Source organism: Sceloporus occidentalis, unplaced genomic scaffold (assembly GCF_023333645.1).
Source record: "Sceloporus occidentalis isolate IW3139 unplaced genomic scaffold, rSceOcc1.0.p SCAF_24, whole genome shotgun sequence".
Lineage (NCBI taxonomy): Eukaryota > Metazoa > Chordata > Lepidosauria > Squamata > Phrynosomatidae > Sceloporus > Sceloporus occidentalis.
Window position 1 is genome coordinate 9,906,848 of NW_028317004.1, and position 288,358 is coordinate 10,195,205.

The 288,358-nt window shown below is 39.2% G+C and overlaps 6 protein-coding genes and 1 pseudogene across 6 annotated transcripts in view; 2 read left to right on the top strand and 5 right to left on the bottom strand.

Moving 5' to 3' along the window:
* The window catches only part of LOC149300594 (annexin A1-like), a 7,012-nt gene extending 5,237 nt beyond the window's left edge, over positions 1–1,775 (bottom strand). The window contains exons 1-3 of the mRNA XM_089485055.1: positions 1,707–1,775; positions 1,079–1,169; positions 215–309 (exon numbers count right to left, since the gene is read on the bottom strand). Of these exons, the coding sequence (XP_089341181.1) occupies positions 215–309; positions 1,079–1,169; positions 1,707–1,775 (255 nt within the window). The remainder of the gene's footprint in view (positions 1–214; positions 310–1,078; positions 1,170–1,706) is intronic.
* Positions 1,776–55,753: 53,978 nt separating this feature from the next.
* Positions 55,754–59,162, bottom strand: LOC149300595 (cytochrome P450 1A1-like; annotated as a pseudogene).
* A 38,541-nt stretch (positions 59,163–97,703) lies between these two features.
* On the top strand, positions 97,704–121,961 carry LOC149300596 (aldehyde dehydrogenase 1A1-like). The gene is made up of 13 exons (XM_089485058.1): positions 97,704–97,796; positions 104,498–104,602; positions 105,054–105,194; positions 105,855–105,984; positions 108,214–108,275; positions 109,080–109,208; positions 109,921–110,034; positions 111,939–112,041; positions 112,671–112,855; positions 115,634–115,798; positions 118,446–118,603; positions 119,939–120,013; positions 121,889–121,961. Exons 1-13 carry the CDS (start codon positions 97,704–97,706, stop codon positions 121,959–121,961), a joined length of 1,533 nt encoding a protein of 510 aa, XP_089341184.1.
* Positions 121,962–124,713: 2,752 nt separating this feature from the next.
* Positions 124,714–143,367, bottom strand: LOC149300597 (transmembrane channel-like protein 2-A). Its single transcript, XM_089485101.1, has 20 exons — positions 143,322–143,367; positions 142,185–142,235; positions 139,619–139,985; positions 139,145–139,300; positions 138,751–138,841; positions 137,917–137,998; positions 137,420–137,526; positions 136,753–136,851; positions 136,052–136,194; positions 135,606–135,753; positions 134,495–134,683; positions 131,914–132,093; positions 131,128–131,274; positions 130,645–130,773; positions 130,082–130,149; positions 128,843–129,082; positions 128,054–128,179; positions 127,306–127,384; positions 126,670–126,793; positions 124,714–124,895 (listed from the first exon to the last, which is right to left on the bottom strand). Exons 1-20 carry the CDS (start codon positions 143,365–143,367, stop codon positions 124,714–124,716), a joined length of 2,754 nt encoding a protein of 917 aa, XP_089341227.1.
* A 3,679-nt stretch (positions 143,368–147,046) lies between these two features.
* LOC149300598 (transmembrane channel-like protein 1) lies at positions 147,047–222,705 on the bottom strand. The gene is made up of 23 exons (XM_089485102.1): positions 222,660–222,705; positions 218,144–218,509; positions 217,315–217,373; positions 175,282–175,351; positions 173,803–173,838; positions 173,345–173,600; positions 170,010–170,144; positions 168,969–169,059; positions 168,284–168,365; positions 168,018–168,124; positions 167,431–167,529; positions 166,201–166,343; positions 162,587–162,731; positions 160,317–160,511; positions 158,625–158,804; positions 158,367–158,519; positions 157,111–157,239; positions 149,738–149,805; positions 149,388–149,627; positions 148,403–148,528; positions 147,852–147,930; positions 147,684–147,768; positions 147,047–147,216 (listed from the first exon to the last, which is right to left on the bottom strand). Exons 1-23 carry the CDS (start codon positions 222,703–222,705, stop codon positions 147,047–147,049), a joined length of 3,060 nt encoding a protein of 1,019 aa, XP_089341228.1.
* Positions 222,706–234,510: 11,805 nt separating this feature from the next.
* Positions 234,511–238,690, top strand: LOC149300599 (AN1-type zinc finger protein 5-like). Its single transcript, XM_089485133.1, has 5 exons — positions 234,511–234,661; positions 235,557–235,668; positions 236,515–236,618; positions 237,308–237,433; positions 238,542–238,690. Exons 1-5 carry the CDS (start codon positions 234,514–234,516, stop codon positions 238,688–238,690), a joined length of 639 nt encoding a protein of 212 aa, XP_089341259.1. The 5' UTR covers positions 234,511–234,513.
* Positions 238,691–252,370: 13,680 nt separating this feature from the next.
* On the bottom strand, positions 252,371–276,687 carry LOC149300600 (guanine deaminase-like). Its single transcript, XM_089485104.1, has 15 exons — positions 276,580–276,687; positions 269,749–269,837; positions 269,079–269,250; positions 268,558–268,645; positions 265,138–265,243; positions 264,683–264,710; positions 263,454–263,561; positions 263,222–263,329; positions 262,661–262,758; positions 261,420–261,487; positions 258,320–258,411; positions 258,172–258,235; positions 255,742–255,860; positions 255,317–255,344; positions 252,371–252,441 (listed from the first exon to the last, which is right to left on the bottom strand). The coding sequence occupies exons 1-15, from the start codon at positions 276,685–276,687 to the stop codon at positions 252,371–252,373; spliced, it is 1,347 nt and encodes a 448-aa protein (XP_089341230.1).
* Positions 276,688–288,358: the final 11,671 nt, after the last annotated feature.

The following is a 288,358-nucleotide window of genomic DNA, read 5'->3' on the forward strand; positions in this document are numbered from 1 at the left end:
AGTTATGCACAAGCCGCTCCTTCTGTCAAAGATGAGGGTATCTGCTGCCCATATTTCCCAAATTAAGCACTCAGACTATGATCACTCCTTTGCCTTTCCTTAGATTGATCCTTTTCTCATACATGTTTAAACTCCCTCACTGTATTAACCTTTTCCACTTATCTACTGCCCTCTCAGACTTGATCCTCGTTATTTCATGATATCATGCAATTACCTTTCCAGTTGCTTGCTGATAAGCAGCTTTAATCTGCTGACGTTCTGAATTAGTTCTTTTGGTCAAAATATCTATGATTGTTCCCTCGTCAACACCTACACAGCAAAAAAAGGGATTATGTTTCGTGCCTAAAGACTGCGACAAACAACTTTACATTCGGTCTTTGCCCCAAGTATACAGACCAGGGAAACATGAAACAAACCAATAACAGAAAAGCCTTAACCTGAGTGTGTATATTAAAGTAATAAATATATTATTGGACACAGCCTAATCATACAATCCTAGGGCTGCTGACTTGGAAAGCTTTGTCCCATTATTAATCACTGCAAAAATATAAGTTGTTATTAAAACTGTAGCCTAAGTCAGCATCACTTTCCACCCCTAAATAAGAGACCACAGAATAAATAGAATTTTAAACATTTAGGTCAGGCATTATTATTATTATTTATTGTTTTATATAGCGCCATCAAATTCTGTAGCGCTGTACAATGGGTGGACAGGACATAACAAGTAGTATGTAACATAACAATTTGACTTACAGAGACAACAGGTGAGGTATGGATATAATTGCCATGGTGCTTTTACCTTAATGTATCTACCAACCATACCACTGATGACCCATTTAACTAACACCACAGGCTGGCATAGGCGCACCAATTATATCCCCGTCATTCTAGTGGCACCCCATATTCACCAGACGACATTCCTAGGAGTGTCCTGCATTTAACCCGGAGTTTTGTGCACCACAAGTCCAACTACCAATATGGGTGGTTAACCTTTGCACCATGCCAGCGACACACTGCACTGACATGAACAGCACTAACTAATGGGAGAGTGGGACCTGGAACCTCTTATTAAACTTACCTTTTGCTTTGATGGCCTTTTCTAGTTCTGCAGCATCTGCGGCACCGTTAAATTTAGGATTGGCCTTCAGTGATGCTCCTGCCTCATCAGCCTGGTAAAATAGTTTCATAGTTTTGTGAAAACCTGACAAACTTTCAATGTGTAGTTCAAAAGCTTAATTTCCACGGTACAACCCAGTGCAAGAACTTGGTACTGGCACACCAACAGCTTTCCTTCTATTTTCCAGCCTCATAGAATTTAAGATTAATGGGTTCTGGCACCAACTTTACTAGCCTTTCCTTATCGCTTACAGTATTTTATATCTCCCAGTTCACCAGAAATCTTTACAATCTTAACAGTCCAGAGAAAGATGCTATTGTTTTTCCATGGCAATGGAACTGCCACCGTACTTCAATTTCACCAGCCCTCAGAATAATACTCAACATGTTCAATGGGGAAGATCTATATAGCATAGTCCTGGTGTAGGACATTGGGATGTTAAGTATGGAACAAGTGTCTAACGGTTTACTGGAATTTCTGTAAAAACACCAAAACCTCAAAGTATTAGACCAGCTTAGTTCTTCAACAAAGACACAACAAACTCAGCATTTTACAACGCTTATAAATGTCTTCGTGTATATTGTCTTACTGTACATGGTGGGTGTCCTCCTGCTTCTGTGAAGTTAGCATTTGCAAGGAAGGCTTGCATAAAAGACATGATGGATCAGGATTCTGGAGAGAGAAAGAAAAGACCAAATGTTATTACAGGCCTTTTGGTACCACTTTTGTATGTATTTGAATTACATTTGTGATCTACCTTTCTATTGAAGAAAGTGGAAAGAGTTGTACAAACACAAAATCTGGACTAGCTCCTGTGTATCTATAGTATATAGAATATCTCTAGAAATTCTAAAACAAGTACACCTCTTAGATTACCAGTTATGTGTTGTTGCAGCAAGACTAGATTATATGCATGCTTAATTGGTAATACCTGCATGCAAATTGATTCACTGCTATTAAAAATACCAAAAAAAGCCTTAACCCATGATGACGTCTTAGGAAATACAGACCGTACTACAAAGAGAGGCTAAGGTTACGCCAGGTAATGTTGGTATCTAGTTGGCAAAGCTGTTGGGAAGCTGTTGACATTTTAAGGGTCCCATTTGGGACCCCTTCAACATAATGAATGGTGTAGAGCGAAGATCTAAAAAAACTGTTTTGTGTAGTTTGACAGGGAAGCTCATTTTCACTCCCCATCAGAAGGGACCTCTGTGATAGTATCTTATTCCATGGATGTTGGCCTACTGATATAAGCTTCTTTGGAATGTATTCCCTAAGAACAATATGGTTATACCCATTTTAGCCTCCTCCAGGAATGGTAATCTATATTCTAGTTGAATTTGAAAATCTTATAACGGCAGGTTCTTGTGTTTGATGACGATGGACGTAAAGGATATAGCCATGTCGGTCAAAAAGAAAGCTGAAGGCTTTTTATTGGCCAACACAGAATAAGAGTCACATAAGCTTTTGGGATCTCAGTGGTCTCTGAGAAATAATAATTACAACTATCAATTTGAACAGAAGCAAGAAAAAGTAAACAACCATATTCTTTAATGTCAGGGTAGACAGCAAGATGCTGTGTGACATTTCATTAAAATCCCACAGGCACAAGTGTCTTCCACAGACAGAGCTGTTCTTGTACACACCCATAATCCAAGCTCCTTCTGTTAGAGCATTATTTATATTGAGCATATGAATGCCAACTACTTACAATGAATATTGCATTACACCCACCTCAATTGCACAAGCAATAGCAATGCACATTGACATGCTTCTAATACAATTCTTCTAACAGCTGGGTAAATAATGGAGCATTGCCACAAAAGGCAAGATTACTTTACAGTGGCCCTTCATCCTTTAGAATGGGCAAGCAGGTCAAAAAAAAAAAAAAAAGCTGTGCTCTAGGATATTACACAACAGGGGTATTCATTAAATCGAGACTTGTGTTTCAGCTTCTTGACTTCACTATAAATTATAAATGCCAACCTCAGTGAGCTTCTGCTGAAAGAAGAGGTTGTCTTGCCATTTATAAAGTATAGTTAAATCTGCAAGATTGTTTCAAAGTAGCCCTTCTTGCTGGAGTAACTTGCTAATGTTGGCCCTTCATGATGAATAGCAAGGTAAGCGGTAAAACCACAACTCTCCTGTCATCTCTTTCTCTTTAGTTAAACCTCACTAACTCTGTCATCTGGTTCTCTCCCTGACCATCATTGGGCCAAAGGAACACACCACTGCTGACTGCTGCAGTATTGTAGTAGTGGTATAGCCCTTTGTGAAGCTGCGTATTCTACCAAGAACCAGCCAAAACATGGTTAAGGGGGATAACAAGATACATCCATTATTAGGGAAGGCACACAGACTTAGGTGATATATAAAGGGCAACAAAAAAAAAAAACAGACATAAGGATTCAAATCAGGCATGAAAACATTACAACCATTGGACAAGAATTACCTCAAGATAACAACTGCATGGCGAAACATGTGAGACTTCTCGCCATTGGCTTTGTTATTATATTTAAAAAAAAAATTTCAATAAACTTCATATTGTTATATCAATCGGATTTCTGTGGTTTCATCAGTATTGAGATGCATTCATTGCTCACACTTCTCTTTATTATTGTGTTTTGTGGCTGGGAACGTCACTGTTTTGCACCCTGCATCCACTGCTCAAGCCACCATTAGGGAATTTTGTTCAGGTGCTGTCTTTTTCTATTAGTGTGTTTACATTAACCCCCTTATTGCTGACGACCAATAAGAGTGGTGCTTAATCTCTCATGGGGGAGGGGGCAACCAGTGTAGTGCCTAGCCTACTCTCCCTGTGTGAATCAATACGTACTTAGGAGATGGTCAGACAGCAACTTAATTGCACGAGCAGGGTTCCACCCAACACCCTCAAATTTAGTAAAGTCTTGGCTTAAAAAAACCCTATTGGGTTGAAACATCACCACTCATGTGGAAATAAGACATTGCTGAGCACCTTGTGAGCCTTTATTCTATGGGAATTAGCACAAGCACCCTGTAATTGCCCAATACTGATCACATGAACACCCTTGGCCAGTTGTGCAGACTCTCTTCCATTCCCAATACTCCATCTTATCACACCTCATAAATGTTGCAGCCCTGCATGCCTAAGGGCAGCCCTATAGTCATTCCCATTGGCATGCTAGCCTGACATGCAAGGCTAATGAATGCCAAGTAACGTCTACTTTTAATGAAAAAAGAACCATGCCCCTTTAATTATCCACAAAGACTATTTCTGTTCCCAAACCAATTTTTCTTTTGTCTCCAACAATATCGTAACAGAACATTAACTTAAATAAAACCGGTACTAAAAAGCCTGTGTTCCGGTCAGAGGTACCACAATCCTGACTTAAGTACCCCCAAGTAAAATGGTACAGAAAAGCCTTGGGACCACCAGTATTTAACTATCCAATGCAAGTTGATGTTCTGTAAAGGAAAGGAAAAAAACTGGCAGTCAACACACAAAATCTGTTTTATGTTTGCAGACGTGAAACAAAAAAAAAATAGTTTCCTGTGACTCATTTGAGCTGAAGCTTTAGTATACGCATAGAAGAGGGTTGGAATTACCAGCAATCCTCACACCACACCCTTTAGTTCTCTTTACTGGCAAATCTTCCAGTTCTAAAATTCTGTAAAAAACCTCTGTACAGAATGCATGATTCAAAATACAGTATATATATATATATATCTAAAATCATAGAAATAAAAGCTTTAACACCAAAGCACACAATCACACATTCTCTTTGCAATATTATTTATAAACAAAAAATTACATTGCTTAGTGCAAAAACTTTTTTTTCTGCAACAATCAAGGGTTAACAGCACAACGGTAAACATACCCAGAAAGAAAGAACAATAATACCTACTTTTACGTGGTTAAGAGGAGATGTTGATATCAGCTTTTCTAGAAACCGGAGAGGGCTGCAGGCTCAGCTCCTGACTTTTATGAAGTAGATCACAAACCACACCTAGCAACAAGCACATACCTCTAAACTTACATTGATTGGTTGGAAGCAGTCTTGAAACAACAAACCCAACTACTGAATTTCTGGCACATTCGTCTGAAAAACTTTGTCAGAATCATATGTTACTTAAAAGGGGAATTATTGTTTATTTTTTTTACATTTTATGTACAATTTATTTTAAATGTTGCTACATAGTTTCCGGTTTAAAAACAGTAACAACTTTTATGAAGTACAATGTTTCATAGTATTTTGCTATATATTCCTTTTGTAGCGAACAAGAAAACACAATGATAACATTGCTATTTACTATTACTAAACTTCTTCTTGCTTTACCTAGGAGTGCAGGCCCTCAGGAGTCCCTAACATGATCTTTTTAAAGGGGAAGTCATTTTTGGTTTATTTACAAAGGTAAAAGTACAATGTTTCATGGTATTTTGCTAAATATACCTTTTATGGCGAACAAGAAAACATAATGATAACATACAAAGGAAGTCACAGACATACCAGTGAAAAAGAAGTTGTTAAAGTACTAATCTCCTTCTTGCTTCACCTAGTAAGAGGACCCTGAAGGCCTCCTCATGACCAGCTAGGTAGCCTTGGTTGCAGATCCACCCGTGCTAATGAAGAAGCAGGATCCTCAGCATAAGCTCTTAATCTTGTGTAAAGAAAACACAACAGCAGCAGAGTTTCAGCTATGCCACAGAACTGAAAACAGAAAATACAGTTACAAATAAATAAAAAAAAAAGCACAATTGTATACTAGACTTGTTTATTCAGAGTTGTACAAACTTGATTTTTAATGGATTGTCATGCATTCATATGATTCTCTGATAAGGAGGTGAAAACAAATTGCAAAAATGCAGACATTTCAGTAGTTAAAAAAGACCTCATTGTGAGGTCGAAACGTTGTTTTTTTCTTCCTTTAATAAATCTGCCTGACGCTGGAACCCTTGAGTGCCTGGAGCCTTTATTTATCTTTTTGATTTCAGTAGTTTGTCATGTAGTTGCCACCATTGCAAACTGTTCTGGCGCTTCTTGATGAGGTAAAATGGGAAGGGACTCTGTAGGAGTATCAATGGCTCATAGGTATAAGTATCTCTCCCCCCCCCCCCAGGGTTGGTCTCTTTAATGGTTATGGCTGTGATTGATGGGTCCAACAGCCTGTTTTTCTTCCTTACTTTTTTCACTCTGAACAATAAGTATTTACTAAGGGAAGGGACAAGTAGTGTGCTGACGCCATTTTAACTTGTTAGTAGCGGTTATAAACTGATGAGAGTTGGAGTTTGAGGCAGTCAGTGACAGCTTAGCAAGGGCTGAGATTGATCCTCATTACTCATATACAATACTGCAAGTAAATGAATAGTTTATTTTAGTGAAGAAAATTTACTGGTGAGGGGTGGATTGGAGAAACTGTAGTGACTACTGTAGTATATATCAGTTATATAAGCAAACGTTTTGACCAAAGCTTAGGGTTTTTTTAGTTCCACTTTTTTTTCTTCCTGAATTCCCTATCATGTTCACACCATATGAACCCTTGTATGACATGTACAGTTTGACTATTACGTTGGCATACTTGATGAAGTTCATGCACTCTTGTGGTTTGCACTCCAAATTTACACTAGAATACATGTTGAAACCCCGGATCCAGTGGAATATGTTACTTTGGCTTTTTTCCCCTTTTGCCTTCCCATCTCTCCTTCCTATCCTCCACGGCCTTAATGTCTTCTTTTGTTGTGTCAAATACATTAACATATTTGTTAGCCCTGAATTTTTCCTTCATACTCTTTTTTTATATGAACGTGTGTTGGCGTTATTGCGCATACATAAGTGTTTTTAGCCTCTGTTATCTCACCTCTAACAGCGCCCCCTTTACGCTTGAGTTTACCCTTCTTACAACTAGCTTTTTTTTTTTTAACATGGCTTTTCATGAATTTTAGCATTGAGTCATCATAAAATCACTGTCTGACGATTCTGATGTGCTAGAATCGTTAGAGGCCGAGTCAGAGGTGGGTAATTGTGTAGTGCCATTAGTAGACTGTCTTTTGCTGATCCAGACTGTCTCTGGCCTTAGCAGCAGACCTTCTCTTCTGCCTTCTTCTTGCTGTCCTTCGTGGAGCCATCTCATCCAGTCAGTCCTTGTATCTAAGTAGGGCTCTCACTGCACACTTCACTTCCTACGATGCGAGAATTCCAGCATGACGTCGTCTGTGCCATTTTGAGTAGGCTCGGGCCTTCAATCCACATATCGGATCCAACACGTGGAATGATTTGTGCAGTCTGGCATAATTTAGCTTTTTGTCCTTTCCAGGTCGATTCTGGATCCAGGTTGTTCTTGAAGAAAAAAAACCTCGGCTTCCATATCTTCTTACTGGAGGATCAACAGAAGTGTCTGGAAAACAAAGCAAAACATCAAGTAAGACTACTTATATACCCCACTAATTTACCTAATCCATTTTGTCCCGGCTCCACATTTTCCCATGGTTGCAGCTCTGCTAGCATCCTGCCTGTGCCAACTCTGCCCCTTTAGCATCCTGCCTGTGCCACCTCAGCCCCTAAACACTCACTCACTGACTCACTCATTCATTTACCCATTCACTCTCCCGCACCCCCTTACTTTTCTTGCAGATTTTGCAACCGAGCATCACTGGGGCCGCACAGATGTCTGTGCGCCCCGACTAATTGCAGCTTCCCCAAAAGGTTATTAAATTTTATGCGTTAATCAGTTTTAAAAAACGCATTACGCAAGTATTCACTTATATATGCATTCTTCTTTGGTGAGGTGGCCTGGGACATTTTGGAAGATTCAATTGGCATTAATTATCTGGACCTTTTTATGTATAAAATGTCTGTTTTTGCTAATATACACCTGCATTGTGTGCATGTCTCAAAGAACTGTAGTTGCTGATATGGACACCTTTCACGGATTTCTGGATTCAGTACATTAAGTTCAAAGTAGACACTTTGCCCTATTATCTTTGCTATCAAGTGGAGTATGCTTAATAGAATTAAAGACAATGAGCATTATGACGAATTCTGTCTAATCAGAAAGAAATACTGATGAGCCAGCTGTAGGCATTCATTTTCATGTAAATCCAGTCCAGCATGTGATGACATAAAACTATATAATAACTTCTCTGCTACTCTGTCTATAATCTGTTCTTTTTCTGTTACATTATAGTCTACATTTGTTATCACTTTACCTCAGGATAACCTTTGATAGTGTATGTTACTTTCTATGGGGTTTAATAAACTATGAGGTTGGAAATATTTGCTTTGGGTGTTATTGAGCTAGTAAGTGTCTAATGTTTAAGTGATCAATCAAAAATGCCTGATACTCACAGTTGAAATATATAGTTTTTTCAAGAACTGTTTTGCAGCGGCTTTTGTTAAGTTTGAACATTTGCAACCTGTGTATGAATAATCACAATCTCATTTCTTGGCAGGGAAGACTGGATGATTGAAAAACGGACCTCACCCACAGATCGTAAGCCAGAATTGCTTTCAAACCAGGGACAACTTAAATGAAACCAATGTATAATATTTTATTCAATTATATCATTTTTAATGAATTACTTTAAGCACAGATATCTGTTCAAAGATGTTTGCTATTTTATATTTAACTTTTGAGAGTCACCTGCATAAAGTGCCATTCAAGAACAGCCATGCAAACAAAAATATTCTTTCTATGCAACCCCCTCCACAAACTTTCATCTTCATGGTCAGTTTACAGGCTAGTCCAAACCACTTCTAACGGCACTAATACATACACCTGCTTTGGTGTGGTTTATTAAACATATATATATATATATATATATATATATATATATATATTGTGATGCTGTAAACTCCAGGGAGAAGATTAGTTTGGCATTTGGGTACAGGTGGAGCAATTGGAGAGCAGGATGGGCCAATGCTCTGTTCCCCGTTCAGTGGGAAAAAAACATGCTGGCTTTTCCAAGAGGCTAGACGTCTGCAGGATCAAGTCCTGTCTTCCTATTGGGCTTGGATCAGGCACAGGTGCTGGGCATTAAAAACCCCTGGAGTCTAATGATCAGACACTGTTGCGGGAAGAGAAAGTTCCCCTGTGCTCCCAGGGCAAGGAGAGGCCCTGAAGCAGACCATCCCTGAGCCAAGTGAGGCATTACCTGCCCGGACCTTCATGTGCTGTCTAGGGGAGGTTTTCCAGAGCCTGGCTTAGCTGGGTCTGGCTGTGAGGTCAAGTTGGTGGGTGATTAGGCTGGTCAGTCTGGCCCAGCATAATATAGTTAGAGAGGGCTCCAACTGGGAGCTGGGTTGTTTCATTTTATGATTTTCTTTTTTTTGGGGGGGGGGGGGTTGTTTGAAGCAGTTAAAAATAAAGCACTGTTTTGCTATAAGTTGGTGTTCCTGAGCCTGATTGCCCTAGAGGACTGTGCTTAAATCCCCTGACTGTGACATTTAATGGCCCTCATGCAACAGGGTTTGTCCATAATATATGGCAATGTTCTAATTATATTTATTTTATTCTCATGATTATGGCATGTTCTTCTGGATTTTTCCTGTGGTTCTGAGCCTGTCCATATTCTTATTCATTAGTTTGCCTTCTATAATGCTGTGATTTAAAAATCTTATTGTATGTATCAATATGCACGTGCAAAAGATGTTATGCAGCCAGGTCTTTTATAATTTTTATGCAGCAATGAGTTGTTTCTTCACATGTGCCCTTGACTTTCTACTTATATTGTTAGGTAATACAAAAAAAGCTTTCCGCAATATGTGTTTTTAGGCATTAGGGCAGACACAGAATTTACAACTTTCACATCCATGCACTGCAGCGTCAGATCATGAAATGTTCTATATTTAACAAAGAGGAGAGAGTGCAAATGTCATAACGCTCTACACCACTTAATCCAATCAATAGTAGAGTAAAATTGCCTTGGCCTATATAAATGTGTGAATTTATCACAATGACAGCCAATGTTTATCTATTAATACAATTGAAACAGTGACCTTGGCACTCATACAGTTCAGACAGTCGCAGAAAACAGTTCTATCTATTTGACTTTATTTGATCTTTATTACATTGTTTCTGATTGAACTTTGAATTGTTTTTATGAGAAGCTTAGCGTTCTAAAGTAACTGTTCTTTTATCAGTGTTGTTAATGTATTTGGTTTGCGTGTTTAGTATTGCCAAGCAGCCTGAAGAGAGATTTCCTGGGACGGCAGAAGATAAATTCATAAAAAAAAAACTACATTTGGATAAAACAGTGCTCTAAGTAATGATTATTTATCCCACATAGACTAGCTTTGTGAGTTAGTCAAAATGGCTGAAAATATGAAATATTGGCAAATCTAAACTAATATATATATATGTATATAACACATAATTATAGTTTTTATTGTGACCATGTGAGATGAAACTAACACAAGTCCAAGTCCCCCCCCCCCAAATACCAAGCTAAGGGGGTTGAAAACCCTTTATTGGATATGTACTTCTCAGTGCCTATAGACACTGGGACCATTTGTGAAAAAAGGTCTTGGCTTTGCTTTCTTTATGCAAGGCTGCTTCCAGCCAGTCCATAGGGAAGATGAAGGTCGGATAACTCCGCAACTGTCCTCGGGGACTCCTTGTTTTTATGTGTGTAAAAAAATAGACTTCATTCGCCACGACTCTGTATACATTTAGGATCCAGTCTATTGCAAATTAAAAATTGGCTGCCAGGTTATAGTCAAGCAAGTTTGGGACATTTAGTCTCTCATTGTGAGTTACCAATGCAATTCTGAGCTTTTTGATATGCAAGAGGAATTGTGGCAAATGTCTTAAGAGTCCTAGATATTTGAAGGCAGGAGAAGGGGACTAACTGAAAGGAAATTGATCACCCCATCTGCTTTTAGTTTATGGGAATATGGGAGTGTTTTTGTTTTGGTATTATTTATTAAAAGGATCTATGCCCTATGGAATAATTGAAGTATTTCCATTAGTGGGGGGGAATTGACCTCTTAGGGTTTGATAAAAATAATAGGAGATCATACCAAAGGCTACTGCCTGGGATGCACTCCAGTAGCTCAGAGTGTTCAATCAGGCACAGAACCTTGCAAAGCTGTCTGGAGGCTGTGCTGGCTTGGCACAACTGCCATCATGTAAATGGGCCAGTTAGGGTGACAAGAGGTTTCTTTTGTAATTGTCTTGTTGTGCAGTAGCACACCAGATGGGCTGAAATGGTGATCTTCCCCCTGGTTCTGCAGTGGGAGGACAGCTCCCCCTTAGTTGGCCTAAGCCAGAATATGTCATTGGGTCACTGGGTCCATGGCCAAATATTACTAAATGTTGATGGATAGAATAGATCAATGCATTTATACATAGATATACATAGTTTTTCTGTTTAACATTCCATTCGCATTTTACCAATGTAAAGTTGATCCTTGGTTAGAGAAATAAAAGGCACACGCCTTACTGCATTATTTTCTTTCTCTGAAACATCTAGCATATCAATAGACAAGTCAACAGATAAATCAGGCAGCTTCTCTAGTCTCTGGGCACCTTCATGTGGTAAACATACCCCTGGTCATAATATTAAGTTACCAAAAGAGTAATGTAATACTCTTTTGGTAACCAAAGGCGATTAGAATGTAATTTTCGTGACACTGGTCATTAGCCTTTTATACCTGTGTCCTCTCCTCAGTGATTTAACCACGCAGTTCAACTAAAATCCCTTCCATCATTGAACAATTGGTTATACAGTGTCAGTTCAGATATTCTTGCTAGAGAAACCTAACAAGGTTGCCTACTGAAGTGAGGGAATTGCACCCTTGACTATAACTAAAGTGTTGCTTCTAGTCAATAAACTCCAAAAGGCCCTTTAGTAAAAGATCACAAAACACTATGTAGGAATGTAACATTTATGAGCAGTAAGTGTGTGTATAAACACACTGTCTTTCTCATTGGCATGTTTCTGGTTTCCAGGAGACAGGGATCACTCGTCAAAAAATATAGATCTTTACTTATGACACTGGGAGGCACCGTCTCAAGGTCCATCCGTACAAGAGTTTCCTTTTATCGCAATACTGTACGTCCCTTGAATATATTTTTGCTTTGCTTTCGAATACACAAATACATACAGTAAAATCATTTGGAAATAGGAAATCAATATCAATATTTATTAGCCAAAACAAATTAGGCTAGTGTGTGCTTTTTTTGCACTCCCTGTGAAAATAGCTACTCTACATATATGTTTGATTTCCATGCCCCCAGGTCAGGAAGTTCCTGCCACTGATTGAATCACCTTAATATAACTAGAGCAAAACTACAAAAATTGCCCTAGACTCCCATGTGGAAAAATGTATATCGACTGCCAGCATCTAAAGGGTTGAGAGTTTTTCCTGGTGCAGACTGGTAAATCAGGAACCTTCCACTGGATGTTATTCAGATTCCAACACTAAATAAACAGCAAAATAAATGTATTTTGATTATTTTAACTTGTAGGAAAGGAGATCTACCAATAGAATGAAGCTCACTGAGGTCACAAGTGGGTCCTGACTGTGGTGCCGACTAGGGATAGATAGGTCTGGCGGCATTTTGAAAGTTTGGTGTGGGGTTAAATGAGTGCATTTAAGGAGCGGAACCCGCTAGGTTAGGCACCAATTTTTTGTTGTCACCTTACCTCTTGTTGTTTGTTCTATGCCCCCTCCCCATGAGGATTGTGTGTCCTTTTGCTTACCAGGTATCTAGGGGGTTAATGCTGCTGGAAAAGCTATTTTTGGATTAGGTTTGTGTGGCAATGACTAGCGTTAAATAAAACAGCTGTGGCCTTTAACCCCTTCGCGACGTTTGCCGGTTCAGGACCGTCATGACAAGAAGGTCACTAAATGACCTTTGACGGTCCTGAACCGTCAAAAAATTAAATAAGCTTAGAAAGTGATCAACGATCACTTTCTTCGCTTAAACGGCGTTACTGTAATGCCTCGATGTCGAGGCATTCAGTAACGCCGAGATCGGCATCGGGGGCCATGTCTGGCCCCTCCCCGGGGCGTAAACAGCCGCCATACATTGTATGGCGGCGGACGCCCGTTTTAAAAGCGTTTAGGAGGTGATCAACGATCAGGAGGCATCCAGCGACACCAAACACTTACCTTTGGATGGGCTGTGACCGCTCCGGAGAGCGGTCACAGCCGCAGCTGCCGGTGATCTTCGCCATCAGCAAGATGGCGGCGGCCCGGGAAAAAAAACAATAAAGAAGAAAGAGTTCGCTAGACGGTCTCCAGACCCTCTAGAGAACTCTGGCTCCACTTGCAGGTTGAATACAGGTACTGCACTCAACCATGCAAGTCAATGGAGCCCAGCTTTCTAATCACTATGTGATTAGTAAAATATAAAAAAAAAAAAAAAAAATGGAAAAAAATAAAAAAAAATGTGCTAACATTTACAAATAATTATGCAGTGATGTCACTTGATGAACCATCCAGTACCAGCAAAATGTGTAAAAAAAATATAAAAAAAGTATTAAAAAAATAAAATAAAAAAATAAAGTTTATTATTTTGAGCAAGTGCTAAAATTTCTCAAAAATCTCAACAAAGAGTTAAAATAAAAGCACTTCAAATACCCAAGGGGTGTCTAATATATAAAAAAATGGCTGATGGGGTAAATTGGAGTGGCCGAGCTCAAAGATAGGGCATAGGTACAGACTGACCAAAATGGAGAAAAAAGCGCACTTCCCAAATGTGGCATTTTAAATCTCAAACAACCCGACAAACCCATGCATGTCGGGTATCACTGCACTCAGGAGATGTTCCTGAACACACATTGGGGTGTTGTTTGACAGTGGCATATACCAGAACCTGTATATCTATAACTAAAGTACAATTTGTGTGAAAAAAATATAAAAAAAATTACTATTACAAAGTTTGACAAAGTGTAGTTCTATAATTGGTGCATGTAAAGGGTTAAAATAACAGCATTTGGAATACCCTGGGGTGTCTAGTTTTCAAAAATATATGGTTTGAATGGGTTAAATTGAGTTAACCCGCTTCAAAGATATTCCAAAGAGGAGATGGAGGCAGCCTGACCAGATTTGTTAAAAAAGATTTGGAAATCATAAAACGCTGCTTGTACTTATTGCCCTATAACTTACAAAAAACAGCAAAAAAAACATAAAAACATTGGGTATTTCTAAACTCAGGACAAGTAGTAGAATCTATTTAGCTAGTTTTTTTACTTGCTTTTTTAGGCGAGTAAAAGATTTTTCAAATAAAAGTCATAAAATGTGTTTTTTTTCAATTTTTCACCATGTTTTTTTTATTTTTTTTATAGTAAATAAGATAATACGATCAAAATAATGGTATCTGAAGAAAGCCCATCTTGTCCGGAAAAAAACAATATATAACTTATGTGGGTACACTAAATGGGTGAGGAGAAAATTACAGCTGAACACAAGCACCACAAAAGTGTCAAAACAGCCTCGGTCCCACAGGGTACAAAACGAAAAATGAGCCCGGTCCTTAAGGGGTTAAGAAACCCAACTCTGGTTGTTGTGTCTTTATTGGGCCCTAGGGCAGGAATCAAGCCTACATCAATCTATGGTTAAGTTCACAGTGTGACTCGGTAAATTTGGTTGATTCATTTCCTGCAGTTGCAATCTTAAAAAGTGCTGGCTTCTTCTCTACATTTTTTTTTCAAATCTACTTTTGAGCATAGTCTACTGGCTTGCTTATTTCACTTGAAAAAATGTGTTATGAACACTGAAACAAAAATTATTTCATGGAAAATAATAGAAGTTCAAACTTGTCTGAGCTGCATTCCTACACAGCCACACCCAGATTAAACTCTGTAATGTAACAAGGTCTACAATGGCACCATCTGCTGGTAAAAATTGTTACTTTTCTATCTTTCTATCTAGCCACAAATCTCCAGCCCATAATGTTGTATCATGTCTTATCCTTTAAATATTAACACCATTCAGAGTTGCCTTGTTTGCATAAAAAAAGAGACACTTCTGACTACGCTGACTTTTCATTTTCTTTTTCTGAAATCAATACTAATACTGTGGAACACACTTTTGTATTAAAATAAAGCTTTAAAAAAAAAAAAAAGTTGAAACATAAGGTGTGGCTAGCAGTGGTGTGTCTAGCCAGCAGTGATCCGTGTTACTGGTGTTTGTGATAGAGTTCAATCTGTGTGGCTAAGTGTGATTCATCTGGTCATGTGTGGTGGTGTGGCTGAGAGTAGTGCCAGTATGGTTGAATGTGATCTGTGAGGGTGAAAGGTGTGTGGCTAAAAGTAGTGTTTATGAAAGTGATCTCTGTGGCTGAGAGTGGTGTTCAACCGTGAACAATGTGTTCTAGAGGGTGACTTGTGCAGCTGACACTGGCGTAGCTACAGGGGCCGCAGCCTGTGCCTCTAGGTGGAAAGAAGAAACAATAAAGTTTTCTAGTATTAGCTTTTGAATAGCTTGGTCCATTTACTTCACAAAGGAAAAAGCTTCTCTGGAGCCAATTATTTTTTTATTTATTTTTCATAGAATAATTGATACTGGTTTATTTGCACATATGACTAGATTCCTTTGTATTTTATTACGTTTCACAGGTTTACTTCAGTTAGTTAACATAAAGTAGCAGTAGTTTCTCCTGAGATTGTTAAATATTAATCTATGTACTATTGTCAAGATCAGCAAATACCATTGTTTTCAGCGGGTCCTGTTGAACAAGACGAATCTTGGCTCAGCAAGATTGGAATGTGCAAGTTGACCTTTCTAAAAAAAAAAAAATTAGAAAGGCGTGAAGAACACTACAGGCATTGAAAGGGGTATTGTAATGACAATTGTATAATTAATCTGCCTTTTCACTAACTATGTATACATTGGGATGATCCATTTCTGCCAAAATGTCAGTCCTCCCATTATCCCAGATACCTGTCAGGAACCGGGTCCATACAGGCGATTGTAAAGACCCAGAGCGCCCAAAGATTGTGTGCAGGAGTTACGGTGCAGTAGCGGAGTTGGACAGGACCTGGTGCAGGGCGACAGCACTCTCCCGGTAGGCATCTAGGGTTGTGCAGCCACATACCAGCACCCTGACATAGCAGCGGATGATGATAGAACAAAGCAGAACTTGGAGATATCCTGCAGGCACCCTGGAGCAGGCATGAGACGTAGCACTGGAATCATATGCAGAATGCTGCAGGCTGAGAGTATGGAAGCTAAGCAGAGTAGATAGCAGTAACATAGTGCGAAGGGACAGGGAGACCAAGCAAGAACCATAACCAGACAAGATATACAGGACAGGACCCCCCTCTACCGGAACTAAACATGAACTCCAAACACATATCAGAGAGACATACCTGTAGACTGCTGAGACACACATGGGTGGGGCACACCTTCTAAAGGAAACAGAGCTGAAGCAAAGAGCAAGACTGGAATCAAGGAATCAGAGGTTCAGGACAGAACATACAGAAATGCAGAAATGGACCACAGCAAGACAGGTAAACAAAAGACATGCAGCTCTGCAGCCTAGGTAGAGCGTGACAATACCATTCAATTATTACAATTATACCAGTATGCCCTCCTACTGCTTGCCTTTATCTTAACCAAAATCATTTAATATAACATTTTAATTTACAATACTTTTTATTTGATTAAATAATTGTTTATTAGCCTGTGCTCACGCTCAGAATGTTGACAAGACAGGAGACTTCATATTTGCATCATCTTATTTACTAAAAGTGTCCATATGAAGCCCCTCAGGACTTTCTACTTCCTCTTCTTTGCTGCTAGCTTCCAGGTGAACAACCTTTCTAGTGTGCTACACTGCTAGAATTGTTTTAATTCCTTATTGTGGGTTTTTATTTTTTTCGTCCCTTGTCCTATTGTATGTTCTCTTTGGCATATTAGCTTGCTGTTTTTATTATTGTGCATTTTCTTTCCGTATTTGTCCTTATCTGTTTCCTTTCTATTGGGCCAGCTATCGCATGCCCCTTCTGCGCAGTATAGATCCATACCCTGCCGCTGCTGGTGGTTAGCGGTGCTTAGTTACGCAGCGTTCGTTTTGTTTCCCCAGTGTTGACGTGGCCATCCCAAGTGGTCCTCCACCCTCCGGGAGTGCGGCACGAGCAGCTGGTTATTAGTTACCACAGCTGGGAGTCTGTGCGGCTCGCGGGCCTCACGCTTACGCAGTATGCCGCTGCCTTGCCCCTCACCGCGGACAGGTGTCTCCTTCGCAGTTTGCACAGCGTTTTTCCCCTGCAGGTAAGACGGCCCAGCCTCCGTTTAGGACTGAATAACTTAGCGGCGCTGAGCGGTTTTCCCTCCATTTTCGCCATTCAAGGGTGACCCCCTCTACTTTGTCATAGAGGGTGACCCCCTCTGACTGCTAGGATGACCCCCTCTGTACTATCTTGGGGTGACGCTTCTTTTATTTTGATGGTTCTTTGTTATGCCCTGATTGGCATGTGATGTGAATAAAGTTTAATTAAAAAAACAGCCTATTTAAAAACTATACAACCTTGGTAGTTTTACCCTCTTGTGGCCTAGATCACTTCCAGTTTAGAGTCCACACTCTACCTGGGGGTGAGCTTTGTTAACCGCCCCCCCATAAGAGTGACCCTCTGAGTATTTTTTACTGGCCTCTGACTTAGGATACCTTTGAGTGACCCCTGTCTATGTCTAAAACCAATTTTGTCTATTACGTATTGCAGATACCAGCTGACATGTCTGATGCTGACTTGCCTATGCCCGCTGCCCTTCAGGCAAGGCTGAGATCTGCTCTGGTTTAGTCTCTCCCTGCCGCCCTGGCCTCCCTAGACCGCTCCACTCTTGCCCAAGCACTACTGCCCCCCCAGTGGGTTACCACATTGCAAAGGTTCGGACTCTGAAGAGTCACAACACACGCCTCCTGAGGAGCATCCACGCAAACGCCAGTGGACACAGTGGACGACGCATCAGCTAAAGGCAAGGCACCGTTGAAGAAGCCTAAGGTCTCTACTCTGGATCTAATGTGCCATGTGGTGACGTGGTGAGCCAAGCTGAGGAGTACATAGTCTCGGATGAATACCTCACTGAAGGATCAAGGCCGACTTCCCTTGTAGAGCAGTCCGTTTTTGTCCGCGAGACGGTCTTGGGAGACTCCCAGCCTACCTCCGCTCCCGAATCCTCCACGAAGATCCTGGATTCCACAGACCTTCCGATGTTTGATCCGTGTACTCTGTAACATACCAGGTCCTCATAGTAGACTCTGGCTTCCCACATTGCACAGCTTCTTCGCTTCTGGCTGCGTCGTCCTCTGGAGAAGGAGGTGCGCAAGAAACTTTGTGCAGAATACTCTCGTCCCACTCTTCCAGACAAGGTGGCGATTTGAAGGATGCCTACATGACAGTGCCGATTCACCTGGACAACAGGAGATTCCGGCAGTTTTGGTGGAAGCACGACCTGTGGCAATTCACCTGCCTTCCTTTTGGTCTGAGTTCTGGTGCTTCACCAAGCTCCTGAACTCTGTCATGGAGTTGCTACGGGGGCACGGGGTATGGTCCATAGTTCATCTAGACGACATTCTTTTGATGCCTAAAGAACAGGGACAGCCTTCTTACAGTCCATCCTTCCAATCGTTGGCCCTCATAATCAACGAGAAGAAATCGGAACTAACCCCGATTCAATCAGTTCAGTTCCTCGGATTCATGGTAGGTTCGGTGGAGGCGATCTTATGACTGCCTCAGGCGAAGCTCTCCTCCATCAAGAGGGACATTTGACGCCTCCTACTGCGCTCATGCGTGTCTCTGAGGGATCTGGCATGTATGATAGGCCAACTTTCATTGGATAATTATAGGCAGACTCCACTGCTATAAAATCTGCTGTGGGCTCTAGCCCTGTATTTTTGGGAGATCTATCAACACCCCTGACAATAAGTATTCTTTAGGGTTAAACATTAACAATGAAAAGTTGTCTTTTAGGACCAGGTAATCGCTATATGTAAAAGACCATTATCGTTGTTGTTGGACAGGAAGGTCTGGCTCACAATCAGTGTTCCAATTCATCCCAAAGATGTTAAATGTGGTTCAAGTCCAGACTACTCCAGTTCCAAACTCATCAAGCTTTGTCTTTATGAACCTTGCTTTGTGCACAAGGGCAGATTAATGCAGAAACAGCAGAGGGCCTTCCCTAAAAGTTGGAAGCATACAATAATAATCATCTACGTGTCTCTGTATGCTGTAGTTGGAGCACTGGAATTAAGGGTCTAGCCAAACCCTGAAAAAAGCTCCAGACCATTATCCCTCCTCCACCAAACCTTACAGTAGGTACAATGCATTCCAACAGGTTTCTCCTGGCATCCTGCAAGCCCAGATTCATCCATCAGGCTACCAGATATTGCAGCGATTTTTAATACTCCAGAAAACACGTTTCCACTGCTTCAGAGTCCAGGGGCTGTGTACTTTACACCACTCCATACGATTAGTATTGTGCGTAGTGATGTTCGGCTTGTGTGCAGATGCACAGTGCTTGTGCTGTTGTTGCTTCCAGAGGCAGTTTGGAACTCTGTAGTGAGCTACAGAGGACAGGTGATTTTTACAAGCTTCAGCACTCAGCAGACCTGCTCTGTGAGATGTACATGATCAACTGCTTCGTGGCTGAGGTGATGTTACACTGTTCCACTTACGGTGCACTTGTCTATGGAGTTGCCATGCCCATACCTGGGAACTTCTGAGGTACAGCTACCCGGAGCCTATCCTTGCAGGGACTGCCTACTGACGTTCCCGCTGACGTTGGGGGGCATTCTCAATGATGTCACTGCACGTTACTGCTGATATCGCAGGAAACACCCCCATTTAAAGTGAAAATGGGCAGGGACAAGACCCCGCTCCTGCCACCCGGAGGATTTAGAGACCTCCCAGGTATGGCCATGTTAGCAATGAGTGTGGGTTAACTCAATAATTTGGAGCGTAGTCCATATACTTTTGGTCATATAGTGTATATGTGTATTATACAAAACTCTTAGGATGCTACAGTACTTCTATTTTATACATTTTCTGTGTGACTTACAGATGCACCTTATCTGACTTTTTGTTTTATGTTCATAGTTATATGTATCCTGAAGGACTGGGCAGAACAGACATTAGCAAAAACAATATCTAAAATATAAATTATCAATATAAAATAAATGATGCTCAAATAACTGCAATCATTTTGCATTGATGTTTCTGCATGCAGTGTGCTTGCTAGATTGTAAGTGGCTGTCTGTGTGCTTGGGCGGAGGCTGAGTGTAATTGACTGGGAATGTGTATAAAAAGTGTACATATATTAATGATTGCTCCCAGCTTCCTTAGCTGGAACATTCTTTTTCTGACCTCTGCTTCAGTTTTTCCGGGTGCTTGGATTTACTGCTATTGTACTCTGGTATTTGGCTACAGACTCTGGTTATGTTTTCATCTTATAGCTTTGTTATTTAGTTTGGATCCGTTATTATCCGTTGATGTACTTTGTTTTTGCTTCTGCCTAGTGCTTGTGTACCGTGTTTTTTGCCTAATTGTGTGGGAACTTGGCTATCCTGGCTCTCTTCTGTGTGGTTCAGACTCCTGCTGCTTGCCAGTTCACAGTCTCCTGCCATCTGCATGTTCTGTCATAGCGTTGTGCCTGTAAATGGGACCTACAAAGAAGTCTAAGGATGCAGCTTACAGTCTGAGGTCAGGCACTCCAGTATCTTCCTGCTCCATGCAGACACCTGAGCAAGTACCTGTCCTTGCACAGAGACTGCAACCTGACAAGCACCTGCAGTTGTGACAAACAGTCTGTTGTGGAGTAAATGTAGTCAGTAAAATCAAAAAGACCATTGAGGAAATAAAAAAGAGGTACGATCTGCAAGAGATCTGTGAAAAATAAGATTGCAGAGCTGGCACAACATCAGAGAGTAGGCCTGATAGGCTGCTGAGGTACATTGCTCGGATGCTACAGTATGTGGCCATGTGCTGAATATGCCTGACCACCCCCTAAATAAGCATAAAAACCTGGTGTTCTGCCTCTCACATCTATGAGCATAAAAACGTAGTGTACGGTCTCTCTCATCCATCGACTTGCAGGATTTACATCATTTGCGGCCTACAGTCTTAAATAGTCTCCGGTCCGACCCTGTCAGAGGCAAAGGTGGAAGATTCTCCAAACTATATAACATTCAATGTTAGGAGGTAATGCTTAGGCAGCAGCTTAGTTTCATCTTAGTGACAGGACTGCTTGGGGCTGTGGACATTGTGGATATCTGCAAACACATACCAGTCATTCTTGTCTTTCCCTGTTATACTTTCTTTAATCCCTTTGAATATTCTATTCTAATCTGCTAGGTAAGTAATAAATGACTTTAACCCTTTGAGTGCCAGGGGCCAAGGCACATTTTTTACACTTTACCTAGGGAACCCTAGTTAAGCTAGTATCGACCTAGTTAAGAGCAAACGATGTATCACATCTCATGATCTAATGGTAAAATAAGATTTCCACCCATTATCTCCTCATCAATGCCAAACCAAGTAGTTAAAGGAATGCAAATTAATAATGAAATACATTAATTAACATGTATATTACACATTCAGACCACATAGCCGATAATACACTATATAATGCAGACCAGGGACATAAGAGGGCATTCCATCATCATACTAAAGAAACAAAATACAGTATAGGTAGAAAATACACATGTCTACCTTTTTGCTAGTGCACCAGTTTCTGAGGGCTACAAATTCCATCACCATATTTATATTTATGTACATGCCTCCCAACTGACGCGCTTTGCATGGGACAGTCATGATTGTTCCACTCTTTCTACATCTGTCAGACTTTTTGGGACAAAGATAGAGCATTGCAGGACGGTGTAATTTAAAACCACAGTCCTTTGGTCTGGGACACTAGAGAATGCATAGCGCACAAGTGCACACTTGTGTGCATGTGTAGTAGTGCTAACTCCCAAGCTCTGCGCCCAGGGAATACAGGGTCACCGTACCCAAGGCTGGGTACCCCTGTTTGAGGGCTGAGGAATCACCAGTCAGTCCCTCATACGGATAGCACTCAGCTATCCACGGATCATCCAGACCACCATTCGTAGTAAACCAAGAAGAACTCTCTTTATTACAAACACACAGAACTTATATACAATCTCAATGCAATGTGTACCGAACCCAACCCCCAATCCCATCAGCCACATCCCATCACAAATCCCATCAGTATACAGGGGATGTATCAGGTGAGGGGATTACAGAATACAATGGGTTCCCCCACCTGTGTTATCCCCCCTGTAGTGCGGGTGCCGTCTGGGCAGACAGGGCTGTGTGGCTGATTAAGAGCCCCAGCCAGATTATAGGATCGTCTCTTTGAAGGCTGGGGCTGAATCCACATCAGTCTCTGGGCCGGTTACACAATAAACACAATATAATATATTACCGGGTCACGGTATACGGAACCGGACACAAAAGTGCTCCATGACCCGGCTAAACTTCATATGACACATGAGCCAGCTAGCCTGGCCCTGTCACAGATCTCCCCCTTGACCAACGGTCCGGCAGACCAGGCAGATCCACACGGGTCTGCTGCAGGCTGTCCGAGTGGACAAAGTTCAAAGGTGCAGGCCTTAGTTCATGGCCCCCTTTGTCAGAAGCATCCATTGAAGGTGGGCCAGGGCCCTGGTCGCCCAAAAGGATAGTCAATAGTCCTCTGTGAATTGGAGGACGGTCCCAGCTCAGCCGGGGGCACATGGCTATCCCCCTCACCGGGGTAACAGGGGCACGTGGAGACTCTTGCTGCCAGGCCAGGGTGGTTGCATGGAAGGAAAACCCTGCTGATCGGGCCGGGGGCACTCGAGGAACCAGGGAAACACGTAGGGGTAGTAAGAGGGGCCTCTACCGGGACACTGGAGTGACCTAGGGGACACTCTGGGACAGGAACAGGTGCCCTTACAGGGTTATTGGGCGAGCTAAGCAGCTCTGCGGGGTACTCAGGGGAATACTCCGGGGCAGGGACAGGTGCCAATACTGGACCACAGGGAGAGTTAAGCAGACCCTCGATCTTCCTCTCTGGGACAGGTGCCTCTGCCTGGGCACGGGGAGAGTCAGAGGAACACTCTGGGACAGTGACCTGGGCTTCTACCAGGACACTTGGGGAACCAGGGATCACTTCGGAGAACACAGGGATAGGAACCAGGGCCTGCGCCAGGCTACTGAGAGGACCCAGGGAACTCGGCAGCCCCTCTGGCGTCCTCACTAGGTCGGGGAACGGTGCCTCTACCGGGTCACCGGGGACTTCATAGGGAACCTCTGGGGCAGTGACCCGGACTTCTCCCAGGACACTCGGGAAATCAGGGGGACAGTCTGGGGCACTGGCTTCTACGGGCATAGCTAGGGGTTTGGTGAGGGGGACTGTGCCACTTACTCGGGAGGTGGGGACAGTCATCTCTTCTGCCGGGGTAGAGCAGCCAGGGTTGTTGGTGAGGACTTGGGTCGGAGCTTTTGGCTTCCTCCTCCGCTTCTTCTTGCTGGCGAGGACCTCGGTTCTTCTCACCAGGGCAGGGGCCGAGGAGTAGGTGAAGAGGACCTCGGTCCCACTCCTGCAAGTTGTAGTACCATGCTCCCAGTCTCCTTGTAACTCCTGAAGCTCCACTCTCCGCAGCAATTCTTTATAGTCCCTCTCGAGCTGCCATTCCTCTTGGACCAGGCAATCCATAACAGCCTCCAGCTCGGGGGGAATAGCATTAACCAGGACTTCTGCACGGTTGTCCCAGATTGTATCCCTGCGGTACTGGCAGGGGCTTCCGAAGGATGAGTCAAATTGGAAGGCATCATATATCAGTCCTGGGTCGACGGGGCTATACAGCATTAGAGGGTCGCTGTGGTCTTCACCTGCTAACTGCTGGGAGAATCCCTGGTAGCGGCTCTGGAGGTTGAGCTCTGCATATATGAGATCCCTCAATTCGTCTTCCCACTCCGGCAACGGGTTCTCCCCCAGGAGTGGAACTCGTATATCCCACATTGTCCAGTACTGTGCCCAGTATGATTCGAAGTGGGGATGGGAGAAATCATCCCTCCAGTCTGCAGGCGCAGACTCTAACTGCCACTGCTGGTGTTCCAGCTCACACACCTTGGCTGTAACCCGGTCTGTCTCATCCTCTGGTTCTCGGAAGGGTTGGATATCCTGGTATGATATTTTGGTGGTCTGTTCCCCTATTCTAGGAGATACAGACCCACTCTGGCTCAGTTCCTGGTGACACATTTTAATCACCGCCGTCACTTGCTCCGATGTAGCCCCTCCTGGGTACAGGGATAGGTGCCATAGAATGTTCTTTTGTAGAGCACTCAGTCCGAGGCTCTCCTCTGGGGCATCCTGGTGCCGGTCCATCTCTCTGCAGTCCGCAAGCCTTTCCTTTGCTACAAACCTCCAGGAGCTCTCTTGGTGTCTCTCGTCTGCAATCCCAGTTGGTGGTTTGGATTTCACCCAAGTCGTGGGATTCATCCCACCGCTGCCACCAATGTTACAGGGTCACCGTACCCAAGGCTGGGTACCCCTGTTTGAGGGCTGAGGAATCACCAGTCAGTCCCTCATACGGATAGCACTCAGCTATCCACGGATCATCCAGACCACCATTCGTAGTAAACCAAGAAGAACTCTCTTTATTACAAACACACAGAACTTATATACAATCTCAATGCAATGTGTACCGAACCCAACCCCCAATCCCATCAGCCACATCCCATCACAAATCCCATCAGTATACAGGGGATGTATCAGGTGAGGGGATTACAGAATACAATGGGTTCCCCCACCTGTGTTATCCCCCCTGTAGTGCGGGTGCCGTCTGGGCAGACAGGGCTGTGTGGCTGATTAAGAGCCCCAGCCAGATTATAGGATCGTCTCTTTGAAGGCTGGGGCTGAATCCACATCAGTCTCTGGGCCGGTTACACAATAAACACAATATAATATATTACCGGGTCACGGTATACGGAACCGGACACAAAAGTGCTCCTTGACCCGGCTAAACTTCATATGACACATGAGCCAGCTAGCCTGGCCCTGTCACATCAAGATACCAAGAATGCATTCTTAATTGCAAAAGGTTGCCCACCACTACAACTCTCAACTGCAGCTGTAGAATACAGACTAAGCTCACCTGCAAGGAGCTTTTTTTGAAGTCTTGGTGATCATTAATTTTCACCCTCCTATCCATAGGTTCCATTGGACAGCTATGAAAGCCCTGTGTTCCTTTGAATTAAAGAATTGTGCCCCCCCACATCCTGGGGCTGAGGTGTTTTGATATTTGGCAGAGAAGGTGCAGACAGAAACACAGGTACTAGCAGGATATGAAGGCTGCCATGCAGGACATATCATACCCGCTATTATGGACAGAGACCATTAGTGCCATGACTTCCTTGAACAATTTACACCATTTGGCCATTGCGAACAGTCATATGTGAGGGAGGAAGTGAGCTCACTGAGCTAAAAAGACTGTTGCAAGGACTCTATGTCCACCTCACCTGCCCAAACCTCTATACCTCATTGCCCGAGAAAGCAAAAGTCAACCAGAGGAGGCAGCTGGAAAAAACACCCTTATTGAAGAAGGAGCCTGATCGAGTTTGGTCTGCTTTTTGTGATTTATCATTCCTGGTAATTCACATTGGGTTAGGGAAAATTTTAATTTTTAGACCCCGTATATATCAATAAGGATTTATTGGAGCCACACTGAACACTTCAAGTTTTTTTCGGAAGTTTCTATACAAATACAATCTCCAAAGTGTGAGCGATTACTACCTGAACAATTTTTTAGTATCGTTTTCCATCATTGATCTCTGAGAAAGCCTATTTGGCAAAATCCATCAGGTTCTGATGGAAACCTCAAATCGATTAATTGTTACAAAGACATATTCTTATGTATTATTTGTTCTATGAACAGAGAAATAGACAGCAATAGATAAATATAAAATGTAACTTAAATGACTATACTGCCAAACAAAATCCTAATCCTATTAACTATAAATATATGTTGCAGCTTAGTCTACTGGTGTATACTAATGTACTGTATATTGATAACACTTCTAAGGGGAATTGTATAAAATGTTACCTTCCTCCTTGCCTTTCTTTCTGTCAAGAATTTGTTTTTTTATCTGCATACAGTGCAGGAGGTTTTAAAACAATTGATGTGTCCTTATCAAAATAAAATTCAGTCTAAATTGACATTGAGCAAATGGCAAATTCTAAATTCATAAATAATATAAATGAGGATGCTGAAGCTAGGAGAACCAGACATGTGGTCAATGTGATAGATCATGGTTGGGATTTCCAGAGAACACATACAGCACAGGTAAAACCCTGATGGGAATAAGTGATTGTGGGCAAAAAATGGTGGTTAGGAGAGTACTTGGAGATAAAAGCAGGGATATAAGGGGGCCAAATAAAAATGTTCACTAGCAAACATTGTATTATTGTTCACTGAGAAGTAAAAACAGCCTTTATAGTTACTAGAGTTTGAAGTTGTATTCTCAGTAAAATACTGCTACCATCAGGATTCTTTTTGAATTACATTAAAACATCTTCCTAGAAAGTACAGTTTAAGCCTACTGTAAAGAATGAGGCAGGAGACTAGCCCCAAACCATGTGACAACAATCAACAGAATATACAAAAATAGCCTATGTGGTTTAACATTACATATGACAGTTATTAAATACAGTACTGCGCAAAAGTTTTAGGCAAGTTAAAAATGCTATAAGAACTCAGTAACCACAGTTCTCTCTCTTCATGTAATCCAAGACTTGATGATGTTAAGATCCAGGATCTGTGGGGACCATACCATTACTTCCATCATTCTTAATGTCTTGGGCTATATGTATGGGGTCATTCTTCAGAATAAATTTTTGGCCAATCAGATGCCTCCCTGATGCTATTGCATGATTGATAAAATTCTGTCTGTACTTCTCAGCATTGAGGAGATCATTCATTATGACCAAATCCCCAACTCGCCACTGGTACAGGTCTTTTTTTCTTTCTCATACCAATTATTAAGCAATTTTTAGAGATTTTGGGCATTGGGTTAAAACATTAAAATCAAGTGCCTAAACCCACTGTAACATGAAATAACATAGGAAAAGACACCAAAACAAATCAACTACACCATTAGACATAACCATACCTGAGAAATCTCTGGCATTTACCAAGAGTCTGCAGATCAAGGCCTCACCCCTTCAGGTATTCCACTACCCCAGAAGACGGGGGTTCTGGGTTGCTCACCCTGTGAAGTTCCCAGGGATGGAACAATGGACAAGTGATCTTACACAATCATGTACAGGTATAAGTAAGGCTTAAACAAAAGGACAATTGTTGGAGCAAGAAGATTAAGAACTTCGGACACGCCACTACAAAAATACAAAATGATTTGAAGTGGACCTACTAACTAAAATCTGCCTATATGTTTACGTTTCACGCTAAAAAATAAAAGAATGATGCAACAAACTTATAGTGATCCTACAAAATAAATTAATCCATTGCTTGTTTTACATTACAGGTTAGTGTGGTAGAGAAGCAGAAGACAGAACAGCTGAAATTAGAACACATTAAAAGCGAGTTGCTGGCATAAACTATTTTGTGAGTTTTGTAGTATTAATATTTCACGTTCCATTTTCAGTTCTTTTCTAGAAAAATAACCTCAGAATGGCTAAAATGGGTATTTGTAACTTATTGTCTAATTTTAATTAGTATGGAAAAGTAATAAGTATGGAAAAAATTGTCTAGTTTAATATTTAGGCAGGGTAGTTGAGTCTCACCCCATTATTTGCTTGAAAAGATAGCTATTCAACAGATTGCAATTGTCTCCCTGAGATCAAGAGGTTTACCAGGTATGTAAATAACTTTTTGTTAATCTTTATATTGGCTTTGGGTGACTTAATGACTGGGCTAATAGGAGTTTGAGTTTTCCAGCTCTCCTCTGAGTAACATACTTTAGTGTTTATATACAGTATCTCACAAAAGTGAGTACACCCCTCACATTTTAGTAAATATTTTATTATATCTTTTCATGTGACAACACTGAAGAAATGACACTCTGCTACAATGTAAAGTAGTGGGTGCACAGCCTGTATAACAGTATAAACTTGATGTCCCCTCAAAATAACTCCACACACAGCCATTAATGTCTAAACCTTGGCAACAAAAGTGAGTACACCCCTAAGTGGAAATATCTAAAATGGGCCCAAAGTGTCAATATTTTGTGTGGGCACCATGATTTTCAAGCACTGCCTTAACCCTCTTGGGCATGAAGTTCACCAGAGATTCATAGGTTGCCACTGGAGTCCTCTTCCACTTCTCCATGATGACATTACGGAGCTGGTGGATGTTAGAGACCTTGTGCTCCCCACCTTCCGTTTGAGGATGCCCCACAGATGCTCATGGTTTAAGATCTGGAGACATGCTTGGCCAGTCCATCACACTTACCCTCAGCTTCATTAGCAAGGCAGTGGTCGTCTTGGAGGTGTGTTTGGGGTCTTTATCATGTTGGAATACTGCCCTGCGGCCCAGTCTCCAAAGGGAGGGGATCATGCCCTGCTTCAGTATGTCACAGTACATGTTGGCATTCATGGGTCCCTCAATGAACTGTAGCTCCCCAGTGCTGGCAGCACTCATGCAGGCCCAGACCATGACACTCCCACCACTATGCTTGACTGTAGGCAAGACACACTTGTCTTTGTACTCCTCACCTGGTTGCCGCCACACACGCTTGACACCATCTGAGCCAAATAAGTTTATCTTGGTCTCATCGAACCACAGGACATGGTTCCAGTAATCCATGTCCTTAGTCTGCTTGTCTTCAGGAAACTGTTTGCAGGCTTTCTTGTGCATCATCTTTAGGCTTCCTTCTGGGATGACAGCCATGCAGGCCAATTTCATGCATTGTGCGGCGTATGGTCTGAGCACTGACAGGCTGACCCCCACCCCTTCAACCTCTGCAGCAATGCTGGCAGCACTCATACGTCTATTTCCCAAAGACAACCTCTGGATATGACGCTGAGCACGTGCACTCAACCCCTTTGGTCAACCATGGCGAGGCCTGTTCCGAGTGGAACCCGTCCTGTGAAACCGCTGTATGGTCTTGCCCACTGTTCTGCAGCTCCGTTTCAGGGTCTTGACAATCTTCTTATAGCCTAGGCCATCTTCATGTAGAGCAACAATTCCTTATTTCAGATGCTCAGAGAGTTCTTTGCCATGAGGTGCCATATTGAACTTCCAGTGACCAGTATGAGAGAGTGTGAGAGCGATAACATCAAATTTAACACCTGCTCCCCATCCAATGGCTAATTGGGCCCAATTAGGACGTTTCTACTTAGGGATGTATTCACTTTTGTTGCCAAGATTTAGACATTAATGGCTATGTGTTGAGTTATTTTGAGGGACAGCAAATGTACACTGTTATACAGGCTGTACACTCACTACTTTACATTGTATCAGAGTGTCATTTCCTCAGTGTTTTCACATGAAAAGATATAATATTTACAAAAATGTGAGGGGTGTACTCACTTTTGTGAGATACTGTGTGTGTGTGTGTGTAAATATATATATATATATATATATATAACTATATTTTAATCCAGATTTATACTATGGATCTTTATGTTGCTATGGCCAATACATTTCAGAGCATTATGTGACTCCAGTGCAAAGTTGTATGATTCCACTGGTTTTCATGGTGTGATTGCCAGTTTCCAAGCATTGTACGTGAATTACTTTTCCTAAATAAAACACATAGCCCTTCTATGTACTCTCAACATGTGTCAGGAAACTGGGTCCATACGGGCGACTGTAATGACCCAGCGCGCCCAAAGATGGAGTTCAGTATGCAGTAGCGGAGTCTCAGGACAGGGCCTGGTGCGGGACGACTGCACTCACACGGGTGATGAGCATCTAGGGTTGTGCAGCCACACACCAGCGCCCAGATATAGCAGCGGATGTAGTCCAAAAAGAAGTTAAATCCTGCAGGCTCCCTGGAACAGGCATGATACATTACACAAGACTCATGTGCAGGATTCTGCAGGCTGGGAGTGTGGAAGGCTAAGCAGAGGTTATAGAAGAAACATAACAAGCAAGGGATAGGGAGACCAGGCAAGAAACATAATAGAAAAACAAAATACTGTACAGTATTTTGTTTTTTGTATATATTGTACAGCCAACACACTGTATTTGCAGCATGCTCACACTGTTTGGTAGGCCTTATATTATACATTTGTACTATTTGAGCCTGTGACTAGCTTAGCGCACCGACATTTTTTCTTTTCCCTGTTTGCACATAATTGAGGTTGTTGGCTCCTCATCAGTCTGGTTGCAGCTTGCTGTCCAGGGGTTAAATGGGAGGAGGTTTAATTGCACCTCCCCCACACACATTAATAAGGTTTTGGTAGCAGTATAAACTGCTTTGTGTGCCCACTATGTAGGAGGTGAGAGTAGGATCTCACCCTATTGAGAGTGTGCCTTGACGTGGCGGGTGAGCTTAATTATGCTTTGGCCAATTCATATAACCAAAACCTCTCATTTATATTATGTTTATATATTTGTTGCCAACTTTATTAGGGTGAGAAGCGCAGACAGTATTTTGTTTTTTGTATATATTGTACAGCCAACACACTGTATTTGCAGCATGCTCACACTGTTTGGTAGGCCTTTATATTATACATTTGTACTATTTGAGCCTGTGACTAGCTTAGCGCACCGACATTTTTTCTTTTCCCTGTTTGCACATAATTGAGGTTGTTGGCTCCTCATCAGTCTGGTTGCAGCTTGCTGTCCAGGGGTTAAATGGGAGGAGGTTTAATTGCACCTCCCCCAACACATTAATAAGGTTTTGGTAGCAGTATAAACTGCTTTGTGTGCCCACTATGTAGGAGGTGAGAGTAGGATCTCACCCTATTGAGAGTGTGCCTTGACGTGGCGGGTGAGCTTAATTATGCTTTGGCCAATTCATATAACCAAAACCTCTCATTTATATTATGTTTATATATTTGTTGCCAACTTTATTAGGGTGAGAAGCGCAGATAGTATTTTGTTTTTTGTATATATTGTACAGCCAACACACTGTATTTGCAGCATGCTCACACTGTTTGGTAGGCCTTATATTATATATTTGTACTATTTGAGCCTATGACTAGCTTAGCGCACCGACATTTTTTCTTTTCCCTGTTTGCACATAATTGAGGTTGTTGGCTCCTCATCAGTCTGGTTGCAGCTTGCTGTCCAGGGGTTAAATGGGAGGAGGTTTAATTGCACCTCCCCCAACACATTAATAAGGTTTTGGTAGCAGTATAAACTGCTTTGTGTGCCCACTATGTAGGAGGTGAGAGTAGGATCTCACCCTATTGAGAGTGTGCCTTGACGTGGCGGGTGAGCTTAATTATGCTTTGGCCAATTCATATAACCAAAACCTCTCATTTATATTATGTTTATATATTTGTTGCCAACTTTATTAGGGTGAGAAGCGCAGACAGTATTTTGTTTTTTGTATATATTGTACAGCCAACACACTGTATTTGCAGCATGCTCACACTGTTTGGTAGGCCTTATATTATACATTTGTACTATTTGAGCCTGTGACTATCTTAGCGCACCGACATTTTTTCTTTTTCCAAGAAACATAATAGGCAAGATATATGATACAGGGCACTACATGGAACAAGACATGAACAGGACAGGACACCCCTCTACCGGGGATAAGGGACAGACTGATACACAAAAATACAGAAACTAGCCTAGGACTGTTTGATAACTATTGGAGATTCCGTCACATCTTATGGCCATAGTTTGCTTAGCCCACCACTACGCCAAAGTACTCAAATGACGGTGGGTCCTAACGCTAATCCCTGCTGACAGAGGTACGAAACAAACTAAACATGTAACCCAAACACATAGCACTGAGACATACCTTTAGGCTGCAGACTGAGACAAACAGAACACATGGGAGGGGCACACCTTATAAAGGATACAAAGCAAAAGCTAAGAGCTGAAGCAGAAGCAAGGAATGAGAGATCAGAACAGTGCAAAAGGAAATCCAGGAATGGATTCAAGCAAAACAGGGAAACTGAAACAAGAGTGAAACTGAAACAGAGCCCTGGGTAGGATCATGACAACATGACATAATAATAAAGACTTTATATTGATTTTTTCTCTATAAATAGTGGAGTAAATAATCATAAAAAGCTGGAGATTTTATGTATAGAGCAACAAAAGATTTTGCTGCTCCAAAAAGGGGGAGCAAAAACTTAATGACACTACAGTGAAGGAATAAATTATTCATAAAGACATGGGTGGATTAGACTGGTATGGAAGAACTTGACTGGCCCACACGGGGCTCTGACCTAAACCCCATTGAACACATTTGGGATGAACTGAAACAGAGATTGTGACCCAGGCCATCTACTCCAATATCAGTGCTTGACTTCACTAATGCTCTACTAGGTGAATGGGCAAAGATTCCCATCGAAACACTCCAAAATATTGTGGAAAGCCTTCTCAGAAGGGTGGAAGCTGTAATAGCTGCAATGGTGGTGGTGGGGAGCAACTACATATGAATGTCTTTAATGTATGTAGAATGTGATGTCATTACATTTGTCCATATAGTGCATCAAAGTGAACTGATTTTATGTCTTATTTTGCAGTGCTTTTTTCACAAGCGTCATTTGATGGGAAATAACTTTAATGTGTGATATTTTATGGGAATGCTAACATAATTTTGTTATATCCATGTATTATTTTTTTAAATAGCCAATACAATAGGCAATTAAAGTACAAATTTAGATTATATAAAAGGGTATATGTTTGCAAAGAGACTTATTTGTCCTAAAATGTGTTTGTGGGTACATTATAGATAGAAGAAATTAGGTATTTTTTTTATTTTTTTTTTAAACTTCTTTATTACAATGGTACATGGTGACAGACTAGATGCAGACAGGTACAAGCAATGCACAATTCCAAAAACACATACAGTGCAGGTAAAAACACTTCCTCAATCACAGAACATCGGGCCACAACACAGATATGTCCTGTCCTGCAACGAGATCAGAACCCCGGTATGGGGCGAATACCTTTGAGGACCTGAAGACAATACCACTCCGTGGTATTGAACGTTTGAAACAGTGACAACCTGGTGGCGTTATCTAAAGTTGCGATATATGGGGACCAGCGACTGAAAAGATATTTGACTTTGCTTTCCTTATGAAGGACAGCGTCAAGCCAGTCCATATGAAACAAAAATTGCAGTCGCGACAAAACCAGAGGAAGCAACGGAGGTTGAGTAGCAATCCATTGGGACAGTATTGCCCGTTTTGCCACTGCAGAAAGTATAAGCAAGAGAAATTTAGCCCTCGCTACAGGTGGGGGAATGTGGTCAGGGAATATGCCAAAAATAGCCCATTCAACAGATATTAAAAAACGAATGCCCAGAGTGTCGTTGATATATGTTTGTAGGGCATCCCAAAATAGGGCAATAGAGCTCCAAGACCACAAGCCGTGCAGAAGATCGGCCTCAGGCGATTGACATTTTAAACAGCGGGAGTGATCCGCTAAGCCCGTTAAAAAACGAAGTTTAGGGGTGACATACGCTCTATGCAGAATCTTGAGGAACATTTCACTATAGTCCCTAGAAACCAGGAATTTAGAATTAAACATATACGCCCGAAGAATCTGATTCGGAGGTAGATTTGGAAAATCAGCCCTCCAGGAGGGAAGACCTGCGCCGTGGGATTCCCAGTCAGATTCTGAACAGACTATAGATAGTAGATATCTTGAGCAGTATGACAGGGGACAATACCGTTACCTGGTCTAAGGGACTGTTAGAATTAGCCCCAGAGAGATGAGGAAGCAGGGAAATAATATAATGACAAATTTGAAAGTAGTGAATAGGGTGAACGTTAACAGTAGGGAATTTAGATTGGAGCTGCAAAAAGGACAACAATTTACTCCCACGTGGGTCCAGAAAATCGCCAATGGTGCGACCCCCCACCCGGGCCAGGCGTCGAAAGACAACACCCTCCCTCCCATGCTGGAATTGCGGTTCACGGATCAATGGCAGGAACTTAGAGTAGTGAACCTCCAGGCCCAGGCGCCGTCTAACACGCCCCCAAGCCTTTAGAGTGTGATTCAGCAACGGGTTGGACACGACCTCTGGGGGCAGGTCAACTTTAGATAAATGCAGGAGAGAGGCATTGCTCCAGGGACACGTTGGTAAATTTAGACCCGCCTCGCAACCAATCAGCCGCAAAATGATAATTAGATGCCAAATTATAGTCCAACAGATTAGGCAAATTCCCCCCCCCCATTGCGAGCAGGCTGTTGGAGTTTAAACAGGGAAATTCTAGCTTTTTTATTGCACCACAGGAATTTACGCAGCAGTGCATTATGATGTTGGATATCTTTTTTCCTTAAGGTAAGAGGCAACATATGAATCGGATATAAAAGTTTGGGGAAAAAGGCCATTTTGTACAGGTGGCATCGACCCAAGAAGGAGAGGTTAAATTTGGACCACGTTTTGAAAGAATCCTCCATTTGACGCAGCAGAGGAGAAAAGTTTAGTTTATAAAGGTGTGCCAAATTAGTAGGGATAATGAGACCCAGATATTTTAAAGAGGGAAGTTGGGTCCAATTGAAGGGGAACGTCCCTCCCCAACCACGTTTAGCCTGAGGAAAAATAGGAAGCACCTCTGTTTTGAGCTTATTTATGAGAAATCCTGAGGCTTTATGAAAACAATAAAATAGATTAAGAAGGAATGGCATCGCCGCTTTAGGGTTGAAAAGGTATAACAGAAGATCGTCAGCAAAGGCTGCGATTTTGAGCTCAACATCACCTATGCGGATTCCCTCAAGCTCGACGGAGCGCTCAACAATTCGTATGAGGGGCTCGAGTGCTAGATTGAACAGAAGAGGGGACAGAGGACAGCCCTGACGAGTACCCCTGCCTAGAGAGAACCAGCGGGAATTCACATTATTCACTGTAACTTGGGCCATAGGCAAATGATACAGTGCACGAAACATCTGTATAAAGGGTAAACCAAAATGATGGAATTTAAAGAAACTAACAAGATAAGGCCAGGAAATTCTGTCAAAAGCCTTATAAGCGTCACAACTAATTACAATAGAGGCTTTACTATTGGTAAGTTTAGCAGTAAAGATTGCTGAAATAAGGCCTCTAATATTCCGCGTAGAGTGGCGACCCTTAACAAAACCCGTTTGAGAGGGGGAGGTAAGCTTCATTAAAACAGGTTGTAGTCGGGAAGCCATGATTTTGGCATAAATTTTAAGATCTTGGTTCAGCAGGGAGATGGGGCGATAAGAGGATACAAGGCAGGGTCCCTGTTGGGTTTCGGAATAACTATAATGCGGGAAGCCGTAAACTCCTTCGGGGGTATCTTTCCCTGTAGAAATCCATTAAAAACATCAGTAAGATGTGTCGGTAAATAAGTAGAAAGTAATTTATAATATTCGGCACCCAGGCCATCTGGTCCCGGGGATTTACCGTTAGGGAGGGACTTTATGGCAATTTCAGAGGGGGTGAAAGGCGTAACCAAACGATCTCGGTCGTCAGGCGTCAATTTAGGAATACCAGCCTGGCGAAACATTTGAAGCATCATATCAGGATCATTGGATTCTGAGGAATAAAAATCCTCAAAATAGTCAGCAAAGAGCCGTGTGATTTTATCGGGTTCAGTCACGACCGATTGAGAACCAACACGAAGCTGAGTTACACTATGATATTTAGATTTAGAGTGGCGAATAAGGTTGCCCAAGAGCTTACCGGGCCTATTGCCCCAGCGAAAAAAGGCGTTCTGAGTGTAATTATGGGACAGCTGTGCCTTCTCAGTAACCCAGGCATCGTAAAGAGATTTCATTTCCTTATACGTTTTCAGGGTATCAGGACTAGGATGAGTTTTGTGAGCAGCACACGCCGCAGAGAGATCCTCCGTAAGTCGAACAAGTTTAGCTTCGGCCTCTCTCTTGCGTCCCACCACATATGCAATAATATGGCCCCGTAGAACTGGTTTGGAAGCACCCCAGAATAAATCAGGGTCGTCAAGATGAACATGGTTGTCATCAGCATAGTCATTCCATTTGGCAATCAGGAATTGCTTAAACGCTTCTGAAGTATAAAGGTAGCTAGGAAACCTCCAATTACGGGACATCTGATATGGGGAAATTAGAGAGACCTCTATCCAGATGGGAGCATGATCAGAGATCACTATCTGGCCTATGTGGGCAGCCTGCAACCTATGTAGCAATAATTCAGGTAGGAACAGGTAGTCCAGCCTGGAAAACGAATTATGGGGATGGGAGTAGAACGTGTATTGTTTATCAGTTGGATTAAGAAACCTCCAGGCATCCTGCAAACGGAGGTGATCCAGCATGGGTAGGGAGGAGAGTCCGAGAGGGCGGGAGGAAGGGCCAGAGACATCTAAAGAAACATTAGCCACTAAGTTAAAATCACCCCCCAAAATCACGTTAGGGGCCGAAATGTCCAGCAATAGCAAGTAAACTTTGGCCATAAAAGCGGACTGGTCAGAATTTGGAGCGTATAAATTGACAAAAGTAAAGGAGTCATTAAACAGTTTGACCCTAAGAATAATGTATCGCTCTTCCGGGTCAGCAATCTCCGATTCGACAACGAAAGGCAACTTTTTGGAGAGTAGGATAGTGGCACCCCTAGATTTCTTGGTGTACATAGCGGAGTAACAAGCGCGCAACCACGGCGCCTTTAGCATGTTTTTGACAGGATCACACCTTGGAGGTAAATAACATCCGGACGCATACGCTTGAGATGGGTGAGAACTTTTTTACGCTTAACAGGGGTGTTTAAACCTTCTACATTCCACGATACAATACGCAAGGAGGATGGTGCATCGCACCTAGTATCGGATTGCATCATATCTATTATGGCAACGGAGCCAGGTTGTCACCCGATGCCCCGCGGAGGAAGAGACAAAACAGAGAATAAGCCGGAACAGGTCGGTCTAGGGGGGTCCCAGCCAGCCCTCCCAGACACCTTACAGACGAGACATAAAATGGAATCGTACATCACCATTTGAAAAGAGCTATGCTTCTCCCATTTTTCGTTTTTTTGCATAAACCAGAACTCGGCACATGTAATTTTGTGCCTAGAAACACAACAAATTAACCAAAAACAATAACAGTAACCAAGAGCCAACAAAACATTGCATGGCAAAAAATAATGACTCGAAAGATACAAAGCCAGGCACCAACGGCTGACTGAATTCTCAAGCCCTAGGGGAGACAGGCGGAGAGGAGCCAGGCAAAGAAGCAGGGCGAGAGCGAGAAGGAGGGGGGGAGGCCTCAGGCACCGCTGAACTGTCATCCGGAGCTGGAGAAGATCTGGAATCAGCACGAAGAAATTCCTTGGCCGCCACAGGGGTGTCAAAAAAGTAAGCCTGCCCCTCATGGGTAATCCTGAGCTTAGCCGGATAGAGAAGAGCGAACTTCACTCGCTTTACAGATTTCGGAGAACTGACGTCGTTTGACCGTTACTGCAGCAGAAAAATCTTGAAAGAGTAACAGCTTGTGCTTGTGGTAAAAAAGAGCTGTGACCTTTCTATAAGCGTCCAGGAGCTTGACCTTGTCAGTATCGTTAACGACCCGAAAAATCACCGCCCTAGGACGAGACGAAGCAGTAACAGGTAATTGACCAATACGATGTACTCGATGACCAATTCACCCTGAGGAAGCACCAGGCCTAAAGACTTGGGGAGCCAAGTCGTTACATGGTCGTGTAGCGCTGTGCCCTTAACCTCCTCAGGCAGGCCAACCAGACGTATGTTGTTACGTCTACTACGGTTTTCAAGATCGTCAATGCAGTCTTGTAAGGATGTGATTAGATGATCCTGTGAGCGGAGGGATGCAGACATGGAAGCGGTCCCATCCTCTATGTCAGAGACCCTGGATTCCAGAGAAGTGATCCTCTGTCCCTGAGAGACCAACTCAGCAAGAACGGCATTGATGGAATCAGACAGTTTCTCAAGCTTTGAATCCAAGAGTGGAGATATAACGCCAACAAGGTCTTGAGCTGTCAGTGGATCTTTTGAGGAGGCATTGGACACGGAGGGCCCCTCCGTTACAGTAGAGCCTGACCCAGGAGGAGGCACCTGCTTGAAGGTCGCTGTGGATTTATCTCTTGCCTTGCTTTGCCTGGTGGATGATTTAGATGGAGGATCCATATATTTTTCCATGTGTAGACAAGGGGCCGTGAGGAACTCACCCCCCAGAGTAGAAGAGAATATGGCAGCACAAGGAAGAAAGAAAAGAGAGAAAAAGAAGAGTATGGGGGTAGACACAGAAAGTAAAACCTGGTCACAGATCCTTTGATAACATAAAGTAGCAGAACAGTTATGTACACAGCACAATATACCACAGAAGCAGTGATCTCAGCACGGCGACCGCAGATAAAAGAAAATGAACACAACCCCCAAAAAGAATAAAGAAAACCGGTACCCTGCCTCCCCACCTAACTAGAGCCCAACCTATCCCCCAATCTAACTAAATGCCAGGAATGTCAGTAAATCAGATCAGGAGCAGTCAGCTGAAATGTAATCTTGTGCACTTGAAGCTCGTCGCAGTTCCACTTGCCGTGTGATGCACACCCTTCCAAAACCAAACCCCAACCTCCCAACCTAACTATAACCCACCCTTAACCCTTACCTAACTAATGATGCACCCAAAACCCTTCCCTACCCTCCCAACCTAACTATAACCCACCCGAACCCTTTACTAACTAATAGCCAATGAAAATAACAGAAACCGCCAAATGGAAAAGTAAAAGAACAAAATGAATCCAGCCCTGCAGGTGCACTGCCGGGGCCTACCTGACCGAACACTGAGGTCAGCCGCTAGTAGTGGCGCCGTACGGCGTAGCGCGGTGTAGAACCGTGGAGGAGCAGTAGAAGGGACCGCGGACGCGGTAATTTACAGCCGCGGATGTGGTGTAGCCGTCGATGCCAGTCCTCTGGAGACAAGCGGAGGAGGCAACGAGGTAGTAGAAGCCCCAACCAGCGCACGCGGGGAAGGGAGATAGCCCCAGCCCGTCGGCCGGCATGAGGGCCACAGCAGGGTCAGCGCATGCCACAGGAGGGTATCGGCTGCGGTACGTACCACAGCCCCCTGATGCAGGTAAGTTCGCCGGTCCAATCCGACTCCTCCCGGTACAGGGACTCCACCACTATGCGAAGGGGTCACGGAAAGGCGGAAGGGCAGGAGGCAATAAGAAGACACGGCTCCAACCGTGTGGCTAGGGCCAAGTGGCAGAGTGGAGGTAACGCCTCACTCCAGGACTAACATGTGCAGACCGCACACGGCCCCCGGGGAGTAAAGTAGCGAGTGCTGCGGGACAAATAAACCCGCGATCCAACGCCGGAGAACAAGCCCACAGCAGCGATGGTGAGCTGAATGAAAAATTGTGGCTTGAAAGCGTGGATGGATGGTGATAGTAGTAGCACTCAGGGAGCACAGCTAAAAAGTGGCCATCTCAAGAGCCTGCCTCCCGGAAGTCTAGAAATTAGGTTTTTATGAAAATAGACAAATTCTTGGTTAAGATGATTGATAAAGCCATCGAAAAGGTAAGATTTGTTCAGAACACCTAAGATACCTGAACTATAGTTACAATGACTGCTAGAAATGTCAGCTATAGTATGCATGTGTGCACTGTTATGCTTATAACAATATAAGGTTTGCACCTATTTTTTTTAGGTGTAAAAACACATTTATTGCTGTTTTAAGTGTCTTTGATACTACCTTTTGTATTCCCATTTTCACAAAGATTTTAATAACCTATTAGGATATTTAAGGTACCAATAACCAGACTTAGTCTTCAAAAATATTGAATAGGACCTAGTTAGCTAGCTTCCACCTTTAAAATGTCATATTGATAGTGCCTATTTTTATATCCATTGTATTGCATTGTTTATGGGCTACTGTACGGAAAATATGACGTATTTAGTGGAAATTCCACTTTTTCGGCCACAGTAAAAGTTGCTGTTTTACTTTTGTTTTTCTTAAACTAACTGTTGGAGATTCACTCAGTGTAAAAAGTTTCAGCAATGGAACACATGTTATTGAAATAAAAAGTTGTCCAATATCTGCTTTTTCTATCTGCAGATCCTTTGCCCTATGTGGCCGGATGACAGGGCCTAAGAAAAATTCAGTGCTTACATCATTTTATAATGTAATGGAATTGAGTAGCAAAGATTTGCTATTAAGAGAACATCTCAATGGGAAGATTGATGTACCCAATAAGTGGCATCTATCCCTAGCGGTCCAAAGTTGACGGAAGTTAAGAAATAACGTCTAGTCTAAATCGGCCTTAAAGGCGGTTGTTATGCTGCAATGACGCACAAAGATGTCACAATTAGCTTCTTTTTTTTAACTGTTATCTATTACCATTAGTTGTCAATAGAGCATTTAGAATGACACCATGCAATGGAATCTTTCCAGAAAAAAGATGACTATTCACAATTAAATAGAACATCTTAAGGGGTCCTTCAATGTGAAAAAAATGTATGTAAATGCATTTTCTAGATAATAGATTCTTCTTTTAGAAAGTTAAACACATAATTTGTTCTGTAGCAGTACATGCTTTGTGCTCAAAATTAAATTATACTATTATACCAAGAGTAGACATTTATAAGAACAGAAATGTCAAGCACAAACAAACAAACGCATTCTGACTGAAATAGAACTCAAGAACTTTCTCTGATTGAATAAAATATATAACAGTCACAATGTAAACTACTATTTCTGTTTTTATGTGGGAGAAAATGTTCCATATACCAGCTTCTTGGCATGATAACATGCTGATTCTCTTAAATGTAACATTTCATATGTTATTTACCTTAAGTATAGGGAATTCCATAGAACCAGGTCTGTACAAGACAGTCATAGAAGCATTGAGCATTTAGGGCCTGTGTTTATTGATTCTGGAACCTCCTTTTGCCCCATTACTAGACTTGTGCATTCGTCTTCGGGCGAACATGGAAACGAACACGAAGAGTGCGTTTTCGTGTTCGTTCCGAAGACACGCCGAAGAGAAGTCGGCGGCGGTAAAACGTAGGCGAAGACGAAGACACACACCATGAAGATCTTCGTGATTGTCTTCGTCTTCGTCTACCATTCTCCCCCCCTCTTCTAACTTACCTTGTCTTCGCGGCAGTTCCCGGAAGTGGAAATCCGCAGGTTCGCTGTCACGGGTTACAGGGCAGTGCGAATGAGCTTATTGGTCGCCTACAGGGACCTCCTCTGGCATCAACCAATAGGCTCACTCGCACGGTCTTTGTAACCCCTGCCAGCGAACCTATGGATTTCCGCTCCCGTTAACCCCTTCGATGCTGCGTTATCTAACACAGCATCGAAGGGGTTAACGGGAGCGGAAATCCATAGGTTAAAGGGCCGTGCAAGCGACCAATAGGCTCACTTGCACGGCCCCTTAACCCTTTAAAAAATAAAGTTAACCCCTAACTAATTGAACAGGGAGGGAGACCAGTGGGATCTGCCGGGTAAGTTGCAGCATTGAGGTTTTAAAACCCCAATGCTGCAACTTACCCTGCCGATGCCACTGATCTCCCTCCCTGTTCAATTAGTTAAATGTCCGTACGAGCGACTTTATTGTTCGCTCGTACGGACATTTAATTAATTGAACAGGGAGGGAGATCAGTGGCATCGGCAGGGTAAGTTGCAGCATTGGGGTTTTAAAACCTCAATGCTGCAACTTACCCGGCAGATCCCACTGGTCTCCCTCCCTGTTCAATTAGTTAAAGACCAGTGGCATCTGCAGGGCAAGTTGCAGCATTGGGGTTTTAAAACCTCAATGCTGCAACTTACCCTGCCGATGCCACTGGTCTCCCTCCCTGCTCAATTAGTTAAATGTCCGTACGAGCGACTTTATTGTTCGCTTGTACGGACATTTAATTAATTGAACAAGGAGGGAGACCAGTGGGATGTGCCGGGTAAGTTGCAGCATTGGGGTTTTAAAACCCCAATGCTGCAACTTACCCTGCAGATGCCACTGGTCTCCCTCCCTGTTCAATTAGTTACATGCCCATACGAGCGACTTTATTGTTCGCTCGTACGGACATTTAATTAATTAAACAGGGAGGGAGACCAGTGGGATGTGCCCCAACCCCAATGCTGCAACTTACTCTGCAGATGCCACTGGTCTCCCTCCCTGTTCAATTAGTTAAAGACCAGTGGCATCTGCAGGGCAAGTTGCAGCATTGGGGTTTTAAAACCTCAATGCTGCAACTTACCCTGCCGACTTTATTGTTCGCTCGTACGGACATTTAATTAATTGAACATGGAGGGAGACCAGTGGGATGTGCCGGGTAAGTTGCAGCATTGGGGTTTTAAAAGTCTGCACGAGCGACCAACAGAGTGGCTCGTGCAGACTTTTAAAACCCCAATGCTGCAATTTACCCGGCACATCCCACTGGTCTCCCTGTTCTATCAGTTAAATGTCCGTACGAACAACTTTATTGGTCGTTCGTACGGACATTTAACTGATAGAACAGGGAGACCAGTGGGATGTGCCAGGTAAGTTACAGCACCAGGACCTTAAAAGACTTTTAAAATCCCAATGCTGCAACTTACCTGGGAGATCCCACTGGTCTCCCTGTTCTATCAGTTAATAAATGATAGAACAGGGAGACCAGCGGGATCTGCCGGACAATTACGGCACCAGGAGTTTAACAGTCTGAACGAGCGACCCTATTGGTCGCCACCCACTACTATTCTATTATTTCTGTATAATTCCATAACTAGGCCTGTCAAGATTTTCAGGTCGGGGGTTTACAAATCCCTTAACCTAGCACTGCATGTGTTTGAATTTTAACTAATTCTAACAATCCTCAAGGTCACTTTTTGGCTTCAATTAAAAATTGAACTACTTTCAAAGATATGCAGTATTCCTGTCCTATTAGCTGCTCTTAACTACTGATGTTGTGTTGCCGTACTTGTATGTGAATGAAAGTGTGAAGTGAGTGACTGTAAAAGTGTTTGGTTTGTTGAAAGGCAAAGATGGCACAAGCAGGGTGTTTGAGCCTTGGGGACCAAGATGGCGCAGGCAGGGTGTATATGGTACAAAGATGGCATAGGACGGACTGTTTAGAGACAAAGTTGACTCATGCTGGTTTGTTTGGGGACAAAGATGGCAAATCTTATGTGTGTAATCTGGGTGCCGGTCAGGATCTATGTGGGCAGTGTGGATGCCAGGACTGGCTTTGGGATGTACAACCTGTGATTTGGGCCTGTAATTTAGGGGCTTTTATCTGTACCTTTATTGCTGAGTTTTTATGTGAATTCCAATTGATCTATACCTGCAAAGCTGGGTTTGTGTGTTATTCTGTTGATCCATATCTGCTATGCTATGTTTCCATACATTATTTATGTATACCTGCAAATACAGGGTTTTTATGTTTTATTCAGTTGATCAATATCTGCAGTGCTGTTTCCATGTATTTATTTTATCTATACAATCAGTGCTGAGTTTACATGTGATTTCCAGTTGATCAATACCCGCAATGATGGGCTTGTGTGTTCTGTTAATCTATACCTGCAATGCTATGTTTCTATACATTATTATTGTATACCTGCAAATACAGGATTTGTTTCTCTGATTATGTGCCTTCAGTGCTGAGTTCACATGTGAATTTCAATTGATCTATACATGCAAAGCTGGGTTTTTGTGTTAATGTGTTGATCTATCCCTGCTATGTAATGTTTCCGTACATTATTTATGTATATAGTTATGTAGGTTTGTATGTCTTATTCAGTTGTTCTGTACATGCAAGTGCTGTTTTATGCGTTGTTTATTTGATCTATATCTATTTTGTGGTGCAGGAACGGAGGGAGTGATTGTATGCTAGGGAGCGTGGAGCCCAAGGAAATGCTTGCGTAGGGTACAATTTTTTTCAATATAAAATGTATTGGCAACAAGGTCTAATATTTATATATAGGCAGCAGGGTTATATATATATATATATATATATATATATATATATATATATATATTCGTCAGCAGGGACTAATATTAAAGAAACTGCACAGTTCAGCTGTTATTTTTAAGTAATATTTCAATCATAGTCTTTACTTCAAAGAGATAAGTACATGTAATGTAGGTAAAAATGCATGTCTAACGCATATTTATCTGTGTGTGTAATCTCATAGGATTCATAGTGGGTCCCTGAATGGCAGAAATAAAATGTCGTCACCCTATTTCAGAGTGGTATAAAACTTTATGTGACCACATATTTATAGGAAAAAAACTAGTCACTAGGTTTGTTCTACATTTGTGTTTTATAGAGTCACTTCTATAGTAAACATTTGTGGCTGAAAAGTTGCATAGCTAAGTCAAATGAAGCTAAGGCTAAAGTACCATTGATTCTCTGCATACATTGGTACACCCCACCCTGGATATCAACAGAATCTGGATACTAGTCTAATGCTATATCAGACAGCCCAGCAATCTATTCATGCATCTAGCTGGACTTTGACTTTGTTTCCCCATACATTAATTTGTACCCCTGCATTATAGTTATAGGCATTGTCTTAATTATTGTTTAATTTCTGGGTTAAGCCTCTGGTATAGAGGATTGTTTTTTTTAAACCCATGTTACATGGCAAGTTTGAGTCACATTGCGTATTACAGTATTACGGTAGTTTTTGATGCTCCTGTGGTTGCAGAGAAAGAGGAACTTTTATTTCACATCAAGTAGAGATGCGGCCAAGCAGAATACTTCTTAATGATGACTTAAATTTTCCTGGCTGCCAAGACTGCTTTCAAAAACAATGAATAACATGTGTTCCCTCTAAAACTTAGCCTCTTAATAAACTAACCTTTAGCTACAAAATGAATGACCTCACAGCATATCAAGACAACATAGTGGAAGAATTTCTAAACATTTGGGTTCCCTGGGTCCAGTTCTCTGGCAAACATAACCCACATGGTTACAGAGCTGAGGGGCCCTACAAGCAAATAACAGCCAACAAATATTAACAATAAACAGAGATCAAATAATTGAAAAAACAGCAATTTTGGAATTTCCGAAATTTACTTTACAATGCTGACCTTTTTCTGATTTCTCCTGCTATGCTTCCCAATGTATGTACACTGAAAAGCATGTTTGTGGGGGGGAAACACACACAAAATAATGATTCTATTGTTATATGTATTTCTTGCATCATCACTCTTTTGCATTTTATGTTTTAAACGAAAAACAGTAGTTTCATAAAAATAACTGGTATAGTATGCATTCAGACATAATTTTCAATCTGATTAAAACATAACAGGTATCTTCACCTTTTGACTGAAATAATAGTAGATTCTGGGTTTTTTTCTCTGACTATATTAATATAGTTTTGGTTATTGGTGTTAAATAAAGCATTTGATCATCCTGTGTTCTTATTTTACAGTATTCCTTGTCATAACAGACAAAGGACATACAGCAAGACCTTCCTTAAACAACACCACATTTTCTAAAACTCATCAATACAATAGCTGAAGAAACACAGACTCCACTAAAATATATTTGTATTTTAGCCTTAATTACACTGCTGTATACAATAATCTAGTTTTGCACTGAAGAAAATGTGGCCATGTGATATTGTGGGTGACTTTGCCTGTTCTAACATCATACTGAGCTGGCTCTTTATGGCAATGCTAATGATGTCCTGCCTAATTCTTTATATATTCAGAGTGTCAAGCTGGATGATTAACATAGTCATGCTACTATTTAGCACAAGGCAGTATGATACCCATTGTACAGCTCTACAGAATATGATGGCGCTATGTAAGACAATAAATAATAGTAATGATAAGGAGCTAGACTATTTATATCATAGATTTGACTAATAGAAGATAGAGCACAACAAATGAAAAATACACTGTCTGAAAATACAATATTACTACAAACTAGAATAATTTTGAAACAGAGAACAATACAAATAATAATACTTATTTTTAATGTGATATAGTGGAAACCCCGTTTAAATAGCTTTGTATATATTTACCTAACCCAATCCATAAAAAAAACTGCCTGGAATTCTGAAACATTTCCTCCCACCAATGAATTTTGTATACATTTTTCATGTTGTCGGTTTTTCAGTCTTTTTCAGTAAGAAACAAATCCTACGTTTCTGAGAAATGTTTCCTCTACGTTCTAATTAAACGTTATTTAGTCCAATGGAGTAGAATTATTATTTATTGTTATATACTGGTATTGTTATTGTTATTTCCTCTCTAACCTTAGATGATCCCCCTGTGGTGTCTGTAAATTTTTACAAATAAAAAAAAGGTTCCAAAGCAAGTCTTTGTATTGTCCTCAAATATAATTGTATATGATAATCATATCCCCTAAGTAGGCATGTTTTCTCCAAAGTAAACAAAACCAACCTGGAAAGTCTGTCTTCAGAGCTGACATCTTCCATCTCCTTATTTTGGTGTGTTCCCCTATCTATTAACCCTTTTAAGTTCTATGATTTGTAATGCATATTCAATTTGTGGTCAATTTAAAAAGGCAATATAATATTATTTTCCCACGCTTATTAAAACAGGTTGTTTTTTCAGATTGTGATGAAAAAACAAATTTGCCTTCCTGCATTAATCAGTTATAGATGTTTGCTTCTTTCATCCAGACATTATGATGGCCTGTATATTTAGGATGATGTTGCAACAAGTAATTGATAATATTTTGAATCAATTTGCGTGTGAGACGGATCCTCAACACATCTGTCTACATTTATGACATATAGAGATAAAAGACTCTGGTGCATGAATGTATTGTGCAATGGACTTTGTGAGTAAATGTGTATTGAAACATATATCTATATATATATATATATATATATATAAATTCCAATGATAGTTACCGGCACTCCTGGAAACGATCTGGTATTTCCCACAGTGTTCTATATGAGGTGACAAAAGTATGATTTCAAAACAATATTTGTAAATATCAGAACTTTTTATTGGCGCTTTACCTAGGGGTGCAGTACCCCATCCGCTCCCTGAAATCCCCATACTCATAATTTACTACTGAGTGCCAAGATATTATGCCATCTTATAAAGAAGCTGTGCCAGGTACATCATCCTGTGGAGGTTGTGGTGGCTAGGCATAATTCTCAATAGTGCAAATCTTCCAGTTGGAAAGATAACCAGCCCATTGAACAGAAAAGCACCAAGGAACTTGATTTCCAAATATGTCAGGTCCTTTTTGCTTTAACAAATACTAAGAAGCGTACCAGAAATATAATTTTTATTAATGGAGTTTTACCTGAAATGTATCTCAATGGTCGATAAACTATTGCTATTCTAGATGACCATCAATGACGTTTTCAACTAATAACTTCAAAGACCTTACGGACTTTGCAAGATTTCACTATGAATTAAGATTGTTTTAGCATTGTTAACTCTGTGGGAATGTGTGTCATAGGCTGATTATGGGCCTTAAAAAGTAGTCAAACATTAAATTCAGCTGTAGAAATCCATAACACGTAGAGGCATACCTTGACCAATAGATGTTTTGTAACATATATTGTTGTAATATATAAATTAGGAAATTACTTCCGTAATATAGAAAGCAAGGGATATTAGAATCTAAGTTTATCTGTACATGGACATTTTGCAACATGACATGATTATGGACTATACTGAATAAGTCAAACTGCAACATATCTGTTACCTTGCCGGCGGTTCCAGCGTTGCCGCGAGCAGGGGAGCCGAGACGCAGCCTGCGCGTTCAGCCCCCTGCTCGTTCTGTTCGCGGGAAGACGCGTTGTGGTCCGTCCGGCCGTTAGACGCGCGCCCCCGTGTGGTGATCTAAGGTTAGACGGGACGCGCGTCTCAGCAGCATGAGAGCCGTTCGCGCATGCGCGAACGGCTATCTCATGAATATTTATGCCGCGTCTTAAAGGGGTACTTATCTCTTTTCCTCCTCCCCCTAATTTAGGGGGTAGGAGGATCCTGAGCTAGAGGACTATTTAAACCTTCAGTCTGCATGTTCCCCTTGCCTGTGATAGTGCCTTTATTGCCTTCACTAGCGTTCCAGAATCTTATTTGCCTTTTCGTTGCCTGAACTTTGCTTGAACCTGACCATCCGTTGTTTGCTGCCTGCCCTGACCTCTGCTCGTGACCCCGACTATCCGTTGTCTGCTGCCTGCCCCGACCTCTGCTCGTGACCCCGGCTATCCTTTGTTTGCCGCCTGTCCTGACCTCTGCTTGTGACCCCGACTATCCGATTGCCAGCTCCTAGTACCATCTGGTTATTCCTGTACTGCTCCTCATCACCGCTTGGGGGCGCCTTTCCTTGTACTGCAGCGTGGATCCACAGCCTGAACCACCGTTAGTGACAGTATCACAGGCCCTTCATATGGATCCCGCAGACTTGGCAAGGATGTCCAACCGACAAGACAGACAGGATCAAGTTCTAGCTGCTCACGCGTCTCAACTCCAATCCTTGGAACGGAAGTTAGACGATGTTGCAGACTTACTAAGATCTATGGCCACAAACTTGTCTCCGTCCATCTCGCAGGGGGCATCATCTGATTCTGCTCCTCCTGTTCCAGGGCCAAGTACTGCTGTTCCAGCTCCCAAGATGCCATTACCTGACAAATTTTCGGGTGATCCTCAAGAGTGTCGTGGGTTCCTCAATCAGTGCGCCCTACATTTCCGGGCACATCCTCATACTTTCTCCTCTCATTGCAACAGAGTGACTTTTATTATAAACTTACTAAAAGGAGAAGCATTGGCGTGGGTATCACCTTTACTTGAACAGAGCTCACCCATTTTGGAAGACGCGGACGCCTTTATCGCATCATTTCGTGCTGTGTTTGATGCTCCTGGGAGACGTGAAGCCGCTGAATCCAATCTTATGGAACTGCAACAGGGCAGGAGAACTGTGGCCCAGTACGCCGTTGAATTTCGTACTTTGGCGTATGAGACAGACTGGAATGTCAGCTCCCTGAAAGCTGCCTTTCGCAGGGGTTTGAACGAATCCATAAAGGATGCACTCACCTATCGTGAAATTCCCCATGATCTGGAGAATCTGATCACATTATGTCTACGGTTGGAGGCCAGAGGTCAGGAGAGAAAATTAGAACGTGACCGAGAACGTGATCGTAGGCCACGTCAAGTTAGGCCTTGGATCAGACACCCTACTCCTGCACCTGCACCTACTGAATCTGCAGCTGCTGTGGCAGAGCCTATGGAGATCGGTCCTGTGCTTCATTTATCCGTGGAAGAGAAACAACGCCGCAGATCTTTGGGACTGTGTTTATATTGTGGACAAAAAGGACATTTGATTTTTGCCTGCCCTAGGAAATCGGGAAACGCCAGAACTTAGTGGAGGCCGGAGGTGCTTCACTAAGTGCTACTGTTGCTTCACCTCCTCAGTCACCAAGACTTTTAGTTCCCATCAAGCTGCAGTGGACAGGCCACCAAGTGGCCACCCAAGCTTTCATTGATTCGGGTGCGGCTGCAAATTTTATAGACAAGGGTTGGGCCCTGGAACACAGTATACCCTTACTGCCCAGGACTCAGAAAACCTCTATTACGGCATTAGATGGCTCTCCTCTAGGAACCGGGATTGTGTCCCTCCAAACCGAGACCATTGGTGCCATCATTGGGATACTCCACTCTGAAGAAATACGGTTTGATGTGTTATCCAGTCCTCATATTCCCATCATCCTGGGAATGTCGTGGTTACAACAACATAATCCCAGCATCGACTGGAGAGAAGGACAGATTCTGGCATGGAGTAAAGAATGTTTAAAGAACTGTTGCAGCACTCCTACTAAATTAAATCTTATGCTCGAAGTACCTGCTCAGGATCCACGCCATCTTGTACCCCCTCAGTATTGGGAGTATTTAGATGTTTTTTCAAAGAGAAAAGCTGAAACCTTACCTCCTCATCGGGCGTATGACTGTAAGATACAATTGTTGCCTGGCACCAATCCACCTAAGGGACATACATATCCATTATCCCATCCGGAGAATCAAGCCTTGGCCCAGTACATAGAAGAAAGTTTACAGAAAGGGTTCATCAGACCTTCCGCATCACCAGCAGGAGCAGGCTTCTTTTTTATTTCCAAGAAAGATGGATCCTTGCGCCCCTGCATTGACTACAGGGGTTTAAATAAAATTACCATAAAAAACAAGTATCCGCTTCCCCTCATTACAGAACTTTATGATCAGCTGAAAGACGCTACTATCTTCACGAAACTAGATCTGTGAGGGGCCTACAATCTGATTAGAATCCAAGAGGGGGACGAATGGAAGACGGCGTTCAATACGAGATATGGACATTATGAATATCTTGTGATGCCTTTCGGGCTATGCAATGCCCCAGCCGTGTTCCAGAGCTTCGTGAACGATATCTTCCGTGATATGTTGTTATCACATGTTATGGTCTACCTCGATGACATTCTCATTTATTCTAAAGATTTGGAAGAGCATCGGCAACATGTTAACCAGGTGCTACAAAGATTAAGAGAACATTCCCTATTTGCCAAAGTCGAGAAGTGCGAGTTTGAGTGCGACAAGGTGAAGTTTCTAGGATATATTATTTCTGCTGGGCAGCTGGAGATGGATCCAGGCAAGATAACGGCCATCCAAGATTGGGAAGAACCTTCTGACATTAAAGGCATTCAACGATTCGTAGGGTTCGCCAATTATTATCGTCGCTTTATTCGCAATTTTTCCCAGATCATCTCTCCCATAATTGCACTCACTCGGAAGGGGTCGAATCCAAAGTCTTGGACCCCTGAAGCTCGAAATGCTTTTGGAAGATTGAAGTTGGCCTTTACAACTGCCCCTATCCTACAACGTCCCAATCCAGACTTACCGTTTACCCTGGAAGTTGATGCGTCTGAGACCGGGGCTGGGGCCATTCTATCTCAGAGAGACCAAATTTCGAATCGTCTACATCCCTGTTCCTATTTTTCGAAGGCTTTCTCTTCAGCGGAACAAAATTATGACATAGGGAACCGGGAGTTGCTGGCTATTAAATTAGCTTTAGAAGAATGGCAACATCTGCTTGAGGGGACTGAAATTCCCATTACCATTCTTACAGACCATAAGAACTTGGTGTACATAGAAAAGGCCAAGAGACTCAATCCACGTCAGGCTCGATGGGCATTATTCTTCACACGGTTTAATTTTACCATTTCCTTTCGGCCGGGTTCAAAAAATACAAAGGCTGATGCGCTGTCCAGAAGACACGAGGCGCCTAATGTGGAAACGTCGGTCGAACCTATAATCCCTCCTACGAAAATAATTGCCACGATACACAGCACTCTCATGTGGCACATCTCTAAATCACAGACACCCCGTCCCAGAGGACAAATTCCTCCGCCTGGGAGACTTTATGTGCAACCCCGTTTCCGTAAAGCCATTTTGTCCTGGGGTCATGCCTCTCCGGTAGCGGGTCACCGGGGAACTCGGAATGTTAAATTTCTTTTGCAGAAGAATTTCTGGTGGCCTACTATGATACGTGACATATCTGAATTTGTGCAAGCATGTACTATTTGCGGTCATAATAAAACCCCTCATACCAGACCGGCAGGGTTATTATGTCCGTTGCCTGTTCCAGATCGGCCATGCCAACACATAGCCATGGATTTTGTCACGGACCTGCCTCCTTCTCAAGGCCATACGACTATTTTAGTAGTGGTTGATTTATTCAGCAAGCAAACACATTTTATCGCTCTAGCTAAACTTCCATCTGCCAGTACATTAGCGGACACCTTCATGAGAGAGATCATAAGACTACATGGAGTAAATCATCATTTCGGACAGAGGGTCACAATTCATCTCGAAATTCTGGAGAGCGATGTGTAAACTGATGGGAATCGAGTTGCATTTTTCATCATCCCATCATCCTCAATCTAATGGGCAAGCTGAGAGAACTAATCAAGTACTTAAGCAATATCTTAGAATGTATGTCTCGGAGGATCAGTCCGATTGGTCGACACTTTTGCATCTTGCGGAATGGTCCTACAACTGCTCTTATCATGAAGCACTACAGATGTCCCCATTCAAGGCGGTTCACGGTTATGAACCGGCACTCTGGCCTGAAGAAACCAGTTCTACGGGGGTACCTGCAGCTGAAGCTCAATTTCAAGTTTTACGTGACCATTGGGCACTTATTTCGGAACAGTTGAAGCAGACTAAGATTTTGCAGAAGAAGACCGCTGATAAGTCTCGATCCAAAGGGCCGGTGCTCAACCCAGGAGACTGTGTGGCTTTCCACGAAATATCTTCACCTCCAGCAAGCCGCCCGAACTTTAGGACCTAAGTATATTGGTCCATATAAAATTAAAACAAAAATTAATCAAGTTACTTATTCTCTGGTTCTGCCTAAAACACTGCGCATTAATAATGCGTTTCATATTTCTTTATTAAAACCGGTAATTAGAAATCAATTTTCCCCCACGGTTCGTACTCCTGATCCGGTAATAGTTCAAGGTGACGAAGAATATGAAGTACAAACCATCTTAGATTCTAGAAAGAAATAGGGGAGACTGCAATACTTTATTAGATGGAAGGGATACGGTCCTGAGGAGAGTTCCTGGGTCCCGTCCTCTGATGTCCATGCTCCAGCCAAGATTCGTGCCTTTCATAGGAAATTCCCCCAGAAACCGGCTCCTAATCGCCAGGATGGCGCTTGTAGACAGGGGGGTACTGTTACCTTGCCGACGGTTCCAGCGTTGCCGCGAGCAGGGGAGCCGAGACGCAGCCCGCGCGTTCAGCCCCCTGCTCGTTCTGTTCGCGGGAAGACGCGTTGTGGTCCGTCCGGCCGTTAGACGCGCGCCCCCGTGTGGTGATCTAAGGTTAGACGGGACGCGCGTCTCAGCAGCATGAGAGCCGTTCGCGCATGCGCGAACGGCTATCTCATGAATATTTATGCCGCGTCTTAAAGGGGTACTTATCTCTTTTCCTCCTCCCCCTAATTTAGGGGGTAGGAGGATCCTGAGCTAGAGGACTATTTAAACCTTCAGTCTGCATGTACCCCTTGCCTGTGATAGTGCCTTTATTGCCTTCACTAGCGTTCCAGAATCTTATTTGCCTTTTCGTGGCCTGAACTTTGCTTGAACCTGACCATCCGTTGTTTGCTGCCTGCCCTGACCTCTGCTCGTGACCCCGACTATCCGTTGTCTGCTGCCTGCCCCGACCTCTGCTCGTGACCCCGGCTATCCTTTGTTTGCTGCCTGTCCTGACCTCTGCTTGTGACCCCGACTATCCGATTGCCAGCTCCTAGTACCATCTGGTTATTCCTGTACTGCTCGTCATCACCGCTTGGGGGCGCCTTTCCTTGTACTGCAGCGTGGATCCACAGCCTGAACCACTGTTAGTGACAATATCTAAGTAAATTTTAACTTACGGACAGTGGCGTCGCTACAGGGGGGCAAGGGGGGGCAATTGCCCCCCCTAGGTTATTCCTTGCCCCCCCCTGTTGCCCCCCCCGCCGAATTTGTAACCACCCAGGACAGTCCTTGACTGCTAACGACGGCATGGTGCCGTCGCTAGCAGTCCCAGTCAGGTGATAACGACGGCACCATGCCGTCACTAGCACTATCTTACCTTGATGGAGGTCTGTGGACCTCCATCACCACCTACCCCGGCGATCTGCCCCTCACACTGAAGGGCATCACCGGGGCCACCCGATCTGCCCGGTGACGTCTCGCGCAATGACGCGATGACGTCACCGCACAACTTTATTAACAACTGACAATTGTCAGTTAAAGAGGTATGGGGGCATGCTGCTTAGATGCCTGTATCTCAGGCATCTAAGCAGCTACATACCCCCAACATATACCATTGGAAAGGTAATCGCCTCACCTTAATATTAAGTTAAAAAAAATAAAAATGTAAAAAAAATGATTTGGGGGTCTCTAAAGGCAGATAAAAAAAGATCAAAATTGCCTAGAGACCCCCAAATTAAATTATTTAAACATAAAGTAGTTTAACTTTAAAAAAAAAAAAAGTTTAAGTCATATAGCTATAAAAAGTCACATTCCCTTTTTAAAAATGGCCGATACTAATTTTTAATCCTATGATCCCTTTGATCATGGGGTTAAATTTAGCCAACGGTAGAGGGAGGCAATTATTGAAATCCTGATGAACTGCAAATATTATTAAAATCAGCCATTTAATACTCTGCGGTACGTGAGTAACCATATCATCATTGATGTAAAAGTGATTTTTTCTTCTCCCTTTACCATCATTTCTTTGGGATTGTAAGGGGAAAGAATGGTGTGTGCTACTGTGAGTAAATGTATGGAAAGAATGGCGTGTGCTTCTGTGAGTGAATGTTGATATGAAAGGCGTGTGAATGATCAGTAATTAGGGTTGAAGCCTTGACGTGGCATTACTGCTCACGTAGGAAGTTAAATTATGGCACAAAAAGTACACATTTGCAAAAAGACATCCCTTGGCGCATCAGATGAGGGGCTGCATGTGTTTCTAGTACAAACCTGGAGTGCGCAAGACACAAATGAACATGTCGTTATGGTTAGAAAAAACATATTTTCAAGCCAAAGCGACATATTCCATCATTATTTGTGCACTCAACTTTTGTCCTAGAAATACATGTAGCCCCTCATTTGAAGCTCCAAGGGGTGAAGTTTCTTAAAATGGATAAATTGTCTGAATGAGGGAGAGCATGAGTTAATATGTGGATGATTTGTCTGAATGAGGGAGAGCATGAGTTAATGTGATTGTGTGTATCATAGATGTAGGGAAGGGCAAAGATGGCACTAGCAGGATGTTTGAGCCTTGGGGAACAGGATGGCACAGGCAGGGTGTATATGGGACAAAGATGGCAAATCTTATGTGTGTTATCTGGGTGCTGGCCAGGTTCTATGTGGGCAGCGTGGTTGGGGTGTGCAACCTGTGATCTATCCTTGTAATTTAGGGGGTTTTAAATATACCTTTAATGCCGTGTTTTTATGTGAATTCCAATTGATCTGTACCTGCAAAGCTTGGTTTGTGTGTTCTTCTGTAGATCCATATCTGCTATGCTATGTTTCCATACATTATTTATGTATACCTGCAAATACAGGGTTTGTATGTCTTGTTCAGTTGATTAATACCTGCAATGCTGTTTCCATGTATTGATTTGATCTATACCTGCAATGCTACATTTCATATATTATTATTGTATACCTGCAAATACAGGATTTGTATGTCTGATTCTGTTTATTTGATATATACCTTCAGTGCTGAGATCACAAGTGAATTTCAATTGATCTATACATGCAAAGCTGGGTTTGTGTGTTAATGTGTTGATCTATACCTGCTATCGGCAGCAGGGTCTAATATTTATATATATATTTATATATATATATCGGCAGCAGGGACTAATATTAGGCCCTGAAATCATTTAGTGGAAAAGTTAAGGTATTGTGTTGTTTAAAGGATTTCAAGGATTAGTCGTACTAAATTGTGGCTTCAGGCTTCCCATGTTGAATGATCAAGTATTGTATTGTCCAATAACAAAAGTATCATTCCATAGCACATTACTTTTGGCAATATATATATATGTGTGTTTTTTCAGTGGTATGATTTAATGGTGGAAATTATTAATGCCCCCCCAGTTTGACTGTGGTATCTTGCGTGCCGCCCCCCCTATATATTGTTTCTAGAGTCGCCACTGCTTACGGATCATGGTGTACTTGATAGACATTCACAAAAACACAGGTGTTTTTTTGAATGAAATGGCCATTTAAGAATGTGTCTGTGGTGGTGCTGAAATATAAAAAAAATGCATTGATAACTATATATTTGCATTAGTATATATGCATATTGATTGCCTTTTTCCATTGGTGTACTGTAGTCACAACTGATGGACACATTGGATTATAACTGGATTATATGCAATGTCATGCTCCCCTCCAGTTCTATATGCACATCATCTGGAAATCTGTATTAAACCAGGCACGTTTCACAGATACATCCACACCGCAACTGTCATACACTCCTGGCCCTCATTTCATAGACAAACCCTCTGTTTTTTCCTTTCATATTGCAACAGTGATGAACTCCAGATGTTCATCATGTTTCATGTTTTTTGGCCCCTCTCCTGCTTGTCTTAATAGCCTGATTATTTCATGGTGCTAGTGCTTGGTGGAGCAATGTAGTTCAGTAATCTAATGTACGATTATCACAAGCGAAAAGAGATAGGTATACTGAGGTTAAAATGGAGAAGAACTACAACACCATCTCCTTTTGGCATTAGCAGTAGCCTAGTTCAATGTTCTTATTTGTTCTCACTTGCTCTGACTATTACTACTGTGTTACCCCCTTATTATTTTCTTCTTTTTCCTTTTCCTTTATCTCACTGACCCTGTTGACAACCCAACTGCAAAGAAAAACTATTTTTGAGATCTTGTGATCACTGACTTCTACTTTTTTGCAAGAATAATATTTGCTTAACCAAGAACAGGGCCCCAATTTCCTTTTTTTTACCACTATGTCTTGTTTGTTCATGTTATGGTTATCTTTTATGTTACTCTTAACGTTGTTAAATCTGTATTCTCCTTTCCTTGTAATAGCACTACAGGATCTTCTGGCACTTCATAAATAACATGTAATGTAATAAATAAATATATTGTTTACCAGTGTGGAAGGGTAAATGGTGAAAATGAGGAATGCCTGAAAACCTCATGAATAAATGCTTCCATGAAATGCAGTTTTTTTCTGTCTTCAAATCTTGGCATTCTGCTAAATCCAATTTTAGTACCTACAAGACAATATACAATATAAATACATAATAGTGAATCTGTCCTTTCCCTAATCCCATGTTATCTATATCTGCGGGAGTATTCCTCCTTATTTTTTTCTCTTTTCTCTAATTTACTGAATTTTGTTGACTGGTCCAGGCAGCATTATTAAGGTTGGGTGAAGTGAAATAACATCAAGATATTGATTAGATAATCCTAGCTATACGACATGCAGCCAGCAATACAAACTGTAGGTACTTTTATTAAAATAGTACCCCTTTACATTTTTTTTAATTTTATTTCATGATTTTACATGTGATTGATATTTTTTAATGTGACTGATGTTAGTAGTGATTTAGGATTAATACTGTGGTTGAGCTAATGTTGAGGTATAGAATTTAGAATCAGTAACTTATATGTTACTTCAGAGGTCCATTAACTATGGACAGGTTGTGTACAAAAATAGTAATTCAAAGAGCTTCAGGTGTATACTAATCCATAAAAATTAGTGAACAAGGCGAGATTTATATACATACAGGGCTCAATTTTAGTTACAAAGAAGTAGGTCTGGCCCCACTCCATGGGCAACCTGTCAAAATTAAATGTGATCAAACTATCCTTTTATTTTAAATAACTTGTGGTATGTTACAAGTTGATGTACAAAATAGATTATCATTTGCTTAAATATGTATAGGCTTTTCTCTGTACATTATTGAGATACAGCGAATAAAATATATAAATTAGAATATGGTACCAATCTCCTTATGAATTTTCTCTTGAAGTTCAGGAAATTTCAACAAATAAAAAAGGGACCACTAGAGAGCAGACGATGTTGTGTCAAAAAATGTAAACATTTTTAAAAAGTAATGGACATTTGTAAATCAAATTCTATGTAATGCATTACATAGTTGTACATTTGAACTAAAACTAATGTCTATTTTGCCTAAAGCTCTAAATACAAAATGCTTTCCCATTTTACATTTGCATCTACAAGGGAAAGAGTGGAAAACCGAAAAATGGTTCATGCTGTAATTTATGCCAAAAATATTGGAAGAGATCATCGTGATTAAGTCTTTGTCTTTCCACAATTATAACTTCCGCATATGTATGTTATTGTCAGTTACTATAAATGCAAAAAAGCTTACCTGCTCCAAAAATATCAATCACAGTTGACAAAACTTGAGCATCTGTCAAAATAGAATGTTTATCTTTTAGCTTTCGTTTGCTACAGTCAAGAAGGAGTGCATCGGTGATATCTCTAATATGATTCTACAATACACAGAGCAAAATATATATTTTGAGGCACAAAGATATTCCCAAGATGAAATGCTTAGTCATTCACCAGTTGGTGCTGGTAAAATCATAACCCTATGGACAAGCACACAAACTGGTTTATAGCTAATGGGCCCATGGACCCTGATCTATTATTAATTAGAATAAATCACAAATGTCAAGCATGTAAACATACATTTAAGTTGGTTTTCTGAATTAGACTAGATAGGCACAAAGGGAAGCTTTCACTAGGAAGATTTCTTTGTCCCCATAATTATTACAACATTCTATTACTGACCTTATCGAATGAATTGTAGTGTTCTTTTATTTGTTTTTGGAGAAATTATTGAACCGGTCTACAGCTTTTAGCAATGCCTTTAATCCTGGTAGGGGAAAGTAACTTAAAATTTGAATGATGTCTGCTGGAGCAGCTGAGGCGGCTGAATTCTGTGCCTCCTCGCTGATTTGTATGACTCCAAGAAACTCATCATCATCATGGTCATAACGCTTTCCAAAGCAAAGTGCACAGACAACATTTGCAACAGTATGTAATATGGTCTATGGGATTATAGTAGCCTTTCTTAGAAGAATATTCTAGTAATGTCTCTACAAGCAGGTTTGCTTCTTCCGATACATATTGTTCAAACAGGCTGGGAGAGGAGGCAGAACTTGCTGATTTAGAAAATTCCCTCAAACACATCTTTGCTATTTTCTTGTGGAGTTTCCATTGTTCCCCATACTTTTCAGTAAATGACAAACTTGTTCCATCATTTAACAAACTGAGAGTATAGAGTTTTGGACGGTCTGCAAATTGTTCTCCTTGCTTTAGTAGCACCTTCTTAACTGTCTCCAGGCCACTCACCACCACAACTGGCACCATTCCTAAATGTATAAGAAACACATCTCCATACTTTTCCTTCATTTTTGTGAGCGAGATATGAGGCAGCTTTCCAATTTGCAATATGTTTCCTAGTATAGGCAATCCCCACGGCCCTGGAAGAGGTTTGCCTTTTCTTGTTTTCCACCTCATAATTAAGAGGACAATGATGAAAGTCATCAATGATAGTGTCACTTCTGAAGTCATGGGAAAATATACCATCCTTAAAATAGTTAGCTGAAACCAAATAACAAACAGAAGAAACTGTTTTATGTTGTCTCATTATAAACAAAAGTATATATTTTTTGAAAGTTCACATCCCAAAGTATTTTACTAGGGGCATTTTAACACTTTTGATTTAATCATTTTAGTGCCAGTCTGTCCTAAACATTGTAGTAAAATGTCATTTTTTTTATTTTTAACAAACCCATTCCAGCCAAACACGGTATTTCAGTACATTTCCCTAGGTACATGAAATTACTGAAACACCTTGTGATTTGTGTTCAGAAACACTCCCCGAGTACAGGAATACCCCATATGCATAGGTAGGGCATGTCTTTTAGGCACTGCGGGTAAAAAATCGGAAAATGCGCATTACAGTTTTCAAACATGGAATTTTGAAATCAGTTTGCTGGGTGTAGGCCTCATTTAAGACACAGTAGAGGTCCCATATTTCAGTTAACCCCCTAAAACTAAAAAAAAAATTCACATCCACTTTTACCATGTCTATTTTTCTAAGTGGATATTATATTTCAATAAAGAGGCCCACCAAAATCCTCAGCACCAGGCCCATGATGCTCTTAATCCGGCCCTGTTTGCCGTCCCAAGAAATGCTTTTGGACGCCGCAACCTATTAGCTATTATTAGCTTGTCTGCGGTCCTGCGATCTATGGACCTAATGCACGCTGTGCAGAGCATCTTCTCCTTCGTGATTGGAGGTCAGCTCTCGTGTGGCAGCATGGGCGTGAGTTTCTCGACGAGCGCTGTGACATCAGGCGTCACGTCAGCACTCACTCGGAGTGAAGGGGGAGGGGCAGCATTTCACACTTTGCCCCAGGCAGCACAATGTCTTGGGCCAGCCCTGCATAGGATCACAGCATTACATCATATTTAGTCCTGTAGGAGTGATCAAAGGACTCGTGGGGGATCTTTTTTGCTGTTGCTGGTCTGCCTCAGAGCCCCGTACAAAACGGGTATCAACCCCTAAAATGCCGTGACTGCGTGCTTATGTACCAGGTACATCACAGAACCAATGAGCCCACTTGGGCTCCAATGTATCCAATGACCTCCAATGTATTTTACATTTCTTTTTTAATATAATATAATGCCTGTGAATACACTAAATAATAAAGGAAGGAACTTATTGCAAAACAAAGACAAAGTAGAGTGACACATGCTCTGCAGCACTGCAAATATTGCTTGTACTGCAGTGGTTAAACAAGTTAGTCTATTTATATGAAAACATCCAACATGCCTGGGCACAAGACTTCTGTTACAATTTATGAGAAAAACATCAATATGCTGAGCTAAACACTGCTTTTTAAAGAATAGAAGTTCTACACTGTTACTGTGTAATGTCATGAGAAGTAATCCTTTTAGCACCAGGACACCATTATTTCATATATCTGATAGCACATGGCATGTTTTGTTCCCTGCTATGTTTAAAAGCCTCATTCTTGTAAACTAAGCAAGCTTACAAAATGCATGATAAAGCAGTAGTAATGACATTTTATTACATAAATGCAGGCAATGGTTAAACTGATCCTTTTGCAGTTCCTTGAATTTATTTCTAATTAATGCATTGTTTCACTCTAAAAACAAACTTTAAAAGTTGGAGCTCACGTTAACATGCTTGTAGTAGAGGCTGCTGCGCTGTTCAGTTCTTTGTGCGGTCTTGGTAGTATCACTGTATTACTACATAGTGAACTTAATAATATGCTGTATGCAATACATGGGTTTGAAGCACTGTGGTAGATTTATCATTTGATTGGGTAATAATTAACATAAAAAAGCAGGTTTTTTTGTTGGTACTATAAAAGTTATAGTTCCTTAACAGAGTGTAACTTTTTAACCCCTAGATTGTAGGCTTGCGAGCAGGGCTCTCTTTACCTAATGTAACTTGTGTCTTTATCAATTTGAGTTTTGTCATACACAGTGCATGTACTGTAAGAAGTGATGCGTAAATTGTTGGTGTTATATAGTTAACATGATAACAATAATGATAAATAAAGAGATACTCAGTTTTAGCCACCCACAGGGAGTGCAGCATTCAATGAAAAGTTCCTAAGTTACTGGACATTGTGGAATGTCACCACCAAATGGAAGTCAATGGTGATTCAACTTGAAAGGACTTTAGGAAAAGAAAGGGAATAGATGAAGAAAAAGAGAAGGCATGCTTGGAAAGAGGGTTAAAAAATAAATTGTTTTGTAATAATAAATATGACTTTGAAGGATATAAAAATGTTGTCGCCCTATTTTGACCTTATTTCTGAGGGCTTTAAGGCCTGGCAGATGTCATAATATCTTTCATCTAGGATATGGTTCCTCAACCTCCCCCCCATAATTAATTAAAGACATTGAGCGGTGCATCCTTAATCTGTAGGTTGACCTTTACAGTCTCCTGTTAAAATGTGTGACCATGTTACTTGCTAAAGTATACCTGTATCTTTTAAAGAACAATTTTTGGATATTATAGGAGAACCACTAGCATTACATTACATTTATTTATAAAGCGCCGGCAGATTCTGCAGCGCTGTTACATTCAGAAGAACAATTTAGAAACACAAACACATACAATAACAAACTGGTCCAAAGGAGAAGAGGGGCCTGCTCTTGCAAGTTTATAATCTAGTCGGTGGTTAAGGGGGAAGTGAAACAATAGGAGAGGACTGCTTGGATGGGGATGAGTTGATCTGGTCCGGGTGATATGTTGAAGCTGAAGATCATTCAGATGGCTTGATTATGATGATAGCTGAGATTATTGGGAAGAAATGTTGTACGCTTCTCAGAAAAGGTGGGTTTTCAGAGAGCTTTTGAAAGTTGCATACGTGGCAGAAAGTCTGACGGAACCAGGAAGGGAATTCCACAGGAGGGGTGCGGCGTGGGGTGAAATCCTGAATACGGTGGGAAGAGGTAATAACAGTAGAAGACAGTCGCAAGTAGTGAGATGAATGAAGAGGGCGGTTAGGGGTGTATTTGGATAGGAGAATAGAGATAACCCGTTACAGGGGTGCAGAGTTGTTAAGGGCACAAATATTTTTTGTGTGTTTTTTTGCACTAAAAAAATTGGGGGAAAATGTGTGATGCAGTCCCTGTAAGTGGTATCTATAACATATACATACACTACAGAAGTGCAATACAGATTCTCCAACCACCTCACACCAGTAAATTTTCTGCACTAAAACTAATATTAGTTTATTAATTAACTTGCAGTATTTTTATATGAGCAATGAGCATCAATCTCAGTGTCTGCTAAGCTTTCACTGGCACTGTCTCACAGTCCAACCCTCATCAGTCTGTAATTGCTGCTACAGACAAGTTAAAATGGAATCAGCACACTTATATATCGAATGCTTATCCCTTCCCCTTGTAAATGCTGATTGGCCAGAGTGAAAAAAAGTAAGGAAAAACTCCCACAAGTTGTTGGACTCAATCACAGTGATAACCATCAATGAGACTACCTTTTGTTTTTTTGGCTATTTCTTTGTATGAATCATTGATATGTACCTTCCTATACACAGTTCCTTTTTACTTTATTTCATCAAGGAGCAAAATGGCTTGTAATAGAGCCCAAATGGCTTATAATGGCGACTACACGTGACAATGAATAGACAAATCCACACTAATGTGTGCAAATGTCCAAATGGGTCAAAAACGATTCGGACACATTTTTCAGTTTGTTTTTGGGCAACACATTTTATTCCCTCACCAGAGAACATCACTGGAAGCCATATTGTTCTGAGTTCAACTTACTGCACAATGATTGTGCTTTCAGTGACATCCTCTCCACTGATTGGAGGATCATGGACAAGATGTCAACGCAAGCACTGCTAGTTTGGCGTAAGTTCCCACTGGGTGATATCCGTGGAACTGGTGATGAAGCTATAAGATTGAAGATAGCAGATTGAAGATGGAAAAGAAGGGAGAAGATAAAATAGGGTAGGGAAACATTCAGAGAGCTTGATAGAGAGAGTGAACGAGAATGAGTGTGAGAGAGCGAGAGTGAATGTGGGCCCACCTATTTCGGAGGAAAATTCTGAGCTTTTTGCCTCTTTTTTCATCAGATTCATGGAGGAGTCTGGCATAATTTTTGTGGCTTCATACGAATCGGCAAAAATGTGGTAAATTTGCAATTCGTACGAATCCAAATGCACAAGTCTATTTGATGCTATGCTAAAATAAAAAAAATAAAAACTGTGAGTATACACAACCAATTGAAGTGTGTGATACTAATTATCAGGTTAATAATTATAAAATTCATTTTTCTAAATGTTTAACTACTGTTTTAGTTAAGAATAATGTCCTGACTTGCTCCTTTTCTTCTCCATATAAATATTGCTTCACATGTCCATTTAACTTCCAACATTCTTTAATAACTTTTTATCTGATTAAACTTTGCCATTTCATTTTACTGTGTTTATGTATAACTTCTTTGTGTATCAAAAAAAAATATTTAATACCACCTACCAATGGTCGGAGTATGGTTTTCTTTATTACATTTCTTCTCTCTATTGCTTTGTATTGAATTTTTTTTTATACTTATTTTCTACTTTTTCTCTTGGCCTCTTTACATTCCATTTATCCTACAACAAAATATTGCCCATTATCAAATGATTTTTATTTTCCACCTTTTGCATATCCACATTTATTCATTGATCAAACAGCCCAAAATAAATGCTATATTAATTCCCCTGGCTGTTTCCCAACTCATCTTTTAACTTACTGCATGTCTCGCCTCTCCTCAAGCTTATAGAACTCAACAAACCTATAAAAACTTTAGTGACCTTGTTCCACCACAACTGACTAACAGTGTTCTTACATCTACCCTAACCAGTGGCATCGCTACAGGGGGGCAAGGGGGGCAATTGCCCCCCCCTAGGTTATTCCTTGCCCTTTTCGTTGCCTGAACTTTGCTTGAACCTGACCATCCGTTGTTTGCTGCCTGCCCTGACCTCTGCTCGTGACCCCGACTATCCGTTGTCTGCTGCCTGCCCCGACCTCTGCTCGTGACCCCGGCTATCCTTTGTTTGCTGCCTGTCCTGACCTCTGCTTGTGACCCCGACTATCCGATTGCCAGCTCCTAGTACCATCTGGTTATTCCTGTACTGCTCGTCATCACCGCTTGGGGGCGCCTTTCCTTGTACTGCAGCGTGGATCCACAGCCTGAACCACCGTTAGTGACAATATCTAAGTAAATTTTAACTTACGGACAGTGGCGTCGCTACAGGGGGGCAAGGGGGGGCAATTGCCCCCCCTAGGTTATTCCTTGCCCCCCCCTGTTGCCCCCCCCGCCGAATTTGTAACCACCCAGGACAGTCCTTGACTGCTAACGACGGCATGGTGCCGTCGCTAGCAGTCCCAGTCAGGTGCTAACGACAGCACCATGCTGTCGCTAGCACTATCTTACCTTGATGAAGGTCTGTGGACCTCCATCACCACCTACCCCGGCGATCTGCCCCTCATACAGAAGGGCATCACCGGGGCCACCCGATCTGCCCGGTGACGTCTCGCGCAATTACGCGATGACGTCACCGCGCAACTTTATTAACAACTGACAATTGTCAGTTAAAGAGGTATGGGGGCATGCTGCTTAGATGCCTGTATCTCAGGCATCTAAGCAGCTACATACCCCCAACATATACCATTGGAAAGGTAATCGCCTCACCTTTCCAACGGTATATAGATTGTAAAAAAGAATAAGAAATATTAAGTTAAAAAAAATAAAAATGTAAAAAAAAATGATTTGGGGGTCTCTAAAGGCAGGTAAAAAAAGATCAAAATTGCCTAGAGACCCCCAAATTAAATTATTTAAACATAAACTACTTTAACTTTAAAAAAAAAAAAGTATTTAAGTATTCTAGCTAAATGATCACTGTGGTAGCCAATGTTACCACAGCGATCATATAGCTATAAAAAGTCACATTCCCTTTTTAAAAATGGCCGATACTAATTTTTAATCCTATGATCCCTTTGATCATGGGGTTAAATTTAGCCAACGGTAGAGGGAGGCAATTTTTGAAATCCTGATGAACTGCAAATATTATTAAAATCAGCCATTTAGCCTGTGCGGTACGTGAGTAACCATCTCATCCCTGGAGCGCCTTGCATTTTTAGTGCAAAACTTATTTTTGCTGTAAAAGTGATTTTTTTTTCTCCCTTTACCATCATTTCTTTGGGATTGTAAGGGAAAAGAATAGTGTGTGCTACTGTGAGTAAATGTATTGAAAGAATGGCGTGTGCTTCTGTGAGTGAATGGAGATATGAAAGGCGTGTGAATGATCAGTAATTAGGGTTGAAGCCTTGACGTGGCATTACTGCTCACGTAGGAAGTTAAATTATGGCACAAAAAGTACACATTTGCAAAAACGACATCCCTTGGCGCATCAAATGAGGGGCTGTATGTGTTTCTAGTACAAACCTGGAGTGCGCAAGACACAAATGAACATGTCGTTATGGTTAGAAAAAACATATTTTCAAGCTAAAGCGACATATTCCATCATTATTTGTGCACTCAACTTTTGTCCTAGAAATACATGTAGCCCCTCATTTGAAGCTCCAAGGGGTGTAGTTTCTTAAAATGGATGAATTGTCTGAATGAGGGAGAGCATGAGTTAATGTGTTTGTGTGTATCATAGATGTATAATTGTTGAAGGGCAAAGATGGCACTAGCAGGATGTTTGAGCCTTGGGGACCAAGATGGCACAGGCCGGGTGTATATGGGACAAAGATGGCAAATCTTATGTGTGTTATCTGGGTGCTGGCCAGGTTCTATGTGGGCAGCGTGGTTGTGGTGTGCAACCTGTGATCTATGCCTGTAATTTAGGGGGTTTTAAATATACCTTTAATGCCGTGTTTTTATGTGAATTCCAATTGATCTGTACCTGCAAAGCTGGGTTTGTGTGTTCTTCTGTAGATCCATATCTGCTATGCTATGTTTCCATACATTATTTATGTATACCTGCAAATACAGGGTTTGTCTTGTCTTGTTCAGTTGATTAATACCTGCAATGCTGTTTCCATGTATTGATTTGAGCTATACCTGCAATGCTACATTTCATATATTATTATTGTATACCTGCAAATACAGGATTTGTATGTCTGATTCTTTATATTTGATATATACCTTCAGTGCTGAGATCACAAGTGAATTTCAATTGATCTATACATGCAAAGCTGGGTTTGTGTGTTAATGTGTTGATCTATACCTGCTATCGGCAGCAGGGTCTAATATTTATATATATATTTATATATATATATCGGCAGCAGGGACTAATATTAGGCCCTGAAATCATTTAGTGGAAAAGTTAAGGTATTGTGTTGTTTAAAGGATTTCAAGGATTAGTCGTACTAAGCTTCAGGCTTCCCATGTTGAATGATCAAGTATTGTATTGTCCAATAACAAAAGTATCATTCCATAGCACATTACTTTTGGCAATATATATATATATATATGTGTGTGTGTGTGTTTTTTCAGTGGTATGATTTAATGGTGGAAATTATTAATGCCCCCCCAGTTTGACTGTGGTATCTTGTGTGCCCCCCCCTATATATTGTTTCTAGAGTCGCCACTGACCCTAACCCATCTGTTCAAGCTTCTACTTCAATGTTCCTTCAAACATCGTATTTCCCATATTAAACAAATCTGTAGATCTTAAATCCCTATCCAACTTTTACCTCTGTACTCTCCCTTGCGTCTAAACTAGAGGAATGCATACTTTACAATATTCTGTCCCACTTTCTTTCTTTACTCTGCTTGAACCTAATCCAGTTTCCATCCATAGCACTTTATTGATACAGCCCTTACTAAAATTTCAATCTCCTCACCACTAAAACAGTCGTACCTAATTATTGATACACTTCTTACCTTTAGCTTCTTATTAACTGGCTCTCTGTTCAGTCACCTCTACTCTAAAGATACACTAATTTAGCTTTCCTCTCACAACCACTGCTATGATTTTGTGAGAATGCATGTCCTCTTGTAAAACTCATGAGCCCCAAAACAGCCTATTAACCAAGGAGGTGCTATCAACTCAGTTCTCCACCACCTTATATGCAGTGGGGCAGGGATCAAGCAGGGTGTATAAACAACCAGGTGGTTGAAATATCTAAACTTATACCATGGGAGGGAAATAACCCATGTTGAATTGTGGCAAAATGTCATCTCCTTGGGAGTATCCTTGGGGTCACAGAAAACCCATTGTAAATCCAAGCACCCTTGGAATGAAAGGGGCAGCTGTCCTGTGTACAGACTTATATTGGGGTCTATGGCAGATCAAAATTGGCCCTGCTAACAGCCATCATAGTCTGGAAGTCTATGCAACTTGCTTACACGTTCTTCGCTGCATCATCTGTTGCAGAGTGCTTTGATATTATGTCATAGCCTGGCTTCCACTAGCAGACAGCATGCAGACTGCAACTGACCAAGCGTTTAGGGTCAAGTCAGTGATAGAGCTTGGACATCCAGGCTATGGTAGTGTGCTGAGCTGAGCCTTATGAATATGCATAAGGGTCAGACAACAGGAAGTGACATCATGCCTCAGCAAGAGCCAGAACGGCAGACACCCAGAGTAGAGTGCAAAGCAAGCACCTAATGTGTCATGATACAGAACTGGAATAAGTAAATGTTGACTTAACAGAACCTTTGTGGATCATTCTTCATACCAAAAAGGGTGAACAACACATGGTATCAGAAGTGGGGTTCTCCAGGTAAAAGCAACAAACAAATAAAGAAGCATGGATCTGCAACAAAGAGCAGAAATGAGTCTCACACCTCATGGACAGCAAACCTCACAGAATTTACCAGTGAGAACAGATAGTCTGAAGCCACCTCCTGAAATCAGGTTTGTGGGTAATCTGGAAGAAGTGTGGAGATCATTCAAGCAAAGATTTAGCCTGTATATGAAAGCAACAAACACAAGCACTTTGCCAAGTGATCAGAAAGTAGCATTGCTTTTAACTGTTGCTGGTGCAGAAGCTTTGGACATATATAACAGTTTTCAATTATCTGAAACCTGTCAGAGAGGAGACAGAGGAATAAAGTGGATATACAAGATGCAAAGTACAGAGATATGTCATGTGGGAAATGTGGCAAAAATCATGAGCCTCGCAAATGTCCAGCATATGGAAAGAAATGTAGGATCTGCAAAAAATATAATCACTTTGCCTCACAGTGTAAGCAAGCTACACAGCTACATGCTGTTAAAACATATACGTCTGACTCTAGTGATGAAGATCTTTTTGTGGACATGGTCAAACAACTGCCTATGCCAGCTAAAGAATGGATTATAGAGGTGGAAGCACATGGTACACTGATACCATTTAAAGTAGATACTGGAGCAGATCCCAATGTTATTCCAGAGGCTCTATGGAAAAAACTACAACCTAGACCTAAACTTCAGAAACAAACTAAAGTACTGAAGGCATATAATGGACTTGACATTCCAACTGTGGGTCAATGCATACTTACCCTAAAGCATAACTCTACAGTCACAAAACACCCGTTTGTTGTGGTTCCTGGAGAAAAGGTTCCTTTGCTTGGATTACAGTCTATACAACAGTTAGGACTGCTCACCAAGCTCTTTGAGATTACAGAACTGAAACACAAGAGCATCGCTACCTTACTTGTAAAGTATAAGGATGTTTTCAGTGGACTTGGAAAACTTCCCATTAAATATAAAATTGCCTTAAAGACTGGAGCAACGCCGGTGATTCATGCTCCTCGCAAAGTACCAGTAGCCCTACGAGACAAACTTAAAAAAGAGCTACAGCGCTTGATAAAGATGGATGTCCTAGAACAGGTACATGAACCAACGGAATGGGTTCATTCTTTGGTTATTGTGGCAAAAAAGGATGGTTCCCTAAGGTTGTGTCTGGACCCCAAAGAGTTAAATGCCAGTATTAAAAGGGAGCATTACCAAATTCCCACAAGAAATGAAATCCTAGGGGAGATGGCAGGTGCCCAGCTGTTTACAGTTCTCGATGCCTCCAATGGATTTTGGCAGGTCCCTCTGGAGAAAGGAAGCAGGCGCATATGTACTTTCAATACACCTTTTGGAAGGCACTGTTTCAAGCGTCTTCCGTTTGGTCTGTGTTCAGCACCCGAAATATTTCACCGAACCATTCAACAACTGTTTGATGAGGTAGAAGGTGTCAAAGTATACATTGATGACATTCTGATTTGGGGTACTAATGAAGCTGAGCATAATGAACGACTTGAGAAAGTACTACAGATTGCACATGAAAAGGGATTAAAGTTAAACCAAACAAAGTGTAGATTTCTTCAATCAGAGATTCTTTACCTGGGAGAGATCATCTCAAGTTCTGGAGTGAAGCCTGACCCTACCAAGGTCAAGGCTATTGAAAACATGCCAAGATTCCTGGGAATGGTAAAGTACTTGGGTTCAATCCTTAAAAGATTACTTAAAAAGGCTAGTCACTCAGGTGAAGAACCACAAGTAGCTTTGCTTAATTATCGAGCTACACCTTTGGAGGGGGGCAAATCTCCTGCGGAATTGTTTTTTGGGCGTCAGATAAAGACAAAGCTACCACAATTGAATTTGACTCAGTATCATTCTGACACTTGCACACTTCCTACATAGCAAAGAAGGAAGAAATAAGGGAACGTCAGAAAAGGAACTATGACAAAAGTGCAAAGAATGTACAAATGCTGCACATTGGGGACACTGTAAAGATCTGGACAGGTCAACGTTGGATAAATAAGTCTCAGACAGGTCCTTTGAAGTAAAGACAAATAACGGAGTGATTTTGAGACGTAATCGGAAACATTTATTGAAGATACCAAATCATTCTCTGGACCAAACACAGTCACTGGATATGGATTTGTTAAGCAATACCGAGGATTCAGAAAAGGATTGTCCTGAAATACAACATGAGCAGAATGTAATTGATCGTGATCCAATTTTTGGTGATGAGTCATCTTTTGACGATACTGACAATGCAGAGGGCACTCATGCCCCAGAACATTATACAGGTGGAACTCTACCACAGTCTTCACAGGGGAACCAACATACATCAAGTGTCAGAGCGATCAGAAGGCCACAAAGACTCATTGAAGAATGTTAACTGCAAACTGACCCTAAACTCATTTCTACTTAATTTTGTGTTATACTCAGTTTATGTGTTATATGTTGATTGACGTGTCAGAAAATGTAGACATCTTGTTTTGCAACAATAGTTCAATTATTATGTTTTTGTTGTTGTTTTGTTTAGAAAAGGAAGGATGTGCTGAGCTGAGCCTTATGAATATGCATAAGGGTCAGACAACAGGAAGTGACATCATGTCTCAGCAAGAGCCAGAACGGCAGACACCCAGAGTAGAGTGCAAAGCAAGCACCTAATGTGTCATGATACAGAACTGGAATAAATAAATGTTGACTTAACAGAACCTTTGTGGATCATTCTTCATACCAAAAAGGGTGAACAACACAGGTAGCTTTTATAGTTACAGTTATATATAACTGTTTCCTCCACTATTTACTAGACATGTGCACATGGACCAAAAAACCCTCAGACATATTTCCAGTTTCATTTTTGTTTCATTTGCTTTCTGACAACAAATTTTGTTTCCTGCCCTTTGAGTTCAGACAAAACTCAGATTTTTTTCCATTCAGAAAATAAATTCATTATCACTTGTCTCACTCTCTCTCACACTCTCACTTACTCTTCTCACATTCTCTAACACTCTCATTCTCTCTCGCGCACACTCTTTCTCAATCTCTCCCTACCTTCTCCTCAGATTTCTCATGGAATCTGTCTTCATTATTCTGGCCTCTCTGAGTACTTCTGCGAGAGGGCAGAGTCACAAAGACAGCCTCTCTCCCATGGAAGTGTGCGCTCAGAGGCTCCATTTTGTGGAAGTGCTCTGGGAGGCTTGATTAACGCAGCCAAAGAAAGCAGACAGAGCAACAAGACAAGACGAGAAAAAAGGGAGTTGCAGCAAAGGCGACAGGGACATGGAAACGATCGGTGGAGATAGGAGGGAGACATTGAGAGAGAGTTTTAGAGAGCGTGAATGAGTGAGAGTGGGGAAAGAAACAACAAAATATAAACGGAATTTTGGAGCTTTCTGTCTCCTCATTTATTTATCAGTGAGTAATAACACCAGCATTTACCGATTAAGAAGATATTTCTTTAAATACTGATACATATATATTATGTGACGAAGAAATTAATTTGATTCTCTTATTATGATTTTTATTTTCACCACTTCTGCAATTGGAATGGGTTTTTCTATTGTTGCATACAGTATTTCACATGTGCTTGAGTAAGAAGAATAATGCTAAAATTACATTTTAGAAGGTTTCATTAAAAAGTAGTATAGCACCCTCTTGTGTTCTTTGAAATATGTTCCAGTAATTTATTTACAGCATGTATTCACTCTTAACAAGATTTTATCACTTCTAACATGGTTCTAATTTAAAATACAAAACCTTTTTGATTTGTTAATTATCCCAAGGGCATGGTTATTTTCTGCTAATACATCAGGCTGGCTATTGTTCAATGAGTAAAGAAATAGACAAGGCTTTTTCAGTGAGTTCAATAAAGCATTAGCAACTTAAACAGGCTTCAAACAGATTTACTGGTTAATTAAAGCAAACAGAAGATGTTCTTTCAGTTTCTTTCTCTCATAACAGTCAATGCACACAAACACACTATATATGACACACTTACTGTTTGATGTTGGCTACAGAGTAAAACACAGGCCACTTGTGTGATATTCAGTGAAATATGGTGGAAATTAAGCATATTAAACAGTCTGTAAGTGGATATAAAGAAGGTGTATGGCTACTATTTTAATATGGAGGACAAATTAACACAAAAGTTCAAGTTATAAATATTTATATATCATCTTAAGTCCATATTTTTGTAAGCAAAAGAGGTTTTCCTCAATTGAATGCTAAGTGGTCATTTCTCCATGACCTGTGAAAACCACCACAAATATTCTTTTTTAACAATACCAGGGACATCTCTCTGCCTGACAGCTTGAACTCTCCCTTGTCAGCAGAAGCTAGCATTGCTGGCTTGGTGCTGAAGAGATTAAGCAGAGCCGTAGCTAGCTCCTTTTGCACTTGAGGCAGGAATGGAAAATTGTGCCCCCCCCAGCTATTTTTTTTTACAGAGGTTGTTTTATTTACACTGCTCTTACACACACATATACGCGTACACGTTGCCTTTACACACACCTGTCCATGAACACACCTATATGGATACACTGCCCTTATACACAACTGCCCATAAACACACATGCCCATTAATACGCATATACACATACAATGCCCTTACACATGACTGCCTTTACACACACATATACACACACCAGCTTACAAACATACAAATACCTGCATTGCCCTTACACACATACTGTCCATACACATACCAGCTGACAAACACTCACATATATAAACATACACTGCCCTTACACACTGTCTTTACACATACCTGTCCATTAACACACACAAATACCTACACTGCCCATATACACACACACACTGCCCATACACACACACCAGCTTACAAACATGCACATATACACAGCCCTTACACCCTTTTCTCCCCATCTCTTACTTTTCTCATCTTCCATCATCTTCTATCTTCCATCCTGTAGTGGGAGCGCAAGGTCTGTTACTCCAGGCCTCTGCTTTAGTGCTCCCTCATCACTATGCGTCGGCTATTGATGGAGAGCGCCAGGGTGATGTCATATCCCAGCGCTCTGCATCATTTGCCGGCGCATAGTGGTTAGGGAGAACGGAAGCCAAGGTCTGAATTGACAGACCTCGCACTCCCTAATGTTGGGCCGGTTGGAGGGGGATTGTGATATCCCCAACTAGCCCTGCCTGGGTGCGCACTGCCCACGGGGGCGTCTGATGAGCAGGGCTGGTTTGGGAGAGCACAATCGTGCAGCTGCCTCGGCAGTCCCCTGAAGACTGGCCCAGGGGAGGCGGACTTTTTGCTCGCCCCCTCCCCTGTAGAATCGCTACCGTTTTTTAGGAGCTTTGTGGTGAATCACATTGCTGGCAGGAATGAGATTCACCACGGGCCCTGTTGAGCTGGTTAGGTCTCCCCAACCAGTCCTAGCGGCTGCAGCTGCTGATCGAGCGGCTGTGCGCCCACTCGCAGCTGCGCCCGAGGCAAGTGCCTCACTCTCCTCACCTTTCCTACGGCCCTGAGATTAAGCCAAAAGCGATCAAATTTCTCTGTAGAATAAAGTAGTACGTTTCTTTGGTCAAAGTGTATTTGATCTTGTGCACCAACTCCAGTATCGGTAAAGCATTCCTACACCATTTTACACACTGTGGTGTTGGCCTCTCATGCAGTTGTCTCCTTACTCTTTGATAGCAGCCCAAATTTTCAAATTTGGATCTGTCAGTAAAGGACATTTTTCCAGTCGTTAACCTTGAAATTTCTGTATCATTTTGCTCATGTTCAGACATTTTTTTTTTCAATAAAGAAGTGGTTAAGAGGCTGCTGGTCTTCCACAAATGCTGCACTTTGCCAGTCGTCTTTTGGCAGGGGGTGAAAAGACTCAACAACCACTACAATGATTGCAAAAAAGTCTGATCATATGGCCAGGGGATAAATATGGTTTACTGCTAATACCAACATAAAGTATGAAACATATAGTGAATTAGTTTAAAACTATCTCACTGAAGTATACGTCCACAGCCAAAAAAGAGAAGGCTATAGGACAGAAATACAGGTGATTGAATGGCCAATCACCCCTTGTTCTCGTCTCCTCATACCATTTCAAAATAGTTAGGACACTTCTGACCTGCAGTGCACCAGTCCAGGTCGAAAGGGCCCTTTTCTAATCTATTTTGAACTGGCATAGCAAGACAGGAACATATCGGGGTCACGTGATGTAGCGTGATGCAGTGAAACAGAGGCTGCTTGCAAAGTAAGCGTGCAGCTGGAGAGAAAGCTGCAGGAGCGGTGAGAGGTAAGTGGGGGGCGGGAGGGAGGTCAGATGCATGCATGTGTGTTTGTATATATGTATTTATGTGAGCATGGGTGTGTAATTCTGTGTGTACACATGGATATGTTATTGTGTGTGTGAGCATGGATGTGTAATTGTGTGTGTGTGAGCATGGATGTGTAATTGTGTGTGTGTGAGCATGGATGTGTAATTGTGTGTGAGCATGGGTGTGTGGGTTCTTGTGTGTGAGCATGCATGTGTAAGTGGGGTGAGATGGAGTGTGTGTTAGAATGAATGTATATGTGTGTGTGTTAGTGAGTATGAGTAGGTGTGTGTAATTTGTGTAAGTGTGTTTACATATGTGTGACATAGTGTATGTTGTAAGGGGGGCAAAGAAGGGACAGACAAGTTGTTTGGGGCAATGATGGCACAGACCAGCTGTTGAAGTTGGGGGGCTACATTGCAATTTTTGCAGCAGGACCCTGTGGTTTCTAGTTACACGACTGAATGTGTTTGTTAAAAATGATCAGCTGTAAAATACTTTGGGTTGTCAAATTAAAAAAAAATGTACATGGTTTTTCACCAGTTTTGGTTTTTCTAGACACTATTAGGATCCAACTCACAGCATATCACATTTAAAAAAATGTAAAAACCTAGTTTGGATACAGTGATGCGCATTGATGAAAATACGACATATGAGATGTCCAAAATCAGGACAAATACCTATATGTCATTTTCTTGCACTGGCTATGTAGAATTTTTTATACTAAATGATTATATATATAATGAAATGTATGATTGAAAACAAGACAACAAAAGTGAAAAAAGCTCCAGTCCATGTTTTGCAAATTTGAATAATATAGAGACTTCATTTTTCTTCTAGTGAATCAAATGTAAACTTCTGGTGTTTTTAATCCCTCACTTTAGTTTTTACTTAGATGTTTTCAGCTTTTTCTCTGATTTTGTTTCTTCTCCAAGGATGTCTGGAATGGTTAGAATTCAATCAAGTCACACCTAAGCTTGTCACATGGCACCTCTGTTACTCTAATTCAGGCCATCGCTTCATTTCCTCTTCATAGTGGCTACTGAAAAGCTGAGCTCATTAGACTAAATAAAGGAATCATAACACAAACAGCCATCATTTTACTTTTTAGCTACCTGTCAGACCCCTCTCTTTGTGTTACAGTGTTGAGAGAATATAATTACAAAAATACAAATGGTGGGTAATGGTTTGACTTTGTTTTGCCTAAAATTTCTTTACATCAAAATATCAAATATGAGGGAATATGTTTTGCATGTACAGTTGATACTCAACATCACTATTTACGTGACCTATTTAGAGGACTTATCCCTCAGGTCAATTTGTAATGAAATCCCTAAAACATAAAATACATAGAAACCGTTACACAGAATCTAAACATACAAATATTTTCCACCTGCATTGAATAATATTATCTAACCATGTACCCAGGGGCAGCAAATGTTATTAATAGAGGTGAGATAGCTAGTCTTTCTGCAGAAGAAGTCGAGCTGGTGTTAAACAACACAAGGAGTTTGGTTTATCAAACCCATGCACAAGCCAAGCTGCTCACATACCACCCCACTTAATAAGCCTGCCCAAGCTGGAAAACTTAAGCCCACCTGAATTGTTCAGGTAAAGTTATAAAAGTGAATGCTTTATATTTTAGAATATACTTAAGAATGTAAGTATATTCTTAAATGAAAACCATTTTATTTAAAATTTAACATATAATCATTAAATATGATTAAATATTACAGCAAATCACTTAAAGGCAAAGGGGAAAGTGTGATCAATTCTCTTAATTTCTACCTAACTTTCCTGAAGTTTCTTTGCCTTTAATGACACAAAGGCACAGTATTTGGAAAAACAGAAAAGAAAGGGAAGCTATGGGTGGGAAACAAGACCATTCCTGGAAAGTATTCATCTTCTCTTCCTCCTGCATGCAACACCATCCTGTACTCCCTGTGTACAACACTGTCATGTCCCATGCTGCCACCTTTTCTCCCAAACAGCTTGTAAATGCATCTTTGCTCTAGCTTGTCAGTGGCCCCAAACAGCTCATCTGTTCCATATTTGTCCCCAAACAGCTTGCCCCTTACCCTGCCCCCTCCAACACACACTCTGGCACACACATGTAAATACACTTACACAAATGTATGCATACTAACACAAATTCACTCATACTAACATACACACTGATTCTAAAACACACTTCTGCTCACACCACTAATGCTAACACACACTCCATCTCACACCACTTACATATACATGCTCACACGCAAACACATACACATACACATCTATGCTCACACACTTACACATCAATGCTCACACATACCTTTACATACACATCCATGCTCACGTAAACTTAAACATAGACATCCATACCCACATACCTGTCACTTCACATCCGTATGGAACACGGAAGCACTGGGACCCTTCATTTACAGTTTGTTTTTGCTGCTCTGGCATCTGGGGTGGCAGATGTTTTTTATATTTTTATATTTCCCTCACATATTATACACTTTTTCTGTGCATATGTATCAACAATGCCAATGATAGTGATCACAGCCTTTCTCTGCTTCACACTGTTTGAGAGGCAGAGATAGTTCAAGGAGACAGCTGGTGTGAGTGTGTGTGTATATATATATACAATATATATTTTAAGTATATATTTTTTTTTTTTAAACCCTGCAGTCATTAAAATGACATTATATCCCAGCACACAGCATTAAGAATATGCTAGGCCTAGAGCAGTATTAATATATATATATATATATATATATATATATATATATAAATACCGCGCTGTATACACAGCAAGAGTAAACCAAAGCCCACAACTCCTTAATGTGTATGAAGAGTTGTGGAATAATTGGTTTTGACGTTTTTCATTTTTGCACTTGCTGATAAACATTTAGCAACTGCTATGATTTTTAAGCAAACAATATAAATTATGTGCCTCATTCTGTATTTTGAAAATAATTAAAAGGCATTGTTAGGTTACCTTTTCCCATATTATTATAATGGTGTGTCCCTTTCATTTAAAACAATTCAAACACTACTGTAAAAAGTGATTTGATGCATTATTCAGTGATGTTTCCATAGAATAAAATGAAGGAGGATGAGTGAATTTAAATGTTTTTTTAAGATCATAACAGTAGCAAGAGAGAAAGATAATGAGTGAGAGGCAGAAAAAGTGAGACAAGGGGGCTAGATAGGTTTATGTACTTTGGCATATTTTGTTTGGTGTGTTAAAAATAAATTGACATTGATTTTCAAATACAGAGGGAATTAACAGTAGGTGGGCTTGTTGCATCAAAGCTATTGCTTCATTTTGATGAATCCCCCACCACCAGGAAAAGAAAACTGTTTCAGGATAAGTCCCCATTTCTTAGTCAACTTTTCTCTTTCTAGTTCATTATCAAAAGAAGTGAATTGAATTGTCAGGAAGGTGATGGGAGAAGCGAAATGAGTGAACATGTCAAACTGCCAATGCACATTTCATGGTTAACAGGATGAGTGCTACGTGCCACTCGTACTGCTAGCCAGCCTTGTTTCAACTGATCCATTGCAGTACAAGGAACACATTCGATCCAGATCACTTCTGATGACCACCTGATCAACATCCAACATAAGTAAGACATTCCGTTTTCTCTTGTTAAAGCACATATGCAGTTATTCTTTTAGAGGGATTTTTTCAAGGTCAGGAGGAGGCAGCATTGATCTTTGACGTATATCTTGTGATGGTATTGATTTTTTTGGTATTTTAAAAAAATAGATCATTTCTCAGTAGTATATATAAGTGTTCCAGATATTTGGATACCTGGTTTATAGTTTAGAATCCAAGCATTATTATATAGTTACGTATTAAATATGCTTTTTTTAATACTGAAATATCTCATCGAGACTTTTATGGTTTTTTTAACATAGCTAGTCCTTATTATTTACCCTAACATACAAGTTCAGAATATAAAAAACAGACATCTCAAATGTAATTATTCATTGCTATTATATTTTTATATACAGCCACAAAATATTCTATAGCTCTGTGCAATGGGTCAATGAGACAATAACCGATATATGAACAGACCAATAAGGTGTGGAAAATCCTGACCTAAAGGAATATTACCCCCCCATTTTATGTCCTTGTTCACTTTATATTTTATGATCAGAGTGACTGTTATACAATATGCTTGTTTTTTATTAACTGTAAATTAAATGTTAAGTAAATATGCTTTTTTGTTTTGCCTTTATCTCCAGATTTCCAGTACTTTTTATGACCTTGATTTATTTTATATATTATTAAATCAAATATATATCTGGCAAGTAAACATAGCATTATATGGATATTGGATATACAAAACATATTACAGGAAGCATAATGCCGACATTACTAATGATTCTCTAGGTCCAAAAGACTTACAATCTGTAGCAATTATAGTAAGAAAAAATAAATTAAGAATAATAACAGTATTGAAATTGAAACCTAGTCATGGGCAAAATATGTTAGAGCAATTTTTATTTTTATGAGTTCTGGAACACTCTTCAAACGTTTGGCAGTGACTGTTAGATTTAGTCCTTTGAATTATGCTAAATTATTTATTTCTCCAGATTCACTAAAAGGAATATGCTGTTCTGTTCTGTCTATGAAATACAACTAGCATGGATTAATAAATGTATTGTTTTCATTACTGTCCAAATGGTGAAATGAAACATATCATTATATTATCTTGATTATGGTTTATAATATATAATGTGTAGATAATATATACATCATGTATTTAGACGCAAATCTATAGAATCTTATACATTTCTACCAAAGTGATTTTTGTTTAGATGGATTCTTTAACTATGCTATATATATATGTTTTTTTTACAGGCCTTCGATTGGGCCCTTTCCTCTCTTATGCAAGTAGAGAATAATGTTTAAATAGTGGTTTTATCAACATAAAATGTGGTGATTGGACCATTCCATTCGTGATAAGACCACTTTTATAACTGTGCCCTAGAATCACTTATTTTACAAAACCCCATTACCTTTGGCTATGAAGTGGGAGAGAAGGGCATATCTTGAAATTGGGCTATATTCAAGGGCAAATAGGGAAGACAGGAGCAGCCAGTGTAAACAAGCAGCTATTTTTTATTAAATTATGTTGAATTATTAAAAAATTTGCACTTTACCAAGGGCCTAATGTTGCTTTGACTAATAAGATAAGACATCTGTAGGCGTTTTTGTGAAGGTGGCCTTCCATTACCACCAACATATCACTGCCACCTAGTGTTGAATGCATGCAAATCTACATCCATATGTATCTGTATTCATATATTTTACTTAATCAAAATAGGTTCAACAAGATGGGAGAGACAAAGCATTTGCTATGAGCGTTTAGTTATTTTTTCAAATGTCTAAGCTACTCTGCTAATCAGTCTACATATGTTTATTTGATCATCATTGGGTGGTATTGAGGGACATCTTTGCTTCTGCCGAAGTGTAGCTTCTCCAAGTTTGAAATAACTACTAGTGTTTTTGCAAATGCTTAAACAATATGAGAAATAGCTAATGTATTGTTCATTATTGCTATATCAGTACAAAATGTTTGCTTTTATGGGGTCCCAGCTTGATCTTCTGTGATGTTTTCTTGTTGATCATATTATTAAAGCATACAGCTGCAATGGTGTCAGACAAATCTACTTAAGTAAACCCAATTATAAATGAAATATCACTTTAAAATTACAATGAACACTTTTTAATACTGATAAGCATGCATTCCAAAGGCATGAAATACTATTCAAAGTTCAAAAGTTATGTAAAAAAAAAGGTTACATTTGGAATGCAGCAAAGCCTGAAAGAAAAAAGGCCAGCCAGAAATGTGCACCATCTAATAATTTACACGTTCCTTTGAATATTTTTGGTTTAACTTCTTTCAAAAACTCTTTTGTAAAGATACTGAGGAGCTTATTCATTTGACCATGTTGGAGAGCTTGGTATCACATCTTGCTGACCATAGCAAGCATCTGCAGTTTTCCACTCTATGTCTTCTAGGTGAAAGGGAGAAAGGCTTTTAATGTAAGCTTAAACAATGTCTTGAAAATAAATAACTTGTGTATTTGTAAATGTCAACTCTTGTTACAACTTGATTGAATTCTTATGAAATGAAAACCAAGCTGGACTGAAATAAAAAGTAAGCAGCTCAACTATATAGTTATAGTTATTATTACTACATTTTATCTATATAGTGAAAACAATTTATGCATGGTGTCTTACAGTACATACATTTAAAAGGTATGACAAGACGGAAGTTGAGAGACTAAGACAGATATATTAGGTAATATATACATACACACACAAAAGCATCCATGGCGGCTCTGAGTTGCACCTCAGCAAATACACCTCAGCTTTTCTTCAAAATATTCCTGCTGCACATAACATTGCTTTAAAAGTACTAATTATGCTCTGGAAAAAGGGTGAAAAAACATTAACTATTTTAAAAAGCATTAAGACTCAAAAGGATACCCTATATATCTGGGGGGAGTCATCGCTCCTCTATGTTTTGGCTATTTTCAACTCAGTTGTTAAATTTCACCACAAGTTGAGGCTTCACAGAACAGATGTGTTAACTTAAAGCGAATGAACTACATTATAAAAATGCTGAGGGAATTCACATACAATATACACATAGCGTAGCTGTGATGTGGAAGTGATGGTGTCTCAGCTTTTTTATTGCCGCATCCTGGTGGCTTTTTCATAATAAGGACTATAACATTCGCTAGAATAGTGGTAAATGTTTTATTTAAGTGGTCTAGATTAAAGGTAAAATATGCCTTTTACTGTTGTAAGCTTAAACTCAGTCGGTCAATCAGAAAAGGACTATGATTAAATATCATAATTTTAAGTGTTTTCCCTGGTTTCACACTCATGATAATAATTGGTAGGCCCACACCCTCTCTTTAGAACTTATGTAATCAGCTTTTAAGCACTGCTAACCATATATTTGACTCAATTAGAAATACAGACAAGGTACCTTACTTGGTTGGTAATAATTAATAATTACTAACTAGCATAATACAAAATGTAGCAGCGCATTGTATTATAAAAGCACCTGTTTCTTTTGTTCTTATTTAATTTGGAACATTTTGCAGAACCTTGTACAATGCATTTTTGCATCACTTAAGTTAAATAGCATCCCACAGATATATGGTTCAGCATCATTGTACGGAACTATGAAATATGTTGCTTTATAAATTAATATATTTATATTTTTAGAGCAAATTATTGACTCGGAAAGGTCAGATGTAATGTTTGAAATCGATGCGTATACCCCATTTTGTACAAACCCTTTACCGCCTTCAGATTAATCTGTGGCCATTACTAGTGAATGTGATAAACGAAAATATAGAAAATAGTAACCATAACTAAATACATATTAATGTTTACGTATATTAAAGATGATTAGAAAAAATATATAAAAACTGAATGTTGCGGTTTTGCTGAAACATACTTTTATACAACTGTACCTTTGTTTCAAGCTTTTTGAAAGGAAAGCCCGGTAAAAAGATTTGTCATTTACATTCCTGTTTTCATACTTGATTCCTTACTCAGTTTCTGTCTTGCTTTTCCTTGGCTATTACTTGTGGAATCAATAATTCTGTCTTTTCTGCACTACTGTTGTCGGCCTTCCATTATATTTCATATTAATCCATTAGAAATGCTATAGCTACAATTTTCCCAGTTTATCCGCCCCCTTGCTATTCAGATTTCTTGAGTATTTACTCAATCCTGTAATTATATTTTTTGTTACTCCTTCATGCTCCGTTGCCCCATTACACCATATTCATCTTTTACAATAGCATATTTTCAGCATGCAATTAGCATATTTTCAGTGCGCAATCACCTTTGCTGTAATCCATTTTTAATGGGGGGGGTTCTCATATAGATCTAGATCAACTATTAACCATTTAACAGTATGCCAGAAAGATTATTTATTTCCAATGTGCCAAATCTACCATCCAACACATGGCCTCTTGAAGAACCAAAATATTCAATGGCAACTTGAAAGCATACGATTAAGCAAGTTAACAGCATTCAAGTCATTCTAAGAATAATGCAACTAAGTGTTTCAGATATAATGAAATATTACGGACTAGGGTTAAAAATCACAGCAATGTCCTCATTTGTTGAACTGTTTACTTACTCATCTGTGAATATGCACTTTCAAGTCACACCTGAGGTTTCTAGATATAAAGTAGACAGTCCCTCAAGAGAGTAAGGCAAAGTTAACAGTAACAAATATAAAAAGTACATAATCAGCAGCAATAAACTACTTATTTGTTTATTATGTTATAAAATAATTTGCAACCAAGAAGCAACAGTTAAAAATGCAATTACAAATGCATAAACATTACATTTGATAGGGCTCCTTGATTGTGTTGTAAAAAAAATATATTTGTGTTTGTTTTGAAAATCTGAGGTTTAGCGGCATGAAAATACTAGAAGCAAATAATTTTAAAATCTTTTCTCTGTACTTTATACAGTGTGAATATTTATTCACGGTGATTTGTAATGAGTGCCCCGAAAGGATTGGGTCAGTTTTTGGTTAAAACATTTAGCGTAATAAATGTTTTGTATATGCTAAATATATTCTCTAGAAACATCTGATAGATTAAATATTTAAATGGGACAAAATCATACAGCCAACTAAAACACTTGTCAAAGATTAACTATATTATGTCAACAGAGATACTTAATAAGTGAATGATTGACTATTACAGGTGTCTAAAGTTCTTCTGTCCAGTCATCTGTAGTAGTAACTGTTTAATGAATTTGTCATGAACTTAGAATCTTATATGCATATTAGCAGACATTTAAGGGGAGGTGAACATTTTTTTTATTGTGATTGAGTCATTATTTCCCCTTCTACCATATATGTCTACCATATATGTTGCAATGAACCCGATATTTTGTTAACAAGCCTCCAGTGAAATAATGTAAATGTCCTTGAGACGTGTGTATGTGAAAAATTAACCATCCCCTGAGTGATTTTAGACACTTCATCTGTAAAGCTTATGTAGACTCAGAGTGAGCTGCTCTTCAAGATGCCAAGACATTGGCATTAAGGTGACACAAAGTCAGATTTTTGGGAGCCTTAAATGCTTGTTCTTCACTGATAGTTGTGACCTTGCAGGATATAATTAATGATACAAAATTAAGATTGTCTCCTTTCTATGCTTTAGCCCTTAACCTCAAAGCCTCATGAGTAAGTTGCGGATTTCTTTTCCTGTTTATCTAAAATCATATGGACATAAAAGGACAAGTACTGATCAGGGACAAGAGCTGGGACCCTCACTGGTTATCCCCTCGCAAATTAAAGATAGTTTTGATACACACAAATTATAAGGTAGAATGGCATACTGCGTTCCTCTCACACATACAAAACTTAATGTACCATTTCAAAGCCAGAGGATTGTGAAGTATGTTGCCTTACATGAAGCACCTACCAGAATGTTAGAATTTGTACCCTTGTAATATATGAGAAATGTATTGTATGTTTCCAGCTACATTTAGCCAGAAACAGCACTTCTGTGTAAAATGCCCTCATATATTACGGTAGTTAAATAATAATTAAATTATAATGCTCCATTTAATTTGTTTATTTTTTTGTGTGTTTTTAACCTACGTGTAAGGAATTTTGGATTTTATATAAATGTCAAAAAATTTAGGTTTGGTTATCAATATGCAAAGGTTTTTACTGGACGCTAAACAACACAGGGTCAACCAAGTATAAAGTCATGATAAGAAATCACAATACATCAGGATGACTAAGCTATCCTGGCACTTAGGCTAGTGGCTGCCAAATGATATGAGTGCAGCTGCTGGCTAGTTTCAACACATTACCTTTTATGCTCTCACAGCATGTGCACGCCTGTATCCAGTATTTTGCTCTTTCGGCCACTGTACCACTGGGTATTTGCACAGTGTGTAAGACAGGCAGTCTTGGCCTGCAATACATTGTATTTTCATGTATTAATTATTCAGTGCAATGCATAATTTCCTATTTATTAATGCCTATTAAAACCAAAAATAACTGCATTACAAGACTAAATCATATCATGACATGCACATTTCCAACTCAAAATTATTTCAATATCTAGTTTAGGAAAGAAAAACTTTAGACTAACAATTATATTTTTAGATGCTTTATTTCTGACTGATATGAAAGTTGCAAATATTCTAAAATGTCACACACCATACTTGACTACATGTATATCCAACTATGATCTCAAGGCTAGGAAGAAATAGCAGTTACTTTTACTTAATGTTAACTTTCTTCCAATTTTTTTATTAATAGATAAAAAAGTAACAAATTCTACTTTTTATATTTTTATTTAATACATTGCTTACGCTGGAAAAACATTATAATATGTATGTATGTATATATATATTTTATGTGTGCCCAACCATTAGCAGTGGGATTAAGCATGGATATTACAATCCATAATAGCTAATGTAGTGTCTGAAATGTATTGCAATGCAGCTTATATTTAGCATGCCCACTGTGGTTATTTATTCATATACAGTATTTATTTAAAGCAGTGCACCATTAAAATATATTTTCTTGTCCTCATATATTAAACAAGTGCTCGATGCTTCTGACACCACTATAGCCTTCACAAAATTATGTAATGGGCATCCATGAGTATTGTGTACAGTTCTGCAGAGCCTATCTCCAGAAGGATATTGATATTCTGGGGAGAGTTCAGAGGAGGGCTACTAAAATAATGAATAATTTTTGGGATGAAAATTATCAGTAAACACTAAGGGTACTCTGCTGTCAGACATTTTCATGCATCTTGCAAATAAGACATAATCCTTTCTGGCAATCCCTTTCATATTTATGTATTTTTTAACCTCCATTTCACCCAGTCTACTCCTATGTTTTAGGTTTTTACTTCCTCATCTTAGTCAATTACTTTAATTTCTTTTGTCACCACTCCTCATTTCTAGCACCTCTCCTCTGTCCTAAATTTATTTCAGATATCTTCGAGGGATACGTTGCCTTGGTTTGTGTCAAATGCATTTTGTTCCTAATGGGAAAAGTGTATCTCGGGTAATGTTATAATGCTCTTTGATGAAAGCAGTACAAAAAAATTAGAATATTAAAAACTTAAATGTGCAAAAAAAAAAGTGTGAAAATGGGAATTCAACCACCTTGTATGTTCCAAGTAGAAATTGGGGGGGAAAATACTCAGGATAGAGAACCCTGTTTTGCCCAGTCTTCATAATGCATTTCAGGTCTCCCAACTGAGGCATTATCTACTTTATATCCTACGTAAGGAATTCCTCCACTGGCATATTATATTCTGTACAGTGCTGTGAAAAAGTATTTACCCCCTTTCCGATTTATTCTATTTTTGTGTATTTGTTACACTTATATGTTTCAGGACATCAAACTCATTTTAATACTAGATAAAGATACCATGAGTAAACACAAAATGTTGTTTTTAAATGGTGATTGCCGTATAGAAGGGAAGAAGTTATCCAACCCTACCTGGTCCTATGTGAAAAACTAATTGTCCTCTTAGTTACTTAATCAACCAATTAACCAAATGTAATTGATAATTAGTTACAATTTCATTAGACACACCCAAACATCGTTACTGCCAGCCCTGTTTAATCTAAACATCAATTAAATAAAACCTGTCTTGCAAAGTGAAGTAGGCTTAAAGGTCTCAAAAAGCAGCACATGATGCATTGATCTAAAGCAGTAAGGGCAACCGATCTTACACGGGCCGCACCTCGAGCCCTGCTACAACAAGAGCCCTGCTACTTACCTGTAGGAGGGTCTTTTGTACTGCATAGAGGAAGCGGAACCCAGCAGCGTTCACGTGACATCACATGACTCTGCTCCAGTCCTGCTTCCTCTGTGCAGTACCAGAGAACGCAGAGGGAGGCCGCGCCCCCTGCTGAAGTCTGTGAGTGGCATAGAGGAGCTGCAGTGCAGGTAAGGGGGTGGGGAGGGTGTTTGAATGAGTATGCATGATTGACGGAACGAATCTGTGAATGAATGAGTATATGAATGAATGAGTGTGTGGGTAATAGCATGGATGTGTAAGTGCTGGAACCTAGGCATGATGGGACTGTGATTGCTGTTAGCAATCACACTCCTATCATGCCAGGTCAGCCAGTACATGATGAAACCTGGCTAGCTGCCCCCCTTGTGTATTGATGCTGCCAGCAATATGGGGTCTGCACATCATTTACAGCCACCCTGTACCAGCATGTACTGGCTGACTTGGCATGATAGGAGTGTGATTGCTAACAGCAATCACAGTCCCATCATGCCTAGGTTCCAGCATTTACTGGATGGATGTGTAAATGCTGGAACCTAGGCATGATGGGACTGTGATTGCTGTTACTGGCTGACTTGGCATGATAGGAGTGTGATTGCTAACAGCAATCACAGCAAGCACAGTCCCATCATGCCTAGGTACCAGCATTTACTGGTTGTCTGGGTATGATATGAGTGTGATTGCTGTTAGTCATATTGCTAATTTTTTTTGTCCAATTGTGGTGTGTTACCTACTTTTATTAAAAATGTGAGTTTTTATTATTATTTTTAAAGGTGGGGGGTCATTTTCGGTTATGGCTAAGTGAACCATGAATGTTTTGGTCCACAATTTTCATTTTGGTGCATCCCTAGAATAAATAGAACTATTTCATTTTTAATTATCCCGAATTTGTAGTCACAAAACTTTCTAGGCCCAGAAATCAGTGAGAGGAAAAGTAAAGGTTTTGTGTAATTTACTTTATTTTAATCTGCATTTTTTATTAACGGCCTTATTTTCTCACAGTGAAAAATGAGTGCGGCCCTCGCACGTATACAATTCTGATGAAGTGGCCCACTGCAGAAAAAACTTGGACACCCCTGATCTAAAGAAATTCAAGAACAAAATGAGAGGGTTGCGGGCCATCTTTAATGCGGGGGAAAAGGGGCAGCTGCCCTGAGCCTAGTCATTCGGGGGGCATAGCAGCTCCTCCTTGAGCCTGCAGCAGCCATGTTTGCAGGGGTCGTAACTAAATGAATAGGTATGTGTGAATGAGTGCATGAATGAGTATTTGTGAATTAATATGTGTAAATTAGTATTTGTGAAAGAGTATCTGTGAATCAGTGAATGAATGATTATTTGTGAATGAGGGAATTAATGAATATCTGTAAATGAATATGTGGAAATGAGTATCTGTGAATGAGTGAATACATGTGTATGTAAGGATTTTTAAGTATGGGCAGAGATGGTGCAAGGAGGCTGTTTGGGGCTAAGAGGGCACATGCAGGCTGTTTGGGGCAAAATGGGCACAGGCAGGTTGTTTGGGGACAAAGATGGCAATCTTTCCATCTGGGCAGGTGTTGCAGGTGCAATCTGGGTGCATTTCTCAGTTTATCTATATCTGCTATGTTTCATGTGTTATTTATTAAAACCTGCAAATACAGGGTTGGTATGTTGTATTCATTTGATCTATACCTGCAATTCTAAGTTTCCATCTGTTGTTAATTTGATCTATAGCTGAACTACATGATGGAGGAAAAGAGAGGTGTGGTACAGTGACAGAGGGGACAAAGGGACTCTGGGGGCGAGGATGGGGGAGGGGCACCATGGGGTTGGCCCACACAGGGTGTCTGAACACCTAAAGCCCTGATCACAACTCGTACTCCATTTCAGGTCACTCACCGGACCTGCACCATTCATTTGCGATGAGATCTGCATCGTATTGTGCTCCTCTGCCCTGTGTGTGTGTGTGTAGGGGGGGACTTGCCGCTGTTAGCAATCACACTCCTATCATGCCAAGTCAGCTAATACATGCTGGAATCTGGGTATGCCTAGGGATGATAGGAGTGTGAGTTATATAGTTATTGAAAATTTTTATACAATTTTGGTGTGTTAGTTACTTTATATAAAGGTGTGAGGTTTTTTTATGATAGGGTTCATTTTCGGTTTTGGCCAAGTAAATGCTGAATTTTCGGTTTCGGTCCAGAATGTTCATTTCGGTGCATCCCTAAAACACTGAAGTGGTAGGTCTACACCACATCAATGTTTGGCTTAGTATATAGTGATAGGGGCTATGCTGCACTATTGTCAATGTCTGGCTCAATGTATAGTGATAGGGATTACACTGTACCACCATCAATGTCTGTCTCAGTACATAGTGATAGGTGTTATGCTGTACCACCTTCATTGTCTGCCTCAGTATATAGTGATAGGTGTTATGGTGTACCCCCATCAATGTCTGCCTCAGTATATAGTGATAGGTGTAATGCTGTACCCCGTCAATGTCTGCCTCAGTATATAGTGATAGGTGTTATGCTGTGCCCCATCAATGTCTGCCTCAGTATATAGTGGTAGGTGTTATGCTGTACCCAGCCAATGTCTGCCTTAGTATATAGTGATAAGTGTAATGCTGTACCACCGTCAATGTCTGCCTCAGTATATAGTGGAGGGTGCTATGCTGTACCAATCATCAATGTCTGCCTCAGTATATAGTGGTAGGTGTTATGCTGTACCACTGTCAATGTCTGCCGCAGTATAAAGTGGTAGGTGTTATGCTGTACACCCATCAATGTCTGCCTCAGTATATAGTGATAGGTGTTATGCTGTACCCCGTCAATGTCTGCCTCAGTATATATTGATAGGTGTTATGCTGTACCACCATCAATGTCTGCCTCAGTATATAGTGGTAGGTGTTATGCTGTACCACCGTCAAAGTCTGCCTCAGTATATAGTGATAGGTATTATGCTGTACCACCGTCAATGTCTGCCTCAGTATATAATGATAACATTAATGCTGCACCACCTTCAATGTATGTGCCAGTACATAACAATAGAAGCTATACAGTTTTAAAGTGTATGTGTGTGGGGGGGTGCCACACATAGCATCAGCTCCAGGTGTCAAATGCTCTAGGTACGCTCCTGCTGTGGTAGATAATGTGGCAAACAGGAAGACAATGCCAATGTAGAGTTTAACCCCTTGATGACAATTGCCGGTCTGGGCACGTCACGGAAAAACATAATCAATTAGCATATTAGCTTAAAACAATTCTCGCATGGAAAGAGTTAAAATACTGGCATATTAAATGCCCATGGGGTGTCTACTTTTAAAAAATGTATGATTTGATCGGGTATATTGAATTGGCTGGGTTCAACAATGTCCCAGTTAACACGGGGGGAAGGATGGCCACACATCTAATTTCCAATTAGAAAAATGCACATATACCAAATGTGGCCTTTTAGTTCCCCCCAAAAATGACAAACCCATGCATGTGGGGTATCACTGTACTCAGGAGATGTTGCTGAACACATATTGGGGTGTCATGTGACAGGGGCATATACCAGGAGCTGTAAATTCATACATAACATAGGTGTGTGGGGAAAAATACACACAAAAGAATACTACTGCAGACATTGAAAACATTCTGGTGGTAAAATGTGTGCATGCAAAGAGTTAAAATAACAGCATTTAAAATACCCTGGGGTGTCTAGTTTTCAAAAATATATGGCTTTATTGGGCACACTGAAATGGCCTGGCTCAAAGATGTGCCAAATAGGACATGGGCAGTTGATCGCCAAACTTCAACATTGAAAATGCGCATGCCCCAAATGTGGCCCTTTTGCCCCCAAACAGCCAGGCAAAATCATTCATGTGAGGTATCGCTGTACTCAGGAGATGTTGCTAAACACATATTGGGGTGTTTTATGATAGTGACGTATACCAGAACCTGTTTATTTATACCTGAAGTAAAATGTGTGTGAAAAAACAAATGCAAAAAAAATTACTACCATAAAGTTTGCTAAAGGCTGATGGTAGAATTAGTGCTTGGAAAGGGTTAAAATACTAGCATTTGGAATACCCTGGGCTGTCTAGTTTTCAAAAATATATGACTTGATGGGGTAAATTGCATTGGCCGGCTTCAAAGATACCCGAAATGGCACATGGGGGGAGGAATTACCAGATTTGGAAAAAATGGCTTTGAAATAGCAAAACGCTACCTGTACATATTGCCCCATAATGTGTAGAAAAAAGCAAAAAAACATAAAAACATTGGGTATTTCTAAACTCAGGACAAATAGTAGAATCTACTTAGCAGGTTTTTTCATTACCTTTTATAGATGAGTAAACGATTTTTCAACTAAAAGTTAGAAACCATATTTTATACTTTTTTTAATAGTAAATAATATGATACAATCAAAACAATGTCATCTAAAGAAAGCCCTTCTTGTCCTGAAAAAAACTATATCTAATGTGTGTGGGTTCAGTAAACGGGAAAGAAGAAAATTACAGCTAAACACAAGTAGCGCAGAAATGTTAAAACGGCCATTGTCACGAAGGGTACAAAAAGTAAAATCAGCCTTTGTCACGAAGGGGTTAAATACTTAAAGCTGCTTGTAATCTAGATACCCTGATGGCCCTATGGGGATTTTACAAATAAAAGATACGGAAAAGCTTTAAACTATTTAAATCACAGCAGTCCAGGGAGTGATTACCCACCTTGCCAGTCCTGTCCTGACTTTGTTAGGCAAAAGTGAAATGGGTTTATAGGAACAAGGTTAGGTGCATTTGTTTTAAAGATTGTTCAGTGACGAAGACTTTTGGGAGAATAGAATGGAACCAATATTTTGAAAATAAATGTCAAGTGAAATTTCAGAAAAAATATTGAGCATTGTGAAATATATCTCTTATTGTTGAGTACTCAACTATCCATCTTCACAAGCAGACATACTAGAGATAATAAGATGTTTACCTGCTCTTTGGAAAGATTGATGCAATAGATGCCTCTCTCAATTACATAAAACTAAAAGACTATTATCTGTAAGTCATTCTAATGCATCATCTATTTACTATAAGGGTCCAAACACATATTTTTTTGTATTTGGAAAGTGTACCAACTTAAAACATGTATATTAACTAAAGATTAAAATAGCTGTATTAGTATTTCAGTAAGATTGTCAGCCTCCCATCAGAAGAGTCTAATACAGTGACGGAATTTAAACGTGCATGGGATAGGCATTAAGTTATACTGATAAGATAAGATCAAGGGGGATAGCTAGTGAGAAAGGGGAGAGTGAGATAGTGAGAAAGGGTAGAGATAAATAGGGAGATTGGTGAGAGGTAGTAAGAACATTGAGAGATAAAGAGAAACATATTGTGGAGAGATAATAAGGAGGAGAAAGAGGATAAGTCCCATTTGTGCTATCTGGGTGTTGGGGTAAACCATATGTGTGCAATCTGGGTGTTGGTCAAGTCCTGTGGATGCAACCTGGGTGCTGAAAAACTTCTTTGGATGTAACCTGGGTGCTGAGCAAGTTCTTTTGGATGCAATCTAGGTGCTAGGGCAAGTCCTATGTCTGTAATCTGGGTGCTAGGCATTTCCTATGAGCTCACTCTGGGTGCTAGGCAAGACCTATAAAATCAATCTGGGTGCTGGGCAAGTCCCATGTGTGCAATCTGGGTGCTGGAGCAAGTCATATGTGTGCAATCTGAGTGCTGGGGCAAGTCCTATGTGTGCAATCTGGGTGCTGGGCAAGTACGGTAGATGTAATCTGGGTGCTGGAGAAGGTCCTATGTGTGCAATATGGGTGCTGGGGCAAGTCCTGTGGATGCAATCCTTGTTGCCAGGGCTGGCCTTTGGTGTGTTTGACCTGTGATCTATGAGTGCTATGTAAGTCAATGAGTACAAGTTGTTTTCTGTTTGTTTTTTTTATTTCACAAAAATGAATTTGCTGATCTGTGATACACCAATGTTCATATTCTTAATTATGCTTTCTGATGAGCCAACCTTTTTCTAGTTTCTTCTGCATTCATAGAAACATAGAAAGTGATGACAGATAAGAACCATTGGGCCCATCCAGTCTGCCCAAACATCCAGTCATGGTGTAGCTAGTCCCTTTATAATGTATAATTTTGGACACATTACCTACAACTTCTTGGTGTAAAAACTAGGAAAGCTTTCACCAATGGGCAAGTTATATTAATATACTGATTTAATATTAGGAGTTATGCTGTATTACTATCTGTGTCTGTCTTGCTATATAATAATAAGAGCTATGCTGTACCACCCTCAGTGTTTGGATTACTATATTATAAGTTATACTGTTGTTGTGGTAATGGGAGTTGTGCTATATTACTGTCAGACTCAGTATATATTGATAGGAGTTATGCTGGACCACCCTCGGTGTAAGGCACCTACCTGGCAGATGCGGGGAGGTTCCGCTCTGTCCTCCCGGCAGAAACGCCGGCACCATTCCCTGCTACATGAAGCAGCCGCTCACACGCGCGGTCGCTATGGCGACGGTGGACGCGGTTACGTCAGAGGTTACGGCTCCTATTCTCATCCAACCCAACGTTACTGAACCCTTTTATGTGGAGGTAGACGCTTCGGATGTAGCTGTAGGGGCAATCTTGTCCCAGAGACATGGAGAAAAACAGTCACCCAGTAGCCTACACCCAGTAGCCTATTACTCTCGCAAACTCACCCCTTCAGAAATGAACTACAGTGTGGGGGATAGAGAATTGTTGGCCATCAAACAGGCACTGGAGGCTTGGCGTCATCTTCTTGAAGGTACCATACACCCCGTGACGGTTTATACCGACCACCGGAACCTCGAGTATCTCCGTTCTGCACGTAGGTTGTGCCCGAGACAGGCAAGGTGGGCTCTCTTCTTTACAAGATTTAATCTACACATCACCTACCGCCCTGGATCCCGAAATATTAAAGCAGATGCCTTGTCCCGAATACCAGTTACATCAGATCACCCTAAGAGCCAGTCTGATACCATTCTTCCATCTAACTTATTTCTCACTCACCAACCACCCCTTATGGACTACATCCGTACTTCATCCCGTGGCATGCCAATCCCAAGAACACATCCTCCTATCCGTCGTACCAGGGACCTTCTCTACTATCGTAAAATTATATTTGTACCACGTCCGGCCCGTCTAAGGGTACTACAAACCTGTCATGACTCCCTCCTTTCTGGGCATGGGGGTATTAAGAAGACCCTAGATCTCGTCCGACGTCATTTTTGGTGGCCTTCACTGGACCGAGACGTTACCTCGTTTGTCCGCTCATGTACCACCTGTGCACGAACCAAGACCACACGCAGGAAACCAGTAGGCCTCCTCCGCCCGTTACCTATTCCGTCGGTTCCTTGGTCAAAAATTTCTATGGACTTTATTGTAGATCTACCACCCTCAAAGAAACAAGACACAATAATGGTGGTGGTAGACAGATTTACTAAAATGGCACATTTTATTCCCACCATCGGTATTCCCTCAGCAGCAACCACGGCAACCTTGTTCCTGAATACAGTTTTTCGGCTTCATGGATTACCACAGACCATCACTTCGGACCGGGGGGTACAATTCATATCACGCTTCTGGAAGATCTTCTGTCGGAATCTGCACATTCGTCCCACGCTGTCCACGGTCAGACAGAACGTTTAAACCAAATATTGGAACAATATTTGAGATGTTATACCACTCACCTCCAGAATGATTGGCTCCAGTTCCTCCCTTCTGCGGAATTTACCTACAACAATCAAAAACAACGTTCCATACAAATGTCACCATTTTTTGCAAACTACGGCTACCATCCTACCATGATTCCGGGCCTACCCACCGGACCTAGGGTCCCTGGAATTACGGACCGAATCACCGCTCTCACCAGACAATTTCGAACCCTGAAACAAAACCTGATCAAGGCTCGTAAAACATACAAGTTATATGCAGATCGTCACAGATCCAGCCTACCTACCGCTGCGGTGACAAAGTCTGGTTGTCCACAAGTAACCTGCGCTTGCAGGTGCCGTCGAAAAAATTAGGACCTAAATTTATCGGTCCTTATGTCATCACAAGGATCATCAATCCAGTGACAGTGCAGCTGAAACTGCCCGCTTCTTGTCGAATCCATCCCGTGTTCCATGTGTCTCTAGTTAAGCCATGGGTAGCCAACCCTTTTCCTGATCGTGTACCTCCTCCGCCTGCTCCCGTTGTCATCGATGGGGTTGAGGAGTATGTGGTACAAAAGATTGTTGATTCCAGGATCCATCGTGGGCACTTGGAATATCTGATACACTGGAAGGGGTATAGCCCAGAAGAAAGAACCTGGGAACCGGCAGATCAGGTGCATGCCCCTGTCTGTGTTCGCAGATTCCACAGGTTGCATCCTCTCAAGCCGGGTTCTCCACGCCCCCAGAGGTCGCGTCTTGCGGGGGGATCCTGTAAGGCACCTACCTGGCAGATGCGGGGAGGTTCCGCTCTGTCCTCCCGGCAGAAACGCCGGCACCATTCCTTGCTACATGAAGCAGCCTCTCACACGCGCGGCCGCTTCATGAATATTTATGCGGCTGACCGCCACCTGGATTCCGCCGCGTCGCTATGGCGACGGTGGACGCGGTTACGTCAGAGACGCCGGGGAACGCCTCCCCGGGCTATTTAAACCTCTCTCACTCATCCACCGGTGCTCAGTTGTACTGGTGCTTCCGTACTTATTGAGCCCCCTCGTGTTTTACATTATTGTTTGTGTTATTTCTGGTATCTTGACCCTGGTCTGCTCAACGGCTATCGTGAACTTCTGGTATCCTGACCCTGGCTATCCTAACGACTCTGAGTACCTCTGGCATCCTGACCCCGGTCTGCTAAACGGCTATCGTATATTTCTGGCATCCTGACCTCGGCTATCCTTACGGCTCCTGTGTACTTCTGGCATCCTGACCCCGGCTATCCTAACGACTCTGAGAACCTCCGGTATCCTGACCCTGGTCTGCTTAACGGCTCCGTCCAGATCACCTGTGCTTACAGCTACACCGCCAAGTGCCCTGTTATCCTCCTCAGGCCCCTTGTGCGTGTCCTGTACTGAGCAAGCGTGTTCCTTTCCTGCATCCTGGATTCCTTCTGGTAAGACGATCCTCACACTCGGTGTCAAAATGAGAAGTCACTGGGTTTGGAGAAATTTGTTTTACTTTATTTTGTTTTATTTTTTAACTCTCTGCTGTTCTAATATAATGAATGTCCATGGTATTTATGTATCTACTTTTCTTAAAATAACTCTCGCTTTGCCCCTCTCGCTTTGTGGCTTCTTCGACTGATAAATTCGGCGTAATGCTGTTTGGGGGGCAAAGATGTCACTGATGACCTGTTTGGGCCCACAAATGGCACTGACACGCTGTTTAAGGGCAAATATGTCATCAACAAGCATTTCTAGCACTGTGGGAAGTGTGCGACATGTTACATAGTTAAGTTGGGGGCCCAAAGAAGTAGAGTGGTCGCTATAGAAAATGGGTGTAGTTAGAGGGGTTATGTTTGTTAAGCGGAGGAGTTAGCAATATAGCTACACCTACCTGGGGCACCAAAAACATTTTTGCACCCAGGCATCAGTGACCCTAAATTCAGCTTTGAAAAAATGGACAGACAAGATGGGCTGAGTGGCCTTATCTTCCCTCAAATTCTATGTTCTTGTGTTAGTAAAATGTTTACATCACTTAGGATGGTACTTCAACTCAGAAGTGCATTGATTTTAGGGAAAGTTTATACTTTCTTGTCAAGGCATCTTGAATATCTTAAGTTAGAGTTTAAACACTGTAAGGTAATATACGTTTTATAATACAATAAAAAAAATATAAATCAATAAATATCTACATTTATATAATTATGCAATATAAAGGGCCAACCAAGTTCTTTTTGTAGCAGAAACTCACCAAGGTTGTCCCTTCCTAATATAAAATGAAGTCAGTGAGCAGAAATTCTACCACTTTGGTGAACCAATCCCTTTCTAATGATGGGGCAATGTGGGGAGAAATAACTTCAAGAGGTGAACATGATTACTTTTGTCAGTTTCCCATCTATTGTCTTAGATCTCAGTTTCCCTGAAAATAATCCCTTTGTTTTCAATTAAATGAAACAGCTACTGATGAAAAAAAAAATACCAAGGATATAATTAATACATTTGTTTATTCTAAAATCTAGGAGGATGACAGCTTCCCTTTAAAACCACGTAGCAATATATATTCCATAATATAGTTATGGACAAAGGCACAAAAGAGTATTGTACTTATATAGTAATGTTGTAGCATAGATAAAGTGTCAGCTTATTTGCAGTGTACAAATATTATGTCAGAATTATAATTTTTACTATAATTTTGTCAAGATTCTATAAATTATTAGAAATATTTTATACAATTGTGGGAATTCAAACAATCCCCTGGCTATAATTTAGCTATTTAAAAATCCTCATCTCCTTAAAATATAGTATTTGTCTCATTTCAACTATAAAGACCTTTGATTGTAAAGTGCTTCGTAATTAGATTTCGATATAATTCCTGAATTTTACCCCATGCCAGCAGAATGTGCCCAACACTGTGATCTGAGCTGTGGTGCTTTAAACAAACAGAAGGTGTTTCATTCCATTTTATGTGTCCTTTTTGAATAAATTTTTACTTATTGAGCTTTTTTCACACCCAAAGCATTCTTGAGTTCCTATACTGTGATTGCTTGCACTACTTCCACTGCACGTCTATTCCATGTTTCTACTACAATTGTACTTTCTCATGTAAAGTACAATTTTCTCATATTACCCTCAAATTTCCTTCTAAACTTTAATCATGCGCTCTTGTTCTAATACTCATCATTTTATTCAAAATGCTTCCCTCTTGGACTTTATTTAATCCCTTGACATCTTTGAAAGTTTCCCCTTTGCTCTTCTAGTGTGTTTGTATATAAGGTTTGAATGTTGTTCTAGGTATGCTGCTAGTAAGACCATGTTCCAGTAGTCCTTCTTTGAATTCTCACTAAATTATTTATGTCTTTCTGAAGCTGTGGTCTTTAGAAGTGGACGCTGCTTTCTATATAAGGTCTTACCAGTGATGTATAAAGCTGTTTTAGTCCATTTTGTTACCTGCTACTGAGACAAATGTGGGCAAATAATTCACCATTGTTTGCTCCAGATTAACTTAAAACAAGATATCTCCTTACTGCTTGCCATCGATCCAATTTTGTTACCTTTCTGGGGGAAAATGATATTTATTTTTTTCCTTCAAAAGCATAATACAGTAAACATTTAGTAATAATAAAAAGGCAGGGAAAAAAAACTATGTTATTATGTATGCTATGATACTTGTTTTTCTTTTTTCTTTACGATGTGCCACCATATATACCAGGCTAAGATGGAATTCAGTATTACAGGATCAATAAAGGATTGTCATAAATATGTTTCTCCAGTAACATATTACATAACATATATATAAATATATATATATATATATATTACATAACATGAAAGTAGAAGAAATGTCACATAAAAGTGAAGGCATTTTGAAGGAGGGGCTACCATAGCAAAGCTCTGCTTTCTGACTATGAATGTGTTTATCCAATCATATCTTTGTATGCAAATATATTTTATCCAATGTGAACTAAAGGACAAGAGTAAAAGCCGTGTCTTCAGTCAGGATAAAAGCACTGCCTGAGCCTGACCCATACTCTACTTTATTCACTTGTATTTCAGTGTATAGTCTTAAAATGTCAGCTGAAACTAAGAAACCTGCTGAAAACTGTGGCCAGTTTAAAAACCTGCCTGCTCCTCTCAGCAACTTGGAAATAAAATACACCAAGGTAAGGAAAAGCTATTCTCCGTATGTTACTCCTTTTCTAAAAAAAGATACTTAATTGTTACCATATATATTGTTTAATATTTGTGTAACACAAGAACAAATAACTCAAATTTTCTTTCCGCAGGTTTAAACGTACAGATCTCTCTATCTTTCTATCAATTTGTTGATTATATATATATATATATATATATATATATATAAACTTAAATATATTTTCACATACTCCATATATAGCACTACACCTCGAACCTAATATTGAATTGTATTTGTAATTAATATATGAAAAAGCTACATTTTTTTTAAACTCTAAACCCTTTAACCCATTAAGCACCACCAGATGAGCAATTGTGTGCATTACACTCTTATTTTACAGCACTAGTGTTCCAGGATCAAGAGTCCCTTTATCTTTTTTTTTAAATATACAGGTTGTCTGTAAAGCGGCTTAATTATTAAGCTTTTTTACATCAGGATACATCAGTAGACATAGAAGAGATATTAGCAGACTGCTTGACTGTAGAAGTTTTGTTCTTTAGACTTTATGAGATAGTATTGGAATGTAGGCCAGGGAGTAAAAGAAATGAACATGCTCAACATATTTGGCAAACGTTAGTTCAGTTAATATCTGTTAACACACTCTGCAGCTTTTGCACACTAACACTCGAGCTTGCAAATGTTATACAATGCAAATCTTCTAAGTTGGACAGATTTATTTTTTTTTATCTTCCCATGAAAATACATTTCGCAATACTTATGTGTGGTTTTCCAACTGAGTACCGTAACAGCAATTCCCCATACATCTGTTGTGGATCTGTTTTCCATTTTTTTTAATCTGACTTATCAGCTTATGTGGGGCTCTGGTTGGAAAACAGAAGGGCGGAATCCAAAAAGTAAAAATCATCGACATTTACATAAATGACACATTACATACCTCATAATTATTATGTAAACAGAATGATAATATACTGTTGCAGTATTATTCAGGGTATAGTATGCCCTACACAAAAAGATTTAAGATCTAAGCTACGACTACCTTAATAGACAAAATTATTTTGAATCTGATTAAATTGATAGGACACATACTTTCCAAAAAGAAATATTTAATAGGTTGTTGTAATAGTTTTCAAATATATAAACTACGTGGCATCTATCTGAACTAATTACAACTACAGGGTGCAATGCCAAATGAATAACAGCTTGGAGTGACAAACACAGATTGCAACATAATATTTAGGTTGACCTGATTTGCCCTTTTGCCATCTCAGCTTAGTTATAATAAGTCGTCATGCAGGGCAGCAATGATATTATGGCAGCCCTACAGCAAGTATATTGTATAAGTGCAAGAAACCTTATTCATATTAACGTGTAGAAAAATATTAGGGCACTGCTTACCTTGGGGCACTTATATTATCACTTCACTGCTCTACATGTGCATGTATATTATAATTGTATTTGTACACATATACCGACTGCACATATGGGTGGCAGTATAGTAATAGACAATCATAGACATACAATGTCTACAGACGCTCGAAATTATAACCTGTGGTGTTCTAGTCCATTAATTATTATGTCTAAGTTAACTGAGTGATGTGTAGTTGACACTTTAATAGTTCACATAAGATGTGCTGTGTTGAGAGCTATAGTGAGAATATTACATATTATAATAAAAAGAATCTTAACTATTGAGAAAAGGACTAATGAACATCTAAGTTACTCGTTAACAACAATGCAGAATAAGTGGCCATTTGGTTAAAAACTAACAAAGTTAACATCGATTATAATTTGGGGAATCATTCTCCATCTTATTACGCCCCATTAATATCCTCTCCCCTCTTTAATGTAGGTAGCTGTTTTTTTGTATCCACCTGAGGAGGTCCCAGGAATTCTCCATTCATAGGGATAATAAAACACCAAAAAGGAGTCTTTGATCTTGCCCTATGAACTGTGGAATGGGCATACTGGAAGAATAGTTTTCAAGGAGTCTAATTTTTAGTGTTCCTGGAGGTTTCAGAACAGAGGTTTTCCTTTGCAGTATATAGGTGTGGTAGCTGTTAGCATATAGTATCGGATATCATTAGATAGGTTAGAACAGGTGAACACTAAGCAAATATCAAGATCAACAACACAAAAACACCGCCCTTCCCCTGATATTATTGTTATATGCAAAACTGAAATATTTTCAATTAGTTTTGTTTTATTTATTGGATGTAATAATATACAGTATAGAACTTTTTCACTGTGCACAATACATATGCCTTTCAGTCTGTGGAAGGAGGAATATCTGCATTTCAGGCTATCTTGAACATCTTTGTGCATTTACATTATTTCATTTTTTCTAATGATTACTAACTATTCTGCCCTTTGTAGTAATAATTTAGTTATAATGTGTGTTATCTAGATTGTTTTTAATGAACCCATATTAATAGCAATACTCCTTCCAAAGACATAATGTAAGTAATATTATTTAACAATGAAATGTTATAACATTTATATTAAAACTGCTTCTTTACTACCGTAACAAATGTTTTGTTAAAAACAAACCAGATGTTAAACATACAGTTCTCAAGTCTATTAATAAATGAAACCATCCAATCATAATAACCAAAATTTCAGTAAATCTTAATTATTTACAACATAGCAGAATATGATGTCACTATACAAAACAATAAGTAAAAAATAAATGTATGCATTATTTACAGGGACACCCCAGCAACTTTCTTCATGGTAATGCATATGATAGCTATGTAGTCCCTTTTCAAATTTTCAGGTGTTGTTTTTGCAAATGCATGGGGGACCCTGCAGAATCCCCCATATGAATTTGTTGTTTCCTCCGCCTCCTAGCTTCTAGGTCACGCAAATATGTTTTTTTTTCTCCTTTTGAAGAATACATGCTAAAGTACTCACAAATTAAAATAGATTCTTCTTTAATTGAAATATCAGGGATCCCTTTAAGAGGGATTTGTCCAGTATGTGATGTCAACAGATTGAAAACCAAGCTTACAATTTAATACTGGGTGTTATTTAAAGAAATATAAATCAGGCTTATTAAGTTGTCTACTTACATTTGAAAATACAACACACATACAATCAACACATTTTCATTTTTGTCAAGAAATTTGCTTACAGTGTGCAGAATTCATACTAAAGGAAAACTGTTGCTTTTAGCTTGTGGCATAGCTAAGTGAATGTATCAAAACTACTAAAAGCTTGTGTTTTGCGGTTAGTTTAATTGTTTTGGAGGTAGATCTCTAGATTACATATCAATGCCAAATTAGCATTATCAGATCATTTTCCTGTCTTTTTTCCCTCACTGCACAATTAGAAAAGCTGTCTAAACTCATTAACAATTACCTGCATTATAGTTAAAAAGGAGAGGATTTAGCCCTAATATTCTATGAAAAAAGAAACATAGACATCCAGCTTAGCCATGAGGTCCAAATATGTTCTGGTGTATTTTCACACATTTTTTAAAAATATGTGTACACTAGGTTGGAAAGTCACCAGAAATTGCATTTCAATCAGCTTTTTGCAAACTCTTTCCAACCCCAACTAGTACTTGCCAAAGATCTGCTCAGGCAGAAAGCATCTTGTTTGTTTTACTTTAACTTTTAAAACAGTGAATTAAATACTTGCTACACTTAAAGGTACTATTCTTCTTACATAAAAAAACCCCAATCGATATTACTCTAAATGTCCGAACCATATCAAATCAAATAACTGTCAATGCACATATATTTAAAGGATCAGTGAAGCAAACTATATTTACGACTCGCAAACTGAGTTGAGTGGAGAAACCCTGCTTGGCTGCTCATACGGTAGCTGCCTCCCTAAACCAGTCAGGTGTGTCGCCAGGTTTTACGATCACTGCAACTGCATGCAAAGGCATTAGAAACATGTGTTCACATGTTCCCAATGTTCATTTGTCATAAGGCATGTTCAGCAATGATCTCAAAGTTGTCCCTTCCAAGCCATTGGCATGACGCAGGTTAAACAGACTAGGGTGGCATTGCTAGCAACAAGTGGCGGTAAGAAAGCTGTGGACTGGATATTCTTTTTCAGAGAAACACTATTCAGAGTACAGACAAACTGACAAGCCTTCAGCTTTTAAGTATGGCAATGAAATTGTTTTTGAAAAACTCTGAGGCAGCTGATCCTTTAATTACTTTAAAGCTACTGGGCTTTACTTGCCCCAGGGCCAGAAGGTGTCAGTCCCCCACCTTGAATGTTAAACTTAGTAAAAGCTTTGTCTAGGTGGAAAAACACAGTTTGGTAGCATTTTGCTTATGCTTAGTATGTAAATAGTATTTTTTTTACTTGAAGTAAAAAAAAAACCTGTCACTTTACATATACATTATTAAAATAAACCTGAACAAATTGGCTAAAAAAACACCTTCAACCTACTTTTTCTTTTTTACTATGATATATTTGGAAATTAGTATTTTAAGATACTGCTTATTGCATTAGCTATAATAGCAGTTACTGGTTTTCTAATTCTCTTTCTTTAGCCATACTTTATATGGCAAATTGCCCAGAAACTTTATCTATGAGGTTATTTTACGCTTCAGAAAACGGGTTGAGTTAAAGGTTTTTCAATTTCTATCAAATCAGTTGATATATGTTTTGATTTGTCATGTAATTTGAACTACACCCATATAAGTATATTTATATATCCATTCAATTTGATTAATACCCTAATCAGAATCATGTAGATAAGCCAGTAGTGGTATGGCTACTTATCTAGTCCTAGATGAGATTATTTCCAGCCTTTGTGGTACAACAGAAAAGGTAGTTGATAAAAAAAAAAAAATTCATCTTGGAGAGCGGCAATCTCTTCAATCTAGCTTCCACAAAGATATCGACACCCTTCTTAAATAGCTCACAATTTATCATTTGATTCTCTGACCAACCTCTGTAGGCCACCATTACATATTGGCACTAGACTTTATAAATGACTCACGTTGCTATGCTGAGTTTTTTTTTGTACCCACCAATTTTCCTATATTTCTATACAAAAAAGAAATACTGCACATGCAGCGATACTTGGTTAATGAGAAAACATTACCTGTTTTAAACAAAATCCTTTTATGTTGACATGCTTGAAATACTTCAATTAAGATGTGTTCCCTGTAGGCACGTCTTGGAGACAATTGCCTTTACAAGACAATCAGCTCAATAGGACCAACAATGCTGGGTGGATAAATGAAAAGATAATTCTGATACTTGCGGCATGTGGCACATTTCATAGCAGAAAAATTAGTTTCCAGAAAGCATAATACAATGACACTATCTGTTCATGACACAAGGTACACTGTCACAAAGAAGGAGCCGAACAATAGCGTAATTCATATTTTGCTACCAGCTAACAGAGCTGTCTCTGTTTCATACAAAGCTTCAAGACTTGAATCATATGTCTACGGGAGGTCAATCCAGAGGCTCATTGGCAGGGTGCAGAATCAAAGGAGAACAGTGTGTGCCTAATATTTAGAGCAAGAACAACTGTAACATACATTTCTGTGTCATAAGCACCATAACAGAATCTACTGAAAATAATAAAGAAATTGAATTTAACTCTTTGACCTTAAATTTTTCTCGGATCAAGCCAGCATTTCCTGTGGTTTTTCAAAAATAATTTCCTTTGAAACACATGTGCAACTCCCCATGCATGGAAGAGTGGGATATGGAACCACATACAGTTGATCACAGCTTGAGTTCTGCATAATGAGGTCTGGTAAAGCCTGCCTACTCACATCTGAGGGGAATATGTGCCTTTTGGCAACAGCCTTCAAGTATCACAGCCAAGCAGTGTGATTTGTGTAATCACTAAAAATCCTTCAAGTAAATTGGGAGACTCCTTCGCACCCTGTCGAAATTAATTTAAATCCTCTGGAATGCAGTGACATGCAATTATTGGTTATTAGCTTGAGAAACCATTTCTCGGTCTCCCTCAACTAACATTTTAATGTTGAAGCACATCTTCTCTGTAAAAATAAAAAATTCATGTCATCAATCATTGATGACTATTTGCAGCCAGGCACTCTTGCCCATGAAATTTACCCCTGTTCACAAAAGTCTGGGTTTTATTCTCTAAACCTACAGTTTATATGTAAGTTTTATTGACTTCACAATGTATTATGAAAAGACAACAATACTTTTCCTGTGAGAAAGATGCATATTTAATTCAGGGAGATTTCTCTAAAGTCAGGCTCTTCTTAAAGCTCTGTGGTATTTGCCCTTAATAATGCATGGTAATGTTGTTGAGTTGATTTGCTCAAACTCTCACCTATGTGACCTGAAGTTCATTAGTTTTAGGTAAATATCTAAAACTTCAAGTATGATTTTACTATTTAAAGTTGATACAAAACATTTAACCAAGTAGTAAAAAATAGCTATTTATCACCTATGAAATGATACCATAAATGGTAAATATTTTCCAAAATTTATGTTTATATCCCCAAAGTATAGAACATCTGATTTTGCCAGTGCCAGTATAGAATCAGTCTTTATAAGTTCATCTTGTCATACCCATATGCAGCTAGCCCACCAAAGTATAAATGATGTATATATTACTTGAATATAGTTGCAAGTGAAGAATGCTCTTTTCACTGGCTTTGCCAATGTCAGTGGCATTGGGAGTGATAAAAGAACCCAGCTTGATCCAACAATAATGTTGTAGTGTGTCATTTATGGTTTTATTTCTTCCAGATTTTTATAAACAATGAATGGCATAATTCATGTAGTGGAAAGAAATTCCCTGTCTACAATCCTGCTAATGGAGAAAAAATCTGTGACATTGAAGAAGGAGATAAGGTATTGTTATTTAATTATGGTTCACATTCAATAAACGTAGTAAGTTAAGGAGGGCATCATTACCGACATGTTGGCGGCATAGCTGACACACCAATACAGATCATTATGAGCACTTATAACATTATACTATTACTTCTTCTTTTTTTTAATATGTATTTTAAACAGACTTTTGTGATCTTACTTGAAATTAATGCTGTATTCTTGGATATAAAATCCCTGTGTCATCATGATTTTTATTACTGTTTATGCACTTTAGCACTGTTATGCAATAGTCAACCCTATCACTGTTTCTTCAAATGGGGAAGAGGACAGATAACTTTGACATATGCCACAGTTCTACCTGTGTCATGAATTTAACTGATGAGAATGAGCCTAAAGCAGCATGTTAACATAGTGAACATCCCATGCCATCATCATTTCATGTATGAAAACTTAACTTTTTGGTTTCTAGGAAGATGTAGACAAAGCAGTAAAAGCAGCTAAAGCTGCATTCCAGATTGGATCCCCATGGCGCACAATGGATGCATCAGCAAGAGGAAAGCTGCTGAATAAATTGGCTGACCTCATGGAGAGAGATATTTTAATTCTAAGCGTAAGTAATGGCATCATACATTACTTAACTATAACCACTTTTGTAAAACTCTACTTCTCATATGCTGTTGGTAACATTGCAAGAGTAAAGATACATTTTTATTAAATTTAATTCAATTGTGATGGATGTTACATCTAGAAAATCCTAAAATAAGAACGAAACATCAAATAAACATAATCATAATAAAGGTGATAGTTTTGAGTGGTGAGTTAAATTATGATGTTATCTCATATCTCATTGTTGCCTATGAGCAAGTATTTTTTAAATTAACGGTGGACTCTGCCTGGAAAATAAATCTATTCATTATAACGACATTACAGTCGTGAACCACAAACAGGCCATCAAGCAAGAGGCACACAGTGGAGCCTGATTGCTCAAGGGGAATCTGCCCCTGGTTTTTGGTAGTTGAGGCTGCTGCCATCAGTCAGACTAGGCCAGAACATGCAATTGATAAAGATACAGGTATTTGAGGCTAAATGCTATTTCTAAGTAATTTTTATCTATCTAATTTCCCCCCAATACTCAGTTACTACCCACTTGCTATGTAAATGAACGTCATTGTAGAACTATTATCTGTCTACCTCTTAATAAAAAGTCTTTTAACACAAACTGAGATGGATACAGTTCTCCCAAAGTGTTTTTATTATTTTTGTATTTTAGACAATCGAGTCTATTGATGCCGGAAAGCCATTTAGTGCATCGTATTTGGCAGATATACCAGGAGCTATTAAATCGCTACGCTACTGCGCAGGCTGGGCAGATAAAAATACTGGACGTACAGTACCAATGGGTATGTTATGTAGCAGTATATGCTGTGTTATATGCTTATATTATGTTTTAAAATAATAATGAAGGTACTGCTGGTGTAAAAAAAGAAAAAGGGTGTCATTTTACAACAGTTCATGTATGGCTTAGTAGGAAAAATAGAATAACACATTTAGCTTTAATTTCGTATTGCCATAGCCACCATATGCAAGAAAATAATTTTGTTGTAATGTTAATTATGACAACGTATTATGCTGGAAGAGACACAGTTATGTTCACATTTTTCTAGATTGATTGGAAATAAGGACAAGAATCCCAATAAACAACAGACAGTGGGTGGAATAATGAACCTTGAAATACAAAGAATCACATAACAAATGGGATCAAATATCCAAAGTTAGACAAGGACAAAATGCAGAACAGGTCAGCAGGGAATATACAATTAGATATATGATATGGACCTCTTCTAAACACAGAAAATAAAAATACCTCTTTTTTTGTCTAAACAACCAGTTACTCACAAACACGTTTATCCAGAAAGATACAAGTGAGGCTGTTCGATATAGAAACATAGAGTTTGATGGCAGATTAGAACCATTCAGCCAAAGTAGTCTGATATAAAGACTCAGACTTTAATTACCGTATTTGCTCGATTATAAGACGAGGTTTTTTTCAGAGCAAATGCTCTGAAAAATACCCCTCGTCTTCTAATCGGGGTCGTCTTCTAATCAGACCTCAAATAGAGGTCTGATTAGGAGACTAAGATCCAGATCCCCCCACCGCTGCAGGGGACCTGGATCCTCCTGTCTCACCCCCCCCCCATCATACACACACTTACCGGTGCTTCCTGCTGTACTGCCGGGGCAGCGGGTTGACGTCTACGCGATTCGCGTAGACAACGTCCGCTGCAGCCGGAAGGAGGTGTGGCTAGCAGCGGGGGTTGTCTGCGTCCGTCGCGTAGACCTTCCCCGACTGTCAGAGATCAGAGTTCCCCGCACCGGAACCGCACCGGTGCGGGGAACTCTGATCTCTGACAGCCGGGGAAAGTATACGCGACGGACGCATACAAACCCCCCCTGCCAACTCCACCTCCTTCCGGCTGCAGCGGAAGGCGACGTCAACCTGCTGCCCCGGCTGGAAGCACCGGTAAGAGAGGGCTGAGAGGGGATAGAGGGGAGAGAGGGAAGAGATGGGTGAGAGGGGGGGGAGAGAGTGTGTGTGTGTGTTAGTTAAATGGGGGTATAGGGTGTGTGTGTGTGTGTGTTAAATGGGGGCATAGGGCATTTCTGGAGTGGCGTTAAGGGGGCATTTAATAGAGCACTCTGCCTCCTGAAATGCCTTATACCTCCCTATATGCCACTCTGCCCCATAATATGCCTTTTAACCCCCTAAATGCCAGAGTGGCATATAGGGGTATAAGGCATTTCTGGAGGCAGAGTGCTCTATACAATGCCTTTTAACTCCCTTAATGCCACTCTGCCTCCTGGAATGCCTTATACCTCCCTATATGCCACTCTGCCCCATAATATGCATTTTAACCCCCTAAATGCCAGAATGGGATATAGGGGTATAAGGCATTTCTGGAGGCAGAGTGGCACATAGGGGGTCAAAAGGCATACCATGGGGCACAGTGGCATATAGAGGGTTAAAAGGCATATCATGGGCCACAGTGCCATATTGGTGTGGCAAGCCTGGGGGCAGATGTGCGTAACTGGGGGACAGGTTGGAAAATACAAGGAAATAAAAACAAAAAAAATATTTTTCTCAATCATAGCTTTTATTTAAAAAAATAGTTTACATGAATTAACATTTACTGGTAAAACTTTTTTCCTTTAGGGTCGTCTTATATTCAGGCTTTTTCTTTTTTTCCTAAGTTAATATTCAGATTTTGGGGGGTCGTCTTATAATCAGGGTCGTCTTATAATCGAGCAAATACGGTAGTTCTTCATTATATTCAGAATAACTTTATGCCTATCCCATGCATAACTTCCTTCGCTATATTAGCTTTTACCATATTTGCTGGGAGGAAGTCCAACATTCTTCTTTTGCTGTAAAGACTTATCTGCTATTGTCACATTTTCTGATCTACTGTGGGTATGCCCAATTATCTATTTCTCAATGTACTGTCATCAGAAAGACAGAGAATTAGCTAATAGCCTTATGTTCCTCAACGGCCTAGGAAGAAAATGATTTTCCTTTTATATATGTTTTCTAAGCTTTAGAGCCTCCAGTAACTCATTATGTCATTGTATAGATGGAGACTTCTTTTCTTTTACAAGACATGAGCCTGTTGGAGTGTGTGGTCAAATAATCCCTGTAAGTAAAACAGAGATATTATATAGCGTAGTACCTATTTTGAATGTCTAAATTATACCTCCTCTACAAAAAGATGATTTTATAGCAATTCACATTATGCTTAGAATTTTTATTTTTTTTGAAAATAATCCAGAACAATAAAATGACATTTAGAAAAATAAACAGAAAAATAACACCATACTGGTTTCACTGACCCCATGAAAGATAAATCTGTTAGACCCTGGGAACTCAAGGTTGCTTAACTCCAGTACTCAAGGGCTGTATTCAGACCATGAACTCTGCGTAATCTTTGCCAGAAGTCAAATAGTTTAATGAATCTGGATTGCAATGCCTGCTGTGCTTATGCTGGGATATCCAAAAATCATGGCCTGTTTGCGGCCCTTAGGGACCGGATTTGTGCAGCTCTGATGTAACTGACATGGAGACACGAGGCTCACCAGCAACAAATGGGGACATAGCCTTTGCCTGCTATTACTACTACAGTCAACTACTACCTAGAGTTGTAGTAAACTGGTTATGTTATATACACCTGTAATTCTGTACCCTCCTATATTATGAATTATAATAATTGTAAATAACACCAATAGCCAAAATAGGCCAAAATCCAAGATGTAGCTAATGAACATGAGATCGAATAAGGAAACCATTATAGGTTTGCTCATACAGGCACTTATGTACCCGGAACTACCTTTTTATATGTATGTAGTCTTCGGATGTACAATAAGTATTCTGAGTATTTTGCTTGAGGTTTTGTAATAAAAGGCATTTTAAAAATCATAACCTTTGTGATTTTTCTCCACTCAGTGGAATTTTCCACTTGTAATGTTTTCGTGGAAAATTGCTCCTGCTTTGTGCTGTGGTAACACAGTTGTCATCAAGCCAGCCGAGCAAACACCACTGACTGCTCTGTATATGGGATCACTGATAAAGGAGGTGAGTAAAGTTTGTGCAAAGTCATAGTCAATGAGAATGTGCCAATCTTAAACCCTGAACTTACATAGATGGCTGCTCTAGTTCTAAATGATGTGTGCTCTAAATATTGTTATGAATGCCATTTGTTATGAATCTTAGATTTTTATGTATTTGTATAAAAAAAAAACTACTAAATGCAGTAACAAAAACGGTATATATAATTAAAAAGTAAAGGTTTGTCTTTGATAAACTGATATTATTACAAACATGCTGGATTGTTTTTGCACCTAAGGTTACTATGGCAATGCATACCATACTGTTACTGTTCTTTACATAACATAACATAATAAGTATTGCTTAATATTGTTACACTGCATGTGCTTGCTTGCATTTCAATTTGGGTTAAACTACATGTTTCTAACTAAGCCTTTCAGTTATTAACTCTGTATTTGCTAACTAGCACCCCTATCCCTGCTCACACCTCACCTAAGTTAGGACTAACACGTTGCCACCCTCGCTTATCATCTAATACAAACTATAATAAGGCTCCATTGGCAAGCATTTGGTGCCTTTGATACAATTTAATGTCTCTCTCTTTTTATGCCTATGCTACTACAACAATCCCCTTTTTAAATGCTTATTTTAAACACTAGGACACCATTAATATTTGCCTATAGAAGTGCCAAAAAGTAAATCTAACTCATATTGTAATTATTATTTTCTTATTATTTAGGCTGGAATACCACCAGGTGTGGTAAATATTGTGCCTGGCTATGGGCCAACAGCAGGAGCAGCAATTTCTAACCATATGGACATTGACAAAGTTGCTTTCACAGGTTCAACTGAGGTAATTGCAACTTTATAAAGTTTTTATCTAAAAATCATTGAAAAAGAAAAGGGGTCACCTTTAAGAGACTCAGCAGTACACTGCTTTTCCGTATTCATAGTGTTACTTAACGGGTAATATGAAACCTCTCGTAGAAGAAACCTTGATTAACATACCTACAAGGTTTACATCTAGAGGTATTTTTATGATGTATATTAACATCTACGGTATATATTAAAATAATACATTTGATATTTAAATGAAATTATCTTAGATTTTACAAAAAAAAATGTTTAGGAAAATGTACATACTCGCTCAGCACATAGTGAGGCACCTCAAAGTACTCCATGTTCCCACCATATGTTTCATATATGGGCAGGAAAGAGAGCGTCTAGTACAGACCTGGGCAAAGCACGGCCCGCGGGCCACATCCGGCCCGCTGAATAGCTCGGACCGGCCCGCAAAGAGTGTCCTGGTGACTCACCAATGAGTCCGGTGTCCCCCCCCGCCCCGGTCACTTACCTTAAACTCCTGTGTTGGAAGCGTTTGTCTCGGGTGCCGGCGCTTTACGCTGGGCGCCGGCATATGACGTCAGACGCCGGCGATCAGCAGTGAAGCGCCGGCACCCGAGACAAACGCCTCACGCTTCCAACACAGGAGTTTAAGGTAAGTGACCGGGGCGGGGGGGGGGGGAGATCCTGAGAAGGGGGGGTTAGGGAGTTAGAGGGGAGATACTGAGAAGGGGGGGTTAGGGAGTTAGAGGGGAGATACTGAGAAGGGGGGTTAGGGAGGGAGGTCTTACTGTGTGTGTCTTACTGTGTTTGTGTGTGTGTGTCTTACTGTGTGTGTGTGTATCTTACTGTGTCTGTGTGTGTCTCACTGTGTCTGTGTGTGTCTCACTGTGTCTGTGTGTGTCTTACTGTGTCTGTGTGTGTCTTACTGTGTCTGTGTGTGTCTTACTGTGTCTGTGTGTGTCTCACTGTGTCTGTGTGTGTCTCACTGTGTCTGTGTGTGTCTTACTGTGTCTGTGTGTGTCTCACTGTGTCTGTGTGTGTCTTACTGTGTCTGTGTGTCTTACTGTGTCTGTGTGTGTCTTACTGTGTCTGTGTGTGTCTCACTGTGTCTGTGTGTGTCTCACTGTGTCTGTGTGTGTCTTACTGTGTCTGTGTGTGTCTCACTGTGTCTGTGTGTGTCTCACTGTGTCTGTGTGTGTCTTACTGTGTCTGTGTGTGTCTTACTGCGTGTGTCTTACTGTGTTCATAGCTTATTCAGTTATTGTAATAAATATTTTAGCCCATTTTTTAGCTCAAAATATTTTTTCCTTTTTTTTCTCCTCTAAAATCTAGGTGCGTCTTATCAGCAGGTGCGTCTTATAGAGCGAAAAATACGGTATGCACTCCGAAGCCTTGTTCATTTTGTTCACTTCTGTGCTGTGCTAATAGTTATTCAGGCCTTACTTATTCAAGCACCTCTACCAATGACGTAGGCTTGAATAACTTTATTAAACAGCACATAAGTTAACAAAATGGACAAGGCTTCGGAGTTTGTAGTTTGTAGAGGTCTGGCCCTCTAAAACCATTCCAATTTCTCATGTGGCCCCATGGGAAAATTAATTGCCCACCCCTGGTCTAGTATGTACCTCCCTCTGTAACATTGATCTCCACCACTTAACGATGTGCAGACAAGTTTTTATCAGGCTAAAAAACATACTGTGGCTCAGACTCTATGGGTCCTGCATGACCTGTTATGGAGTTTGTGGGGGGTAATGCATGGTAAAAGAATACCTTGGGACTTGAGGCCTGTTCATTGCTAAACTTATGCCACAAAAAACACTATAGATTCACCAAAAATAATGAAATATATGTAGAGCATTGAAATGTGGAAAGAACAAGGTTGACATGACGTTCTGTTCTTTTTTTTTTAAGGTTGGCAAACTGATAAAACAGGCAGCTGGAAAGAGTAACCTTAAAAGAGTTACACTGGAGCTTGGTGGAAAAAGTCCCAACATCATTTTTGCGGATGCAGACTGTAAGTAGACCTTTAATCTCTTTAAATGATATAGCAGTATTTTAACAAAAATAAAGTTGCGTACATCATCTAAAAATGGCAGGAATTACAATCATATGTAAAGAAATAAGCAGATGGGACCAAAGAGGGCTTTACATCTTGTTCAACATGTCAGAACCGGGATGTTTGTTTTTGCCACTGTTCTATAAGTAATGGAATAGTACAAGCAGCACTTCCTCTACAAGAATTGTCTATTGCTGTTTTTCAGCTGGGCATTTTCAAACTCTTACCTGGGTAACAGGACATTACAGAGACTTTGTTGTAGATTTAAACACAGATAAAGTGCTATTTTTACACAAACTAATGTCCCGAACATAAGGTGCTATTCCACTTCGACATTAAAATAATTGAGCTCTAGTATGTTGAGTCATAAGGTGCTTAATCCCTGATAAATAATGAATAAGGCAAACCTTTGCATTATTTCTAAGAAAGGTTTGAACATATGGCCATACCAGAAATGATTGTTCCAAAAGTGTTAGACACAGCACAGTAAGTTGAACATCATGAGATGGTGGCTTTTTTGTCTAAAAATATAGGACACCATTTTACCAGTCCTGGATCCTAAATAATTACATTTCTGTGTCTTTCAGTGGACAATGCAGTTGAGCAGGCACACCATGGTCTGTTCTATCACCAAGGTCAGTGCTGCATAGCTGGATCCAGGATATTTGTGGAAGAACCCATCTATGATGAATTTGTACGTCGAAGTGTGGAAAAAGCCAAGAAACGTGTTTTAGGAGACCCTCTTTGTCCAGGGATACAACAAGGTCCACAGGTGGGTTTTCTTTTTACAGTAGACAAACCAAACTCTTTTAATTAAGCAAAACGGAAAGCTTAGCCTCTATGGACACTGTCTTATTGGTGCAGAAACATGACATTACTGTCTCTTTAAAAGAGGTCTTATAACCACAGCAGACACAGGCAAATCAGCAGCAATATTAAATTTATTAGTTGGATCATACGGCTTTTTTTACTTTTAACTTTGTAACATAACTGGTTTTTTTTCTTCTCTTTTAATAAATAAGCCCCTATGTACTTGTTTGTAGATATGCCTCAAACACACAAGCCTATCTAAGCCAAAGCTAAATTTAAAGCCAAAAAATAGCAAAAGGCTTGTGCCATTGAAAATCATAATGTCAAAATATATATTTTTTTAATTTTAAGTTTTACAGCTTTTGTATGGCAAGCCAATTTTAAAAGCCGTGTAGCATCTACTCCTCCACCTTGAGTTTCAGTGTAATGTTAGCTTTATATGCTGATGTATAACTTAATGAAAGAGTATGATGAATAATCGGACCAACAGGTATTATAATTATACATGGGAGTGAAACCAGGAGTTTAAGAGCTGTGTGAATTTGCCAGGTTCCCAGGCTTGCTATGTTTTCGGATCAAAACGTGCAACGGAATAACCATTCTCTTTTGGCGAGACTCCAAGGTGTTGTGTTCTGTCCTTGGCCTGCCCACATGATCAAACATAGTGTGTGAACTGTTACCAAATTGAATTTTGATGTGTACATCTTTTTTCACAAGGAAGATAAGAACCCCATATCTTACTTTGAAAAGATTATATGGTAGAACTTTGAGCTTGTTGTTTATAAGATCTTAAAAGCAGCCCAGATTGAGGATTGAGAAATTTAAATGTACTTTTTGGCCAAGTCTCCTAATTACACTATCACTTTCCATGAAGAAAGATCTAAAGCTTAAAATCCCCTTGAATCCACTGAATTGTATGTACTGATAAGGTTGTAGGTCTTTAGTTCCCAGCAACATACAGCTAATTTTTAGGCACTGAAATCTTTTTATTACTTTAAAGTAAAGACTAGTTTTTATTATTATTATTATTTATTATTATTTTATGTTGGTGATTTAAGGGGTTTTTATCGCACCAACAGGGATTGGCTGCACTGTTATTTACACTTAAGCAATTATCACACACTATAATTATTCACGTGTTCATTAAATATCTGTTGATATCCATGTCCTTTGGCAGACAGAACAAAACATTAAAGAACCACCAACATATTTCATCATAGGCATGAAATATACCTTCAAATATATTTTTCTCATATGAATTCATATTCCACATTTTTTTGGATAAACATGTGTTCTGTTTGCAAGTGTTTGGTATCCATGAGAGCAGAGTATTTTTTAATTTTTTTTAAAGAAAAGATCAAAAGGTTAAACACTAAAGACAACGTTTAACAGCATCCTTTGCCCATATGTATCAAGGGTGCCAATATTAATGGAGGGCACTGTACATAGTGAAGACATGAAGTTGAAGCTGCCACCCTCTGCAAACTCCCACTTTAGTAAATAAATCATAGGAGTGGCAGAATAGTGTTTTCTGATTCCGTTTCTTACTCATCCTGATAAGACATGACAAATCGGCTTAACACATCCTTGAAAATAACATTTCACTTAGAAACACTGGTAACAGCTTTCCAAAAATATTGTAGTAATATAATTGGAACTCTTTGGAACAAACTTATTATGTCATATCAGCCTCTTCTTCTTGGACACATCTGCATTTCACCTGTTGCGAAGCTGGGGTAACGCATAGTATGTGAATTTTATAAAGTCATCTAATTACTTAATTTAGGGAATTGATTCCCTTTGCATGAGTCTACACATTTCAAATTATGACAGGTACAACATCTAAAATACATTTGTGTACTGGAAAAAAGACTTACACAACAACCCAGCATGTCAACATACCTACCAAGCCTAATTCATAACCTCCACATTGCCATAATGTTCCATGTCATAGTTGTAAGATTAAGGAGAGGGCTGACATTATTTAGCCATGAGTACTAAAAGAGCCCAAAACTAAGTAAATTAAAAGAATTACTTCCAGACCCAGCTGTTGCCCCAAATCTTCAAATCATAGCAGCCTTGGGGACAATCACCTTGCTGTCTAACCCTATTCAGAATTTAGTTAAAACAGGCTATAGCTGTATTTTGTGGTCCACCATAGCTCAAGAACTCAGGGTTACCTATCACAGCCAGACAGGCTCACATGCCATCATGAAAAGCTTTAAGCTCATTAAAACAATCTTGAATTCAAACCCTTTACATTATTTAGCTCAATTTTCTCTTAAGGGGTAGTATTGTGAATAAAAAAATACTACATTAGGAATCTCGAAGAAATTAGAGATGTGCAGACCTTTTTAATGAAGTAAGATGTCTTTTGTAACAGAGGATTAAGAATAAATTCCACATCATACCAAAGGAGTAGTTTAGGTTACAATAAATTTCACAATATATCTTATAGTTCAGTTTAGCTTATAGAAATGCTAGCATTTTGTTCCTGTGAACATTTTACATCTATGTAACATGTTTTAACAAGAATAGCTTATCGAGCTTTTTCATGGCAGATGAATCATTTAAGACCGTTTACCCTTAATAAAGGAGGACACAATTTCAGTGTTTTTATTAATGTAACATATGGAATGATTTGATACTTTTATAGATCACGATCACTCTAAATCTCCAAATATACCATTTGTCATACCAATATATGTCATTATATATCAATACGTAACTCTTCTTTCAGATCGACAAAGAACAATATGACCGAATCCTTGAGCTAATTGAAAGTGGCAAGAAAGAAGGAGCAAAGTTGGAATGTGGTGGCAGTGCTTGGGGTGACAAAGGTTTCTTCATACAGCCCACTGTTTTCTCAGATGTCAAAGATCACATGCGTATTGCCAAAGAAGAAGTATGTTTGCATAAGTTGATATTTATTTGCACTTTATTTAAAGTGAACAAACAGCAATATATATAAAGTTATTTGTCTAACAATCTAAGTATATAGGCCTTATTCTAATGTGAAAAGGGGCAGTATTAACTATCAGTTCTCTTCATTCACAAAAACTTGATTTGTGAGTTGACAGTAGATATGATAATCTTCTTTAACTAAGTTCTTGGCCAACAAAGCTCCTCCTCAGAAGCTGTTTGAGCCCTTTGGCAACCTGAGTGCAAACCCAACTCAAGCAGATATCTATGAAGAGTTTATGATTTCCTGTTGATTTGACTTGAACTGCTGTCAAGCTGGCAGACGATCTCACTTTAAGGAGTAGACAAATTGCTCAGTATGAGCCAACTCAATCAACATGTTATGGGCAACTCAACTTGGTTTCCAACTCAACTCAAACGTTTGTGAATAGAATCTAATTGGTTTTTCACCCCATGTCTCATATTAAGTTACATTTTAATAAGTCAAGTATAAAGGGAGAAGTCGCTCTTGGCGGAGAGGGACAACCTAAGGTCCCTGGTTGGTCCGTCACATACATGTATCATCATCAGTAGTGTATTTATCTTGTGCGGTGCCCTAGGACCCAGGGAAGCTCTCCTAATTACCCTCTTAGACCTGCCGCTCTAGGCCTATGCCTAGTAAGCCTGGATACATCACCGATCATCCCTCTATTACCTGTTTTAATGCTTAATTAACTTCAGGCTTGAAAATACTGGAAGAGGTATAGGAAAGACCATCTTTGAAAATGCATAAAAAATATTTAACCCCTTGATGACAATTGCCGGTCCGGGCACGTCGCGGAAAATCAAGGCCTTAATGACAAATGACGTGCCAGGACCGGCACGTCTTTAAACGGGTGCAGAAAGCCATCTATTTTCGCTTTCTGCACCGAAACGGCATTGCCCTCCACGGGGCGTCAACATGCGCCATACTTTGTATGGCGGCGGACGCCCGTTTTAAAAGCGTTTAGGAGGCGATCAACGATAGTAAAAAACCAGCAAAATGTAAAAATAATTTCCCACTGATGTCACTATCAGGGGAACCTTCAAGTTGAAAAAAGGCAAAAATAAAATATATATATATAAAAAATATATTTTTGTGAGCAAGTCCTAAAATTGGCATATTAGCTTAAAACAATTCTTGCATGGAAAGAGTTAAAATACTGGCATATTAAATGCCCATGGGGTGTCTACTTTTAAAAAATGTATGATCTGATGGGGTAAATTGAATTGGCCGGGTTCAACAATGTCCCAAATAACACGGGGGAAAGGATGGCCACACATCTAATTTCCAATTAGAAAAATGCACACGTACCAAATGTGGCCTTTTAGTTCCCCCCAAAAAATGACAAACCCATGCATGTGGGGTATCACTGCGCTCAGGAGATGTTGCTGAACACATATTGGGGTGTCGTGTGACAGCGGCATATACCAGGAGCTGTAAATTCATACATAACATAGGTGTGTGGGGGAAAAATACACACAAAAAAAATACTACTGCAAACTTTGAAAAAATTCTGGTGGTAAAATGTGTGCATACAAAGAGTTAAAATACCAGCATTTAAAATACCCTGGGGTGTCTAGTTTTTAAAAATATATGGCTTTATTGGGCACACTGAAATGGCCCGGCTCCAAGATGTACCAAATAGGGCATGGGCAGTGGATCCCCAAATGCCAAAGTTCAACATTGAAAAGGCATATGCCCCAAATGTGGCCCTTTTGCCCCCAAACAGCCAGGCAAAATCATTCATGTGAGGTATCGCTGTACTCAGGAGATGTTGCTGAACACATATTGGGGTGTTTTGTGATAGTGACATATACGAGAACCTTTTAATTCATACCTGAAGTAAAATGTGTGTGGAAAAACAAATGCAAAAAAAATTACTACCATAAAGTTTGACAAAGGCTGATGGTAGAATTAGTGCTTTGAAAGGGTTAAAATACTAGCATTTGGAATACCCTGGGCTGTCTAGTTTTCAAAAATATATGACTTGATGGGGTAAATTGCATTGGCTGGCTTCAAAGATACCCATTTCGGGGGAAGAATGGGGGGAAGAATTACCAGATTCGGAAAAAATGGCTTTGAAATAGCAAAACGCTACATGTACTTATTGCCCCATAATGTGTAGAAAAAAGCAAAAAAACATAAAAACATTGGGTATTTCTAAACTCAGGACAAATAGTAGAATCTATTTAGCAGGTTTTTTCATTACCTTTTATAGATGAGTAAAAGATTTTTCAACTAAAAGTTAGAAACAGTCATTTTTTTCTATATTTTTCACAATATTTTATACTTTTTTTAATAGTAAATAATATGATACAATCAAAACAATGTCATCTAAAGAAAGCCCTTCTTGTCCTGAAAAAAACAATATCTAATGTGTGTGGGTTCAGTAAATGGGAAAGAAGAAAATTACAGCGAAACACGAGCAGCGCAGAAATGTTAAAAAGGCCATTGTCACGAAGGGTACAAAAAGTAAAATCAGCCTTTGTCACGAAGGAGTTAAAGTGGTGTGTTTCCATGTAAATCTGAAATATTGAGAACAATTAGGGTTATAGTATTTAAAAAAGTTTAAAAAACTGTCATGTATGAAAATATTTGTTATCAACAGATTTTTGGACCAGTACAACAAATAATGAAATTTAAAACTATTGATGAAGTTATTCGGAGAGCAAATGACACAACATATGGATTGGCTGCTGGTGTTTTCACCAAAGACATGGATAAAGCAATGACTCTGGCTGCTGCTCTGCAAGCAGGAACAGTATGGTAAGAAAAGGACTTATTGATACAGTGAATACGATACCCACATTGTAAAATTGCACATTGCAGTAAATACAGTGTAGTTTCAACATACACATTACATTATATATACATATTATGTTAAGATTGAGTGCCTGTAACATGTCAAATTATATAACGTATATTACATTTATAAGATCAATTCTAATATGATTAGGAAAGTCAATAAAGGTTAGGGAGGGGAGAGTAAACATTGTAGGGATTATTGGGCTTGGAGGGATAGTGATATTTGAAAGAAAATAAGAAACAATAGGTTCTGGCATAGTTTGTAATAGGTCTAAGAGGGTTGGGGAGACTGTGATATAGGAGTGAAAATGCTTAGTAAAAGTGTAAAGGGCAATCTAAGATTTAGTGGAGGGTAAGGGAGGATTGAGGCTACTAAACCCCAACTCCCATTATCCAAGAGCAGAATGGAAATCATAGGAGTTGTAGTTGGCCATGCACCTCTCCGCTGCATTGATTGCGATTGAAAAAGTGTTAAAAAGCAATGTAACGTATGATTAAAAAATCAACTTAATTCCACCAATAGATTGCAGTCCACATAAAAAGAATTTCAAGGTCTCTTCTCTATTACCTACATGGTTATCCAACTAACCATCAAATTATTTTACAAATGATTGGTGCTGTAACCTTTAGACTTGTGGGCAGGAACATTTGTGGTACTCAGCCAAGTATCAAACAGGTGAGCTGAGGACATGTTTAACCCAACACAAATCACTGGCTGCTGGCTGTATTTATAGTACACTTTTAGACTACTGTGCAGTGAGTAGGCATCCACATGATCTCTCCGCCAACTTTTAGTAAAATGCTTTTCAGCACTCTTACTTAGACAAGACCTATAAATGCTTCATACGGTAATTTGAAATATATATATATATATATATATTTATTAGTGGTAAAAGCGCATCGTGATTTTAGACCAAATATATATATATATATATATATATATATATATATATGTATATATTACATTATTATAACATTGTCATGGTAAAGAAACAATGATCTCAGCAGCTCAAAGAAAAAAAATGAACTTTTTATTTTTACCAAAGTCAGTCAATACAGATTTTTTTTAGTTTATTGTGAGTCTACGTTTAAGAGAAAAACTTTGCATGTCTGCAAATACAGAAGATCAAACTGTTGATACTTGTTTTTTAGTTGTTCAGCCAATGTAATGAAATAATAGAAACTAGTTTTTTTAATTATTTTCTCTGAACAACCTTTTTTGTTTTTTGTAATGTGAGGGTAATTTCAGTTCATGGCAATATTCCAGTTCTAATATATTTGCTCTGTTTATTTCAGGATAAACTGCTATAGTGCAATGTCTCCTCAGTGTGCTTTTGGCGGATTTAAGATGTCAGGAAATGGACGGGAAATGTAAGTTAATAAAACACCATGGTAACAAAACCATGGAGCAAAGACCACTTACCATACAGCCTAACTCTACAAGCAAAATATCCATACATGTCTAAAAGGCATTCAACAAAATGCACTGTATAGATAACATAGAAAAGGGATCATGTTGTGGTTGAAATGTTACCTAAAGATCTGACTGCATATTATTCTAGGCAACGCGTGGCTAAATGTGTAAAAAAACTAAAAAAAACCCATGGTTTTATGGTCCTCTGCTTACCAGTCCTCCATTGTGATTTCCAGTGGCCTTCTGGACTTCCTTATTGCCCATGGTAGTATAGGCTTGAAATAAAGCACTTTACATAAAAAAATATACGCACATGAAACAGAGAAGGGGGCCTGGAGGAACTAGTAATGTGGTATATGTCGCAGAAATCATTCACTTTTCCCTAATTCTACATTGTTCTGATCTTAGAGGTCAAGTTCTTTGGAGGTGGCATAGGTGACCAACTGGCTAACCAAATTTTAACTGCAACTCAATGTGGTATAGTCTAAATAAACTAGAATAGGGAAGAACCCTTTGAACCCTAAGAGTATTCATATATAGACTATTAAAGATATTAGTTTCACTTTTTTTGGATGCTGTTTAATAAATGCATATTTACAAAAGAGCTTTTCTACTGATAGGCCAACAGCATATTTTATGTGAATAATCAAGCTATCTTAACAAAAAAAATACAGACTTAACAAAAAAACAAATAGAAATCTTCAGTGCCCCAACTTTTATGAATCTTAATTTATACTATAATCGAGTGATGTTTATCCCTGGAAGTGGTTTAGTCATTGGTCAAGATGATCAAAACTGAATTGTTTTGGTCAATTGGAGCTTCAAGGGGAGCGATTTAGTTAATGGGAGAGATGACTCACACATAATAGCAGGAAAATAGGAGAACACTAGATTTGATTTATGTTTACCTCTGGAGGTTTTCCATGACTGTTTTAGCTTAAGTAAACATGAATTGTTATCCATTGGGCCTTCCTGTTTTGATGCATATCCTATATTATACCATAAAACTATGTTCCAATTAGCATATTTCATGTTACATACCATGAGGGAAATGAAAAAACAAGAAAGGAATACAGGCCAGAGAAAGATTTAAATTGATTACTGAACAGGTTACAGGTGCAGATCATCAGGGCTCAGTGGAAACCAGTGGAAGCTCCCTGAGTGCAGTCAGCAATAGCAACAGGCAGTGTCTACAGTGAAATCAATCAGGAGCAAAGCTTGAGTAGTGGCAGGCTGAGCAGAGAAACTGCCCAAGGTCAGGCACTATGCTAGACATGACCACAATAATGCTACTGTTGGATTTGTTTGTTGAATTATGTGCTATATATACACAATGATTCTCTAAATCCTACAACTGTACACCCAGGGGGGTGGTGAGTATAAAGGGAAAAAAAGACAAGGATCCAACCATAGGCACGGAAGAGTTAATCAGAGTTTCATATAAGATGCAAAGGAAGCAGGCATCCTTAGAATGGAGTCTCTCTTGCTGTTTGGTTGATCTTATGTGAATGATTTATACACTTAAAAGGGCCCATTTGGTGATTCAGATTGGAAAAATTGGTCAACTGCCATCATGTCTTTCTAGTTCTCCATTCAAAATATACAAATGTGGGCACCCCCAATACTAGAAGAAAATGTTACCATCTGCTAATTATTAGTTATCTAAGTGTGAAAACCCTGAAACACATTTAGTGCATCACAGTACAATTAAACCTTTCTGAATAATTATATATTTTATATTTAAAATAATATTTAAATGTGTTTATAATGTCCTCTTTCTATCTGTAATGCTGCAAATGTTCTAACAATTATGACATTTTATTTATCACTAGGGGAGAATATGGCCTGCATGAATACACTGAAGTTAAGACTGTTACCATGAAAATCCCACAGAAAAATTCTTAAAGATGCCATCTCCCACACTGAAAACATGTGGTTTGCAAGAAGAATTGAAATATCTGTTAACTGCCAGTTGTGTATTAATCAAGCAATTAAAAGATACATTTTAACATATCAGTAGTAGAAATATATGGTAAGCTATTCAGAAATTCTGGAATTATTCATATGAATCTGACCATAGTATCCAGTGTACTTATTATCTTGTGACACATGTACATCTAGAGTGCTGAAGTCCAGTTTATTAGAGAGAGATGTGTGTTTATAATATGATGATATTGGATACCTTTCAGTAGCAGCTTGTATTTTACATAAATGTTTAGCGCACATAAGTTTATGCACTTACTGGTGCAAAGTTTAAAAATGCAACAATGGAATTACATAATCAAAGGCGATTCCGACGGTTGCTACAACAAGGCCACTTTTGTAATCTATACTAGAATCACTTTTTATACATAACCCTATATTAGCAGGGGTAGATAAATTATTTGTGGGGCCCCGTGAGCACTACACTTACAAGGAGAACATGCATTATATTTACATATGAAAAACAGAATACACATTGTATTACTATTTACACATTCAAATATCAATCTAAATCTAAATATTACATCTAAAGCACCATTCAATTCAGACCCCTGGTTCTGCCTGGAAATGCTGTCTAGTTGTTGCTGTATAGGAATAGAGCTTCAACACACCAATAGCCACCAGCTTTATTGGCTAAGATAACAGCACATCCCAGGACCAGCAGCGCAATGAGGTTCGTGTACTTAAAAGGTTCATTATACCCAGAACTGAAATAATATATTGTAAGAATCAGAGCTATACAAGGGTACGTGTTGATTGTAGATATTTTCAGGTAATCAATTTTCTTTGCAGAATATATGATCAGTATATATAATCAAAAGTCTTGTTTCATTGGATATTCTATTATGCTAAGTAATGTTAATGAGTACAGTATGATAGTGATTATTCCGCTGTAATCCTAATGTGATCCCCATTAAAAATATCCTCTTCAATATTGCATGGAGTCTTCTGTTTTACTGTTCTGTGTTTGTACCTAAACAGTGTGCTGCATATACGGTATATTTCTGTTCATAACATAGCACTAAACATAAGAAATGTCCTTATAGTCAGTTAACTTTTAAAATAAGTGCACTTTAATTCAACCAATAGGAACTAAGAAGCAGTAAATAAAAATTGTATTCTCTTGTAAACCTTGCCAGTGGTGGACCTAAAAGGAGTCCCTGGCAGCCCCATTGAAGAAGCATGCATATTAAAGTACTGAGTGAGCACTTTACTATGCATTTTTTATAAAAGCAAAAAAATAAAGGTACATTTGAGGTAGAATTTGCCGACATGCAGCTGCCCTCCTCCCTGCTCCGATGATTCATGCCCATAATATTTTCAGGAAAGTGTTCAAATTGAATTCAATGGGAGTGCTTTCCAAGCATGTGCACTGAGGTTCAAACTGAGATGACACAAAAATTGCAAATTAACCTCTGGCCTTTTGTGAAGAATTTTGGATCGGACCAGGAGTTGGGAACACAATGGGGACATGTAACACAATGTTACATGATCCCCTGGTTAAAGTGAGGCTGCTTGCACAGTGTGTAAGGGGGTGAGAGAGGGAGGGTGGGAGTGAGTATGTGTTAACATAAATGTGTGGATGCGACAGGGAATGTGTGTGAGCATGAATGTGTAAGTGTGAGTGCATTAGCATGATTGTGTATGTGTAAGTGTGTGTGTGAGGGAGTTTGCATTAAAATGAATGTTTAAGTGTGTGTCTGAGAGCATAATTATGTAAGTGTGTGGGCATAACATATATATATATATATATAGTGTGTTAAGTCAATGGGTGTGTGTTAGTGTATGTTGATGGCTAATGTGTGCATGTGTGCGAGTGTGATGATAGTGTGTGTGTATATGGTGTTGTGTGTGTTACTGTATGTCATTAGCATGGATGTGTAAATTCACATGTAGTGTTAGAGTGTGTATTGGTGTATGGGGTTAGCATTTGTGTGTGCTACTGTAAGGTTTTAATATTGTGAACATATGTTGTTAGCATGTGTGTGTCTATTATGAAATGGTGTTAGAGTGTTTAAGTGTATGACATGAGCATATGTGTGTTCGTATATGGTGTTAGCATCTGTGTGTGGGTGTCAGTCTATGATGTTATCGTGAGTTGATGTGTCAGCGGATGGTGTTGGAGTGTCAAGGGTGAGCCTAGGTTTAGTGGCACCTTGGAGGGGGAGAGGAGGACCAGGAGAAAGAATGTGTGTATGTACAGTAAGTGTACAATGGTAGAGTGGGTGGGTATTAAAATGAGTTTGCATGTAAGTATGCATGCATGTTAGTTATAGGGAGACCTTGAAGAATGTTTGCTCCCAGATGCCACTAACCCTATAATTGCTCCTGTTCTCATAAAGTGTAAAAAATGTGATGGGTGGAGCAAAGGTTAGGACAGTGGAATGGACATGGGGCAGGCTGATGGGAGGGTGCATTGGGGCCCAGTTGTTAAGACTTGTACTGTGCAAAGATTTCTGTTGGCGGCCTGGACTATGGATAAAGCAGCACCACTTAAACTGCATGTAACTAATAATATGCAATATACACTTTGATGCAATACAGCCATAATATTAAATTGCTCATTAATAATAATAATAATAATAATAACAATCTACAAATGCTATTAATGCAAGAGAAAAACATTGTAAAGTATAAAAATTTAGCGTAGATATTCAACAAAAATGTGGTTTTCCTAAGGTTTTACAGAACTACTGGTGAGCTTCCGGGTAGTAAGTGGTAAAGACTTTTGTCCTGGTGGTTTGGTAATGGTCAGACGTGGACCCAATGGTATAGATAATGAGTGTTTGGTAGACTTAATGTTCGAGGTGTTGTTAGCTGGTTCAGGCTTCGTGTTAGTTGTAATATGTTTTTGATCTGTAAAAGAAACATATACATAGGAAGACTGTACATGGTCAGGGACATTAAAATATTGAATTTTGAAAGCCAAAAATGTGGTACACTTGATAGACTGCACTCAAACTGCTTTCCTATTAGATGTCATATGAGCGGAAGGTAGTGCACTTATCCTAGTGCTTGAACTATCAGTTTATCAAGGTAAACTAATTACTGTACTGCCATAAAAATAAATGGTGCAATAAATATAAAGCTGGCTTTTAAATTTTTTGTTTATATGGATGCAAGTATAAAAAAAATGCATAGTGTGTTTTGAGTGATAGGAAATAGTTTGATGCACCTCCACATATGGGCCATAAGGTGGCACCATTAGGTCAGTAAGTAGCGAATGTATGCAGCTTTTTTCCATTTTACACAAACTGTGATACTACATAGTATCAATTTGATTTTTTACATATTATATAATTTTGTTTTGATAAGCAAATATGGTTGTGATGATACCCACACCCAGATTCCTTGTGTGCAGGTAAGATTGCCTGAAAGCAATTAAAACAATAAATAACTATAACATAAGCATCTATCACCAAGTCTTGGTCTTAAAGGACACAAAAGCACTGTAAAATGAAATGCTAGCCCAGATAGAATATCTGTCTTTACCAAAAGGGGGATTGGAAGGAGTGTTTGCAGGAAAGTTGTGGGTTCTACTCCCTGAATTCACTATGCATTTTAAGGGGCAATCCCTAGAAAATCCATCTGCAAGAAAAGTCATGACCCCCCCTGGACAAATGGGGATTTGACTGTTGGCCTATGCAGAAATGCTTTACGTCCTTCTCCTTCATTGGTCATGTTTACAACTTTGTATTAAGCAGGTATATAAATTGGGGTGGCACTTTTTTACTTCCTTTTCAACCAGGATCAGACAGGGAGAAGATCTGGAACTTTTCCACACTCCTACCCGGAATGGGTGCTAAAAAGACAAAGTGGTATCCGCCACAGTGGTGGCCAATGCACTGGTTTGAAGCTCTTGGTGAATGATGGGTGTACCTTCCTGATGTTCTAACTTGGCCGTCGGCTAGCAGTGATTAATTACTCAATTTCTCCAGTGATTAACATGGATTAATATTCTGTTTAGTCACAGCTGTGGTCACCTTGGTCACATGGTCACCTTAAATCAGCCACAGTGGAAATTGGGAGTTGTCCACTGGTTTAGAGCTCTTGGTGTATTCGTTGAGTATAACCGTCATGATGTACTAAATCTCCCATCAGCTAGCAGATGGTTAATGTCCTCAAGTTGGCCTTGCGGAGGATATGTGGTGAATAAAGCTGTGGCCAAGCCCTTGTCCACATATTTGTGTCTGGTGTCTTATTGGGGAAGGGTATTCTATTGATATATGTAGGGATGCTATAGGCCTAAATAGTCATGTGAAAGGTATTTCTTAGTCAGTAAGGTAACTTTTAAGAAATCTGAGTGATTTAAATATGGTTTTTATATGGACATCTCAGATGGACTGGCTATTGGGCAAACAGAAATACCCAATGTGCGAGTGCTCAATGGTCTCTCCCACATATTTTTATTTAAGTATCCAAAAGACAGCTGCGGGTACACAATCTTATTAACAGCTGGCTTAAAAAAACCAAGAGCACTTTTAATTCTGAGTCTGGCCTAGATTTTAGCTATTCTTGAAGCGGATGTTTGTGTGGAGGGTTGGCTCTTCATAATGGAAAATGAAGTAAGTGAAATTAAACTGCAGCTCTCCTTAATTAATATTTCCCACTTATAACCCATTAACATTACCTTTTTCCTTGTTCTCCTGTTGAATCCCATACCTCACATTGGGAGGGAGCAGTTCTTCCAAATCTTTCATTATTTCATTAGTTGTGCTTGTGTTGTTTCTTTTGCTTTTTTCTTCTTCACGTTTCTTTATTTTCGCAACAATAAAATGATCACATTTATAAGCAAGAAACCCATGCTCTTCGTAAAATAACTGGACATCTTTTTTCGTCATTAATAATATAACAGGACTTATATCATCCTTCTCTGCATAATACAGGTGCCTTAATTAGTTGCTATTAGAGAGAGACAGGCATTTTGGGAAATATGAATTGGACTAAGCGACAACTGAAAACAGAATTGCTTTTCTGGACACCTGTATACTTCACTCTTGGTACTACAGTATGCGCCCAGAGCCTCTGGCCTCATATGACAGGTTATTTGGTATGCTCATGTATGTCCATTTTGATTTATTTGGCCAACTCTGCAGGAAGCTACTAAAGAGGTTTTCTGCTGGCCTGTGATGTAGGCTTCAAGTGAGCCATGGTTGGGACAAGTCTTGCTTAGACAGATCCAGTATTGAACAGGCCGGAACCCTTATACCTATTTCAGAACGTAAACATGTGTATAATACATAGATTTTTTTTTAAATGTACATACCCTCTGCATCTTCTTCTTGAATTCAATGTTGGCATTTTTGTATGCTTTTGATATAGCATTAAGGTAATATATAGCAAGCCTACATAATAAAAATAAAAGACCATCTCAAACAATGGAACTGTAATTATGAGCTACAGCTAATTTAAAGGATATGTTTTAGTAAAATGCGCCTAAGGCATATAAGCCTGCCAGGCATCCTTAAAATAAGCAAATGGACACATGGAAATCACATTCTACTATTATAAAGCTTTCTGCTTACAGAATATTCTGGGATGATGTATATCTACCCTGACTATGTGTGTTCTTCAGATAATGTTCAGATATAATGTTTAAATTGATAAAGTAACAAAATATGAAGTACACAAAGCAACCATAAATTCAACAACTAAATTTAAGGTTAAAGATTAATTACTCAATTTCTCCAGTGATTAACATGGATTAATATTCTGTTTAGTCACAGCTAAAAAGCATCTTGGAATACATTAAGGGTTACATATAAAGAGCAATTCTGTGGTAAAGTTGTAAATGTGGTTAGAATGCTACACTGGTTGATTTGATGATTGCATCACATTTAGCACAGTTCAGCAGCTTTTTATCCACTCAAGTTAACCAAGATCAGTTCCTGTTACCTGAAATCTGACCCTTTCGTTATCTCCACTTCTATAAACAACCGATATTTATTGTAGAAGACACTAGTGCAGGCTCAAAAAACATATTTGTTTAGCATCCCATATTTTAAACAACTTACACCATAAGAAGAACAACTGCTATTATAACTCCTGGATTGGCCACATAACCAAATAAGTTACTAATGAAGGATGGGAAATCCTTTTCCATTGTTTCTTGAATGACATCGTACATTCTTTGTTTTCCACTACAAAAAAGGGAAAAAATATAATTGGGAACACTTATATACTAATTTTTACATTAATAAAAAAATCCTAACCTTACTTTCTAAAGAATAATTGGCATAGAAAGCACAAACTGTGGCAATATTGCCACCAAATGATATCCAAATTGGAGAGTATACAGTAAATACATTATGTTATCTGTGGGTTAAACATAGAGGGTAGGGTGTATGCCTGTGGACAACCAAACAGCAATCCCTGCTGCCCTTTTATCTGGTATGGTGTAGGGAAGAGCACTAAATTGTGTGCTGCTCATGCCACAAATATGTCTCCTAGCACCCAAAAACATTGAACTAGCTTCTCAGTGTATCATATAGGTAGAACAGTGAGGGAGAGGAAGAGGTCCCCTTATCTACCTACCATCAAGACATACTTAGACATCAAGAGTATAAGCCCACAAACCCCCCATACAACAAGCTAAATAGGGATGAATGGGTCATATATACAATGGTGCATGTGGAATGATTCCTATTAGGCATACATGCAAACTCCATTTGTCATTATAGGTTTAATTAAAAGGATAGTCATGAAAAAGGACAAATTGAAGATGAATATGAGCATGAATATTTTCCCTAATCTTAGACAATACATGCAATATTATGTATATATAATACACAGCATTTCCTTACCTGAATGGTCCACAATCAAAAGAAGGAGATAGAGACATTATGGTATATGCAACGGGAAGGAGACTCATGAAGAGAACAAGCAGCAAAAGTCCCATATAAAAGTTATTTGATTTTGATGCTTTGAAAACACGTTCATGGGGGACATTGCTGCTCATTACAGCCCAGCACTGTAAGTACATTGATGACAGAAGACGCAGAACATTCACAACAATCAAACCAGGGGCATAAAAAGCCCCCATCCTGTAAGGAGCAAAGTAAGGTATTGTAAAAGTCAAAGAACACATGGGTAATAAAACACACTGTTTATAAAAATATTTGTATCATGAAAACATTTCTAATGATGTAACCCCACCTTCAGTTTTACCCTTCATGGGGACAATAGAAAAATCACTCACTGTCAATCTACCTGTCAACCATTTATGAATGCATCTGGAACCAATCATCATGAGCAGTGGGAGGTACATTATTCTTGGGCATAGCCATGGACAAGTGCCTTCAGCCTTTAATTTGGAACCCAACTATGGGAAAAGAATGCCTTGTTTTTCCATCTAAATACCTATGCCCTCCACTAATATTGGCAAATATGAGCAAAGAAGGCTGTGAAAAGTGTCTTTATTGTTTAACCTTTTGATCTTTTCTTAAAACAATACACATACTCAATACTCAATAAACAATTGCAAACACAGATAAAAAATTTTAAATATATGTGTTGCACATTAATTAGCACCCCTATGAATTCATATAAGAAAAATATATTTTAAGTATATTTCCATTGATATTTTACATTTTTAGTATACCCTGATGACAAGGAACAGGAAATTGTTTAACCATGACTTCTTGTTTTACATTGGTATACATAGTAGGTAACACACAGGCCAAACTCTCTTAACCATTCATCACAATGGATAAGACCAAGAAATATAGCTGTAATGTGTGGAAAGAAGCCTCTACTCTCATCCAAAAACAAACTCAACCATCTTCAGTTTGCCAGACACTACTTCAAATGCCAGGCACGTCATTGGTCGTTAACTCACTGTTTTCCGTGATGTGCTTGTGCGTGCTAGTATTAGTGAAGGGGCACCGTATACACAGAAATGTAACTGTATTGCTCAAAGTCATTATCTTAAGTTGGGCAGACATTTAAGCAGAGTATGGTTTAAAAGCAATAATAAGAGAAATTGTTCATTTGTGCATAAAATTAAATTAACATCATTGTTTGGGTTTTTTTGTGGTCCTTACCAGATCATGCCTTGATTGAAAATAAGGCCAAGAACATTTCCACTGATATCAAATTCAGCGTAGGATGGCTAAGTAAAAAAAAAGAGTGCATTAATAAAATTGTTCAAAACATGAAGGTACTGCAAGACGTTTGAAATGTTTGTGATTAGAAGTGGATGGAAGCTGAAGATCGCTCCCACTGAAACCTTACAGATGCCTTGTAATTCCTGGAGGACAAAATATCCATGCAAAAGAAGCTGGAGAAAAAAATTCTGTCACTCAAATTAAAACACCACATATGTTTGCCTATGAGTGTGTTGTGACATCAGGATGGTCATATTACATAGACGCCAAACCGTTTTGACACAATGATTCTTTGCCATGGGATGTGAATGAAGCTTATAGTCCAGCTCTGTTGACAATGCTTGAAAATTAAGAGGAACTACATCCAGAGATGAGTGTATGCTGTTGAACATTTGTTATATTTACATTTTTTATTTCTTCAGTGCCAATAAGGAACTCAAAAGCAAATCCTTTTGTTATGTTGTCAAAGGAACTTGAAAAAGACAAGGTTAGCTACTCACAAAACCGTATTCCAGGTCCCAACACCAACAGTAGTTCAGAAATCTGACAATAACAGCACGACCAAAATCACCCATAAGGATGGTTATGTAAGTCACTTGTGTGTCAGATATGGTAAGCTTTACAAATTCCTGTAAAGATATAGAGAAATGACTTTAGGAAATTTGTATCATCATACTATAATATTCCCGTGATGTTATACTGAAAAATCATGCAAGTGTGGACTTTATGACTCTGTCTTCAGTGTCAGCTATGTGTGTAAGATGATTAAAATAAAGTATTTCATGCAAAAATAGAACTGTGGACTCGCAAAGAGAATTCTGTTCCACAACTATGATATCATATCATTATGATGTGACATAATTTTCTTCCCTAAGTCTGGTAAAACTGTGAATGGGAAATAAAGAAGTTGCAGATTCTGGGTTCTATTAAAGTACGTGGTGAAAAAGTCAGCAACATTATTTCATAAAAGATGAATCACTTACAAGACCCACAGTTGTTTCCCAACATGGTCCACGGGGCACTTCAGCTGGGTTCATAGGTGATGGAGTACTTCCATTTACTGAGGATGCATTGTAATAGTTGAACAAGACCCACTTAGTTTGATTCTTTATAATCTCTTCTTCAGCTATCTGAAACAAACTATTAGTGAGTAGACTACCAGGTTTAGTGGTAATCTCTTGGATTAAGACATCACACAGGTGTATTATCTGTACCTCTGTTCGAAAAAGGATTTACTTTTAATAGATACCCGTTTACTCATCTGAATACCCATACATGTATTGAGATGAATAGATGGACAGCCATACAGAGATAAATGGCATAATTTGATTTCATTCAAAAGGTTGAAGGGTTATTAGAAGGTAGTCAAGTTGAGTTTGTAGTAGGAAAATCACAGTTAGAATAAATGTGATTCTTACATACTTGCTAGTAACATCTTGACTCCATAGTCAACAGCAACTCATAAACACTCAAATTTGTGAACAACTTTAATGTTGATGAATTCTTGAGTTGACTGTGTTCAGTATTATCAAGTTACCAAGTTAACCCTATAGCTTGACTTCTTGTGTTACAGTGTTCTAGCTTATAATTTTTCAACAGAGTAACCATCAACAAATAATATTGCACTTGCACATTCCATTCTACTTCAAAGATTGCTTCACTACTTGCTTTTATAAAGTATGAAAACGAATTAGTCCCCCAAGGCATGTTATCATGTCAAATACCTCATGTGGCTAGCATTACTTTTTCAAATTTTGTAAATTAATTACCTTTTCATTTACATCATCAATTAATGCCAGCAAAAATGTATACAAATTTCCAAGAAACAGAGCAAATATTCGGCCAAGCTGCCATTTTAATGCCAGTCTAGGATGATAATTTTCCATCACAGCAATTGTTTCAAATAGAGGCGGGCAAAACATTGACAGCAGCGACATTACAATCTCTATCTGCAAAAAAAAACAAAAAAACATGCTGTATATTACTTATGAAGATGTTAGTTAATTTAAATACAAAAATACACATTTTAACTGACCAATAGAGAATGGGTACTTTGTTATTAGCTTGGTTTTGAAGATGAAAATAAAACATAACTACTGAATGAGTAGATGTTTCATTTTTTTATAATGATACATTTAAACGTTCAGACTACTGTTAAAATATATATAGCGGTATAGATTTAATGCTGTGAGCCCATGCTGTAGACATCGGCCTCAGAGCCGGCCTTAGGTGTTCTGGCGCCCTGTGCGGACTACTCCTCTGGCGCCCCCCCATCCCAAAAAAAGAAAGGAATAAAAACTTGTAACAAAACTTGTAACAAAACCCCAATCACTATATACTACGCCAAACATTGATGTGGTGTAGGCCTACCACTTCATTGTCTGGCTTAGTAGTAGGGATGCACCGAAACGAATTCTGGACTGAAACCGAAAGTGCAGCATTTACCTGGCCAAAACCGAATATGACCCCCCCCACATCATAAAAAAATCTAACACTTTTATTTAAAGTAAGTAACACACCAAAATAGGACAAAACAATTAAATAACAATATTATATATATATATATATATATATATATATATTATGTAACAAGGTGCGGGGTGTTGTCGTGGAAGGGGTATACATTCCCCCTCGATTTTGCAGGGTTTTATACGACATATAGGGCAGGCTGGTGCTCCACCCCGCAGTTTACATGCACCTGGACTGGCACGGGTTCCAGGCCGGGAGTTTAAGCTGACTCCAATGCACTGGTCAGCTGCAGGTAATTAGCTGCACTGACTGCAATATAACCTGACCTGCTGGACAGAGGGAGAGAGAGAGTTTTGTTTGGAAGCAGCAGAGCTTGCTATGCCCAAAAGAGACCATCAAAGAGGTTGGTGGGATTATGTTTTGTGTTAGTTTAGACCCTTAGTAGTGAGGGAGTTATATGTTAGTAAGCGCTCAGACGAGCTAGGCTTTTGTTTGTAGCGAATTTGTGTTCTATGTAATCCTGTAAATATCTGCATACGTGGACTACAAATAAATCGATGGTGATTACCTAACTGAGATGTGGCGTTAATACCCTAGAGGACCGTGCTGTTTGGTACCCTGTGTGGGTGCAGGATCACAATATATATATATATATATGATTAACAGCAATCACATTCCTATCATGCCCAGGTATACCCAGATTCCAGGATGTACTCGCAGACTTGGCATGATAGGAGTATGATTGCCCTATCTACCCCTTCTCACTCTCTTCTGCCCTATCTACCCCTTCTCACTCCCTTCTCCCTATCTACCCCCTTTCCCCTGTCTCACTCCCTTCTCCCTATCTACCCCCTCCTAACTATCTACCCTTTCCCTCTTTGAAGTTCTCTGCCTCCCAGCTCTGCCACTGTATGGAATGATGGGAGTTATGATATACTTTTAGAGCATAATTAGATCATGAAAAACACATTGGAAATGGTACAGCATAACACCCATCACTCTCACACACTTACCAATCCACACGTATACCAATCCACACGAATACCAATCCACACGCATACCAATCCACACGCATACCAATCCACACGTATACACTAATCCACACGTATACACTAATCCACACGTATACCAATCCACACGTATACCAATCCACACATATACACTAATCCACACATATATACCAATCCACATTTACCAATCCACACATATACCAATCCACACATACACCAATCCACACATACACTAATCCACACATACACTAATCCACACATACACCAATCCACTCTCACTGAATGCTTTCCTACCTTTCCTCTTTTCTCCTTACAGCTCCTTTTCCTTCTCTTCGCTCCTCTTCTTCAGTTCTTCTGTCTTCTTCCGGGTCAGAGGGCACGGACAGCGGTGGGCGCGGCTTCAGTGTTGTGCGCCGGGATCCTTGAACCGGCTTAAAATCACTCAAGGGAGCCGGAGGTCTGTTAAAGATACCGCTCCCTTGCGAGCCTGCTCCTCCAGCGGCGGACATTACTGTCCGTCTCTGGAGGGGTGCCGGGTGCCCCCCTGATGAGCGGCACTTGGTGCGGACCGCCCCCCCCCCGCTAGGTACGCTGCTGGCTGTACGCTACGGTGGCGTCGCCCCCTGGAGTGTAGCGCCCTGTGCAGTTGCACAGGTCGCACACCCCAAAGGCCGGCCCTGATCGGCCTCATCTGTATGCACAAAAGAAGCCATCTTAATTACTCATCATGACATTTGCATGGTTATTTCTCAATTCTGCAGAGGTAAAACATTCCCAGTATCTGTAAAATGAATTCATTGATTGAATAAGCAAACAGAAAAAGCTGTTCACTAACTGGATGGTATATATCAAATTATTATTGTAATCATACCTCATTGTTCTGATACCAGCTTATTTTATCCATCTTTTTAAATTGCTGTGATCGTTTAACAACAAAGAATATTAGATAGCCACTTCCTCCGAGACAAATTAGAATCAAAACATTGGCCAGGACAATTAGAAAACGTCTTAGGTGAAAATTTTCTTCCTTTGTATTTTCCTGTTCATCCACAATGGATTCCTGTCCATGAATTAGAATAAACACATATACTGGTATATCAACTATTGTTAAGGTAAATATATATGAGGCTAAATGGTCTACACAATCTCTTCATTGTTATTATTTCTTAATGTTTTAAAAAAAATATCTGTGGACTCTTTAAGCTTTTTTCAAATAATACAAACATACCTTGTTTAAGAAAGTGTTAGAAAAAGTGATCTGGGACATTTGCCTAATTAAAAGAACTGGCCCAATTATTTATTATTAGTCCCATGGTATACATTGGATAAAGTACTGACTGGGTGTAGTTTGATAGTGGCTCATGAATGTTGTACATCCCAATCAGCTAGGGATTTACATGTTCACATGCAGCAGCTACACATAATGCATGCCCCCACTTTAATCATTAAGTTCACTATAAAAATAAAGAAATTAAAGATATCACTCCTACTTAAGGAAAAACCTCTCTGGGTTAGTCAAAATCATTTAATTTTCATAATTGTTATGTGCACCCCCTGCCACACTGGGTGGCATTAATGTTTTATTAGTTTTTACATGTTACAGGTGATCATTGTTGACCTATTTGCATTCACCTACCCAGAATTCCTTGTGGTTGTGGCAGCACAATGGGATTTCTGGGGGGAAAAACAAGCCTTCTGGCTCATCTGGTAGATGTGGATGAGTGTTTAATAATGCTTCCACTACCCCCTTAATTTTAGGTGGAAGGGTTTTCCATCACCTTTACCTGCCATAACTTTTGTTATTGGTATTTTTTACATGTTAAGGAGCATGTCTAATTGGACTCTCTATTCACCCTGACATTAAGTCTCCTGTGATAAACATTGAGTATCAAAGTAATTTGAGAAGGATTTATTATGATTTGATTACATCTGATACACATTGTTTTGTATTTACTTTTGTAAATTCCAAGATTTGTATTTACCTTAAAGATGGTTGTAATTGAAGCAAATTTATTGTCTGCAGTTTCAGAGTTGCCAATCAGATAATCCCAACTTGTGAACATTTTCCAGCTGAATATAAAATTGTCATCATCCCCATCTGCTGTGCTTTCATTTATGTTTTTTGCCATTCTTCGAGTCAACAAGGCAATGGGAGAGTAAAATTGGATTTAAAAAAGCACAAAAAGACACATTTACTGAATGATACATCCCAAACAATGTGTTATTATTCAAAGGGGTACTCTAACTGCTTTTTTGTTAATTCAGTTAGTTTGTAATTAGGATATATAGTAATGTGTGCTAAGTAGTTAGTTATTAGTTAAAGAAAAAGAACAGGGATCTCCATGAGGCTTCCAATTGGCAAGGACCAGCTTCACATACTTAATGTGAACTTGCATTTTTTCAAACTTCTACAAGATATCATACTTACATTCTTATCACAACAATTAGACTGTATCCAAAAACACCTGCACCAACTAGAAAATATGCCAGAGGAAGTCTGTATTGGAGAAAGCCGATTGTTCTCTGATTATTGTAGTACCCATAAAACAAAGGTGAGTATTGTAAGACTCCCTGTAGGAAAAGAAGTTTTAATCATATTTAAAACACGGTGATGTTGGCTTCAGTGCATGGTGACCACATCAGCCATGTTTTCCAGGACATATATAATTGTTACATATTGCTGACCAGCCCAGATAAAATGTTCCCCTGCAGTATGTGGGATGTATAGACTCATGGAAGGGAACCCATTAGTCAGTCATACATCCTCCATACTGCAGGGCAGCATTTTATCTGGGCTGGTCAGCAATATGTAAAAATTATATGTGTCCTGGAAAACATGGCTGATGTGGTCACCCTAATTCAGTGTCTTTAATAACACCCTCACAGGCATTTGAAGGACCCGATATCCTTACACATGTCTGCTAAACCACAAGGAATTACAACCCAAAAATTATGATTCCTAACACCACCTATTGGACAGGTATCAAAACTAAGAAGGATTTAGGTTATTTAGCTTTCATTTTCAGCAGTTAGAAAATGTTTTAATAATTCAATCAAATAAAAAGAATCAGGTATTGTAAGACAAGCTAAATGAAAACAAATCATTAGCAAAAAAACTTTATACTTTACCCCAAACTCACTAAGCACGTCATAATTCATTGCTGTTGCCTGTTCACCTCTTGGTACAGTCTTTCTAGGAATACTTCCATACGGTAATCCCATTAAGACCTGTTTAATAGATAGAACCCATTTATTGCCAAAACTATATTGTGTCAACAGTAGTGTCAGCCACAATCACCCCTATCCATGTCCAAACAGTTAATCATAAAATCTCACTACTCACTGTGAAGTTGACTGGTCAGTTGGGTTAAGGGTTAAAGCAACTGACAGACTGGACTGAGATTGCAAGACATTGTAGGCAAACACTTATCCTACTTTCATATTCACTATATGTGAGTTGTTTGAGAGGGAATGTGAGGTACTGGGACTTTTTTTGCAAGTTTCAGGTTAGTGCATGTGTGGGAAAGTACTTGTAGTTTAGTGAATAGACCTAAGTGGAAAACTGAAAAGGATCAGATTCAGATTTGTCCTCCATGTTCAATCAAATGTCTTGAGACTCCACACTCCGTTAAGCAAAGCTCTTAGAATACAGCTACATATTAAAGCCAGTTTATCTGCAGCAAGAGAATAATTGACCGAAAGGGAAGGTCTAGTAACATGGCCTTTAAAATGTAAAACTATTCTGAAAATGACCACAATTGGGCATATTCATTACAACACAGACAAAAAACTTTACCTCTGGAATGACGATCAGTCCTACCACTAGTCCTAAAAGGACAATGTTGACACCATACATCCATCTAAGGAATATGAAGTATGATGCCACTGATGATCCAAAGTGACCTTCAAAAGTAAAATTTTAAAATTATCTTCTTTAGACATTTTTTTAAAGAAAATAATGGGATGCTGAATATTTAATAAATGGTAAAATGTTGGAGCACTATACCAGTTCTACTAAATGATGCAACAATCAAGGGCACAAGAACATATTTGTAGTTTTAGGGGGGTTGTCAATCATATTTTTGTAATTAAATGTTTTGCAGATATAGGAAAGAGGACACATTTACACTGAGCAAAATTGTGCACTGCAAGTATATTTACAAGAATCTTTGATCTCCCTCAATCAGTGAGCAGAACATTAAGAATGTTGTTTCAAGTGTCAAGATGTAAAAAATTACAATATATAGAAAAAGAAATCAACTGTAAATATAGAACTAACTATTTATAACTTACTTTCAATTTCTTTTATTTTCATTTCCCAAGGAACTAATGCAGTTTTAAAATTGTCGAAGTCCCTTTTAAACTTCATAAATTTCTAGAAAAGTAAAAAAAAGTGTTCTGTTAAGATTATGTAATCTAAAGAGAAGTTTGTGTTGTACAAGCCATAAATTATATCTGTGAAACCAGACACAGCTATAATTTCAGAAATAATTAATATTGTCCCGAAAGGTGCACATTGCCAGATCTTAAGTTTAACAGACTTGGTGATCCAAGATTTGTCATTCATTTGGTAATTTGGGTGCTGTTCTTTAGGCATTGCCTATTGATAGCCACCAAGACAGAAATTATGCACCTGTTTTGTAAAAATCCCCCTATTATATTTATAAATAGCATAATGGTATTCATACAATAGCAACATTTTGTTGAATTATGGGTACTACTTAATTGATATGTTTTAGAGGGTAAGTTGAGGCTTCTCTTCTAATTGAAAATTACTGGAAAATTATATCACTACATAACATTCTTACATTTTAAACAGCAATCTTTCCAAAGCTTTCAAGTATTACTGTGAACTACGAATGCTGTGAAATGCCAATGTTATTCATTTATGTTATTGCTATTTTTTATTATTGTTAAATGGAAACAAAAAAGTTATTTGTTAGAGAACCATAAAATGTACAGATGGGTTGAAATATTTTTTTGTAAATTTAATGTAGGTTAAGGTGTTCCCTTTGTTTCTACAGAACCAAACAAGTCATAAAAGTTTTTTGATTATTAGTGTATGCTATACTATGCTGTCATTGATTTACAAAAAAGAAAATATTGTTTTAATGTTGTTATACATACCTTGGTCATCATGACTTTGTAAGCATACAGTTTTCTCCCTTTTCCTCTTCCAAGGCTTCCTTCAAATTTTTCAACAAAGTCTTGCGCTTCCCTGTTAACAGAATTGATCCCACTACTGCTATATTTTACATCTCAATGCATTTTAAAGTACTGTTAAATAATTTTATGTTGGATATAACACTGAAAGAAACTGTATATGTAATACTATAAATATAATTGTTATTGTTTAGATAAAAATGCAATTTACCAAAAGTCATTATATGATATTCCAGCAATGGTAATTTACAACAACACTAGCGTGCTTGGTGGTGTGACATACACGGTCTAATAAGTTGTAGATCATTTATACGAGCTAAGATTTAGATGCACGGCCTAATTGGTATAGGACAATTACTTGATCATGTGAAGCTTTTTTGCCATGCGCCAAGGCTTGCATCTGATACTAGAAATCAGCTTTTTCTTTTCTTCTATTTGTTCCATTAGCCTTTCTCTTTCACCCTCTGAAAGGCTTTCTTCATCAGAACTTGAGGAAGACGAAGACGATGAAGAACTGCTAAAGGAAAATACACAAACTTCAGAACCAAATCCATGTCACATTTGTTGTAATCACAAATGGCCGTGCACTTTGGTAATGTGTGTAATCTTGTTATGACAAGGAACTGTCACCTCAACTTTTAGCTAAAATAAAATCATTTATCAAAATGTATTTATAATTTTTTTTCTGTTTTCAGTCATTCTCGGTTATCTTGAAATTAGGTTTAAATTTAAGAGATTATTTTAATTTAATAAAGTAAAGAGTTGGGTAAAAGTTTGGAGTACCAACAAGCAAAAACAGGACCATTTCTTGTGAGAAAAATGTCTATGTTACCTGCTGTCTTTCTTTTTCTTCTTTTCTTTCTTGTCAGTCTTTTGATTTTTGGCATTTCCTTTGATTTTGCCAGTCCCCTTTGCCTTAACTATTTCTTCTTTTTTCATTTTTATGTTTCCGTTTATTTTCTTATTATTCTGATTTCTGGACTTATTTTCTCTTGGTTTGTCAATTTCATCCTCAGAATCAGTCTCAGAATTATCATCTTCCTCTATTTCTCTTCTTCTGTTGGACTTTTTTCTTAAAATTTGCTTTCGCTTTGGTAAAGAGATTTCACTTTCCTCACTCCCGCTATTTTCTTTATTATCCAGATGATTCTGTAGATATCGAGCCTGTCGTCTGTTTGTTCTGTATACTACACTTGAATCTGTTAACAAAAACAATAGTTTTAATACAGATTTAATATAGTAAGCATAAGAAAATATGCACTTCTGTAAAAATCTGTGTTTTGCAAATATATATACTTGAAGTAAATGTGAATTTTATTGGTTACCAAATGTTACTGTTGTTATTATCATGTGGTTTTACATATATACCCATAAAAGCCATAAAAGTTAATATATATAAATTATTTTGGTTAGTTTGGTCTGAGTTGTCAATTCATTACAGTCACCTTCACTGCGTGTGATGCCCAGCTTTCCGAGCTTATTGAAGGCATGGGCGTAGGAACCGGGGGGGACGGGGGGGACGGGGGGGACAGAACCCCCACAATAACTTATGCGGGGGGATCGATAATGAAGAAATCCCCCCCAGGGCCGTAGGACCCCTCCCAATAGAAACGCCGCAAATGCGGCCCGCGAGACCTCGAGGTGCGGCCCGCGTAAGAAAAGCAGCCAGGCCAACTGATCTTACGCGGTCCGCACCTCGAGCCCTGCTACTTACCTGTGGGAGGGTCTTCTGTACTGCACAGAGGAAGCGGAACCCAGCAGAGTTCACGTGACATCACATCACATCCTGCTTCCTCTGTGCAGTACCAGAGAACGCAGAGGGAGGCCGCGCCCCCTGCTGAAGTCTGTGAGCGGCATCGAGGAGCTGCAGTGCAGGTAAGGGGGTGGGGAGGGTGTTTGAATCAGTATGCGTGATTGAGGGAATGAATCTGTGAATGAATGAGTATATGAATGAATGAGTGTGTGATAGCATGGATGTGTAAGTGCTGGAACCTAGGCATGATGGGACTGTGATTGCTGTTAGCAATCACACTCCTATCATGCCAAGTCAGCCAGTACATGCTGAAACCTAGCTAGCTGCCCCCCTTGTGTATTGATGCTGCCAGCAATATGGGGTCTGCACATCACTTACAGCCACCCTGTACCAGCATGTACTGGCTGACTTGGCATGATAGGAGTGTGATTTCAAACAGCAATCACAGTCCCATCATGCCTAGGTTCCAGCATTTACTGGTTGGATGTGTAAGTGCTGGAACCTAGGCATGATGGGACTGTGATTGCTGTTAGCAATCACACTTCTATCATGCCAAGTCATATTGCTATTTTTTTTTGTCCAATTGTGGTGTGTTACCTACTTTTATTAAAAATGTGAGTTTTTATTGTTATTTTTAAAGGTGGGGGGTCATTTTCGGTTTTGGCTAAGTGAACCGTGAATGTTTTGGTCCAGAATTTTCATTTTGGTGCATCCCTAGAATAAATAGAACGATTTCATTTTTTATTATCCTGAGTCGTGAATTTGTAGTCACAACACTTTCTAGGCCCAGAGATCAGTGAGAGGAAAAGTAAACGTTTTGTATCATTTACTTTATCTTAATCTGCATATTTTATTAAAGGCCATATTTTCTCACAGTGAAAAATGAGTGCGGCCCGTGCACGTATACAATTCTGATGAAGTGGCCCACTGCAGAAAAAACTTGGACACCCCTGGGGTAGACAATGAGAAGGGGGGGTAGGGAGAGGGTAGTTAGTGAGAAGGGGGGTAGGGAGAGGGTAGCTGGTGAGAAGGGGGGGTAGGGAGAGTGTAGCTAGTGTGAAGGGGCGGTAGGGAGAGGGTAGCTAGTGAGAAGGGAGGGTAGAGAGAGGGTAGCTAGTGAGAAGGGGGTAGGTAGAGGGTAGATAGTGTGAGAAGGGAGGGTAGGGAGGGGTAGATAGTGTGAGAAGGGGGAGAGGGGGTAGATAGTGTAAACGATGGGGAGAAAGTGGGGATCTGATAGGGGAAAATGCTGTCCCCCCTAGATTTTTAGGGGTTCCTACGCCCATGATTGAAGGCAGGGCAAATAGGGTTCTCGATCTGGTCTCTGTACCTAGGAAGGTGCTTGAGTGCCGTTAATTACTACTTTCACTCATATCCATAGTCTCACCAGGTTTTAGGAGTTCTGAGGGTACCCTGGATGACATGTACTCTCAAGACTGTTCGGTGGTATTTATCTTTTTATCTTAATGTTAAGTCTAACTCATTCTATCATACTTGATCAAGGCCATGATCTATATATTGTATATTGTTAGGTAAAGTTATTTAACAAAAGGAACTAGGTGGAATGTTTCAGAAGAAGCACAATAAATAGTAGGTTTTTGTACTTGGCCACATAGGGAGGATAATGGCTATATTTTCTACTTACCATCTGTTTCTGTTTCTGTGCTGTCTATGTATCCATCAACATCAATCCCAACTGCAAGGAAAAACAAAGATAACAAATTCACTTTTCTACTAATATGAATGTTTAATCTGTTAATTTCTTATAAAGAAGTAAACAAAAATATGCACAAATATCTCTTGTTGAGAAGTATAGTCAATTCAACATGTGTAATAAAGATCATTGAGATGACAGTTGTTTTTTAGGATGTGTAAATCTAGATGGCCTAGTACAAAGTTATACTCACACGTATTAATATCCACAAGTATTAATTTGCATGAGTCTTTATTTATGAAAGGGACACTAGCTTTAAGGTCCCTTTAAATCTATATGCTATCCCCACACGTCTGAGGACATCAAAACAGCATAAAGTAAGATGAAATAGGTGGGCATGTATAATGCCTTTCTAACCGGTGGCAGTAGACAATGATTCCCTGCTATAATGTAAAATTACTACATATATAATGTTCACAAAGATTACTCCTCCATATTTGAATTCATGTAGAGACACCTATTGATTTGTTTTCCTTTCATGCAATTTCAAACAATTTCTCCTTTTGATTTATAAAACATATGATAATATACGTAAACAGTGGTATCGAAAATGATATCACGTGATAGCTATTAGGATACAAAACTTCCTTAAATTAATATAGGAGGTATCAAATCCTCCATAAATATGAAAGCAAAAAAAAAGAAAGGATACTATTAGAAATAATCATAAAAGGAAATTTTAAAACAAAAAAATAATTATATATTCACAAAACCAAAATCCTAAAAATTAAAATTTAAAAAAAGTCTAATACTCAATTTTAAGAATGACAAAAATATGGCTAATGGTTATTTCTAAATTAAATAATATAAAATGTTTTTTACTTATTTTGCAAAAGAAGGGGTGTTTTGTTGTTTTATGACTGTGGGATAGGTTCTTACATTTTTCGTTTTCTCAGTTTTCTATGTAATCACATTTCAGATTAAATATAAATTGTTAAATAAAATAAAATCATGAAACATACAATTTCTCAAGTTATAATTGATAATAATGAAGATTATTATAATGATATTAATACAATCGTACTAGTACTAAAGTGTTTAAATAGACAAGCGTTTCTCTACACATACCTTCATCCATTATACTCTCCAGTCGACCTTTCATTTTTTTAACCATGATTAAAAATTGAAATAAAAAGCAGTAAGATTAAAATTTTCAAGACACTTTAACACCTTCCCGGTGAAGCGCCCACCTCCAGATAATTACACTGTGTGTTCTGCAGTGTCATGTAATCCAATCTAATGTTCATAAATAATAAACTATTGGTCACACCCAGTTTTTGCACAAAGTGTGTCTTGGTGGTGACTATAGTACTTATTGTCAGGCCAACAAAGGGGAGCTTGTAAAAAAATACTGTATGTTTCGTATCGTCAGTTGTTTTTAAATATTGTTTATGTATTTTTTCTTCCCATTGCTTATATATAGGCCTGTCTAGTCTGCTCCTTTTTCTTGATTAAGACCGTAATCAGTTTTTTGTCTTGTCTTGTTTTGTCTTACCAAATTGAATTCATAATTGCGCTCAAATTAACTAGATATACCCAGACACGATAACTGCTCTGTTGAATCTAACTATCAATTAAATAGAACATGTCTTGCAAGGTGGAGTAGGCTAAAAAGTCTCAAACAGCAGCACATCTTGCCGCAATCTAAAGAAATTTGAGAATAGATGAGAAGCAAAGTCATTGACTATCGGTCTGGAAAGAGTTACAAACCCATTTCTAAGGCTCTGGGATTCTGGCAAACCACAATGAGAGCCCCTATCTGGAGAACATGCTTGTCTCGCATTTGCCCCAAAAATAACTTGATGACCCCTGAGTCTTGTGGACTGATGAGTCAGTGGTTCGAAGTACTCAAGAAAGTCCGCATCTCAATGGCTCAAAAGAAACAAAATGAAGGTTTTGGAAGGCTTTGGTGTAGCCTGGTTAAAGTTCTGACTTAAATCTGATTTAGATGCTATGGCATGACTATAAAAAGGCAGTTCATGGTCAAAAACTCTTCAATGTGGATGAATTCAAACAATTCTACCAAGAAGGGTAGGCTAAAACTCCTCCACAGCAAAGTAAAATACTTATTGCCAGTTATTGCAAATGTTTCATTGCAGTTGTTGCCGCCAAGGGGTGATATGGGTTTTGATTAACTCTTTACCTTCAATAAATTAAATGATCATGTAAAAGTTGAATTTGGAGTTTATGTTGTTTTTGTCTTATATTAAAATTAGTTGGATGATCTGAAACATTTAAATGTGAAAAATAATCTAAAATTCTCTGAATGTTTCCCTACCTTCTCTTCTGCAAATTCTTCATCTTCTCCCTTTTGTCTTCTCTATTCTGTCTTCAGCATTTGATCTTCTTTCTTCGTCCGTATCTAAATGGACCTAATCCAGTGGCAAGCACCACCATAGATAGATGAACAACACATTCTATACAATGCAGTTATGTGGCTGGCTGATTCAAGAAATCTTCTGATCCAAATGAAATACCCAATGAAACTAGTGCTTTGAAATATATTTGTTTGGTGTCTTCTTTTGCATCAGGGATGTGTGATGAGTTTAACTTTAACAGTATTTATACCTTGAGCCCTCTGTGGAGCTTTGAGATACAAACATTTCATCAAAAATAAAAATGACTTCATGCAAACATTAATTTGTTCACTCGGAATGGGCGATAAAAAAGGGCCACAGTTGTGTAATGTAATTGTTATGCCATGACTGAAAAAATGGTGCTTTTAACATTTGAGACAAACACTACAGCTATCTAACTTTTTTAGAGTAAATATGAATCCAATAGGAACACCCAGAATTGACAAGAACCGAAACAATAACACCCATAACTGTTGATTAAAGCAGTCACCTTTTGCAGACAGGTTACATGCAGTGTAATTTGATCAAACGTGTGTAACGTTAGGTGAGAAATGCTATGAATGTTTAATGCATATGTATGGTAATGTTAAAGAAATGCAATTTGTGGAAATTACTTAAATTCTGCTGTGCTTAACTTAATAATATTTTTTTTTACAAATTATGGATGGGGTTTAGGTATGTATGTTAACAATTAATAATTTGTTATCTGTGGCTATTACATAAAAGTTTGCTTGTATTGATTAACTTGCAGAAAGTCTGTGGAAACACACACTATCTCTCCCACTCTGCTTCTCTCAGATTCTCCTAAACCTAGGCTCATAACTGATAGTCTAATGTACACTCACGCTAACACCATACACTAACCCATACAAACACCATATACTGACATACTCATGCTAACACATTCTTTAAAGTGTTAGTTTTCAGGCACACACGCTAACACCATACACTCACACATCCACTTTAACGTCATATGTTGACGCACTCACGCTCTCTTGTCATCAGTGCAGCTTATAAAGATCTCCCTCCCTTGCCTTCCCTCCCTCTTGCCTCATTTGAAACCCTAATCTCCAGCGCAGCTCTTGTGTCAGGGTTCCTTCCTGTCTGCCAGGATCCTGTCTATTTTATACATTGTCATGCCTACATGCAGCCACTAGTGGTCACCCTTCCCTCTCAGGAGCACCTGTTTCTAATTATTCGGGACAGCTGAGTCACATTACCTGGAGGTTAGCCCTGCCTTTAAACACCTGCTCTGCCCTCCAGTCTGGGCCTTTGCATTTGTGGTGTATACAGCTCTGTTGTTTCTCTGCTTCCTGACCCTGTGCTGTTTCTAGCATTGTTCTGTTGAATTCTACCCATTTTGTCCCCACTTATCTTGACCCGTATGTATGTTATTGAAAGGCTGGTTGCCTTGAAGTATCAAGGCTATTTAGTGTGTTTGCGGTGACTTCCTCTGCCCCGATTAGAGGATTGGGGAGACGACGTTACTGCACGCGCCGCCATATTGCAGATTAAGGTTTGAAGAATGAGCACTGCGTAAATTATTGGTGCTATATAAATAAAAGATAATAATAATAAAAGAGAAGAGAAGGCAGAAGCGAAAGTGGTCGACAGAGAAGGTAGGCAAACAATTAGAGAGCATAAGAGAAAGAGAGTGTGAGAAAGTGATAGTGAGGCATCAAATTTTGTTCCAAAGTAAAAAATGCCAGCCGAAACAAATGGGCAGGGAACGAAATTCATTCCCCAAAAACAAATGGGCCAAAAACGAACCTAAAAATGTGTTTTTGGCCCATTTGCACGTCTAGTTTTTTTTGTAAAAACCAATCCACTACACAGTGATGTTACAAAATGTATACCACAAACCTTTCAGTTTATTCTTATAGTTTGGTGTCAAATTTGCATGAAACAAATAGTGGAGTCATGGAGTAGCAAAAAATATAAATTTAGAAATGTGATGCACAAAAATGTTTAATGATGTTTTTTTTTAAAAACAAGAAAACAGGCTACAGAAACACATACAGGGGAAGGCACTATTCAGCTCTTGGGTTAGTCCAGCCATGTCGCCTAGTAAAAAAACAGCAGAACACATTTGGCAGACTATATACCAGTATTTAATGTTTATAGTCCTGTCCTGTCCAAAGAAGATTTAAAGAATAGGAGTGCATAGAAACCCCCTAAAGAACACAGGAATGATCTAGTCAGGATGCAAGTGTTGCCTAAAGCCCTTGTTGCGCTAGCCCAGGGTGTAATTGCTGCCTTATCCTCATTGCCAGTCTTTCCCATATATCTTCAAATCTGAATGCTTTTCATTGCAGTTAGAATAGCCATTACTGCCAATCATAAAGGTTAATTTCAAACAAATAAATTACTATGAGTACTTTTAATTTTTAGCAAAAGCTTAAACACTTTATATCAACAAATTCTTCTGTTATCCTGCTATCCTCTTTGGACTACTTGAGGTCTTGGAGAATGTCCAGCAGGTCCTGGTGGCTTTGTTACTGCTATTCGAGGTGGAACTTCAAGGTTCTTTGTTCCACTGGTTGCTGAATTTTTATCATTCTTTGAAGTTTTTTTTGTTGAATTAGTCCCTCCTTCCTTCTTATGATCTACAACAAAAATGAACAAAGGCAATATTTTAAGGAGTCTTATGTAATTAGAAAAATATTTTTTTCATCTCTACTTAAAATTAAATCTTTTCTATTGTCAGTGGAAAAAATACTAGAATTTGGAGATGGAGATCAGAGGAGGATGTGTGGGATCATGTCCACAGCAAAAACCGGGATATGTAGATATACTAGATGAAAGGTCAAAGTAAAAACAACTATTCGTCTGCTCCGAATTGGCATTTAAAAAAAAACCAAAAAGCACAAACACAGACAGGCCACATTTCCAATTTCATTATATCACCACAAACTAATAAAAATAAATGTAAATCTTTATGATGTAGCACACATTACCAATTCAAAATTAAATTCTTTTTTGCTTCTTTTAGATACATTAAGTCTATTATTCATGAATATGTAGTCATGATTGTACATTTGACAGATTACTTATTATAATAGCTTTTTTTTACCAGGGGGAATCCCAGTTGATTCCTCTTGCACCTCCATAGTATTTTCAGCAACCTTCTTGCTCCTTTTCTTATTTTCTTCAGCTTGCTAGTAGAGAAGCAAGATCATGATAAAATATTGAGCAATACAAGCCAATACAGAACAAAGAGAAAAGATTAATTTGTACTCACGCTTTGCAGTTTTTTCTTGAGTTCTAGGTTTGATGCCTGGTATGCTTTTGATGTGGCATTCAGGTAGTAAATACTCATACTAAAGAAACACAGAAAAGAATGGAAATTCACCAGGATCTATGATGCCCTAATGTCAAATTTTGCATTTTATTTGTATGTGAAAGTGAAACATAAGGGTATCCGTTATGTGTTTTGCACAGTACACCAAGATCGCTTTAAAGTGCATCCATCAAGAAATGGGAGAGGCGAGGGGTGCAATTAAACGGCCCAGCAGCAATGCCACTGGGTCTCCTTCCCTTTCCATAAAATAATATGATGGGACCCATATTGTTCAGTGGGTATGTCTGGGCTGGGTTATAAGGGCAAAAAAGGCTAAAATTCAATTTGAGTGATAAAAAGAGGCCATTTAAATTTCATACGCCCTTAGGCCAACAGCACCAATATATAATACTGTAAACATTTTTGTTTACACTATACAAAACTACCTATTGTACTAGACCAAATAATTCAAAATCACCACAAATTAAACTATTTGTCTGAATTATACCTACACCATAAGCAGGATAAACGGCAAAATCAGTCCAGGGTTTGAAGCATAGCTAAATACTTTTGCAAACCATGCAGGGAAGTCATGCTGTAGGGTCTCCTGTATGACTTCAAACATTCTCTGTTTTCCACTAAATGGTGGAGAAAAAAGTGTTGGTGAACATTCAGATACTCAAAGATCACATGCTAAATTGTCATTACACAACATTAACAAGTTACTACACCACCACACTATCTGACTCGGTAGGAATATGAATGACACCTTACAGAGTATTAATTATACAGCAATTAACAGTGAATACATTTCAAGTTTTTAGAAGAATATAGACACAAGTAGCAACAATTCTATGTTTTAGGGGCTCAAACAACACAGCTGCAAAAAATAAACCACTAAACCTATGATCAAGAGTTAGTTTAAGAAAAAATTATATGCTATAGTGACATAGCATTATGAGAAACATATGAGGAAGCCCCCATTAGAGCAGTAGGGTCAAATCTGCTTGGTGCTGTTTTTTTGAACAAAATAAATAAATAAAATAGTGTGATTTTGCCCCATGAGAGCATTTTAGTTGTACTCTAGCAACAGTTAAAGAGGGAAGGGTGGCCAATAATTGTGCAGAGGGCTGGGCATGAGGAAGCAGATCTGGCATTTTATAGCCGGTGGCTCCTAATGAAGTAAGCCAGAGGTTGGATATGAGCAGACGCAAGGTATTTTTGCTCATGTAGTGTGCGGATTTCAAGCCAGTCAGCACACACAGCAGCACCCAATCTGCGATTTGCCTGATGGCCAGTCAGGCCTGGTTGAGCATCTCACAAAGATGACAATTCGTTTTTTCTTCTGTGTGTTGTAAAGTGAACTGTAAACACATTTCTGTTCAACATCACACATTTGTATGTTTTTTAGCTTAAAAACATTAGATTTTTTTTTATTAATCATTATGTTAAACATCTTAATAAATGAAACAAACGATGAGGTTTAAAAATTACAACCTGAATGGTCCACAGTCGAATGATGGTGGAATTGATACAATGGTATAGATGACTGGTAACATAGCCAGGAAGAGGATAAACAGTAACATGGCCATGTAGAAGTTGTTAGATCTGGAGGCTTTAAACACTCTTGCGTGAGGAACATTGCAGCACATAACAGCCCAGCACTGCAAGTACATGGAAGTATGAAGCCGAAATACATTGATAGCTGGGAGGCATGGTGCATAGAATGATCCCATCCTAAAAACATAAACACAAAACAGCTTATATGCTTTTAGATCAGGTAACCATTTTGAATAGTAATTCAGTCTAAGAGTACAACAGTTCAATTTTATACGTTAAATACATACCAGATCATTCCTTGGTTGAAAATTAATCCCAACACATTACCGCTGATATCAAATTCACAATATGATGGCTAGAAAAAAGGACAAAGATTAAAATAATAACACTTATGACATCTTACAATGTAAGACTGAAATGAAATTGAAAAAATACGATTTAATTACAAGTATAAATGTCTAAAGAGCTTCACTGGAGACAAATGTCAATAGAGGTAACCCAAATATAGATATTTACTCAAGAATAGGGTTTTTTTTTTATTATTTATTTTTATTACAATTACTCCCAAATTGTAGCAAAGATATAAACATCAGTAAGGTAAACACAGTTTGATCTTATTTGCATTAGTGTATTTTAATACACGCTTTATGTAGATGTCATTGAGTAAACCTACGTTAAAAGCTTTAGACTCTACTAAAATTGTTCCCCCCAGCTATTTTTTTTTACAGAGGTTATTTTATTTACACTGCCCTTACACACACCTGTCCATAAACACACATATACATATACATGCTGCCTTTACACACACCTGGCCATTAACACGCATACACTGCCCTTTACACACACCTGCCCATAAACACACATATACACATACACAGCCCTTACACACTGCCTTTACACACACCTGCCCATTAACACACATATACACATACACTGCCTTCACACCCACTTGCCCATTAACCCACATATACACATACATGTAGCAATGTTATACAAGCAACCTGCAGAGGGTGCTAGAGAGTTCAGTGGGAGTTGTAGTAACTGTAGTTTGGAGCTAACCAGCTCAGCATGGTAGTGATGGGAAGTTCGGATCATTAAAGTGAATCGGATCATTTCGATTCGTTCACTGAAATGATCCGATTCATGATCCGGATCTTCGGATCACTCAGTGTGTCTGCACGGAGTTACTGTTTTCCAGTAACTCCGTGCAGGCACACTAACGATTGGCCCCGCCCCTTTCATTATGAATCCTCCCCCCTGCCTCCAGTGATGTCAATGAAGGCAGAGAGTCGTTCAAAGATTCGGATCTTACAGGGATCCGAATCTTACAGTGATCCGGATCACTGTAAGATCCGGATCATTGTAAGATCCGGATCATTGTAAGATCCGGATCATTGTAAGATCCGGATCATTGTAAGATCCGGATCTTTGAACGACTCTCTGCCTTCATTGGCATTGTAATCATTCAGAGAATGTCACCATACTGTTATAAATAATACATTCATAATCACTGCCCCCAGGATTTACATTCCCCTTTACCTGCAACTGCACCTTAAGCTAACTTTATTAAATTAATTAAATTAACCCTCACCATTAAATTAACCCTAAACACCCCATCAACCATGACTGCCCTAAAATTAACCCTTAACACCCCATCAACCATGACTGCCCCTAAAATTAACCCTTAACACCCCATTAAGCATAACTGCCCCCAAATTAACCCTAAACACCCCATTAAGCATAACTGCCCCCAAATAAACACTAAAGACCCCATTAAGCATAACTGCCCCAAATTAACACTAAAGACCCCTTTAAGCATAACTGCCCCCAAATTAACACTAAAGACCCCATTAAGCATAACTGCCCCCAAATTAACCCTAAACACCCCATTAAGCATAACTGCCCCCAAATTAACCCTAAACACCTCATTAAGCATAAATGCCCCTAAATTAACACTAAAAACCCCATTAAGCATAACTGCCCCCAAATTAACCCTAAACACCTCATTAAGCATAACTGCCCCTAAATTAACACTAAAGACCCATTAAGCATAACTGCCCCCAAATTAACCCTAAACACCTCATTAAGCATAACTGCCCCTAAATTAACACTAAAGACCCCATTAAGCATAACTGCCCCTAAATTATCCTTAAACACCCCATTAAGCATAACTGCCCCTAAATTAACACTAAAGACCCCATTAAGCATAACTGCCCCTAAATTATCCTTAAACACCCCATTAAGCATAACTGCCCCCAAATTAACACTAAAGACCCCATCAACCATACCAATTTATTAGGTAATTTATCTGGAGTACATGCAATTTAGGGGGCAGTTATGGTTAATGGAGTATTTAGGGTTAATTTCAGGGGCCGTTGTGGTTAATGGGGTCTTTAGGGTTAATTTCAGGGGCCGTTATGGTTAATGGGATCTTTACGGTTAATTTCAGGGGCAGTTATGGTTGATGGGGTATAAGGGTTAATTTTATGCTGATGATTGAGGGTTAATTTAATTAATGTAATAAAGTTAACTGTAGGTGCAGTTATAGGTAAAGGGGGGCAAACTCAGGGGAATCTAAATCCTGGGGGCAGTGTGAACATTATTAATGTATTTATTTATAAAAGTATGGTATCAGTGATTTTCTCTGAATGATTCGAATCTCTGTAAGATTCGGATCCTTGTAAGATCCGGATCCCTGTAAGATTCAAATCATTCGACTCTTCGGTTCATTCGACTCTTCGGTTCATTCGACTCTTCGGTTCATTCGACTCTTCGTATCATTCGACTCTTTGAACGAATCTCTGACTCTATGAGTCATCGTTCCTGTGAGAATTAATGAGCTGTAACCTGACCCCAGAGTGCTCTGCAGATGACTCACAGCTCTAGGATCAGGTTACAGCTGCATGATGATTCACAGACTGAACCGCTACAAACGAATCGTTCAGTCTAGTGAACCGACTCATCCGGATCACTAAAAAGAACCGGATCAAATGAACGATTCGTTCATGATCCGGACATCACTACAGCATGGCAGTTGTATGTTATGAAGCTATGCATAATAAAGAAGCCTGTTTTACCCTTAACTGAGAGTGCATCAATCTATGCATAGGAGGTATCAAAACATGGTGGCAGCGGTATGTGGATAATACTGAATCTATAAACTGCAAAAGAAAACCTGGAGCTTTTGAGCAATATACAGCAGAGACACAGAGAGGCCTTCAGAGCACTGGGAAGCCTGTTTGAGTAGCAGACTTATATACAGCAGAGAACACTGTAAGTAAGCTTACTGATTATATCATGGAAGCTGTTCAAAAACCACCAGAAAGCTTGAATCTCAGTGCTGCTAACTTGTCACAAGCTTGGAGAAGCTGGAAAGAGGAGTTTACAATGTATGTGGATCTGACACTGACAGCAAGAGATGAGAGCAAGAAGGTAAAACTATTTTATTATTTGATTGGTGTGGAAGGTAGAGAAATAGCCAAGACACTAAGCATCCCAGGTGAAACAGAGACCCCCTGCACTGAGAGATATACAAGCATTTGATAAATACTGTGACCCAAAAAAGAATGAAACTGTGGAAAGATATGTTTTTTTCAAGGAATCAGGAGCCAGAGGGAAAATGGACTCATATGTCACACATATGAAAAGGTTAGCAACAATCTGTGAGTTTGAGTCCTTTAATCAGGGACAGAATAGTCTGTGGTATAAGGGATTCCCAAGTAAGAGATATACTTTTAAGAGAAGATGAGCTGAGTCTTGAAAAATGTCTCCAAATATGTAGAGCCTCACATCTGACAAGAGAAAGTGTGAAAATGATAGAGAGTCCTTCTCATTCCATTGTACATGCTGTAACATCAAAAGTAAGAAAGGCACATGCTAATGCAAGTAAGAGTATTGGATATCCACTGGTGTGTAAATACTGTGGAAAAAGACATGAGAGAAACAAAGAGAAATGCCCAGCTTATGGACAGACATGCAGGAGTTGTGGCAAAAGCAACCATTTTTCTACACAGTGTAAGCACATGAAAGTACATGCAGTCACAGAGGACGCAGAGTCAGATAGTTATGAGGATGTGATGTGGATTCAGTTACAACCTGAAGCAGACAGTGTAAATGTAATACAACAACCAACTACAAACAGAGCAACCCAGCTCTTTGCCACTATGATGCTGGATAAAAAGCCCATCCAATTTCAGTTAGATTGTGGGGCAAGCTGCAATGTTATTCCATCTCATCTGCTGAATAAGACCGTAGACATACAACCTACAGATCAAGTCCTAATGATGTACAATAAAAGCATTCTTAAACCTGTGGGTAAGTGCAGACTTAAACTGAAAAACCCACGTAATAACAAATGTTATAGGTTGGAATTTACAGTGGTAAAGGAGGGTGACCATGTTCCTCTGCTGGGAATAAAAGCTGTTCAGGCAATGAATTTAATACAAGTGCAGTTTCACAACATTATGGCAATGGATTGTCACACAGGGCCACAGCAAACTGATAGCCAGGCACCTATTGATTTGCATACCTTACAAGCATGATTCTCAGATGTGTTTGAGGGAGATGAATGTCTGGAAGGTAGATATAAATTAGAAGTGAATAATAAAATTGAACCAACAAAACTACCCAAAAGGAGGGTGCCCGTGTCCATGGTAAACCCTCTGAAAGCAGAACTCCAAGACCTTCAGAAAAGAGGTATAATAGCACCAGTACAACAGAGCACAGATTGGATAAGCAGCCTAGTGATAGTCAAGAAACCATCGGGAAAATTAAGAATCTGTATTGACCCAAAACCTCTTAATAAGGCCCTGAAAAGAAACCATTACCCATTGCCTACAATTGATGATATTTTACCGGATCTTTCAAAGGCTAAAATATTTTCTGTCTGTGATGTCAAAAATGGATTTTGGCACGTAGAGTTAGATGAGCAATCTAGCTATTTGACAACTTTTGCTACACCATTTGGGCGATATAGGTGGCTTCGAATGCCTATGGGAATAAGTCCGGCTCCTCAAGTGTTTCAGCAGAAGCTCAACCAAGCTCTGGAGGGACCTCCAGGAATCAAAACAATAGCAGATGATATACTGGTGATAGGAGAAGGTGAAAATATGGAGTCTGCAATACAGGATCATGATCAAAAAATGACTCTATTTTTAGAAAGATGTAGGAAACACAATATCAAACAAAATTTTGAAAAATTGCAACTTAAGTTGACTGAAGTACCATACATTGGACATCTCCTAGCATCTCAGGGATTGAAAGTGGATCCAGAAAAAGTCAAGGCAATTCAAGGAATGCCCTCACCTACAGATGTGCGTGGGGTCCAGCGCTTCCTGGGCATGGTAAATTATCTGTCTAAATGTGTGAACCACTATGACAGCTGACACACAAAGATGCACTATGCAGTAATACTGCAGTAAAAGTGCAGTATTGCAGTTTTTCATGTCCAAAAAACTGCAGTAATTTTTCGTAAGGGAAAGTTTCATCAGTATACTTATGGTCGACCTGTAGTAGTGCATTCTGATCACAAGCCGTTAGAAAGTATAACAAAGAAAGCATTACTAAATGTTCCAAAGAGGTTGCAGCGTATGCTGCTCAGACTGCAGAAATATGACTTCACCATCTGCTACTGTCCAGGAAAAGACTTACTTATTGCAGATGCCCTCAGTAGAGCTTATTTACCAATAACAACGGACGAAGGAATAGCTCAAGACATCGCGACTATCAATATGGTCGAATATTTGCCCTTGACACAAGAACGGCTACAATCAATACAAACACACAGAAAATGACAAGACACTGAAACTTTTGAAAGAAGTAATTCTGGAAGGCTGGCCTAAATGTAAACAATATGTCCCAGTGGATGTTTCTCCTTTTTTCCATATCCGAGATGAGTTGTCAGTACAGCATGGAGTAATCTTTAAGGGGGAAAGAGCAGTTATACCTGAAGGTCTGAGACAAGATATAATGCACAGAATACATGCCTCACATATTGGCATAGAGGGTTGTTTACGGAGAGCATGAGAGTGTGTTTATTGGCCTGGTATGAATGAACAGTTAGGAATCTTTATCGAGAAGTGTAGTATATGCCGATGTTGGGAAGACAAACAAAGTAAGGAAACACTGCACACACATGAAATTCTGAAAAGACCCTGGGAAAAAATCGGTACAGATTTGTTCACTTGGGATAACAAGGACTTTTTAATAACTGTGGACTATTTTTCTAATTTTTGGGAAGTGGACCATTTAAAGGACACCAGATCTAACACAGTTATTAGAAAATTAAAAGCCCATTTTGCACGATATGGCATCCCAGACATTGTGTTTTCAGACAATGCTGCACAATTTTCATCAGCGGAATTTAAAGATTTCAGTACAAAGTAGGAGTTTGACCATCAGACTTCATCCCCAGGATACCCGCAAAGTAATGGAAAAGCAGAGTCTGCGGTCAAAACTGTAAAGGGGCTGATGCGGAAGGTAAAGCTAGCAAGGACAGATATATATCTGTCTTTATTGGATCAACGCAATACACCAAGCCAGGGTTTGTCCAGTACAAAGGCTTATGAGCAGGCGAACAAAGACTCTTCTGCCAATGAGTGAACAGCTACTAAAACCCAAAATTCTGGAGCAGACTCGAGTCAGGTTACACGAAAACCAAAAACGACAGGAACATTATTATAACAAAGGTGCAAGAGGTCTGCCAGTGCTCCAAAGAAATGATTCTGTGCGACTACAGCCTGTGGATAACTACAACAAAAGCTTCTCCTGATTCCTCTCATGTCTAGTAATGGAGAGGGTTAATTATCTGAGACTGCTCATGTCTGATAATTAAGGTGGGTTAATTGTCTGAGACTACTCATGTCTGATAATGATTGTGGTTAATTATCTGAGACTGCTCATGTCTGATAATTAAGGTGGTTAATTGTCTAAGACTGCTTGTGTCTGGTAATGGAGGAGGTTAATTGTCTGAGACTCTTCCTGTCTGGTAATGATGGAGGTTACTTGTCAATATATTTTATCAACAGTTACTTAGGAAATCTCATAGAAATGATGATTGCTAGTTGGTTGAAAGTTAATATTGATAAGACCAAGAATATCTTGGTAAAAAGACATCAGTTAATTAGAACAAGATTATCAAAGGGTCATCTGGCTGGCCTAGAACTTGAAAGACAGCTATTAAGTTCCATCTGCGCTGGTGTGCTATTTGATAACGCTTTGTAACTAAAACCACATCATCTGCTGCTGGTACCACACTACAGCTGTAATCTGCTGCTGGTTCTAGCTGGACTCAAGATCAAAACATGGCTCAGTCAAACTCTTCATTGACTAAAACACCTTTTAGCTTTGGATCTCTTTCCAGATCCAGAAACTAACACCCTTTGTAACCACAGAACAAGTCCAGGATGGCTAGTATGCACCTAAACGATCTCACCATAGCTGGGTTGTTAGGTGCAAAATAGTATTGTTGGCCTTCAAAGTTCAAAACAATCAGTGTACCACCTATTAAGTATTTTAGATACCTATCTCCTCTTCTTTCTTTTTATCTTAAACAGTGAGACATTATATCCAATGAAAATACATTTTCTAATTTAAAAATGATGTAAACTGCAATAAAAGCATACTCCTATAATTATATAAAAATAAAATGTGTATTACTAACCCATCCATATTCCAGATCCCAGCACCAGCAATAATTAAAAAAACGTACAAACACGGCTTGCAAAAAATCTCCAGTAAGAATTGTAATATAAGTGGTCATAATATCAGAAACAGTCAGACGAACAAATTCCTGTAAATATAACAAAATGTGTTAATTTCCAAATCAAGTAGGGAAGTGCACAATTATGGAAATTATTCTTTGCTGCCACCACTACATTTGTTTTCAATTAGTTTTTAAAAAATTCTACAATTTACAATTTCTCATAATTTATTTTAACCCTTTCATTACTGGGGATTCCACACCCTATTGATGGATTTTACATTTGATAATGTGCATGTATTTATGTTGTGGACAAAATTCTCCCTAATATTTTTAGGGAAATATCTTTAAAATGTTTGGGTTGTGCCAGCAAAGTTTTTAATTTTATATTTCTAGGTGTTTGGCCACCTTAGATTATGAAGTTAATTTAGTAATTTAAATCTGGTCAATCATTCTATAAGAAGTATAGTTGAAAGATATTGGTCTAATATTGCTAAGCTTGACCTTGTTAATACAGATAAATATTCTCACTCTAATATGAAGTTTGCTTTCTTGTGATCACTCACAGTTGCTGCATGGCTCAACTAATGTTGTTAAGGTATACATTAGTACAGTCACTTTGCGCTACAACAATGTACAGTCAAACAAAATTCTTACATATAATAACAATATCTGGAGCTCTGCTTTGTTTGGCTTACTTGTGATCTGTCTGTCTTTCTATCATATAAAGGAAATAATAATATAGAACTTAATCTGCCAAGGGGTCATCTTAAATGTGGTACTGTTATTTTTGGCCATGTGACTTTTTGTTGCATAGTAATGCTAGTAGCATTCACCAGTATGGTCTTTAGTGATACAGAATAGAGCGAGCACCCCTCATGCTTCTACTGGGTTATTTTACATTGGATTTAAATTCTGTTTGGTAGTCATTTCGATTTTTCGAAATAAGTTGGTTATGAATATCAATGAAAAACATATTGGGATATTTTCTCAGATTGGATAAATGGAAAGATAGATATAAATATATAAAAATGCAAAAGATGAGTATTTTTTTATTAAAATGCCACCATTAAAATTGTATTACCATAATAGGAAATGGGAAATGTGACATATTTGCTTTAAGAGAAGGCACTACCTTTTAAAAGCAAACTTAAAGAAGACAAACTCATTCATTTCAGTTGAACATCATAAATTTTGCCCCCACATAATTTACTGACCTGGCCCACCATTGTCTCCCAGCATGGTCCCCGAGGAACATCAGCCGGATCAACCTGAAAAGGAGGGCCTGTTGAATTTTCTGAATATGATGCGTTATAAAGACTGGCTTCCCACAGTGTCATGTTATATTGTACAATCTTCTCTTCTTTCCTCTATAATAAGTAAAAACAAAGTATAAAATAAAAAAATCATCAGCTTGATATGTTATATAACATAAAATAGAAACAAAAATAAGATCAATATAAACTTTACTGTACCTTAAGATTAATTTCATCCATGAGGGCAATAAGAAATGTGTACAAGTTACCCAGAAACAGGGCAAATATGCGTCCCAGTTGCCACCTCAGTGCTATTCTTGGGTGATAGTTCTCTAGTCCACTAATTACATCAAACAATGTTGGGCAAAACATCCCTAACAAAGACATAACTGTATTCACCTATCACAAAAGAAATATTTACACATTAAGAATGCCTTTAAATAGAATGATTGCATCAAATGGTTAGCATGTACTCATACAGTTGCAACTATCACTAAGTGCTGCCATAAAATTTCATAACCAGAAAATTAGATGTTTACGGTTGCAAAATATGAATGCAAAATAGCAAAAGTAAAGAAATTTCCATCTTTATTTCCTTTGTTAATGGCAAAACATTTTTTTTTTTAAATCTATATATGTTCCTTCACAAATGTAGTCTACTGGATAGAATTTCCTTTTGGACACCAGTATACACTCACTGGCCACTTTAATAGGTACACCTTGCTAGTACCAGGTTGGACCCCCTTTTGCCATCAGAACTGCCTTCATTCTTCGTGGCATACTTTCTACAAGGTGATGGAAAAGGTCCTTAGAGATTTGTCGGCTGCATGTCCATGATGCGAATCTCCCGTTCTATCACATCCCAAAGGTGCTCTATTGGATTGAGATCTGGTGACTGTGGAGGCCATTGGAGTACAGTGAACTCAATATTATAATGTATTAGCGCTAGGTCGAATAAATTGAGGCAAGTTTGCAGAAGATAAATTAAAAGTTAACCACCCCCAAATATGCCCCTTTCCCATATTTAATGCTGAGCACAGATGACCAGTCCACAAGCATTCTCTTGCACTGAATGGTAACTTTCTTTATGTGAATTTTTCAATTACCATACAAGAGATTGCTTCTTTTATTTTATGTAATGATTATAAATGATTTTTGTGAATTTTTGTATCACCAAAAGGCCATTTATGAACTGGTTCCCATTTTTTTTGGTGAGACAAGAGTTGGCCCTTGTGGGTGATCCCTTTCTCTTAGGCCAGGGAGGAAAGGGGTTGCATATGCTTTTGGGGAGTTACTGACATGTGATTGGCTCATTAGCTATTTGTGTTAACAACCAATTGAACAGGTGTACCTAATTAAGTGGCCAGTACGTGTATATGGAGAACTATATAGGGGAACATGTGAGAAATATAGTAAAAGGAATAACACAAATCCAAGCATTTTTAGTATATCAAAATAAAATAATAACGTTTTTAAACTTTTTATTGGATTTAACCCTGTGTATGCCTGATTATTCATATGTGATGCTGATGCCTTCATTTTTTCCTTCTGAGCTCATTGGTTGTCTTGGATATTTGAAGTGGAGACCCTTTTTTTTGAAGGGTTAAAAGAAAAAGGACACTGTTTTGAAACAAACTACTACACTATATACAATTTATTTTTTGTTTTTTTCACCTATACTCACTATATGATTTGAAATATTGGGAGAAACATCTTATAAGAAAGTGACAAATTTACAAGGTTGTACATTTGTTCCTAAATGTATCGGAAGTGCACTGTATAACATCACACAGATATCTAGTGCTGTTGGTGTAAGGTATAGGCACTGGATAATCAACACTTTGCTTTGTCTTTCCTACTCATATTATGCTGTCTGTGCATTTCAATTGTTAGCATATATTTAGCACTTACTTCATTACGTTCCCACCAACCATATTTTTCCAGACCGTCCAAGGCAAACTGCTGGGACCGCCGTACAACAAAGTAAATTAGATATCCACTTCCTGCCAGAGTGCACATTACAAGAAAGTTTGCAAGAACTCTAAGAAACCGCACTAAGTGAATATTTTCCTCTTTTCTGTTTTCCTGTTCTTCCAAAATGGATTCCTGTTATGACAACAGGAAAATAAAAATAAAAAACAATTCGAAGTATGACTGTTTATACATTTAGCATAATAGTTTATATTTTTGTTGGTCAATATTAGGGCTGCAACAAAGAATCGATAAAATCGATAATAATCGATTATGAAAATCGTTGTCAACGATTTTCATAATCGATTAGTTGAATCGATTTTTATCGATTTATAAAATTATGTTTTTCAGAGCAAACGCTCTGAAAAACTCCCGTCCTTCTATAATCCGATCTCTGTTTGACTGTAGAATCCAGACCCCCCGCAAAGCTGCAGGAGACCTGGATCCTCTCTGCCACCCGGTGAGGGTCTGTGCAAAACACACAGACATCCTCCGCTTCTCCCCTCCACTTCCGCCGGGGCTTCTATTACTGAACCCGGCGTCATGTGACCTTCCGGTGCGGCTTCCATCATGGAAGCCCCAACGGAAGCGGAGGGGAGAAGCGGCTGTCTGCGCGCATCACACAGACCCCTACCGGCTGCCGGAGAGGATCCAGGTCCCGCTGCAGCGCCTGCAGGGGATTTGGATTTAAGTGGGCGATGTGCACTGTGTACTGCCACTTCCACCTGCCCCACCAGGGGTTAATATATCAACAGAAGAAAAACAGGACAAGTAAGCAGCACTGGGTAAGTATTATCTTTATTTTTATGCTCATTTGCCCTGTGTTTCTTCTGTTGATATATTAACCCCTGGTGGGGCAGGTAGAATTGTTGCGGGATCTATTAATTATGTGCATTTGTGGTTTTTTTTTATGTCTATAATATTTGATTTATTGTCCATATATTTATATATATTTATATTGTATTGTGTATTTTTTTTGTCTATATTTAATAAATATAAATATAAAAAACAATTTTAGTGATGTCAGTTTTTCTTATATCGGGGGGGGCATAAGACATATCAGGGGGCACAGTGGCATAAAGGGGCTATAAGGCATATCAGGGGGGACAGTGGCATAAAGGGGCTATAAGGTGTATCAGGGGGGACAGTGACATGAAGGCGCTATAAGGCATATCAGGGGGGACAGTGGCATAAAGGGGCTATAAGGCATATCAGGGGGGACAGTGGCATAAAGGGGCTATAAGGTGTATCAGGGGGGACAGTGGCATGAAGGCGCTATAAGGTGTATCAGGGGGGACAGTGGCATGAAGGCACTATAAGGCATATCAGGGGGCACAGTGGCATCTCAGTGGCATATAGGGGTAAAAGGCATATCGGGGCATGGTGGCATATCAAGGGTAAAGGTATATAGGGGGCTATAAGGCATATCAGGAGGGCACAGTGGCATATCGGGGCACTGTGGCATATATGGGGCTATAAGGCATATCAGGGGGCACAGTGGCATATTAGGGGACAAAGTGGCATATCAGTGGCATATAGGGGGCTATAAGGCATATCAGGAGGGGTATAATGCGTATCCCCTTATACCTCCTATATGCCACTCTGTCCCCTGATATGCCTTATACCCCTCCTGATATGCATTTCTGGGACAGAGAGGCAAGCTGGGGGTGAGATGTGCATAACTGGGCAAAAATAGTTTACATGAATATTTACTAGTAAAGCTTTTTTTGGTATTTTTTGAGTTCTTGTTAAAATATAGCTTTAATTATTATGTCAGTAAAATAAGAAGGCGAATCGTGAAATGCCATTGTAAATTATACGTTTTTATTTAAAATAAACGAAAAATTTGCATATTTTTTTTTACCCGATTAATCGATTAATCGAAAAAATAATCGGCCAACTAATCGATTATGAAAATAATCGTTAGTTGCAGCCCTAGTCAATATCTCTAGTAGTTCTGAAGATATTTAGTTTATGTTCATGTTATGGAAGTTTATATTAGTGTCAGTCTATGGTAGGCCCACCATTATGCAATATATTGCCTGTCTTGAAGTTACCTCCCTTCTCCTTACCCAATTTACAATAGCTCTTTGAACCAGTAATTTAATGCATATGCATCGCTTATTTTATTCTAGAAACATCATTACATAGCTTTATTTAGCATATAGAGCTTTAAATGTTGGATTTGGCATAGTGACAGATTTACTTACCTTAAAGCTTGTGGTTATTGATGCAAATTTATTGTCAGCTGTCTCTGGGTTGCCAATGAGATAATCCCAACTTGTAAACATTTTCCAGCTAAAATTAAAGCTGTTGTCATCACCTCCTCCATCATCATTAGCATTTTTGGCCATTCTGTAAGATAGGTTTCAAAATATAGTATATAAATATTTTATGTGAGTTGTATCAGCTCTAGGTGGCATAAATTGAGACGAGTTTACAGAAGATAAATTAAAGGTTAACTACTCCCAAATATGCCCAGTCCACAAGTATTCTCTTCCACTCAGTGGTAACTTCCCTTAAGTGAATTTTTCAATTACCAATACCATACAAGAGATTGCTTCTTTTATTTTATGTAATGATTATAAATGTGTTTTTGATGCTTGGTCGGGGGGGGGCACTTTCACTACACTGATTCGAGTTGGTGAGTGCAACAACAAAACAAATATTGTTATTAGCGCTGAAAACAGTAGGACTCCAATGCCCTCCAATTTAACTTTATTAAATATAAGTCATATACAGATGAAAAGTACAAGCATTCAAATGTGTGTACAATAAAAGGCTTGTTCTAGCCGGCTGTTTGTTACCAAAAATGGATTTGCTGACTTTGGGTCAGAGAAGGCCTAGGCCTTATGATTGCACAGTACTTTAAAGGAAAGGTAAGGGCATAGGGTGCTATAGTGACAAAAAGGGGGGATGGGTATTTGTAAAAAATAAACATTTATAAAAAGAAACAGTAAAAGATTAAATAAATGTGCTTGCTTGATCGTAATGCTACAATGTACGATGCCAAATTCCTGAGTTGGTAAGTGCACCAGGATTCTATCAGACCCTTCAAAGCCTACACCTTTTTTGTTTATCCTTCACTTAAATATGCCCCTGGCTTATGGCTGGTGATGGCATGAAAAAAACTTATATCATGAGCTGGGCCCAGATACAGCATGCTGATCAGATGTTTCACTATCATTCTTTTGCTGTTTTGTACACGTTATTTTGATTCTGGACACAGTTTTATTGGTCATGTTGACAATACCATAGTAGTGTGACTCCCCCCAAAGACTAGGCTTTTTGGTGAGAGGGATGGTTTGAGCCTTTTGACCACCATCCCTCCTTGAAGACCTCAGTGTGTCTCCTATTAAGGGCAGACCATTGGAAGATCCAGCCCTCCTTTGCCCTTAGTCTGGGAGGGAATGTAGGGGCTGCATATGCCCTTATGGAGTGCAGCCCCAGAAGAAGATTGGGGACCTGGCCTTAACCCACTTGGAGCACCAGCACCTTTTTCATGATTACAGGGGAAGCAAGCTTCAATCATTTTTTGTTATTTCAACAGTGGAGCAAGATCTCAGAAGATTTGCCGTTTTGGCCACCGTTTCCCCTTGAAGTCTTCAGTGGCCCCCTGTAGGTTTCAGCCAAGGAGGGAATAAAGGGAGTGCTGCCTCAGAAGACTCCATGGTCTATTTGCCACTGTGGCTATTGGATCACCCCCACTACTCAACTTTTTTTTTAGTTTTTTAGTGAATAAACCCTAATTGCAATGAAACCATTCACAATCTAGTGCACTATTTGCAAGTTACCTTTAAATTAATATACAGGTATACAAAGTTTTAGTTTTTTCCAATAAATAAACAGAAACAAAACATTAAGAAGGGACAAGTAATATAATATGATAATATAATATAATATCTCAGTGTCGGCAAGCAATGATTAAATTGATCATAAGCAAGTGGACTATATGCAGGGAGATTAATATGTCTATTTATATAAATTTGTACTCATAGGAAGAAATAGAATAATATAGAATAACAATTTAATATTTGAATGCCAAAGTGACCATACTTTTCAGTGTAGTATTAGACCAGCCCAGTGGAATTAATGTTTTTATTTTGAGCCAGGAGGGCATATTTAGTTTTCTCCAAAATCTTGCCAAGCATATTTTAAAGAAGTTCTATGGATGGACCATGATCTCTCGACCCATTAGGAAGCAAAAAAATTCCCAGAGTTTAATTATAAGGGAAGAAAAGATATATATACGTGTGTGTGTATATAGTGTATGAGAAAAACCAATGTAAACCCAAAGTGACAAGATATAAAACGATAAGTGAATAGTTCCAAAAGGAATATATATAGATATATATATATATATATATATATATATATATATATATATATATATATATATATATATATATATATACGTATACTTCCTCATTCTTACAGCTGCCACCCAACAACAACACTCTCCAAATGTCAGGTAGTAATTATAAGGGGTCTGATTTTTCTAAAAAATCAACCATATATGCAGGTGGGTACCCGCTTTTTTACCGCAACATCAATATAAGCTTGAACAGTTTGGTAAATTTGCTTATTCTAGAAGGAACAAGGTAACATATGTGGATTAATTTATAATATAGTTCATAGAGATGCAGTGCACTGCTTTCCTGTTTATACTTGCCGGTAAGACTAGATTGGCGAGTCTCCCCCTTTGCATACACACTTAGCAGCAGATATTAGATAGATGGGATGTTTGTGAGTGGTATGAATGATTGTCATCTGTATATAACTGTAACTCTGGTTTTGCCTTTGTTGTAACATTAATCTGGGCAGATTCTAATTAAAGCTCTCTGGTCAGAATCTTGGGTTGGCTGTTTTATATTAATATCAGGTAGAAAACCTTAGTAGAACTAGACATATATATTATCTGGAAAAGGGGATAAGGTTATATGTTAGTTCTTAGAGGTAACAAGGGTATTACATTTATCATTATTACACAATGCAGAACGGATTATTCTCCACACATATCAATTGGCGGTATTGGTTTGAGAGAGGAGAAGTATATACAACATATTGGGATGGAAAAAAACAATGTATGCTCTGTTTTTTATGGTAAGGTAAATAGACAAATATAATGGCATAAATTGTATTTTAGAGAAAAGCTATGTAAATAGCTATGTAAATTTCTGAATTTGATTCCAAGTCACATTTAAACTGGATATAAAGATATTTTAATCTTTATTAAAATATAAATTCTGGGCAGCATTGAATCTGATAGTGTCACTAAAAACATTCATAGTTCTGCACTATCCAGTCTTATGTTAATATTATGAAAATATTATTAGAAAAATAAAGTAATTACATGTTATTTATAAAATTCAGTACATGCTGATTTCATACTAAAGTGGGAAATAGTCAATATAATTATTGGAGTGTTTATGAAATTTAGTGATTTAATTTTGCCTCACATTAAAGTATTCAGACCATGCCATTTTTTTAATTGGATATTAAATTATGAAAAATACACCAATGAAAATCGAGAAATAAAAACAATTTTAATGCACTTTAACACGTAAAAAGATTACTTTTGTGTTAATAAATAACATTTACATTCAAAATGCTTTTTTTAGATATTTGTCTTTAATTATTTTTTTTTTATTCATATAGCCAAGATTGCTAACACATTAATGCATCATTGCATCATTTAACAGAAATGTGCTCTCATAAATGTGTGCTGAATTTAAGAGGGTGATTGCTTTAAGCCTGGCCTAATTATAATTTTTAAAAGGTTATGTAAAATTTTTAGTTAAAAATATATATTAAAAACACTTACGTTCTGATAACAACCATGAAACTGTATGCAATGGTTCCAATTCCAACGAGTAAATATGACAGGGGTAACCGAAACTGCAACCAACCAATGGTTCTCTGACTGTTGTAATAACCATAGAATAGGACAGAATACTGTGCAAACCCCTGTCAGAAAATAAATGCATCAAATATGTAGAAATAAAAGCATATTACTTATTAGATTCCCCTGAAATTGTTGCATTTAAATTATGGTTTTCATATAATAGCATACTGATTTGTTTTATAATCCAAGATTTATTGCTATATTGCACCAATGACTGCCTGATATATATATATATATATATATATATATGTTTAGATAACACACACCTTGCCATTATATATATATATATATATATATATATATATCAATTTCATGTTGACACATGTGGATCCTTTTTCGTTACCACACCTTAAATGGGATTTATGGCTTTTGGGGCTCTGCCCCCCAGACCCCCTACCACTCCCTGAAGCCCATTTTCCAAACTAGGGGCTTCAGGGCATTCAGGGTATTAGTTCTTAGCAGGAAAAGCCCCTTGTTATCAAAGAGTCTCAGTTAAGTGGAGGCACAACTCTGCTTGCCCAATCTGTCACAGTACTACAGAGGCTCAGAGTCTGTCTACCAGCATCAGTATACAGTAGGTAACTATTAACAAGGCCAATCTGGTGGCAGGGCCAGAACCAAAAGTAGTTATAGTATTGTGGAAAGGAAGGTCACTGATCATCCAGCACAGTCCTTTATAGTCTCCTCCCCCGTCCTCACACATCAATGCTCAACAGTCCACAGTTGAGCACTGTAATATGAGGTCATACCGTGACACACAGCTGGATGGCGCCACATAGGTGGGTAGCTGGTGCTTAGCCCTGGGTAAATATGCAAATGTGTGTATATGTATGTATATACTGTAGATTTACCTCAAGTGATAGATATTGTATGTTTAACATTGCACTACAGTCAAACTCAAAAGAATTAATATTAAATATAATATTCGTGGCATTGGAAAGTATGAGTCAACTGACTAAATATAAGATTAAAGCACACCTCCATGCTTTCCACTATGCTCCTAAATAATGATGTTCTAGGTAACTTCATAGTGTTCTTAGGGGGAAACACATCCAGTGCATCAATACCTTGACAAATACAAAGCAAAACCAATGAGTAAATGAAATCCAAAAATATAAAAATTAACAATAAGTAACAGCCAACACTTACACTGAAATCCCAAAGAGTAGCAAAATTCATTGCAGTTGGCTGCTCAGCCCTAGGAACAGTCTTCCTGGGCATTGAACCATAAGGCTTGCCCATTAAAGCCTAAATACAATATAAAATAATAATTATTATTATTAATTATTATTAAATATACATACAGTATATTTTATAGCTCATCAGTTGGTTTTATTTTATGCAATTAATAGACCCTCTACTTGCATGCAGCAATTATTAACTAACTTTTATAAGTTATTTTAACTAATTTGCCTTAGTCATTTTTTGTATTTATTTGGATATTGTTACATATCTTTATTTTATTTATTTATTTATTTATTTTTCATCAATGAACCTATTATAGAGTATTTAGTTGCAAGTTACACGAGGATCGGCAGTTCATTGCTTAAATTTGCTTATCACGGGAATAGCCTTTCAAGTCATGCAGAAATCTATTGCATAATCCAGAAAAGCACTTTTTATAGAATTTTTACATCACTTTCCACCCTAAAGAGTTATATATTGCAGAATTGAGAAACCTTAAATGAGATACTTTAAATTTCCCCTCCCACAATGATATAGGAAAATATTTTTACCTCAGGTACCATTACCAAGCCAAAAGTCAGTCCAAAGAGTATCATATTAATGCCATACATCCAACGAAGAAATATAAAATAAGATGCTACAGATGAGCCAAAGTGACCTGGGAACAGACCAGAATATTTAATATTCACATAAAATATTTAATGCCAAGATTAAATAGCAAAGAAACAGATGTTTTAATAGAATTGTATTAGAACATATAAAGATATGATATTTCAAAATAATTCAAAATTCAAGCAAGAGTTAATGAAATTCTTACTTTCAATTTCCTTAATTTTCATTTCCCAAGGTATACAGGCAGTTTTAAAATTTTCAAAATCTCTTTGGAATTTCATCCATTTCTAAAAACAATACAAATATTATCTTACAATAAGCTACAATTAATCAAGACCTTTTAAACAATGTATCTGTGGATAAAACGTACTTTATATAATAACATTGGAATAAAAATATAAATTGTCCGAATTACATTTCTGGGAATTAGTAGCTCCATTTTGAAATGTTCTTAAAATTAGAGACTGTTATTGAGGATTTTACAAATAAATTCATAGTTTTTCATTGTCATAATAAAAACCTGTAGCTTATGAATACCAAGTGTGAGTTTGGGTGTATAGGAAGGATTTTTCAAAAAATTAGTCTTTAGGACCTTTTTTTTTCTTTGTCAGTCATCTTATAGTATGTTAACTGAACAACCATATGCTCCTGGTTCTGCTAGAAAATCCATACATAACTGGTACCACAATAAAGAGCAAATACATACATTTCCACAAACAGTTTAAATATCGTTAATATCATATGATTGCACACATATTGCCTATGGTTTTCCTTTTTTTTGCTCATACTATCTCATCTCTCTCTTTAAGTCCTGCTTGCAAACTTTTGTTTCTAGGCCGTAGGGGTAACTTCTACTTTTAAAATGATCGTACAAAAAGGAAGTTACTTACTTTAAGCATCATGACCTTGTATGCATAAAACTTTTTCCCTTTTCCTTTTCCAAGTGCACCTTCAAATTTCTCCACAAACGCTTGTGCTTCTCTGAAACATGCAACATATTTCTTAAAATATTAAAAAACAGAAGTTATATTAGCACAATATGTTAATTACTTATATAATTTCATAATATGTTCCATTCATTTTCATAATAAAATAGCTTTGTTGTTTATAAAGACATTGGTTCTCAATTAAACCTCAGTTCAGTGGTTGGGAATACCTTAAAGGCTGCACCTACACCAAATGGCACCCCAGGTAAACATACTCTTTTGCATCCCACCATTTTTCATTTCAGATTATCTTATTGTGGGTTTTTTTACATAATTATTGTGTGTTTTTACAGTTTGATTTATGAAGACATTTTCACATTTGTCTTGATGTTTTATCTAAACATTATTGCGAGTTTTAGGGCTATAGAACACTAGAAAGAGTGGTAGTAACTTGACCCAGGAATTGCTACCACTTCAGACCTTTATCCCTAGAAAAAGTCTGGCGCACCCTTGATTCAGATATGATGTCACTTGACCTAAAAGGTTTTGCAGAATGTACAGAGAGAGAGCTTATGTCCAAAAGTGTCCCAAACTCAATTGATGATGATGTGGGATTCTATGTACAGACTTAGAGCTCAGGCTGCTCTGCTTATGGTTTGCTGGTTATGCAAGTAAACGTGACACTTGCACTGAAAGCCAACTGAATTCACTCTACCACATGCCTTCCAAGCTTATTTTGTTCAACCATAGGGATCTCTCAGATTGAATATAAGAGGAAAATTTGTACAGATCTAATTGTGTTAAAAACAATAGGCTAATTCAAGGGGAGATTCTGAACACTAGAATGACTTCTCTCATATTTTAGCAAAACTTATTAGTGTCAAAATTACTATCACAATTTAGAGAAGTACTATCACCATCCCAGTAGTTTGGTTATCCAATTTTGTAAGGCCAACAAAGCCTTGGCAAAGCTCTAAATTAAAATATTCATGAACACATACGTACTTCAGAACCTCTAACTTCTTTTTCATATTCCAAGGTTTGTTTCTTATTGTTGCAATCAATTTCTTTTTCTCTTCTACTGCTTCCTTTAGTTTGTCAAGTTCCTCCTCTGTTATGTCTTCCTCCTCAGAGTCGGAGCTAAATAAAAAAAAAAAAACTTCAATAAAAAGGACATAACAAGTAGTGTATCAAATAAGAATCTGGCTTACAGAAACAAAAGTTAAACAAGTTACAACTTGCATTCACAACAAAATATCAAACAATACATTTCTGAATGGGTTCATAGTGACCATCTTAAATTATACCTTTATTTAGTTTTAATAAAACAATTCATGTTCCACCATTTAAAGATATGTGTCTCCCTCCTTCCATCCATAAAAACACAGCTCAAAGGAATTTGGGAATAAATGAAAAGCTTGTTAGACAGATAAGTGGTAGGAACCTATTTACAAAGTTGCCAATGTTAGAACCAAACTATAGTTAGAGTATTATTTTTAACTGTACTTTAATTGCCTTGACTTTGGGTTGAAGTTGAGGGGCTACATTAAAACAGCAGGACAAATATTTAAATACAATGTGTGTAATAGTAAATATTATATTAATGAGGGATATTTAACCCTTTGATGACAATTGCCGGTCCGGGCACGTCACGGAAATTCAAGTCGATAACGACAAATGACGTGCCAGGACCGGCATGTCATTAAACGGGTGCAGAAAGCGATCTATTTTCGCTTTCTGCACCGAAACGGCGTTGCTGTAATGCCTCGACCTCGAGGCATTCAGCAACACCATTATCGGCACAAAGGGGCCATCTCTGGCCCCTCCCCGGGGCGTCAACATCCGCCATACTTTGTATGGCGGCGGACGCCCGTTTTAAAAGCGTTTAGGAGGCGATCAACGATCACCTCCTAAACTTAAATGGTGTCGCTGGAATGCCTCGATCAGGAGGCATCCAGCAACACCAAACACTTACCTGGGGATGGACTGTGACCGCTCCGGAGAGCGGTCACAGCCGCAGCTGCCGGTGATCTTCGCCATCAGCAAGATGGCGGCGGCCCGGGAAAAAAAATAATAAAGATGAAAAGGTTCGCTAGACGGTCTCCTGACCCTCTAGAGAACTCTGGCTCCACTTGCAGGTTGAATATAGGTACTGCATTCAACCATGCAAGTCAATGGAGCTCAGCTTTCTAATCACAGTGTGATTAGAAAAAATAAATGAAAAATAAAATTAATAATAATTAGAAAAAAAATAGTAAAAAAACAGTAAAATGTAAAAATAATTTCCCACTGATGTCACTATCAGGGGAACCTTCATGTTGAAAAAAAATGTTAAAAAAATAAAAAAAAAGGCAAAAAATATATATATAAAAAATATATTTTTGTGAGCAAGTCCTAAAATTAGCATATTAGCTTAAAACAATTCTCGCATGGAAAGAGTTAAAATACTGGCATATTAAATGCCCATGGGGTGTCTACTTTTAAAAAATGTATGATTTGATGGGGTAAATTGAATTGGCCAGGTTCAACAAGGTCCCAATTAACACGGGGGGGGAAAGATGGCCACACATCTAATTTCCAATTAGAAAAATGCACACGTACCAAATGTGGCCTTTTAGTTCCCCCCAAAAATGACAAACCCATGCATGTGGGGTATCACTGTACTCAGGAGATGTTGCTGAACACATATTGGGGTGTCGTGTGACAGCGGCATATACCAGGAGCTGTAAATTCATACATAAAGTAGGTGTGTGTGGGAAAAATACACACACAAAAATACTACTTCAAACTTTGAAAAAATGCTGGTGGTAAAATGTGTGCATGCAGAGTTAAAATACCAGCATTTAAAATACCCTGGGGTGTCTAGTTTTCAAAAATATATGGTTTTGTTGGGCACACTGAAATGGCCCGGCTCAAAGATGTACCAAATAGGGCATGGGCAGTGGATCCCCAAATGCCAAAGTTCAACATTGAAAAATGTGCATGCCCCAAATGTGGCCCTTTTGCCCCCAAACAGCCAGGTATCGCTGTACTCAGGAGATGTTGCTGAACACATATTGGGTGTTTTGTGATAGTGACATATATGAGAACTTTTTAATTCATACCTGAAGTAAAATGTGTGTGACAAAACAAATGCAAAAAAATGACTACCACAAAGTTTGACAAAGACTGGTGGTAGATATGGTGCATGGAAAGAGTTAAAATACTAGCATTTGAAATACCCTGGAGTGTCTAGTTTTCAAAAATATATAGCTTTATTGGGCACACTGAAATGGCCCGGCTCAAAGATGTACCAAATAGGGCAAGGGCAGTGGATCCCCAAATGCCAAAGTTCAACATTGAAAAATGTGCATGCCCCAAATGTGGCCCTTTTGCCCCCAAACAGCCAGGCAAAATCATTCATGTGAGGTATCGCTGTACTCAGGAGATGTTGCTAAACACATATTGGGGTGTTTTATGATAGTGACATATACCAGAACCTGTTTATTCATACCTAAAGTAAAATGTGTGTGAAAAAACAAATGCAAAAAAATTACTACCATAAAGCTTGACAAAGGCTGATGGTAGAATAAGTGCTTGGAAAGGGTTAAAATACCAGCATTTGGAATACCCTGGGCTGTCTAGTTTTCAAAAATTTATGATTTGATGGGGTAAATTGCATTGGCCGGCTTCAAAGATACCCGAAATGGCACATGGAGGGAAGAATTAACAGATTTGGAAAAAATGGCTTTGAAATAGCAAAACGCTACCTGTACTTATTGCTCCATAACGTGCAGAAAAAAGCAAAAAAACATAAAAACATTGGGTATTTCTAAACTCAGGACAAATAGTAGAATCTATTTAGCAGGTTTTTTTATTACCTTTTATAGATGAGTAAAAGATTTTTCAACTAAAAGTTAGAAACAGTCATTTTTTTCTAAATTTTTCACAATATTTTATACTTTTTTAATAGTAAATAATATGATACAATCAAAACAATGTCATCTAAAGAAAGCCCTTCTTGTCCTGAAAAAAACAATATCTAATGTGTGTGGGTTCAGTAAACGGGAAAGAAGAAAATTACAGCTAAACACGAGCAGCGCAGAAATGTTAAAACGGCCATTGTCACGAAGGGTACAAAAAGTAAAATCAGCCTTTGTCACGAAGGGGTTAATTGTCATGATGTGTATTAATCATTACCATAGGATATGGTAGAGTAGGATACAGATCTACATGAGTTACCTAATATTGAGGGAGCATACTTATCACACACACTAGTACTAAATACATGTTGGATAGTCTTTGGAATTGTTGCATTGCTAATAGATAAAGGGTAGAATTTGTTCTATGCTGATTATTACCCTTCATCTTTTTTCTTCTTATCCTTCTTCTTGTTATCGTTTGCTTTTTTCTTGGCTGCTCCAGCCGCATTCCTGCCCTTTCTTCCCCTCCGACCCCCAGGGATATTTTCACCATCTTCATTAACGTCCTCAGTAACATTTTTCTCATCATCAGAATTAATTTCAGCTAACCATGGCTTCATGTCTGGCACTCTCCAGTTTTTGTCCCGTCTTTTAGGAGGACAGTTTTCTTCATCCTCAGAATCTGCATTTCCCTCTTTTAGAGACAAAATGTATTGTATAATTTGTTATCTTGATTTACATTGTCTACAAACTTTTTCACGTCAGTCCTTCCACACCTTTCTTATGAATACTACATCTAGTTTACATTTTGAAATATACATTTTAAAAAAAACATTCCATCCTTTAACCCTTATTTCTTTGCTTAAGTACAATAACAACCCTGAACTGTTGCGTACCTGCATTTTCATCATCATTTTCCACGTCAATATGTACTGTGAAATATAAATAAAATTAGTCATTAAAAGTGTTTTTTTATATATTTATCTAAAAAACATTGATTTGAATTGACTTTAAGTACTCACCAAAAATCCACCTGTTCTGAGAAGCTTACAATCTATTATTAAGTTACCAACAACTTGAATTCTGAAAAGAAACCAAACATCACCCTTGCCACAATAAAATCATCCTCAAACAGTCTCTGATTCATTCTCCCTCAACCCCGTAAAAGATTGAAGGCCATCAGAGTAAGGACCTTTTCTCCTTGTGTCATAGTATGTCTTAACTTGTGTTGATGTTATTGTCAATTTTGTAAATTGTTATTTTTAATTTAATTGTTAATTCTGACTCTCTAATATTGTGATAATGCTATGGAATCTGAAACATAAATGCAAAATCAATCTTAAATAATCCATGCTCATATAGGTCCTAGTGTAGTACTTCACCTGAATTGTACATTTTTAATTAAAAAAAGCCTGATCAAATGTATAGCGTCGTAAAGAATGGGTCAGTTACTTACTACTACTACTACTTACTTACTAATGAATACAGCACATCTCACCATACATACACTCAAATGATATGAAAAAACTACACAAAGACAAACCAATACATTATTTAAAATGCCAAGTGTGGCATGACACTCATCACTTAAAAGTTCATCATTTTAAGTTATTATATACCAGACACAGGCAATACAGCTCATAGATGTCTTTTGACTGTCATGTATAATAAAATGCTGACAATTATTATGGTGTTCAGTACTCATGCTAAAAGCAAATACAGTATAGGTCCTTTTATTGGAGATAGGAGAATCTTCTCAGCCACTGTTTTCTACCACAAAGTAATTTGGTATTAAATGTATAAAAATGAATTTTGGTGTTCCAATTTTTAACAAATGTACTTTTCATACACAATCTTCATTGAGTTTAAATCAGATACTTCAGCCATATGTATGTTCTTTGAAATAATAAAGGATGTAATAACATTTATCTGATTGTAGTTGAAGCTCTCCAGTTTATCATACTATTAGAGTATATCAACACAGGGTACCTACCTTTCATCCCATAAGGCTTTACATTCCGCATTACATATATTACACATTCAAATACTTGCTAACAATGCGCTTTAGTTAAAACAGGATACAATCTGTTATTAACTGTTTAATCACTCCCAAAAGGGAAATAATTTAGTATTACTGAAATCTTTTTTAAGCTTCCAACTTGCAACAGTGACAACTTAATTTTTAGAGCTCGTCTCAGTAAACATTTGAAACACTATTATTATTTACTGATGATTATATAGCTCTGTTGTACCCGTAGTTCTCTACAATAAGTTCATCACATTTAAAAAATAAAAATAATGTAGCAATAGTCAACAAATCTGAAGAAACATTCAAAATGCAGTAAACAAAAAGTTAGAAAAAAATAATTATTTACCGTCATTTTCAGATGCAACTAGCTTTTTATGTTTGGGCATTACGGCTGTGCTCCTGATGGCTGGATTCTGCTATTTAATATGGAAGAGTTACTTTTAGAGAGAAGGGTATTAGGATAAATGTCTTGCACTTCAAAAGGGGTTTATCTGCCAATGAAAGGACGTTGGTATAATGTCACTTGTTGAAATATGAGAATGTACTAATTTCCCATCTCATTAAGATTTCATGAATGTTTAGTTTATCACTTAGAGTTGCAGTGCTAAGGTCAAAAGGGTACAAAGTTTCCTCACTTCATAGACTAACAAAACTGAATGAATATCAGTCATTTCCATAGCATTAACATACTCTCAGCTTTTTTTGTAAAAATTGTGCCCAAGATAATCAATTTTTCTACTATAATGCTGTTTTAATCCAGAACTGCACACACATCTGTCGATAGGCAGGGGTTAACAGGTTGGAGGATACAGATATGACGCTTTCACTCAATGGACGAAATCATGCATATAGTTTACTAACCAAATCAAAATGCATGCATAAAAATCAGATGAAAGAAGAACGGAACGGATTATGCTTACATCCCTTTCTCCACTGGGAGACCCTCTAAACTATATGCTGCTTCAGTGCGAGACGGGCTACAGGGCTAAATGTCAGACACCATATGCCAGGGGCGTCCAAGTTTTTTCTGCAGTGGGCCACTTCATCAGAATTGTATACGTGCGCAGGCCGCACTCATTTTTCACTGTGAGAAAATATGGCCTTTAATAAAATATGCAGATTAAAATAAATTAAATGACACAAAACCTTTACTTTTCCTCTCACTGATTTCTGGGCCTAGAAAGTTTTGTGACTACAAATGCAGGATTCTGTATAAGTAAAAATAAAATAGTTCTATTTATTTTAGCGATGCACTAAAATGAAAATTCTGGACCAAAACCGAAAATTCAGGGTTCACTTAGCTGAAACTGAAAATGACCCCCCACACACTTTTAATAAAAGTAAGTTACACACCAAAATTGTACAAAAAATTATATATTATGATTGTTAAAAGGAATCTCAGGCATACCTAGATTCCAGCATGTACTGGTTGGCTGGGCATTGTACCGGTATTTTTTGTCCAATTTTAGTGTGTAACCATGCTTTTATTAAAAGTAACACACCACAATTGGACAAAAAAAATCAACAATATGACTTGGCATGATAGGAGTGTGATTGCTAACAGCAAACACACTCTTTTTATACCCAGGCAACCAGTAAATGCTGGAACCTAGGCATGATGGGACTGTGATTGCTGTTAGCAGATTGCTGTTAGCAATCACACTCCTATCATCCCAAGTCAGCCAGTACATGCTGGTACAGGGTGGCTGTAAGTGCAGACCCCATACTGCTGGCAGCCTCAATACACAAGGGGGGCAGCTAGCCAGGTTTCAGCATGTACTGGCTGACTTGGCATGATAGGAGTGGGATTGTTAACAGCAATCACAGTCCCATCATGCCTAGGTTCCAGCACTTACACATCCATGCTATCACACACACATTCATTCACAGATTCATTCCCTCAATCAGGCATACTCATTTAAACACCCTCCCCCACCCCCTTACCTGCACTACAGCTCTCTCAATGCCGATCACAGACTTCAGCAGGGGGCGCGGCCTCCCTCGTTCTCCCCACAGAGGAGGCGGGACTGAAGTTGAGAATAGACCCTCCCACAAGTAAGCAGCAGGGCTCTTGTGATCCTGGCTGCCGATCTCACGCGGGCCGCACCTCGAGGTCCCGCGGGCCGCATGTTGGACGCCCCTGCCATATGCTGATCCTCAGAGTCTCTTCTTTAGCTGGAAGGGCCCCACTTTTATAACATTTAATAATACAAAGAGTCTCTAGCCTCATCAGGTTACATGTTCATAAATCTATTCATTTACTAAATAACATTTAGTAATACAAAACGAGCCTATATACTGATCAGCCTACATGCTCATTAATCTGTTAATTTGCTAGAATTTGGATCTTTGTACTGCTCTCCGTATCTTGTCAACAACCCAGGACCCTAGGCTCAAAAACAATGTCAGCTGTGTCCAGCAGCACTACAACCTTCTACATCAGGGGTGTCCAAGTTTTTTCTGCAGTGGGCCGCTTCATCAGAATTGTATACATGCGAGGGCCGCACTCATTTTTCACTGTGAGAAAATATGGCCTTTAATAATTTATGCAGATTAAAATAAAGTAAATTACACAAAACCTTTACTTTTCCTCTCATTGAATTCCGGGCCTAGAAAGTTTTGTGACTACAAATTCAGGATTCTGGATTAGTAAAAATGAAATAGTTCTATTTATTCTAGGGATGCACCAAAATAAAAATTCTGGACCAAAACCGAAAATTCAGGGTTCACTTAGCCGAAAACGACCCCCCACCTCTAAAAATAATAAAAAATCTCACACTTTTAATAAAAGTAAATTACACACCAAAATTGTACAAAAAAATGTAATAATTATTGTATTGTATAATAGTGTATTTTTTGTCCAATTTTGGTGTGTTAACCACACTTTTATTAAAAGTAACACACCTAACAGCAATCACACTGCTATAATACCCAGGCAACCCGTAAATGCTGGAACCTAGGCATGATGGGACTGTGATTGCTGTTAGCAATCACACTCCTATCATCCCAAGCCCAGCCAGTACATGCTGGTACAGGGTGGCTGTAAGTGCAGACCCCATACTGCTGGCAGCATCAATACACAAGGGGGCAGCTAGCCAGGTTTCAGCATGTACTGGCTGACTTGGCATGATAGGAGTGTGATTGCTAACAGCAATCACAGTCCAATCATGCCTAGGTTCCAGCACTTACACATCCATGCTCTCACACACACACACAAATTCATTCGTACACTCATTCATTCACAGATTCATTCCCTCAATCACGCATACTCATTCAAACACCCTCCCCAGCCCCTTACCTGCACTGCATCCCTCGATGCCGCTCACAGACTTCAGCAGGGGGCGTGGCCTCCCGCTGCCTTCTCTTGTACTGCACAGAGGAGCCAGGACTGGAGCAGAGTCATGTGATTGGTTCCGCTTCCTCTGTGGAGTACAATAGACCCTCCCACAGGGCTCTTGTGATCCTGGCTGCCGATCTCACGCACCTGGAGGTCCCGCGGGCCGCATGTTGGACGCCCCTGTTCTACATGGTACCATTCTACATAATATCACTTTTGTTAAATACTTTTATACAGAGAATAACTGAAAATGTGACCGTTTTGTCCACCATTAACCCTTACACCAGCATGTCCTTAACCCAGCATTAACCCTTTTGTGTTACAATTCTCTTCTGGGCACTACAATGCAAACTATAACCATTTTTAGCAACATTGGTTTAGGTTTCTATATTATAATCAAAGTATAGGAACTATGTGGACACATGATCCCACTGGTTAAAATCTATAGTAGGCATATTATGTGAAAATGAGGAGGTGTTTTACATTACAGTCAGTATACTGTCTAGACATGAGAGCTATCCTAACCATACTGTTCATATGAACCTCTAAATGAATGTTACAGTATCCCTGCGAAGACAGATATGAGCCTGATACGCAGTGATCAATTGCACTGAAGCTGCCAAGATCATCTAAGAACATTCAGCCTCTTACAGCCATAGACATAGTTCTGTTCAGCCATCAGATAACTGTCTGTTTCATCATCATCACTGGTAAAATAAATCCTGTATAATGCTTACATGTATAAAACAAGTATACAATATACTACATCCAAAATAGACTTCCAAAATTCAAGAACCCCCTTCCAGCTTACCTACCATTGTAGGCTCAGAAGCAGGTAACGGGTCTGGTCTGGTCTCCTGCTCCCTCACAGTCTGAGGAAAAATAAAATCATATCCCGGTGTGCTGGAATTGAGGGAATGCTTGTATTATGCCCAAGATTTTATGGTAATAAACAATAGTACAGTTATACCAGAACCCTTGTTTACCCAGTTTTCAATCTAGGTCAGACTACCTCAATGATAACACTAGACAACCATACAGTGAACGGCTGTTTAACTTGAGATTTGTTGAAAACCGGTTCTAGAAGATTTAAATCGGAACTCCTAAATCCATAAAAACTCCAGTCCCCTTAATTTAATCTGTCACTTCCTTTGCATTGGTCTCACCTCTCTCTCTCATCAATACAGGCCCTGTTGATCAATAGGAGCCCTTAGCAGCTACTTAAATTACTTTTATTTAACAGCACCTATGGCCGTACACTTTTTAACCAATACTCCCCAGTCCCATGATTGTTACATTCAAAATATTTTACAGTAAAATTTCCTTATATGAAATATGATGGCTGTATCATATTAGCATATGAATTTGGTAAAGCATTATTTGAATCACATACACTCATTATTACCTGATAATACAATAACCCAAAGACAACCACATGAACCATATGTATACTATATTTTAGGCTCATCTGATGTCTTGTCACTTGCACTAAAGGGAACAGTACAATCAAAGACGGTATACTAGGTCACATCATAGCCCGAAATAACATACCTTGCACTTAGGTTTACCATTACATTAGATTTTACAATTCAGCCATTTACTCTATCCATTGAGATCTCATTACTTGGCACAAGGGGGCAGTGTTTACAAATTCATTTCAGTTAACCTCCCCTTCATTATTAATTATTTTCATGTAATTTTTCCACTTGCCACACAAGAATATTTAGAAAATGTACAAATGTGGTCTTCGAGCTCATACTGACATGAGTGGCCTAAACAATAGGAAAACTGTAAAGATCTGACATATAGTTCTCTAATTATTTTCCTATGAAAATGTGAAATGTGGCCTTTTAGGCACTAGCAAAAAACTCAATGTGAATGCCTATAACCATGAACTGTTTAAGGCATGTGTTTGTTTAGCCAGTATTGGTTTACAGATAATGTTTAAATGAATTAAAAGTATTATACCATATTAAAACAAATATTCAGTCATTAGTAAATATGGTTCATGGGTCACTGCGTCTTCCAAATATTTTTCCACAACAAGCTTTGGAAATTGTTTCATCTACAATGTCTTTATTATTATCATCGTTATTTCTACTAAATGTGCCTGATGTGCTTATTTAATTATTTGTTTGAGTATGAAATAACCCCACCAATGTATAATATTGTTAATCTGGCACCAAATTAATGATAGTATGACTTGGAACATTGCTTAGATTTACAGGGAGTATGTTTATGTGGTTTATTCACTAAAGGGAGAGCTGACATGAGAGTTGGTGAATGGCCGTAACTCTCTTATTATTATTTATTATGAAAGTGAACACTGCCAGGTTCCGGAAAAGTCTACATATGGGAGATGATGCACGTATTCTAGTCACCACCAGGCAGATGTTGGACTAATGGACTCTCTGCCACCCATGGAACCCAAATCCTTACACATTCCTGATATAAGGTGGCTGCTAAGATGTTTGTGTGTAAAGTCAAATGTGAATTTGTATGTGCAGGTATATGTACAGGCAAGGTTATATGTGCGTGTCCTCATAGTCTACCTATTACTATTTCTGAGTTGGCCCTTAATTCTAACACGTTTTTAACCTAGACAAGCTATTTAGTATTATTTTAAATATAAAAAATATATAGCGTTCAGTGGCTTTAAAAATGTCTGCCGTGAACCATGTCCATGACTATTCCTGCTTTTTTGACCCCTACATGTTGGAACATGGTATATATATCCGCACCTGGTGTACTTGGAGTGTAAAGCTGTGTTTCTACATTTATTTAATTCTTTTGTGGAATCTTGTTCATTTAGTATAAACATAATTCAGTTATCTGTTCATCATGTCCACCTTTACCCCCACATTTTAGCTTGGGTTTGGTTAAAGTAGAGCATTTAGCTTAATCCAGTACTTTCGCAAGCTGTGTTAAAATAGAGGGATATATGTGTTAGTTCACTAAGTGTGATAGTATGTTATTATATGCTTGCGCATGAGACGGTGTGGGGAAATGTGCTACCATTTAAAAGTTCTTTCTAAAAGGTTTTACATATACCACAAGTCACACGTTTAAAGACTGACATCCTAAAAGCACTTTACATACCCCCAAAATATCCAAACCTGAAAAATTACAAATTACATTCCAACTGCAATGGATTGCATTGGACAACAGAATTGTAAGACACTGATTTACATAAATACCTGAAATGACGATGAACAACAGCTGACATCAACATCCTCATCAACAGGAATTTCTTCTTCATATTTTGAAGCTAACAAGTCATTTGCCAAAGCCCCAAAAAATTACTCATCCAAAACATATGTAATATTTGTCCGCCTCCACACAAGGATGGAACACAGTTTCCTGCTTTCAGTACTGAGTAATATCCACAGCAAGATGAAACATGTTCTAAAACATCACTTGGCTCCCTAGGAAAAAGGCACTGAAATTTGATTCCTTAAATTATATCCCAAGTGAAGACATTAAGTATTCACTGGATATGGATAGGGATATCCTTAAAATAAGGCAAAGCCAAAGAACAAGTAAAGTTTGAGGTCTTATAGCAGTTAGAAGTATGGGCAGATTAGATATACAATAACCACTCCACTTGTACAGAGATGGATAAACTAACAATTTATATAAACCGACCATTTGTCAATTAATATCCTTGATTCCCGATCTTCTTCCTGCGAGGGCATTTATGTAAAAATATGGGGCATTTTCAGACATGCCAGATACCAACAAGGGAGACTGATGCTAAATGGTTCTATAAAATGAACCTAGTTGCCAACATCTATTACAACACAGGGATATCCTGGCAGAACCAGGAACTTTTTTTTTTTTCCTGTATCGTGATTTTTTGAGATTGAGGAGTCGTGACAAATTGCCACCATGGAAACCTGAATAGACTCTTTAACAGATGATGCATATGTTATAAAGCTGGCTAAATCTGTGTTTAAGAGCTCTTTATTTTTCACTCAACCTGTTCAATTTGACATTTCACATGTATTATTAAAGATTACATATATTCTTGACCCTAATTAGTAAAACTACATATACAAAATATCAGTCATTGTTTATTTTACTTTTTCTCTTTTGCATAAAATGCCTTGGCTATGTATTTGGAAATTATAAATCCGGGTAGCATGACAACTGCACATTAAATAAAGATAATCAGACTGGTAGATGGTTTACTGTGCTGGATTTAGTCATGGTTCAGATGTAACAATTTCTCTGAAATAATGAAAATGAGAGGATTTTGTGGTGACTGTTGTAATAAAGCTTTTTATAAGACCAATTTCAAGCAGATCATTCTATCACTTACATGTGAAAGTGGGAAAGCTTTAAAGCATTTAGGCTAGGTTTGCAGTGCACACAATTTTTATCACACCTACCTAAAAGGCTTGGGCTGTGTATGGAGCAGTATTTGTATTGTTTTCTCAAGATTACACTGTTTTTTTGCACTGTGCATGTGTGTTTTTTATTATTTGATTTTTTATTAGATTTGCTAATTGTAGAGCATTTTGAATCACTGAAAAGCCAGATCCCCTAAAAGACCCATGTTTTCTGTTGTGGCAGGAGTTAGGTAGCCCTTATGGGTGGATCAGTTTGCCTGTTGGCCATTCCAGGCCTGATTATAACCAATCATCTACGCACCAAACAAAAAATATTTTGATGATTAACTTCTTGTTTAGCAGTCAGCTGTTCATATCCATTATTGTCTAACATTTTAAATGCCAACTCAATGTACTTGTCACTTTTTAACTAGAAACAAAGGACTGTATTTATATTTATAATAAACATGGATTAAGTAAACTTGACCTGGGGGCCAAATTATTCATTTGGAGTCTTTGTGTTTAATCCTTTTTATTGTAGGTAAGGTATTTGCAAGCCACAAAGGACATGTGTACTTTTTAGTGCAACAGTTATGTAGGACATCTATGTTTTAGAGTTAAGTTCATACAAAATGTTGAGTTGGGGGCCATTTATTGAGTTTAGGTATTCATATTTGTTTCATTTTTCCATCCCTTCTCTACATTTCCTTTCCTTTTCAAAGTCTTATTTTCAAAGACAAATTTCAAATCAATATAATGTATTAAAGTCTCCTAAGATAAAAATAATACCAGGAATATACAAAAACCCAATGGTTGTAATAGTGTTTTCTTCTTTCAGTTTATTTTTTCAACTAGCAGTGAGGTTGGTCTGCCATATGCTATGTATGTTGGATTACTTATACTAGTGACTAACACTCATGGCTAAATACAATATTTGTACAGTATCCAAGTCTTTTTTTCTCAGAATAATTCACAGACAACTGCTTAAACTGACTCCTCCGAACTGTCCCCAGTTTTTCAGCCCTCCTCCAAAGTTATGTATTTTAGTAATGTATTATTTTTATTAACACCCCCATCACACCTGTTATGAGTAAAGCACATATTCTAGGGTGCTATCCAGACGAACAAGCTGGATTTTTTTTATTACAATACAGCTGCTGTGCTTTCTCTTTAACATGACATTCAGGAATTCTTCAGGAATTTCATGAAACCCACATTCAGTTTAGACATCAAATAAAAAGTCGTAGCAGGCTTAATTAATACAGTCGCTGTTGTCGACCTTTTTTAATTATTTCCTTCATATATGAGGAGAGCAATACTTTTGTTCTCACAAATAATACAGATATTTGTAACTCAATTTGTAAATGTAGGCGAAACATTTCAATAGCCTGGATATCCTTACGGTTTTTAATTCGAACATTTGGAGAAATCTGGAAGAAACTCTGGGACGCAGTCTGTAAGCACTTTGTTTGAAATCTGTTTTCAAGAGCAGTTGTACAACAGGAAACAAATGATATTACTGTTTTATCACAATATACTGACTATATATCTCAGTTACATGCTAAAAAAATAGCATTCCCATACAACAAACTGAATTAATGCACCTGTTCAATGATGCCTATATCCTAGCTACACCCTAACAGCTGATCTGTTGCAAATCTAAACAAAACCATAGTGACAATAGGTTAGTTGTAACATGTATTTAAAAAAAAAAAAGCTAAATCGGCCTGAGAACGTTGCCAAAAAAAATAGCAACTGTTAAGAAATAATTACAAAAAATAACAAAGAAAACTGTCACTGTCACTCCAAGCATTTTTATTAGGACAGAAACTTACTTACTTACCATATTGTCTTAGCATTCTGGTGGAGCCAAGTGCTAATGTGGCATTGTAATCAGCATCATGCCAGGATTGGTCCTTTGAAAAATGCTTGGTGGGCAAATGCCCTAGTGTCAGGTGGTGTGGGTCACTTATATTTATATACCATATATTCCGGCGTATAAGACGACTGGGCGTATAAGACGACCCCCAACTTTTCCAGTTCAAATATAGAGTTTGGACTATACTCGCCGTATAAGACTACCCCTCTACCCAGCGTACAACAACCAGCCAATCACGGCAAGCGATGTACCTTACCGGTGATTGGCTGGTTGTTATACAGACATATACATACATATACTGCCCTTACACACACACACACACACACATATATATATATATATATATATATATATATCTACACATACTAACATACGCCTGTCAATACATACACATTTATACACTGCCCTCACCACACACCCCTGCCTTTACACACACACGTATATACATATATATATATATATATATATAGACACACACACACATGTATACACACACATGTATATATATATATACACCAGCTTACAAACACACAAACACACTGACCATCTCACACCAACATACATACACTGCACTCACACCCCTTTCTCCCCATCTCTTACCTTTCTCATCTTCTATCTTCTTTCTTCCATCCAGTCGTGGGAGCGCGAGGTCTGTCATGTCAGACCTCTGTTTACTGCTCCCTCATCACTACGCGGCGGCAATTGATGCCGAGCGCCCGGACATGACGTCATCACCGCGCTTGGCATCAATAGCCGGCGCGTACTGATTAGGGAGCAGGGAAGCCGAGGTCTGAAGTGCCAGACCTCGAGCTCCCTAATGTCGGGCTAGTTAGAGGGAGGTCGTGATCACGATCTTGCACCTACCCCGGCGTGGCCCTTAAGACCAGCCCAGGGGAGGCGGCTTCTCCACTCGCCCCTCCCCTAGAGATTTGTGGTTCATGGGACTCTCCGGCTGGGTAAGTATTCGGTACTCGGTTAGTACCCGGCGTATAAAACGACCCCCAACTTTTAAGAAGATTTTCTGGGGTTAAAAAGTCGTCTTATACGCCGGAATATACAGTAATCATAAATTGTATTTATTATATCATTTAGTATATTTTTTATTATTAAAATTAAGAAAAAGTACAAATATACTTTCCAGCTGTTGTAAATGTAATTATCACTTATCAGCAGGACAACAGGACCTATTGAAACACCAGAAGCTTATTCATATAAACAGCTGCTCTCTACACCATGAGGCAATTGTACAAAAAGTCCTTTTTTTCTTTTTACAAATTAGTCATACTTAGCAACTTCCAGACTATTTTTAGAGTTGACAGTACTGTATAACAAGCAATATCTATAGCATATTTTTCTATCAATAGTGAATTTCATTTGGCAACATGCATCATGACAGTTTCTTAGGGAGTTTGTAATATAAATGCTACATTTGAATACTGTAGAAATTGGCTATATATAATATGAGGACATGTATAATAAGTTTGGGACTAAGTAGCAGGAAAACGTTCAATATAACTTCAGGTTATTGTATATATTTGTTTAATATTAGGATCTAAAACAATGAAAAATATGTGTATTGTACATTAGATTTTATTTTCCAGCCCTTGAGGCATTCTAAGAATTCAAGGATAAATATCCAGGTCTTTATCAATTACTACTGGTTGATCTGTCTAAAAGACATAATAGGTTTCCTAAACTGATGAGATACCAAAGCACCAAACAGTTGTGAACGAGCCATGCATCTTAATTATTTAATAAGTGATCAGCTGATGCTCATGTATGATAAAATGAGACTAGTTTTATTCTTATCATTCCTATAAAATGCAGGGCACCATAAGGTGCATCATGTGCCCTCACGGTAGTAGAGAGACAGTAGAGCAGACGCTCACATGGTACTCACCTGTCACACATCACTCCCTTACACCTCCTACACATCACTCCACCTATCCCATAAAATGATTATTATGTCTCCGTAGGTGGGGCGGTCCAAGTCAGACTGGCACTGTTTGAAGAATTTTGGCTGGAGTGGAAGGCAAATACCCCCTGCTCTCCCCAGGCCAGCCCGGGCCCTGGTTATAGGGGCTCTGAAGAAATACTTCACCCAGGTGCCACTAACCCTAAGATTGGCCTTGCTCTCAAAAGATGTGCTTCTGGGAGGATCATAAGGCAGAATGGTGGGTGGGACAGGCGCAGAGCAAAGACACGTGACAATGAGATGAACATGGGGTGGGCTAAAGGGAGGGGCATGCGTTCCAGGCTTTAAGTCTGTACTGGGCCCCAAGATTTCTGATGGTGTCCCATTAAGGGTCTTGACAAATGAAGGAAAATTTACATATATGCCCATTATATATTATTCCATTGCTGGAAACTCTAAATTCTAACACAAATAATAAATGGTTTCGGAGCTTTATTCCAATATTCTTACTTCCGACAGAGTTGCTATTTAACTTATCACTAAAGAAAAACAAGAATAAATATTATCATAAAAGGAATGATTTTAAGGCACCTTTAATGATATAATATTTAATGGCACATTAGCACATTCTATTTGACATTGCTTAATTTAATAAACACACAACATTAATTACTAAAGGAAATAAGTCATATAAAAGCACTACTCATGTGGATGCCATGAATACAAGTCATTTATAAAACTTGCACTTAGGATAGCAGTCACTACCTATATCTACATTAACATACATATGTTTTTAGAATTGAGCCAGCGTCTACCTGTGGTTCTTGTGATAATAACAGTGTTTCTCATTCATTCCTCAAGTGAATCAGTGTATTTGACTGAACCAGTATTTATCCTGAGCGTGCTCAGACAAGAATATCTAAAACCTTTTAGGTGACAAGGGTGATGACATTTTGCTTTTGCTATTGTTACAATTAGGTGGCAATGTCATAAACAATATATACTTTAGCTAAGGAATATATTTTCTAAAGTTAAGCCAGATATAGATACCTAATTACCAAAATATATTGGCAAAAGCATAACACTCCCTATTATTTTCCTACATGTTGCAAACCAAATGGTAAAACCAACTACAATTAAATATTTTTCTTAAAAGTTTATTTGGTTGTGCATATATATACAATTATACAATACAGTACTGTCACGCTACCGACAGGGAGATCCTCCGGTTCCCCCGGCCGGCAACGGCAGCCGCCGCGAGGTAGGGGGAGACCCCCCGCTTCAGCACGGCAACCACAGCCGCAGCCACCGCGCAGAAGGGGGAGACCCCCCGCTTCTGCACAGCGGACGCAGCCGCCGCGAAGAAGGGGGAGACCCTCCGCTTCTGCACAGCAGACGCAGCCGCCGCGAAGAAGGGGGAGACCCCCCGCTTCTGCACAGCGGAGGCAGCCGCTGCAACTTGAAGGAGGACTTACCTCATCCACGCCGGGTTCCCAGCAGCTTCAGCCGGAGTACAGGTCCGGCGCTGGTGTCCAGACACGTTCTTCTTCACGTCACCTAGTGGCGCCGGCAGATACTACATCGACCTATATTGGGGGATTACGTGAACGCCACACACAAGATGGCCGCGCAGGAAGTGACGTATCGGCAGCTTGAAAATTTGGCGGGAAATCCCTAATTAGTGCCCTAACTCCTGGGCCTATTTAAGAGACGCTCTAACACTCAGACTTTGCCTTCTGATGGTCGTGCCTATCTCGGTGGGGCCTTCCCAGTACGCGTTCCTGTTGCTTCCTGTTATTTGACCTCGGCTTATTCCACGACTATCCTGCTGTCCGGTGTCCTGACCTCGGCTATTCCTACGACGATCCTGCTCTCCGGTATCCTGACCTCGGCTATTCCTACGACGATCCTGCTCTCCAGTGTCCTGACCTCTGCTCTCTGGACCATCCTTTGCCAGTCCTACCTGACTTCGGTGTCTCCTCTGTAAGCTGTGTCGTGACAAGTACACAACATTTTGCAGGGTAGGCAAACATAAGAAGGAGTTCAATGTCATAATCATGCTAGAGAAACAAACTACTTCTGCCTGGGATGTGATGGGAGTTGTAGTCCAAAAATAGTTGTTAAAACTCCTTTTAGTGAATAAACCCCACTGTGCAAGTGTCCCCTCTGCCAGCTGAATACCGTAATAGTATATAACAAATACACTCTCTCAAAAGCAGGGGCCAGTTAATGGTAAGAATAGTCAGATCAAGTGCTTTTTTTTTCTTTCATTTTGCAGGAATGCATATAAATGTACTCACATTACATTAATATGTATTGTTCTATAGTGGTGGTGTCAGGGATATTACACTGTCCCTTTAATGGAAATCCTGAAGCTTTCAAGAAAAAAAATTACATATGTAAAACAATATTTAGATGTCAGGTCTACATAGAATCCATTTAACATTATAATGCACCAATATCTTTGAATTTGCCATCACTTTTTTTCACTATTGCATTTAGGAACATGTACTCCCTTTAATCACGCTCCACTTCTGATAGATATATATTTCTGGAACACTTTCTTCAATTAAACATATGAGACCCATGTACAATTTAAAATGGCTTACCAAGAACGCAGGACAGAGAACGGTAACAGAATGGTAACATATATGTTTACACATTTTGGCAGCATTGTCATCTGTCAGTACATAAATTAACCCCAGAACAGAAAATGTGTTAGCTGGTACTTTACGCATTGTGGGCAGCTTCTATTTGGTTAGCCTCATTCTTTGGAATCAAAAGGGTATTTTACACATATATATACAGGAAAAAGAGAATATACTAAGTACAATCACATGTACCTCATGGGTGATAACAGTAAAACATTAGATATTGAATTCTAAGTGCTATCTGATTTTGCATTAATCAAAATCGCATTATCTATTCTGGTGATCAAAGCATTCTGTCTATATTTAAGTATTTTGTTGGTTCCCCTATACCAGGCCCGACTATGGATTAAAGGCAGCTCAGGCACTTTGTGGCCAGTGCTGCTAAATGATGCACATGCAGCCACCAGCTGGATATATGGAGCCACATGCTGCTCTCTTATGTTCTTACAGGGTCTCGAGCAGCAGTAAAGGTAGGTGTGCGACACCACCAGCCCACCATGCTTATGCCCAGTTTGCCAGATGGAATGAACACTGTGACGGATCGTCCTGTGCCCCAGACTGGACGCATCCGCCCGCTAGCTCCTTCCCTCTCCCAGTCAGCGGACATGCTGTGGCTGTCCGAAGAAAGCAGTCACAGACCAGCACTTCCCTCAATCATGAGATAGGACTTCATGCTTTGAGGTTAAAACAGAACTCTCCTTTTATTACAAACACACAGAATTTATATACAATCTCAATGCAATGAGCACCGAACCCAACCCCCAATCCCATCAGCCACATCCCATCACAAATCCCATCAGTATACAGGGGATGTATCAAGTGAGGAGATTAAGGGATACAATGGGTTTCACCCACCTGTGTTATCCCCCCTGTAGTGCGGATAACACAGACAGGGCTGTGCTGGCTGATTAAGAGCCCCAGCCAGATTATAGGATTGTCTCTTTGAAGGTTGGAGCTGCAGCCACATTCAAACAGGTTACAAATAAATATAATAATAATAACAGTGAAGATCAGACATGGTTCTTCACAAACACTAAGTTTGTAATACTGTAACAGGTGTTAACCCTTAAAATGACAGTAAGTTTTTGGTGTATTCCATAAAACAACACTTTGCAGGTGTACTGATTTCACTATGCATTCTGAAGGATCCTGAATATTCCCCCATCAACAACCTTAGCTTACACAGTCTGATATTTCATTATTATTTATAGGACACAGACAATGTTAACCCTTACAGTAAAAAGAGAGAACTTACAGTAAAACAGTGTAATACAATATAGTGAAAGAACAGATGCAGTAAATGCATTGAATGGTGGAGCCACTGGGTAGCTCTTCAACTGTTGCAATTTCCATGATGCAGGTTTAATAAAGAAATATTGTTTTACATGATGCATTCATTGTAGTGATAAGAGTTAGACAACAGGTAACTAGCTCTTCAGCTGTTATGCTGATGGAATAACGAAGAGCTTTGTTTTGCCTACTCATGGTACACACCTAGAAAATACATTGTCAGCTTACACGTTTGGTGCTAGAAAAATGAGACCGCATAGTATGTGAAGATGAAATTACTCTGGATAGCCAGCTGTTCACACAGCCCGTTACTCCGAACAGGAAGAGACAAAGTCATGAGAGGAACACTTGACTTTTTATCTGGCTATTTAATATGCAGACAGATTCACTAGTGAATTTGTGTCAATATAATATAAAACAGACATACGTAACTAAAACCAATATAGAATATTACATAAATACAGGGGGACACTTTGCATATTTTACATACTGACCCCCAAATTGTATTAATCCCACTTATTATCTCTCACTCCATAACCTTTATGTAAAAAGCCTTTACTTACAGTATGTTTATGTCTCCAAAGCTGTTCAAAAGCTGATCTCATAGAACATGTACATATGTAAATCCAAACTGAAATATGGTATAAGCTTAACTCCAAAAGTAACAACAAAATATCTCTTTATAAATAAAAGTGTATCTGGAAACTTTCACCAAAGAAAGTACAAAGTAATAAATAACAAAATACCTCCCACCTAGTCCCATAATTCAAAAGAATTCAATGTTATGATTAAACAAGTGTCTCAATCTTTAATCTTCCCAGTAAAATCTTTGCAGGTAAAATCCTTTTGGTAAGAAACAAAGAAAACACCTGTGAGGTACAGTGGCCTGACTAAAAATGCTACTTATAAAACAATAGTTGGATAAATTAATAGCCAAAAAATGATGAATTATTGGAAAATCAATTAAACAATCAAATTCCAAATCAAGTCCTAAAGGTTTCCGATTTCTACTAACAGGAGATGGCCACCTAGTAACATCAAAAATGTAACTAATATGTGTCACCAGATGAAAAGTGTGAACGGTAGTCAAACTCTTGTTGGTTATATGATCTGTTATGATATTGGATATATTGTTTACAGGATTGGGTGTTTATTTGGAACTCTAATTTGAACACTGATCAATATGTGACTGTTCTAAACTGTATATATATACTGTCTATTTTGGTCAAAAAAATTATGTTCCTGGGTGTATCTTTTATGTGGATAGCACTGCCTTCAAAAGAGCTTTACAACTGGTTTACTTCAGCTGCTCCAGCCAGCTCAGGAGATGTATAGCAGCCAAAACAGTTCAGGAACCCAAAAGGGTCCAGTAAAACCTGGTGCCATCACAATATGCTCCTGCATTCTCGCCTTCAATTATTATCTAGGAACTTCCCAGTTAGGCCTGAGACCCTGGAAAGAAGTACTGTTTACAATAAAAAAGCTGTGTAGTTTGAACCTGCTGTGATCGTGTTGTTTATGCCTGGAAATGGGGTAGCTGGTCAGTTAGAATATATTGTTTAGTTAGTCTCCACAATGGATTAGGATGTTTTCTTGTTTCATCTTCACATTGTGACACAGCATTGTTTGCGTTGGGGTAACCATTAATAAATTATGTTAAACTTTTATCCTGATGACTGTAATTTAAATTTCATGTCAAGAACCTGGCCGACCTGCTATACCAGGTACAGCACTTTTAAACAAAGTAGGAGACTATGCAGTTTATTCCCATCTAGGCATTTGTCTTATGTTCTGATGGTCAGATGCGTCCTAGTTAACAGCGTTAAAAGGACATGTATGGGATATGTAATTAAAACATTAATCCTGCCACTAGAAGCTGTAATGCTGATACTAACCTTCAAGGTTTTCTTCTACCATATAAAGTATTGTATAGTAATAACATAAAATTATATAACATAGATATAATATTGGTTTATCGAGCAAATGACTCTTAATGAAAGAAAACAAGAAACTTATAAAGAACTGCATGACCAATTATTTTGGATCGGTAGGGTCACATAAGAATGACCATGGATATAGCCAGGCCCGGACTGGGACAAAAAATAGGCCCGGGCATTTAAGACTGAGCAGCCCATTTTTATTTATTTATTTATTGTTAAAGCCCACCCTTCATGTACCATCTTTGCATTTCCCCAAATCACTTAAACATTCATGATAGACACAAACACTTACACAGTTACTCACTCATTCACACAAATCATTAACACATATTCATTAATGCAGTCTTACAAATCATTCAAGCAATTCATCCACACATGAATTCATTAATTCTTATACGCATTCACACAATTCATCCACACATTTATTCATTCATTCTCGTACACATTCACACTACCCCCCTCTCCCCATCTACCTCTCCCCTTCTTATCTGCCCCTTCTAAGTATGTTCCCCCTTAACCACTATGTACCCCTTCTCAATATGTACCACCTCTCACTATCTATCCCCACTCCCCCTATCTAACCCCTCTCCCCCCTCTGCCCCTTCTCACTGCACCCCCCTCCCTCACCCTACTTACCTTGTTGCCAGACTAAGCAGCAACTGCGAACGGGCCCGCCACTCTAGGAGGCCGGGCAGCCCCCACCAGGATCGGCCTTAGGGGTGTGCGGCCGCACAGGGCTTAAATTAAAACATCGGGTTTTTTTGTTGTTGTTTTTTTACTTTATTTAACATCCTCCATGTTAAATAAAGTTAAACAAACTTTATTTAAGGATGTTACATAAAGTAAACAAAATTTTTTATCAAAGTAAATTTAAGCCCTGTGCGGCCGCACACCCCTAAGGCCGGCCCTGGTGGGGGCTGCCCGGCCCCCTAGAGTGGCGGACCCGGTCGCAGTTGCTGCGGGCTTAAGGGGCAGGTGCCCCTTATGCCCTGCGTTAATGCGGCCGTAGAGGCCGCATAGGCCCAGTCAGTCCGGTCCTGACTGGGCCTATTTTAAGGAAGGGGCCTGGTGCTGCAGCTCCATCAGCCCCTACGTCAATCCGGCCCTGGGCCCAGTGTGCCCGATGGCCAGTCCGGGCCTGGATATAGCATATTATGCATTACTAACACGAAAGAAGAATTATCATTGCCCCTTTTTACATCATTAGGAGAGTTTATATAAAGCAATGTGTTCGGTATTGAATGGCCTAAATTAAAAAATATGGATAACAAAAATAATTCGGATATTAATTTAAAGACCATCGGTTAGGTAAAAATATAATAAAATGATTATATGGGAGAAAAAAGTTGAGCAATATATTACATTACATTCATTTATATAGAGCCAGCAGATTCCTTAGATCTTTACAATCAGTTGGTAGCATACATTTAATCATATAGGAGCATTCTAACACGTAAAAGTTAAAGTTAACGATAAAGTTAGTATAAACAAATATGCATCAACTAGACATACCAAATATTAAAACAAAACAAAGAAACGGCTTGTTGTTGTTTACAATAAAGGCCTCAAATATGCACTACTTTCTATTTAAGTAACTATGGGTTTAGCTGGGTGTTTTTGACCTACAGCACATTAGGTTGCTTTATTTGTGTTAGTTCCTTTTGTTTGTGAAGTATTTGATGTGACTAGCTAAGACGTATGATCTGGTATTTTCTTGCAACAACTGATGTGATCCATACAGAAGAGATCTACTATGGATGTCCCCAGATATTTCTTCACAAAGCATAGTCAGTACAGTACAGTACAGCAACCTCCCAGACAAATTGCTGGGAGGTTGCTTTTCTGCGCTTATCATGTATAATGCGAAGGTGATGGTTTAATCTGCATTTGTTAGGGACCAGACGGACACAAAACATAAAGTGCAAAATACTTTTTTTTTTATAATCAAGCAAACAAAGCCAAATTGTGATCCAAGAGTGTATACCAAAAGACAAGCCAGGGTCAGGAACCGAGACTGGTACTCGGACAAGCCGGGGTCAGGAACACAGAGGTCGGCAAAGTCAGGAACAAGCCAGGAGTCAGAAGCCAGGAGGAAAGTCAAGGAAAGCCAGGTGAGGCACAGGTAATCGGGAAAACAGGAGACTTGCAGAAACAACACAAGGGCAAAGAGGACGTGAACCGTTGCTGCTTAAATAGCCTGAAAGAGCTGGCTGTGGGCTGGATAATAGGCTTGAATATATTATATTGAAATATTTATTTTTTGGTTATACTCTATAAACTGTGTGTGTGGGGGGATGGGCGGTGTTACTGGATGTTAAGGTCACTAGATGGCATAGTTTTGTAGTACAGATTCAAAACTAGAAACAGCTGTTTTCTCAACATGTTATGTGTCAGGTTGAAGAGTTATCACAGGAGCTGTGTGTTTGAAAATATATGGCTCCTTAAATACAGTATCTGTAAATCTTTTGGGCAAATATTGTTCATGTGTGCTTTGTATGAATTCAGTTTGAGTACTGCTCGAGAGTCTTAGCAAGGTGTACAGATTATGTCTTTTAGGTTACCTTGTTTGTCGAACTCTCTCACATTCAGACCAAGTTTGCTTTGATGTTATTATACATAGTTACATATATAGTTACATAGTTATATAGGCTGAAAAAAAAAAGACATGCGTCCATCAAGTTCAGCCTTTCCTAAATCTGTTAATTTGTTGCTGTTGATCCAAAAGAAGGCAAAAAACCCCAGTTTGGCTCTTTCCAATTTTGCACTAACCAGGGAAAAAATTCCTTCTTGACCCCAAAATGGCAGTCAGATTTCTCCTTGGATCAATAAGCTGTTTCCCCATAATTAAAGATTATATCTTTAATTATGGGGAAAGGTTTCCAAGTATCCATCCAGTTGCTGTTCAAACGTCTGTACAGACTCCGATAAAACTAGCTCTGCAGGCAGAGAATTCCACATCCTTATTGTCCTTACTGTAAAGAACCCTTTCCTCTGCCTTAGACTAATTCTCCTTTCTTCTAGTCTAAACGCATATACCCTTCCTTTGAGCCTCAATCTATTACTACCACCTCGATAATTGTAACAGTGCTATTTAATTAGTCTGCAAATCAATAGCATCATTGAAAAGCAAGAGAAACTGAAAAATCTGTCAAAAAATGTCTATTAAAGTCAAATGCTTTAAAAGTCAAATTTCTTTTTTGTTATCCAGTTGCGTTAAATTTGTTTTAAAAGTAATAAAATTACATCACCTTTAAAATCAACTATTATTACCACACAGGGAAAGACATATTACTAAATTTTATGTACAGATACTAGTTTAGTGTCACATAGATACAGATATCCAGTTTCACCAAAAAAGCTACACAAAAAAATAATTATAAAAAGTGGCCATCAAGTACAAGGTAAACAGTGAATGAATCATCTATCGCTTTGGAAAAAGCTCAAAAGACAAGTTACAAAATAATTGTATGGATAAAATATATTCCAGCTACTTTGTAAAATATTACTCTAATCTCTTATCTGTAACGTATAATGGTTGATCCAAAAAAGAACAGAACACAGTAGGCTTATGAAACAGTATGCAATATTATCAAATTTAACATTGGTTTATCGAACAAATTTGAAAAGACCTTTTGAATGGGCACTGAACCCAAGGTCAGTTTATTGAACCTGCCTGTAAACACCCTTAACATCACATTTAATAGAAACTTAACTAAGGACAAAATGTCCCACTGTTTGAAGTTTATGTTATAATATTACTTAAATAAATGTGTTATTGCAACTTTACAACTGCTTACTAACAACTACTTTAAAACTTAATTTACTACTTACCCCACCTTTTTTAAATGTATATTCTATCACCCTCTATTTAAGGAATAATAGCACTTTACATTTTAGTGCAACTTTCTCAGTTAGTATTGGAATCATTCTTGTTAAACAGAGTATATAATAGGAGTTTGAGTTATATAGTGCTCTTACTGAATTCATAGAACCAGGCCCCCAAGAAACTTAAAACAGGCTCCACTATAAAGAAGATATTTGGCTGTGATTCCAGGTGTGAAGCAACAATAAAATTGGTGCCAAGAATTCTTGCAACAGGAACTTGCTTTTTTATCAGAACTAATAAATCAACAGATTAACAATAAGACAGTTTCTAAGAAAGTCACATACCTACAAATTAATCTTCAGGGTACAATTTTAGTTTCCTTCCCATACCTTCTACCTTCTTCCTAGCAGAGAAGATTCCATTCTTGAGCTTCCCTCTTATACTCCAGGGATTCCAGTTTTCAACTTGCCAACCAAGAATCCAGATCTGCATGTTTATCTGACACTTTTTGTACTAAGGCACAACAACATGTAGCAAAATTAAATGTGGGAGTTTTGTTCTGTACATCTGTGTTTTATATTAGTTTACCAGAATGGCTTTAATGTGGAAGACACAAGCTATTGATTACACCTAAAGTAGACAACATTTTGACTTCAATTTACTTCAAGTTACTTCATTTATTACAGGGATAAACATGAATAAAGTAGGTAGCTAGGCTGTATTTTTGTGTTTATTTTATTTTGCTTTTTAATTTTTTTTTGCAAAATAACCACTAATACGATTCTTGAAAACCTGCTGAATACATGGTAAATAATATTCAATGTCTTTCAGTTTATAGTCAACTAATACCTATCCATAATGGATTAGATTACAAGCAGTGCTGCCTATACAGATATAATGTATAATGCATGTTATTCCCAGTGCTTTGATTATGTTCTATGGTCTCTCACTTGGGACACTTGCCACAAACAGTCTCACTGTCGTATCATGACATCAAAGTGTGTCTCACCCACTTTGCCCACAGTCCTTCACTAAACTGCCAAAGATCAGATTACTTTTTGTGCCAGTAGGTAATATGTGTGGCTTGGGGAGAATGGGATAAGCATGTGACGGTGTGGTTAAAGTATATATGCTTATTCAGGCTTACAGCCTTCAGCAGCGGAAAAACCTCACAACATCATTGTGCTGAATGCTTGTCATGTTTCAGAGCCTTTTCAATCTTATTGTTGTGCCATCCTGTGCTACTATTTGGACTGTCGAGTTATTTCAACTGGCTGGCCAGTACACCCAGTGTATTCAGAGAACGTTTGCCAGAGAACATTTACAGAGAACATCGGTATGCATTATCAGCACGGGGTTATATAGTGGGACTATATACAGTAAATAATCTAAGGGACTCCTGCAACACAACATACTGTATTCATCATGTGATTATATTTATTACATTGGGACCGTGTCTACACCAGTTCTAATTAGTTTGAGAGCAGGACTTCAGATCATATGAGGACTTTTAGGGTTTTTAATTAGTAGTATAGCTTAAAAGTAATTGCGAACATTAAATCACAAAGTAACTAAAAACTGGCCAGGATTATGTTTTAATGGTGTGTACTATGGATCTCTTACCAGATTATTAAATTGGGCTCTCCATGTTAACTATTTTATATTCTAGTAATGTGCATTATCAGCATTTTGGTACAAATACTGAAGAGGTTTGAAGAAAACATTTTAATAGTGGGTTCCTCCTCTTTAATCTTACCCCTGCTACAAATAGTAATAACATTACTTATTACTTATAATATATCACCTTTTATTATGGTCCCCTGGCACTCTTGCATTGCCCATTGGAAGAAATAAAAATGATACTACAGAGCTTTCTCACGATATGCATATAGTGTTAGTTTAAATAACAGCTGCAATTTGACTCCCCCACTCTGCTACTTATGTTTTAGCTTTGTCTTTAAAAAAAGTCCCTTTTGTTTATTATCTTTAATACTTTTTTACAGATAATCATTCACGTGACTTATGCAGTTGGTACCATTCACGACATCTGTAAATCCCATTATCTTACATCTGTGAAACCCCTTGAAAATCTGTGATTCATTTTATCAGCTGTTAGCAAAATCATGTGGTGTGCATAGTGAGAATAAAGACCCAGCATGCTTCCACAACAGCTTCATTCTCTAGTAATACTGAACAGGACAAACAGTCTTACTAAGTGCTTGGATGGTTAATGTGTTCCAGGACACAGCTCATGCAACATTTTATTAGACCTGATAAGGTTTAATGAGCTAGTGAAGCATTTGACACCGTCATCTTGCTTATTGCATTAACTCTGGCATCATTTGTAATCAATGATGCACATGGAAACTGCAAACTGCTTATTTGTGCCCAAGTCAAAGTGTGTTTTTATGTCTCAGCTTGCCTCTTTAAAAGAAATTAGTGTGATTTGACCCTAGTTAGAAAAAAAAAAATAATCTGTGAATTGCACCAAAGTTCAAGGGAATTGGTGCTACAGCTGACAAACGTTTCATCTCAGCAGAATGACACAAAGACATAAATAAAATGGTGGTCCCAGAGGAGAGGTGCAGGTTCTCTCCTCTCTACTGCTATCATATGCATTATATAAGCCTTTAATACAATATGCAGATTTGGCCAGTGCCTCCCACTCATCACACATCCTTTGTTCCGTGGGTTATGTGCTAAAAATGCTCAACCACTGTTTTCCCCCTTATGACCCAAGCAGCAGATTGTGTGCTGCAGTGTGCAGCCAGTGGCCGGATATGCCTGGCCCTACTCCACATGAGCATATAAATATAACGTCCGCTCATATCCAGCCATCAGCGCACTTACGTTATCAGGCAACCACAGCACTAAAGGTGCTGTTCAACCTAGGGGGCCACTTAAAATATTCCCAAACTACTGCTTCATCTCATAGAGAGAAGTAAAAGAAATCTATCTGTCATTTTGTTTATATCCTTAATGTTCCCTGTCGCTTAAACAGCGTGTTTAAAAGTTTATTTATATAATACAAAGTCCTGTCATTCCTCCAAAGCCCCTCTTCAGTGTATTACATAACAGCACACTGACCACCTACTGCTACTCCCACCTGCCATTTCATGCTCATCCATGTGAAATGGCAAAGCTTTACAGATTCTAATCTCAATGCGGCTCTTTCTTTTCAACAAGAAAATACTGCAAAACAATGTGTTATTTTAAAAAAGGAATATTCAAAGTTAGGATGTATACCATAATAGTAAATAAAAATCTACTAAAGCTAGGAAAAAAACAATTATATGGAGCTGCCCCACCATCACCAATCTGGCCCTGGCCCTGACTACCCCATACCCCCTGATGTTATTAATGCCTACCTACACTCCATCACTCACAAAGTACTTTGGGGGTTATTTATAAAAAAGTGCAAATATTAAAAAGTGGCTTTATCATCATAGCCAAAAATACATTTCTTATTGATTTGACGTCTCCATTAGTTGCTATGGTGATAAAACCAAATTACAAACTTTGCATCAGAATTGTTTACATTTATTTTCAGTGCTTGTTTTCTCACAGCTGATCTGCTGGATGGCCATGTTGATGCTGCAAAGTCTCTGCAAAAGCCAATGATACTTTTGCCTCATGGCACCTTTTAATGATGGAGATGAATGAAATCCATACCAAAACTGGGAAATCAATTTTGCGTATAGCACAACGCAGTGCTACAATTTTTGGCTTACACAAATTTCAATTAATATCCAGTTTAGAAATCTAACGTATTAACATGTTTATACTTGACATACACAAAGTTAACTTTCAGCATCCAAATGTCTACTTGATTAGTCTACTGACCTTACATACAATAGATGCTTTTTGTGTTAAGTGATTTAGTATTTATCAAGAATTTATATGACCCCCCCCCCCCCCATTGAACTCTATTTGTCCTTGGAGAGGTTCTCTGTAGTAAAGATATTTCAAAGAACTCTCTAGTAAACAACCTGTGGCCTTTGGCAATAATCATATGTTTCTGACACTCAATATTTGTTTACTTGGCTCTGCAAGTTACAATAATGTGTTCTCCAGAGACAAACATAAGATATTCCATTGCGCAACAAAGGGTAGATTTGTTCATCTACATATGACTGTTGACCAGAAATCTCTGTTTAGAATTTATGTGAGAATTGTGAGAATTCCAGCAGGAGCAAGGACACCAGTGAGTGTCCAATGGATGCTGCCGTGGCACAAACAGTATTATATAAAATGCACACCTGCTGGGAGTTGGGTTTAGTAAGAGTTTTGGATTCCATTTTTCCTCTGGATGTTCCTAGTTTTGCAGAGAATTTGTGTTCAATTTAACGAGGAGGTAGTGGCAGAAAAATTGCTTAAAGAAGTTGTCGCAGAAGTTATTTAATCTCATGTTACTATTACGTTTTGCAACATTTCTGGAGTGGATTGTGGTCATCCATTCAGTGTTACATTATTGACTTTCTTTTTGTTGGTTTGCGGGGTCATGATGTGTGTCAGTTTGGGAAGTAACTCAGGAGTTTGGCGTTACTTTAGATACGGTAATACGGTATGTTAATGCTGGTGTGAGGATATAATAAACCTATGTCTAATGTTCTACAGTGTTTTATCATTAATTAAAGGGGAGGCTGTGTTAGGGGTTGGAGGATTTTAGGCTTTGGTTTGTACATATATATCTACATACATATATTTGTCTGATTAGGCAGCTAGGTTGGATATAAGCCAATGTTTAAATGTAGTCTTGTATTTAAAAAAATATTGTTAAAATAATAAGTCAAGCTTTTGTTTGCATGTACACATATATCGTGACAGAAAGGCCGGTACAGTAGTGGATGGGTGGTATATACGGCCTAATTTGTTTGCCCTTACATGTAAAATTGAAGCTCCAGGGAAAGATAAACCCAATAAATAACTAAAATATAAGTATGAGACTTATAGATTGTGTAATGGGTCCCTGGGGTGGAGTATCCAGAAGAGCAGGGTGGGCTGGTGCTCCAACAGTTTTTAAAATCCAGACCAGGATTTACAGGTAACTAAGTACAATTTACCTCGTCTAATCAGGAGGGCTTAAAAAGCCCAGCTTGGTACAATTCACTCTCCTTCTTATTCCAGCCAAGAAAGCTGCTGGACAAAACCTTACTGCATCTATTTTGTTTGGTTGGGAGGTGGGGAAGCCAATTTTATCTGGATCTGGAATTGGCTTTTATATTATCCTAGAAGACAAGTGGTTCTGAAAGATCTCTGACTAACTCCTTGTGCTTTAAAGGATGTTCAGTCACAATATATATATATATATATATATATATATATACATACAAACACACAAATTATTAATAAAATAATGAAATTTTAGCTCACTAAATATTGATTGATTTCACAGATCAATGTCAGCGGCCTAAACTTGTGATCTGATATGATTTTTTTTTTAACAATATATATTTAACCGAATAAAATGCTACGTGACCACTGATTAATTTTTAGTCACTAAACATTGATCAGTTTCACAATCAATAGCCAGTGACCTAATCTGATCATCATCCCTATCACTATAACACTACTACAGTATTGTAACCTAACCATAACATTTAAACGTATCTATAACTATCCACTAACAGGACCCTGGTGTAACCCCTTACACTATCAGCTAAACCCCTAACGTAACCCCTAGGTATTTTCACTAAGCTCCTATGTTAGTTATTTGTGTGCTAGTTGGTTCTGAAACACTAAAACACCGCTTATTATATGACTGCACCTATTGTACCTTCCAATGTGTGAAAACTATATGTGCCCTGGAAATTTTTGCTGATGTGGTCATCCTAAACACATAGCAGGTAAAATCAGTCTTTTATTTTTCACAGCGTAATGACAACAAATCACAAGTTAAAGGAACACTGTGCTATGGTTACGGCTACAGACCCTACTTTATGGCAGAAGTCAGGGTGAGCTAAAATTAAATATTTGTCTCTTTGTTTCTGAGGCTGCAGAACGTCTCTAAAAATAAAATGTATCCTGACCTGCCAGCATAACAGTCTAATTATGTTAACATGTCTTCTGCCAAAGGTTGTATTTGTTCAAGGCCAAGTAAAGCCTGTTTTGTGTGGACTACAGCTTCTACATCGCTGAGCATTGTGGGAGTTGTAGTCCACAGCAGCCAGAATGGCAGCAGTTGCCTGTCTTAATCCAACACTAGAATTAAATCATCCTTCATGTGCTATATAGAATCAAATGCACAAGGCACACCTTGCTAAGTACTTAATTTTTAGTAGTCTTGCATATTAGTTTTGTTATAAACTGGTGCTCAAAGTTCAGTGTCACAGTTCGTCGTGTTCCCTATTTCAGCTGAACAGTCAATGCTTTACTGTGCCTAGAACCAGGGCAGGTGCAATTGATTTATGGCAAGCATTTACCAAACACTGTTTTCTTTGTCAGAGTGGTGCTTTGTACAGATTTGGACTGAACAAAAGTGAGTCTGTTACCTTGACTGAAAATGACATGGTAAAACCATGTGTAACATAGAATATTAATGTTTAAAAGTAATTTATTGGTTCACTTTTGGCTAAACATTGCTTCTTTTTCCTCTGGGAGAAGTAGGCTTTAGAAAACACAATGAATTCAAAACTTGCTGCTTTGCCCACATGTGAAACACATGCCTTATGGTAACTAACTACAAGTCACTGCATAATCAATGAAACAAAGGGAGCTGTTCTACAACATAGGACTTATGCATTTAGAGAAATACTTTGTTGGAGGTAGTCATAGTCAACACCAACACCAACATTTTGCCACTTTTGGGGGCAGTGAGGATCATGAGTCAATTGGGGAGATCTTACCTGACCAGCCTAGCAAGCTATAACATTGATTGAGGTTTGTGCTTTTTCATGGATATGAAACTATCATGTAATCATGTAAGCAATGAGTGTGTCTACACCTTGAGCATATAAAAGCATCAGGCTCAATATCATCACAATTAAGTCATGATATAAACTGCTAATGTAATGCAGCCATGTTCCTATTATGTTCTTTTAGACCTTCAATTATTTTTCAACTGGGTTCAGACAGCAAGTATTCAGTGGCATGACAGATACAATTTCAGACAGCGTTTACTGCATACCAGGGCACGGGAACTTGGACATGTTCACAATGTTCCATATTGAAATACGTTATATGGAAGTGCTGTTTGAATGGGCAGTTTATTGCCCCACAGAGATATAACAAAGAAGAATGCATATTTCAGTGCTTTGTAAAAATTTGTTAATTTAAAGGTATCTCATGCATTAAAGCAGGGGTGGGCTCCCTAAATCTAAATTAAATGGCCGCTGCATAGACCGAATTAATGATGGAGCTGCAGCTCCAGGCCCCTACCTGAAAATAGGCCCAGTGGTGGCCGGGCTGGCCCACCGGGAAATCTGCATTTCTTATTAAAAAGGATTAGTCGCACTAAATTGTGGTTTCAGGTGTCCCGTGTATGACTTTTTTTAGTGTACTGATGTACTCCCAATCCCATCACATTACGTTAATATGCGTTAGAAAATCAGGAAAAGGTGGGCATGGATGGTGGGCTGATTTAATGGCACAATGGGCCACTTGACTAGACCTGCCCCTCAGGCCTTAGGCTGCCCTCCCCTGCATTAAAGTGACTTTGTGAGCCAGCAACAATGACTTTATCAGCCAGCAAAAATGGAACTATTTCCACAGAAACATGGAAGCTGGTGGCAGAAAAGAACCACTCGTCCCACCAAGTTTGTTTTAAGTTCAGCATAGTCATATGCCTATCTCATATATGTTTAACCTCTCTTACTGTATTAATAACTACCACTTATACTAGGAGGCTGTTTCATTCCTCTACCACACTCTAAACTTTACTTTACTTTCATTTTTACACTCTAAATACCCCTTTCCATATTTGATAACCCACACAAATTATACACAGTTTTGTTCAGGACAAGTAGAGCCCTTTTTTAAATCATAAAAATACACAAAACATGATAATAATTAGTGATATGTAAAAAAATTACACTAAAATAGATTTTTTTTTCTACATAGTAGGTGCCACAGCTGGACAATGCCCCAATTTATGTTTGGCAACATCCCCTAATTAAAATAATACCCCACATACATACTTTACGTTTACTATTTTTACTTAATATTATACATTTATTAATACTACTGTTTTAAGCTGTTTGGCGGTAGTAATATTTGAATATATATTTTTCTTTTTTTTACTTTATTTATATTTTATTTTTTAAAGTTCCTTTCCTTTTTACATTTTGTTGTTGCACTGTTCCCAGTGAAGTATGGCAATATAACATTTTTGATGCCATTAATGTAATGGGTATTTTTTTTATGTATATTTAATTTGCCCTTATTTTATTCTTTTTAATTTATTTTTATTTCTTTGGAAGAGGCAGAAACTTTGTTTGTGCTGATCAGCAGGCAGGGATTCCTGATCGCAATATGTGTCATCAGCCAGCAGCTGAAGCAATTGGAGATCTCGATTGGAGATACCTGATTGTGTCATGCGAAGGACCGTTACCCAAAGTTGGCTGACAGAAAGCCAGCAATGCTTACTGCTGCTGACTGGGAGAGTCCAAACAGCCTAAAAACCCGTGTAGCGGCCAGAACATCCTCCTGCTGCTGTATCAAAGTCAGGACATAACTGACAAATTTATGTTCAGCAACATCTCCTGATTCCAGTTACCGTATTGGCTCGGATATAGGCCTCCCCCGTATATAGGCCGCACCCTAAAAGTTTGGTGCTTTTTTAAAGAAAAAGTTTTTTTCTTTAAAAAAGCACCCAAAAAACATGCTGCCACTCTGTCTCCCCCCCCCGAGATATGCTGCCACTCTGTCTCCCCCCCCCCCCGAGATATGCTGCCACTGTCCTCCCCCCCCGAGATATGCTGCCACTGTCCTCCTCCCCCCTCGAGATATGCTGCCACTGTCCTCCTCCTCCCACCCCGAGATATGCTGCCACTCTGCCCCCCCCCCGACTTACCAGAGGAGACTCCCGGGTGTCTTGCGGGGCCGTCGGAGGACATCTGCGCAATATGCGTACACAACTTCCGGTGCCGGCACTCAGCTGATGTGCCGGCACCGGAAGTTGTATACGCGTATTGCGTAGATGTCCCCCGCCGGCCCCGCAAGACACCCGGGACTCTCCTCTGGTAAGTCTTGGGGGCAGAGGTAAAACGCATCGTGCGGACAGTCACCGGCTGCGGCGATGCGGGTAAACAACCTCCACAGCCGGTGACCATCCGCACCATGCGCTTAGACAACCTCCCGTGCCGGCACCCCCCCAGTGGAAAATGCTGGCAGGGGAGGCTGTCTAAGCGTATCGGGGAGTAGGATGCAGGTCCCCTGCACCGCTGCGGGGGATCTGTATCCTAACATCCTAACATGCAGTCCCGGGCGTCGGGCGCTAGACCCCGAATATAGGCCGCACCCCCACTTTAAAGACTTAAAGTGGGGGGAAAAAGTGCGGCCTATATTCGAGCCAATACGGTATATCCCACATACATATTATTTTGTGTTCCAGAGGGCCACATCCATGGCTTACATATTACTCTATATTACATATGTTTTAATACTTTTCACTTAAGGGGTTTGTGGGGTAGTGTTTTTTAAAACGTAATTTTGTTTTAATTACCATATAGGTAGAAATGTTTTATATATTTGTACTCCAATTCACAGGCCTTTTTTTCTATATGTGTTAAGCTATATTTGTTATGTAATCTAATGAAATTTGTCGATTCGCATGACCCTTGGCCAAATGCTGGCTGGGGATAATTAGACTTATAGTTCAGCAGCTCGAGAGCTGCTTGATATGCAATTATTTAACCTTTGCTCACAAGTATGTTATGTTTTTATTCTCTACATGTACGATCCAAGAGCAAATGATCCTAGAGTTACTAGATGATGATCCTGGCACTAAGGTCATTAGTACACTGATAAAAATTAATAGTTAATTCAATTTTTTGGGCCCAGTCACCCTGACCATCATAGCTGCCCAACTGTCCTGGTTTTGCAGGCAGTGGGGACTGGGGATCATAAGTGTAATAATTGCATATGTATGTTTCATCCAATCACATAGCGCTATTGAATTGTGTGATCATATATACCATATCTAGTTTCAGTTTAGGCAGTTGGAATTAGGTATTCTCTATGAGAGCAATAGTTATTTACACAGCTCTGTTGTTTTAAACCTGTTGTAAACCTACACCATGCACAACTGTTTTATAGGTATATATATGCCTTATTAGCATAACAACAAAACATGACAATAAATTGGAAAGATTCCCTGATCTCCATGGAGCTGTAAAATTACGGAACTGCAACAAGACAGACCTCCTAAACGGTGACCTGCCACTCCTTGCAGCTGAGTGCCACCAGATGACTCTTCAGGTTAGGTTCCACACCACTCAGGATGACTGCCCTGATGTGGATACCTAAAATTATGGGGGTATGTACACTTCACAAGCACAATTCTACAAAGCTGCACTATACATTAATCTGATTTTACACATTTTAATATTCGAGCTCACAATGATTTTGTATGATAATGGTCAAATCCCAGGAAATATTTTTTTCACTAGGGCTGTTAAATGCCGTCTGATTTTTTTAGAGAAGAATAAGTATGCCCCTTGTTTATGAAACTGCAACCCCACAGGAACCCTGCATTCCAGACTTCTTTGCACTTGGAGTCACAACAATTCTTTGTTTCTTGCTGTAATTATGGATTAAGATTTGCATATTATCTATTGGTTCAATTCAAGCATAGAGTAGTTTTGAAGCCTCCTACATTTTTTTCCTAGCCTGCATCCCTAAAGAATAGTCTAGCTGTTTGCCTGTTAAACCATTTGAGGATTGCTATGGTGTGTAATATGGTGTGTAATACATTGAATAATTGTGTGTTCCTACATTTTAAACTAAGCAATGTATAAATTGGAACATATAACTTCCTGTTCACTTAATCTATTATTATAATGTATTGATGTGTTGATTGTGGCACCTGCATACAGCACAGCGATGTACAATGGGCAAACAAGGCAAAACAAGTAATGTATCACATAATTTGGATTATCAATTGTCCTGAGAACTGCATGATTATTTCTCCCCATTATGTTCTCTGCTGTTGTTATTACATTGATTGATGTTGTGCGCTTCAGACAGCATTTGCATGAGTATGTTGAAAAGAAGCGAGATAATGCAAGGTAGGAAATTGATTGGATAATTATAGCCATGCCACCTTTAGCGAAACAATTTCAGGTTCCCTAAGGTAAACTTTTAAATGAATATACTTGTAGAAAAAACAATAAGTTATGGGTAGTTTTTTTGTATCAATTCTTTATTTATAGTTTACACATGTTGCCAAGAGAAAAAACCTTTGAGTAGCGGCAACATAAAAAAACATTTTCACTCCCCTGTACCATATAATCTATTAATACATGACAACATTCAATAAAAATTAAACAAAAATAAAAAGGTAACAAAAATCCAAACTGAAGCAAGTTGCCAGGGGGAAAACCGCTTCTCCCATGTCCAGCCACACTCTGTAATACATCACATCGACTTCAACAAAAAACAATATACACCTATCAGCGGACAAATATTGATCAATACCTGGTCCAATACTTGAAAAGGAAGTGTGCCGCAACTATAATGACTGTGCCCCTGGAACTATTACTAAAAAATCCAATATGCAATATTTACTGAATACAAGCTATTGCCATACTGGACAAATGTAACTTCCTCAGCAGATGCACATGCTTTTTTTAGGAAATGGAGTCTTTTGGCAATCAAAGAGCACAATTAACCTATCAACAATTTTTGAAGTAACCTTGGAGAGAGCTATCCCCCACAACAGTGTTCCAGACAACAGGAGGAGGAAAAGCAAGTTGCAAAATTTAAACATCAGTCAATGATGTTGTGGCAGGCAGCACAGGATCCTAACAATTAACAAGCCAGAGGTCAAAAGCCTGGAGGTCACACAAGGTCAAGTGGGTTCAAGTAGGGTAACAAGCACAAGCAAGAACTTAATTCTGGAGTTGGTAACTGTGTGCAGACAGATACCACAGCTTTGTAATACTCAAGCAATGTATCCAGGGTTAACAGGGTTTCAATCAGGTAGAAGGCTCCTCCCAATAATTATAGTTGATTGACTTGATTTGAATCTCCACCGTTGGGAATGCTCCTTGGACTGACTAGACATGCCCCCTTGCAGCTGCAATTCATCCACTCCACGTGGAATTCAGGGTACACTAGGCTGGGATGTACAAGCTGCTTTATTCAGCAACTCGAGGCCAGCAATGCGGCCTATTCCATGATCACAAAGCCACACAGGAGGATCCTGAAGGCATTGCCTGAGGTAGGGGAGCCACAGGGGCCTAACAGAGCCCCCTCCCTGACTTCGGGATTGGGGTTCTGGGAACCCTTTTTTCGGGGATTTCTCTATCCCAAATGAGATGCTTGGGGGGAATAGCAGACTTGCAATGAGTATATTCAGGTTGGCAAAAGCGGAGCTCTCCTCTCAGTTGTTGGTTATGGGTAGTTTTGTTAATTAAATGTAGTTAAGATAAAAGCAGTGAAGGTCACGATAGCTCCTTTTTAAGCATTTTTTCTCTCAGGAAATCACTTTCAAGCATGTGCCTGATTTGATTATTTCCAGGTAGTCTAAATATATATATATATATATATATATATATAATATGTGTGTGTGTTAAATAATGTTTTATGTACTTGGGAAATTGCTTTGGGAAGTAGACTAATATGATTGCATAATCTAATTGTGATTCATTCCACTGTAACATTTAAGACAAAAAAAACCTTACAGTTCTTGTTGCTCAATCACTGCTGCTGGATACATTCAATCACACTTCCCCTGAAGAAGGAAACCTGAAATGTTGCCCAAGCCCATTTAAATAAGCACAGTTTCATGATTTGAATGAAACTGTCGTTCTGATTACACATATTATTATCAGCAGTAGTATTATTAGTATTACTATTGATATTATTTATATTTTATTTTGACAAAGAACCATCCAATTCCACAGTGCTGTTACAAGGAGAGATATTCAAACTAACATTGATCTACTGTGACAGAACCCCTGGAATCATAACAGTGGGTATGTATATATAGCATGGGTTAGATGTATTTCCAGAGAGATGCAGTGACTTGCTTATTTTATTCTGTGTATTTTTGGGTCCCTGGGGTGGAGCATTTGGATAGTAGGTTGGACCAGTGCTCCGCTCCACATATTTATTCTGGCTCATATATGACAGGTGAGGATTCCAGACCAGGTGTTCCTACACTCCCTTACTTTACTCAGCTGCTCCTCATAATTAAAAGTGAGGTGTGGGTAAGTGCCTGGCCTGCACCGAGGAAGAGAGAGAATCATTATATTCCGTGACATGAGGGAGCAAACATCAAAACCTATGAGTGGTGAATATGTTGATGCTTTGTATTTTTGGCAAATGCAAAGCCATCTAAGTATAGGAGAAAATACCTGTTTAGTAAGTGCTCAGCAGAGCAAGGATTATGTTTTTATTTTGTTTAATTCGATGCTGAATATTTTGCCATATGAAAACCAATAAAAAAAAATTTTTAAAAACCTGTTGTGTGTGAAGTGTCTCCGTACCCTAGATGATCATGTGTTGAAGGTTATACTGGGACAAAAAGTACAAAACCAAAAGGTGGTTTGTCTATTAAGCAAAACATGTATGTTGTATATACTAAAGGCGCATTACATATAAATTAATAATACTCCATCATTGTTATTTTATATAAATTGGCCCTACAAGCCATCCTTAAGCCAAACATTAAAATCGGTCATCAACTTTTATATTATTATATTATTATTTTGCAGCCAGGCTGGTAAAAATTAAACATGAGTTATTTACAGTATGTACAGTACCTGCAATCCCTCTTTCTTCTGCAAACAGCAGCCATGATGATTTGGATGTCTGCTAATGCCTGGACAGAATTTGTACACTGTTAACCACATGCTCTTTCTCTCTTTCTAATGGTTAATACAAACCCCAGTCCAAAGTCTCTTTATTTTTTCTTGGTTGGTCGTATGAATTAATACTCAAAGCAGAAGACTCCACCTCACAAAAGAGAACTAAGAAGCAGGAACCTTCATTCTTGATATAGCCAAGCCTGTCCAGACTCCAGCAAAGTATGAGTGAAGCCGGTATACCAGCCAACGGTTGAGAGTGTGGCAGCTGCAGTTTAACGTTGATAAATGTGAAATAATGCACTGTGAACTTAAACATTCCAAGGCATCATATAGCATTAGGGACACTGTTCTGTCAGTGACAACAAAAGAAAACTTGAAGGTAAGCAGACACCATCTCCAGAAGGATATAAACATCTTGGAGAAAGTTCATAAGAGGGCAACGCAAATGGTGATTGGTTTGTAGGATTAAAATCATTAGGAAAGATTAAGGGAACTCACTATGTACAGCTTGGGGGGAAAGAAGAGAAATAGGATATGTGATAGAAGCATTGAAATACTTAAAGGTAGAGGCTAACACCATAAGGGAATTTAAACATGCATGGATAGCCAGAAAGCTATCCCAAATCTATGACAAGATCAAGGACTGATTAATACTCGAGTTTTACATCAGAAAAAAATGGGCATATGGGTTGAACGCTTCTTATCTGCTGTCAAATCCTATGGTGTGTCCCTAGCAAAAAAAAGGACAGGACTAGAAATGGAATTGACAGCATAAATGTGAAGTAACAGAACAACACTGAATACAGTCCAGCTAGTACAGAAAGGAACTATACCATGATATCTCTTAATATTATGATTAATAAATGTAACCATGGGTCATATACAAATTGTAGTAATAGACGCTAGACTTAAACATTACTAGAGCTCACCACAGGTGTAACTGAGAAATGGATCCTTCAAAACAAAAAAAGAATTAGTCTGCAAGAAAGCCAGCTGTTCCCGCAGTTCAATGTGGCTGTCATGAAACTTGAGAACTCGGTTCAGATCCTCACTATACTAGTGTGAACCTGCTGGACAAACCAAACAGCTACACACAAAGTCTCTGTAAAGTTTTTGACCCCTCCCCAGCTTTATGGGTATTTGACAAGGGCACATATGGCTGTGTTGACAGTTGAGGATTTCCATCACATTTTGAACACAGTATCTTCATTATATAGCATTTTCTCAAGAGTGAGTCCTTTGTTCACAACATGAAATGCAGGATGGATACCGATCCAGGATTGTGTTGCATATACACATGGTATATTATATGGCTTTACTCACAGTGTTATGGAGACTTAACCATCCATGACATACCTGTTAAAATATCATACTGCATGCAAAACACCGGTGTGAGTAAAGTATATAATTAGAAGAAACACATTAACTACTTACTTGTAGATAAGCTGCAAACAAAGAAATCACATAAACAACTTCAACAGAAGGAAAGAAAAAGGAAATATATTTATATATTAAAGACTGAGATAGAGATCAGTCTTGGGTGCAAAGAAGGAAAGGAATAAAAACATGTCTAAACCAGCGCTTTTCGTACCCCAGTCCCATATCGTCATTGGTCCAGTCAAGATGGTATGGAACACCCCTATACTAAATAAGTATGTTTCTAATACACCTAGGTACAAGGGTTAGACTAACATGCCCAAAATAGTATAGTTTGCTTTGCAAATTAATGTCCATGCTTTTACGTAGCTTAGATGAAATGTTTTAAGAACCATTGTTTTTTTATAAACTCGCATTTGGAGGATGTAGGTTGCTAATGGCCAGGTTATTAATAAACACCCACCAAAGCTCATGTGAAATATGATACTGCCTATTGGCCACCTACACTTGTGTCAGAGGTCTGGCCAAAATGTTCCAGTTGGGAGTCTGGGACTTTTTCAACAAAATCTGAATCCTTTAGATTATCCGCAATGCCCATGAAAAGTATTCTCTTTACCCATGAAAAGATAAATAAAAAAAAAAATACATATTTCCATACTATATTATCCTAATAAACTACCAAAATACAGTTTGTTTAAATAAATATGTTTATTAATACTGCAACATCCCCTGATTATTTTGTTATTTATGAAATATGTGTACATTTAAGTATATTTGTCATGAACATATACTGAAACTTGAAAATTACACAAACATGTAGCAACATTTTTTTTAAGTATATAAGTGATAAATTCTATGGTAAACTGATATAAAGTGTCAAAATAAATTATCAAAAGTAGATGTTTTCTGAAAGCTCACATCAAGGGAAAAACACAAGCACTGTGACTGTGAGTCACAAACAGCTTTCTTACACAACAAATACAGCATTGGGATATACTGTATATAATGTATGTATTTCTCAAAGCTGAATGAAAGAAACAAAATGAAAATCAAAGTCTCCTTAAGAACATGATACCACCCCATAACTATATATTGTTTGAAAACATACTTTATAAAGATTTCCACGATATGGGTGTGGAGGACCTAGAAAGGTGACCTGGGGGAGTCACCTTTCTAGGTCCTCCACAGCAATCACAAATCTTCCAAGAACAGATAATTTTGTTCCTAAACTTTTTCCAGGCATATCTGAAGATGGATGTATCCTGGACTACCTTAAACAAGAAAGAAATCACAAAAAATTATTTTCCATGTCTCACAAACACATAGATACCTCATATGTGTTGTACATTAACATTACATGTCCATGAGAGACCCCCAAATCAAGAGTGCATAAAGTAGCTTCACGCCCAGAAATTTGCACAGGTTAACCAAAAATTCATACCAAATTATATACCTTTATGATCTGGATGACCACCTCCTCTGTCTGACAACTGTCACTTGTGTGACATGGAGGGGTGATCAAGTGCCTGTAATGATGATCAGACCACTTCTATTGGTCAGAAGTAACATGGTCATCACCAGCCGACTCTTGATTGGATCTCCAGCAGTTTGCAAACCTGTGAGAGCTGCCCTGTAGAGTGGTGGTGCAGCATAAATGTAAGTTTTAACCCCCTGCAGTGTGAGAGATTAAATCCGTTCTTGCGAAAGGGGACAGGGAAAATGCCACCATGCATGAGATACGTGGTTGGCTCCAGGTGGCCATCTTTCCGACAATGTATCACATAATTGGTTGGCACTCAAACGGTTAAGAATCATTACATTTGGAGTGATACAGGTTTCTAGTAGCAAGGGTGGGTTATTAATAAACACCCGCCAAAGCTCCTGGCAGCCTTATGTGAAATATGACACTGCCTATTGGCCCACTACTCTTAATGTGCCAAAGTATACATAATGAACATTTCTTTCCTGACTTCAGGTTGAAGAATCAAAATATTTAAAAAAAGGCCAGTCCAGCATGCATTCGTAATATAGTCTGTGCTTTATAAGGTGAGATTCCTGCTATTTTAGGGACTGTGTTCTTAAGCATCTCCTTAAGCAATGTATTTTTAAATCAAAGCAAAGGCAAATAAAATGCAAAATTCCAAGGTGTTTGGAAGACTGAAAACTTCCTGTAAGCTTCCACTTAGTATCTGATATTGCTTATAATATATTGTATATTTACTACTGTAAAGTACAAGTCTTAAAATGAAATGCTACATTTTTACTTGACAATAGAAGAGCAGAATTCAAAGTTAGTTAATGGGCTTGGTTCCGGACACCTATTGGTGATGCTTAGCAAGCAATAGGTATTGTTGAAATGAACCATATGGTTCTGATTTATGGGCATATCTGGGAACTCTCTGCTATAATAAATGTTTCTCTGGGTCACTATTTTGTTTCTCTGGGTAGTGGGAGTGATAGTTAGCCGCTCTCACTTCCTATTCAATACTGTGTGGCGACAGCTCCACTTCTATGGGTCACCAGCCCAGCCCCCATGAAGCCAATTCCCCAGAAGAGCTCTGGATAGCTTGTTCCCAGGAATGATCATAGTGGGTGAAATATTGAACTACAGGACCAAAAATGATCCATTTGGTCCATTCATTATCTTACAATAAATTTTGTTTCATGCCCTTTCAGTTCCAACCGAAATTCTGAGGATTTTTTTATTTAGATAAGAAATTTGTTGTCGCTCACTCACTTTCTCTCACTCTATCTTAATGCCTGCCTATCTTTTACGACAACTGCTTCCATGTCTCTGCTTCTCCATCTCTTTCCCTGCAGCTCTGCTTCTTCTTCTCCTGACTCTTCACTGCTCCCAGCTCTCTGCTGCTGTGTCTGCATTATTCGGTCCTTTTCGCAGTCCTTCCACAACAGAGCAGAGCTTCCACGCCAACCACGGGTGCCCACTGCTCAGTTTTGGACATTCATATGAATTCATCAATCACTGAAGAATTGTTAAAATTCTAATTCTGACAAATTCGAATGCGCAAGTCTATGGTCTACAACTTGTTAGTGTATTCAGCTCACTTACCAATGTGTCAAACAGATTTGTCCCTTTTCACTTGAAAAATTTCACTTGATCTACAATTTATAAACGAGTACAAATAAAATATACATACATTTATAAGAACCTAACAAAGTACCTCATTCCAAGCCGTGTGGGCCCCAAGTCGGCAACAATACTTCACCAACATACATCACAACACGCGTAATGACTTCATGTTTACACATCTCCAAATCAGCAAGAGGGAACAATGCAGTCTTTGAGCTAGAAACCTATTATGCTGGTTTAAAGCATTAGTATAACTATAAAACAACACTAGAAACATGAGGTTGAGGTCGGTAATAAAATGATTTAAATATAGAAGCCGATGACCAGTCGGCTGCTTTAAGGATGCCATTTAATGAGCCTCCTGCTTGTAAGGTTTTGGTAGACATAGCATCTCTAGTGGAGTGTGCTCCGAATTTAGAGATGTCAATACCAGCCATGGACATAAGTCTGACCCACCTAGCTAAGGTGGCAGAAGTAACTGGTGTGTATGGTTTACAATAGGAGTTTAGTAACTGTTGGGAAGACGAATTTCTAAGAGTATAAAAGCAAAGTTCGTATGTTTGTAAACATCAAATGACACATAATTTAGGATGGTCAGGAAAACAGGGATAAAATACCTTTTTAAGGTTAGTTTTGGTACGTCTGGTTATAATAAAGTAAAAGGCGAAAGATTTATTCAGTCTGAAGAGAAACCAGAGTATTGGTTATAATAAAGTAAACACCGTCAGGGGAAAAAGTTCTGTTAGATATATCTAGAGCTTTAACATCCGACACTCTTTTAAAAGAAATTAAACATAGTAAAACAGTTAATTTACAAGATAACAAATTAAGAGAGAGTGAATCATTATCATTCCATGAATTAAATAAAGTGTCTGTGTATTTTGGACGTGGAGGCCTCTGAAATCTGATTTACAAGAGTTAATATGGGAATGATGGCAGAACGATAGAACGGTAGAGATTCAGGGTATGGTAAGCTTTACCCGAGTCAAATTCTAAAGAAAGGAGATTGAGAATTTGAGAGATAGATGTTTGAACGGGATGCAGATCCCGTTGCATGCACCAACTAACCCAAAGTTTCCAGGCTGATCTGTAATTAGATCTAGTACTTGGGGCCCATGCTTCTGACAGTAGTCTTTCAGTAGAAGCTGAAAATTCTGGATTTGGTTCGAACGGCCTGAGATCAGCCATGCTATCAATGTCAACTGTGTGTCTAGAACAAGAGTTCTAGAACAAGGGTTCCCTGATGGGTCTAATAATATCGATTTGAAGGTCGGGAGGATCCTTGGGAAGTCTATAGCCATGTTCAGTATCTGGGGAAACCATGATTGAGCTGGCCACCATGGGGTGATCAGGATTAGGTGAGATTTTTTGCATGGATACTTGAACAAGAACTCTGTATATTAGAATGAACAGGGGAAATGCATAGTTGCTTCTGGGTCTGGACGCCAACTGAAGAAATGTGGGAGATGTCGGTTGAGACGAGATGCAAATAGGTCTGTTTGACATGGTCCCTAAAGGCAATTGAGTTGATAAAAGATTTGGGGATCCAATCGCCAATCGCTGTAGTCTATTAGGAAGCGGGAGTTCCAGTCTGGTAACGTGTTGAATAGATCTGGAAGATATTCCGCTTGGAGGGAGATATTCCTCTCTAGGCAGAAGTGCCAGAATTGTTTTGCTAGATCGGCTAGAGGTTTTGATCTCGTACCCCCTAGTTTGTTGATGTATTGGACTGCAGTAATGTTGTCCATCTTGATTAGGACACAACAATATGTTTTGTTTTTGATGAAACTCTTGAGGGCAAAGGATCCCGCTAGAAGTTCTAGATAATTGATGTGCATGTGGGATTCTGAATGTGACCATTTCCCTCCTGTGGAATTTGCACCACAGAGAGCGCCCCAGCCAATAAGACTGGCGTTTGACTCTATCGTTACATCCGGGAAGGAACTGAAAATAGTTTTCCCATTCCATGATTGAACATGATTCAGCCACCTCCATATCTAATGAGATCTCATCTGAGTATCCCAAGCCCTCTCTCAGATGCCTTGAGACATTGAAGGGCGCGATAATGGAGGGGAGCTGGAAATATGGCTTGGATTGATGCAGAGAGTAGACCCACAATCCTTGCCACAGATCTTAGGAAGATTATCTCCTTGTTGAGAATAGATCTGATTTCTTTCCGAATGGCTTTTATTTTCTTTGAGGGTAGACTCAGATTCACTTCCTGAGAATTGATGATGAACCCTAAGAATTCTACTTCCCTTGAAGGGGTTAAAATGGATTTCTTCTTGTTTATGAGGAAACCCAGGTTTGTCAATAATGAGATTGTCCAATTCATATGGAGATGAATTGTATAAAAGTCTTGAGACATGAGAAGGATATTGTCTAGATAGATGATAAGTCTCACTTCTTAGGAGGGCTATGACAGGTTTTAAGATTTTTGTAAAGCACCATGGTGTTGAAGAAAGGCAGAAGGGAAGGCAATTGAATTGACATTTTTGACCTTCCTATATGAATTGAAGAAAATGTTGATGTGAGGGATGAATTGGAACAGTCAAATAGGCATCCTTCAGGTCTATTTTTATCATCCAATAATTTTGGATTAATAGATCTCGTAAGAAATGAATTCCCTACATTTTGAAATGGTCTATTTTGTATCCGGTGACAGTGTCTAGGATCCATGGGTCTGAGGTTATAAAGGTCCAAATATAGGGAAAAAAGTGTTAACCTGCCCCCTAAGGTGACTGGGAAAGAATGGAGAGGAAGATGGCTTACCTGAATATGGTCTGGATCTGCCTGATCCTCGTTGTCCTCTTTGCTTCCATGATCTTCCCCTTGAGGGGAAGAAAGGGGAGGTATGGTAGGATTCAGAGTATGGACGGAATCCTTCTTGAGAATGGCCTTTAGAGAAGTATTTTGAGTTGGATGATCGGCTGGGAAAGCGGCCCCTGCCTTTCCCAGCCCTTCCAAAAACGTTAGGGTTGAACACCTTCTTAAGGTTAGATTGGGCCTTGTCCAACGCAGAGAAAACCTTTACGTATTTATTGATTTCTTTAATAAAGGCTTCTCCGAAGAGGTAACCATCGGCTGATGGCCCTGGTTCTTTATGGGCTATGTTAGTTAGTTAGTTGAGGGTCCATTTTTATTAATAAGGATCCGCGTCTTTCACTGGCCAGAGCCGTGTTAACATTTCCAAATAGGCATACAGCCCTTTGTGACCAGCCTTTCAATATCTCTGTATTGAATTTGCGGATTCTTCCGCTAGTTTGCAATTTTTTGACAAAGGACCCAAGAGGTCAAGAAGTTTATCCTGGCATGATCTCATGGATCTGTCCAGGCCTCTTTTGGGGTTCTTCCCTGTTTTGCATAGATATTGGACTATAGTGGGATCTATGTCAGGGGTCAAAGCGACTTTTTTAGGTAAGTTAGGTCTTGGTCATTTCGCCCGTAATTTGTTGTGAGCAGCCTTATCGAGAGGCTTTCCAAGCCATATCTCTAGGAAGTTAGCCAGATGAGATGATGGCACCGATTCTGATGACCCAGGGTGTTTAATATTAATAGGGTTTGCCTTTAGCATCTAAGGCTATGTCATTGTTAGACTCACCAATTAGTGTAAGCTGAGCCTCGTCAGAAAAGGAGTTTGAGGATATTTCCTCAATAGAGGCATCCAACTCTGAGTTAGAATCAGAACTTTCATCAGAAGAGGTTCTGTATGAGTCTGGTTTGGTGCGTGATCCTTTTTTATTCCATTTTTCTTCCTCACGGATGGTGGGTTTTTTGTATGATTTAGACACACTTTTTGTATTGCTGTGGTGTGACAGCGATTCATAATTTGTGTCTTGCTCTCTATCCTTGTTTTGGCGTTTAGTGTGCATTGTGTGGTGGATAGGATCGTCAGAGCAGTGTTTCCTCTTTTTTGAGGCTTTGCCAGGTTTCTTAAAACCTTTAGCCAGGTCTTTGGATGACTCTTCTGTTAATGATGATGTTACATGAATCAGTTAATTCTTTGTCTGCCATCTTCATCAAAATATTGGTGTTTTGTGGCTTTTAAAGGTGCATTTGTCATAAAACAATTGCACAGGGACAATTGAAAGGGACCTGTCAAACCTGAAATAAAACAATAATTGCATGTAGCATTGAAAAGCATATCTAACATATTATTTTTAATGTTCCATTTTAAGTTTTCAGATTCAGATGTATCTTTTCCAGCTCTCTTTAAAATCTTAAACCCCGCTGCAAGGGGCAAATACACCAGGATAGCATGAATATTATTATTATCATTATTATTATCATTTATATAGCGCCAGCAATTTATGCAGCGCTTCTTACAATACGTATATTCAAGGGGTAGTGACAAAACTAGAACTGACAGACTAAGACAAACCGATACATTAGGTGGAGAGAGCCCTTCTCGCAAGCTTACAATCTTGAGAATATGTGCCTCCAATACCTTTGCACAATAATGTAATGACCCAGTAGTACTGCCCTGAGGTGGGCATCCCTGGGGGCAGGGGCCAATTGCTGGACCAGCCCTTTTCAGAGATCTTTGAACCCCCCCCGACATCAGAGGGAACGCCCACCGTTGTGAGCAGGACCGCCCACCAACGTCAGCAGGACCGCCCGCTGACGTCAGTGTGTAGTCCTGGCCGCGTCCCGCAAGGGAAGGCTCCGGGTAGCCGGAGCCAAGAAGTTCCCAGGTATGGTTACGAGTATGGGGGCAAGGGGCTAAGGGCACCACTTGGCTTTACCTGCCCCACTGGGCCAAAAGGTGACCACACTCTCCTGGTACTGTTAAACATAAGTCAGCAATCTCCTGCCAGGAAAATTTACCTTTTTGAAAAAAGTATGATATCTAAGGTATTACATTACATTTACATATGATTACATTTCGTTGTGTCACTAACGAAAGAAAAAATAAAAATTTATTCTTAACAGAACATAATATTGAAACTGATTAATTATGTTACAGATAAGAGTTTATTTTCTATCATGTACATTACAAAGAAAATGCCTTCATAAAAAGTGCAGAGAATGACCGATAATTAGTATATTACCTAGTGAAGTTGTCATGACATTCAATTGAAAACTATGGTGTTTTTCTGTAGAGATATAATTAGTTTAGTTTGTCTGACTTATTTTATCTGCGCGTTTACATGTACCACGTCAATAATGAATAATAGAAAGCAAAAACAGATGTAACATTTGAAAATGCTGTGCACCCATTTCAGAGTAAATGTTGCAGACCCACAATGTCCAGCCTCATGTGATATTGAGTAAAAGATTTTGGCAAGGAACTCGCACACCAATGGCTGGAAATCTATGAAAACATTTATGTCCACATATTCTATTGTGTAGAACGCTTTCTCCAAATTAGAGCACCATGCTTTTCTTTCCTGGTTATACTTGGAAATACCACCCAAGATCTATAGTATTTAGAGTGGTGAAAATGCCACCCTTTAGCATCGCAGCAGTTTGAAATTCATAAACATTTGGGACATTAACTGCTCAAATGAATGACTCCATGACTGCTTTCCAAAAAGCTTTGGAAATCCTGCTGAGATACAGAAGCCCCTCCCAGCTTCCACTAAACTAATCTGTTTCTGTGGCAGCAGTGGGTTAACCCCTTCAATCCCCTATAGACGTACCGGGACGTCCAAACAAAGCCCACAAAGAAACCCCTATGGACGTCCCGGTACGTCCAGCCCTTCGTGCAGCGTCAGGGACACATCCCTGCCGCTGCACGGGAGACCAGGCTGTCGTTTGACAGCCTGGACTCCCCACTGACAGCAGAAGCCGGCTTTGCCGGCTTTCTGCTGTCCGATCGCCTGTAACAGCTTCCGGCATGAAAGCCGGTAAGCTGTTACCGGTAAACTGCCCGATCGCGCGGTTGCAAACGCGCGATCGGGCATTCCCTTCCGGGTTACGTCACTGCTGACGTAACCCGGAAGGTCATCGGAGGACAGGATATCCCCTGCGGGGATATCCTGCCCTCCGATGAGGCACAGAGACGCTGCGATCTCTATGCAGGTCTGTGAGGACCTGCATAGAGATCACAGTGTGATCGGTGCAGGGGGATCGCGGGGAGGGGAGTGAGAAACCATCTCTCTCACTCCCCCTCCCGGCCTGTAACAGAAAAGCTGGGGGGGAAAAAACGGTTAGTCATTTAAAAATAATATTAAATAAATCATTAAAATAATAATATAAATAATACTAAAAAAATTATAATATGAGCTGTGATGTCACTGTGACATCACTGGTATGTTCAGGAGGTCCCTAAGAGGACCTCTAACCATTACTGTGTAAAAAAAAAAATGTAAAAAATACAAAAAATTTACAAAAAATTAAAATAAAATAAAAATATATAAAAAAAGATAATAAAAAAAATCTTAAAAAAACCTTACATCCCATTGCCCTAGCATAACATCTAGCCAGTATAACCCTCCTGCCCCCGTTCACAACCCCCAAACCCGTTAAGCCATAGGCATAAAAATTATACAAAATTGTACACCTAATAGTATGCTCCCTGGTGCTGGGAAAGTCTGGAAAATCTATATAAATTAGGTATTTCTGAAATCAGGACACCTGAATTGATAAACTTGGAGGGGATTTTCCATGACTTTACCTAATTTTGTGAGGATTCAGAGGGAAAATGTAAAAAAAAATTAGTTTATTTTTCTAATCTTCGCTAGTTTTTACTAAATTTCTCATTCTAAATTTTCAGCTAATCATCCAACTATGGTATCAAAGGAAAGCTCTATCTCTCCTTGAAAAAACAATATATAGTTTACATGGGTACACCATTCACAGGAAAAGAGAATCATCGCTAAACCGACATACCCCAAAAATGGCAAAATTGCTCTGGGCTTTGAGGTACCAAAAACCCCTGGGATTGAAGGGGTTAAAGCCAACCTTCCTTTGTTTATGTTTATATTACTTGGATGCAATCCAAATAATCATCCTGTGTTCTAATTTGTTTTCTTGTATATTTTGAAAAAATAAACCACTGAAACAGAAAATAAAATGTAAGGCAAAAGAAAGCAAATTTGAAAGCAAATAAGCAAATCTGCTCTGTCCTTCATAAAAGCTCTTTCTCAGTATATCACCAGTATATTTAATATATAATGCAAGGATTTTCTTAATTCTCAGTTTTCCTATTTATGATTTCAAAGGTAAAATCCTATGTCAAGCAAAATGCCATGACAGATAAACAAAGTGGTCTTAGAAGCTACATATGGAGGAGATATCTTGGTCTGGTAAATTAATTAACTGTGGAAACTAATAATGAAAGTTACATGTCCTTCACCATAGTGACACCTGTCCAGATCCCTGTCCCTTGTTGCCTGACAAGGCATAGCTCCTCTAGAGGTGTCAAAATAAAAAATGAAAAGGTTGCAGCACACAAACACACCGCTTACTCTATTTTTCCATAAAATTAGTAATTTGTTTTAATCTAGTTTGTTCTAGTGGCACTTTTTTTTTATTATTTGGGTACTTTTTAATGTTAAGGTGTCTGATGTTACTCCAGTCTCATTTCCAAAATATTTGTCCTCAGTGATGTTAGCACTTAATAGTCTAGGCATTATGGGAGTTACATTGCCAAAACAGGCTGATGTAAGCTATCAATCTGTTGACTAATATGTGTACGAATACTTCTTGTATCTAGTTGAATTAACAATATAAGTTGTGCTTTATATGGTTAGATCCTAGATTGGTTAGCAAGATAGTGTGCGAAATTCTGATATTTGAACTATTTCAGGATCTGCCATCATTCGGAACGCCCCCGATATCAGCGGGAACTCCCACTGATGTCAGTGGGAACATCCCCGTCATCAGCGAGACCTCCCACTGACATCAGTGGGAACTCCCACCGACATCACGGGATAGCCCACCGATGTCAGTGGGCAGTCCTGGCCGCGTCCTGCAAGGGAAGTCTCCGGGTAGCCGGAGACCAGAAGTTCCCAGGTATGGTTATAGGCAACCCATAGGCCCAACTTAGTAAAGATGGCAGATCCACGCATCTGTTGAAATAGTTCAAATATCAGAATTTCGGTTATTAGGACGATTACAGGCACTGTCCTCATCGGAGATGGCCTTGTAGCCCACCCCGACAGTCGGCTCACCAGTAGGGTCACCCAGTTGGTTGTTTCCACGCCCTGGAGACCGCATTGACGCTCACAAATCTGCAGAAATCTGTCGATTTCGTCTACGCCCTTTTGAAACCGGGGAATGGCAGCGTAGGGTAGTTTAGCTCGGGTCGTGGGGTGCTCTGGTCTGTCGTGGGCGTCCGTTCTCTATCTCGCTGGATTTCGGCGGCGTGTTCTCGGCCCCGCTGATTACCTGGGCGATGAGGGTTTGTGGCGGGTCGGGTCCCAGGAGGCCGATACGCCACTGGATTTGTCGCTGAAGGTCAGAGGTTCCAGTGCCCTCTGGGAAGGCGAGGCTGTTCCGGTCTCCCTCCATTAGCTCCGTGATCAGGGTTGCCTTAGACTTGTTGCTGGCCATCTGCCCACAGACTTCCAATTAGTCTTTCAGCGTCTGCCTCTTCAAGCCCTCGTAGCGTTGCTCCATTCACTGGAACATAGTCCCAGAAGCATCCCACCGCTGCCACCAGATGTCACGGGCACACCTTGTACCCCGGCTGGGTACGCCCGTCGGTTCTGCGATGCTTCCTGTCGGGATCGAAATGGTTAACCGCTTCTAGCGCTAGCCGATACTAGCGGAACAGACTCACAACCTGGTACAGTGACTTTAGCTTCACGGCACTGCAGCCCCCGAGGTGCAGCTGAGTACAGTGCTGTAATCGTCCTAACAAGGACAATTAGTGATCCAGTGGGCAAAACTAATGTTCCAGGGAAGTAACACACTTTATTGTGAAACACACAGGCTTATATACAGGTTAGATGATAAAAAGGTTACAAATCAGGAACACATCTTCCTGCCCTGACCAGACAGTCCGGCGCCACGCTTAGGCCACCAAGCCCTGCAAGTCCTCAGGGTGATCCCGAAGGAGCGGCGGCAATCTCAGTGGTGCCGAGGGGTCCTGGAACATCCAGTAGTTTGAAACTTCCCCAGGGACGGACCGCAGGACAGCCAGTGTGGGTCAGATTAGCGCGCCGGCGGACCGCCTCTTCTCTAGCGGCTGTAGCGACCCGGTATTTCCAGTCTCTGCAGGGGTGCCTGGGCTACGAGAGGCGACATCTGTGAGCAGGGCACGCATGGGGTAGGACGGGAAGGGGAACGGAGCATAGATAACACAGAACGCATATAGAAATGGAACCCAGGATGGTCTTAATAATTGTTATGGACGGCACACATTAACCCAGGACCGTCACACCCGGTACCGCACATATATATCAGCTTGACTATGATTCTCGCTAAACGCATCATACTTCTGCTCGCTTGACTGATCTACTGATGCTTACCCTGCTTTGGTACCACCCTGTCCACAGCTCACTTTTTGCATCTTGTGTCCAGTCTATAACCTAGTGTAAAGTAACTATGTGCGGGGTTTGGCATCCATGCCTTGTCGGTGACATCCTGTATAGGAGACAATTCTGCCACATTATGTAGTCTCCTTGGGAATCTATTCCCCCTGTTTTTGCTTTTTCACAGTATAGGGCTAGAGTTGGGTTCTGAGTAAGCTAAGTCTAGAAGTCAGTGTGTGGGGACCAATTCTGTACAGGTGGCATGTCAGTGAAAGTGTCAGATGAAGATGTCACCTGGGTCTCCAGAGTACCAATGTGTTCCGTGAAGGTGTGGTTTACTGCTTGAGAACCGATCCATGGAAAGTGGACAAGTTCAGGTACCCCAAATCATTTACCAACAAAACTTCTGTGGGAAAGATGTAAGGGGAAGATGTAGGGGCTCAACCTCTAAGTTCTCGGTACCCTAATCCAAGTGTACCCAGGTAAAGGGTAGCTGATGTAGTCAGCCACACCCCACACAAACATTTATTACCCGTCCAGTTTGGTGGTTAGGAGACAAAAAAGCAGGGCTATACAATGGTGAGAGTGGCCCCAGAGTCCCTCTACTGGATGGCCATTCAGGTACACAGTCTGATAGTGGTGGCTCCTTTTATCTCTTGTGCCAGGAAGATTTGTGGTAACATCTACAGTCAGAAACTGTAGGCTCCAAAGAAGGTAACTCAACATGGTAGCCCATGTATCAGCCTCAGAAAATGTGGGATAGTGTCTGGTGACATGGTGTACCTGTCTTAATCCTCCCCAGCTGGGGTAATGACAGGGCAGTGGGTGATGTTGCTATTGTGGGTATGGCTGTTGACACCCAAAGGATTTCAGGCCGCAAGAGGGATAACTGGGCATGATGGATGGCCCATGCAACGGTAGAGCAAGAATTGCATTGTGGCTAGTATGAGGAAGATCGGGCTAAGGGGCACCAAGAAGTGACAGCGGGTCTCATACTGATCCACAAGGTTAAATAATACATTATAATAAATAATAAAGATGGGTAGTAAAACTAAGTTTCCCAAATGAGCTCCATCTAAATAACCACCTCCGATTGTGACCCACCACAAGCTCAATATAACCCCAAAAGAGCAACATGGTAGGGAAATGGACGTCCATAGTGAGTCAGTTCCAAGGTTCAGCTGTCATCGCCGCGGTTCCTAGCCACCGCACAGTTACATGGATTTGCGGATGGGCAAAAGGCAGGGAGAAAAGGGAGTTCAGCTAACACAAGGGGGAAACAGGGTCTACAGTAGGAACCCATAATCCTTGGAAAAGTCACTGAATATACTACTTTGACTGAAGATGTAAAACACAGGGAGGGGGTAAAATCCACACAAACAGTAATAGGGCCAGGACACCCTCCCATACCGTCCAGGGCAAATAAGAGCAGGGGATACCAGATGGGGCTGTCACAAGTATACAGCGTAGTATCATACCATTTCAGTTTTACCCTGGCAGTGTCTGCTCCATTCCTCTGTGATGGGTGTATATGCCTCGGCTGCTTGCACGATTAGTTTCCCGTCTAGGATGAGGAAACGTTTATACCCACCAATCCCAACATAGGGACATTCTACATGCCTCCGAAAATCCACAAACCAGGGAACTCAGGCAGACCTATAATAACAGGTATGGACACACTAACCGAACCAATTTCAGGCTAAGTGGAAAATATTTTAAAACCCTTTGTTAAAAACACTAGGAGATTCATACAAGACACCACTGACTTCCTTAACAAACTCAGTAAAATTACAAACTTGCCTGCCAATTCTATACTTGTAACCATGGATGTGGAATCTCTATATACCAACATCCCAGACGTAGATGGAATTGAGGCCTGTTCTCTGTTCCTCTCAGAACATACTCATAACCAGAAATACAGTCCTCAAACCATTACTAAACTCATAGAATTCATCCTCATACACAACTACTTCAGTTTCAACCACAATATATATCTGCAAACCATGGGCACTGTTTTTTTGCATTCTTATACACTGGACTAATACGGCTACCCCAAACTACAGTACTATGGAAGATACCGCATATAGCCGTTTAACAAAGCAATTCTTCAAAATCACCACAAAGGAAACACAGCTCAACAGTGACATATACTTCTTATCTCACTGTAAGAAAAGAAGGCTCATCCCCAATGGACTGAGGATCAAAAATCCAGTCGCTACAACGCATAACTCACAATATGCTGAAAACCTCTGCAAAAGCACCAGTGAGAAACTTAGGAATCACCTTATCCACCTACTATATAAGAAAAAAACAAGCATTCAAAATGAAAAACAATCCCTGCTTCAGAAACTACGGGGAATGAACATACACACGACTGAAAAAGTGGAAAAAGAAATGCAATTTTTCAACGCAAAACAAAAGAGAGAGCTTTTCATGAAGAAAAACAACAAACTTAACAGGCTTTCCGAAAATGTCAGCAAACGCCAAACAGAGGGAGAGACCAGGATCACCACTAAAGCACCCAGAGCACCTGAAACAGCCGATGGTCTCATTACTAACCCGGACTACAACACAAACAGCTCAGGAATTATAAATATTTCAGATTACGAACTGTCCACACCTGAGATATCTGTCCTCTCCAAAGGATTATCATTTTGTCCAAGTACAAAATTAGATGACATTGAACTGTACTCAGACCTGGAAGAATTTTTTAGGAGACTACGATTAAAAGAGTTCTTTCACGATAAAGAGAAAACTACCACAACGCCGGATTACAATACCAAGAAAAAGAACTCTCAATTCACTCCAGCACCAGGACGCAACAGCAAATTGGACAGTTACATTGAAAGTTTCCGGCTAAGAACTGCATCCTTAGTCACAAAGCAGCACCATAATAAAATCAGAGCTAATCTCTCACCAATAGAAAGAGATGCAATCAAGGATTTAAGGAATAATCAAACCATCACAATCAAACCAGCGGACAAGGGAGGAGCAGTCGTTATTATGAACACCCAAGATTATATAGAAGAGGGAAACAGACAATTATCAGACAGCACATACTATAAGAAACTGATCAAAGACCCCACCAAGGAATACACTACCAAACTGAGGAAGCTGATCAGATCTGTCCCAGAGGAACAGCAAAAACGATTGGAAACGTTCATACCCACCAATCCCAACATAGGGACATTTTACATGCTTCCGAAAATCCACAAACCAGGGAACTCAGGCAGACCTATAATAACAGGTATGGACACACTAACCGAACCAATTTCAGGCTTAGTGGAAAATATTTTAAAACCCTTTGTTAAAAACACTAGGAGCTTCATACAAGACACCACTGACTTCCTTAACAAACTCAGTAAAATGACAAACTTGCCTGCCAATTCTATACTTGTAACCATGGATGTGGAATCTCTATATACCAACATCCCACACGTAGATGGAATTGAGGCCTGCTCTCTGTTCCTCTCAGAACATACTCATAACCAGAAATACAGTCCTCAAACCATTACTAAACTCATAGAATTCATCCTCACACACAACTACTTCAGTTTCAACAACAATATATATCTGCAAACCATGGGCACTGCCATGGGGACGAGAATGGCACCACAATATGCCAATCTATTTATGGCTGACCTGGAACAACGATTCTTGGAAACACAACTTCACAAACCCTACAAATATTATCGCTACATTGATGATATTTTCATTGTCTGGACGGACGGAAAAGAAAACCTCAGAGAGTTCCATAACGCATTTAATACATTTCACCCATCTATCAAACTCAAAATGGACTTCTCCACAGAAAATGTAAACTTCTTGGATACAACTGTCACAATAAACAAGGACACACCACATACATCCCTATACAGAAAACCCACAGACCGATCCAACTACCTGCACAAATCCAGCTTCCATCCATCCCACACAAAGCAAGGCATCATCCATAGCCAAGCCACCAGGTACCACCGCATCTGCTCCAACACTGATGACAGAGACATGCATCTAAAAACACTGTCTGAGACACTCAAACAAAAGGGATACAAACCTAGGATCATCAATAAGAAAATTAACTCTGCTCTACAAACACCACGTGAACACCTGTTGCAATACACAGACAAACAAACATCCTCACGCATACCTCTAGTAGCCACATACAATCCTGCCCTAGAAGAAATCCGAAAAATCATCAAGGATCTGCAGCCAATGCTAGCAGAGGATGTGGTGTTAAAAGAAATTTTCCCTGAACCCCCCATCTTGGCCTTCAGACAACCAGCTAATCTCAAACAAAAGCTGGTGAGTAGCAAACTACATACTGAAACAACACACACAGATAATGGAAGCAAACCATGCAACAAAGCCAGATGCAAACTTTGCCAACACATCTGTACCAGCAACACAGCCACCCACAACAACAAGACATACAATATTAAAGGATCATACTCATGCACTTCACAAAATGTTGTATACATGATTCAATGAACCAAATGTACTATAGGGTGTTACATCGGTGAAACCTGCCAGCAACTTAATAAAAGGATGAATCTGCACAGATACTCCATCAACCATCATGATGAAGAAAACCTTTGCACTCCACTTGGGCCCCACTTCACCCAAACAGGTCACTCCATACATGACCTTAAAATCAAAACACTGAGAGGTCATTTCAAAAACACCCAAGAAAGAAAGACATTTGAAGCCAAAATGATACATTTTTATGATTGTAAAAACAGAGGACTTAATGTGGATTTGAGCTTCTTAGCACACTATAAAAACTTCCTATAACCTGTGGTTTGTTTTTTTCTTTCTCTTCTTCTCTCTCTCCTACACGCTTACCCCTGCTCCCCCCCTAGCCTTATCTGTGCAGTATATGCCACTATTTACTATTTACTACCCTCTTAGTTTTTTGTCTGCAAATTCTCTACCATGTTGTTTTAACCCCTGTTTTTACCCTGTATCAGAACATGTACTGGTCAGTTTTAAACTGTGTTTTTCACTTGCTTGGTCAGAAATGCTTTTGACTTGATAAAGGGAGGACTCCCGAAAGCTCGTCTATTATTTTAAATACTGTTAGTCCAATAAAAAAGGTATTACAAGATTCTGCAACATTCTGTTTTTTTGCATCCGTCTAGGATGACAATCCCATCCTGGCTATCAATTCTATGCAGCTGGCATATCCTCTTGAAATTCTGCAGGAGACAGGCGAGTGGTAACATGGACACCAAGGGATCCACATGAGTATGGGTAATGTCACTGAATTAAGTATCCCAATACATGGTAACGTGTACATAAAAAAAAACATATTAAAACACAAACAAAACAATCAACACATAATGTTGATTTAACAACAATAATCAGTACTTATGTATTATCTGCGTGTCACTGTTAGGAAAGTTCCACACCCCGACTTTGTCCCAGAGACATGAGGCGGGCACATCCATGCACACACACACACACTGTGACAGCAGTCCGGAGAACTCCTAAACCCCATGTTGGAAGCGGTGGGTGACATTGTGGGGACTCTCACAGGTGTTGCTTGGATGATACAAAAGTACTCAATAATCAGTTACAGTCCTATCACAGTGCTCCATATTTTAATGTATCCTATGGAGCCTGTGCCTACTTAATTTCTTTTGCCACCTAAATACGTTAATATCAAACTGATACAGCTTTGTTTTAAACTTTATTTTCTGAATAATTTGGCCCAAAACTGTACCTTTTATTCCAGTCTCCAGTATGGCTGGAAACCTTGCTTAATATTCTAAACTAGAACAAACTGGCTTAAATGTATTTTCCTTTACAAACTAAAATACGTTTTTATGGGAAAAACGGTCTGTCCCACTATTCAGGTCCACCACTACGATAAATGTATAGTGTGTTTGGGGTTAGACAACACAATGGGGGGGGGGCACATAAATCCATTTCACTGGGAATGGCCTTATATGCCCTGTACTGACAGGAAACGATTACCACACTGAAACTAGACAGCAAGAAACCGTTTGTTTCACCCCCTGAGCGGGACTCTGATAAACACCGAGAGATGGGGCGGGGCAAGTTGCCTTCCATGACTAACAGATGACGTCGCCTCGATACAAGGACACGAATCATGTTATTCGCAGACATTCCTACTACCCTCAGGGTTCAACAGTAAAGTAGCCAGCCAAGTCACTGGAAGCTGATTGGCGGCTAGGTCGCTCACGTGACGTGCGACGTTACACAGAGAACCATCCTTGTAAGTAAGGGAGGGTGGTTTCTCCTTCGTCAGCAGCCCGTCTGGCTCCGCCCCCTGGGAGTGTATAGGCTGAGCAAGCGAGCAGTGGGCACAGAGACAGCCCGAGAGAGGGGTGAGGAGGCTATAATTTGGTGGGTTTATTAGTGCGTTTAGCGGCTACTACGCTAAACGGCACCGACAGACAGCCAGCGCGGATTGACTTTGGTCGGCGAGAAAAAGAAAAAAACCTACAGCAACAAACAGCCCAACCGGGGAAGCGATCCAGTCGCTGAGTAAAACAAAGGAACAGGGCAGAGCGGGCCGGACCTACTTGGATTGTTTGTTATTTTTGTTACCGTCATCCTCTTTCCGTTGCGGGTTGAGCTCTGAACCAGCGTAAGTCAGGTTTTGTGTGTTTTCGGATGCATACGCTGGTTACGGGGGAGTATTTCCAGTGCCTTATTGCGAGGGGATTGAGCTCCCTTAACCCTTTAGTGTTCCTTCCTTAGAGCCTATATGGGTACGTGGGTGTTATTGCTATGTGGCTCTGTAACTAGGCCGTGTCGGGTTCTGTTTGATGCCGGTAGCGGAGAGGTTACGTGGAGGTGTTTTTTTATCACGGGGAGCGCCATATATGGAGACAGCCTTGGTAGAGGTGGGGGAGGGGTGGTGTCATTGCCCTGCTTTACAACGCTAGTAAACGTTAAGTGCTACCGAGCTTTGGTTAAGACTGTGTGTCCGTTCATAAGCTGCTGTTTATCGAGAGCTGAGGGCCCCTCTTTTTGGGGGTCTGTGTATTTGGCCTCCTTTATCGCGAGGTTAAGAAGGGCATGTTCGTGTTGGGCAAGCTGGTTCCAGTCTTTTGGTCGCAGGAGGCCACCGTCTGACTTGTCCTGGTTTTTTTTTTTTTTAGGTCTGGATTAAGATGGGGGATGTCTTCCTGTGTTGCTTACAATGACTCAGTGCTTTTTTTTTTTTCCTCTCTCCCCCCCAAAGGCCTAGATAAGATCTCTGGTTTAGGAGGAGGAACTAGCAGGGGGAGTGGGAAGGTACATACAGATTCCTTTATTTGTTCATGTGCTAGCAGTTTGTTTCTTTTGGGGTTTTTTTTCTCCCCACTTTTTTTTTTTTTTTGCCTGGGGTTTCCTGTCTCCATGGTGGAGTAAGGTCTGCCTCCTTTGTTTCCAGCACACCATCTCTAGGCTCCTCCTCCTCTTTGTGTTGGAGGACAAGTAAAGCTACTTTTGGATGTGTATTCTGGGCCTTAATGACACTTCAGTACAGTTCTTCACATTTATGAAGCCAGTAAATGTAATCATGTGCAGATCTATAAACATTCGTGTTTGTTAATCCCGCGTTCTGCTCTTTACTTTTGTGCCCTTTTTGTTTTTGGTGTGTTCTGTGTTCTGTTACAGCATCATCCTTTTATCTAGATACCATCTTTTTCCAATTCTAGAGTTTTAGACTTAAAATCTTAGCTGAGTAGAACACTCTGAGGGTGAGCCAGAGGTGATTAAAGCTTTGGAGCGAGTTCTATAGATAGTTAAAATAAAGAGCAAAATGAGTAGGCGTTGGAATGTGAATCATGCTGTATAATGTACTTGGCAACGGCGTTTTGCATGTAGACGTGTGGCAAATATACATAGGCTTCAAACAAAATAACGCAACCTCGGATCTTTGTCCCTAGGGCTACTTGCGCAACCTATTGCCACCTCGCGATACGCCAGTTTGTGTTAAAGCAAACGCTCTTGACAAGTTTATTTTATTGTACCGGATGAGTGCACTTGGCCAGGACAGTCGGTTTGGGATGATTAATCTCCTTCCCGGCTTGCTGGACTGGTTGGATGTCTATGTAAGGTCACTGAGGTCATTGTCGGATGGTGTCAACCAAGCGATTAATAGGTAGTATGGGTCTTTTTAGCTATGGTATATGTTGGCGCTGTATGAGACAATAAATAATATAGTGCCATCATATTCTGTAGTGCTGTACAATAAGTAAACAGGGCATGAGTAATGTGTAACATGACAGTTTGACTTACAGAAACAGGTGACGAGGGTCCTGCTCAAGTGAGCTTACAATCTACGGAGCAGAGACATTAAGTAGCTAAAAAGACGTCAAATTGTCAGGTTTTTTTTTTTATATATAATACACATACTTTTCTTAACCCTTTTAGTTGCTTGCAGACTAACAGCTATGTTGGGGCTTGATTTTTGCGCTTTATTATTTCTCATAAATATAGGGGGGGATTCGCGGTGACCTCTATTGACAGTGTTTTGGAACAGAGTATACGCTGTCGTCGTCCTTGCTGTATAGGAACTGGCCGCCCTGGCGCTATAAATAGAAGCTGATTTCAGAGCCCCCTGTTGACTGTATCGTGTGTCTGAGCCCTGTCACATTGCAGCCTTGTGACATGCGGAAGCTAATGCACCCTTCCACGTGACGCAAGCTTCTGCGAAATAGTAAAGCTCGCTGGACATGCTACGTTACAATCTGCTTTCCAGTGGGGGTTGGGGGGAATAGTGTCATGAAGTGGGTGGCCCTCTCTGGCTGTCAGATTTCCACACAGGGAATCACTAGTGTGGTGGGATTTTTTTTATTTTATTTTCCACTGCTCTCTTGTTGCTGCCGTTACATATATTATAAGGCAAATATATTTTATTGGGATATTCCCTGGAGCCATGTAGTCACAACTACTCAAATATTTTTGTTTTTATGGCTGAATCCTCACCTGTCCTTCAGTCACGCCGACTTCTATAATTTTCTGCCTTTCTCCGAAGAACTCCCTCGGTGAATGAAGAATTTTGTTCTGGTTAGAGCAATAGTTCCAATGAGTGAAGGCATTTCACCTTTCATTTTATCAAATTATCCAAGCAATAGTCTTCCAGTATGGACATAGATGGCTCTCATGCATAATGCTGAGTAAAATAGCTGTCGCTTCCCCAAGCAGCTTCTGCTTTTACTATGAAGGGAACTTCAGCGGGCTGCTTTTGGTGTGAAAACAAAGTACCACGTTAGAGGCATTGGGTTGCAGCTTCTACTTAAAGGGACACTCCAGCCATAAATTATTTTGCAAGTTCAGAGGGATTCTGCCGATTCGTTGCCAAGTTCAGCATTTGATCACTTCCAATAGGGATTTTAAACTGGACTTGACCCCTCTTTGTTGGGATTATTTTAGTTCTATCGCTGCTGTTATCCCTTCTGTGTTTAGTTTATTATGTTTTAATTTATAGATGACGGTTTATTACCATAGATTGTTTTAAGAATACTATTGGTACTGTAACATTCTGTATTTTCACCCTCTTCTCAGTTTCTACTTGTATCAAGATTGACTCACTGTCAACATGTAATCACCATTGTCATTGTGTGATAAAATTAGTCGGCGTCGATGATCTTTGCATAATCCCTTGCTGTTATATTCCTGTTTTTCAAATAACCCCCCCCCCCCCCCTCAAATGGTTATATAAACCATGTTCAGTCCCAATAAAGTGTTGGGGTCTTTGGGAGACCCCTTTTTCCCCCAGAGGAGCTCCTTTCTGCTCTGAGAACCAGAGCGGCTACCCATCTTGTAGCTGGCTTTCGACAATGTGGGACGTCCTGGTAGAACCCTTTTTCACATTAGTTGCCTGGTAGGCAATATCAACAACTTGGTTTAATGAAGCACAGCTTTGATGCTCTGCAAACACCAGTCAACAATAACAATTGTTTGGTTTCCTTGATGTCTGCCATATTTATGACTCTGCTGTAGAACTTCTGTGTAGCTCTGGGAATTTTTGGTCTGGACAAGCACAATGCTTTCTTGTAGGGACTATGAAAGGATAACTATGTGTTAGACAGGGGCAACAAAGCTGCTTCTGCTGCTGCTGCATGAGAATCTCTCTGGATCACTTGCCTCCATGTATAGTTAAGTCGGCCAACTGACATACCCGCAAAATACCAGTTTAGTGAATTAATTGCAAAACTGTCATAAATCAAATATTCAACTAATGCTTAAGGTACCTAATTTATCGTGACAGATCACATGGTAATTTGCTGTTAAGTACAACTGCTTTCATGTAGCCTTTAATCATGCTGTGGAAAGTGATAATTGTATGACCGCCGACAATTGTATGAAATCCGTGATGGCTGCATATAACTGCTTTCTGAAAATATTGATGCTTCATTTTATTTTTTATCTAATGTTCTGATATGTAGCAAGATAAAGGTCCTATGACTTCATTTAATTCTTGAAAATGAGTAAGCAATTGATTTCCTAAATTTAGGTCTGAGATTGATTTTGGCTGAACTCCATTTTTTTAATGCGGCATGTTTTTTTTTATTTCCAGCTTCCAGAAATGGCTCAGGAGACAAACCAGACCCCAGGACCAATGCTGTGCAACACAGGATGTGGCTTTTATGGGAACCCCAGAACAAACGGGATGTGTTCAGTCTGTTATAAAGAGCACCTTCAAAGGCAGAACAGTGGCAGGATCAGCCCCATGGGTAGGTTTTGGATCCCTGGAGATGGTGCAATTTAAAATCCAGTATATTTTCGAAAAGAAAACATTTCATACTAAATACTATGGGGACCTGCTCCACTGCTGGGAATGTGTGCATTCGAAAGCCAGTATACAATGTGTCCAGTTCATCGTATAATAAAGAATCCTCTGAGTTCATTTGAGTTGCATGTGTCTGGTGTGTAGAGGTTGTACACAATGTGTGTCAGCCCTTGGACAGGTGACAAATACCCGTTTGGATTCTTTAGCACAATGGGCTAGAGTAAATTGACCTGCCTCAATTACTTTCACAAGATTTCATAGCTTCAATGAGTAGTTGGCCAGTAGTAACTACTTCCTGTAGTTCTATAATGCCCATAAAAATAATCTCTTAACTGTATTAAATATTTATGTGTTGCTGCTCTCCACCATGTGCTATGGTTTCTACAATTCTTCTGAGGTTTGTCAAGTGAAGAAATTTGCATGGTCGTGTTACTGATCATGCCCTATAGACTTGGCGTTCCTTTCAGATTACAACTTTTCTGTTTAGGAGTATATCACCAAATACTGTTTTCATCTTTCTCCCTAGAGAGGGAATTTTGTGGATCTGTTCTGCAAATATCTATTTAATGTGTCTATAGCTACTTATTTCCATGCTTGCGTAGTCAAAACTGTTAAATCTGAAGTTCCAAGGACTGCAGTTTCACATCCTTGTAGCTGCCATATTGGGATTTTTTTTCACATTTCAAAAGTCTGGTGTAATGTACCATAGGGTTTATTACAGAAACTTGGTAGTGTTCCCTTGACCTGTGTGTTGTAAATAGAATGTGTTCTAAACAGGGTGTCTGTTTCATTTACACACTAAGTGCCAAATGTGTGAACTCTTTCCATGTTTCTTCTAGGAGCAGCCAGTGGGTCAAATAGTCCCACTACAGAATCTGCAGCTATACAGAGAGTAGAAACTGCACTGAACAACTGTGAAGGTGCCGCTGGTAGCCCAACTGATAAATCAAGGTACTTCAAAGTTAACTATATGCCCATTATGTTGCCACATGCCACAGGAATAATCATTTAAACTCTTGCTACATTGGTAAACATCATCTGAATACTTCTGTGATGTTTGCATACAGCCCAAGCCTCAAAAGAGTTGCCATGCTACCACTTTGTGTGCATTCCTTGGCACAGAATGCCCTACTGTCAGCAACACATGAATAGAAACCAGCAACTTGCAACACTGCCTTAAAACAGACACCAAAAGTGACCACACATTCAGCAGTGCTGTACAGTGGTAAAGTATATACATCTGACATATTGCTATGAACAAGACCAGGGTTTACACTTCTTAATCTTACACAATATACAAATATTATTGCAATGTAGTACACAGCAGCCTGATACTACAAAAAGACCGTTTAAAGTGAAAATACACGTCTGATTTCAGCTTATATCATTGAAAACGATACACTAGATGGAGGCGGTTGTTTGATTTTTGTTTGTGTATTGCAAGTTTATCTTAAGCCTTGGATATATTCTTTTCTACTATCCCCCTTATGTGCACATAAATGGCTGTACAGGTTCACATGCTTGAGCAGCTTTGATGTTTAGGACACCAATGAAAAATGTGGTAGAAGCATGCTACCACGTTCTGTTAAAATGTTAAACAGAGGTAAACTCAAGCATTGCTTGCTTTCTGGCAATTCTGCGTTTTTTGTTTTTGTTTTTTTCTTGTTGTTCTGCACAGCGAGCAGTTGTTCATATAACATCATTATACGGCACTGTTCACAATAGCTGCGTAGAGCAAAGCTGCCATTCATGTGTAGATGTCTGATGAATATTAAATTCATATGCTTCTGTTTCCAGAAATGTGCCTGTGGCGTCCTTGCCTGTAACGCAGCAAATGACAGAAATGAGCATTTCGAGGGAAGAAAATCTGTCCTCTCCAAAAACAGAGACCTCGGAGCCAGGTATACGCATTGCCTCTTAAAGGGGCTTCTAGCTCAGTTCTTGGCACAATCTAGAAAGATGCACACAGCATCCTCTGTAATAGTCTTTTTACTAAGTGTTAATCACCTGGAGGTGTCTTCTCGCTAGTGAAAGCATATAGAGGAAAGAAATAAGCAGGACTTTGTTAGCCCTATAGGGAAGACTAGCTCTCTGTGGTTGGGCAGGGAAGTTGCCTAAAATATCAGTTGATTAACAACAATGGTAATCTCCAGGAGTGCCGACAAAGGACTTTTGTTAGAACACAATGAAATTAAACAGAGTTTGTGTTTGCTGAACCTATATCACTGTGTACTGTACTTTTAAGGCACTACTCTACCCCATTTGTTCTACTGAAAGGTTTAGTCCGTTTCACACACTGAAATTCACAATATCAGTATACTTTACTATTCCGGTATTTTCCTCTTGCAAGTGTATTTTTATCAACCAAAAAGCTTTAAGCCCATTATAATACTAAATAGTACATTTTAAGAGGGATTTGTCAATCTTTGATGTGCTGCAGCTAGACTGCCTTTGACCCAGCCTTCTCCCTCAGCAGTGGGTACAGAATGAAATTGCTGTAACCCTTCGATCTTTGTTTAAGGCCCCACGACAACCTATGTTTTTAATGTAATGGCTTTGACATAAATCTTTTTATTAATTTTCTGTGTAGTGGTGACCCAGCCAAGTCCATCAGTTTCTCAACCTAGCACATCTCAGAATGAGGAAAAGAGCCCAGAGCTTCCAAAACCAAAGAAGAATAGGTGTTTTATGTGCAGGAAGAAGATTGGCCTTACAGGTAATATCATGTTTCTTCTGTTTAAAAGTATATTTCTAAAATCAAAAGTAGAATATATATATATATATATTATATATATATATATATATATATATATATATATATATATATATATATATATATATATATATATTAGGGCTGAAACAACTAATCGATAACGGAAATCGTTGTCGACGATTTCCGTTATCGATTAATCGAGTGATCGATTCGTTGTTGGAGCACTCGGCTCCTTTTACTTACCTCCGCGAGCGTTCCCCGCTTCCGCTACACGCGCCTTCTTTTAGTTGCGGTTCGCTCTGTGCGAGTGGCTCCGTTCGGTTTCAGGGGATGCAGGGCAGAGTAGGGGTGGGGGGGGCAGGCCAGGGTAGGAGACTGAGTGCAGGGCAGGGTGGGGGTGGGGATGCAGGGCAGGGTGTGAGTGTGGGGGCAGGGCAGGAGACTGGGTGCAGGGCAGAGTGTGAGTGTGGGTGCAGAGCAGAGTGGGTGCAGGGTGTGAGTGTGGGGGCAGGGCAGAATGTGGGGGCAGGGCTGGGTGCAGGGCAGAGTTGGAGACTGGGCTGGGTGCAAAGTGCCAGGGCTGGGTGCAAAGTTCTGGGTGCAAAGTGCAAAGTTCTGGGTGCAAAGTGCCAGGGCTGGGTGCAAAGTGCCAGGGCTGGGTGCAAAGTGCCAGGGCTGGGTGCAAAGTGCCGGGTGCAAAGTGCCAGGGCTGGTGCAAAGTGCCGGGTGCAAAGTGCCAGGGGTGGGGCAAAGTGCCGGGTGCAAAGTTTCTTGAACAGTAATAGTCCACCTCTTTTCAGAATGTTTGGGGTTATTTTGTTTCATAAATATTGTGTTTGGGTTTTTGTACTTTGAAAATATTGTTTTTTTATTACATCATAACAAAATAAGAATGTTAATGTAAATTTTAAGTTGTTTTTTAACATCCAGTTCATTAAATTATTTTAAATAAACAAAAAATTTGCATATTGTTTTTTTTTATCCGATTAATCGAAAAAATAATCGGCCAACTAATCGATTATTAAAACAATCGTTAGTTGCAGCCCTAATATATATATTATACTCTATCTATAACTTGTTTCAGCTAGTTAATTCTAATTTTTTGTTTCAGGGTTTGATTGTCGTTGTGGGAATCTGTTTTGTGGACTTCATCGTTACTCTGACAAGCACAACTGTCCTTATGATTACAAAGCAGAAGCAGCAGCAAAAATACGAAAAGAGAACCCAGTTGTTGTGGCAGAAAAAATTCAGAGAATATAAACCATGCACAACTTGTGAAGACTGACTTTTTTTTTTTTTTCTTCTTCTAATCTTAATATCTTAGGGAAACATTTAAAGAAGCATGTCCATTTTCCTTCTGATGTTCAGCATTTCTTTTGTGATGTCTACAACTTTGTTTGGTTTTTTTTATTATATATAGAGTGTTTTAGAATGTTTGGGTGTTTGAAAACTGGCAAAACTGCATTGATACAGTCCTTTTCCAAACGGTGTACCTAAGCCTAGTTTCGATATTGGCCTAAGCCTCCTTACCCTTCAACGCATATCTGTTTATGAAATGCAAACTATGAAATGTGCCAAAATAGGCTCCAGAACTGCATATGACGGCAACAGATATTCTTATAGCACAGCCACATACCACAAATCTGTAAATTGACTTGTTGGGGCACTGGGGAAGGGCTTGTATTATTTCTTAATAGGCAAGCGTTTTATGTTCTCTATTCTTCCTTGGTTGCTATAGCCTGGATCCTCCCTTTTTTTTGTAGTTAACACGTCATTGTGGCAGAAAAAAAGAAACCGCTTTTGGGAGTATGCAGTGGATTTTTTTTTATCTTCATTTGCAGCGTGTTAAAGGGGTTTTTAACCGAATGATTTGCATTATTTATCTACCCTATAAAACACAAGATATTGCAGTCATCCACAATATTGTGCAGGCAGTTATCATCCAGTACACACAACAGCAGAAGCTCAACTCTAGCATAAGCATTCTGATTTTAATCATGAACACACACTTGATCAGAATGAGTCTTTTGTTTGGTGCTTCTGAAATCTATTTTTCTAATTCACCATGGATAGCGGCAGATATTTCAATATTTGCAGAACTGTTACCAAACACAAATGGATTTATTTTCTTCTTGCTGCCCCTTCCATCACATTGTTTTGACTGTAATACAGAGCAATTTCATGCGTCCAGGTAAAAATCCTCACTTTACACTAGCTTTGAGTCCCTTGTAATGCAATTGGGGGGGAAATGTGGGGTTATATTCTTTCTATTCTTAAGGATGACTCAACCCTGATGTGCCTTTTTCCCCACTACTACAATCTAAACTTGCCGATGCCTCACAATTTGTCAGGGAATTGTGGGAGTCGTGCATCTTTAGCTCACAAGTCCAGCTGCATATAATTTCCATAGGGGCAAGATCTTCAGCATGTGTATTTTTACTTTGTAAGGTAATCTAGGCTTTTTATAGTTTAACGGAGGTTTTTAACAATGTGACTCACTTGCACAGATTTGCATGTAAAACCAGCTGCTGTAGATCTTTTCTCTTTTGTTCTGTTTTTGTTTTGTTTTTTTCTTCCAGGAGTGGTACCAAAATGTGTTGAGGGCTGCTCAACTCCCTGTATTAATTGTACTTGGGTATAGGACTGTAATTTCATGGTTTATTGCATGGGCTGCATTATCTACAGCTTTGTACAACAACCCTAGAAAAGGCAGTATACTTCACTGATGCTTGTCAGGTAATATCACTTCTGTGTTATAATGGAAGGTTTTCTTGTATGAAAGTTTTTTTTGTTTTTTTTCTTTATTTTAGGTAATAGAACAGTTTTTAGATTAGTATTGTGATGATGCCTACTCTCATCTGTAAATAGTTGTTTGTTCACTCAGCCTCACTTTACTGGGTTTTACTTTGTGTGTGTTCTGTCCCTAGTTTACTTGGCTTTCCAAGCATCAGGATTTTGCTTTCAACCTTGTAATTTTTTCGTTCTGAGTTCTTAGATATGCAAATGTGTACAGATAGTTCATATTTATGTATTGCACATAATCATGCTACTCAGCATTTATGCTATATTGTATTATGTAAATAATAAAAATTATGTACAGAGGGTATTCTTTTGTATAATTGTCTTCTATTAAGCAGTTGTTCTGCCCTACAAGGCATTTACTTTCGCAGATATTTATATTTGTGGTGATATCATAAAATGTTTGGATGTAAAAACTAAATATATTTGAGGAGCAAAATAACTCCTGAAAGGAGAATGGTTCTCGGTTTAGTTACACTGCTTAAGTAATTTAGCCACTTGGATAATTTATTCACTAAAGCAAGGGTTTGCAAAAGAGCTGGGCATTCAATTCCATGTTATAATGTGCATTAAGTACCCAGTAGGTTTCTTACAGAAGAGTGAGTTCATAAAATCACCTCTCTGAACTATACATTAGTTGTTTTTTTTTCAGGGGAAACACACCAAGGTTTGCCCCTTCATAATGCGTAGTGAATTCAGTAACTTGAAAATATAACACCCCTACAAACTACTCAGAAATCACCCACTATTCATATTTTTGAAGGCTAAACTATAAAAACATATTTGGGTATGTGTCATGTTTAGTTTGTCCAAAAAAAAAACCCCACAGGATCAAGGTCATAACACACAGCTGAATATCTGGCTGTTTTGTGAAAGTTTTTTTTATTTAAATTGGAAAAGATGCCCGTTATACATTAATCCTGGACATTGTACACCGCTGTAGTATATTATGGTGCTATATAAATCAGATGATACTTTAAGTAATTGCTGATTGTCCAATCGTATGACAGTGGGCCCTCCTTGTCAAGATGGTGAGAGTACCTTGTGTGTCAAGAAAATAATATATATTAGTTATTTAAATGGCACCATCTGATTGCATAGTGCTTTACAATCTGTCCTTGGGGTAGATCTACAATCCCTCGCCATAACAGACTGGTACCAAAGGAGAAGAGGACCCTGCTCACATCTGTTTTACTCAGCAAGGATATTTGAGATATTAGATTTATTAAGTTTGACTAATTTTTAAGTTGGAGGATTCACAAAAAAAATCTACCACTGACTTATGTTGGGTTTTCACTGAGATAACCACTAGTCATTAAATTGAACAGGATTGAAGGCTGTCTCCTCAGGAAAACATATCCAAATGGCCAGACAGGACTGCCTTAAACCTGTTTTGCTGCTTCCTCCAGATAAGGGACAATAAAATATATTCTCAACAGATATTGGACCCTCACGTTAGGAAAATCATTGGGACTGCAATTCTAAATTGACTTACCAGGGTTTAATTGTATAATTAATCCCCTGTATTTTCACTTTTTTCCATTTCTGTGGATGTCTGGTCATCATTTTAGTGTTAGTTCCCTAATCCCTTTTACAGCTGTTGTGTATGTGCCATTGTTTGTGTGATTCCTGGGTTTAATTTCCCCTCACCTAGTAAAGTCGCTATATAAACTATGCCCAGTCACACTTGTACAATGTCATGACTGGTGGTACAGTTCTATTGGAGACCCCTTTTTCACCCAGGAAGCTCCTTTAGTCTTAGAGCCAGACACCCTCATTCTTGTTACATTGGTGGCAGTGGTGGGATTTGACTCCTCGTAGACTGTCCAAACCACCACCTAGGACTCAAACGGAGTCAGGATGGACAACCAGCCTCTCCAGAGAAGAACTCATCTTTTGCTTAGTTCCTGAACCAGTGAGCATAACAACAAAGGAGTTGAAACCCCCAATGTCATTGGTGGTGGTGGTGTTATGGAATGCAGAGTAAAAAGGCCAAAGCACCACAGCTTTTGGATGAGCCAGGATGGAAAGCAGCAGTGCCCCATGCGCGTTGGCAGATAAAAGTACAACGGTACAGAACAAGAGAATCCTCTAAAAAAGTGCTGGGGTGCAAGATGTTTTCGTCCCCACAGGTCTGTCTATTTTGAGATGGGAGGGATGTAATGGCTGCTAGACCTCCCACCCCATTTTAGGAAGATTATGGGCACTGCAATTCTAAATTCATTGACAGCGGTTAAATTGTAAAATTTTGTAGTTTCACCCTCTTGTTTTCATTTCTATGTGTATTAAGAATGACTCGCCATCTAGTCTACAATTAATTATTACTTCCTTAATCCCTTTACCTCTGTTGTGTATTTGCCATTGTATGTGTAATGATTCTCTCTGGATTGTGAGATCGTTTGATCAGGTCCCTCCTAACCTGTAGTTTCTATAAATCAAATTATGTTTTATATATTACTTATGTGCTATCTACCCATTGTACAGCGCCACAGAATATGGTAATGCTATATAAAACAATAATAATGAGATTAGTCTGGTGCTGATGTTGCCTGCATAATCTCTTGGTAGAATATTATGTGTTTATAATTTCCTGTTTTCAGTTTTTGATCATTTACACTCCTTAAGTGCCTTTTTAAACTATAATCCTTCTTCTTGTATACTATTCCTGCATTTACTTGGAACTGCAATGTAATATTTAAACCTTTAACTTCATGGCAAATACCACATTCTAATACATCAGAATGTACAAATGCCATTGTTATATCCTATTCATAATGGACTGGGGCCAAAAGCCAGCAGTATCAAGCTAACAATAGATAAGCACTGTAAAAAAAAAAAAAAAAAAAAAAAAGGTTTAATTGTTTTTTGTGATTTGGGAACTCTGGAAAAATTACAATGAAAACATGGTGACTGCACCCGCTAAAGAATGTTCCTTGGCTAACTCATATCAGATTTAACAGAACGCCACCACTAAAAATAGCAGTGTAGATATTCTATTACAGACAAAGTGGAAAGGAAATAGATCGAAAGTGGATACTTTTGCAGCAAAACACTGAGTGTATGAATCGTGTACCCTTTTCACAGACCGCCACTTTTTCTCTCTTTTCCCCATTATAATAAAAAAAAAAAATACTTTGTTGATATCTTCTGTTGCTTTTTTAGTGTCCTAAAAAGGCTAGGTTTCCACTTGGGTATTTTTTGCAAAAACGCCCATAATAACGCCAATTCAGCCACACGGCGTTTTATTAGTGAAAAAACGCTGCGGCCAGATGTTAGCTGTTCTTCAATAGGAAATCGCACAATGCCATATCCACTTGGCGTTTTTCTGTTTGGCGTTTTTTCAGTCCTCTTTGGCGTTTTTCTGCTTTTTTGGGCTCTGGCAGTTTTTCAAAATCGCAGCATGTTGACACTCTGGCGTTTTTTCCAAGGAAATCTTGGCGTTTTTCTCCAATAGAAGTCTATGGGAGTGAAAAACGCCATGAAAATGCCATGTGGGTTTTGCCTTGGCGTTTTTTTCCCACAGTTACAAAAAAGGGGCAGGACCCAGGAAGAGCTGCCATTTTCCCAGTACTGTAGTAAAACTTTTATCTGCTTGTACACTGTGTGCTGTCTCTGTGTAATTTATTAGCAGCATGGCACCCAGAATAGTCTTTGATGTGTCCAAGCTTATTCAACTAGTGAGTATCCTTTGCAATTTGCACCATCATTTGGGGCCAATCTTCCTAGAGGAGCAGACATTCGGAATAAAGCATGCCTTACAACCACAGAAAAGAGAAAAAAGGGTCCGCCGGGGCTTGTTTAAGTAGAACTCTACCAAGGAAAGGACATCAGGAGGGGTCAGATACTTGCCATTTATCCTAATCCCTTTTAGCTGGGTGAAATTGCTAACTTGTAAAGGCTGGAAAAACTGCCTAAGGTCAAAAAAGCAATTTCCACAGAAAGGCTAAAACGCCAGAAAAAATGCCAAAATGCAGTGGCAGTTTTCCTGGCGTTTTTCATCAAGAAAATAAGTGGTAACCTAGCCAAACAGAGCAAAAAAGTTATCGAAGAGAGCTCTAAAGTCACAGAATGATATTGAAATAAAATCACGTTCATAAAATAGAATCATATACAAACTGACACGTATGTGAAGCTACTTGTTTCTTTACCAAAGTTCTTTGCTGAAAAATGAAATATAATCTTATACGTTGTTAATATCACGGGCACATCTGAGTGTCTGACTGTAGGGTCTTAACATAGAAAATATTTGACAGCGGTCTTTGATTCAGGAGCTATGTTCAATGCATGTTTACATCCCCTCTCCGTGTCAACCTCTACAGCCTCTGCTGCAATGCTTGTCCACTTGTCTGACACCCTATAAGTAAAGTAAAACTTCCTTATATTACATCTAAGATTCTGACCCTCTAGTTTTAGTGGCAGCCAATCACATGTATGCTAGTAAAACATTGGCATTCAAACAGCATACTTGTGATTGGCCGCTGCTACCTCCATTGATTTCAAAAGGAGCATATACAGCATGTGCAAGAACTGTATAAACAAATGTTCCCTGCTTTCTGTAGGGGTTCCTGGGGAAGGAGTTTTGACAAAAATTTGTTTTTGTAACTCCAAGAATGCATGCAATGATACATTCAAAAGTTAAAATTAGGCTGAGGTGGATTTTTCTTTTTATTCTTCCCTAGGTTTCGGTGCAATTGTTTGTTTTCTTCCCTGGGTTTGAGTTTACTTTTTAGAAGTGTGTTTTTAGTGTCTCAGAACCAACTAGCACTAACATATCCACACTCACACACACCTGGACATACACTCACACTAACACTCAGCACTCATACACACACACACATACAGACACTAACACAATTGGACACACAGACACTATCACACAGGCACCAACAATAACAAACACCTAGACAAACACACACTAACATACCCAAACATACACACTGTCCCCCACACTAACATACGTAGGCACACAGCTCACTTACTATTGTCTCCTTGCTATTGTTTTTTTTATATCCCTTTCTGTCTCTGATTCTTGTACAAATTAATTTGCTATATCTCTTTTTCTGCACCCGATTTTTTTCTGTGGTTTTCAAGCCTCTCTCTCTTCTCTTGCTGTCCTTTTTTTCTGCCTTATTTTTGTACATGAATCGGACACAGAAAAAGAGAGATTAAAGGGAAAAGAGACTGCAGGAAGTTGGCAGAAAGAGTTCAGCAAGACAAAAAGAGCATAGAAAATGGGGAGAGGGGCTTGAAAAATAGAGAAAAAAGAACAGTAGTCATCGAAAGAGATGCAAAAAAAAAAGAGAAAGAAACCATGCAAGAATCAAAGAGACAGAAAAGGGACAGGAAGAAGTAAATACAACCACCTATTAAATTAACATCGATCCAAGCAACCCAAAATAAAATAAATTGAAACTTAACTTTTAATAATCTTTAATAAGGGTAATTATGATTTCTGTAGGTAGAACAATGCAAGGAAGAGGTTAAAACTACAAATCTATCTCTTAAACTTCTTCCTTGCCACTTAGGCATTTTGCATTGTTCTACCTACAGAAATCATAATACTCTTATTGAAGATTATTAAAAGTTAAGTTTTAATACAATATTAATGTTAACCCCTCCCACTCCCCAGAATAAAACATTATCGGTACTTACCTACTCACAGCCTAGCAGTCAATTATCTCTCTCATTGCGCTTGAGAAATGACATCACTTAATCACCAGATCAGCTTGTGGCAAAGTGGCACTCTTTAATTTTCCAGTGGTCTCAATGGCGGACACCAGAATCCTTTGTGGTGGACATGGACACCTTGCCAATCACTGCTGACATTGATTAGTGAGACCGATCAATAATCAGTGTTTATTTTTTTATCAATAATTTGTCAATTTATATTATTAATGGCCAAAAAGCTCATATAGGTGTGATGGTCAGGTGCCCACATGCTTTTGGACATATAGTGTTAATAGATTCTTTAAGCATAATAAAAAAACAGCTGCAATAAATAAAGTAATAATTAGCTGTAACTCACCTGATATATAAGTGGAATGCAAGCAAAACTCAGGTGAAGCACAGGTGGAATGCAAGTTAAACGCATGTGCGCTCACACTTTCACATTCACAGGAAGTGATGCAATAATAACAAGGAACAGGGTAATATGGGCATGGCAGAGAGGAAAAAAAATGCTGTTAAGAAGAAGACCTATACATAGAAGTACTTTGTTAAAAATACATGCCTTCCACTTGGATGTTATTACTGCTCAGTTAATCCTCCTCCCATTGCTTTCAAAAAGCCAATGCTAAATATTTCCATAAATATAGATTAAAGGCAGGTCTCATAGAGTCTGTTTCTTAATAAGGTAGTTTCAAATATTATGTGTTTATTATTATTATTATACTTCAGTGAATCTAAGTTAAACATTGCATTTCCAAAGAATTCAAGGTGTGATACCAATAAATGTTCTGTTTCCTATTAGCCTCTCTTCGGCTATAATTAGGTCAGTTCCACGTGTTCAGCTTTTCACAAACACATGAGAAGTCATGAGTAAAAGTCAGATCTGTATGTGACAACATCTCCTTGGCACATCTAAATATGTATGTGTTCCACAAACAACATAATCATCAAGTTAGAATGTCACCTCAGGTGAGGTAGTCATCAGACTAGAATGAGGTATCTCCACCATTAACCTATACTAACAAGAAAAAACATGTGTGACCTAAAACATCTTAAATATTTCCATTTCATTAAAAAGTAAATATTTCTAATGAAAATCTGTTGTATCTAGTAAACAGGATTCTGGATCTGCCTGTCTCTTTAGCAAAGCCACTAGAACAGTAGGTTATCCCATATGCTTGTTTTTGTTGCCCTTCTGAAGTGGTTGTCTGTACCATGACAACTGCCGTGTTAACTACTTTTCACAGGATTTTCATAATTACCGTATTTATACCGTATTTATACTTATAAGATTATTCATCCGCGTTTGTAAAAGCTAGTAGTTTTGAATTTAGAAAGAACATTGAGTCAATTCTAGGGCTAGGTGGACATAATTTGCCACAATCTATACAAGTACATGAAGTTCAGCAAGTCTGCAGCACTTGAGGCTTACTTTGTTATTTGAGGACTGTCCTGAATCATCGCATGATCGGAAGCTTTCTAAATTTGTATCTCAAAATCATACTGCATCTCACATGGGGAATGAGGTCCTCCATTTGAGTGCCGCAGGGTGGACAATGATTTTTTGTGTTCCATGGCAGTCAAAGGGGATTAGGTGGAACTTAAAGTGTGAAGAGCCAAACACCATTCTCTTAACCAGGTATTAGAGGCTCACCTAGTCCCCTTGATGTGAAGTCCTGGGGTTTTTCATCCAGAGACATTGCTTCCCTGCTCTGTTAATGACAGCCATACTTTTTTGGGGGGTTACTCTAAACAAATGTCAGACCACTGAAAAGTGCAAGTAAGTATTAAAAACCTGACAGATACTCTGCTCTGACTTTCCTGTAAGGGGAAGGTCTCAGATTAGCTCTTCTCATGTGGACCTTGGTCTGAATCTGGTTGTCTTCTGGGATCTGGACCCCTCCCGACCTACTTGGCCCCTGGGCCCTTTCTGCGGTCATCGTCTCATGCACAATTTGTATCCATTGGTGCAACTCACATCTCATAATGTGTTTATTAAATGAAGAATAGACTTTCTTTTTCTCCTACTGTGGCATCCCTTCCTATGTTCTTTTCTTTCCCCGTGTTACTACACTGTTCGAATAAGCTCTATTTGATATTCTCACAGATCTACGTTATAATTCAGAAATTCTGAGGCTCTGTTTACCTCAATGTGGCTACGATGATTTTTACATGACATTGCTTTTTGTATTCCTTGGATGTTGTAATACAATTTTGTAAAAAATAGTTTGAGGTGTATGCCTGTGTGGTTGCAAAAGCCACTTTGCAGCTTGTATGGTGTAAATGCTGAAGCCTTGGCTAAATTTAGCAGTCACAGAAAGGTTAAACCCTTCCATAATTTATAGCATGCACTCCCCCTTAAAGCAACAGTGATACCTATTTTTATTTTGGTAAGTAAAAGACACAGCATTCTTTATTTCTAAGTCTCACCTCTTTATGTGTCCTGACATCCAACCGGTTTAAGAGGCTACTGTGCCAACCGCATTCATGTGGTACTGCTGGAATTTGGATTAATTACCAAATCCTGACAGAAGGAGCAAAACCACTGGGAGTGTGAAAATGGCTGCGCCCAGTACCTACGTGCACACTCAGAAACTTGATGTTGTAGTTTGACAACCTTGGGTGTGAGTAACCGAGCAGCATTTACTAGTTTGTAGTACAGCAGGGACAATTACAAACATAGTTTGCTAGATGATACTGGAAAAGAGCAATTATAGTGTATTCAGAATTTGCTCAAAAATAGAAGTAATAGATTAACGCAGAAACGTTCACATGCTTGTGGTATTAAGACCGAAGGTCTTGGACTCGGGATTTTACATTGAATTTGCCAGCTCTGTATCATTACACGAGAATACAAAACTAAAAATAACATTGACATTAACAATACACAGTTTGACAATAAGATTTATATAGATCAGGACATATGGTAAAGAAGAGGAAGAGAGTCTTGCTCTTAATGATCATACAGTGTGTTAGGAGGTTGAGGGGGGGGGGATGAGACAGAACACAAGCCATTGCCTGGGCAAGAATGATTTGATTGTAGTCACACTCATCAGTGGCCTTGGGAACTTGAGTGTGGTAGGAACAGATTTCTTTCTACAATGCAGGTTATGGATCCAAGCAGGTTACAGACCAATGCCCCCATGGAAAACAGACGCACATTGCCCTGGTTGAACAGGCTCTTCTGCTCAAAAAGACAGTTACAAGGGAGATCATTTATCTCCCAACAGGCACATTTACACTAAGAAGGGCTGTGCCTAGCCATCAAAGCCTTCATTGCATGGTGTAGACTGTGCTATGTGTCCTTACAAAAAAGGAGGACAAGGATATGACGTTGTACCACAATGCTCAGCTATATGGATGGTGGCTATGGAGGTGAGGGCAGCTGGGAAGATGCACTAGGCCTGACCCAGGATAAATACATCACTGGTTGTGGGTATAAAGAGGATATATTGTATACATTTCTGAACAAGTGGGTTTTTCGTGAGTAATCTAGAGTAAGTATAAGACAGTCTGACAAAACAAGGCAAGGGGGGCTACAACAGGTAATATACTGGAAATGAGAATGGGAAGAAGTGGAGGAAGTCATTGGCATACCGAGGAATTGTCCTGGTTCGACCTGGAGAACTCCGGGTGACGCACCTCTTCTCCGGGTCAACGCCTGAATCCTCTGGGGCGCAGGAGCAGGGTCTTGACAAGCCCTTTAATTGGGAGTGTTTCCCGCGAAATCAGCCTCCTTACCTTGTTAAGCTGTGTATTGTTCAAAGATGGTGAATTAACTGCAATTTAAATATTGCCAGTAGATGGTGGCATATTCATTGAATTACTGTAATTTATCTTTCAAAAGACTACAAGCAACCGCTCATATGAGTGGATTTTCATACATTTTCTCTCAATTAAATTTGTTTTAATATAAAAGTGGATTGATTGCCATACCATCCATGTAATTGATCACAGAATAGAATTAACTATAGTATGTTCTCTTCAATTGAGAATACCGCTACCCGGAGAGAAGTGTTTGCTAAGGAAAGACTCTGTGAACCACGTTCCTCTAAGCAGGGATTGTGTATAGAAATTTGCAGAAATCTTTTTAAGTATTCTCCATATTTTATATTCTCCACATAGATGTGCGCCACTTTTGTTATATTGTATTTTATTTCCATTATGTTATGAACAGTGGTGAAGACTGTCTCTTTTGTGTGCTGCACTCACTAAATATTTATTAGGTGGCTTTATTCACAAACCACATAAAATTTTGCGCTTATCAGCACCCATTGTTATTTATCTATAGTATGTTGGTGCTTTACAAGAAAAACTCCTACATTTGCAAATTAATTTTAACGTTTACATTTGATGTAAGGATAGAAAGATTGTGCCCTCTAGTGGTGATGGTTGACTAGAGTGACTAAAAATGTATATACCTATGAGATATACTGTATGGAGGATTTATTTAATATAATAAAGGCATTTTAAAATGTATCTAAAACAATTTGCAACACAATATGGTATGATGTACATTTGAAACAGAACTGACGAAACGTCTCTACTAATAATCATTCTGGAATTTTCCAGGTATATGTTATGTAAAATGTTGATCTGAACTGTGCAGCACAAAAAAAGTTTATCAATCAAGCTTTTTTTCAACTTTGAAGGCACGCTCTGCTTCCCAAAAAATTGTTTCTTTAATGCACATTGGGGTCCTTTTGCCATGGACTCCAATGCATTTTACCGGATATAAATTAAAATATGCTTTGTCTAGTTATTTGGGGAATTTTATACGCCTGTCTCGCCCCCCCCTGTTTGACCCTAATGAAACCATGGCATGCAAACAGGAAGCATACTTAGGTACACTTCCTTCACATGCTCAGCAGAACTTAAGTATCCTTCCTGCTAGGACCACCCAAGGGTGGGATTTTCTAACTCCATTAAATAAAGAATACATGTAACAAGTTTGGATTTGGCCTGCATACTAAACCAAACTATGCACTGTTTTCATTTTTCCTGATTAGCTGAAACCAGAATACAGTAATGGAGTGTGTAAGCTTGGTTATCACATCAAATCACACAGTTCAGGTATAAAGGAGATTAATCACCAAAAAGGAAGTTAGCTGAAGAGTTTCAAGGAGAGTTGAAATTCTATTATCAAGGCAAAGCCTGGAAAGTATCCTCCTGCAAAAGCACTGCGCTGAGCCTACATAATGCATTGTTGAATAACTAAAGCTTTTTATGCAGGAGACGCTCACCGAGGTTGGTCCTTTCTAATTATTCTTATTATAAGGAAGCTGAAATGCAAATTCCCACTTCCACTGCCCAAAAGGACAGCATACCAAAAGTGGACAGATGGGGGGGCCCCTAGTAGTCTTTATAAAGTAAAGAAGGAGGACAGGCAGTTTGGAAGTTGGATACTTAACCAACCTGTGGGTTCACAGGCACAGTATTTCAAGGGGCCATTCAATTTAAAGACTGCCATGGCCCAAATTTATTTATTTAACACTTTACCTCACTTATTGCTACATAAGAATCTATAATATGAGAAAAATATATACGATCCAATCCACAATAATCCTACTAGTAACTAGATTTCCATTTCAATTCTCTTGTAATTATGTGTAGGTGTATGCGTATGATATAATTTGACGAGTGTGTGCTTTTATTAGCCAAATTAAATGACTGAACTACATGTTCTGTGGTGAATTTTGTTACAGTGGCAAATGTTGATCTGGCAAGCTTATCATAAGATTATGAACAGTTCAAACACAGTCCGGTTATGAAACGGCAATGCTTTTAAAAAATTAACAAGCTTTCTGTAGAGCTTAACCATGGAACCCAATACATTGGAATCGATTACGATAACACTAGTAGAATGAGAGTATTATGCAAACTTCACATAACACATAAAAAATTTATTCTTCATTCTTACAAGGGCAATCTGGTTTAGAGGTATAAAATCAGAACGGGAAAAGCTGCTTAAAATGTTTTACTTATCGCATCGCATTTTGAAATTCTCTGCATACGGCCACATGCTGGATCATTTTTGTAGCCCCTACAGTCACTTGTGTCTTCAACATGTACTTCTATAAAGGGGCTATTTTTGTAGTCCAAGTGTTTTTGCATTGTTTACCTCTACCACTATGTGTCCTGCATATCAATTACCTTTAATGTGAAATATGGTCCAGTATCCCATAAAAACATTTTGGGATAGCCATTGCAAAGATGGAGTGTAATGGGATATTTGTTAAAAATACCCCCTTTACAAACTCAATAAATTATGTTGGTGGGACATGAGTTTAAAATGTAAAAACAGGAATTGTTTTATAAAACACAATTCAAGTGCATTCAAGTCTTTTTTTAATGTAGACTTTTTTAACGCTAAAATATATGACAAGTATATTATTTATTTGCGATAAAAATATTTCTAGTTTGCAACATTAACAAGTTATAATATATTAAAATAAAAAGCTGTTTGACAAAATATTATGCATTGTTTGTGAACGGAACCACACATCTTCCAGCTACATACACTTCTTTGATATTACGGTCATCACCTGCAAACACAAAGAAACCGGAATTTTGGTCAGTGTACTTCACTAATAAAAAGATTATAATAATTACAAATGTGAACTTTTATCATAATGTATTGAGACAAGTTTCTGGCTCAATATTAATGTACATATCTGATGCTCTTGTGGAAAAGAAAAGAACATATTGGTTGTATGACATGTTACACAATTTATTCTGCAAACGTTTTTATGTATGATCGTATTCAAGTGTATCTATGGGTAAATCTTGGAGGATGGAAATGTGTGAGAGAGATGGTAAAGCAAGCTCTCTTTATTTCTAACGATGGGGGGGGGTAGAGTAACTGCTTAAGAAGTCATGGATTCAACCTGTCCAAAGAAAGCACCTGCATGCAGCCCCTACCCACAGAGAACTGCATGTAGAGGTGAACTGCATGATTGCTCTCATGTCTGTGGCAGCCTGGATGCAATCACTGGTAAACTGATTTGGTGATTGTGGGGTTAATTCTGCACAATATTCTGATATTCTGGAGTGATCGTTCATCAGAGGAGGGTTGGGCAGGTCCCCACATTTGTGTTGGGACAGAAGATACTCTGAACTCTATCCCTGAACCTGCCTGTGGCAGCTGGGACTGCCAATTGGGTTTACTGGGGCCAAGGGTGCATAATCACATCTCATGGCATGATCATGCAGCTTTTTTCAAGAAAAAACTGCTTTGGACAGGGAGGAAGCATCTACCCTCCTTGCAGAGGAGAATTTTCAGTGGCTAAAGGCTACTAGTCGGACTGGGGCGGGGCAAAAGTGGCGCTACATACAATGGTCGTAGCTGGCTGTGGAGGTCTACTTTGCCAGCTACATACAATGTGGGTTAAATGCATGTGGTGTCCCCATTGCAAAAGCATGATTCTGCAGAATCCCCATATGCATGTGCCCCTTTCTTCCACCCCCAACTATTATAACCCCATAATGAGATATGTTTAGCCAAACACATCTCACTCAGCATATAGACCTGATGACAGTCAGCTTCAGCACTGGCTCTTCAATATTACGGGTCTAATGAGATCCATCCACACACATGTGCAGAAAGTGCTCACATTCATTTTAATGGGAGCGTTTTCCTACTACTGACTGGGTGCTCAGCAAGACTCATCAGAGCATGGAGCAGGTAGGGAGCTGCAGCTTCTCCTTAAGGTAAATCTCTTGTTTAAGTTTTAATGAATGCATATTAACATACTCATAAAGTGCTTTTTATTGTTTTATTCGTTGTCGAGGCTGTCAGGGACAATAAACTGTAAATTGTCCCTTTAACTGCCTAGCTTTTTTAACTTCTGTGTTGTGTTATATGTAATATTATGTTGTGACCCACATTATATTTTTTCCAGTTGTCCGTCTTGACCACGAGTCAGATTGGCACTTTGTTGGTTGCACATGTGCAGTATCTATTTCACAGTGAAACATTGTTTGCAGTGGCCAGGCATTAGATGAGGCAAGGCATAATGTGATGCCAAAGCTTAAGACATCAGAAAGGAATGCAGGGGAATCTGCAATAGACTGGTTTTTTTTGTTTTATTTTACGTTAATTGTTTGTCTTAACTTCCAAAAAAGTTCTTTGTATCAGTGCTCCAGAGTCCCAAACTTAATTTGGCCTTGACAGCACAGCTAGACAAATCAAAGGCAGAACTGAGAGCCTGTTTGTAGCTGTGCGGGTCCAAGTTCAAGTCCTATGCCAGGCATGACGTTGATGGGATGTCTGCAGGCCTGTAACCCTGGCAGCTTTTGGAGGCTAATCTTGGGATTTTTTCCTCTCTAAATACATTTAGGAAAACATAGGAATTACATAGTTATTTAGCAGAGATGTAAAAAAACACATAAATCGATGAAGCTCAGCATTTCCAATACTTTTTATATATGGTTACTGGATTTGGAGTCAACTAGGAATGAACCCACAATCTGACTACATGACTGTACAGTTACCGTTGTTTTAAGGCAGATCTAAACAGGTTTGGAACTCACACATAACCTGTAAATCACTGACTTGGCTAATACATAAGCCACGTTCTTGAATATGGACAGTTGTCTTTATTATTTCTTTAGGCTTTTTCACGATCAATAGTGAAAGGTGTTTGAGAGTTACTGTGTATATGTCATGAGTATGAGCTGTAGTTTCATTGGGGTTATGCTCCAGAGAAACATCACACCTACATTCTTGTTCTGGAAATGTTTTAATGAAATGCTTCATGTTAAATGGGAGCCAACAATTCTAAATCTTAACTAGCAAACTCCTGTAATACATCTCTCATAGTGTAAGGGTTTTGGAAATTGGTCTACGTTTCATGAATGTGCTAACTATGTTCATAACTTATTGGTTCATAACTTGTTTTATAACGATTATGCAATAGCACTAAGTATATTTGGTATGGGTAAAGTGGCTAAATGAATTAAAAATGGAAAGTGAAATACCATGAGCAATTATCTTAATACTCTACTGTCTTGGATTAATCCTCGGAAGCTACCATATTCCAGATAACCAGTATTTTGCATCACAAACATAAAGACGATTATTTAACAATATGAGCTCAAAAGAAAATAGACTCTTTAATGGAAGCTGATACCTTTTTATTAGGCCGACATAGAGAAATATGTAAAGTGACATAAGCTTTCAGGACTAAAGAGTTCTCTTATTTAGATGGAAAGCTTTTGTAACATTACACCTTTTTGTTGGCCCCATAAAACATATCAACTTCAACTAAAGATTGCATCATATACATACTGGTTTTCCTGCTGTTTACTTTTTAAAAGGCACACTATAAATATTGAAAACTCTCTGTAAATACCTAACTGAGTATTAAACAACTGCTTCACAATAAAACAGATGCACTTTAGCCCACAAAATACACCTACCTAGATAAAGGAACCTCTGGGCTGCATCCTGAAATAAAAATTAAAAAAAAATAATATTTTAAATTGCATATATACAATAAAGTAAAAATGTAAATAATCGTAAATACTAATAAACCTCATGTCCATATATTTTGTCTATTGGTAATTCATTTCTCCCAAGTATTCCATTTTGTGGGCATCATCTTGTTTTTGTGGGAACATAGACCCGCAGAGTTTTGGAAATGATCAAGGTCAGTACTTTTGCTCCCATATGGCTACCTTGAGTGCAGCGATACAATGTCATATCCTGGTGTCCAGCTGCACAGGTACGATATGTGAAAGGTTCTGCCCGGCACCAACTTTAACTATAATAACTATAACTATAATTAGAAATCAAATAGACTAATGTATCATGATGCACGTGTGATTTCAAGTAATTACTGTACCTCTATTGAGATATCGGAGAAGAGTTCAAAAGCACTGTCTTCAGCAGCCATGTTGATGAGCAGTGCATCAAATTCTTTGTTCACTTCGAAATTTCCTGTGATGTGATCAATGTTCAGAGCTGTGTAAAAAGAGTAAGTAACCAGCACTTGCTTATTTTTCATCTTTAGCTAGAAACATCTATTCAATTGTGTGAGCAGTAGTGGCTAAGTGAAATGCATTATGGGACCAGAGAAGTTCACAGTTACAAATGCAGTTGTGTTTTGTTGTTACTAAGCCTAAATAACCACATAGCCCTCAGGAGTACATTACAGCAAGTTGAAAAGGATATCCTTATATATATATATATTTTATTATTAGTAGTATTTATTGTTTTATATAGCGCCATCAAATTCCGTAGAGCTGTACAATTTTAATATTTGTCTTTTAATATGTTTTATGTACTTTAAGACCAGTGGCCACTAAATAATGTATGTGCAGTCGCATGTTATGTTTTAATACTCTTGCTGCCTGTGTTCATGCTTATTCAATTGGCAGCCGCATACTGCAGGACCTGATCTGCCACTGGAGCTGCAGTAAAAGTAAGTATTAGGCTAGGTTTCCACTTGTTTTTTTTGTGCTAAAAACGCCCATAATAACGCCAATTCAGGCCAGATGTTAGCTGTTCTTCAATAGGAAATCGCACAATGCCATATCCACTTGGCATTTTTCTGTTTGGCGTTTTTCAGTCCTCTTTGGCGTTTTTCTGTTTTTTTGGGCTCTGTGGCAGTTTTTCAAAATCGCAGCATGTTGACACTCTGGCGTTTTTTGCAACGAAATCTTGGCGTTTTTCTCCTATAGAAGTCTATGGGAGAGAAAAAACGCCATGAAAAAGCCATGTGGGTTTTGCCTTGGCGTTTTTTATGGCGTTTTTTTCCACAGTTACAATGCAGAGGATGGACCCAGTATCTGTGTGTCCTATGAGAAATAGGCTGGAAACAAACAGTTTCACACAAAACAAAGTTCATATTGAATTTTACACCATTTGGAACAAACATGCCATTGCAAACAAACATACCCGACTGGATCCTGCGTCCAAAAGCAACAGCAAACAATTTGCACCATCATTTGGGGCCAATCTTCCTAGAGGAGCAGACATTCGGAATCATCCAGGGGGCGCTGCCGTGGGGTCCGCTGCCGCCCCCTCTGGACCTAGATTAAAACTACCCCCCCTCTCCCTACTTCTCCTTATCCTAACTTACCTTGAGGAGTCCTGCCGGCATCTCATGTTGAGCGCCGGAATAGTCCGGCGCTCAACATGAGATGCCGGCACCGCGACGGAGTCACGGAGAGAAAGGGGCGTCGAGCGGTTGCTGAGAACTTCACGAGCTCAGAGCTTCAGGGAGCTCGGCGCCCCTGCCCGGGTCATAAATGAAAACATTGGGGGGTTTTTTGTTGTTTTTTTAACTTTATTTAAAATCCTCCATGTTAAATAAAGTTAAAAAAAACTTTAACATGGAGGATTTTAAATAAAGTTAAAAAAACAACAAAAAAACCCCCAATGTTTTCATTTATGACCCGGGCAGGGGCGCCGAGCGGTTGCGCCCCTTTCTCTCCGTGACTCCGTCGCGGTGCCGGCATCTCATGTTGAGCGCCGGACTATTCTGGCACTCAACATGAGATGCCGGCAGGACTCCTCAAGGTAAGTTAGGATAAGGAGAAGTAGGGAGAGGGGGGGTAGTTTGAAGGGGCAGAGGGGGGGGTAGTTTGAAGGGGCAGAGGGGGGGTAGTTTGAAGGGGCAGAGGGGGGGGTAGTTTGAAGGGGCAGAGGGGGGGTAGTTTGAAGGGGCAGAGGGGGGGTAGTTTGAAGGGGCAGAGGGGGGTGTAGTTTGAAGGGGCGGGGGGGGGGGTAGTTTGAAGGGGCAGAGGGGGAGTAGTTTGAAGGGGCAGAGGGGGGCTAGTTTGAAGGGGCAGGGGGGCTAGTTTGAAGGGGCAGGGGGGCTAGTTTGAAGGGGCAGGGGGGGCTAGTTTGAAGGGGCAGAGGGGGGGTAGTTTGAAGGGGCAGAGGGGGGGTAGTGGGGGGGGCGCCAGAGGAGTAGTTCGCACAGGGCGCCAGAACACCTAAGGCCGGCTCTGCCTAGCCTTAGCCGGTTATTTGCCGGTGTGCCATGTGGCCATTACCTGCCTGATTACTGTATGGCTATATAAATGCAGTCATCTTATATCTGTCCTACTTAGTAAATCCAATGCAAAAAGCTGAGGATCAGGGTCAACAACCATGTCAGGCAAATTCATTTTGTCAAGCAAAACACAACTTCCGTTTTGGTTGGCAAAATACAAATGGTTGCTCACCTATCTTGTGTAGGTTTGCTCTTTACTCCTATTGTATGTGTAAATATATGTGTTTCATAATGAAAAACACTACACTCAAACAAAGGAAAAGGTATAAAAACCTTGACATCCCCCAAGCGTGGCAAGTCGGAAGGCTTCCTGGTTGCTTAGAGCTTGGTAGTCAGTGCCATTTTCCATTTTTTTTATTGGACCTGGTTTTATTCCATTCTGTACAGTTTCTCTTTTATAGTCAATGTACATTTTCTTATTTTCTTTTTGTTTTTCCATAAAGATAACCTTCGATGTTTCTATTGCTTTTCGGATAGCGTCAAGCATAGAAACTGAGTAGCCTCCCGCTGCATCTGGAGCAAAAAAAAAACAACAAAAAACATAATTATTACACTACTTACATTAAGAACGTCTCTTTTTTTTGTTCTTTACTTTAAAAAATATTCTACAGATAATTACTTAGTACAAGCAGATACTTTTTGATTACGTAAACTGGTGAGTGAAAACTTTCTAGACTTAATCCTCCCTTTTAATATTTTTCATAGTTTTGGCTGGTAACATTCACTAGAATTTTTCACTTTCCAAATAGAAGGACTAAAACACATGTTCTTTCCAAATCAAGTATTAGGAGGATCAGACAGAAAAAAATATTAAGGAAAACAAATAACATTCCTAGTCTAAATAATAATAATAATTTTTAGTAATCAAGGAAACCTGTTTAGTATTTAATCTAGAACCCAAAACCACCTGTTAAAGAGCAAGCTGTAATGACATATGTATTATTATATAATAAGTAGTGCACATTTGTAAATATCTTGTAAATTGTTTGCTTGCTTGTGATGAATCATCGTTGATGCATAAAAAGCATTTCTGTGAGGAAACACCGTAGATCTTAATCTTCATGGCAGATAATTTGCTTTGGAAATAATTTAAAGTGACTTTGTCACTAAAAATAAACTTACTATTAATGATTCTCTTTGTGACCTATAATATACCGAGTAAATCCCTACAGGACCAATGACATACGTCAAATGTAAAAAAACCAGTCCCACATTGCCATAGGATCATTAATGTATCTGACCAATCCATGACCAGAGCTGTTCGCCTACAGCAGATCCACTGCACATGTGATCACTGTAAGCACTGTCTCTGTTCTCTGTCTCCCTCCTCTCACTGTGATCATGAGTTGGAGAGAGACAGAAAACAGCAAGAAACTGTGATTCTGCGGGCCCCAAGACCCAGGTTTTAAAATATGTACAGTGAAGGAAAAAATATTTGATCCCCTGCTGATTTTGTATGTTTGCCCACTGACAAAGACATGATCAGTCTATAATTTTAATCACAGGTTTATTTGAACAGTGAGAGACAGAATAACACATTTCAAATAAGTTATGAATTGATTTACACTTTACTCTGTGAAATAAATGTTTGACCCCTTTGCAAAACATGACTTAGTGCTTGGTAACAAAACCATGGTTGGCAATCACAGAGGTCAGACATTTCTTTTAGTTGACCACTAGGTTTGCACACATCTCAGGAGGGATTTTGTTCCACTCCTCTTTGCAGATCCTCTCCAAATCATTAAGGTGTCAAGGCTGATTCTATGGGATTAAGGTCTGGAAACTGGCTAGGCCACTCCAGGACCTTAATGTGCTTCTTCTTGAGCCACTCCTTTGTTGACTTGGCCATGTGTTTTGAATCATTGTAATGCTGGAATACCCATCCATGACCAATTTGCAATGCCCTGGCTGAGGGAAGGAGGTTCTCAATGAGATTTGACGGTACATGGCCCCATCCATCGTCCCTTTGATGTGGTGAAGTTGCCCTTTCTCCTTAGCAGAAAAACACCCCCAAAGCATAATGTTTCCACCTCCATGTTTGACTGGGGATGGTGTTCTTGGGGTCATAGGCATCATTCCTCCTCCTCCAAACACAGCAAGTTGAGTTGATGCCAAATACCTCGATTTTGGTCTCATCTGACCACTACACTTTCACCCAGTTCTCCTCTGAGTCATTCAGATGTTCATTGGCAAACTAAAGATGGGCCGGTACGTGTGTTTTCTTGAGCAGGGGGACCTGTTATACTAATTCTGGATAATTTATATTCCTGCAAAACCGATTTTTTTTTTTTTTTTTTAAATGTTTTCATAAAAATAATGTCTTACAAATATAAATCTAGTTTATTATATATTATAATTAGTGTATTCATTTGAGAAATTGCTCTGGTCCTATAAGCGTAAAAATGCCCTGGTCCTTATGGGTTTAAAAATATGGCTGTGATATATTTCAAGGATAAAAACAATTTGAAGGGCAAGTCCTACTGTATATATTAATAAAAAAATATAACAAAGGTTTCTGTTTCAAAAATGTTTCCACTAAAATTAAATTCTCTATAGTCTTTATACCTATGTATTTTAGCACTGTAACTGTATTCCAATTTAGTAAGTTCATATCTTGCTGCCTTTTGGTAAATGATATAATGTTTTAGACTGAATCTGCAGTGAAGAACTTTATGTTTTCTCACAAAGTAATCAGGTGTCAGGGGTTCACACCCATATATTGCATGAGTATCGGCAATTGTGATTTCTGTGTCCGCATACTTAGCTTAACAAGGACAATCGAAATACTCCTCACAAACTATTTCCAAGAAAATATTTAGACGGCCAAGCCTCTTGTAAAACTCAAAACAACAATAGCTTAGGGCTTTATGTAAAATTCACAGCATAAGAGACTAATTAAGTAGAGATACACTGGAATCAACATACATTTTCAGTTCTGCACAGTAATAAAACAGATAATAATTTCCTATCTCCCAGTGTAATATTGCTGGGGTTATCCTCTTTGTTGTCCTTGTTAACACTTGTCAGGCCCCCAGACCAGAACTCCTCCGTCCATGCCCTCGGGATCCCCCACGCGCATTAGGCCTACAACGAGATGCCGAACTAGGATGCATCCCTGGGCTCACCCAGTTCTCACATATCAAGTGCAGTACTCGGGAAACCACAGCGGGGGGCATGCCAAACCTCCAGAATCATCATAGGGGGACTTTGACCTTTGGCTCATTTACTGGATTTCCCTCACTAACTGTTGCCGGCCCTGAACTCTGATTGCTACCCCACTTCTGCACGAACACTGCTGGCCCAGACCTTCCTCTTGTTTACCATGCTGCTTGTACTCAGCCTGCCTCGACCCCCTGGACTGTCTCGACCATTCTAATTGCCTTACCTTTGCCTGTATTTTTGACTTTGCTACCTGAACGCTCCTGCTGCCTTAACGCTCCCGACCAGGACTCTGACAACACTGTTAATGGTTTATTTTGTTGGGTACATGTTATTTATTTTTTTGTCTCCTGTTTACTCACCTGTCCCAAGCCCCAACTTCACCTGATGTTTCAATACATTTTGTACATCCAAATGACCACTGTACAACCTAAATAAGTAAAAAACAATAAGGCTTTTATTCTTTATGTTCAAGTATCTATGGGGTATAATTTATAAACCTTGGTCAGTGAGTGGTTGGAAACTAAAAATAGAAAAATATAAAATAGTTATCTGAAGGATCATACTATCCAAAATTCTCTATTTATACCCAATGCAAGCCTCTACACACGAAAAGCATATTTCAAAATATTAAAGTAGTAGTACTAAGGTGACCACATCGGCCATATTTTCCAGGACAAATAAAATTTTTACATATTGCTGACCAGCCCAGTTAAAATGCTGCCCTGCAGTATGAGGGATGTATAAACTTATGGAAGGGAACCAATTAGTGAGCTATACATCCCCCATACTGCAGGGCAGCATTTTATCGGGGTTGGTCAGCAATATGTAAAAATTGTATTCGGGCGAAAATGAAAACGAACATGAAGGGTGCATTTTTGTTGTTCAGCCCGAATACCGAACATACAAACATGGCGCCGGTAAAACGTAGACGAAGACACACAACACGAAGTATCTACTAATCTCCCTGGTTCCCTCCCCATCTAGCCTACCTTATTTATGCAGCATCGCAGTGGTTGATGACTCTATTGGTCGCCTGCGGGGGCCTCCTCTGGCATCAACCAATTGGTTAATGCCAGAGGAGGCAGCTGCAGGCGACCAATAGGCTCACTCGCACGGCACTTTAACGCATGGTCTCCATGCTCCAACAGTTAAAAGTCCATATGAACGACCAATAAAGTTGCTTGTACGGACCTTTAACTGTTGTAGCAGGGAGACCAGTGGTCTCTGCCGGCCAAGTTGCTGCATCAGGATTTTAAAAGTCTGTACGAGTGACTCTATTGGTTGCCAGCAGGGGGCTCGTCTGCCATCAACCAATGAAGTACATGTGTACTTCATTGGTTGATGGCAGAGGAGGCCCCTGCAGGCAACCAATAGAGTTGCTCGTACGGACATTTAAAATCCTGATGCTGCGTAGTCCGTATTGCGTTAACCCCGTATTAACCCCTTCTACAAAAAACGAAGAAAAAAACGAACACGAAAAATGTACACGAATATTCTCCCGAAGCGAACACAGGAACACACGAAGAGTTGGCCAGCTCTCAAGTCTATTTTTAACACATAAATAGCAAAATGTCACATTTATTCTCAAAAAATAACTTACGAAATGTTTGAATTAGGGCAATGTGATATAGCAGCCCCTTTGCTTCTAAAAATATTAAGTTCTTCATCTGTCAGGTAGCAACCATGAGCCATCACTGTCTACAAATAAAAGTAAAAAAAAGGCCTGCCATTTACTTATTGATTCTGCATGGCAGCATTAGCATATCATCAAGGTCATGTAAAACTCACCATATGTAATATATATACTTTGGAAGTTTACTATTGCATATGCATACGGCACAGTCACACAATGAAGGCATCTGTTGAGAAGAACTACTAGTTTTTTGGTCTGGTAATTTTAGAAAAATGCCTATTGCTTTATTAACCCAAACAAAAATTGAGTCTTAACGACAAAGCTGATACTTCAAAGATTTTGAAGGTTCTTCAGATGGAATCCATAGTGGACCCTGGCCTATTTACTACCTCCATCATTTCCCTTTTATCTCAACCACATCACCTCAGAATTCTATGGTTTTTCCTGCCAAAATAATCTATATTTCTAAATTTATACAAGGTACCAATCAGAAACCATAGAAAAAATGCATTTGCCAAAATACCCCACCTTGTTTGTTAGAAGTTTATTTTTATTGTACACTTCAGTATAGCTATCATAGGTTGGGAATATCCGCAGCACTTCATCGATTTCCGCAGTAGACTCACTGATATGGCTCTTGAAAGAAAATGAAAATGTTTTTAGGATAAATGAAGAATCACTAGCATTGTTAAATCATGGCAGGAAACAAAATGCCATTAAGACTTCATTGATCTACAAGAAAAGATTTTCTCAGACTTACCTGAATGTGCAGCTGGTGCTTGTCAGCAAGGAGGCCAAGTTCATTCAGTAACCGTTCACTACAGGATATTGCAAATCGAGGGGTGATAACAGGCTTTACTCTGTCATACTAAACAAAACAAACATCATCCATGAATTTGTTTTCCTGTCTCATAAAACAAGGTAATTTAACCCTTTACTATTATTTTACTTCATAGTTCCATGTTCCATTTCATAATATCAAACTGTTTTTGGATGCTTGCCCTTATAGTTAGCATTATAGCAGTTGTAGTTGTAGGGATCCCAGTAGACCTGTTAAGGTTACCACATTAGCCATTTTCCCCCCAAAAAATAACTGATATTTCATGTTACTGATGACCAGCACAGCCATAGGGCTGCCATGCAATATACATAACTGAATAACTGATTCCTTTCTGTCAGTTTGTATATCCCACCTACTTCAGGGCACCACTAAGGGTGAAGACAGAAGACAAGCAGAATACCTTTAAGCACACATTACAACATTAAACACGTCAATGTATACCTCTGGGAAACAAATATAAAAGAAACAAAGTAAAACCAATGTGGCTTACCGGTAACATGAGACAGGTAATAAACAAGAAGATGGCATTTAAACATTATAAAAGTGAAGCATCAACAGCATCATTTATAAAGTACAAAGATGCCAACAAAGCCTGCAAAAAGCCTAGTCAAATGAATGCTAAGGAGAGTAAAACAAATCCCAAAAGTATGTAAATGGAAAAAAGTAAAGACAGAAAATGTTGCTCCTTTGTTATCCGAAATCGGAATTTTGGTAAGTGAGAACTTAGAGAAAGCAAATATTAGAATTTTTTTTTTCTGAAGTTTGACGCAAAATTAGGAGGGGTAATACAGTCTAACCTTTATGTTGCTTCTCTGCAGGATGATTTACATAGAATGGGGGACTGGGAAGGCAAGTGGCAGATAAGGTTCAATACAGACAACTATTAAGTTATACATTATGGGAAAAATAACAATGCAATGAAATTCGGGGCACCTGACAAAAAATGGCAGACCAAGTTCTAATTTGGCGCGGCTATTATTTCTGCAAGTGAATATCCTTCATGGTTAAAGATCAATAAACAAATCCTTATTGGCTCCTGTACCATCCGATTTTAAATGCTAAATATACATTAGCCTAAGGGATTAAATAATCTTGGAAAGGCACAGCATACAAAATAAAACATCAACATGCTGTAGTTGTATACTCACTTTCTTCTTTTCCATGATGTCAACAAACCTAAAAATGAAATATAGCATAATAAATGTGTAATTGATTTTTTAAATATTTACACGGGGAAAAACAACCTTAGAATTCTTTTTTGCCACATTTGGTGAATTTGGTGACGTTACAAATATTTAAAAAGCTGTAACATGAAAAATCAATCTGGAATCCGGTTGCATGCTAGGATATTACGGATTTATGTAGTGTACCTTTTGCAAGAGTCCTGTTTGCCCCTTTGCCCAACTCCTGCTATAAGTAATTCCAAAACAACTTTATTTTAATGAAAAATCTGAGACTATGAACTAAAAAGAAGTCTATGGTGCAATATGTTATAATCCATCTGTTTGATGATGCAACTAAATAATCTGCGGAAATTGTAATTAAATGATTCAACTAAAGAACAGTCTGTATAGCAGACTAAAAATAATGACATTTTTATTACCGTTCTGTCTCCTCAATAGACTCTTCACAACTTTCTAAATACTTAGGGTAAGTTTTATTGCTATCCATGCAAACCTTTCCGATAAACGCTCTTTGACCATAATGATCTGCAACAGAAAAAAAGAAACATCATCCAACAACATTTTTCACTTAAATAATGCTTTTCGAAAGATTTTTTTTTTTTTTTTAAATGGATGAAAAGAGGTGAAATAAACTAATGGCATTGGTATGCAATAACTTTTTCATATTAGGTATGGAGGAATTTACAAACAAAAGTAACTAGCGGGTAAATAAAGATTTTTCAGGCTGTCACATGAACTAGCAATGACTGCTAGTAAACTATGGGAACTTAGTAAACCTGAAAAGAAAAACAGATACTATTGTCGACCATGACAAATACAGTCGCTTCAGATCATGGTGTTTTGCAGGAAATATATAAATAAGCACACTATTTCTAATGCGAAACATGAGCTCCTGGTGTACTATTATTTCCTTTTTTAACAGATACATGAACAGACCTAATGAGTGTAAAATAAGATTTTGTTAAAGGGTTTGCAATTAAATGTATGGTTCTATTATAACGCTAGAAACATGTGAAATCCTGTCACTATCCGGGAAGATATGTTTAAAGAGCATAACGGGGAACTCTCATCGATTGCACTTAGGTATTAGAGTCTGATTAGAGTCACTGATGTTTGGGTGTAAAATCTTGGAGAGCATGCCATAAAATGCTTTTTTTTATAAAATCTTCCTTTATCTGCAGACCTGGAGACTGCCATCATTGTCAATCATGTGATATTTTGGGTAACTTTAACCGTTCAAACAGCTCACTAAGTTGATTATTTATGGAAATGCTAATGAAGTCCTACTTTTTTCCAAAGACTTTCATTAGTCAGAGTGTCTTTCTTGATGATTCGGACTGAGTCATTCTATTGCTTACCACAAGCCACTATGATAAAGTAACACAGCTAGAACACAAACAAATGACTAACAAGCAGCTGTCTAAAAACATCATATTATGTAAGAAAGGAAAAAAAACAACCCATAATAATACTTTTGAAAATCTAGTTTGAAGTTTTTAACAGAAGCAAATGTTTCTTATTAGGTAATATTAAAGCCCCTATCAGAGACCTACAGCCATAGTAAGTGGTAGAATCAGCATGATAGGGTCCTCTTGACCAAGAAGCCTTAGACCAGAGCCGGCCTTAGGTGTTCTGGCGCCCTGTGCGGACTACTCCTCTGGCGCCCCCCCATCCCAAAAAAAGAAAGGAATAAAAACTTGTAACAAAACTTGTAACAAAACCCCAATCACTATATACTACGCCAAACATTGATGTGGTGTAGGCCTACCACTTCATTGTCTGGCTTAGTAGTAGGGATGCACCGAAACGAATTCTGGACTGAAACCGAAAGTGCAGCATTTACCTGGCCAAAACCGAATATGACCCCCCCAACACCATAAAAAATCTAACACTTTTATTTAAAGTAAGTAACACACCAAAATAGGACAAAACAATTAAATAATTATATATATATATATATATATATATATATATATATAAAGTCCAAAAATAGTTACCGGCACTCCAGGGACTTTCCAAATAACCACACAAACAACTTCGGTTTTCAAGTCTATATATATCATATATATATATATGATTAACAGCAATCACATTCCTATCATGCCCAGGCATACCGATTCCAGGATTTACTCGCAGACTTGGCATGATAGGAGTATGATTGCCCTATCTACCCCTTCTCACTCTCTTCTGCCGTATCTACCCCATCTCACTCCCTTCTCCCTATCTACCCCCTTTCCCCTGTCTCACTCCCTTCTCCCTATATACGCCCTCCTAACTATCTACCCTTTCCCTCTTTGAATTTCACTTACCTTTCAGGAGTCCTGCGGTGGGGGTGCAAGGCCTCTGCCTCCCAGCTCTGCCACTGTATGGAACAGTATAGAATGATGGGAGTTATGATGTACTTTTTAGAGCATAATTAGATCATGAAAAAGACATTGGAAATGGTACAGCATAACACCCATCACTCTCACACACTTACCAATCCACACATATACTAATCCACACATATACTAATCCACACGCATACCAATCCACACGCATACCAATCCACACGCATACCAATCCACACGTATACCAATCCATACATATATACCAATCCACACATATATACCAATCCACACACATACCAATCCACACACATACCAATCCACACACACACCAATCCACACATATATACCAATCCATACATATATACCAATCCACACACATACCAATCCACACACACACCAATCCACACATATATACCAATCCATACATATATACCAATCCACACATATATACCAATCCACACATATATACCAATCCACACGTATACCAATAAACACGTATACCAATAAACACGTATACCAATAAACACGTATACCAATCCACACGTATACCAATCCACACATATATACCAATCCACACACATACCAATCCACACACACACCAATCCACACATATATACCAATCCATACATATATACCAATCCACACACATACCAATCCACACACACACCAATCCACACATATATACCAATCCATACATATATACCAATCCACACATATATACCAATCCACACGTATACCAATAAACACGTATACCAATAAACACGTATACCAATCCACACGTATACCAATCCACACATATATACCAATCCACACGTATATACACTAATCCACACACATACCAATCCACTCTCACTGAATGCTTTCCTACCTTTCCTCTTTTCTCCTTACAGCTCCTTTTCCTCCTCTTCATTCTTCTTCTTCAGTTCTTCTGTCTTCTTCCGGGTCAGAGGACACGGACAGCGGTGGGCGCGGCTTCAGTGTTGTGCGCCGGTATTTGACAACATACCCCGGCGCACAGCAGCTGTTGCCGCGCGGATCACAAGGGAGCGGTATCGGAGGTCTTTAACAGGCCTCCGGCTCCCTTGAGTGATGTTAAGCCGGGTTCAAGGGAGCTCCCTTGCGAGTCTGCTCCTCCAGCGGCGGACATTACTGTCCGTCTCTGGAGGGGTGCCGGGTGCCCCTCTGATGAGCGGCACCGGGTGCCGCTCGCGCACCCTCCCGCTAGGTACGCTGCTGGCGGCAGCGGTACGCTACGGTGGCGGCGGCGCCCCCTGCAGTGTGGCGCCCTGTGCACAGGTCGCACACCCCAAAGGCCGGCCCTGCCTTAGACCCTTGTAAATCATCGAGCTTAGATCCAACCAGCACTACAGGAGCCTAAGTTATAAGCTCTGGGTGGAAATGGGAAATATAGCTACTGTATTCATAGTACAGCTAGTGTGCTCATTTTAGCGCACCTGTGTTTCTGTATATTTTATCTCCTGTTATATAAGGATAATATACCATTCTTACTTGCAATGTCGGCCAGTACAATAGAAGCATCTGTGTGAATTGTTGCAAAATAGCAAGCTGTTGTTGTTCCATTTTTCAATGTTCTCCGCTAAAAGAAAACCAAGCAAATATTGTCAAAAGGTGACCATTTATGCAATCATTGCATAATGATTGCACAAAGATGCAATGATACATAACTAAATCATATATTTCATAAAGAATAAAAACCTTATGTAGTAATAATTACTAAGTGGCAGATATGACAACTCATCTGCAAACATGGGGTCTATTGTGAACGACCTGGGAGAGAAATATCCTTGACAAATTAGATTATATTTACACATCTGGATAATTAGCATTCATTATACTCACAAATTCCCCATATTGTGTCATACACCACCAATTCAGTTCACTTTTCTACCAAAGTGTTCAACAGACATAACAAGAGTACTGCAACTACTCATTTCAATATTATCATTATAACTATCCTGTTCTGTGAAGTAAAGTATTTAATGCATTAACAATAAATTAAGAAAGTTTACCACAACAGCTCTGTATACATTCTCTGCAACCTCCAAATCTGCATAGGTTTCTTCAGTGGGGAAAGTAGTATGTTCCAGCCACTCTAATAAAGGTTTATCCATTGCCGATCCTATAAATGAATACTGGGGTGCATGTATGTGCGTGTCAACCATTCCAGGCATGAAGAATTCACTGAAAAAAAGTCAAAAATCAGTGACATACTAAATCTAAAAAAAAAATATCAAGGAGGAGGAGAATGATTAGCATGTAATGCTGTAGCCTACCCTACAGGATTTTATAGGGGTTCCTGTGACTTACCCAAGTCTTAGAGAAAACAGGAGAAGGGGTTTAGGTCTTCTTTTCCAGGACAAGCACAATGCGACTGGGAGCATTTATGGCCTGCTGGGTGCTGAGGATATCATGCATGCAAGGTTGCCCATACATAACTTTTATGTAAATGTCAGTGAATGAGATGAGAATGTACTGTATGTTAGCACGATAAGGATGCGGTCACCTCCTGGCTTCAGCCTTGTTGCTGATTTGGATTAATACCTGTCTGATTCAGCAATCTAAACTTTTGGCTTGTTTTCTCATTTGCACCTGTCTCTTGGACTACACGCTGGTGACTTTTCCACTATTGATCATCGGATCATCCTGCTTTATTTAAAACCCTAACACCTACAGGCTTACCTCTTGCTCAGTTCTTTAACATCACTTTCATCAAAGCCCCACTTCTGGGCCAGTCTTGTTTGTTCTCGAGCATCTTCTAAAAACACGATCTAAAAACAAATCCTGCATTAGTGCACTAGATATAACTAGAGTGATATTATACAACGCACGCAAACACCTAGCATCTGTGAGAAACATTACACTTCAGATGAGTTTTAGGATATGACTAAGATCCAACTGATTAAAATTAATACATTTCAGTTTCAAAGTAACCTTTAAACACATCATTTTTTTTCTTATATACAGCATTTATATATATATACCTATATATATATACTGTATATATATATATATATACTACCCCAATTCACTGCTGCTTCTGTGTATGCTCTTTAATTATGTCTTCATATTTTCATACTATTACATCATATAAAAAGCCTAAGTATGAGCCAGAGAAAAAAGTATCAAGATTACTGGAGAATGCTTTTCTAGTTTAGATTTTCCACTATTTTTATTACAAGATGCAATGATCTACACGCAGGATCCATTCTAACGTCCTAACGATTTATACATTAAAGGCCATAGTTTATTGAAAGTAATTCACTTATGTTTATCTATTGCTTAATGCTGACTTCATCGCTGTTGGTAGTTTTCAAAAGAAATGTTATATTTTAATATCTTATGAATAGATAAAATCTATTAATGCTATTATTATTTGCAAGGTTTTTTTTTATTACAGCGTGGGCATAGGCAATGGTTGCCCCCTTCCGAGCACTAGAGCTCCAAAGTCACAGCTATGATAGCAAAAAAGCTAGGGCATCAAAAAGGCTGGATTTTTTTTATAACTAAGCTACATCTTGATTACTGTGGCAAAAAGAAAATAGCAAGTTTAGCCGTTTGGCACACATGTCACTGACCTGCTCATCCTGACAGATTTTAGGCTCATGACTCCATTATGAATCACCCCCTGCCATGGTTCATGAGACACATCATATGCTTTATGTGTTTGCACATAAAAAAAGTAGTTTGGACAGAAAAAAATACAGGAACTACAAAAATGCATAATTCCTACGGTATATTTAAAAAATTGCAACATTGGCTACATAGGCAATCCTCAAACTTTCCCTTTCCTCATGATTTCATTGTCATGGACAGTGTGGGTTTAGGCAGCATCACAAATTTTTATTCATTTAAATAATCCGCTTTGTATTCATTCATGTAGTTTGGGGTAGCCGTATTAGTCCAGAAATGCTTTTGACTTGATAAAGGGAGGACTCCCGAAAGCTCGTCTATTATTTTAAATACTGTTAGTCCAATAAAAAAGGTATTACAAGATTCTGCAACATTCTGTTTTTTTGCATTCTTATTCATTCATATATATATATATATATATATATATATATATATATATATATATATATATATATATATAAAAGTGTAATGGTTTAAAATTCAGAGAATATTTTATTGACCAGTACCCTTGACAATGCGAAAATAATTTTTGTTTGCAGACAAAACTTTATCTGATTTCACTTTCTGAATTGGTAATGGGTTTCTTTTCCATTCTGCCAAAAACAATGTGTGTGTTATTCCTTCGCCTGTAACATGTTGTAATCATATAAATAAATATTTAATAAATGGCACAGATTCGAAGAACCATTCGGCCCATCTAGTCTACCCATTTTAAATATTATTAAAATGGATACCCCAACTGAAACTTATTTGTGTTTACTAACGTTAAAAGACAACTTTCCACCTATTGGCTTTATCTGCCTTTATACACAAATTTGTTCAGATGTATATGTAAACAGAAAAATTGCAGATAGATATCTCATTTTAATGTATGTATAAGGTATACTTTTATGTATGTAAGAAGCGTTAACTTCCATATTCACAGTAACAGGTCTCTGTCCTAATATTACAGGGACATCACAGACCAACTGCAATATTTGGGGGGGAAGGTTGTGTATCAGGTAGCTTAGCTAAACCCATGAGTACTATCAGCTTGTACTTTGTGTGTCAAACCTGGGGTCGTTGACTGTTCTCATTATGACACAATGGTGTTTTAACAACAGCGGTTGGAAAAATATTTGTCCCCCTTCAACATTTACATATGTTTGATGTTGTTTTGCTTGTTATTGGCTGTAAGTTATTGCTTGTAAACCATGCCTTCTGTGTGTCTTTGAAGCATTAAGTGTGAAATGATCAGTGTTACCAGTTGTGATCTATGTGAGTCACATGCATAAGCTAATCATACTGTATTAGACACCATTTTACTTAAGAGACTCACGGCATGTTTTTTAATTGTTTCTTAGGCAATTAATTATTTTTTTTAATTAACATTTTCCCAAAAGTATAGTTGTTTCATATTTTGAGTAAACACTTATTTCTGTTTTTGTTTAAGTTTAATGCTCCTGCTTAAAGGGATATAAAGTATCCTGTAAGAGCTGATATTTTAGTGTATATATAGTGTTAGTGTATGTTGTTGGATAGTGTATCCATGCATTTAAGAGTGTTGCTTTAGCGTGTGTGCATATGGTGTTGTGTGTATTACTGTATTGCATTAGCATAGAGTGTATGTATTGGTGTATGGAATCAGCATGCCTGTGCATAAGTGTATGGTGTTAGCATATGTGTCTGTTATTATAAGATGTTATAAAGCGTTTAAATGTATAGTGTTAGCATGAGTGTATGTGTGTATTTGGTGTGAGTTAGGGCGTCAGCCTATGTTGTTGAGCTTCAGGGGTGAAAGTCTGTTTTATTAAATAAAAATGTATTTTGTTTTAAAACAGTAGTACTTGGGTACAGATGGGTAATGGTGGGAGGGGGCCTCGCTATTCTATTCTTTGCCCAGGGCCCACCAAAGCCTTGAATGAGCCCTGTAGACACCAAGTTAAAATGGAAACCTGATATAGGCATAACATATTTATCAAACTTCATATAATGATATATACAGATAATCTTCTGGTAAACTACCACATTGGTCATATAAGAAATTCACAAATTTTCCTTTGGTACAGCATTTGGGATTTCATTATGCATTATGTGTTACATGCATTGTAACTGTTGTGGCTGATAGAACATCATGCTAATCAGTATGCACTCTCTCCATTGACCTCACTGTCATGCTTGAAAGACAGACCCACTCTAAAAAAAGAAAATGTGTACATAACATTACAACATTTATCATTCATTAACATTCACAATGTTCTGCCTTTGATCAAACAAGATCATGAGGTCATACTATACTTGGTTGTTTGCAAAGTGAAAGTGGGCCCTAAAGGGCTAAAATATTTTCCCACTACCTAGATAAAATCAATAGGATTAATTTAGTTACGCAGTTTATACTCAGTATAACTTTATTTCCTTTGATTTTTATGGCAACAACAAATTCACCAGTGCCATTCAATCAATATCATATATACTGTGAAATCTTGGGTTTTTGAGTATAATGCACTTATGAGTAAGCGCTAGGTTTAGTGCTCAACATGTTAAGCAATTAGTCCATCTGGATTCTTTTCATATCACTCACATTTGGAGTGTGGGACCACTTTACACACGTTACCCCTGTTTCAGGAGTTCTGAAAAGGGGATTCATATTATACCTCAGTAAAATCATTTCCCGTCTTGACTACTGCAACACTCTTCTGGTTGGCATTCCAGTCTGTCCTAAATGCTGCTGCTAGGCTTATCTTCCTTGCACGCCGCTCCTCTTCTGCTTCCCCACTCTATGAAATCCTCCACTGGTTCCCTATTACCTTTAGAATTCAATTTAAAATCCTGGTACTAACACATAAGGCCCTTCATAATACTGCTCCTCCATACATTTCTGACCTCATAAGCAAATACTCTCCTACTCGATCCCTACGTTCTTCCCATGGGCTAAGGCTCTCCTCCTCACTTATCACCTCTTCCTTTTCCCGTCTGCAAGATTTCACTCGGGCTGCCCCATATCTCTGGAATCTACTTCCACCGAACCTTCAGCATTCACCCTCCCTCCCGGCATTCAATAAACATCTCAAAGCTCAGAGAAGCCGCACCATCTTAGCTGCTAGAACCTCCTTGTCATTGATACAATCCCACACTACCTCTCACCCTTTCTCTATGCCTCATGTTTGTCACCCCATTCCCTCAAGATTGTAAGCTTGCAAGCAGGGCTCTCTCCACCTAATGTATTGGTTTGTCCTAGTCTGTCAATTCTAGTCTTGTCATACCCCTTTGTTAGAATATTCTTTGTCTTGAATATCTAAACTTCTCCAGTGATCAAACAGCAATCAAGACCACAGCTTCTATGTCTTATTAATCAGGTTTATTCGATAACAAATTATCAATTCATACAATACCAATGCTGGAACAAATGTTGATAAAAGGTACTGTAGGCTAAGTATCTTGGTGAGATGAAGATGAGAGCGTGGAAAGAGACCTTGTCCTTGTAGTCATGCCAATTTATACCCCTTTACATTTGGTTAGGGTATACGTAAAGGAATCCTATTGGAACAGTCATATGATACACCGGCATTCCACAGAAGACCCTCTAAACTACGTCACTTAATTGATACCATATGTTCCTAGCATATGTTCAAGTTGCATTCAGGCCTAAAATGTGCAGAACAAAATAAAAGTATAAAAATGATTTCTTACACCCTTGAATATATGTATTGTATTAAGTGCTGCGTAAACTGTTGGCGCTATATAAATAAAAGATAATAATAATAATAATAAAAAAAACTTACCTGTAAACCTCAAGGCACTCGCTGCCTGCATCACACTCAGGCGTTCACACTCAGTGTTTGACTGCCTCAAAGACCTCTCCATCTCTGTCCTAGCACAATGACTGAGCCTGAGAATCAGACTAGGTGAGAGGACTACAAGGGAGCAGGAAAACAGACCCTTCACCGTCCACTGGACTACAATTCGTGAGCCTCCTGCTGAGCCTAAAATGTTAAGTAATCTGGGAAGGGGTCCTAAATGTAGATATGTGTGTGTGAGGCATGGAGAAAGTTAGTATATATGAGTGTATACATGTATACGTGTCAGTATATGTGAGTGTGAGTATATGTAAATGTATGCATGTGAGTGTGAGTATATGTAAATGTGTGCATGTGTGAGATGGTAGAAATAGCAAGTGAAGCTTGAGTTATGGGTATATATTTTATCCAAGTACTTACTTTTTTCCCACAAAATTGTGTGAAAATTTCTACAGTAAGCAAACAGATAGAAGCTGTAGAGGGGCCTTGCATTCCTTCTAAACACCGCTATCATAATTTGTAAAAAAAAAAAAATAACAGCTTTGCAGCATGCAGTGCCCAGTTTTAAATGGCTATTCTAGCAATTTTTGTGCTGTAACAATCTTTGTCATAGGAAATCACAAAACTGAAACATAAACCTACTAAAATATTTCCCTACCACATTCACAGATTCCCCTCCCTAACCCAGTGTTGGGATCTAAAAAGCAGTGAGTCACCTAAAAAATACATTTAGCTACCTTCTTAACAATATTTGTGATCCTTCCTTGCATTGCGTAAATTAAATTGTTGATAAATAAAAACTTTAGAATTCTGACCTTCTGTCAAGGTCGTTACTAAAGCAAATGCTAAAAACTGCTATAATTTTTGCATTCAAGCTTTCTGGCTTTCTTCTCTATTTAACATCTAACATCAAAATATAATGACTCAATGTCACGATTGTTTGTCTCCAAAGGAACATTACGATTATTGTATTAAATCAAAAAAATATGTGATTACTAATTTACCATGTATTTACGTAATACGTGCAAGTTTCTATCTAGATCAACATGGTCTGAATAAAATTACAACTTTGAAACACCAACAATAGCCTTCCTATGGACATACATTAACATGTATGATGGTCGCCCAGTCATCACCAGTCTGGCCCTAATTATGAGAACGTGTTATTACAAAGTGGGGTGGATATTATAAGTTATTCTCGTTCAAAGCGGTACAAGCAGTGCAATCACCGCAGCAACCAATGTAATATCGCTGCTAAAAGTTCCATGCTCGCATTGTTCAATAGTTGCTGTTTTGTGGGTCAGTAAATGGGGATACACTAATTTATGGTAGGATAGCTTACAGCTGAGTAGCAAACAGCAAGGGGAAGACATGGCGTTCATGGGAATTATCTACAAAACCTTATTCTTTGAAAAGCAGTGCTATCACCATAACAACCAATAAAAATGTTTCAAAGAGAAGACTTTCACTAGATGCCATGGTGACAACACCGCTTTTAAATCTTTGCACCAGAATCACGTTATGCATAATATCAATTTTACTATCTATATAATACATTTGGTAAAGATGATACCTTTATTGGTATGCACTTTTGATTGCAAACTTTTAAGACTATTTAGGGCTATAACATATAACTTTGTAATAGTGAGCAAGTGTGCATCATCTAATTTTACAATTTGTTAAACCTCAATTATAAATTATAGTATATCCGTAAGTCTTTTGAGCGGCATCCCAGATAAATTAGTATTATAGGAAAATGAGTCACTTATTACAAGATAAGTCTGACATATAATTACAGCCTATCCTTGATTCTTGAGTGTTAAACTTATACACTAATACCCCTCAGTGTCTGTATAAAGTGAATGACAAGATAAAAGCTAATGACCACAAAACAAAAAAAAAAATAATAAAAAAACTACAACATACACATGAATCGTATATACTTATTATAATGATAAATGAACCTACCGCCATATCAGGTAAAGCAGAAATGATACATAGAATGCATTTAGTATGACACAGTATAAGTATCAATCTACATACAAAGCAAATCATATCTCCCAGTAGACTTCATTACCCCTTACACCTGCAAGGTAGAACTTACTCTGCCCATCTTGCCAATGCCTATGATGTGTTCTTTAAGGACCTCCATGGGACAGCTTGGGGTTGAATGTACAAAAGTGCCTTTAAAAACATGTTGCAGTGGATCCATGGCTGAGCAGCAGGTGCCTTAGTGGAGGATGGAGAGAATTACTCTGCAGCACACACAGTGACTCTAATGCCTCCTAATAACCTTAGCAGCACTCCAAGCAGAGGAGGCTGAGCTCCCTTGGAGCCAATGACACATCCCCCGGCTCCATCTACTGTAAGGATCTTTATTCTTCTGCCTTCTGAGGACCTGACTCAGCATAAATGGCTGCTTAGCCAGCAAGGGGTTAATGTGTAAATCACAATACTGATATATCACCTAGAGAAGAATCATGGCTTAACCTCTCGTGTGCCAGGAGATCTGAGCCAGCTAAACTTGAAATATTAGACTACGTGAAAAAATGTTAGCAGCACTAAAATATGTCATAAACTATGATGAGTATGATGTATACTGTATGCTATCTGGCCTTAAAGACACATAACATTATTGTTTTTATGCTTTACCAGTACGTCGCAACAGCTACCTATTATCTACTTAATAATTATATTTCATGCATTTAAGTTGCAATACTTGGGTTATATACATGCACCTTTATCAAGATAAATGAGGACAGAAACTAAAGAAAATTTTATGTGACATTAAAATCTTTTTCTGCTAGTGCCTCCTTCACTATCATTTCTCGATAACTAGACAGGTAATCCATTTAATTTTGACAAATGTGAGTAAAAATTTGGTTTTTGACAATTCTTTTTGTCCTCTTACAATTTGGCAGATTTTTTTTCCAAAACCAGATGCTTTTATACTGAACCTTAATAATCAATGGCTTTGCACATAGGAATAAAATATTATGCCATATCTCTATACGTATGAAAGGCATGTCACCGTGCGAATTGTCGGTCACACTGGGGAGGGATTAATGAAAAGATCTAACCATAGTGCATTTACAATAAAGAAAAAGAAGCGGATTATAAACACTATACTGTCTGGCAGCAGAAAAGGAATGCAATTTACCAGCATTACTACCAGAACCTAGTAAGGTGTCACGAGATATCAATTAATGTCATGTGACCCCATGCAAGAGCAACAAGGTGCAGAGGTATCGTGTGTAAAAATATACATGCTATCTGGTAACTATACAATAAATGAAATGGTTATCAATGCAATCTGTTCTCTAGTTTCTATAACAGCATACTGGAATACAGTCATATATTGTCTGCACTGTTTCCACTCAATTCTATGCATTTAATGGACATTCCTGACATCATATGCACTTTAATGCATATAATAACTGCGAGGTCCTTCTACATTTTTGCGTTGCCCCTTTTGCAAATACGCGGGGGGGGGATTCTGCAGAATTCTCCTTACGCACTTGCCGCCCCCTCCAGCTAAATGTCATGCAGGAGTATTTAGCCAAACACATCTCCCTGCACATGATATACCGTACTTACGTCCAATCAGCTTCAGCACTAGCTCAGCGAACACTGCTGGAAGGTGTGCATGTGTGGAAAGCATTCCTATTGCTTTCAGTAGGAGAACTTTCCTGCCACCGATTGTCTGCTTCAAAGTTTATATGGCCAGGTTACAAATTGGATCTATAATCAGCACATGGAGCAGTGACACACGGCATAGCTGCCCTCGTTTATGTAGCAATGGGGCTGCCACCTCCTAGAATTGCGACCCAAGAATAGGCGATTAGTAGCACGGTTCTCACTGAAATACTGCTCAGATTGCACAAAGCCTGTTTGCTTTACTGATCTGACATGATCTTGTGAATTAGGATCAGGAGCCATGTGTGATGGAACCCTTCATCACTGGGGCCACTTGAGAGACATGAGAGCTAGCCTCCTTCCTATGGGCCTATGGCTTTGTAGAGACTTGTGTGGTTTGTCGTCCTAGCGGGAGAAGTCATCTCTTGGCGGATAGGGACAACCTGAGGTCCCTGGTCAGTCCGTCACACCATGTTATTTATATACTTGGATGTAGTACCCCAATTGCATAGCACTAAATATTTTGATGCTATGTATAGCAATAAATAATAGTATATTTGTACAAATTATACATAAGTCCAGCAGGATCTAGTAGAGTGTACGGTATGATCTGAGCTTGTATGCAGCAGGATACGTGTGTACTTAAATTTATTATGCATGGATTTTCAAGGTTACGGATATGAATTCTGCATGGCTCTTGTAGGACCCAACTTTAGCTTCCTTCCATTATGAATCTAAACTGGAATGTGACTGTGACAGACACGCGCACATAGAAACACACGCAAACACACTAATAGACTGTTTAAAAACTCCTTCACAAGTCAATAAGAGTACATATATGATAAGTGATAAGCCCTTTAGATTGGGTTAGATACTTGTTAATGCAGTACTACCAGTATTGTCACTGTGCCACGGGACATATCTTATATGGTGTGAGTGATGGTGATGGGGTATACAATGGGGTGTGATTTTTCCTTTTGGTCCCAGTCCCTCACTTGAAGAATTGGGGAAACATATAGACAGCTAACGGTTCTTGATTTTCGTAATTGCTCTCAATTGTAATGAATTTCCTGGAGAAGGTGTGTATGTTTTTCTTTGTGATAAAACAGTACTAGTGCTGATCTCAGAGCCATCGTTATCTAGTACAAATGGCTGAGCAGCATCATGGTGAATGAGAACTGGGGATCAAGAGAAGAGATGCGTCAATTTGATAAAAGCCTCTGTAGCACCTGGGGGCTATTAATGGCAACTTGCGCCTTTTTTTGTTAAGCGTAGTCAATGGGGCAACCACCTTGGAAAAGTCCTAAATGAATTGACATTTATAGTTTGCAAATACAAGAAATCTCTGTAGTGGTTTAAGACCTTGAGGTTGAAGCCATTGAAGAATAGTTTCCAACTTGAACCAGGGTACCAGAGAGCAGAAAGGTCATGACAAGCCGGGTCAAAAAACTAGAAAATACACTTCTGGGACAAATCTCAGGGGTAAACCCTGGAAAAGCTGTGCCAGACTTGTACAGCCTCCATTCATGGCTTTAAAAGGTGTTCTGCGCCTTTAGGTGGCTGTGATATGATGTTATACCCTCAGCATTATTCCTCTCTGTGATCTCTGAATCAGCTATCATCGACCCCAGCACAAAAATGGAATGACAAAAGAAGCCCTCTTGGGCCCTGAGAACCTAGGCAGCCACAGCAATCAGGTCACGCAGACCCTCAGGGAGTACTTCTGGATGCCGGCTCAGCTTGCTACATAGGTAGAGGACGACAACATAGCTGATTCTCCCACCACTTCCACACAACAGGAGCAAGCCCTCTCGTATTGCCACTGGCACCCTCCGTCCCTGTCTGCCAAGCTGCACTCAGGGCCGGTGGGGATGGCGAAGCGGTGTGTCAGCTCTGGAAGCGGACACCTCACAGACATAGCAGTGAATTTCCTCCTTGGAGGCCTAAACATTGTCAGGCCCAGTAGACTTGGTTTATAGTGAATATGTGTATAGTAGATACATGGACTGTTTACCCATTCAGGCAGAGATGGTGCAAGGGTGGAGTGGTGAGAGTTTAAATGAGATGCGGTGTGAACCCAATGAACCGTACATGAGGTTTACTCCAGTCAATTAGCATCTTTGTGTTATTATGGGAGCCCTTTTGCCTAAACCATGCCCAGGTGGCACCCCTCCTAGCCAGAAAAGCACCATTTTGACCCTGCAAAGAACCCTCCAACAAACAAAGGAGTTACAAACTCAGCCCCTTTTCTACTAAAGGTTATATTTAAAAGATTAAATATAGGTCCAGGGATTAAATCCTGGGGGTCCTCGTATGTATATTTGAGGTGCCCCAATTTTTACTAGACGAATGACACCAGACAAGGTTGGGGTATCTCCAATTGTTAAGGAGATAAACAAAAGTCTGCAGTGTTAGATGACAGACTGACCATGTAAGATCTTTATGGAAAGAGGAAATTATGACAAGTCTGAATCTGAAAATATAACCTTTATATCAGATCCATACTCCAAAATATCAAGCTTTTCTAGATGTAGGGTGCTGTAACTGGAAAACTCCTTTGCTAGGTGTCAAATAGGTGGCCCTATCTCCTAGACGCTCCTATTCTTCCACCCCGTTCATCCCAGAGGCCGGCCTGAAATCTGACCTGCCACCAAAAGATCTGGCAGAGGTTGGGGATCCTGTGTTCAGATTTCCCTGCTGTTGGTGAAGGGGCACGCAGTCACAGAGTCAATTTGTGCCATTGGTGGGTTGCACTATGCTTGACCAGTTCAGACGCTCTCAAAGTGTCCAGGAAGGCATAAACTTACACTTAGTGGCCTGTCCACTCCACTTCTTTTTCAGTATTTATGAGAGCATATGTTGGCCAAATATTTTCAGATCAACCATGAACAAAGATCTTCATGTTGGCCCACACATGCTTTGTAGCCTTGCAAATGCCGAAAGAAGCCTACTGACTGAAGTGCTGACCCTATATTACCTGCCTCTAACCAGAGTGATTCCAGGTGTGGGCTCTAATTGTTGGAGATGTGGTGAAGACATAGGTACCTTTATACACATTTTGTGTAGGTGCCCACTTACCCAACACTTCTGGAAACAAGTACAGTAAACTCTGCAAAGTCTGGCTGCCCTCCCCATTTACCCCAGATGCAATGCTCTTTCACAATCCTTTGCTGCCCCAAATCAGTTTACTTAAGGCTTCTAAATGTCTAATTCTTCTTAGTTGAAAAAAGCCTCCATGCCCTCATATAAAGAATGAATGGGTAAGGTTGCAGAGGTTAGGGTAATGGAAGACCTTATACACTCTTATAAACTGGCATCTGACCCACCACCACTCACCCTTTGAACCAGTTCTCCTTCTCCCTTTGTTGTTCTTATTTTTCTTCTCTCCATATACAGTGCCCTCACCTTATATTAGAACCCTTAGTAAATATGAGCAAAGAATGCTGTGAAAATTTTTCCTTATTGTTCAACCCTTTTAACTCTTTGATCTTTGTAGTTTTGAAGACTTTTTGACCCCAAGACGCAACTTCTGCAATTCTCCAGTTGTAATCCTTGGAGATTTTTGGGCTCTCAAACCATCCTGTTGAGACACTGTAGACACGTCCTCTTCCAGCTCAACAACCTTTTCCCGCACATCACAGTAGAGCCCTGCGTGGGACTGTTTTCTTAATCCCGCTCCCGCCCTCTTCCGCTGAATTTCTGACCATTCACGCCCGCTCCCGCAACGTGTGTTCCACTCCCACCCACTCCCGCAACATATGTGTCCAATCCCGCCCGCTCCCGCAAATATTCTGTCACGGATACTAATCATTCACAGATTCATTCCCTCAATCACGCATACTCGTTCATACAAATTCCCCCACCCTCTTACCTGAACTGCAGATTTTCCACGCACTCCCACAAGGCTCTCTTGTCCCACCTAGGGGAAGCAGGAATGGAGCAGTCATGTGACGTGGCATAAATTCATGTGACTCCGTTGGGTTCCTGGGCGGAACAAGAAAAGAGACGTTGTGTGGAGCAACGCGAAGGCAGCCTTACGGGAGTGTGCGGGATTACTGGGACTCGCAGGTACATTGTCTGACCTCCCGCCTGCAACACCCGAAAAACTGCCCGCACCCACATGTTTTTTGACATCCCGATGCAGTCCTCTACATCACAGCTACATTCCTTACTAATTGTGATCAATGACTAAGGGAATTTGGCCTATGTGTGGTTGAATGATTTCCTGTTCCTAGTCACCCATGTGTACTAAAAATGGAAAATATCAATGAGAATATATTTCAAATATAGTTTTCTCATATGAATTCATATATTTCACTTTTTATTTGGATAAACCTGTGTTGTGTTTGATACCCATGAGAGCAGAGTATTTTTGTGGTTTTTTTCAAAAGAAAAGATCAAAAGGTTAAACAATAAGACACATTTTCACAGCATTCTTTGCTCATATTTACCAACGGTGCCATTATTAGTGGAGGGCACTGTATGGACATATATTTTTGGCTCCCAGTAGGGAAGGATGATATATCTTCTTCATAGTTTACCAGTAAACCAGTTTTTTTCTAGACAAATATTTGAAAGGCAGATACAAAGGGTCAATGGCATAACTGATCTGGAGAGCAAACAAACATTAAATGCTAGAGGATTAGCAGTTTAGGAGCTTGCTAAAAGTTCAAAATCACAAAATATGGAGTTTTGCATGTTTAAAATAATGAGCACATATAAAACCATGCAAGTCAAGTCAATATTAAATAAGCAGATTTATAATATAATAGGATTAAAACAACATAGCAATCCTCTGTAATACAAATAGTTAAATCACACGAAACTACGAAGCAGCTTCAAAGGTCATTTGCTGTAGTAAAGATAAATTGTACAGAATTTTGTACTGCACAAAAAGTAATAAATACTATAGAACTGTCACAAAATTTCAATTGTAGCAATCAAGGTAGGGGTGGAAAAGAGGGAAATAGCCCCTGGGCTGCTCTGATTTGAAGACTTTTATGCCAACGCCTGAACCATTTTCAGTATGTTTTACTCATAGTTACACATATAGCCATGGGGATGTAATACATTAACTATACATTGCGTGTCTGACATTGCTTGTCTGGGTGATGCCCTGCTTCCCTCTGTCTCCTGAATTGTTTTTTGTGCAAGCAGGGGATAAGTGTTTGACCATGACCAATCCCCAGCCCACTTCCTGCCTACCCCAACCACCTTCCTTCCACTCCTTACCCACTAAATGCTATTGGGGCTAGCCCTGCCCCTTCACAAATCCCCCCCCGGAGAGGGGAGTGCCAAGGAAGACTGTGCCCTGGGATCTTCGAGGTATGCGTGAGAGGAACAAGGTGGTTTTTCTCCCCAGTGGCAAAAGGAGTCTCTGGGAGGGGATGCGGGCAACATCACTCCCTATCGGCCAATAGGGCTATAGGAAAGGGAGGTAGGCGACGTCACTCCCCAGCAGCTGAGTGGGCCTCAGGGAGATGTTGCAGCCAGCTCATCTCCCCAGCAGCAGCAAGAGCACTAGGGAAGGGATGCAGGCGGCATCACTCCCCAGTAGCAGTGGCAGACCCCAAAGATTACCATCTGACTCCGGTCTAGACCAGTTGGAGGTCTGGTACCTAGTTAGTCTACCTTGGGGGGGGGGTGTGTTATGGAAGCCTCCTGTCTTGGACTCCTGGCCATGGAAGGGGTTCTGTTTTTGGGAGGTGGGTACAAGGGGTCCGTTGGGACTACTTCCTCCACCTGGTACAGAGTGCCATTTTTTTCCAGTTACTAGAGACTCTTATAGCCACTAAAGACTGTGGTGCTCTCTCATTGTATCCCTTCTCCCTTTATCACTTTTTTTCCTTCCACATCAAGACTCACTCCCTGATACCTGCCACACCACACTCCCATTACAACTCATACTAGGATGACCAGATCGGCCATGTTTTCCAAGACACGTATAATTTTTCTGTATTGCTGACCTGCCCAGATAAAGTGCTGCCCTGGAGGACAACCCTAAAGATACCATGAACGCAGAAAAAGAGGATTGCACAAATGCAAAAATAAAGCATTAGTTAATTGTGACATGCAAAAAATATACTGATGCTTTATGTTATTTCTAGCAAGCTATGTCAGCTGTGCTAGAGCAGAATAAGCAATGTTATACCAGCTAACATCACAAGAGGGCAGTAAAAGACTAACATATAAAAATTGAACAGCCAAAATAATCTTCTGTACACATTCATTTTCACCCTTACATGATCCTCTGCTTATGGTTTGTAAATCAGTATATGTATATATATGACTTGGGGTTTTCTAAGCAGGAGCACAGAAAGCACAATTCATCAGAACAAGGAGGATGCAGTGATTTTTAAGAAAATAAGAAAACGTTTTTTTGTCCATTATTTCAAGTGGTAGAGTGGTAGATTATTTCATGTTACATGTGCACATGTATTTCTGACACAAATGTGCAGTCACTATTCTTTACTACAGGCACCTTTGTGTGCTTCATATCTGACATAAATGGTAACTTTCTATATGACTATTAAAAAAGAAATCTGATTTCCTCATGACCATAACGAGCATGGGAGCGCATGCATGGAAAATGGTCAAGGCAAAACATAAAATTTAGCGTTCTATAGTGAAGAAGGCAACAGCACTAGTATATGTGATCATGAGCAGGGATGTAACTAGAAACCACCAGGCCCTGATGCGAACATTCCCCCCTGGCCCCAACTTCAACAGCTAGTCTGTGCCTTCTTTGCCCGTTGCTCCCTCCTCCCGACATAAAAAATATGTAAACTCACAAATTACACACATATACTCACTAACACACACGCCGTCTTACCCCACTTACACATCCATGCTCACACATACACAATTACACATCCATACTCACGTACAGACAATTAGAAACTCTGCCCGGGGAGACCATTGGTCTCCCTGCTCCAAGAGTTAAAGGTCTGTATGAACCACCAGTAGAGTCGCTCGTACAGACCTTTAACTCTTGGAGCGGGAAGACCAATGGTCTCCCCTGGCCAAGTTGCGTGTCAGGAGTTAAAGGTATGTACGAGCGTCTCTATTGGTCGCAGGCAGGGAGCTCTTGGAGCGGGGTCTCCCCAGGCGGAGTTTCGCCATCAGGAGTTAAAGGTCGGTACGAGCGACTCCATTGGTCGCTCGTGCGGACCTTTAACTCCTGGAGCGGGCCCCAAGCTGAGTTTTGGCACCAGGATTTTAAAAGTCTGTACGAGCGACTCTATTGGTCGCCACCAGGAGGCTCGTCTGCCATCAACCAATTTCATTGGTTGATGGCAGAGGAGGCCCCTGCCAGGGGGCCTAGTGTGTTAACCAAATGGCTTTAGTTTGGTTAACACACTTGGCGATGGGCTATTAAACCATACCCCCAGTCCAAAATAGCCCCAACTCAGAGTATTCCATCAGGAGCATTTAGACACTTGTCATGCAGCTTTTGGGCCAATAATCACTCCCAAAGTTAGCCGTAGCAATCATTTCCTGCACTTTTTTCACCAACACTTCTGCGTTGCTTAAGATCTTTTGTACATGTTATCTAGTATGGGGGATAAACCCAGCCAAACTTAATCATTGCCATATTATGAAAATACCCCATACGCATAGTTTTTTTATGTTTCTTGGAAGTTGCAGGACACAAAGGCGATAGTTACTTAGGATTCTTGTGCAGGTTATGTACCAATTCAAAACACCCCCTTATTTTCCCCTTGTTTTATTAAGACAGTGACTCAGTTGCAGCTATACTTGTGCATTTGTCTTCGGGCGAACATGAAAACGAACACGAAGAGTGTGTTTTCGTGTTCGTTTCGAAGACACCCCGAAGAGAAGACAGCGGCGGTAAAACGTAGGCGAAGACGAAGACTCACACCACGAAGATCTTCGTGATCGTCTTCGTCTTCATCTACCAATCTCCCCGGTCCCTTCCAGAGGAAGACCCTGCAGGTGACCAATAGGCTCACTCGCACGGCCTTTGTAACCCCTGACAGCGAACCTATGGATTTCCGCTCCCGTTAACCCCTTCGATGCTGCGTTAGATAACGGGAGCAGAAATCCATAGATTAAAGGGCCGTGCAAGCGACCAATAGGCTCACTTGCAAACCCCTTAAGGTGCAACAAGTGCACCAGTAGCCTAAAAGTCTGTACGAGCGACCAACAGAGTCGCTCGTACAGACTTTTAAAACCCCAATGCTGCAACTTACCCGGCACATCCCACTGGTCTCCCTGTTCTATCAGTTAAAATGTCCGTACGAACGACTTTATTGGTCGCTCGTACGGACATTTAACTGATAGAACAGGGAGACCAGTGGGATGTGCCGGGTAAGTTGCCGCGTTGCAGTTTTAAAAGTCTGTACGAGCGACCAACAGAGTCGCTCGTACAGACTTTTAAAACCCCAATGCTGCAACTTTCCAGGCACATCCCACTGGTCTCCCTGTTCTATCAGTTAATAAATGATAGAAGAGGGAGACCAATGGTATCTGCCGGACAAGTTACGGCACCAGGAGTTTAACAGTCTGTACGAGCGACCCTATTGGTCGCCAGCAGGGGGCTCGTCTATCATCAACCTGCTGACGACCAATAGAGTTGCTCATACGGACATTTAAACTCCTGGCGCCAGAGCTGCTGCGGTACGCGTTAACCCCGTATTAACCCCTTAACCGGAAAAAACGAAGAAAAACCGAACACGAAGAATGTCCACGAATATTCGCCCGAAGAGAAGACAGGAACAGGCGAATATTCGCGGAATAAGATTTTTTTTTCCCCGAAGACGAGCACGAAGAGCCCCCTGGTGCCCAAGTCTAGTTGCAGCACCACAATATAACAATGTGTGGATAAAACCAGGGTCGTAGGAAGGGTGAGGCGAAAGAGGCACTCGCCTTGGGTGCAGCTGCAAAGGGGTGCCCAGCCGCCCGATCAGCAGCTACAGCCTCCAGGACTGGTTAGGGAGATCACGGATCTCTCTAATCAGCCCGACATTAAGGTTGCTATATGCAGTTGCCCATGGGCCCAGCATTCTAGGGGCCCTGTGGTGAATCACATTGCTGCTAGCAATATGATTCACCACAAAACCCCTAAAAATACTTATCTATAGGGGAGGGGCGATTATATGTGTGTGTGTTTGTAAGCTGGTGTGTGTGTATGGGCTGTGTGTGTGTGTAAAGGCAGTGTGTGTAAGAGCAGTGTAGGTATTTGTGTGTTTGTAAGCTGGTGTGTGTGTGTGTGTAAAGGCAGGGGAGTGTGAGGGCAGTGTATGTGTATACATGTGTGTATGGACAGGCTTGTGTAAGGGCAGTGTATGTGTATATGTGTGTTTATGGGCACGTGTGTAAAGGCAGTGAGTATGGGCAGGTGTGTGTAAAGGCAGTGTGTAAGGGCAGTCGTGTGTAAGGGCAGTGTATGTGTATATATGTGTGTGTTTGTAAGCTGGTGTATGTATGGGCAGTGTATGTGTTTGGGCAGTGTGTGTGTAAGAGCAGTGTAGGTATTTGTGTGTTTGTAAGCAGGTGTATGTATATGTGTGTGTAAAGGTAGGGTTGTGTAAAGGCAGTGTGTAAGGGCAGTTGTGTGTTAGGGCATTGTATGTGTATATGTGTGTTTATGGGCAGTCATGTGTAAGGGCAGTGTTTGCGTGCAGGGGCCAACCTAGAGTATTTGGGACCTGAGGTGGATCCTGTATGTGGCACCCCCCACACACAAACACTTTAAAACTGCATAGCTTCTATCATTATATACTGGCGCAGACATTGAAGGTGGTACAGCATTACTGTTATCATTATATACTGAGGCAGACATTGACGGTGGTACAGCATTACACCTATCACTATATACTGAGGCAGACATTGATGGGGGTACAGCATAACACCTAACACTATATACTGAGGCAGACATTGACGGTGGTACAGCATAATCGCTATCACTATAAATTGAGCCAGACACTGATAATAGTGCAGCATAACTCCTATCACTATATACTAACCCAAACATTGATGTGGTGTAGGCCTACCACTTCATTGTCTGGCTTAGGGATGCACCTGGACTGAAACTGAAAATCCAGCATTTACCTGTCCGAAACCAAATATGACCCGCCACCATAAAAAAATCTCACACTTTTATTTAAAGTAAGTAACACAGCAAAATAGGACAAAAAAAATCAATAACAATATTAATATATTATATATATATATATATAAATATATATATGATTGTTAACAGCAATCACACTCCTATCATGCCC

Coding starts and splice junctions, on each gene's coding strand:
- LOC149300596 (XM_089485058.1), top strand. CDS start 97,704: ATGTCAGCTGAAACTAAGAAACCTGCTGAAAACTGTGGCCAGTTTAAA. Junction 105,985..108,213: donor TGGACGTACAGTACCAATGG/GTATGTTATGTA, acceptor GTCATTGTATAG/ATGGAGACTTCTTTTCTTTT. Junction 110,035..111,938: donor CTTTCACAGGTTCAACTGAG/GTAATTGCAACT, acceptor TTTTTTTTTAAG/GTTGGCAAACTGATAAAACA.
- LOC149300597 (XM_089485101.1), bottom strand. CDS start 143,367: ATGGTTAAAAAAATGAAAGGTCGACTGGAGAGTATAATGGATGAAG. Junction 136,195..136,752: donor ACGTGCTTAGTGAGTTTGGG/GTAAAGTATAAA, acceptor CTTTTCCTACAG/GGAGTCTTACAATACTCACC. Junction 135,754..136,051: donor CTAATTGTTGTGATAAGAAT/GTAAGTATGATA, acceptor GTTGACTCGAAG/AATGGCAAAAAACATAAATG.
- LOC149300598 (XM_089485102.1), bottom strand. CDS start 222,705: ATGCGGTCTCCAGGGCGTGGAAACAACCAACTGGGTGACCCTACTG. Junction 218,510..222,659: donor CCAACTGGGTGACCCTACTG/GTGAGCCGACTG, acceptor CATCATTAACAG/AAGAGTCATCCAAAGACCTG. Junction 168,366..168,968: donor ACAAGGTCATGATGCTTAAA/GTAAGTAACTTC, acceptor TATTGTTTTTAG/AAATGGATGAAATTCCAAAG.
- LOC149300599 (XM_089485133.1), top strand. CDS start 234,514: ATGGCTCAGGAGACAAACCAGACCCCAGGACCAATGCTGTGCAACACA. Junction 234,662..235,556: donor TGGCAGGATCAGCCCCATGG/GTAGGTTTTGGA, acceptor TGTTTCTTCTAG/GAGCAGCCAGTGGGTCAAAT. Junction 236,619..237,307: donor AACAGAGACCTCGGAGCCAG/GTATACGCATTG, acceptor TTTTCTGTGTAG/TGGTGACCCAGCCAAGTCCA.
- LOC149300600 (XM_089485104.1), bottom strand. CDS start 276,687: ATGGATCCACTGCAACATGTTTTTAAAGGCACTTTTGTACATTCAACC. Junction 268,646..269,078: donor ATGTATACAGAGCTGTTGTG/GTAAACTTTCTT, acceptor GTTTTCTTTTAG/CGGAGAACATTGAAAAATGG. Junction 264,711..265,137: donor TCTATTGAGGAGACAGAACG/GTAATAAAAATG, acceptor TTTCATTTTTAG/GTTTGTTGACATCATGGAAA.